Below are 288,358 nucleotides of genomic sequence, written 5' to 3'. Positions count from 1 at the left end.
CTAATTTATACATTTATAAATTAAACTTTATCATAGGTATGTATGTATATGAAAAAACATAGTATATATAGGGTTCAGTACTATCTGAGGATTCAGGCACTGGGCCTCTTAGAACATATCCACGTTGATGGTGAAACCCCGTCTCTACTAAAAATACAAAAAATTATCCGGGCGTGGTGGTGGGCACCTGTAATCCCAGGCACCCGCTGAGGCAGGAGAATTGCTTGAATCCGGGAGGCAGAGGTTGCAGTGAGCTGAGATGGCACCACTGCACTCCAGCCTGGGCAACAGAGTAAGACCCTGTATCAAAAAAAAAAAAAAAAAAAAAAAAAAAGATTATACTGGGCACAGTCGCAAACGCCTGTAATGAGCACTTTGGGAGGCCAAGGCAGGTGGATCACGAGGTCAGCAGTTCGAGACCAGCCTGACCAACATGGTCTCTACTAAAAATACAAAAATTACCCAGGTGTGGTGGCACACACCTGTAATCCCAGCTACTCAGGAGTCTGAGGCAGGAGAATTGCTTGAACCCAGGAGGCAGAGGTTGCAGTGAGCCAAGATCACACCTCTGCATACCAGCCTGGCGACAGAGTGAGACTCTGTTTCAAAAAAAAAAAAAAAAAAAAAGGATTGCAAGGGAATACTATGAACAGCTGGAGTCCAACAAATTAGGTAACTTAGATGAAATGGACAAATTCTAGGAAAAAAATTACCAGAACCGACTCAAAAAGATACCAAAAATCTGAGTAGGCCTATAACAAGTAAAGACATCAAATTAATAATTAAAACTTGTCGGGTGCAGTGGCTCATTCCTGTAATCCCAGCACTTTGGAAGGCTGAAGTGGGTGAATTGCTTGAGCTCAGGAGTTTGAGACCAGCCTGGGCAACATGGCAGAAACCCGTTTCTACAAAAAATACAAAATTTAGCTGGACATGGTGGTGCACGCCTATAGTCCCAGCTACTTGGGAGGCTGAAGTGGGAGGACGGCGAGAGTCCAGGAGGCAGAGGTTGTAGTGAGTTGGGATTGTGCCACCTTACTCCAGCCTGGGAGATACAGCCAGAGCTTGTCTCAAAATAATAATAATAATAATAATAATAATAATAATAATAATAATAAACTCTCCATAAAGAAAAATCCAGGCCTAGATAGCTTCACTGGTGAATTCTACCAAATAGTCAAAGAAAAAATAATACCAATTATGGAATACTGAATAATGGCCCTCCCAAAATATCTATGCCCTAATCTGCAGAACCTATGAGTGTTCCTTATATGGCAAAAGGGATTTTGCAAATGTAATTAAGAATCTCAAAGTGGGGAGATTATTTTGGAGTATATGGGTGGAACAGATGTGATTACAAGGGAAATTATAAGAGGGATGCAGAAAGAGTCAAGGTTCCAAAGCCATAGGAAGAAGGAAGCAGAGGTACGTAGAGTCTAAAAGAGAAGCTGCCACTTAGCTGGCTTTGAGGATGGAAGAAAGAGCCATGAGCAGCCTCTAGAAATTGGAAGAAGCAAGAAGCGGATTCCTCTCCTGCAGCTTCCAGGAGGAACCAGCCCTGCTGACACCTGGCTGCAGTTCTGTAAGACCCATTTTTAACTTTCAGTCTCCAAAATTGTAAAAGAATAAATCTGTGGCTGGGCGTGGTGGCTCAAACCTGTAATCCTAGCACCTTGGGAGGCCAAGGCAGGTGGATTGCCTGAGCTCAGGAGTTAAAAACACCAGCCTGGGCAACATGGGGAAACCCAGTCTCTACTAAAATACAAAAAATTAGCCAGGCGAGGGGGTGTGGGCCTGCTGGCCTGCAATCCCAGCTACTCGGGAGACTGAGACAGGAGAATCGCTTGAACCCGGGAGGTGGAGGTTGCAGTGAGTCGAGATTGTGCCATTGTACTCCAGCCTGCGTGACAGAGAGAGACTCTGTCTCAAAAAAAAAAAAAAAAAGAATTAATTTGTGCTTTAAGTCATTAAGTTTGTAGCAATTTGTTATAGCAGTAATAGGAAACTTCTACCAATTTACTTAATTTTATTTATTTATTTTTTATTTATTTATTTATTTATTTTTGAGAGAAGTCTCGCTCTTATTCCCCAGGTTTCAGTGCAATGGCTCGATCTCGGCTCACTGCAACCTCCGCCTCCCAGGTTCAAATGATTCTCCTGCCTCTGCCTCCCACATAGCTGGGATTAAGTCGCCTGCCACCATGCCTGGCTAATTTTTGTATTTTTTAGTAGAGACTGCGTTTCAACATGTTGGCCAGGCTGGTCTCAAATTCCTGACTTCAGGTGATCCGCCCGCCTCAGCCTCCCAAAGTGCTGTGATTACAGGCATGAGCCACTGCGCCCGGCCTATTTATTTATTTTTATTTATTTATTTTTTGAGACAGAGTCTTGCTCTATCACCCAGGCTGGAGTGCCATGGTGCCATCTCAGTTCACTGCAACCTCCACCTCCTGGGTTCAAATGATTCTCCTGCCTCAGCCTCCCGAGTAGCTGGGATTACAGGCATGCACCACCACGCCCAGCTAATTTTGTATTTTTAGCAGAGACAGGGTTTCTCCATGTTGGTCAGGCTGGTCTCGAACTCCTGACCTCAGGTGATCTGCCCGCCTTGCCCTCCCAAAGTGCTGGGATTACAGGTGTGAGCCACCGCGCCCAGCCTTATTATTTTTTTTAATTAAAAAAATTTTTTTTGAAGAGATCAGGTCTTGCTTTGTTGCCCAGGTTGGTCTTGAACTCCTGCTAAAGCAATCCTCCCACCTCGACATCCTGAAGTGCTGGAATTACAGGCATTAGCTACTGCAACAGGCCAATCAATATGCTTAAACCAATCTTTCACAAACTGTTACAAAAAACAGAGGAGGAGGGAACGCTTTCCAATCATTGTATGATGCCAGTATTACTCTGATACCGAAACCACAAAAAGATATCACAAGAAAAGGAAACCACAGATCATTATCCCTTGTTCATTCAGACACAAAAATCCTGAATAAAATACATACTAGGAAACTGAATCCCACAATATATAAAAAGGGTTACAGGCCGGGTGCAGTAGCTCATCTCAGCACTTTGGGAGGCTCAGGCAGGTGGTTGCTTGAGCCCAGGAATTTGAGACCAGCCTGGGCAACATAGAGAGACCTTGTCTCTACAGAAAATACCAAAAAAATGAGCTGGATATGGTGGTGTGTGACTGTAATCCCAGCTACTCAGGAGCCTGAGGTGGGAGAATCATATGAGCCCAGGAGGTCAAGGCTGCAGTGAGCTATGATCTTGCCACTGCACTCTAGTCTGGTTGATAGAATGAAGCCCTGTCTGTAAAAACAAAACAAAACAAAACAAAACAAAACAAAACCAGTTACACACCATGATCAAAGGAATTTATCCCTATGATGCAAAACTGGTTTAACATCTTGTGTAGAAAAGACTTAACGTGGTGGGCGTGAGACTGCTATCCTTAGAAATTCATGCTTTCAAGGTTGACCCTTGGTTAATGTCTGGAGAAATGGATTTCAGGACTCCTAAGAGTGGCTCACTGTGCCTAAACTATACAAACAATGTGGTTTATGCTAAATACTTGCTTTCCTTCTGTGAGTCTGCAACTTTGGTATGTGCTAGGCAGAGAGTGCATACATGACCAGCCCCAATTTAACAACTTGGGCACTGAATCTCAAGTGAGCTTCTCCGGTAGACAACATTTCACGCATGTTATCACAACTTGTGGCTGGAGGAATTAGATATGTAATATGTTGACTCCACTAGAAGAGCACTCTGGAAGCTTGTGCCTGGTTTTCTCTGGACTTTGTCCCATGAGCTGTTTCCCTTTGCTGATTTTGCTTTGTATCTTTTCACTATAATAAATCTTAGCTGTGAAAATGACTACATGCTAAGTCCTCTGAGTCCGCCTTATAAATCATCCATCCTGAGAGCAGTCTTGGGGACCACTGACACATATTTAAAATCATTAGGCCGGGCATGGTGGCTCATGCTTGTAATTGCAGAACTTTGGGAGGTGGAGGTGGGCAGATCACTTGAGGTCAGGAGTTCAAGACCAGCCTGGCCAGCATGGTGAAACCTTGTCTGTACTAAAAATACAAAAATTAGCTAGGTGTGATGGTGGGTGCCTGTAATCCCAGCTACTAGAGAGGCAGAGACAGGAGAATCACTTGAATTCAAGAGGGGGAGGCTGCAGTGAGCCAAGATGGTGCTGCTGCACTCCAGCCTGGGTGACAGAGTCAGACCCTGTCTAAAAAAAAAATGAAAACTTTTGTATTTCAAGGGACATTACCAAGAAGCAAAAAGACAGCTGGGCATGGTGGCTTATGCCTGTAATCCCAGCACTTTGGGAGGCCAAGGTGGGTGAATCATGAGGTCAGGAGATTGAGACCCTCCTGGATAACACGGTGAAACCCCGTCTCTACTAAAAATACAAAAAATTAGCAGGGCGCGATGGCAGGCGCCTGTAGTCCCAGCTACTCGGGAGGCTGAGGCAGGAGAGTGGCGTGAACCCGGGAGGCGGAGCTTGCATTGAGCAGAGATCATGCCACTGCACTCCAGCCTGGGTGGCAGAGCAAGACTCCGTCTCAAAAAAATAAAAATAAAAAAGTGGAGAAAAAAAGAAAGCAAAAAGACAGCACACAGAATGGTAGAAAATCTTTGCAAATCATGTATCCAGAGTATATAGAAAGAATATTTATAATTCAATGATAAAAAGATAGGCTGGGTGCAGTGTGGTAGCTCATGCCTGTAATTCCAGCACTTTGGGAGATTGAGGCAAGAGGATTGCTTGAGCCCAGGAGTTCAAGACCATCCTGGGCAACACAGTGAGACCCTGACTCTATTAAAAAAAAATTTTTTTAAAGACAATAACTTAATTTTTTTTTTTTTTGAGATGAAGTTTCACTCTTGTTACCCAGGCTGAAATGCAGTGGCACGATCTTGGCTCACTGCAACCTCCGCCTCCTAGGTTCAAGAGATTCTCCTGCCTCAGCCTCCTGAATAGCTGGGATTACAGACATCTGCCACCACGCCTAGCTAATTTTTTGTATTTTTAGTAGAGACAGGGTTTCATCAGGTTGACCAGGGTGGTCTCAAACTCCTGATCTCAGGTAATACGCCTGCCTTGGCCTCCCAAAGTGTTGGGATTACAGACGTGAGACACCGAGCCCGACCACAGTAACTTAATTTTTAAAATAGTTTTTAAACTATTTTTAGAGAAAGATTTTTTAAAGGATTTAATTTTTAAGATTTAAAACTTTTTAGAGAAAGATATTTCTCTAAAAAAAAGATACATGAATGGACAATAAGTACATGAAAATAGTCTCAATGTCATTAGCCATTAGACCAAGTATTAATCAAAACCACAGTGAGATACCACTTCATACACATTAGGATGGCTATAATCAAAGACAGACAAATGCTGGTGAACATGTGGAGAAATTGCAACCCTCAGACATTAGTGGTAGGAATGTGAAATGGTACATCACTGGGGAAAACAGTTTGGTGGTTTCTCAAAAAGTTTGTCCCGTGCTGATCAGTAGTGGGATCATACCTGTGAACAGCCAGCCACGGCACTCCAGCCTGGGCAACATGGCAATACCCTGTGTTTTAAAAAAAGACGGCGGTGCCCATCTGTAGTCCCAGCTACTTGGGAGGCTCAGGCAGGAGAATCGCTTGAACCCGGGAGGCAGAGGTTGCAGTGAGCTGAGATCACACCACCGCACTCCAGCCTGGGTGACAGAGCGAGACTGTCTTGAAAAAAAAAAAAAAAGAAAAAAGAAAGTTTGGTGGTTCTTCAAAAAGTTAAGCAGTTACCATATGACCCAGAAATTCCATTCCTAGGTATATATCCAAGAGAAATGAAAACATATGTCCACACAAAATTGTTTACATAAATATTAATAGCAGCATTATTTATAATAGTGAAAAACTGGAAACAGCATGAATGTCCATCACTAGAGTGGCTAAGGAAAATGTGGGATACCCATACAATGGAATATTATTTGGCTATTCATAAGAGTGAAGTGGCCTGGTGTGGTGGCTCACGCCTCTAATCCCAGCACTTTGGGAGGCCGAGGTGGGTGGATCACCTGAGGTCGGGAGTTCAAGACCAGCCTGACTAACATGGAGAAACCCTGTCTCTACTAAAAAATACAAAAAAAAATTGGCCAGGCGTGGTGGCTTACGCCTGTAATCCCAGCACTTTGGGAGGCCGAGGTGGGTGGATCACGAGGTCAGGAGATTGAGACCATCCTGGCTAACACAGTGAAACCCCATCTCTACTAAAAATTCAAAAATTAGCCAGGCGTGGTGGCAAGTGCCTGTAGTCCCAGCTACTTGGGAGGCTGAGGCAGGAGAATGGTGTGAACCCGGGAGGCGGAGCTTGCAGTGAGCCAAGATCACGCCACTGCACTCCAGCCTGGGTGACACAGCGAGACTCTGTCTCAAAAAAATAAGAAAAGTGTTTTAAAAAATACAAAATTAGCCGGGTGTGGTGGCACATGCCTGTAATCCCAGCTACTCAGGAGGCTGAGGCAGGAGAACCGCTTGAACCCAGGAGGCAGAGGTTGCGGTCAGCTGAGATCGCGCCATTCATTACACTCCAGCTTGGGCAACAAGAGCAAAACTCCATCCCCAAAAAAAAAAAAATTAATTTGAAAAATAAATAAATAAATAAAAAGAGTGAAGTTCTGATACATGCTACAATATGGACGAACCTTGAAAATACCATGCTAAGTGAAAGAAGCTAGTCATAAAAGGTCCATGCTGTATGATCCCATTTCTACGAAATGCCCAGGATAGGCAAATTCATATAGACAGAAAGCAGATTAGTACTTGCTAAGGCCTGTGGAAGTCAGAGGGAAATAAACAGTGACCGTTAATGGATTCGGGGTTTGTTTCTGGGGTAATGAAAATGTTCTGGCCAGGCATGGCTAGAACAACACTTTGGGAGGCTGAGGTGGGAGAATAGCTTGAGGCCAGGAGTTTGAGACCACCCTGGGTAACTTAGTAAGACCTCGTCTTTACAAAAAAATTTTAAAAATTAGCTGGGTGTGGTGGCATGTGCCTGTGGTCCCAGCTACTTAGGAGGCCGAGGTGGGAGGATTGCTTGAGCCCAGGAGGTCGAGGCTGCAGTGAGCCATGATGACACCACTGCACTCCAGCCTGGGTGACAGAGCAAGACTCCATCTCAAAGAAAGAAAGAAAATGTGCTAGGCTGGGCATGGTGGCTCATGCCTGTAATCTCAGCACTTTGGGAAGCCAAGGCGGGCAGGTCAGGAGTTTGAGACTAGCCTGGCCAACATGGCAAAACCCTGTCTCTACTAAAAATACAAAAATTAGCCAGGTGTAGTGCCTGTAGTACCAGCTACTCGGGGGGCTGAGGCAGGAGATTCCATCTAAAAAAAAAAAAAGACAAACAACAACAAAAAAACCCAGCTGGGCGCGGTGGCTCACACCTGTAATCCCAGCACTTTGGGAGGCCAAGGGGGGCAGATCACCTGAGGTCCAGAGTTCGAGACCAGCCTGGCCAACATGGTGAAACTCCATCTCTACAAAAATACAAAAATTATCCGGGCACAAAGGCAGGTGCCTGTAATCCCAGCTACGTGGGAGACAGAGGCGGGAGAATCACTTGAACCTGGGAGGCAGAGGTTGCAGTGAGCTGAGATCGTGCCATCGCACTCCAACGTGGGTGACAGAGCGAGACTCCATCTCAAAAAAAAAAAGAAAGAAAGAAAGAAAATGCTCTAAAATTGACTGTGGTGATGGTTGCACAGCTTTGTGTATATACTAAGAACCACTGAATGGTGCACTCTAAGGGGATAAATTGTATGTGAATTACATCTCAATAAAGTTGTCTAAAAGAATGTCCAGCGGAGCAGACAGCTGGGTGTGTCACCCTCACGACTGAGGATGAAGGAGGAGAAATAAATTGGGAATGACGGCCACAGGTGAGGCTGAGTGAGGTCTCACTGGAGAGGCATAGGGAGGTAGCTGGGTGCAGGCAGGATCAAGTCCTGAGGACTTTCCACGTTGGAGGGCGAGAAAGGAGGTGGAATTCAGGAAAGAAGGCTGAGTAGAAGCAGCCAACAGGATAAGAGAAACCCACGAAAATGTGGACTAGCTGAGGCCAAGAGAGGGGCATTTTTGAGGAAGGCAGAGGACTCAAGTGTGTCAAAAGCAAGTGAGTGGACAGGAGGGTACAGGTAGAAAGCAGTGCCCACCCCAGGCTGTCCTGGCCCACTGGCAAAAAGCGAATGGCCGGCCGGGCGTGGTGGCTCATGCCTGTAATCCCAGTACTTTGGGAGGCTGAGGTGGGCGGATCACGAGATCAGGAGATCGAGGCCTTTTGGGGTTGAATACTGTAGCCTTAGCAAACTGTCTGGCACAAAGCACGCACTTTAGTTGTTAAAAGTTCTGGCTCCAAGCTGCGTGCGTGGTGCACACCTGTAATCCCAGCACTTTGGGAGGCTGAGGGCAGATCACTTGAGGTCAGGAGTTCGAGACCAGCCTGGCCAACATGGTGAAACCCCGTCTCTACTAAAAATACAAAAATTAGTCGGGCATGGTGGGGGGTGCCTGTAATCCCGGCTACTTGGGAGGCTGAGGCAGGAGAATCGCTTGAACCCGAAAGGCAGAGGTTGCAGTGGGCGGAGATCTCGCCACTGCACTCCAGCCTGGGCAACAGAGCAACACTCTGTCTCAAGAAAAAAAAAAAAAAAGGCCAGGTGCAGTGGCTCATGCCTGTAATCCCAGCACTTTGGGAGGCCAAGGTGGGTGGATCACGAGGTCAGGAGTTCAAGACAACCCTGGCCAAGATGGTGAAACCCTGTCTGCACTGAAAAAAAAAATACAAAAATTAGCCAGGCGTGGTGGCAGGTGCCTGTAGTCCCAGCTACTCGGGAGGCTGAGGCAGGGAATTGCTTGAATCCGGGAGGTGGAGGTTGCAGTGAGCTTAGATTGAGCCACTGCACTCCAGCCTGGGTGACACAGCGAGACTCCATCTCAGAAAAAAAAAAAAAAAAAATTCTGGCCCCAGAGACAGGCACTAGCCTAGCTGTGTGACCTTGGTCAGTTTCCTCACCCTCTCTGAACTCCCATTTTCAGGAGGTTTAGGGAAATATTAGTAAAGTCTACCCCACTGACTTCTGGCAAGGGTTAGATGTGAAAACCCAAGGAAAGCATTTGGACAGGGCCTGGCTCATGGTGAGGGTTCCATAAAGAGCTGGCTGTTCCCTTCCTCTCTCAGCCCTTACTCCAAGGCACGTTCCTTCTTGGGTGACAATCAGGTAATGCCATGGGACAACAGGGCAGCAGCTCTGACAACCCACATGTTCCTGCAGGGCTGCACAAGGCCTCCTGAACAACCTCTCAGCTCAGCCTGGCACCAACAGCCACGCAGCGGATTCAGACTTAGAGCAGAGCTTTGGGCCTTAGCTGGAGGGGGCAAGTGCATGTGTGTTGCAGGGGACAGCCCTCCTTAGCTTGCGTTGGTTTTCAGACTGGCAACATGATCGCCCCCTTGACCCCAAGAGGGAACGACTGCACTGGGTCCATCCTGTGACTTGCATCCTTCACACAGGGCCTGCTTAACCTTGAGCAGCTGCTGTGTCCACGGCCAACAGCTGGGCCCCACTGGGCCATAAATCACTGGCGACACTAAACAGGTCGGCATAGTCAGCGGCTGCTCCTCGCCATGGTGGGTGGGCTGCGGGAGCAGGCAGGGACTCAGAACTCACTCCCCTATAAACCCCATCCATGGCACTCAAGCCAGTGGTGGCTTTGTGTCTGGCTTTGAATCCTCGCTGGACAAATGCTTCCCTCGATAACCAGATGTCTGTAGACTCCACAGCAGAAGCAGCGTGGACTTGCAGGGGACGGACACATGGATAAGCCAAGTTGGAAACCGGCAGACAAAGTCTGAAATAAAGCCATTGTACCCACACTACAGGACCGCAGGGACACGCCTGTGCCTCCCGCATCCATCTTGCCTCTGCTCTCTCTGTGAAACCAGCATGAGCAGGAAGCACTAATCCGACAGATTCCACTAATGCTCAAAACACATGCTCCGCGCCTGGGCCCGCCCCCTGGCCAGCCATAGCCCGCAGCTCTCAGGCCACCAGGCAGAGGCCAGGAAAGTAGAGCCAAGAGGAATCGGAAACACAGCCCCAGGGAAAGGGAGCTGCGGTGCAGCAAGAGGCAGCTGGATTCTTCTCTTATCTGATGAGAGTGGATTCCGGGCAGTTCATCCACGTGTTTACTGCTCCAGTGCGATTCGCCTAGAAATGTCTATAATGGCATTTTCCCTTTAATATCGTAATAGGCACCAGAAAGGACAATAGCATTAATGATTATGTTGTCATTAGGTACATAAAGGTAAAAAAATTGATGGGAGTGTATGTGTGTGAAAACAAAAGTGCATGTCAACTAGTTACAACTGTCAGCACCTGTTTACATCTTTTTTTTTTTTCTTTTGAGACAGAGTCTCACTCTGTTGCCCAGGCTGGAGTGCAGTGGCGCAATCTCGGCTCGATGCAGCCTCCGCCTCCCAGGTTCAAGCAATTATCTTGCCTCAGCCTCCCGAGTAGCTGGGATTATAGGAGTGCGCCACCACATCCGGCTAATTTTTTACTTGTAGTAGAGACAGGGTTTCACCATGTTGGCCAGGATGATCTCGAACTCCTGAGCTCAAGCGATCTGCCTGTCTCGGCCTCCCAATGTGCTAGACTTATAGGCGTGAGCCACCGTGTGGGCCTATGTTTACATCTTGAAAAGATTGGAAAGAAAAGTGCAAATGTGAATGTAGTTGTTTTAGGATGCTGGAATGATTTGCTTTTAATTGTCCTTGGCAAATCTAATCTATGGGGTCAGGATAATAGCGGCCCTGGGGGTGGTAGTGACTGGAAGGGTTTTTGGAGATTCAGATGGATCCACATGTGAGTTACAGGAGTCTGTTCACTTGATTACCAAGTTGAACACTTGTGATTTGTGTGCTTTTCTGTGTTATGCTGCAATAAAACATTTACTTTAACAGATGTTTGTGAGTGATATCTTTTTTGTAAACAACTTAAAATATTTCCAAAGAAACTCAAAAAGTGAAAGGAACATTAGGATTACCTAATCCAATTCCATTGCTATACTGAAAAAGAAAGGAAGGGTCAAAGAGAAACCAGTAACTGCATTGTATATTTCAAAATTGCTAAAAGAGGACAGGCGTGGTGGCTCACGCCTGCAATCCCAGCACTTTGGGTGGCTGAGGAGGGAGGATCACTTGAGCCCAGGAGTTCGAGACCAGCCTGGGCAACGTTGTGAGTCTCTGTCTCTACAAAAAAATTTAAAAATTAGCTAAGTGTGGTGACACTTGCCTGTGGTTCCAGCTACGTGGGAGGCTGAGGTGGGAGGATCACTTGAGTGGGGCGGCAGAGGTTGTAGTGAGCTGAGATTGAGGCACTGCACTCCAGCATGGGGGACAGAGTGAGATCCTGTCTAAAAAAATAAAAATAGGCCGGGCGCGGTGGCTCACACCTGTAATCCCAGCACTTTGGGAGGCTGAGGCGGGCGGATCACCTGAGTCAGGAGTTCGAGACCAGCCTGGCCAACATGGTGAAATCCCATCTCTACTAAAAATACAAAAATTAGCCATACATGGTGGCAGGCGCTTATAATCCCAGCTGCTTGGGAGGCTGAGGCAGGAGAATAGCTTGAACCTGGGAGGCAGAGGTTGCAGTGAGCCGAGATCACGCCACTGCACTCCAGCCTGGATGACGAGTGAGACTCTGTCTCAAAAAAAAAATAAAAATAAAAATTAAAATTAAAAAAATTGCTAAGAGTAAATTTCAAATGTTCTTACCACAAAAAATAAATATTTGAGGTGATGGATATGTTAATCAGCTTGATTTAGTCATTTGACATTGCATACATATAACATCACACAGTACCGCATAAATATATACAAATATAACTTGCCAATTTATGAAATAAAGGAAGTAGGAAAGAAAGAAAAAGAAGGGCAGGAAATGAAGAAAGGAAGAAGAAAAGAGAGAAGGCAGTCACTATTGCCCACTGATTCAGAGGCAGAATCAGGACTGAGATTTCGAACTCCCCCTGCTGCCATCCCATTGAACCAGGTGATTTCTGCAAAAAATTAAGAAACCTTTTAAAGGACCATGATTTTATTAATTTTTAAAATAATAGTGGCCAGGTGCGATGGCTCACGCCTGTAATCCCAACACTTTGGGAGGCCTAGGTGGGCAGATCACCTGAGGTCAGGAGTTCAAGACCAGTCTGACCAACATGGAGAAACCCCGTCCCTACTAAAAATACAAAATTAGCCAAGTGTGGTGGTGCATGCCTGTAATCCCAGCTACCCGGGAGGCTGAGGCAGGAGAATCGCTTGAACCTGGGAGGTGAAGGCTGCGGTGAGCCAAGATTGCGCCATTGCACTCCAGCCTGGGCAACAAGAGCGAAACTCCGTCTCAAAAATAAATAAATAAAACAAAATAATAGTGATTACCTTTTTGCATCTTTTTAAATTAAAAGAGATGTTATTTTATTCAGTTAGTTTTTGAATTGGTAACATGCAAAAGCTACAAAATTTGAAAGTTACAAAAAAGGTATATAAGGCTGGGTGAAGTGTCTCACGCCTGTAATCCTGGCACTTTGGGAGGCCGAGGTGGGCTGATCACTTGAGGCCAGGAGTTTCTAGCCAATATAGAGAAAGCTGTCTCTACTAAACCTGTTTCTCCAACATGGAGAAACCTATCTCTACTAAATGTACAAAAAATTACCTGGGTGTAGTGGCATGCGCCTGTAGTCCCAGCTACTTGGGAGGCTAAAGCAGGAGGATTGCTTGAACCTGGGAGGCAGAGGTTGCAGTGAGCTGAGATCCCACCACTGCAGTCTAGTCTAGGTGACAGAGCAAGACTCTCTCTCTCAAAAACAAACAAAAAGAAGGTATATAAGAAGAAGCCCTGAGGCGGGCTTGGTGGCACATACCTGTAGTCCCAGGAGGCTGAGGCGGGAGGATCACTTGAGCCCAGGAGTTTGAGGTTACAGTGAGTTATAATTGTGCCACTGCACTCCAGTACAGATGACAGAGCAAGATCCTGTCTCAAAAAAAAAAAGGCCGCCTTACCATTGTTCTTTTGTGTCTCTGCCCCAAGAACCACCACAGAGACTTCTGTGCAACCTGCCAGAGATAGTAAATGTGCTTTTTTTTTTTTTTTGAGGTGGAGTTTTGCTCTTGTTGCCCAGGCTGGAGTGCAATGGCGCAATCTCGGCTCACCGCAACCTCTGCTTCCCAGGTTCAAGTGATTCTCCCACCTCAGCCTCCTGAGTAGCTGGGATTACAGGCATGCGCCACCACGCCCGGCTAATTTTGTATTTTTAGTAGAGGCGGGGTTTCTCCATGTTGGTCAAGCTGGTCTCGAACTCCTGACCTCATGTGATCCACCTGCCTCGGCAAACATGTTTTGTTTTGTTTCGTTTTTTGCCAGTTAAATTTAGCAGTGGGAAGCTGTATACCAACTTTAGTGACAGTGATGTTAATAAGTTCTGATAATCCACTATCCTTACACCAGCCTTTTGTGTTTGTTTCTTATTCACACAAAAGGAAACAGGCTTTACACACCTTGCTTCTAATCACTTATACCACACTGAAGACTCTTCGTTTCAATGTACTTAGCTCCCGTCCCCATCATTTTTAAAGGCTATAGAATGCTCCTTTGTGTGGACTATTGAAACAAACCCGTATTAGGGGACATTTATAATAGATCATTTCCAATCATTTGGTATTACATCAATGCCTCCATAGATAAGTGTTTTTATGTTATTTTGTATACATTTAAGTAGATTGTACAGTAACTTCTCAGAAGTGGAATTAGAGGGACAGAGACAGATCTATTTTATATTTAGTAAATATTGACAAATTGCTAGCCACAAATAGTACCATTTTACAGACTCATAGGCAAGGTATGAGAGCACGTGTTTACCTACACTATTGTAACATAGTGTTATGAAATGCTTTGGACTCTGCCAATCTGATAGATTTAAAATGACATGTCAGGGCCAGGCGTGGTGGCTCACTTCTGTAATCCCAGCACTTTGGGAGGCTGAGGAAGGTGGATCACTTGAGGTCAGGAGTTCGAGACCAGCCTTGCCAACATGGGGAACCCCCATCTCTACTAAAAAAAAAATACAAAAATTAGCTGGGTGTGGTGGTGTGCGCCTGTAATCCCAGCTACTCGGGAGACTGAGATAGGAGAATCACTTGAACCCGGGAGGCGGAGGTTGCAGTAAGCTGAGGTTGTGCCACTGCACTCCAGCCTGGGCAACAGAGGGAGACTCTGTCTTGACAAAAAAATTAAAAAAATAATAAAATAAAATAAAATAAATAAATAAAATAAAATAAAGTGACATGTCAGGCCAATTATAACTTACCTTTCTCCTATTATGAGGGAGGCTGAATTTTTTTCATTTGTTTGACTCATCTGTATTTCCACTAATGAGAGCTCCTTTGTTCATTTTTTGATTCCATTTTTGTATTGGGTTGTTTGTTTTGCATCATTATTAAATTTTAAAATAAAATTCCAAATATTATTGTTATTTGAGATAGGGTCTCACTCTGTCACTCAGGCTGGGGGTGCAGTGACATGATCAAGGCTTATGGCAGCCTTCACCTCCTAGGCTCAAGTGGTCCTCCTACCTTAGTCTCCCGAGTAGCTGGGACTACAGGCACGCACCACCACACCCAGCTAATTTTTTTTTTTTGTATTTTTTTTTAGGGTTTTGTGTGTTGCCTAGGATGGTCTCGAAGTCCTGGGCTCAGGCAGTCTGCCTACCTCAGTCTCCCAAAGTTTTGAGATTACAGGGGTGAGGCACTGTGTCCAGTCCAAAATATAATTTTAAACATTTATCAAAAATAGGCCAGGTGTGGTGGCTCATGCCTGTAATCCTAGCACTTTGGGAGGCCAAGGCGGGTGGATTGCCTGAGCTCAGGAGTTATATATGTATATATAATTAATTTAGAAAGTATTTGCACAACTAATTAACAATAGTATAATAGTATCTATTATTTATTGAATACTTCCTGGGTCCTAGGCATCGGGCTAAATAATCTTAGAGCATATGAAATTTCTAGTTCTGCTTTTGCATGTACAGGAGCGGTTTTTCATGTTGCGACATTTTCTTTACGATTCTCATTCGCAATGGCTGCTCAGCAGTCTGTTGAGATACTGCATATAGTATCATGTAATTAGCTGTTTGCTAACTGTTAGCTTTCAGTTGCTCCTATTGCCTTATAATTTCTGATTAGTAACCTCTTCAAATCATTTTTTAAAAATTAAATTCTTACATTGCATTGTAAGTTTTTTTGTTTTGTTTTTTGGGTTTTTTTTTTTTTTTGAGACAGAGTCTCACTCTGTCGCCCAGGCTGGAGTGCAATGGCACCATCTTGGCTCACTGCAACCTCTGCCTCCTGGGTTCAAACGATTCTCCTGCCTCAGCCTCCCAAGTAGCCGGGTCTACAGGCGCCTGCCACCATGCCCGGCTAATTTTTGTATTTTTAGTATGGACGGAGATTCGTCATGTTGGCCAGTCTGGTCTCGAACTCCTGACCTCAAGTGATTTGCCCATCTCGGCCTCCCAATGTGCTGGGATTACAGGCATGAGCCACTGTGCCCGGCCTGCATCTTACTTTTAGGTGAAATAAATATCCTCTAAATACTTTAAATATTTATAAATATTCAATCATTGTAATTAAAATGTTTGTCTTACAAAACGGGAGAATAGCTGGGCGTGGTGGGTCACGTCTGTAATTCCAGCACTTAGGGAGGGTGAGGCAGGAGGATCACCTGAGGTCAGGAGTTCGAGACCACCCTAGCCAACATGGCAAAACCCCATCTCTACGAAAAATACAAAAAATTAGTCAGGCGTGGTGGCAGGTACCTATCATCCCAGCTACTTGGGAGGCTGAGGCAGGAGAATTGCTTGAACCCAGGAGGTGGAGGTTGCAGTGAGCCAAGATTTTGCCATTGCACTCCAGCCTAGGAGACGGAGCAAGACTCTGTCTCAAAAAAAAAAAAAAAAAGGCAAAGTAAATAGTGGCTACAATGGGTCTATATGCACCCACATATATATACACACACATATATATACACATATATACACACATATATACACATATATACACACACACACCTATGCACACACATATATAAACATGCATATACATATACAAACATACATACACACACATATGCACACACATACATATATATATACACACACACACATTAAACATGCATTACCTACCAAATCTTCCTTTCCATTTGGTGTTTTGTAAATTGTGTACCATTGAATTCCCTTCCCCCACAAAAAGTACATAGAAATGGTCATTCAGTGGCTGTGGAAAGAAACACTTCCTCCTTCTAGGTCCAATTCTTTCCCTCTCTTTAAATCTTTCCCACGTGATTTAAACTTGTGGGCAGAAAATTATATCTGGGAGCTAAATGATAAGAACCTATGAACACGAAGGAAACAATAGACACTGAGGTCTACTTGAGGGGGGAGGTTGGGAGCGGGGAGAGGGGCAGGAAAGATAACTATTGGGTATTGGAGTAATACCTGTGTGATGAAATTATATGTACAACAAAGCCCCATGACATGTGTTTACCTATGTAACAAATCTTCACATGTACCCTCAAACCTAAAATAAAAATTAAAAAAAGGAAAGTTATATCAACCTATTTGCTGCAAAACGGTTTTATTTAGCACACACTATTTGTAAACTCTTAAAAAAACTAAATCAAGGCTGAGAGTGGTGGCTCATGCCTGTAATCCCAGCATTTTGGGAGGCTGAGGCAGGCGGATCATGAGGTCAAGAGATGGAGACCATCCTGGCCAACATGGTGAAACCCTGTCTCTACCAAAAATACAAAAATTAGCCAGGTGTGGTGGCAGGTGCCTGTAATCCCAGCTACTCGGGAGGCTGAGGCAGGAGAATCGCTTGAACCCGAAAGGAGGGTGTTGTAGTGAGCCGAGATCACACCACTGCACTCCAGCCTGGGCAACAGAGCAAGAGTCCATCTCAAAAAAAAAAAAAAAAGAAAGAAAAGAAAAATCAAACCACACTTTTTGGTGTAACGTTGTCTTCAACATCAATATAAAAAGCAAGTGCAATTTCCTTTCACATAGCATAAAACAGTAACGAAAGAATTATTTTTGCCCCATACTACCTTTAAAAGTATAGTAAAGCCAGGCATAGTGGCATGTACCCGTAGTTCCAGTGACTTGGGAAGGTGAGGCAGGTGGATTGCATGAGCCCAGGAGTTTGAGGTTGTAGGGTTCTATGATTGCACCTGTGAATAGCCACTGTACTCCAGCCTGGGCAATGTAGTGAGACCCCATTTCTAAAGAAAAAAAATTTAAATAAATAAATAAATGTGTGGTAATGAAATTGAAGGGACCACCATTGCATATATATTTTTTGGGGGGCCGGGTGGTGGGGGTGGGGGATGGAGTCTTGCTCTGTCACCCAGGCTGGAGTGCAGTGGCACGATCTTGGCTCACTGCAACAGCAGCTTCCCAGGTTCAAGAGATTCTCCTGCCTCAGCCTCCTGAGTAGCTGGGATTACAGGCACCCACCACCACGCCCGGCTAATTTTTGTATTTTTAGTAGAGATGGGGTTTCACCATGTTGTCCAAGCTAGTCTTGAGCTCCTGACCTCGTGATCCACCCACCTTGGCCTCCTGAAGTGCTGGGGTTACAGGCGTGAGCCACCGCGCCTGGCTCATTGCTTATGTTTATGCATGTGAAACTTATTTTATTTACTCTTCTAAGTTAAAAACGATTTTCTATGATATCAAGTGAGAAAAGGGAAATCTGTAATCAAACATACAGCCTGGCGTGGTGGCTCACGCCTGTAATCCCAGCACTTTGGAAGGCCAAGGTGGGCAGATCATGAGGTCAGGAGATCAAGACCATCATAGCTAACACGGTGAAACCCTGTCTTTACTAAAAACAGAAAAATTAGCCGGGCGTGGTGGCGGGCGCCTGTAGTCCCAGCTACTCGGGAGGCTGAGGCAGGAGAATGGCATGAACCCGGGAGGCGGAGCTTGCAGTGAGCCGAAATCACACCACTGCACTCCAGCCTGGGCGACAGAGCAAGACTCTGTCTCAAAAATAAATAAATAAATAAAATCACACATACAATATGACTATAGTGATATTAGAAAACTGAAATATACCTAATAAAGGAAAAAGAAGACTAAAAAGAAATACACAAAATCAAGTTGTATGTTACCAAATTTTCCATAATGTAATACTAGTTTTATGAAGAAAAAAGAAACCAAGAAATAATAGATTTTAAGGAAAGAAATAATAAAAGTTATTGCATAATACTCTCATTTGGGGGCTGGAACATTAGGAAATAATTTCTAGGGCCCACTATGTACAGTGGCTCCCCCAAACTACATCCTCCCTTCGGAAATAGCAGAGCCTTAACTGATTGGCTTCACCCATGTTCAGTCAATGTCAGAATTCAGCCAAGGGAGTATCTTTTTACCTTCTAATAAAACAGAGAAGGGCCAGGTGTGGTACCTCATGCCTGTAATCCCAGCACTTTGAGAGGTTGAGGCAGGTGGATTGCTTGAGTCCAGCAGTTTGAGACCAGCCTGGGCAGCGTGGCGAGACCGCATCTCTACAAAAATTACAAAAATTAGCTGAGTGTGGTGGTACATGCCTTAGTCTCAGCTACTCGGCAGGCTGAGGTGGGAGGATCACTTGAACCCGGGAGGTGGAGGTTGCGGTGAGCCGAGATCCCACCATTGCACTCCAGCCTGGGCAACAAGAGTGAAATTCCGTCTCAAGAAAAAAAAGAAAGAAACCACCTCACTTCTTCCCAGACAGCCTCACCTCAGACAGACAGGCCTTTCTTTTTCTTTTTTTCTTGAGCTGGAGTCTCGCTTTGTTGCCCAGGATGGAGTGCAGGAATGCAGTGGCGCGATCTGCACTCACTGCCACCTTTGTCTCCCGGGTTCAAGCGATTCTCCTGCCTCAGCCTCCGGAGTGGCTGGGATTACAGGTGTGCACCACCATGCCTGGCTAATTTTTTTGTACTTTTATTAGAGATGGGGTTTCACCATTTTGGGCAGGCATGTCTTGAACTCCTCACCTTAAGTGATCCACCCGCCTTGGCCTCCCGAAGTGCCGGGATTACAGGCGCAAGCCACTGTGCCTGGCCCCTCCCTCTTTCTGTTCTTTTCTTTTCTTTCTTCTTCTTCTTCTTTTTTTTTTTTTTTTGACACAAGGTCTCTTTTTGTCACCAGGCTAGAGTGTAGTGGCATGATCATGGCTTATTGCACCTCGACCTCCTGGGCTGAAGTGATCCTCCCACCTCAGCCTCCTGAGTAGCTGGGACCACAGGTGTGCCCCACCACGCCAGGCTAATTTTTTCATTCTTTTTTTTTTTTAAGAGATGAGGTCTCCCCATGTTGCCCAGGCTGGTCTGAAACTCCTGGGTTCAAGCAATCCTCCCACCTTGACCTCCCAAAGTCCTGGGATTACAGAGTGAGCCACAGCTCCCGGCCACAGGGTATTTTTTTTTTTTAGAGAGAGACAGGGGTCTCACTATGTTGCCCGGGTTGGTCTCAAACTCCTGGGCTCAAGCCATTCTCCTGCCTTGGCCTCCCAAGATGCTGGGATTACGGGTATGAGCCAGTGCAGCCAGCCTGTGGCCATAGGATTTTGTTTTACTACATAAATCTGGGTTGTAAGTTGCAGCTTTCTCTCCGTTGTTTTATCACTAACAAATTTGGTTGCCAAGGCAACCATGCAGCAGTTTAATCTCTTGACACCCATCTACCTAGGCTGGGGTCAGTGGCAGGAGTTTGGGGTTGTATTTGGTGTTTTGTAAATTCTGTACCATTAAATTCCCTTCCCCCACAAAAAGCATGTAGAAATGGTCATTCAGTAGCTGTGGAGATTCACAGTTTCCCCTTCTAGTTCCAATTCTTTCTCTCTCTTCTTCCTCCCTGCCAATGAGACATGTGCAAAGAGCCCATCAGAGAAAGAGTAAGAAGGAAGAGTACCTTGTGTCCAGGGAGAGCGTCGGCAGGGAGCAGTGCGTGGGGATGATCTCACATTAAAACCTGGAATTGTAGCCTCTACCGAAAAATTGGAAGATCTTGCAACACTGGGCCCACAGTTCCTCCGTAGGCTTCCGCTTGGTGCTAAGTAGCAATGACTCCCTCCAGACAGGAGCCACATTCTCCACCAATCAGTGCTTCTCACTTACGTTTTTGTGCCTGGTCCTGGCAGGCATCTATGTAGACTCTTTTTTTCTTAGTCTTTATTATTTATTTATTTTCGAGGTGGAGTCTCCCTCTGTCACCCAGGCTGGAGTGCAGTGGTGCAATCTTGCCTCACTGCAACCTCCGCCTCCCAGGTTCAAGTGATTCTCCTGCCTCAGCCTCCCAAGTAGCTGTGACTACAGGCGTATGCAATCGCACCTGGCTAATTTTTGTATTTTTAGTAGAGACAGGGTTTTGCCATCTTGGCCAGGCTGGCCTCAAACTCCTGACCTCAGGTGATCCACTCACCTTGACCTCCCAAAATGCTGGGATTACAGGTGTGAGCTTTCGCACCTGGCCTAGCCCATTTATTTATTTATTTAGAAAGCAGGTCTTGGCCAGTTGCGGTGGCTCATGCCTGTAATCCCAGCACTTTGGGAGGCTGAGGCGGGCGGATCACAAAGTCAGGAGTTTGAGACCAGCCTGGCCAATAGGGTGAAACCCCGTCTCTAATAAAAATACAAAAATTAGTCAGTGTGGTGGCAGGTGCCTGTAGTCCCAGCTACTCGGGAGGCTGAGGTAGGAGAATCGCTTGACCCCGGGAGGCTCAGAGGTTGCAGCGAGCCGAGATGGTGCCACTGCACTCCAGCTTGGGCAACAGAGTGAGACTCTGTCTGAAAAAAAAAGAAAAGAAAAGAAAGAAAGCTGGTCTTAGGCTGGGCGCGGTGGTTCACACCTGTAATCCCAGCACTTTAGGAAGCCAAGGCAGGCGGATCACGAGGTCAGGAAATCCAGACCATCCTGGCTAACATGGTGAAACCCCGTCTCTACTAAAAATAAAAAAAAATTAGCCGGGTGTGGTGGCAGGAGCCTGTAGTCCCAGCTACTCGGGAGGCTGAGGCAGGAGAATGGCGTGAACCTGGGAGGCGGAGCTTGCAGTGAGCTGAGATTGTGCCACTGCACTCCAGCCTGGGCAACAGAGCGAGACACCACCTCAAAAAAAAAAAAAAAAAAGAAAGCTGGTTTTGCTCTGTTGCCCCACCTGGACTGCAGAGGTGAGATCATAGCTCACCTGCAGCCTTGACCTCCCAGGTTCAAATGATCCTCCTGCCTTAGCCTCCCATGTAGCTGAAACCACAGGCATGTGCCACCATGCCCAGCTAATTTTATTTTATTTTTTGTAGAGATGGAGGTCTCATTATGTTGCCCAGGCTGGCCTGGAACTCCCGGGCTTAAGTAATCCTCTCGTCTAAGCCTACCAAAGGTTCAGGATTGGGATTACAGGCATGAGCCACTGTACCCCACCTTAGAAAGCTTTTAATTCACTAATTCTCAACTTGAGGTATGATGGAAGAATATTCTCTGAAAGATTTTTCAAACTACTTTTGTATACTGAAAAGACTCTAACACAACTCCTTCCTACTGTCCTTCCCATCCTCTCCCCACGCATAATGAAAGTCACTGTCAGAAACCCAAACCTCACTCCTGCCATACTGTCAGTACTGAAGTATGGAATTTCCACCCACAAAGTTTCCCTGATCCTGCAGGAATATGTGTAGACGCTCACTCTCATTTCACACAACAGCATTCACGCCCCCTCCTCTCCAATCCTCACTAGAGTCTGTAACCTAGCAACACAACATCTATTGGGGTAGCAACCTCTCGCCAATTCATTCATCCCTTCAGTAGACATTGAGTGAGCTGCTCCCACGCCTGGGATAGGCAAGCACTCAGAAAAGATTTGTTGAATGAATGAATGAAGACACAGGGATGAATGAGGCCCCAAAGGAGGTCATACTCTGGGAAGGAGAAAAACAGACTAAAGGCCGGGCACAGTGGCTCATGCCTGTAATCCCAGCACTTTGGGAGGCCAAGGTGGGCAGATTACCTGAGGTCAGCAGTTCGAGACCAGCCTGGCCAACATAGTGAAACACCGTCTCTAGTAAAAATGCAGAAAATAGCCGGATGTGGTGGTGCGTGCCTGCTATGCAGGAGGCTGAGGCAGGAGAATAATTTGAACCCGGGAGGTGGAGGCTACAGTGAGCCAAGATCATGCCATTGTACTCTAGCTTGGGCGACAGAGACTCTGTCTCAGAAAAAAAAAAAAAGAAAAATATACTAAAAAAAAAGTTGTAGGTCAGGCGCAGCGGCTGACGCCTGTAATCACAGCACTTGAGGAAGCCAAGGCGAGTGGATCACCTGAGGTCAGGAGTTCGAGACCAGCCTGGCCCCATCTAAACCCCATCTCTACTAAATATACAAAAAATTAGCCAATGCGTGATGGCGGGCGGCTGTAATCCCAGCTACTTGGGAGGCTGAGGCAAGAGAATCGCTTGAACCCAGGAGGCAGAGGTTGTAGTGAGCCGAGATTGCGCTGCTGCACTCCAGCCTGGGTAACAACAGTGAAACTCCGGCTGAAAAAAAAAAAGGCCGGGCACGGTGGCTCATGGCTGTAATTCCAGAACTTTGGGAGGCCGAGGCGGGCGAATCACCTGAGGTCAGGAGTTCGAGGCCAACCTGGCCAACATGGTGAAACCCCATCTCTACTAAAAATACAAAAATTAGCTGGGCGTGGTGGCAGGCGTCTATAATCCCAACCCCTTGGGAGACTGAGGCAGGAGAATCTCTTGAACCCGGGAGGTGGAGGTTGCAGTGAGCCGAGATCATACCACTACACTGCAGCCTGGCTGACAGAGCAAGACTCCATCTCAAAAAGAAAAAAAAAAAAAAGGGTTGTAATACAGGCCATAACAGATGCATCTGTGCATATGTAAATTGCAAGGAGGAAGCTACTGTCCTGTTTAGGAAAGTCAAGGAAAGGAGAGGGGACATTTCAGTTAGGCCTTTTTTTTTTTCTTTGAGAGAAAGTCTCAATCTGTCCTTCAGGCTGGAGTGTGGTGGCGTGATTTTGGATCTCGGGCTCATTGCAACCTCCACCTCCTGGATTCAAGTAATTCTCATGCCTCAGCCTCCTGAGTAGCTGGGATTACGGGTGTGCGCCACCATGCCCAACTAATTTTTGTATTTTTAGTAGAGACGGGGTTTCATCATGTTGGCCAGGCTGGTCTCGAACTCTCAACCTCAGGTGATCCACCTACCTTGGCCTCCCAAAATGCTGGGATTACAGGCATGAGCCACCGTACCTGGCCTCAGTTAGGTCTTGAGAGAGGGGCAGAAGTTTGTCACGATAATAAGAAGGAACAGGAGGAACAATGCTCTTGGCGAAAAGAACATCACAAGCAAAGGCCCCCAGGTATGGAACCGCAAGGTATGTCTGAAGCCACAGGGAAGTTCAATCAGTGGAGCAGAGGGTGCACCAAGATTCCTAAAATCTATACCCATGAAGGTTCAAGCCAGTCCCAAAGTTTAGACCGCAAGATCAGAGTTCTCTTGAAACAAAGGACAGACATCCCAGCACGACCCACTCTAGCACAGGCACTGCACTGCCCTGGTCAGTAGAGTGTTTGCTGAATAAAGCTGAAGATGGAACAGAGACAGAAGGGAAAGGGTGGGTGCTATGGCTCATGCCTGTAATCTTAGCATTTTGGGAGGCTGAGGTGGGAGAATCACTTGAGCCCAGGAGTTTGAGACCAGCCTGGGTGACATAGTGAGACCCCCCCATCTGGAAAGAGAGAAAGAGAGAGAGAGAAGGAAGGAAGGAAGGGAAAATTAGCTGGAGGTGGTGGCACATGCCTGTAGTCCCAGCCCCAGCTACTCAGGAGGTTGAGGTGGGAGGATCACTTGAGCCTGGGAAGTCAAGGCTGAAATGAGTTGTGATTACGCCACTGCACCCCAGCCTGGGTGATGCAGCAAGGCCCTGTCTCAAAAAAAAAAAAAAAAAAAAAAAGGGAAGGGAAAAGAAACCAGTGTCAGCAGGAGCCATCCACATACAGGCACGGCCAAGATGCAGAAAGCAGCTACCACCCATAGAAGTGGGAAAACAAAGGCAAGAGGCTGAGGTTACAGAACTTAAAAGCCTGGAGGAGCGGCTCCATGGAGCTGGGACCTAGACTGCTGAGAAAGCTGTGTGTGACACACACTATGTCACCTCTCACATATCCTTGCAGCACTCACTGTTCCTGTGCACCCCAAGGCTTCCTGCTGCATGCACCAGGACTCGAATCCTGCAGGGCTTTCTCTGGCCACAGGAACATGCTCAGCCTGAACACGGGCAGTAAGGAAGTGCTAGAAAGTTAACATTCCCAGGAGAAGCCCCAAATGATGAAAGGTGGGAGTTAGTGAACTAATGCTAAGTATCTTACTCCTAGAGTAGAACAACCCTGAGGAGTGCTCCACACCACCTAGATGGGAGCTGAGATGGGACTCTAGTTGTCAAAAGGGTAACCACTCATTAATGGACCGTGGGCCGGGTGCGGTGGCTCATGCCTTATAATCCCAGCATTTTGGGTGGCCAAGACAGGTGGATTACCTGAGGTCAGGAGTTCCAGACAAGCCTGGCCAACATGGTGAAACCCTGTCTCTATTAAAAAATACAAAAATAAGCCAGATGTGGTGGCAAGTGCCTGTAATCCCAACTACTGGAGAGGCTGAGGCAGGAGAATCGCTTCAACCCGGGAGGTGGAGGTTGCAGTGAGCCGAGATGGAGCCACTGCACTCCAGCCTGGGCAACAGAGCAAGACTCTGTCTCCAAATATAAAAATAAAATAAAATAAATATTAAAAAATTAAATAATATTAATAATAAAATAAGCCGGGCAAGGTGGCTCACGCCTGTAATCCCAGCACTTTGGGAGGCTGAGGTGGGTGGATTGCCTGAGGTCAGGAGTTCAAGACCAGCCTGGCCAATATGGTGAAACCCTGTCTCTACTAAAAATACAAAAATTAGCCAGGCGTGGTGGCAGGCGCCTGTAATCCCAGCTACTCGGGAGGCTGAGGCAGGAGAATCGCTTGAACCTGGCAGGTGGAGGTTGCAGTGAGCCGGGATCGCACCATTGCACTCCAGCCTGGGCGACAAGAGCAAGACTCTGTCTCAAAAAAAAAAAAAAATAATAATAATATAATAAAATAGGCCGGGTGCAGTGGCTCACGCCTGTAATCCCAGCACTTTGGGAGACTGAGGTGGGCAGATCACCTGAGGTTGGGAGTTCAAGACCAGCCTGACCAACATGGAGAAACCCCGTCTCTACTAAAAATATAAAATTAGCTGGCCATGGTGGTGCATGCCTGTAATCCCAGCTACTCAGGAGGCTGAGGTAGGAGAATCGCTTGAACCTGGGAGGCGGAGGTTGTGGTGAGCTGAGATCATGCCATTGCACTCCAGCCTGGGCAACAAGAGTGAAACTTCATCTCAAAAATACAATACAATACAATACAATACAATACAATACAATACAATACAATACAATAAAAATAGCAGATCCTGTATATCAACCACACCCAGTATATCAGCTTCCTTACCATTCCCAGTGCACTTTCCCACTAATCAACAGATGTTTCCAGGGATCTTTTTTCCTTTTTTTGAGACCGCATCTCACTCTGTTGCCCAGGCTGGAGTGCAGTGGCGTGATCTCGGCTCACTGCAGCCTCTGCCTCCTGTGTTCAAGTGATTCTCGTGCCTCAGCCTCCTAAGTAGCTGGGACTACAGGTGTGAGCTACCACGCTCAGCTAATTTTTGTATTTTTAGTAGAGAAGGGGGTTTCACCATGTTGGCCAGGCTGGTCTCGAACTCCTGACCTCAGGTGATCCACCCTCCTCGGCATCCCAAACTGTTGGGATTACAGGTGTGAACCACTGTGCCAAGCCCCAGGGTTCATTTTTTAAATAAGCTACCTGCTCTCAAATCCTTGCCTAAGGATCTGCATTTGATGGAAGCTAAAACAAGATCTTACTGGAAGTGGCTCCAGAAATCAAGCTCTCAGGATGCAGTTTTGGAACTGGATCATTAGCCAGTCAGATGGCAAGAAGGAGCCTGTTATTGATATTCAGCTGGGTGGGGATAACCCCCAGCATGAGGCACTGGCACAGCTACTGAGTCTCACCTTTGGTAAATGAAGATGGGGTACAGCTGGCAGAAGATGCACTGGCTCAGGCCAACAACTCTATCACTTGAAACATATGAGGATAATAGTTACTGGAAGGATTGTGAACTGCTTGGCTATTTTAACTGCCAACTCTTTATAAAAGCCAATTTTGGGAAGCTGAGGAGGGCAGATCACTGGAGTCCCGGAGTTCGAGACCAGCCTGGGCAACAGAGTGAAACCCTGTCTCTATTAAAAATACAAAAAATTAGCCAGGTGTGGTGTGCATCTGTAATGTAGTCCCAGCTACTCAGGGTGCTGAGGTGGGAGGATCACTTGAGCCCAGGAGGTTGAGGCTGCAGTGAGCTGTGATTGTGCCACTGCACTCCAACCTGGGCGACAGAGTGAGGCCCTGTCTCAAAAGAAAAAAAAAAAGATAAGCTGGGTGTAGTGGCATGCACTTGTAGTCCTAGCTACTTGGGAGGTTGAGGCCAGAGGATCTCTTGAGCTCAGGAGTTTGAGGCTGCAGTGAACCAGGATCAAGCCTCTACACTCCAGCCTGGGCCACAGAGCAAGACCCTGTTATTTTATTTTATTTTATTTTGAAAGAAAAAAAAGCCCAAGGAAAAAAATTTAAAAATAATAGGCTCAAGGCAGCCAACTATCCACTCAGAGCATGCTGTGAAAGCCGAAAAGTCTCTCTGGAGGCATTTAAAGAGAGTCCTATCTCCTGTAACCGGAAGATGGAGAGTCCTGAAAATCCGGCCCAAGATTTTAAGAGTGGAAGAGTTGCAAAGGAGGTCAAATTCACAGCCTCAGTATGGCGTCACTGTGCTAGGGACTGGAGGGGAATGGGTCTCCGAGACCTAGAAGCAACATTTGAGCAGATGCAGCTGAGAACCTTAAAATTTCAGATTCACTTTAACCATCTGGGACAGCAGAACTGGCCCCAACCCTGTGCTAGGGGAAAGTAATAGAGGGATTCCCATTACCTGGAGACCATGCAAAGTTCTCATGAAAGGCAGATGTCAAGGCCAGGCGCGATGGCTCATGCCTGTAATCCCAGCACTTTGGGAGGCCGAGGTGCGTGGATCACGAGGTCAGAAGATTGAGGCCATCCTGGCTAACATGGTGAAACCCTGTCTCTACTAAAAAAAGTACAAAAAATTAGCCGGGCATAGTGGTGGGTGCCTGTAGTCCCAGCTACTTGAGAGGCTGAGGCAGGAGAATGGTGTGAACCCAGGGGGCGGAGTTCGCAGTGAGCCGAGATCGCACCACTGCACTCCAGCCTGGGTGACAGAGCGAGACTCCATCTTAAAAAAAAAAAAAAAAAAGAAAGGCAGATGTCTTGGACAATGACATTTTGACACTTGCCCTCCTTGAGATCTACCTTGTCTTGCTGTCAAGGCTTCTAGACCAAAAACTAAGGTCAGGTCTTAGCAAAAGAGCTTCAGAACTTAGCTAGTGTGTTCCAGCAGGACAAGCAGAACATGCCTAGGAATGAATCTTGACAGTGTTGGACCAGGGAGAGTGGATTATAAAGCTGGCATTGGGAGAGTTTACTGATATGAGGGAACCCTCTCATGACTCAGGATTTAATATCCCGTCCAAGACTCCTGTGGTCAGTTCTTTTTTTGTTTTTGTTTTTGTTTTTCTTTTTCGAGATGGGGTTTCGCTCTTGTTGCTCAGGCTGGAGTGTAATGGCGCAATCTCAGCTTACCACAACCTCCGCCTTCCAGGTTCAAGCGATTCTCCTGCTTCAGCCTCCTGAGTAGCTGGGATTACAGACATGCACGACCACACCTGGCTAATTTTGTATTTTTAGTAGAGACGGGGTTTCTCCATGTTGGTCAGGCTGGTGTTGAACTTCCAACCTCAGGTGATCCGCCCACCTCGGCCTCCCAAAGTGCTGGGATTACAGGCATGAGCCACCACACCTGGCCTTCTTCTTCTTTTTTTTTCTTTTTTTTTTTTTGAGATGAAGTCTTGCTCTGTCACCGTATTGGCCAGGCTGGTCTTGAACTGCTGACCTCAGGTGATCCGCCTGCCTCAGCCTCCCAAAGTGCTGGGATTACAGGGGTGAGCCACTGTGCCTGGCCTGTGGTCAGTTCTAATACCCTCTAGAGTTACTCCTTATAAAGCTTGGAAACAATGATATTCTACAGTGAGTTGGGTGGAGATGCTGGACTTGCCTTTGCAGGGTGTGGAGGAAGGGACCAAAAAGCTGAGAAAGCCATGAGAATGGATTTATTATGTAAAAGCAGAGAACCTGAGAGCTGACCACGACCTCTAGAAGACACCACCTTCACTAAAGCAACACAGAATGCACCAGTGAAGGGTCAACATTGTTGAGAAACTCTATGGTAGCTGTCCTTTTGGGCCAGGATTTACATAAAAGAAGCAGCTATGGACCTGGACTCCCTAGTGCCAATACAGATGGTAGGATTTGAAAACAGCAGAGGTCAGGTGGTAGCACTTAATCGTCAGAGACAGGGTAGACACAATTACTGTAATGGGGAACAAAGCTGGAATGACAATAAGGTGATCTTTAGCATACAGATCTGTAGTAACAGTCTTGGCAGATGGCTGATGTCAGCCATTAAATTGGAAAATCTCAATCTCTCACCTATTTGAGAGGCTCTTATGCCCAAAACCCATCGAATGAAAGGGGAGGCCAAGTTCCCTTGAGGAAGTAGTGTCTTGACCATTATAGAGCAACATAGCCTCTGGCACCCAGTAGGCTACTATTGATCTGGCAAATGTATTCTTTTCGATGGCTACCTGAAAAAAAGCTCAAAGCAAATTGCATTTAACTGGATGGATAGCAGGCCACATTCCCAGGGTACACCAGGGCTACCTCTCCTGCTTTCCATCACAATATAGTCTGAAAGAACCTCAATAGCTTGACACTAATCCTACCTTATAGCCCATCACTTTGAAGCTGCTGGTCTGATAGAATGTTAGCATGACGTCTAAAGGCACCACGGCAGTGCATAGCTGCTGTAATCCTCTGTATCAGGTCTGTAACTGCTCACGAGGCTGTGGTTAATATTCATAAATTGCCTCTTCTAGTACGTTTTCTTTCTCTCCTTCCTTCCTTCCTTTCTTTTTCTTTCTCTCTTTTTTTTTTTTTGAGACGGAGTTTCACTCTTGTTGCCCAGGCTGGAGTGCAAAGATGCGATCTTGGCTCACTGCAACCTCTGCCTCCCGGGTTCAAGCAATTATCCTGCCTCAGCCTCCCAAGTAGCTGGAATTTTAGGTGCTGCCACCACGCCTGGCTAATTTTTGTATTTTTAGTAGAGACAGGGTTTTACCATGTTGGCCAGGCTTGTCTTGAACTCCTGATCTCAAGTGATCTGCCCACCTGGGCCTCCCAAAATCCTAGAATTACAGGCACGAGCCACCACACCAGGCCCCTTTCATTTTTGTTCTGTGATTGCGCTGGACATCCAAACTTCATTTCAAAAGGGTCTGAATTCTCAGGGGTCCTGCTTTGTTAGGGTTGCTTTAATTTCCCATTAACTTTTTTATTCCCCATTAGTTTTCACTAGCGGGCATGGAATTACTAAGAGGTGCCACACGGAATCTTCTGTGTTTCAGACATAGTTTTGCTGCCCGCATTGTAAAGCAACAACTCAATTTGGTAATCAGAATGAGTCATCCCGGCCAGTAGAGTAACCTCTTTCTTACCAGTTGAGAAGAGCAAAATGTCCAGATTCCAATTCAATGAAACCATACTTGTGTCCCCTCTTGCTAGCAAATACTCCTCTCTTGAGAACTAAGACCTTTCATCAGAGCTCAAAGCTATGGGAGCAGGAGTTAAAAATAGGTGTAATAGAGAGAGGAGCTACTCCTATTTCCAGACCTTCAAATAGCATTATATATTGACCACCGGTTCACAGCATATACTGCATTGTGTAAGACAGATCCCATTCTTTTCAGGCAGTTTTTCTCAACTGGGACCAGAACAGAATCTTCAATAGGCCATTCTAGCATTCCTTCAGGCCAGCTGCTTTTGGGCGATGGACTACATGGTAATATTAGTGAATTGCTGCTATGCTTTTGCTAGGAATTTTTGTTGTTGTTGTTGTTGTTTGATTTTTTGTTTTGTTTTTTGTTTTTGAGACAGTTTCCCTCTTGTGGTCCACGCTGTAGTGCAATGGCGCAATCTCAGCTCACTGCAACCTCTGCCTCGCAGATTCAAGTGATTCTCCTGCCTCAGCCTCCCGAGTAGCTGGAATAACAAGTGCCTGCCACCAAGCCTGGCTAATTTTTGTATTTTTAGTAGAGAAGGGGCTTTGCCATGTTGGCCAGGCTAGTCACAAAGTCCTGACCTCAGGTGATCCACCTGCCTCGGCCTCCCAAAGTGATGAGATTACAGGCGTGAGCCATCGTGCCCAACCTGTTGTTTTTGAGAGATGGGGTCACATTCTGTCGCCCAGGCTAGAGTGCAGTCATGCTATCAGGGCTCACTGCAGCCTTGACCTCCTAGGCTCAAGTGATCCCCCTGCCTCAGCCTCCCTAGTAGCCAGGCCACCACGCCTAGCTAATTTTAATTTTTTTTTTGTAGAGATGGCATCTCTCTGTGTTGTCCAGGCTGTTCTTGAACGCCTGGGCTCAAGTGATCCTCCTGCCTTGGCCTCCCATATTGCCGGGATTACAGGAATAAGCCACCGTACCCAACCTAGGAAATTTTTTGTTTTGTTTTTGAGATGGAGTCTTGCTCTGTCACCCAGGCTGGAGTGCAGTGATGCGATCTTCACTCACTGTAACCGCTGCCTCCTGGATTCAAGTGATCCTCCTGCCTCAGCCTCTCGAGTAACTGAGATTACAGGCATGCCCGCCACCACGCCCGACTAATTTTGTATTTTTAGTAGAGACAAAGTTTCACCATGTTGGCCAGGCTGATCTCAAACTCCTGACCTCAAGTGATCCACCTGCCTCGGCCTCCCAAGATGCTGGGATTACAGGCATGAGCCACTGCGCCCTGCCAGAAATTATTTTTTTGATCAGAAGCACTGTTGCGTGGATTACCTTGAAAGTGTGTAAGGCATTCTGAAAGTCTATGGACAGTGGCACTGGCAGAAGCAATAGACAGGGAAGGCCGATCCTATCCACAACACATATTTATTCTAGTGAAAGCAAACTGCTGTCCCCTCCATGATGGAAGGTTTATGATTCCAGTGTAACCAATGCCCAGTAGGTGGCTGGCTGGTCCCTCTGGGGTATGGCGGCATGTTGAGGGGAGAGGAGGATTCAGTCTTGGTCTCTGCTGTTGGAGGGTTAAACACTCAGGAATAGTAGTAACCAGCTGGACGTGGTGGCTCACACCTGTAATCCCAGCACTTTGGGAGGGTGAGGAGGGCAGATCACCTGAGGTCAGGAGTTCGAGACCAGCCTGGCCAACATGGTGAAACCCCATCTCTACTAAAAATACAAAAAATTAGCCAGGTGTGGTGGTGTATGCCTGTAACCCCAGCTACTCGGGAGGCTGAGGCAGAATTGCTTGAACCTGGGAGGTGAAGGTTGTAGTGAGCCGAGATCGTGCCATTGCACTCCAGCTTGGTCAACAAAAGCTAAACTCTGTCTAAAAAAAAAAAAAATAGTAGTAACCAGGTCAGTCTTGATAAGGGGATGGTCTTGTTTGGTCCCTGTCTAGCCCACATCTCTGTCCCATAGATCCACCGAACAAGCACCAGGTTGGCTGGGGAAAGAGGTTAAGTGACATCCACGGAATACATCGTTTGGTCCACTTGATTACTGAGAGCCTCTTCTGCAGTAAATGTCCCTTGGAGACTATTCACATGGAACATTGTTCACTGTGTCTGTTCTGAGAGGTCCATCCACATGTACCTTTTCCCCAGATTTCCTGTTGCCTGTCTTCCAGTCCTGTTCTTTCAGGTGTGTTAGCCACTGACCATTAGTCCAATTTCAGGCCGTCTCCAAGTCCTAACCATATGGACAATTAAATATTCTGCTCCAAGTTCTGCCCCTTGGGAGGATTTCTCTCCATCATTGTCTTTCCAGAGTACTTTGATTGGGGTCGTAATGCTGATGGGGTGACCGTGAAAGGCTGATGAGAGACTGACAATGGACGGATGAGGCAGACAACTCCTGAATCCGCTGACCAGTCACAGAGACAACCAGACTTACTGCCAATGGCATCCTCATGACAGTGCAAACCCAGAATGTGAGAAATTCTCAAGGACAAATGATCTGTTTTCTTTTTTTCTTTTTATTTTTTGAGGCGGAGTCTCGCTCTGTCACCCAGGCTGGGGTGCAGTGGTGCAATCACTACTCACTGCAATCTCCACCTCCCAGGTTCAAGCGATTCTCCTGCCTCAGCCTCTCAAGTAGCTGGGTTTTCAGGCGCCTGGCACCATGTCCAGTTAATTTTTGTATTTTTAGTAGAGACGGGGTTTCACCATGTTGGCCAGTCTGGTCTCGAACTCCTGACCTCAAGCGATCTGCCCGCCTTGGCCTCCCAAAGTATTGGGATTACAGGCGTGAGCCACTGCGTCTGGCCAGCCACCGTGCCCGGCCATGATCTGGTTTCTTTTTTTTTTTTTTGAGACGGAGTCTCGCTCTGTTGCCTAGGCTGGAGTGCAGCGGCATGATCTCAGCTCACTGCAACCTCTGCCTCCTGGTTCAAGTGATTTTCCTGCCTCAGCCTCCCAAGCAGCTGGGACTGCAGGTACGTGCCACCATGCCCAGGTAATTTTTGTATTTTTAGTAGAGACAGGGTTTCACCATATTGGCCAGGCTGGTCTTGATCCCCTGACATCATGATCCACCCGCCTTGTCCTCCCAAAGTGCTAGGACTACATTTTGTTTAAAGGAGGAAGAGGAAATGCTATGTGTTAAAAGGGGCTTAAGAGACATATCAGCCAAATACAATACATGGACCTATTTGGATGGTGATTCTAACAACCCAATTATAAAAAAAAAATCATTTATGAGACAATCAGGAAAATGTGAACACTGGTGACTGGATATTAGATGATATTAAGGAATTACTGTTAATTATTTTTAGGTGTGATAATTGTATTATAGATATGTTAAAGAAAAGTCCTTGACTATTATTAAAGATTGAATCCTAATCTCCTAGAGATACATTCTGAAGTCTAGTAATATTTTTGATAGAAATAGAATGAATTCTGAGTTTTGCTTTAAAATAGCAAGGCAGACAAAGACAAAACAAGATTGGCTATATGTTGATAATCACTGAAGCTGGATGATAGGTATGGGTACATAATATTATTTGCTCCTTTTTGTGTGAGTTTTAATTTTTCTCTACTGGCCGGGTGCAGTGGCTCACGCTTGTAATCCCAGCACTTTGGGAGGTCAAGGCAGGTGGATCACTTGAGGTCAGGAGTTTAAGACCAGCCTGGCCAACTTGGTGAAATCCTGTCTTTACTAAAAAATACAAAAATTAGCCCAGCGTGATGGCAGGCACCTGTAGTCCCAGCTACTCGGGAGGCTGAGGCAGGAGAACTGCTTAAACCCGGGAGGTGAAGGTTGCAGGGAGCTGAGATCGTGCCACTGCATTCCAGCCAGGGCGACAGAGCAAGACTCCATCTCAAAAAAAGAAATAAAAATAATTAAATAAATTTTCTGTACCAAAAGGTGGTTTTCTTTTGGGTTTTGTTTTCTAAATGTATCTTGACCTCATGCCCTTCACATCAAAATTTCTTCAAAGATTAATCTATGACTCCCTCACCCATTCTCTGTGGTTTGGCTTTCAGCTCTGTCAATCCTTTGACACTGCCCTTGCCAAGGTCACCAAGGGAGTCCATGTTACTAAATCCAATGGTCACTCTTTTGTCCTTCTACCTGACCTCTTGCTGGCATTTCACACTGTGGATCTCTCTTTCTTTCTTTATTTTTATTTTTGAGATGGAATTTCGCTCTTGTTGCCCAGGCTGGAGTGCAATGGCGCCATCTCAGCTCACCGCAACCTCTGCCTCCTGGGTTCAAGCGATTCTCCTGCCTTAGCCTCCCGAGTAGCTGGGATTACAGGCATGCACCACCACGCCCAGCTAATTTTGTATTTTCAGTAGAGACGAGGTTTCTCCACGTTGGTCAGGCTGGTCTCGAACTCCTGACCTCAGGTGATCCACCTACCTCAGCCTCCCAAAGTGCTGGGATTACAGGCATGAGCCACTGCACCCGGCCAGGTCTCTCTTTTTTGGGACACATTCTTCCTTGGCTTCTGGGAGACCACAGCCCCCTGGTTTCTCTCTAGTCTCATTAGTCACTATCTCTACCAACTCCAGTCCCATGATTTTGAACACACTATATGCTCTTCACTCCTGGATTTTTGTTTCCAGCCCTGCTCTCTTCTCTGAGAACTTACTTAGTCACTTGCTTTGTGTGACTTCTCCACTTTGATATTAAAAAGGCAGCTCAGGGCCAGGCGCAGTGGCTCACACCTGTAATCCCAGCACTTTGGGAGGCTGAGGCGGGTGGATCATCTGAGGTCAGGAGTTCAAGACCAGCCTGGCCAACATGGTGAAACCCCATCTCTACTAAAAACACAAAAATCAGCCGGACATGGTGGCACGAGCCTGTAATCCCAGCTACTTGGGAGGCTGAGGTTGCAGTGGGCCGAGATCGTGCCACTGCACTCAAGCCTGGGTGACAGAGCAAGACTCCGTCTCAAAAAATAAATAAATAGGCCGGGCACGGTGGCTCACGCCTGTAATCCCAGCACTTTGGGAGGCGGAGGCGGATGGATCACGAGGTCAGGAGTTCAAGACCAGCATGGCCAACATGGTGAAACCCCATCTCTATTAAAAATACAAAAATTAAGCCGGGTGCAGTGGCTCACGCCTGTAATCCCAGGACTTTGGGAGGCCGAGGCGGGTAGATCACAATGTCAGGAGTTCAAGACCAGCCTGGCCAAGATGGTGAAACCCTGTCTCTACTAAAAAAAAAAAAATTAGCCAGGCATGGTGGCACATGCCTGTAGTTCCAGCTACTCAAGAGGCTGAGATGGGAGGATCACTTGAGCCCTGAAGGTGGAGGCTGCAATAAGCCTGGAAGACTGATAGAGACCCTGTATCAAAAATAAAATAAAAGGCAGCTCAGATGTAACATGGCCAAACCCTATTTTGATCTCCCCATTCTCTCATATCTGCTCCTTGCCCATTACAGTTAAGAACCCCTTCAACCCAGCCAGCGTCTCATCCTTGAAGCTCTCTTTTCCTCAAGTCCCCACTACAATCCATCAGCCAATCTGGTCACTTCCACCTCCAATTAGTTCCCTGAATCAGCCTCTTCTCATCAGCGCCACTGCCTCCACCCAGCTCAAGGTCTTACGTGGGCCACCTGATGTCCCAGAAAGCATGGGCACAGCTTACAGATATCACTTAAGTCTTTTCACTGCTTTAACCGCTTTTTAATTCTCTTTATCATCACCTCCTAGGAACATTTTTATCTCCACTCTAACATTTTTATCTACCCGACTTTTAAAGTTTTCTAAACAAACAATGGGCCTTTCATCCATTGTTTCAGGGGGCATATGCTGAAATATGACACGATGTCAGGGATTTGTTTCACAATAATAGGGAGGAACAGTGGGTAGGGGCTGGGGAAAGAAAAAAACAGGATCAGGAGTTGCTCGTTCTGTGTAGGGGGATGCTCGCCAGGAGCTCACTTTACCATCCTGACTTTTGTTTATGTTCAAAATTCTCCATAATGAAAACCCGAGATTACCAACTCCTACGTAACTGACTTTACGGACAAGAACTCTTTTATCGGGTGCTCGAGGTCAGACCTAGTTACTGCGGTCTGCCAGCAGTGACAATTTAGTGAGGGCTTACTGCTATTAACAACTGTTAAGTGCGGCGCTGATAGCTAATAATGCTTGCGCTCCAGCGGGGCAGGCACCGAGTGCTTCTTCGGAGGCGTTCCCGACCGCAGCCCAGGCACCCAGATCCCCGCCTGCTCCAGGCCGGCGCCCCCGGCACCTCGGCGGAAGCCGGGAGCGAGCGCAGCTCGGGCAGCCAGAGCTCCACCCTCCCCGAAGCCTTGCACGTGCAGCCCGGGGACTCCGCCGCGCGTCCCTCCCTGCCCCCACCGCGGGCACGTGACCTGCCGCCCTGGGGCCCGGGAGGACTGCGGCCGCGGAACGTCGTAGAGGATCAGGGAAGGTTCAGGGTCGACCTCCAGACTCAGTCCTTGGGTTGGGTGGCAGGGTGGGGGCACCAGGGTGGGGAGATCTCGAGTTTAGGCCATAACAAAGATCAGAAAGAGAAGAGCCCGAGAGAGAGGTGGCCCACCTTGGCCCCGGAGCTTGAGAGGGGAGGTCCCGGCTGGGCTTCGTGGGATCTGGACCCACTCGCCCCCCGGGACGCGAGCGTGGCGGGGACCCGGGCGCACGAGGCTGCGCCGAGAGAGGGCGCCGGCCCAGGTGCGGCCTCTGGGTGTGGCCGAAGCCAGCCCAGGCGGCCCGGATTGTCGTCCTCTGCGGAAGCGGCCCGGGCGCGGGAGCCGCGGGCGTCGCCAGCTCCGGAGCCCCGCGCCTCCGCCGCCCCGCGCGCCCTTCCTTTGTGTCTCCCAAGCAGGGGTGAACGCAAACCACTTGGATTTGATTTTTCCGTGCGAGTTCCCTTTTTTCCAAGTTCGGGGCCCCTCCTTCCCCCAGCGGCGCGCGCCCCCGGGGTGTCCGCCCCCTCCCCCTCCGGCCCAGCCCTGGGCGGGGCAGACGCCCTTGGAGTCGGGAGAAAAGAATATCTGATTTCAAAACCGACGCGACCCGAGCTGGGCTGCGGAAATGGCGCCCATGTCCCGGCTCCGGCCAGGTCGTGATCAGGAGACAGGTGTGGCCCTGGGACCCGTTTGGAGAGCAGAGGGGACATAAGTGGGTGCTGGGGGCGGGGGAGCTTGTGGCCCTGCGGCCCCCGCCCAGCCCCCTTCGAGCCCCCGCCGAGCCCCCGCCGCAGCATTTCGGAGCTGGGCGCGGCAAAGGAGGGCCGGGACGCAGGCAGAGGGGGGGTTGAGCGGGGCCTGCGGCAGGGAAACCGGGAGAAGCAGGAGGCCGGGCGGGGCGGGGCAGGACGGTTGAGTCCTTCATTGCTTCTATCACCGACTGAGGAGCCTCTCCCCACCGCAATCCCTTTATACTGGGTAGGGGTTCGAAGGCACAGGGACAGAGTATACAGGACACTGCTTGAGGCAGCGCGTCCACCCACCATCTGTGCGACCTCATCAAGTCACCTCTCTGAGCCTCAGTTTCCCGGTATAATGGAAACGGCAATTTTAAATGACACGTGAGTGCCTGGCACTCATTGAGCTCAGCAAATGAAGAGCCCCGTCTCTGGGCCCCCTTGCCCCTGAGGGAAATGCACACACAAACCTAGAAAATGTGCTGTAATGCACAATGTGGGACAGACCCAGTCACTCTCCTTTCATTCTTCTTCCATCGAATATTCTGAGGCTTCGGCGTCAGCCCTTTGCCGGCGGATGCTGCCGAGATGAAGGCAGCATGCTCGGCCTGGTGAAGCCAATAAAAGAGCAGGCTCCCCTCCTGGGGCCAGGTATCACCACAGAAGCAGGCCCTGGAAGATGCCAGGAGCCAGCCAGCCCAGGGCCCTGTCCTACCCCAGGCCCTTCCCCGGGCGAGAGCCCAGGATCTCCAGGTCCTGCTCTGCACTTGGAGATTTGCTCCCTAACAGGTTTTTGGTTTTGTTTTTTTGAATAGAGGCGGGGTTTTGCCGTGTTGCCTAGGCTGGTCTCAAACTCCTGGGCTCAAGCAATCCTCCTGCCTCAGCCTCCCCGAATTCTGGAATTACAGGCGTGAGCCACATGCCCAGTCTGTTGTTTTTCTTTTCTTTTCTTTTCTTTTCTTTTCTTTCTTTCTTTCTTTTTTTAGAGACGGTCTCTCTCACCTCACTTTTTTTTTTTTTTTTGAGACAGTGTCTTACTCTGTTCACCCAGGCTGGAGTGCAGTGGCGTGGTTTTGGCTCACTGCAACCTCTGCCGCCCAGGTTCAAGCAAATCTCCTACCTCAGCCTCCCGAGTAGCTGGGATTACAGGCACCTGCCACAGCGCCCTGCTAATTTTTGTATTTTTAGTAGAGACGGGGTTTCACCATATTGGTCAGGCTGGTCTTGAACTCCTGACCTCGTGATCCACCTGCTTCGGCCTCCCAAAGTGCTGGGATTACAGGTGTGAGCCACCATGCCTGGCTCGCCTCACATGTTTTTAAAAGATCCAGTGGCCTGATGGCTGTTGGTGCTCTTCCCAGATGATGGTAAAATGCTCAGTGTGGACCAAGAGAAGCCTGACCCTGACAAACATCCTTTTTTTCTTTACACATCTGAATTTTGATGAGCTCTGAAGGGAACTCGATTTCTCCGCAGCCGTCCTGAGTTCTATGGTGCTTAGTATCTGATGCCTTCATCTTCCTTTAGTTTCAACACTGTGTATAACTTAGTCCTCTCCAGGACCTGTCCCCCAGCTCTAGGGAGGGACCAAAGCTGTACAGTAGGTGAATAGTGAGTAACTGGATGAAGTGTTCTTTTGTCTCTCTGAATGCTCCCCAGAGCCATAAGGAATTAATAATCTTAGCTACCGGGCTGGGAGCAGTGGCTCACACCTGTAATCCCAGCACCTTGGCAAGCCAAGATGGGAGGATCGCTTGAGGCCAGGAGTTCAAGACCAGCCTGGGCAACAGTGAGGCCCTGTCTCTACAACAAACAAGCAAACAAACAAACAAGAACAACAAAAAAACTCAGCTACCACTTCATGAGTATCTATGCTGCGCCAGGGACTACTTCAGGTACTTAATTCATGCATCATATATAGAGATGGGAGTGCGGTAGGGGATGGCAGAGACAGGTCACTCAGGAAGTTAAGCCAAGGCCAGGTTGGAAGTTAAGCCAGGCTCTGCCGCTGGGTGAACTACACAGGCAACGAGCATTCCACCCTGCCCTGCTGGGTATGCACAGTCTCAGTGTGGTATTCCTAGTGCTGCCTGAGCAGGTGCCAGAGGCAGCTTGGGGTGGGGTTATCATTCTGGAAGCTAGAAGGACCAGCAGCTCAGGCAGGGTCCAGTTCCTATTGATTGTACCCTGAAATGTCCCTCAGTTCCCTCGAGGTCTCACCATTTGTCCCTAGATCACCACACAGAGTCCTTCCTTGCCAACTGGCAGTGCTCCTTCTTTTTTTTTTTTTTTTTTTTTGAGACGGAGTCTTGCTCTGTCGCCCAGGCTGGGGTGCAGTGGCGCGATCTCAGCTCACTGCAACTTCCGCCTCCCAGGTTCAAGCCATTCTCCCGCCTCAGCCTCCCGAGTAGCTGGGACTACAGCTAATTTAATATTTTTTGTATTTTTAGTAGAGACGGAGTTTCACTATGTTGGCCAGGATGGTCTCGATCTCTTGACCTCATGATCCACCTGCCTCGGCCTCCCAAAGTGCTGGGGTTACAGGTGTCAGCCACTGCACCCGGCCTCCCCGCTTTTTTTTTTTTTTTTTTTTTTGATAGGATCTCACTCTGTCTCCCAGGCTGGAGTGCGGTGGCACGATCTGGGCTCACTGCAACCTCTGACCCCTGGGCTCAAGCGATCCTCCTACCTCAGCCTTCTGAGTAGCTGGAATTACAGGAGTATGCCACCATGCCTGGCTAATTTTTGTATTTTAGTAGAGACAGGGTTTCACCATGTTGGCCAGGCTTGTCTTGAACTCCTGGCCTCAAGTGATCCGCCTGCCTTGTCCTCCCAAAGTGCTGGGCTTACAGGTATGAACTACTGTGCCCGGCCTCAGTGCTCCCATTTTAATCCATCCCTACCCGGAATCTTACTAAACATTTTAATTCCATCATTTCTTTTTCTTAGATATGAGGCCTCACTCCATCACCCAGGCTGGATTGCAGAGACACGATCATAGCTCACTACAGCCTCTAACTCTTGGGTTCAAGCGATCCTCTCACCTCAGCCTCCATAGTTCTTAGCTGGGACTACAAGTGTGCACCATCACACCTGGCTAATAATTCCATCCTTAACCCTCTGCGAGGGATGCCATTTGCCTTCTGAATAAACCCAGACTCCTTCAGGAGGCTTACAAGGTCCTGGGCCACATTTTTAGCCTTTCCTCCATCCACTCCACCACAGACTTTAAGATGCAGTAAAAATGGTTCTCACTTCCTTGCCTTACCACAGCTGTGCCATCCACCTGTCGTGCCCACTACCCATCTGCCTCTTCGGGCAGGACTGTGTGGATTGGATGTTGCCAGATCACAGTGGCCTGTTCACTCTCCTGGTTCCTCCTCAAGGACTGAGCTCCTTGATTGCATGTCAGTCTTATTGTACTTGCACTCCCTCATGTCTACCGTGGCATATGTGGAGTGAGTGAATGAATGAATGAATGAATGAAGGGGTTAAGATTTGGACCAGCTTGTCCCTGAGGGGTCCAGTGAATTTCGAAGATGTACCTCAAGCAAATAATCATAATCAGGTTGCATGCCCACCCAATGCCAGCAGAGGAGACCAGAGACCAGCGGGCAGGTGGAAGCTGTGCCTCCCAGGAGTCTAAGAAGTCTCTGGCCTGGCCAGAGGGTACTTCCAAAGCCTGTGTGAGAAGTTCCATCTTCCCGTCCCTCATCTCAGGCCAACTCTTTTGACAATCCCAGGAAACAGATATGAGGCCTTTTGTTTTGCTTAGAGACAGGGTCTCTCTCACCTCATTTTTTTTTTTTTTTTTTGAAACGGAGTTTCGCTGTATTGCCCAGGCTGGAGTGCAGTGGCGCAATTTTGGCTCACTGCAAGCTCCGCCTTCCGGGTTCACGCCATTCTCCTGCCTCAGCCTCCCGAGTAGCTGGGACTACAGGCGCCTACCACCACGCCTAGCTAATTTTTTGTATTTTTAGTAGAGACGGGGTTTCACCGTGTTAGCCAGGATGGTCTCTATCTCCTGACCTCGTGATCCGCCCGCCTCGGCCTCCCAAAGTGCTGGGATTATAGGCGTGAGCCACCGTGCCCGGCCTTTATTTATTATTATTATTTTTTATTTTTTTATTTTTGAGACAGAATTTTGCTCTTATGGCACAGGCTGGAGTGTCGTGGCACGATCTTGGCTCACTGCAACCTCTGCCTCCTAGGTTCAAGCGATTCTCCTGCCTCAGCTTCCCATGTAGCTGGGATTACAGGTGCCCACCACCACGCCTGGCTAATTTTTTGTATTTTTAGTTGAGATGGGATTTCACCATGTTGGTCAGGCTGGTCTTGAACTCCTGACCTCAGATGATCTGTCTGCTTCGGCCTCCCAAAGTGCTTGGATTATAGGCATGAGCCACCGTGCCTGGCTGAAATATTTATTAAAAGCCTATTATACTAACAGCAGTCCTAGATTATAATGCATAGAATAAAATATCCACAAATCCATACTGATATGAATAAATAATTGAATAAATAAATAAGTAGTTGGGGAGAGAGGAAGGGACAGCTCTTTCTTATGGAAAAAAATCTAATTAACAAATGCAGAAGGAGGCTGGGCACGGTGGCTCACACCTGTAATCCTGAGATAGGAGGATCACTCGAACGAACAATCAAGTGGCTAAGATTGCACCACTGCACTCCAGCCTGGGTAACAGAGTGAGACTTTATCTGTAAATAAATAATAAATCGATCAATAGATCAATAAATAGGAATGAGAGAAATAGAAACTCAACATTAGGCTGGGCGCGGTGGCTCACGCCTGTAATCCCAACACTTTGGGAGGCTGAGGTAGGAGGATTACTTGAGGTCAGGAATTCAAGGACAATCTAGCCAACATGGGGAAACCCTATCTCTACTAAAAATAGAAAAATTAGTGGAGCGTGGTGGTGTCCACCTGTAATCCCAGCTTGGGAGGCTGAGGCATGAGAATTGCTTAAACCTGGGAGGTGGAGGTTGTAGTGAGCCAAGATCTCGCCACTGCATTCTAGCCTGGGCGACAGAGTGAGACTCTGTCTCAAAAAAAAAGAGAAAGTCAACACCGGAACACCAATTGTAATTGTTACAGACAAGATCCTCCAATGGGTGCTAAAATTTGTGGGTAAAAGTTTAAGGAGAAATAGAATATTGGCATAATCTCAAAATATCTCCCCTCCAATGTTTATTAACCGCAAATGCAAAGATAATTGTACAGATAATAACTGGACAATGGAGAAATCTTGCAGATACCATCTTAAATGATTAGCCAAATGATTTGCACATCACCAAGAATAAAACATGCCAACACTGTTCACCCCTGATGCGCTGAGAAGAGAGAGTCACTCTTCCTGTTTGTCTTCCCCGAAAGGTATAACCTCAATCTAGTTATAAAGAAACAGGCGACACTGTAATCTCAGCACTTTGGGAGGCCAAGGTGGGTGGATCACCTGAGGTCAGGACTTCGAGACCAGCCTGGCCAACATGGCGAAACACCGTCTCTATTAAAAATACAAAATTAACCAGGCGTGGTGCCACGCACCTGTAATTCCAGCTTCCTGGGAGGCTGAGGCAGGAGAATCACTTGAACATGGGAGGCAGGTGTTGCAGTGAGCTGAGATCACGCCATTGCACTGCAGCCTGGGCAACAAGAGCAAAACTCCACCATCTGAAAAAAGAAGGAAGGGGAGGGGAGGGGAACAGGCAACAAATGAACAAAGTGAAGGACATTCTGTGAAACACCTGACCAGGCCGGATGCAGTGGCTCATGCCTGTCTTCCAGCGCTTTGGGAGGCCTAGATGGGTGGATGGCTTGAACCCAGGTGTTTGAGACCAGCCTGGGCAACATAGTGAAACCCCGTCTCTACAAAAAAATTAAAAAGTAATTAGTGTGCACCTGTGGTCCCAGCTAATCGAGAGGCTGAGGTAGGAGCATTGCATGAGCCCAGGAGGTTGAGGCTGCAGTAAAAGGGTTTGTGCCACTGCACTCCAGCCTGGGCGACAGAGCAAGACCCTGTCTCAAAACAAAACAAAACAACAACAACAAAAAAACAGGCCAGGCGAGGTGGCTCACGCCTGTAATCCCAGCACTTTGGGAGGCTGAGCTGGGTGAATCACCTGAGCTCAGGAGTTCAAGACCAGCCTGGGCAACATGGTGAAACCCAATCTCTACTAAAATTAAAAAAAAAAAAAAATTAGCTGGGCGTGGTGGCATGTGCCTGTAATCCCAGCTACTCAGGAGGCTGAGGCAGGAGAATCGCTTGAACCCGGGGGGCGGAGGTTGCAGTGAGCCAAGATCGCGCCACTGCACTCCAGCCTGGGTGACAGAGTGAGACTCCGTCTCAAAAACAAAACAAAACAAAACAAAACAAAACAAACAAACCCCTAAATACCTGACCAGTATTCTTCAAAAGTGTCGAGGTCATGGATAAGGAAAGACTGAGGAACTGTCATAAGGAAGGTAAGGAGACATGATGATTTACCTGGATTGGATCCTAGGAGAGAAAAACAAACAAACACACCCAAAAATGGGACATTAGTGGAAAAATTGGTAAAATTGGAATCAAGTCTGTAGTTCAGCTAATAGTATTGTGCCAATGTGAATGTATTGGTTTGATAACTGCACTACGGTTATGTAAGATGTTAACCTTAGAGGAAGCTGGGTAAGAGGATATACGGGAACTCTGTGCTATTTTTGCAACGTTTCTGTAAGTCTAAAATTATTTCAAAATAAAAAGTGAAAAAAAATTAAAGCCGATTATACCTCTAGCACCCAGCTTGTGATCTCTAAATACCATTTCCTTCTCAAGGGAACCAAGACTCCTTAGAGAAACACTGATTCCAGGTATGGGGCAGAACACAGGAAGAGTCTGGAACATCTAGAAAAATCAGCGAGCAAAGAAGCTGTCGAAGACTCACAAGGGGGTGGGCACAGTGGTTCACACCTGTAATCCCAGCACTTTGGGAGGCCGAGGCGGGCAGATCACGAGGTCAGGAGATCGAGACCATCCTGGCTAACATGGTGAAACCCCGTCTCTACTAAAAATACAAAAAACTAGCCGAGTGTGGTGGTGGACAGCTGTAGTCCTAGCTACTCAGGAGGCTGAGGCAGCAGAATTGCTTGAACCTGGAAGGCAGAGGTTGCAGTGAGCTGAGATCACGCCACTGCACTCCAGCCTGGGCGACAGAGCGAGACTCCGGCTCAAAGAAAAAATAAATTAAAAAATTTAGCCAGGCGTAGTGGTGCAAGCCTGTAGTCCCAGCTACCCTGGAAGCTGAGGTAGAAGGAGGATCACTTGGGCCTGGGAGGTGAAGGCTACAGTGAGCTGTGATCACACCACTGCACTCTAGCCTGGGTGACAGAGTGAGACCCTATCTAAAAAAAAAAAAAAGAGAGAGAGAATGGTCACATTAGGTTATCATCATCTTGCATCCCTTCATGAACTAAGGGATCTGATCATTGAACAGTAGTGGCTGCTGATGTTACACCAAAAAAAGACAACCAGACATTATTTGCCTCTTAATGAAATCACACACTTTACATGAATTATTCATGTCAAAAAACTCTAATCTGAATTGCTTGAACCCAGGAGACGGAGGTTGTTGCAGTAAGCAGAGAATGCACCACTGAACTCCAGCCCAGGCGACAGAGTGAGACTCTGTGTCAAAAAAAAAAAAAACCTCTAATCTGGGCTGAGCAGGGTGGCATGTGCCTGAATCCCATCTACTTGGGGGGCTGAGGTGGAAGGATCTCTTGAGCCCAGGAGGTGAAGGCTGCAGTGAGCTATGATCGCACCACTGCACTCCAGCCTGGGCCACAGAGTGAGACCCAGTCTCTAAAGCAACAGCAGTAACAACAACAACAGACCCTCTAATCTAAATTTGATCAGGCCCTATAAGAAACTATGAATTTACAGGAAATACAAAGCACAGAAATCTTGTTAAATTGTACCACAGGGATGCAATCAGGAAAATCCAAATTGGAGGATATGATAGAACAAATGATGTGTTTACATTGAAAATTGAAAGAGCTGGAAGGAGAAACTAGAGATAAGAGACCTAAATGACATATCAGCTGATTGCACAGTGCGGTCCTTATTTATTTATTTATTTTAGAGAAAGGGTCTCACTCTGTCTCCGAGGCTGGAGTGTAGTGGTGCATGTGTCTCTTTCTTCCTTAAACATTTCAGTGTGCAGTGTGTATCTCTAAAACTCAGGCCTAAAAAAAATACATAACTACAGTACCATTATAACAACTAAAAAGATATACAATAATTCTTTGATGTTAAATGGTCTAGTCAACATCCACATTTCCAATGACATTAGTCTTGTAAATGACATTAGATATTTCTGTTTTACAGTGTTTTGTTTTGTTTTTTTTTTGAGATGGAGTTTTGCAATTCTTGCCCAGGCTGGAGTGCAATGGCTCAATCTTGGCTCATTGCAACCTCTGCCTCCAGGGTTCAAGCGATTCTTCTGCCTCAGACTCCCAAATAGCTGGGGTTACAGGCATGCACCACCATGCCTGGCTAACTTTTGTATTTTTAGTAGAGATGGGGTTTCACCATGTTGGCCAGGCTGGTTTCGAATTCCTGACCTCAAGTGATCCGTCTGCCTCGGTCTCTCAAAGTGCTGGGATTACAGGTGTGAGCCACTGCACCCCGCTATGTTTATTTGTTTGTTTGTTTGTTTTGACAGGGTCTTGCTCTGTTGCCCAGGCTGAAGTACAGTGGCATGATCATGGTTCCCTGCAGCCTCAACCTCCTGGGCTCAAACAATCTTCCTGCCTCAGCCTCCTGAGTAGCTGGGACTACAGGCATATGCCACCAGGCCTGGTTGGTCCTTATTTTTATCCTGATTAAACAAAACAAAACAAAAATAGGCTGGGCGTGATCACTCACACCTGTAATCCTAGCGCTTTGGGAGGCTGAGATGAGAGGATTGCTTGAGCCCAGGAATTCAAGACCACCCTGGGCAACATGGCAAGACCCTGTCTCTACATTAGCCAGGCATGGTAGAACACACCTGTTAGTCTCAGCTACTCAGGTGGCTGAGGCAGAAGGATCACTTGAGCCCAGGAGTTGGAGGCTGCAGTGAGCCATGATCACACCACTGTACTTCAGCCTGGGCAACAGAGCAAGACTGTCAAAAAAAAAAACAACAACTGAAAAACCACTGCAAAACAGAAACATCTAATATCATTTACGAGACCATTGGAAATTTGAACGCTGACTAGACCATTTGATATCAAGGAATAATTGTATATCTTTATAGTTGTTACAATGGTACTGTAGTTAGGTATGTTTTTTAGGCCTGAGTTTTAGAGATACACACTGCACACTGAAATGATTACAGAAGAAAGGATATGATGTGTGGGCTTTACTTCCATGTAATATTTCCAAAGGAAAGGGATGGAGTGTGGATGGCGCATGATCAGTCATGGGTTGATGGGTGTTGGGACTAGCTGCCAAGATTCATCATCTGATTCTATTTTTTGGTGCATGTTCAAATTTTACCTAATAAAAAGTCTTTTTTTTTTTTTTTTTTTTGAGACGGAGTCTTGCTCTGTCACCCAGGCTGGAGTGCAGTGGCCCAATCTCGGTTCACTGCAAGCTCTGCCTCCCGGGTTCACGCCACTCTCCTGCCTCAGCCTCCTGAGTAGCTGGGACTACAGGCGCCCACCACCATGCCCGGCTAATTTTTTGTATTTTTACTAGAGACGGGGTTTCACCATGTTAGCCAGGATGGTCTCGATCTCCTGACTTCGTGATCTGCCTGCCTCGGCCTCCCAAAGTGCTGGGATTACAGGCGTGAGCCACTGTGCCCGGCCTTAAAAAGTCTTTTAAAAACAACTGCAATCAACAAGTTACAGATAACAGCCATCAACATTTTGTAGTCTACCAGTGTCCGTCTTTTGAAAATATATGTGTATGTGCCTATGGTTTTTTTTTTTTTTTTTTTTTTTTTTGAGACAGAGCCTCATTCTGTTGCCCAGGCTGGAGTGCAGTGGCGCAATCTAGGCTTACCACAACCTCCGCCTCCCAGGTTCAAGTGATTCTCCTGCCTCAGCCTCCCGAGTAGCTGGGACCACAGGCGCACCACCATGCCTGGCTAATTTTTGTATTTTTAGTAGAGATGGGGTTTCACTATGTTGGCCAGGCTGGTCTGGAACTCCTGACCTCATGATCCACCCATCTTGGCCTCCCAAAGTGCTGGGATTACAAGCGTGAGCCACCACACCCAGCCTGTATTTTTTTAAATTTAGATTAGATAACATATATATTTTTAGTAACCCATTTCTATATTACCCTATCAATAAATATTCTACCCTGTCTCTATAAAAATTTTTTAAAAATTAGCCAGGCATGTTGGTGCCTGCCTGTAGTCTCAGCTACTCAGGAGGCCAAGGTGGGAGGATCGCTTTTGCCTGGAGGTTGAGGCTGCGGTCAGCAAGGATTGTGCTACTGTACTCCAGACTGGGTGACAGAGCGAGACCTTGTCTCAAAAATAAATAAATAAATAAATAAATATATATATATATATATATGTATATTCTACCTCTGGATAATTTTTTAGGCCTTTTATGCCCCAGGTGCTACGAACATGGTGACAAGCCTGATATCTTGCCTCCAGACAGCCTGTGGTCTAAGGGAGTGAGCAAATCTCACCTCTTGTGACTCAGTTTGCTGCTCTCTATGATGGGTGTGCCCTTTCCTTTTTTTCTTTTTCTTGGGGTGAAGGGAGCGTGCCCTTTCTAAAACCTCCCAGCTGTACAGTTCCAATGACAGAAACTTCACTCTGCTGTCCACACCACTCTTCCAACGAGACCTAGCCTGGATTCTAGGCAGGGAATAACATCAGGGCTCAATCAGAGTAGCCTGTATGCCTCTGAAGGACAGTGTCCTGCAAAAGGTAGGCACTTGAATTGTCTAATGAGCTCCACTTCAGACCCCTGGGGCTTGATTGGATTGTCATTACGACGCTGTCATTCACTTCTTTCTCTGGACCCCTGCAGCCCCTCCTGGCCCAGAGCTGTACTGTGTTTAACCGTAGCCTCTCCAGCTTCTCCAGCTGACCCTGAGCTCCTCAGGATGCCAGCACCTGCCAGAGGGTCTGGCACACAATGAGTGTGAACTAAATGAATATATGGAAGGAAAGCAACCCAGGTGTGTAGCCAAGAGCGTGTGTTTAGTCAAACTCCAAACCCAAGTACCAACTCCTTAGTGACTTTTTTTGTGTGTGTGTGACAGCATTTCACTCTCTTGCCCAGGTTGGAGTGCAGTGGCCTGATCATGGCTCACTGCATCCTCAACCTCCCAGGCTCAAGCAATCCTCTTGCCTCAGCCTCCATAGTAGCTGGGACTACAGGTGGGCACCACCACACCTGGCTGAGTTTTAAATTTTTTGTAGAGATGGGGTCTCTCTATATTACCCAGAATGGTCACAAATTCCTGGATTCAAGCCATCCTCACACCTTACCCTCCCAAAGTGCTGGGATTACAGGCATGAGCCACCACACCTGGTCTTCTTTAGTGAATTTATTTATTATTATTATTATTATTATTATTATTATTATTTTGGAGACAGAATCTCCCTCTGTCGCCCAGACTGGAGTGCAGTGATGCAATCTCAGCTCACTGCAACCTCCGCCTCCCAGGTTCAAATGATTCTCTTGCCTCAGCCTCCCGAGTAGCTGAGATTATAGGCACGCACCACCATGCCCAGCACATTTTTGTATTTTTAGTAGGGACGGGGTTCCGCCATGTTGACCAGGCTGGTCTCGAACTCCTGACCGCAAGTGATCCACCTCCATCGGCTTCCCAAAGTGCTGGGATTACAGGCATGAGCCACTGCGCCTGGCCTCTTAATGAATTTTTAAGAAACAAACTCCATGGCCGTTGAAGATCAGTTGGCCTGTTAGTTTCCCCTTTTCCTTGGGAGGCACGGGAGGAAAGGGTTAAAGGAGGTGAACTGACAGCAGGGCAGTGAGGAGGAGGGACAGAGTTTGGGGTTGAGGGGTGGGGAGAAAAGGGAGCTGGAGGAGCAAGGGTGGGCCCCTTCCTACCCTACTGCTGGGCTCTGCTCAGCCCCAGGTCAGCCTCTGGGCTGGTGTCTTCACCATGTGGCAATGGCAATTGCTCCAGACCCAGCAGCTCCCCATTGCCCACACTTCCTCCTGTTCTTCCCGCCCCTCAGCCTTTGCGAGGTCAACTTGGCCCTGAGCCTGTGCCCACACCCATGGCCTCCCTCCTTCAGGCCTGTTTACCTGGTGAGGTGCAGGATGCTGCAGGGTGTGCACCTGTCAGCCTCATTCAGCTGAGGAGCAGGCAGGGGTTAGAGCATGGGAAGCTGCTTTTTCTGCTGTAAATGAGGAACACTGGTTCATATGGACTCCAGGGATGAATTGCTGGGGAAAGGGAGCTCCCTTTGTTCAGCTTACAAAACCCCCCGTGGGAGCCAGATGTGATGGCTCATGCATGTAATCCTAGCACTTTGGGAGGCTGAGGTGGAAGATGGCTTGAGCCCAGGAGTGTGAGGTCAGCCTGAGCAACATAGGCAGGATTGCTTGAGCCTGGGGGATAGAGGCTCAAAAAAAAAAAAAAAAACAACAAAACAAAACTTTAGCCAGGCGTGGAGGGGCATGCCTATAGTCTCAGGTACTTGGGAAACTGAGGCAAGAGAAACACTTGAGCCCAGGAGTTTGAGGCTGCAGTGAGCTGTGATGGTACCACTATACTCCAGCCTGGGTAACAGAGCAAGACCCTGTCTCTTAAAAAATAGAAAACAAAAATGAAGCCCACAGGGACACTTATTGCCCAGGCCGTGGGACCAGAGCTCCTCTGGGGCAAGGTCCGTGACCCATGGATGTATGGGTCCCCAGTGTTCAGGACAGGGTCTGGCATTTTGGGTGGCGGAGGGATGGAGGAGGCTTGGGAAATATTTACTAAATGAACAAGTGAATGAATGAGTGAGCCATGTTAAATGCAGCTACAGTGAACACTGAGCGAAGTAGAAAAGACCAAGAGTTCCAAAGGCAACTAAAAACCTGGGCTCAAATCCTTCCCTGCTATGGAGCTAGCTCTGCGGATTTGGGCAAGTCGCTTAAAACACCATCTGCCTTAGGTTCCCTAACTGTAAAATGGAAGCAAAAAAATTCCACCTTGCTTATGAGGTTTACATGGAATGCTTGTAGAGCATGTGGGTAATAGGCTTAATAAATGGTCACCAGTATTTGTTTTTTATTTTTTAATTAAAGAATATTTTGTGATACTTTATTTATGTATTTATTATTTATTTATTTTTTGAGACAGTGTCTTGCTCTGTCGTCCAGGCTGGAATGCAGTGGCATGATCTCGGCTCACTGCAAGCTCCGCCTCACGGGTTGACACCATTCTCCTGCCTCAGCCTCCCCAGCAGCTGGAACTATAGGCGCCCGCCACCACGCTCGGCTAATTTTTTTTTGCTTTTAGTAGAGATGGGTTTTCACCGTGTTAGCCAGGATGGTCTCAATCTCCTGACCTCGTGATCTGCCTGCCTCGGCCTCCCAAAGTGCTGGGATTATAGGCATGAGCCACTGCACCCGGCCAACATCATTATTAGTAGTATTGTTTACTAATTCAACAAATATGTATCAAGTGCCTACTACATGCAGGGTCCTTTCTAGGCACTGGACAAAACATGCCAAGACCCTTCCGTCATGGGGTTTCTGTTCAGGCCAGGGAGAGGGACAATAAACACAAGGAAAGAGTAAATGAAGTATCATTGGAAGGTGAAAGATGTTATGGAAGAAGAAAATAGAGTGGGGGAGGGGATGCAGAGGAAGAAGGATGGATTGGGTTGTCATTTTCAATCGGGTGGCCCTATTAGAAGGCCGCATTAGAAAGTGGCACTGGGGTCAGGCATGGTGGCTCATGCCTGCAATCCCAGCACTTTGGGAGACCAAGGCGGGTGGATCACTTGAGGTCAGGAGTTCGAGACCAGCCTGGCTAACATGGTGAAACCCCATCTCTACTAAAAATACAAAAATTAGCTGGGTGTGGTGGTGCGTGCCTGTAGTCCCAGCTACTCAGGAGGCTGAGGCAGGAGAATCACTTGAACCCAGGAGGTTGCAGTGAGTGGAAATTGCACCAAGCACTCCAGCCTGGTGATAGAATGAGACTCTATCTGAAAAAATTAATAATAGGCTGGGCACGGTGGCTCACGTGGCATCCCAGCAGTTTGGGAGGCAAAGGCAGGCAGATCACCTGAGATTGGGAGTTTGAGACCATTCTGACCAACATGGAGAAACCCCGTCTCTACTAAAAATACAAAATTAGCCGAGTGTGGTGGCGCATGCCTGTAATTCCAGCTACTCAGGAGGCTGAGGCAGGAGAATTGCTTGAACCTGGGAGGCGGAGGTTGTGGTGAGCCAAGATCATGCCACTGCACTCCAGCCTGGGTGACAAGAGCGAAACTCCATCTCAAAAATAAAAATAAATAAATAAATAAAAAGAAAGACTGGCAGGAAGGGAGACAGCTGTGCCATATCTCAGGAAAGGGTATTTGCACAGAAGGAGCAGGCCAGTGTGAATTTCTTTAGGTGGGGTGGATGGAGTGGAGTGAGCTAGGGAAAGTGACAGGGATGAAGTCAGAGGTAAAGTGGCCAGATCACGTAGGGCATCACCAGCCAAGTAAAGAGAAGCTACGGCAGGGCTTTGAGCATAGAAACAACACAATCTAACTTATATTTTGGGTTATTAGTCTTTTCTTCTTTTATTATTTTCAGAGACAGGGTATTGCTCTGTCACCCAGGCTGGGTTAGCCTTTAAAATGTAACTCAGGGGCTGGGCGTGGTGGCTTATGCCTGTAATCCCAACACTTTGGGAGGCTGAGGTGGGAGGATTGCTTGAGGCCAGGAGTTCAAGACCAGCCTGGGAAACACAGCAAGACCCTCATCTCTACAAAAAATTTTTTGAAAATTAGCTGGGCATGGTAATGTGCACCTGTAGTCCCAGCTATTGGGGAATTTGAAGTGGGTGGATCGCCTGAGTCCAGGAGTTTAATGCTGCAGTGAGCTATGATTGTGCCACCGTACTCTAGCCTGGGTGACAGAGTGAGACCCTGTGTCAAAAAAATAATAATAATAATAATTTTTTTTTGAGATGGAATCTTGCTCTGTCACCCAGGCTGGAGTGCAGTGGTGCAATCTTGGCTCACTGAAACCTCTGCCTCCCAGGCCCAAGCAATTCTTGTGCCTCAGCCTCCCAAGTAGCTGGGATTACAGGAGCATGCCATCATGCCTGGTTAATTTTTTATATTTTTTGGAGAGAAGGGTTTTGCTATGTTGGCCAGGCTGGTCTTGAACTCCTGGCCTCAAGTGATCCACCTGCTTTGGCCACCCAAAGAGCTGGGATTACAGGCATGAGCCACCACTCCCAGCTTTAGATTATTAAAATAAAGGCTAACCCCAGCTGCCTGGATGAGCATAGACCGTAAAGAACAAGGGGAGAGAGGGGCAGAGAGAATCCAGTATTAGGTGCCAAGTGGGTAGCAGTGGTGGCGACAAATGGTTGGATTCTGGATATATACACACACACACACACACACACACACGCACACACACACACACATATATATATATATATATATATATTTTTTTTTTTTTTTTTTGAGACAAGGTCTCAGTCTGTAACCCAGGCTAGAGTGCAGTGGTGCAATCATAGCTCACTGCAGCCTGGAACTCCTGGGCTCAAGTAAGCCTCCTGCCTCCTAAGGTTCCTGCTCAAGCGAGGCTCCTGAGGCTCCTGCCTCAGCTTCCGGATTCTGGATATATATATATAGCTTTATTTCCTGAGGGGTTGGATGTGTAGTATGAGAGAGAGCCAAGGATGGCTGGAGGGTTTTGAGTCTGAAAAATGTAAGGAATGAGTTGCCACCAACTGAAACGGGCTAGGCTGGACATGAAACAGGTTTGGGAGTGGGGTAATCAGGGGCTCAATTTTTTTCTGTTTTTGTTGTTGTTGTTGTTTGTTTTATTGAGACAGAGTCTCTCTCTGTCACTGCCCAGGCTGGAGTGCAGCAGTGCGATCTTGGCTCACTGTAATCTCTGCCTCCCAAATTCAAGGGATTCTCTTGCCTCAGTCTCCCGAGTATCTGGGATTACAGGTGTGTGCTACCAGGTCCAGCTAATTTTTTTATTTTTTGGTAGAGACGGGATTTCACTGTGTTGGCCAGGCTGGTCTTGAACTCCTGGCCTCAAGTGATCCATCTGTTTTTGCCTCCCAAAGTGCTGGGATTACAAGTGTGAGCCACTGTGCCTGGCCTGGAGCTCAATTTTGGATGTATTAAGATACAGATGCTGGCCAGGTGTGGTGGCTCACATCTGTAATCCCAGCACTTTGGGAGGTCGAGGTGGGTGGATCATGAGGTTAGGAGTTTGAGACCAGCCTGGCCAAGATGGTGAAACCCCATCTCTACTAAAAATATAAACATTAGCCAGGCGTGGTTGTGGGCGCCTGTAATCCCAGCTACTCGGGAGGCTGAGGCAGGAGAATTGCTTAAACCCAGGAGGTGGAGGTTGCAGTGAGCCGAGATCGTGCCACTGCACTCTAGCCTGGGCAACAGAGCAAGACTCCATCTTAAAAAAAAAAGATATAGATCCCAGTTAAACATGCACGTGAATATATCTAACGGGCAGTTGGATATTCAGGATCAGGCCATGGAGTTGTTAGCACTGCTACGACTATTTTTTTCTCCACTGTCATACTTGATCCTCACACCAGCCCAAGAGTAAGGCAGGGCAGGGATGATTCTCCCAGCTTGAGGGAGTTAAAATTCTATGGAGAGTATATAACCAAAATAATTGAAAACAGGTATTCAAATACTTGTAGGCTGGGCGTGGTGGCTCATGCCTGTAATCCCAGCACTTTGGGAGGCCGAGGCAGATGGATCACCTGAGGTCAGGAGTTGGAGACCAGCCTGGCCAACATGGTGAAATCCCCCTCTCTACTAAAAATACAAAAAAATTAGCTGGGCATGGTGCCGGGCGCCTGTAATCCCAGCTACTCGGGAGGCGGAGGCAGGAAAATCGCTTGAACCCGGGAGGCGGAGGTTGTAGTGAGCCAAGATCGTGCCACTGCACTCCAGCCTGGTTGACAGAATGAGACTGTGTCTCGAAAAAAAAAAACAAAAACCAAAAAACCAAACAAATACTTGTACAGGAATGTTCATAGCAGCACTATTCGTGACAGCCAAAGGTGGAAACCACCCAAATGTCCATCAGCTGGTGAAGGGCTATATAAAATGTGACGTGTACCCATGCAATGGACTATTATTCAGACATAAAGAGGAACGAAGGCCTGCTCCATAACAAAGGGTTGATGCACCTCAAAAACATTATGCTGGCCAGGCACGGTGGTACATGCCTATAATCCCAGCACTTTGGGAGGCTGAGGCAGGAGGATTGCTTGAGCTCAGGTGTTTGAGACCAGCCTGGGAAACACGGTGAAAAAATACAAAAAAATACAAAGATTAGCCAGGGATGGTGGCACACACCTTTAGCCTCAGCTACTTGGGAGGCTGAGGTGGAAGGATCACTTGAGCCCGGGAGGTTGAGGCTACAGTGAGCTGAAATTGTGCCACTACACTCCAGCCTGGGCAACAGAATGAGACCCTGTCTCACAAAAAACAAAATACCATTATGCTAAGTGAATGACGCATCACAAAACGTCACATATTTTGTGATCCCATTCATATGAAGTGTCCAGAATAGGGAAATCCATAGAGACAGAAAGCAGATTTGTGGTTGCCTGGGGGTAGCGGCGGGGGAATGAAGAGTGAGTGCTTAATGAGTATGGGGTATACTGTGAATATACTAAATGATTCTGAACTGTACACTTTTATTTATTTATTTATTTATTTATTTATTTATTTATTTATTTATTTATTTATTTAAATAGTGATGGAGGGCGGGGCACAGTGGCTCATGCCTGTAATCCCAGAACTTTAGGAGGCCGGGGCGGGTGGATCACCTGAGGTCAGGAGTTTGAGACCAGCCTAGCCAACATGATGAAACCCTTACTCTACTAAAAATACAAAAATTAGCTGGGTGTTGTAGCGGGCACCTGTAGTCCTATAGTCCTAGCTACTTGGGAGGCTGAGGTAGGAGAACCACTTGAACCTGGGAGGTGGAGGCTGCACTGAACCAAGATTGCGCCATTGCACTCCAGCCTGGGCAACAGAGCGAGACTCCATCTCAAAAAAAAAAAAACAAAACCAATAGTGATGGGGTCTCACCCCGAGCTCAAGCGATCCTCCCAGCTCAGCCTCCCAAAGTGCTGGTATTACAGGTTTGAGCTACCATACCTGGCCACTGTACACTTAAAAATGATTAACTTTATGTTATGTGAATTTCACCTCAATTATAAAAAGAAAGAAAGAAAAACAGAAAGCTCCATGGAGAACTTAACACCAGGCCCCTGGGACCCAGCACTATGTCGTGACTCCCACTGCCGTTCTCTACAAGGCCGTGGGTCTGCGGACTGTGACCAGTTTTTTTTTTTTTTTTTTGCTACAGGTTCTCCACCTGGTACAAGAAGAGTGGCCCAGAGAAAGGTCAGTTTAAGGCAACTGGATTTCCCAAGTCCCAAAGCAGGAAATCTGGTCTGACAAGCACGGGATTCTTGTCTGAAATTAGCCCAGCCCTGGAAAACCTGTGGCTGGGGGTTGCTGTCATCAGAAAGAACCTGTACTTCCGGGTTTGTTTTGGTTGTGAAGGAAGGAGCTGGAGCAGCCAACCTGGCTTCTCAGAGCTTCCATATTTAACCCATCAGGGCCCAAGGCTCCCAGGTGTAGAAGCGACTTTAGAGATACCTGTGAGGAAACGGAAGCTCCAAGAAGGTAAAGACCTTCTCCCAGGCCACAGAGCCAGTAAATGGCTGAGCCAGGGTTAGGAGGAAGGAAACTAACATTTATATAGCACGTGCCCTATATCCAGAGCCTCACCCTGCAAAGGAGGTGTTAGTAACCCCATTCTGCTCATGAGATTCAGAGAAGCTTAGTGAGTGGCCGATATCACTGAGCTACTAAAAGGCAGAGATACTATTAAAATATAGGCCTACAGCTGGGCGTGGTGGCTCACACCTGTAATTCCAGCACTTTGGGAGGCTGAGGCGGGTGGATCACGAGGTCAGGCATTCGAGACCAGCCTGGCCAACATGGTGAAAATCTGTCACTACTAAATATACAAAAATCAACCTGGCGTGGTGGCGTCTGCCTGTAATCCCAGCTACTCAGGAGGCTGAGGCAGGAGAATAGCTTGAACCCTGGGGGCAGAGGTTGCAGTGAGCCGAGATTGCGCCACTGCACTCTAGCCTGGGTGACAAAGCGAGACTCCATCTCAAAAAACAAACAAACAAAACAAAACAAAACCTGACTCTTCAACAATCTACAGTTCTTCCTGAGCCCTTATCTGCCACGCTCATTTATGTATCCCCAATGCCTGATACTGAGAAGTGTTCAAAACTCATTTAATATCGGGAGATTGGCCGGATGCGGTGGCTCACGCCTGTGATCCCAGCACTTTGGGAGGCCGAGGCGGGTGGATCATGAGGTCAGGAGTTCAAGACCAGCCTGGCCAAGATGGTGAAACCCCGTCTCTACTAAAAATACAAAAATTACAGCGCGCCTGTAATCCCAGCTACTCGGGAGGCTGAGGCAGGAGAATCGCTTGAACCTAGGGGGCGGAGGTTGCAGTGAGCTGAGATCGCGCCACTGCACTCCAGCCTGGGTGACAGAGCGAGACTCCATCTCAAAAAAAAAAAAAAAAGTATCGGGAGATTGAGGTGGGAGGATGGCTTGAGCCCAGGAGGTTGAGGCTGCAGTGAGCCTTGATTACACCACTGCACTCTAGCCTGGGCTACAAAGCCAAGCCCTATCTCAGAAGAAAAAAAAAAAAGAGGCATTTAATGAATGAATGAGTCACACCTTGCTCTTCCCACTCTGCCGCACCTCCATCCAGATTCACTCTGTTCAAAGTTGATAGATGTTCTGGGGCTTTCACATAGTTGTCACGGTAACTGAACTTTTAGAACTTTTAGAAATAACAGCTGCAGGCAATCCAGGACAAAAACAGTGGACCTGTTTCTTGCTAAACAGGTTACGGCTCTTCTGTCCAAGCTGACAAGGGTTAACACAAAGCAGCAAAGGCTAGAAGAGATTTCCTAACACAGCTTTACGGTTATTGGCCATTGTTATTGACCAAGGACCCCTTTGTTTGCCCCAACACCACCACCTTCACCACAGATCCATGTTTTAGAAAACTTGTCTATTGAGAATATCTGCCTTTAAGTGGTAACTAAGCTGTAACTCCACTCTTTACACATCAACAATTTTCAAGCTACTGTCAGAGCTTCATATCAGCGGGAGATCACCACCATTACCCAACTGAGCTAATAGCATTTTAGCTCAAAGCAGGAAATCTTGGAGCATTTTATTTTGCTAGTTAGTGTAAGCAAGCCTGTAGAATTTGGACTTCTTGAAATATTGAAAATACCTTCTTAAGACCATTTCTAACAAAATTAGAAATGAAATGAGAAAATAACCATAGCTACAAAGAACCCTAAAAGGACTGTGATTATTACACAAATAAATGAGAAAGCCTGGCCAGGCGCAGTGGCTCACACCCGTAATTCCAGCACTTTGGGAGGCCAAGGCAGGCAGATCGCTTGAGCTCAGGAGTCGGAGACCAGCCTGGGCAACACGGCGAAAGCCCGCCTCTACAAAAAAAATACAAAATATTAGTCGGGTGTGGTGGCGCATGCCACCTACCCAGCTATCCAGGAAGCTGAGGTGGGAGGATTGCTTGAGCCCAGGAGGTCGAGGCTGCAGTGAGCTGTGATTGTGCCACTGGACTCCAGCCTGGGGGACAGAGAGAAAACCTATCTCAAAAAAAAAAAAAAAAAAAAGAAGATTAATTTGAAATAAAATGGAAGACCTACATTTTGACCCAGCAATCCCGTTCTAGGAATTTATCTTACAAATATATTTGTATATTAATTCAACAGTTTTTTTTTAGTCTGTGTTCTGCTAAATGCTATGCTTATATTTGCTTCTTTTTAAAAATTTTCTTTCTCTCTCTCTCTCTTTTTTTTTTTTTAATAGAGATGGAGTCTCGCTATGCTGCCTAGGCTAGTCTTGAACTCCTGGGCTTGGCCTCCCAAAGTCCTGGGATTACAGGCATGAGCCACCAAACCCGGCCCTTCAGCAATTATTATTTTAGTATCAGTTACCTTTCTGGTGCCAGGAATACAAATCAGTGAACAAATTGGACAAAACCAAAACAAAACAAAACCCCTTGCAATCTGGTGGTAGGAAACAGACAATAAACATAATCAAAGAGTAAATTATATATACTCTGTCTGAAGGTGATGATTGCTATACGAAAAAAATTGAACAGGATAGGGAGATTGAGAAGGCTAGGTGAGCCTCTTGGAGAAAGAAGGCAGTGAGGGAGTGAGCCATGTGAATATGGGTGGTGGGGAGGAAAGGGCAAAGTCCCTGTGGTAGGAGCAAACCTGGTGTGTACACACAAAAGGAGTCATGCACAAGATTTCATTACAGTAATGGTGGTAACAGCAAAGGATTCAAAGTCTAAGTATTCATCTGTAAGAGACCAATTAAACAGGGTATGGTACATCTACCAATGGAATACTATGCAGCTATACAAAAGAATAAGGAAAATCTATGAAGTGTGAAAGGAAGATCTCTGGAATATATTGTTTAGTGAAAAAAAGCAAGGAGCAGAATAGATTATATGGTATGCTAACTTTGTGTAAAAAAAAAGGAGGGAAATAAATATTATAAAGATGCCAATTATTTCTCAATTAATTTATAAATTAATTGTGAGACCCCCCAAGAAACAGAAAAGCTGGTTTTAAGGACGAAGAGAATTCATAGCTGGGTGTGGTGGCTCACATCTGTAACTTCTGCACTTTTGGGAGGCTGAGGCAGATAGATCGCTTGAGCCCAGAAGTTCAAGACTAGCCTGGGCAACATGGCGAGATGCCATCTCTACAAAAAAAAAAAAACAAAAATCAGCCAGGCATGGTGGTGCGTGCCTGTAGTCCCAGCTACTTGGGAGGCTGAGGTGGGAGGATTGCTTGAGGCTGGGAGGTAGAGGCTGCAGTGAGTCATGATCACGCCACTGCACTCCAGTCTAGGCAACAGAACGAGACCCTGTCTTGAAAAACAAAAACAAACAAAAACAAAAGAACTAAGGAAATTCTTAAAGAGAAAGAAAGGAACAAGCCCAACCAGATATTAAAATATATTATAAAACCATTATAATTGGGCCTGGTGCAGTGGCTCGCGCCTGTAATCCCAGCACTTTGGGAGGCCAAGGTGGGCGGATCACCTGAGGTCGGGAGTTCGAGACCAGCCTGACCAACATGGAGAAATCCTGTCTCTACTAAAAATACAAAAAAGTAGCCGTGCATGGAGGCACATGCCTGTAATTCCAGCTACTCGGGAGGCTGAGGTAGGAGAATCACTTGAACCCAAGGAGGCAGAGGTTGTGGTGAACTGAGATCACGCCATTGCACTCCAGCCTGGGCAACAAGAGTGAAACTCCATCTCAAAAAAAAAAAAACACAACTATTATATTAAAATACTTTTTGGGGGAACACAAATAGACAACATTAATAGAATACAAAGTCCTGAAACACACCCAAATACACAAAGGAAAGAATGGCTTATGCAATAAATCATTCTGGAATATTGAGTAGCCATCTGGAAACAATGCCTTTGTATCCTTCCTGCATTACTTACACTAAAATAAGTTTCAAAGGCTCAACGATACACGTCTAAAACGTGAAACCATAAAAGTAGCCAGATTAAAAAAATTTATAATCTTGCAGTGGGATGGGCTTACTTAAGCATGACTCAAAACTCAGAAGTTATCAACTTTGACCACAGTAAAAATTTTAATATTTTCCATGGAAAAATAATAGTCAAAAAACAACAAACTGAACAATAATATATGCAACAAATAAGACAAATGTCTGGCTAGGTGCCGTGGCGCACACCTGTAATCCCAGCACTTTGGGAGGCCGAGGCGAGTGGATCACCTGAGGTCGGGAGTTCGAGACCAGCCTGACCAACATGGAGAAACCCTGTCTCTACTAAAAATACAAAATTAGCTGGGTGTGGTGGCGCATGCCTGTAATCCCAGCTACTCGGGAGGCTGAGGCAGGAGAATCTCTTGAACCCGGGAGGCGGAGGTTGCAGTGAGCTGAAATCGCGCCATTGCCCTCCAGCCCGGGCAACAAGAGCAAAACTCCGTCTCAAAAAAAAAAAATTTTCCAGGTGTGGTGGCATGTGCCTGTAATCCCAGCTACTCAGGAGGCTGAGGCAGTAGAATTGCTTGAGCCCAGAGTCTTAAAAAAAAAAAAAAAAAAAAAAAAGGACAAATTTCTACTGCATAAAAAGGACTCCTTGGCCAGGCATGGTGGCTCATGCTTGTAATCCCAGCACTTTGGGAGGCTGAGGTGGGCAGATCACTTGAAGTCAGAAGTTCGAGACCAGCCTCAATAAGCCTGTCTCTACAAAAACTACAAAAAATTAGTTGAATGTGGTGCCATGTGCCTGTAGCCTCAGCTACTTGGGAGACTGAGGCACAAGAATTGCTTGAACCCAGGAGGTGGAGGGTGCAGTGAGCCAAGATCGCATCACTGCACTCCAGCTTGGGTGACAGAGCAAGACTTTATTTCAAAAACAAAATAAAATAAAATAAAAAATGCTGGGTGTGGTGGCTCACGCCTGTAATCCCAGTACTTTTGGAGGCCGAGATGGGTGGATCACCTGAGGTTGGGAGTTCGAGACCAGCCTGGCCAACATGGTGAAACCCTATCTCTACTAAAACTACACAAATTAGCTGAGCATAGTGGCAGGTGCCTGTAATACCAGCTACTTTGGAGGCTGAGGCATGAGAATTGCTTGAACCTGGGAGGTGAGGGTTGCAGCGAGCCAAGATCACGCCACTGCACTCCAGCCTGGGCAAAAGACTAAAACTCTGTCTCAAAAAAAAAAAAAAAAAAAAAGTCCTGTAAACTGAAGTGCAAAAGAGTAAAATCCTATAGAAAAACAGTCATGGGATGTGATGTGAAGAAAGAATTCACCGAAAACAGGGTGGGTGCGGTGACTCATGCCTGTAATCCCAGCACCTGGGAAGGCCGAGGTGGGTGGATCATCTGAGGTTGGGAGTTTGAGACCAGCCTGGCCAAAGTGGTGAAAACCGGTCTCTACTAAAAATACAAAAAAATTAAAATACTCTTTGGGGGAACACAAATAGACAACATTAATAGAATACAAAGTCCTGAAACACACCCAAATACACAAAGGAAAGAATGGATTATGCAATAAATCATCCAGGTGTGGTGGCAAATTTCTGTACTCCCAGCTATTTGGGAGGCTGAGGCGGGAGAGTCACTTGAACCTGGGAGGCAGAGGTGGCAGTGAGCTGAGATCGCCTGACTGCACACCAGCCTGGGCGACAGAGTAAGACTCTGTCTCAAAAAAAAAAGAGTATTCACAGAAAAGAAAATTATTATGGCTCTTAAATAAAGGGATGCTCAATTTCACTTAAATCCACAATGAGATTCCATTTACACTTAATGATTGGCAAAGATAAAAATGGTTTCATAATGTAGATGGCTTGTATTCTATTTTTGTTGGACAGTTCTGATCTAGATAAAAACAAATCTGGCCGGGGGCGGTGGCTCACGCTTGTAATCCCAGCACTTTGGGAGGCCGAGGCGGGTGGATCAACTGAGGTGAGGAGTTCGAGACCTGCCTGGCATGGTGAAACAGTGTCTCTACTAAAAATATAAAAAAACTAGCTGGGTGTGGTGGCGGGTGCCTGTAATCCCAGCTACTAGGGAGGCTGAGGCAGAAGAATCACTTGAACCCGGGAGGCAGAGGTTGCAGCAAGCTGAGATCATGCCACAGCACTCCAGCCTGGGTGACAGAGCAAGACTCTGTCTCTCAGCAAAACAAAACAAAATAAAAAGACGAATCCCTCCTTGAGCACCTAAATTAATGAGCTTCAGGGCCTGGAGAACTGGCCTTCTGACTCCACCAGGACCACTGTGGTAGCCTCCTGGCCTCAGCCTGCAGAGCCCAGCTAGGATGCTCCTCCCACCACACCTTGTGTCTCTGTTATACTCAGTCACTGCTCAAAATGTCAGCTCCTCTGGTCATCTCTTCTCTTCTGCTGTCATTTCCACACTGTTAATTCCTCTCATCTTGACAACTCCCTGTTCCCTACCTTCTAAGACCTTTTTACTTGGCCCTTCGAAAGCTGGCTCTTGGTCAACAAACTTGTCCTCAACCCCACCCTTCACACCATAGTCTTCCCCTGCCTGGGGTTTGCTCGGGGGCCCAGCAGGTAAGGAAAATGCATGGAGGCCAGGCAGGGTGGCTCGCACCTGTAATCCCAACACTTTGGGAGGCTGAGGTGAGCAGATCCCCTGAGGTCAGGAGTTTGAGACCAGCCTGGCCAACATGGTGAAACCCTGTCTGTACCAAAAATACAAAATTAGCCGGGCATGGTGGTGGGCACCTGTAATCCCAGCTACTCAGGAGGCTGAGGCAGGAGAATTGCTTGAATCCGAGAGGCGGAGGCTGCAGTGAGCCAAGATACCACCATTGCTTCCCAGCCTGGGCGACAAGAGCAAAACTCCGTCTCAAAAAAAAAAGAAAGAAAGAAAGAAAAAGAAAATGTATGGAGCATGAAGGGCCAAAGGCAGTGGGTAATGTCTGTGCCTGGACTGTGAGTAGTGAGAACCCGGGAGGGTGAGAGCCCACATTTCCTGATCCAGCTCCGGGCTGAGTGCTGGCATGTGGGAATGTGGACCCAGCATGGCCAGATCTTCAGATAATTTGAAAGAGGCAAGAAACCCTCATACACTGCTGGTAGGGATGTAAAATAGCGCAGCACTATGGAAAACACTTTGGTGATTCCTCAAAAAGTTAAACAAAGAGTTACCACATGATCCAGTAATTCCACTCCTAGCTAGGTATCTACCCAACAGAACTGAAAACATATGTCCACATGCCAACTTTCACACGAATGTTTATAGCAGTGCTATTTATTTTAATGTTTTAATTTTTATTTTTTGAGATGGCGTCTCACTCTGTCACCCAGGCTGGTGTGTAGTGGCATGATCTCGGCTCACTGCAGCCTCCACCGCCTGGGTTCAAGCGATTCTCCTGCCTCAGCCTCCTGAGTAGCTGGGACTACAGGCGCGTGCCACCATGCCTGGCTAATTTTTGTGTTTTTAGTAGAGACGGGGCTTCACTATGTTGGCCAGGCTGCTCTTGAACTCCTGACCTCGTGATCCACCCACCTCGGCCTCCCAAAGTGCTGGGATTACAGTCGTGAGCCACTGAGCCCAGACGTGTTTTTTTTGTTTGTTTTTTTTTTTTGAGATGGAGTTTCATTCTTGTTGCCCAGGCTGGAGTGCAGTGGCGCAATCTCGGCTCACTGCAACCTCTGCTGCCTGCGTTCAAGCGATTCTCCTGCCTCAGCCTCCTGAGTAGCTGGGATTACAGGGGCCTACCACCACATCCAGCTAATTTTGTATTTTTAGTAGAGATGGGGTTTCACCATGTTGACCAAACTGGTCTTGAACTCCTGACCTCAGGTCATCTGCCTGCCTCATCCTCCCAAAGTGCTGGGATTACAGGCGTGAGCCACTGCATTGGGCCAATTTTTGTATTTTTAATAGAGACAGAGCTTCTCCATATTGGCCAGGCTGCTCTTGTACTCCTGACCTCAAGTGATCCGCCAGCCTCGGCCTCTCAAAGTGCTGGGATTACAGGTGGGAGCCACCAGGTTCGGACTTTATTGGCTTAATTTTTGAGCAGGCAAAGCAAACTAGTGTTTGGCTTATTGGCTACCAGTTTGAAGCCTATGTTTTAACAGAAATCACGTGCTCTTCTGGGGTTCCCACTTCCCAGCACCCCTCCCCTGGGGAGGCTGCTCCTTCTTCCTCACCCCTTGACCCTCTGGAGCCAGCCCTGAGGCTTCTTCCAACCATCATCATTCACTATCTTTTATTTTGTTTATCTATTTATTTATTTTTAGAAACAGGGTCTTGCTCTATTGCCCTGGCTGGAGTGCAGTGGCACGATCTTGTCTCACCACGACCTCCGCCTCCTGGATTCAAGCGATTCTCCTGCCTCAGCCTCCTGAGTAGCTGGGATTACAGGCATGCACCACCACGCCTGGCTAATTTTTATATTTTTAGTAGAGATGGGGTTTCTCCATGTTGGTCAGGCTGGTCTTGAACTCCTGACCTCAGGTGGTCCACCCGCCTTGGCCTCTCAAAGTGCTGGGATTACAGGCGTGAGACACCTCGCCTGAAATCCTGACTTTTCTTGACCTGTCTCACTGATGCACTAACCCGGAAGCCGGGACTCAGAGCCAGTCTGCTCATCCTTCTTGGCTACACCTGGGTCCTAAGCTGTGCTGGAGAAAATCACATCACTGCAGAATCTGGTGCCATCAATCCACGGACATCAACCATAACTGTGTCCTCCAATACTACCTGCCAGCAGCTTGACTCTCCTCATCAGCTCGCCCCCAAAATCATCCATCGTGGCTATTGAAAACCTCACTTTCTGTTATACTCAGAAACTGGAAGCTTTCAGACAGGAATTCTCCCATTATCCTGCCACCCAGGTGCCTATCTGACTGCCCCATCTATCACCTCTTGGAGGGGAGATGTGTCCTTTTCCCACTGAAGGCCAGTCCTCCCCGCTGTGCACCGTCTGATTCCCTAAATTCCACCTTGGCTCCTGGATGCTCTTGGGCTTCTTCCATCTCTCTCTCTCTCCTGACTCCTTGCCAAGAACAAACAAGAACCCTTCCATGTCTACCTCCCTCTCTCCACCTTGTGTCTTTTTCTAACAAGTAACCTAGCTCTGAAGCCAAAGCACTTTTTGTTGTTGCTGTTGAGACAGGGTCTTCTTCTGTCGCCCAGACTGGAGTGCAGTGGTGCAATCACAGCTCACTGCAGCCTCGACCTCCTGGGCTCAAGCGATCCTTCCACTTCAGCTTCCCAAGTAGCTGGAACTACAGGTGCACACCACTACACCTGGCTAATTTGTTTTTTGTTTTTTTTTTTTTTTTTTTTGTACAGACAGGGTCTTCCTATGTTGCCCAGGTTGGTCTTAAACTCCTGAGCTCCAGTGATCCTCCTGCCTCAATCTCCCGTAGTGCTGGGATTACAGGCATGAGACACCGCAACTGGCCCCAAAGCACTTTTTCAAAGAGTTGTTTACATTGGCTGCCTCAGTTTCCTCACATACCACATACTCCCCAGAGCCACCTGGCTTCTCCCAAATTCCACTGAAACTTTTATTGCAGGTCACCAACAACCTCCTTATTGCCGAATCAAACCAATTTGGGCTGAAGAGCATCCCAGCTGGATGGCCCATGGGTGATGTGCGAGCAGCTGGTCCTGGGAGCTTTCGTCTGAGGGCAGACGCACGGCTCAGCCCTCCTGGACGCAGGGCGCAGGTGAAATGCGTAGCAGAGCTTGTTCGAGTGGCAGGTGTCTCCTAGTCCCAGCAGCTGGTTCAGTCACCTGCAGAGTGCTTGGCACTGGGAGAGGACTGCGACTCCTGCTCTTCCCCCGGGTCAAGAAGGCCCCAGCAAACTCCCTGCAAGCCCCTGGGTGTAATTTCCTCCCACTCTGGTGACTCTCTGGTGAATCTCTTCTCTTCCAATGCACTGTCAGTAGAGAAATACCATGTCCTTCCCCATTCAGGGGCTCAAAGCCAAGCACGTGACATCAAAAACTCTGGCTCGGCTGGGCGTGGTGGCTCATGCCTGTAATCCCAGCACTCTGGGAAGCTGAGGCAGGCAGATCACGAGGTCAGGAGTTCAAGACCAGCCTGGTCAACATAGTGAAACCCTGTCTCTACTAAAAATACAAAAATTAACCGGGCATGGTGGCGCATGCCTGTAGTCCCAGCTACTCGGGAGGCTGAGGCAGGAGAATCGCTTGAACCCGAGAGGCAGAGGTTGCAGTGAACTGAGATTGTACCACTGCACTCCAGCATGGGCGACACAGCAAAACTCCGTCTCAAAAAAAAAAAAAAATAGGAAAGGGAATGGTGACCAGTTAAAAGATGGAGCATTGGTGGCTTAGGAGTCCCAAATGTAAGGAAGTTGTCACATCAGGAGACTAAGAGGGAGAAGACAGAATATCATTTGGAGGTGGAGGTCTGAGACAGGGGGTTGAAAGTAGCAGTTCCGCAGCAGCTACTGTTCTTGCCAATGATAATATGACCAGGTCAGCAGGTGGCCAAAGAACAGATCCTTGGCAGCAGGGAGGTCTGGGCCCTAGGTCCTGGGTTGGATGGGCTGTCTACATCCACGATGCTGAAATCCTGGCGAAGGGAGGTGGAGGGAATAGTGGCTGAGAGACAGACGGGGAGCCACTGCGTGTGTGATCCTGGCTGATGTGGATTGCCTGGGAGGAAGGCATGTGGCTGGAACCAGGGAGATCACTCCAGAGCCTGTGCACCAAAGGTGCTGCGAGGTTTGAGGAAGGAGAGAGGGACAATGATCGGGAAGAGGCAACAAGGAACTTGGGAGAGCCCGACCCCATCTCCAGCCTTTTGGGACAGGGAGCTTGGAAGGAAAAAGCAGCCCCCTTGAAGGGTTGAAAGGAAGCCGTGTCCTCACTCAGGGAAGAGTCAGGTGAGCAGAGAAGAGGGTGGGGACATAGAGGGCTTTGCTGTGGGCAGGGGCTGGGGCCTGAGGACAGGTGAGGCACTTGGCAGATGAGGAGGGGCGTGAGACTGGTCAGATAGGGGTATGTTGATAGCCATGTGGGGCCAGGCATTCAGGTGACAACACATGAGCTGGGAGACAAGGGCTTTAGGCAGCGTGGACCCTCATGGGCTCTTGTCCCCTGAATGTTCCTCAGACTCCTCCTCCTCTCTATTGAAGCTCACTCCATAGGGGATCTAACCCACTCCCACTGGAGTACACTCTGCCAATGAGTGACTCCCACATTTATCTCCACCTCCAGCCTCTCTGCAGCGCTCCAGCCTGCACATGGGATTACCTGCTGGGCACTGCCACGTGGATGTTTTAAACACCTTCCAAAGTGCAAGGCGTGGTCCCTCAAACCCGCTCTTCCCCCAGGAAATGGCACCACTGTTCACTCTGTCGCTTAGGACAAAAACCCAGAAGTCACCTTAGAGACCTCTGTTTCCTTTTCCCCCTTTCCCAACCCAACACCAGGTGCCAGCGGCTCCTGCTTCGGAAAACACCAGGGCCCTGTGCACTCGTGGCCCCATGGCTGCTGCTGGGTCCCTGCTTCCGCCACTGCTCACCCGGCCCAGGCACAGCTTCCACCCTCTCACAGGAGCAGCCAGAGTGAACCTCCCCAGACCCACATCAGAGCCAGCTCCTCCCCTCCTTCGGCTTCCTAAAGTGCTTGGGATAGATTCCCGAGTCCATGGCTGGGTCCCGCAGGAGGGCTCCTTCCCACCTCACTCCCCGCCATGGTCACCTTTGCCCTCCCATCCCCCGCCTCACTGGCCCTCCTTACTCTCTCTTCTCAAAACACTCACATCTGCTCCAATGCCACCTCCTCCCAGAGGCCCACCCCCACCCTGAAGGTCCTGCTGCAGAATAATCCCTCCTCCACTCTCTCCTGTTGCTCTGCTCTGTTATTCTCTAGATCAATCCATAGCACCTGACATACCGATGTTTCCTTGTTGATTTGACGATTTTCCTCTCTCCACTAGGACAAGCTCCATGGAGGATGTGGGCAAAACACCATCTTTTTCTTTTCTTTTCTTTTGAGACAGTTTCCTTTTGTCTCCCAGGCTGGTGCGTGCAGTGGCACCATCTCGGCTCACTGCAACCTCCACCTCCCAGGTTCAAGCAATTCTCTCGTCTCAGCCTCCTGAGTAGCTGGGACTAAAGGCGTGAGCCACCACACCCAGCTAATTTTTTGTATTTTTAGTAGAGACAGGGTTTCACCATGTTGGCCAGGCTGGTCTTGAACTCCTGACCTCAGGTGATCCACCCTCCTTGGCCTCCCGGAATGCTGGGATTACAGGAGTGAGCCACCGCTCCTGGTCTTTCCTGTTTGTTTTCAAGGCCCTCCTTTGAAGCATCACCTTTTCCACTGCTGTATCCCACGCCTTGAACCTGCCCAGCTGATAGCAGGGGTGTAATAAATATTTGTTGAATAAGTGGATAACTAAAGAAGCCTATTTTATTTTATTTGGGCCTCAAGAGCCCGTTCTGAAAAGTCAAAAGCTGAATTTATGATTCCTGCTTTAGCAATTCTAATTCTCCCCAAGGCAATTCATCCTCGGTATTAGGCAGGTAGTCAAGGAGGAGCAGCAGCCAAGAGCACGTCCAGTAATATTTTCTTTCTTGGTTGGTACCAGCTCTTAGGCAGCGCAGGAAGAGAGTATGCGTCTTTCAGCACAATAAAAGACAAGTTCTTACCCTGAAGGGCAGGACAGCTTTCTGTCTTCCATGACCTGAGTCTCTGTTGTCTCTGAAAAGTGGAATGGAGCAGGCTTGGGGCACCCACCTTCCCTCTCACTCATGGGCTGTGTGTGTTTTGGAGTTCAGGGGCTGGGTGCATATTACTTCTCACTGGGCTAAACACCGATAGGAGTGGGGAGCTCTACCTAAATTTGAGCTTAGGGAAGAAGAAAGGTCATTGAGAAAATGAAATGTAATACCTGAAGGAAATGAGTGAGACGGATGCTTTCAAGGGAGAACTCTCAAGTGAAAAGGCCTGCAGGGGCTGGGCGTGGTGGCTCATGCCTGCAATCCCAGCACTTTGGGAGGCCGAGGTAGGAGGATCACTTGAGATTAGGAGTTTGACACCAGCCTGGCCAACATGGTGAAACCCTGTCTCTACTAAAAATACACACACACACAAAAATTAGCCGAGTGTGGTGGTGCACGCCTGTAGTCCCAGCTACTGGGGAGACTGAGGTGGGAGGATCACATGAACCAGGAGGTGGAGGTTGCAGTGAGCTGAGATAGAGCCAGTGCACTTCAGCCTGGGTGACAGAATGAGACTCTGTCTTAAAAAAAAAAAAAAAAAAAAAAAAAAAAAAAAAACAGGCCGGGCACGGTGGCTCATGCCTGTAATCCCAGCACTTTGGGAGGCCAAGGCGGGTGGATCATGAGGTCAAGAGATTGAGACCAACCTGACCAACATGATGAAATCCCATCTCTACTAAAAATACAAAAATTAGCCAGGCGTGGTGACGTGTGCCTGTAATCCCAGCTACTCGGGAGGCTGAGACAGAAGAATCGCTTGAACCTGAGAGGCGGAGGTTGCAGTGAGCCAAGATTGTGCCATTGCACTCCAGCCTGGGCGACAAGAGTGAAACTCCGTCTCAAACAAACAAACAAAACGAACAAAAACTAAAGTCAACACACATGTGACGGGCTGGGAGAAACCTTTGCCTGCCACAGTATAACAGCTTCATAATGAAAAATAGAGAGAATCTTGAAAGAAATAAGAAAATGACAAAAACAAAACAAAACAAAACAAATAAGAAAACCCAATAGGAAACCGAGCAACTCATATGAAAGGGTGATTTGAAGAAGGGTCCAAATTCCCAGTAAACCTAGGAAAAGATGTTCAGTGTCCCTGGAAATTAGAGGAATGTAAATGTTACGGGCTGAAGTGTGTCCTTCCCAAAAAAATATGTTTTAGTCCTAACCTCCAGCCACCTCAGAATGCGATCTTTGTGGAAACAGGGTAATTGCAGAGGTAGTTGGTCAAGATGGGGTCATACTGGAGTCGGGTGGGCTCCCATCCAACGTGGCGTCCTTGGAAGGAGCTGGCCAGTGAAGACAGAGACACACAGACAGGAAGATTGGAGGGAGGCATCTCCAGACCAAGGAATGCTAAAGATTGCCAGCAAACCACCAGAGGCTGGGCTGGGGCAAGGAAGGATTTTTTTTTTTTTTTAGACGGAGTTTTGCTCTGTTGCCCAGGCTGGGTGCAATGACATGATCTCGGCTCACTGCAACTTCTGCCTCCCAGGTTCAAGCAATTCTTCTGCCTCAGCCTCCCGAGTAGCTGGGATTACAGGCATATGCCACCATGTTCGGTTAATTTATTTTTATTTTTATTTTTATTTTATTTTTAGTAGAGACAGGGTTTCTCTATGTTGGCCAGGCTGGTCTTGAACTCCCGACCTCAGGTGATCCGCCCACCTCTGCCTCCCAAAGTGCTGGGATTACAGGCGTGAGCCACCGTGCCCGGCTGGGGCAACGAAGGATTTTATGCTACAGGTTTCAGCATAAGCATGGTCTTGTCCACACTTTGATTTTTTTTGTTGTTTGTTTATTTGGTTTTTTTTTGAGATGGAGTCTTGCTCTATTACCCAAGCTGGAGTGCAGTGTCACAATCTCAGCTCACTGCAACCTCTGCCTCCCGGGTTTGAGCAATTCTCCTGCCTCTGCCTCCCAAGTAGCTGGGATTACAGGCATGAGCTACCATACCCGGCACATTTTTTATATTCTTGGTAGAGACAAGGTTTCACCATGTTGGTCAGGCTGGTCTCGAATTCCTTACCTCAAGTGATCTGCCTGCCTTGGCCTCCCAAAGTGCTGGGATTACAGGTGTGAGCCACCTTGCCCAGCCAGCGCTTTGATTTTGGACTTCGAGCCTCCAAAACTGTAAGACAATACATTTCGATTTATTTATTTATTCATTCATTGATTTTTTGAGATGGAATCTCACTCTGTCGCCCAGGCTGGCGTGCAGTGGCACAATCTTGGCTCACTGCAACCTCCGCCTTCCAGGTTTAAGTGATTCTCGTGCCTCAGGCACACAAGTAGCTGGGATCACAGGGATGCATCAGCACGCCTGGCTCATTTTTGTATTTTTAGTAGAATCGTTGTTTCACCATGTTGGCCAGGCTGGTCTCCAACTCCTGGCCTCAAGTGATCCGCCCGCCTCGGTCTCCCAAAGTGCTGGGATGACAGGCGTTAGCCACCGCACTCGGCCACATTTCTGTTTTTAAACCACCTAGTGTGTGGTCCTTTGTTATGCCACCCCTAAAAAACTAACACAGCAAATTAAAGCAACGTTGAGATCGCTTTCATTTTTTCCGTCCGTTGGCAAAAAAATGAAAAATATTATTATATCCAGGGCTGGCAAAGATGTGAGAAAACTCTCACTGCAACTCTGATGGGAGTGGGATTTAGTGACACCCCTTTGGATGCAATTTGGCAGGACACCATTGATAAAAATGAAAAGACTCATGTTCTACAGCTTGGCAATTCCAGCTCTTTCTGTCTAACCTGGAGAAATACTTACACATGTTCACAAAAGAGTTGCATATTAGAATGTTCTTTGCAGCATTTTTGTAACAGCAGAAAACCTGACAAATCTATGACATCCACGGATAGGAAATGGCTCATGAACTGGTCTGTCTCTCCTCGGGGGATTCACGATGAAGTTGCTGAAGCTTAAGCTGTAGGCCTCTCATTTGCACCACCCCCTTCCAAGGCCCAGAGAGGGGCTCTAGCAATTTCTATGTGCAACTTTGTATTACCTTTTAAAGAGTCTCCTCCTGAATGCATAAGCTCCAGGCTCCATAACATTTGAGCCTGCTCCTGTCATACTCTATAATAGATGATGGCAACTAACAAAGAAATAGGGCCAGTGGGCCAGACATGGTGGCTCACGTCTGTAATCCCAGCACTTTGGGAGGCCAAGGCAGGCGGATCGTTTGAGGTCAGGAGTTGGAGACCAGTTTGGCCAACATGGTGAAATCCCATCTCTACTAAAAATACAAAATTTAGCCGGGCGTGGTGGCGCTTGCTTGTAATCCCAGACACTTGGGAGGCTGAGGCAGGAGAATTGCTTGAATCCGGGTGGCGGAGGTTGCAGTGAGCCAAGATCACGCCATTGCACTCCAGCCTGGGTGACAGAGTAAGACTCCATCTCAAAAAAAAAAAAAAAAGAAAAGAAAAAGAGAAATAGCGCCAGTGGCTAGAGAATAGAGGGTTTCACCGAGCGGAGCCTCTGAGTTCCTGCAGAGGTTTGGAAGTGACAAGTTGAGAAGCCGATCAGGCATCACCTCCTGCCAACCACCCTGGGCAGCCGGCATGGGCATGTGACACAGACTGGGTCAATCTGAGAGGCTCCTATATAGAGGGTGGGATTAGGGGCCAGTGGTGGGCAGTGAGTGTCACAGGGGCCACCTGCTTGCAGGCCATGATGAGTGTCCAGGAGTGGCGGTGTCGGCCGACAGCTCCTGTGGTTTGGTCTCTGCTGCCTTATTGTCCCTCTTGGTTTGGCCTTTTTTTTTTCTAAGTTTCTTCTCTAGCCTTCCTGCCATTTGTTCATTTTGTTTGTTTTTCAGACAGGATCTTGCTCTGTCACCTAGGCTGGAGTGCAGTGACGTGATCATGGCTTACTGCAACCTTGACCTCCTCGGGCTCAGGTGATCCTCCCACCTCAGTCTCCCAAGTAGCTGGAACTACAGGCATGTGCCACCACACCTGGCTAATCTTTGTATTTTTTGTCGAGATGGGGTTTCACCATGTTTCCCAGGCTGGTCTCGAACACCTGTGCTGAAGCAATCCTCCTACCTTGGCCTCCCAAGGAGATGGGATCACAGGTGTGTAATCCCTTGTCCAACCCTTCCTGCCATTTGCTGAGCTGTCTGATGGTCTCCCAATAAATCCCCTTCCTGCACAAGCTAGCCAGTTGATCTCTTCTGTTTGCCACCAGGAACCTGACTGGTACCAATAGCTCACCCCAGTTCCCAGAAATATTTAAGGGAATACATAGAATTCTTTTCAGTCTAATTCTTTTCTCCCACAAAATTTTCTGAAATCTTTGATGTCTACTATGACTCGCCTCCACTAGAATTTCATAAAAGTTGTATTTATTTATTTATTTATTATTATTTATTATTATTATTTTTTTGAGACGGAGTCTCGCTCTGTTGCCCAGGCTGGAGTGCAGTGGCACGATCTCGGCTCACTGCAAGCTCCGCCTCCCGGGTTCACGCCATTCTCCTGCCTCAGCCTCCCGAGTAGCTGGGACTATAGGCACCCGCCACCATGCGCGGCTAATTTTTTTGTATTTTTAGTAGAGACGGGGTTTCACCGTGTTAGCCAGGATGGTCTGGATTTCTTGACCTCGTGATCCGCCCACCTCGGCCTCCCAAAGTGCTGGGATTACAGGCGTGAGCCACTGCGCCCGGCAGGAAAAGGTTGTATTTCATCTGACTCGAGAGCTACAGGTTTATTTATTCCGGCTTTAGTGAACATCCACGCAGGTGCTGCCACCCAGGAACCCAGAGCCCTGGAAAGCCTGAGGTTCCCTGGGCAGATCCCTTTCTATCGGGAGATGACTCCCACACCTACACCCCAAATAGGAAGATTTCTTCTTCTTTTTTTTTTTTTTTAGATGGAGTCTTCGTCTGTTGCCCAGGCTGGAGTGCAGTGGCGTGATCTCGGCTCACTGAAACCTCCGCCTCCCGGGTTCAAGCAATTCTCCTGCCTCAGCCTCCCCTGTAGCTGGGACTACAGGCGCCGGCCACCACGCATGGCTAATTTTTGTATTTTTAGTAGAGATGGGGTTTCACCATGTTGGTCAGGCTGGTCTCGAACTCCCGACCTCAGGTGATCCGCCCGCCTCAGCCTCCCAAAGAGCTGGGATCACAGGCGTGAGCTACCGCGCCCGGCTCCAAATAGGAAGATTTCATAATACTCAACACTTGCAGAGTTTGTTCCCTGCATAAGAGGTAAAGTCATTCAGTGGAAAGAACATGAGATTTGGAGTCAGGAGACTCCACTCAGGTCCAAATCGGCCTCCGGGCACAGTCTCTCCAACACTCTGAGCCCCATACTCTCATTTGTAAAGGGGGTAACAGTACTTACTACAGATCAGCCATCCAGGAGACCCTGGGTGCTGCCACTCCACAGCCCCGACTAGAGAAGGTGACAGACATTGTTTTTCTTTTTCTTTTTCTTTTTGAGACAGAGTCTCGCTCTGTCGCCCAGGCTGGAGTGCAATGGCATGATCTTGGCTCACTGCAACTTCCATCTCCCAGATTCAAGCGATTCTCCTACCCCAGCCTCCTGAGTACCTGGGACTACAGGCGCCCGTCACCACGCCCAGCTATTTTTTGTATTTTCAGTAGAGACAGGGTTTTGCCATGTTGACCAGGCTGGTCTCAAACTCCTGACCTCAAATGATCCACCCACCTTGGCCTCCCAAAGTGCTGGGATTACAGGCGTGAGCCACTGCTCCTGGCCCACAAATTGTTTTTATGAACAAGTTGCTATGCTCTATTCCTCGGACTTCAGACACATGGACTGGAAGAGGATCAGGTGACCGTGGCAAGGGCAGCCATCTCTGGAGGTCAGTGCCCTGTGAGCTGGGCTAGCGTGAACAGTCCTGCCCAATCACCTGTTTCTTGTGGACAGATGAAACGCAAGGCTTACGTGGAGATTTGTGCAGCAGAGACACAGAAACCCAGAGATCCACAGAGATGACAGCTAAAAGTAGAAGTTGAGGCAGTAGAAGCTTTAAACATGCAGGAGTACGCAGGAGTAAGGCGGCGGAGAGGCCGTGGTGGTTGCAGGAGCTGTTGGTCCCCTGCGCTGTATCCCCTTGGGGCTTCTTAGTCCACCTGCAGGTGTAGGCGGTGGTTGCCTGCACACACAAGCTTCACTTCAGTACCCCCATCTCTCTGCTTCTCAGCCTGAGGGTTTTATTTCTGGAGCAGTGAACACTTGCTCAGCCTTTTCTGCAGGGTAACCCAGAAGGGCCACGGATTTAAAACCTCCAGGGCCTGGCTCAGTACCTGGGCTTCCCATCCCTGGGCGTGCAGTGCTGTGCTGTGCTCTGCACGTCCCCCCAGCGGGCCCGGCGGGGGACTGAGCCCAGTTGTCCGCAGAGGTGACCTGCTCGGTGTCTTTCCTCACTCCCCTGTCTCTCATTCCCTCTCCCGCGCTGTGCTTCCTGGAATCAGCTCCAAAATAAGCTACCAAGTTCTCGTCTCAGGCTCTTCTTCAGGGGAATCTAAATTTAGACAGTGGCACTAGAAGAAAAGAGAAGCAGCAACAAAAATCTGCTGTGGGTGCTGAGAAGCAGCGGACACTTCTGCAGGGACAACCAGATGGAGGCCTGTGGCCTACTGAGCGACATTCCAGTCTCCCAGGCCAGATTGCGCAGACAGGGAGGATTTCCTGTGAACCTGCTGTGCTACCAGTGTGCCTGAGGGAACCCGAGAAGTCTCTGGTCCTTTCAACCTGAAGGGACTGAACCAGCCTTCTCCTACGGAGAGCTGCTGTTTGTTAGGCACCTACTATGTGTCCAGCTCTGTGGCAGGCACTTCACTTTCAACTCTCATTCTCTTGACAACTTGCAAGGGAGGTAATATCTTAAAAAACAAAGTAGGCCAGGCGTGGTGGCTCACACCTGTAATCCCAGCACTTTGGGAGGCCAAGATGGGCGGATCACCTGAGGTCAGGAGTTCGAGACCAGTCTGACCAACATGGGAAAACCCTTTCTCTACTAAAAATACAACATTAGCCGGGTGTGGTGGCACATGCCTGTAATCCCAGCTACTCAGGAGGCTGAGGCGGGAGAATCGCCTGAACCCGGGAGGCAGAGGTTGCACTGAACCGAGGCCGTGCCATTGCGCTCCAGCCTCGGAAACAAGAGCGAAACTCCATCTCAAAAAAAAAAAAAAAAAAAAAGCCAGGATTGGTGGCACACGCCTGCAGTTCCAGCTACTCAGGAGGCAGAGCAGAAGAATCGCTTCAACCCGGGAGGTGGAGGTTGCAGTGAGCTGAAATTGCGCCACTGCACTCCAGCCTGGGGGAGAGAGGGAGACTCTGCCTCAAAAACAAAAACAAAACAAACAAAAAACAACAGCAACAACAAAAACAAAGTAAGAAGTAGGCCAGGCATGGTGGCTCATGCCTGTAATCCCAGTAATTCGGGAGGTCAGGAATTCGAGACCATCCTGACCAACATGACAAAACCCCGTCTCTACTAAAAATACAATAATTAGCCGGGCATGGTGGCATATGCCTGTAGCCCCAGCTATTCAGGAGGCTGAGGCAGGAGAATCGCTTGAACCTGGCAGGCAGAGGTTGCAGTGAGCCAAGATCGTGCCACTGCACTCCAGCCTAGGGTGACAGAGTGAGACTCCATCTCAAAAAAAATAGGATGAAAGACCTACATCTAAGAACTAAAACCACAAAAACTCGTAGATGAAAATATAGAGGCAAATATTCATGATGTTGGATTTGACAACAATTTATTAAATGTGACACCAAAAGAAAAAACAAATAGATTGCAATTCATCAAAGTTAAAAACTTTTGTGTATCAAAGGATATTATGGGTTTTGTTGTTGTTGTTGTTTGTTTGTTTGTTTGAGACAGAGTTTCCCTCTATTGCCCAGGCTGGAGCGCAGTGGTGTGATCTCGGTTCACCGCAGCCTTCACCTCCCAGGCTCAAGCAAGCTATCCTCCCACCTCAGCCTCCTGAGTAGCTGGGTCTACAGGCATGTGGCACCATGCCTGGCTAATTTTTGAATTTTTTTGTAGAGACGGGGTTTCACCACCTTGCTCAGACTGGTCTCAAACTCCTGGGCTCAAGCGAACCTCCTGTCTTGGCCTCCTAAAGTGCTGGGATTACAAGTGTAAGCCACCACGTCCAGCTGGGATACTATCAAGAGAGTGAAAAGGTAACCCACAGAATGGAAGCAAATTTTTGCAAATCATATATCTGGTAACGATTTAATATCCACATTATATAAAAAGTTCCAACAACTCACCACCACCAAAAAACCCCCCAAAAAACAAAAACCCCAAAAACCAACCCAATTAAAAAATGGCAAAGGGACCAGGCATGGTGGCTCATGCCTGTAATTCCAGCACTTTGGGAGACTGAGGTGGGCAGCTCACTTGAGGTCAGGAGTTCGAGGCCAGCCTGGCCAACATCGTGAAACCCTGTCTCTACTAAAATTACAAAATTTAGCCAGGCATGGTGGCAGACGCCTGTAATCCTAGCTACTCAGGAGGCTGAGGTAGGAGAATTGCTTGAACCTGGGAGGCAGAGGTGACAGTGAGCCCAGACCTCACCACTGCACTCCAGCTTGAGCAACAGAATAAGACTCTGTCTTGGTCAGGCACGGTGGTTCACGCCTATAATCCCAGCACTTTGGGAGGCTGAGTGGGCGAATCACAAGGTCAAGAGATTGAGAACATCCTGGCCAACACGGTGAAACCCCGTCTCTACTAAAAATACAAAAATTAGCTGGGTGTGGTGGCGGGCACCTGTGGTCCCAGCTACTCAGGACGCTGAGGCAGGAGAATGGCGTGAACCTGGGAGGCGGAGGTTGCAGTAAGCCGAGATCGCACCACTGCACTCCAGCCTGGCGACAGAGTGAGACTCCGACTCAAAAAAAAAAAAAAAAAAAAAGACTGTCTCAAAAAACAAAACAAAACAAAAACCAAAAATGGCCAAGAAAGAAGCCATGAAAAGATGCTCAACAGCATCAAAACCACAAATAGTTCTTATTCCCCAGGATGGCTATTATCAAAATCTGTAAAATGACAAGTGTTGGCAAGGATGTCGCTGTGGACTGAATTGTACCCCTCCCTGCAAATTCATATGTTGAAGCCCTAACTCCTAGTATGACTGTATTTGGAGATAACGTCTTTTGGAGATAATTAAGCTTAACTGAGGTAAAAGTTGGGGACCTAATCCAATAGGACTGGTGTCTTAGAAGAAGAGAAAGAAGAGTCCGGGCTTCCCATCCCTGGGCGTGCAGTGCTGTGCTGTGCTCTGCACGACCCCTCAGTGGGCCCGGCGGGGGACTGAGCCCAGTTGCCTGCAGAGGTGACCTGCTCGGTGGCTTTCCTCACTCCCCTGTCTCTCATTCCCTCTCCCGCGCTGTGCTTCCTGGAATCAACTCCAAAATAAGCTACCAAGTTCTCGTCTCAGGCTCTTCTTTAGGGGAATCTAAATTTAGACAGTGGCACTAGAAGAAAAGAGAAGCAGCAACAAAAATCTGCTGTGGGTGCTGAGAAGCAGCGAACACTTCTGCAGGGACAACCAGATGAGCCCTGGGCTATCACCCAGAGCTCTCTCTCTCTCCAAAGGCCATGTCAGGATGCAGCAGGAAGGCAGCCGTCTACAAGCCAGGAAGAGAGCCCTCATCAGAAACTGAACTTACTGGCACCTTGATCTTGAACTTCCAGCCTTCAGAACAGAATAGAAAATAAATTTCTGTTGTTGAAGCTGCCCAATCTATGGTATTTTGTTAGAACAGCCTTAGTAGACTAATACAAATTTGGAAAAATTGAAGTGCATTGCTGGTGGGAATGTAAAATAGTATACCTGTGGAAAAATTTGGCGATTACTAAAAAAGCTAAACATAGAATTTACTGTATGACCCAACAATTCTACTTCTCGATATATACCCAAAAGAACTGAAAGCAAGGTCTCCTAGAGACATTTGTATACATTGTGTTTATTGCGACATTGTTTGTGACAGCCAAAAGGTAAAAAAACAAAAAACAAAAAACAAAAAAACAAGCAGCCAGGCGCGGTGGCTCACGCCTGTAATCCCAGCAATTTGGGAGGCCGAGGTGGGCAGATCACCTGAGGTCAGGCGTTCAAGACCAGCCTGGCCAACACTGCAAAACCCCGTCTCTACTAAAAAATACAAAAATTAGCCCAGTCCTGATGCCTCACGCCTGTAACCCCAGCACTTTGGGAGGCCGAGGTGGGAGGATCACCTGAGGTCAGGAGTTCAAAACCAGCCTGACCAACATGGTGAAACCCCATCTCTACTAAAAATACAAAAATTAGTTGGGTGTCGTGGTGCATGCCTGTAATCCCAGCTCCAGGGAGACTGAGGCAGGAGAATGGCTTGAACCCGGGAGGTGGAGGTTGCAGTGAGCCGAGATCACTGCACTCCAGCCTGGGCAACAGAGGGAGACTCTGTCTCAAATAAATAAATATATATATTGCATAAAAAATAAAAAGCTTGTCTACTCTGAATCATGAATGATGATACTACAGGGTGGGCAGCCCTCTGCAAAGGGTAGGGTGAGGTAAAACCATCATCACCAAAGACCAAGAGAGGGTAAGCAAATCCTCTGGGTGGGTAAGGGGACAGGGCTTGGTATCAACTGTGGGCCAAGGATGAGGACACCAGCCTTGGAGTCAGGCAGACCCCGATTCAAATTCTGCCTCTGCCGGCCGGGCACAGTGTCTCACACCTGTAATCCCAGCACTTTGAGAGGCCAAGGTGGGTGGATCACGAGGTCAGGAGATCGAGACCATCCTGGCTAACACGGTGAAACCCCCGTCTCTACTAAAAATACAAAAAATTAAATTAGCCGGGCATGGTGTCAGGTGCCTGTAGTCCCAGCTACCCGGGAGGCTGAGGCAGGAGAATGGTGTGAACCTAGGAGGCAGAGCTTGCAGTGAGCTGAGATTGTGCCACTGCACTCCAGCCTGGGTGACAGAGCAAGACTCCGTCTCAAAAAAAAAAAAAAAAAAAGAAAAAAAAATTCGACCTCTGCCATTTCCTATGACGGGAACTTAAACGAGTCACTTAGTTCTCTGGGTATCAGTTTCCTGATGTGCAGCATCGGGGCAATAACAGAACTAATTTTACAGGCTCTATTTTTGTTGTTTTTTGTTTTTTGAGATGGAGTCTTGCTCTCTTGCCCAGGCCAGAGTGCAGTGGCACCATCTCGGCTCACTGCAAGCTCCGCCTCCTGGGTTCAAGCGATTCTTCTGCCTCAGCCTCCTGAGTAGCTGGGATTACAGGCGCCTGCCGCCACCACGCCTGGCTAATTTTTGTATTTTTAGTAGAGACAGGGTTTCACCATGTTGGCCAGGCTGGTCTCAAACTCCTGACCTGCAGTGATCCACCTGCCTTGGCCTCCCAAAGTGCTGGGATTACAGGTGTGAACCACTGTGCCTGGCCCACAGGCTCTATTTTTGTGATGAATACGTGGATGGTGCAGTTTTCTCTTGTGCCTGGCACATCATTGAAAGTCAATGAATAGGCCAGGCACGGTGGAACACACCTGCAATCCTGGCACTTTGGGAGGCTGAGGCAGGTGGACCTCCTCCTGAGGTCAGGAGTTCGAGACCAGCCTGACCAACATAGCAAAACCCTGTCTCTACTAAAAATACAAAAATCAGCCAGGCATGGTTGCGCATGCCTGTAATTCCAGCTGCTAGGGAGGCTGAGGCAGAAGAATCGCTTGAACCTGGAAGGTGGAGGTTGCAGTGAGCCGAGGTCGTGCCACTGCACTTCAGCCTCCTGGGCGACAGAGCCAGACTCTGCCTCAACAACAACAACAACAGAAACTTCTTACCGAGGCCAACACGTCTCCAGATGAACTGGCCCCAGCCTTCCTCTGTGAAAATGACGCTCCCTCCTGTGCTCACAGAGCTCCAACCACACTGGAGCAAGTCATCGTCTGCCCCGGGGACTTGGTCTGGGACTCCCCACCTATCTCAGATGACTGTCTTCATCAAGTCTCACAACTTGCCTGTCATATCCCCAAAGAGGACTTCCCTGCCCCTCTGTTAGAAGTGGCCACACAGTTTTACTCTATGACACCTCAACCCTCTTCACTGTCTACATGACACTTAGCACTATCTAAAACATTAGTCACATATGTGATTACTTCTTTACAGCCTGTCTACCCTCCTGGTTCTGAGGCTCCAGCAGAGCAAAAGCCTTGTCTGTCCTGTTCACCCGTGAATCTCCAGCACTCAACACGGTGCCCTAATAAATACTGGCTGAATAAATGGATGAAGGAATGAACAAATGAGTGGCCCTGACTTTGACTTCATTCGTGTCTGCCAAGCCAATTATCTGGTCAGGATCTGGCGGTCCACTGGGAGACAGTATTAAACTAATGATATAGACATAAGTATTTGTCCTGACCCCTGCAATAGTTATGGTTCACTTTGAAATAATTTGTGTGTGTGCGTTTTTTAATATATGAGTCTAGGTGGTTAATAATTATTTGGTATTGTTATTATTGTCATGCTCTATTATTCATTGACTTTCTTTTTCTTTTTCCTTAATTCTTTTTTTTTTTTTTTGAGACAGAGCCTCGCTCTGTCGCCCAGGCTGGAGTGCAGTGGCGCAATCTCGGCTCACTGCAACCTCCACTTCTTGGGCTCAAGTGATTCTCGTTGCCTCAGCCTCCCGAGTAGCTGGGACTATAGTTGCTCACCACCACGCCCGGCTGATTTTTTTTTTTTCGTATTTTTAGTAAAGACAGGATTTCACCATGTTGGCCAGGCTGGTCTCGAGCCCCTGACCTCAAGTGATCCACCCGTCTCGGCCTCCAAAAGTGCTGGGATTACAGGTGTGAGCCACCATGCCCTGTCTTTTTTTTTCCTTTTTCTTTCTTTTCTTTTTTTTTTTTTTTCTGAGACAGAGTCTTGCTCTGTCACCCAGGCTGGAGTGCAGTGGCGTGATCTTGGCTCACTGCAACCTATAGGTGAGCACCACCATGTCCAGCTAATTTTTATATTTTTTAGTAGAGATGAGGTTTCGCCATATTTGCCAGGCTGGTCTCAAACTCCTGGGCTCAAGTGATCCTCTCGCCTTGGCCTCCCAAAGTGTTGGGATTACAGGCGTGAGCCACCGCGCCCAGCCAATTCATTTTTTAAGGAAAGAACTTGGAGTTGGTCCCTTGCCTGTGGCAGAAGCTGTGGGAAAGGTGGCAGAGTCTTTGGCATCCACTGTTTTCCTGTCATGTCTGAAGCTGGTCTCTGTGAAAGAGAAGCAGTGAGGGCCGGGTGCGGTGGCTCACGCCTGTAATCCCAGCACTTTGTGAGGCCGAGACGGGCAGATCGCCTGAGGTCAGGAGTTCGAGAACAGCCTGGCTAACATGGGGAAACCCCGCCTCTACTAAAAATACAAAAATTAGCTGGGCGTGGTGGCACACGGGAGGTTGAGGCAGGAGAATCACTTGAACCTGGGAGGTGGAGGTTGCAGTGAGCTGAGATCATGCCACTGGACTCCAGCCTGGGTGACAGAGCAAAACTCTGTCTCCAAAAATAAAAATAAAAAAATAAAAAAGAGAAGCAGTGAGAATCCCAGCCGCATGGATTCCCTGGTTCTCTTCAGTCTTAGATCCAGCTGCGTCTCCAGCCCTTTCTTCTGTTGCATTGCAGACCTCTATAGCCCTCCAAGAAATTTCCCTTTTGCCCAAGCAGAAGCTGGATTTCTGTACTTTACACAAAGAATTCTGATCAAAACCCAAGCAGAATTCTGCAAATATGTAATGTGTCATCTGTGCAAAAAGCAATGTGTTCTTCATTAATGAAAGTATTTATGCAGTCTGAATGCTGCCTGGAAAGGGTTTAAAAGAAGGAATTTCTGCTGAGGATGGTAGTCCCAAAATGATACAAATAGGAACAGTAGCGTCTGCCTCCATTTGAGTGCTTGCTACATAATAGGTACTGTGGTAGTTTAGTGAGTTTAGTGGGGGAGCCAGTTTTGTTCCAGGTTAGACTTTGAAGTTTTTTTTTTTTGTTTTTTTTTGAGACAGAGTCTCGCTCTGTCTCCAGGCTGGAGTGCAGTGGCGCGATCTCGGCTCACTGCAATCTCCACCTCCCAGGTTCAAGCGATTCCCCTGCCTCAGCCTCCCAAGTAGCTGGGACTACCACCATGCCCGGCTAATTTTTTGTATTTTAGTAGAGACAGGGTTTCACCATGTTGGCCAGGATGGTCTCGATCTCCTGACCTTGTGATCCACCCGCCTCAGCCTCCCAAAGTGCTGGGATTACAGGCGTGAGCCACCGCGCCTGGCCGAAGTTCTTAATGACTAAGCTAAATAAAGGTTTTCAAACTTTTTAGTATCAGGACCCTTCTATGATATTAAAAACTGAGGACTCCAAAGAGTTTTATGTGGGTTTTATCTACAAATATTTGCCACAGTGGAAACCGGAACTGAGAAATTAGCCTGGGGAACATAGTGAGACTCTCTTTTGAGACAGTGTCTCCCTTTGTTGCCCAGGCTGAAGTGTAGTGACAGGATCTCGGCTCACTGCAACCTCCACCTTCTGGGCACAAGCAACCTTCCTGCCTCAGCTTCCCCAGCAGCTGGGACTACAGGTACATGCCCCCACACACAGCTAATTTTTCTATTTTTTGGAGATGGGGTTTCACCATGTTGCCCAGGCTGGTCTTGAACTCTTGGAGTCAAGCAATCCTTGACCTCCCAAAGTGTTGGGATTACAGGTGTGAGCTACCATGCCCGGCCAAGATGCTACACAAAATTTAAAAATTAGCTCAGTGTGGGGCCTGGCGGGGTGGCTCACACCTGTAATCCCAGCACTTTGGGAGGCTGAGGCGAGTGGATTGAGGTCAGGAGTTTGAGGCTAGCCTGGCCAACATGGTGAAACCTCGTCGCTAATAAAAATACAAAAATTAGCCAGGCGTGGTGGCATGCACCTGTAATCCCAGCTCCTTGGGAGGCTGAGGCAGAAGAATCGCTTGAACCCGAGAGAAGGAGGTTGCAGTGAGCTAAGATGGTGCCACTGCACTCCAGCCTGGGCGACGAGAGCGAGACTTTCAAAAAACAAACAAACAAACAAAAAAAATTAGCCGGGTATGGTGGTGCACGCATGTAATCCCAGCTGCTTAGGAGGCTGAGGCTGGAGGATCACTTGAACTCAGCAGGTTGGGGCTGCAGTGAGCTGTCATCTCACCACTGCACTCCAGCCTTGGGGACAGAGCAAGACCATGTCTCAAATCCCGCCCCCCACAAAAAAAAAAAGCCCAGAAATTAAAAAAAAGACTGAAAAGAATAAAAACCCATCACTTATGAGCATATTTTTATTAAAATTATTTTTTAAAACAAAAAAATGTGAGACTAGCATTGTTTTTGTGTTTTTGCTAATGTCTTTTACATCTGATTTAATAGAAGACGCTGGATTCTTAAGTCGGTTTCTTCATTAGATATGCTGCTTTGGTTGAGTATAAAGAAAAACTTCCACATAGACTTGCAGTTCATGAACCCCCTGAAAGGGTTTCAGGTACCCCCTTGTCAGGAATCCTCAGATGATACTTTGAGAACCACTGCCAACAAACTATATTGCTTCTCAGTTAAAAAGTCTGTATTATTAACCATTGAATTAGTATTAGAACTGACAATTCCTTCCATCTCCCAAGATTTTTTTTTTTTTTCTTTGAGACGGAGTTTCGCTCTTGTTGCCCAGGCTGGAGAGCAATGGCGCAATCTCGGCTCACTGCAACCTCCGCCTCCCAGGTTCAAGGGATTCTCCTGCCTCAGCCTCCTGAGTAGCTCAGATTACAGGTGCACACCACCACACCTGGCTAATTTTTGTATTTTTAGTAGAGACGGGGTTTCACCATGTTGGTCAGGCTGATCTCGAACTCCTCACCTCGTGATCGCCTGATTATAGGCGTGAGCCACCACACCCAACCAATATCAATTTTTAACTTGAGTTCATAAATTGTCCCTTTGCCAGCCAAGATTATATATATCTTTATTTTTCTAAGCTAAGAAGAGAAAGCAACATGTCATACACCAGAGTTCCCTAACCCTTGAGCTGCGGAGTGGATGCCAGTCCATGGCCTGCTAGGAACCCAGCTGCACAGCAAGAGGTGAGCAGGGTGGTGACCGAGCATTACCGCCTGAGCTCTGCCGCCTCAGATCAGCGGCAGCGTTAGATTCTCATAGGAGCTTCAACCCTATTGGCGAACCGTGCATGTGAGGGATCTAGGTTGCGCGGTCCGTCTAATGCCTCATGATCTCAGGTGGAACAGTTCCAAAACAATCCCCAAGCACACCCCCGCCCCACCCCCAGTCCATGGAAAAATCGTCTTCCATGAAACCAATCCCTGGTGGCAAAAAGGTTGGAGACTGCTGTCATACACAACCAAAGGTCACATTTGTATAGTGGTTTTACATTTTACAAAGCTTCTCTCTGTGCCCACGATGCCACTTAGTCCTCAGAAGGCCACAGTACAGAGGAAAGTTCAGAGTAGAGAGGCAACTTTGCCAAGATTGCCATCAGTACCCAAGCTGTGGAACCAGGACTCAGAACTGGGTTTGATGACTGAATCCCACATTCTTCCCTCTTTCCGCTGCCCACTGCTGTCACACAGGAGGAGAAAGAAGGGCTGACTGCTGTTTTCGGGAGCCGGCGATCCACACTCTGCCTTGAGCTGTCGGATTCCTCGTGACTAAGTGATGCGCTCAGAGGACAACCCTGCTCTGGCCCCGATGAACAAACATTTCACTTTCGAAAGCTGAGTTTTCAGCCTTGGAAGGGGAGACTCTTCATTTATGTTCACTTTGTTCACATACACAAGAGAGAGCATCCGTTCTAGAATCCAACTGGACTTTATTTGACACAGAATACAATATGGCTACAGAAACAGCAAACTGAAAAAACAAAGCAGAAAAAAACACAGTTCCATCCAATTTGTAATTAGGTAACAGCAGGGAAAGTCATTAAATGAATAACAAAACAATTAAGCTTGATGGAAGAAGTCTTTTCCTAGTGCCCATACCTGAAAGACAAAGTAAATTACTCTGATTAATTCCATGGTAATTTCCTGTTTGAGACATAAAACCTGCTTAAACACATAAGCAACTTTAGTTAGAACCTAAGTGATCACAGTGTGCTCCAGGATTGGGTGACGACACTGACACTAGCTTGGCTGTCGCTGTGATTCCCCTTTCCCCTCCCCATCTTACAGGACTTCTTGCCTACTGCCTCCTCTTAGGGACAGGCTCTCCCTCTGATTCAACCATGCCCACCTGACAGGTGCCAGTAGCTGCCTGGTGGTGTTAAGGAGGTGAGAGGGAAAAGTCATTGGTGGTTGTGAAAGGGAGCTCCGCCTGCTCACTCCCAACAGGGGCTCAGACAGTTTGAACTTTCAGGCTGCCCTGATCATGGCGGCCTATTTTCACCTGAACTCCAGTACTCAGGCATGTTTAGGGTAAAGCTAATAATGAGAATAGCAATTGATCAGCCTTCAATTTCAAAATCTGTCATCAGCTCCAATTACAACTCTGATTACATTCAGCTCTATACAAAGAGAAGAGAAGCTAGGCATGGATTTTGGAGGTTTCTGTTTTCCCCAGAAACCAAAATTTGGCTCTAAGAAGATTATAAAAATTAACAGGGGGCTGGGTGCAGTGGCTTACCCCTGTAATCCCAGCACTTTGGGGGGCTGAGGTGGGCAGATCACCTGAGGTCAGGAGTTCAAAACCAGCCTGGCCAACATGGCGAAACCCCGTCTCTACTAAAAATACAAAAATTAGCTGGGCGTGGTGGCAGGTGCCTGTAATCCCAGCTACTCAGGAGACTGAGGCAAGAGAACTGCTTCAACTCGGGAGTTGGAGGTTGCAGTGAACTGAGATCACACCACTGCACTCCAGCCTAGGTGACACAGTGAGACCCTGTCTCAAAAAATATATATATAAATAAAAATAAATAAACAAGGCCAAGGAATTTCTTCCACATATAAACAGATTTCTTGAACACAAGATCCCTCATTATTATCTTTTGTCCTGGATCTTTTTAGGCAGTTAACCTGATTAAAATAATTTGTTATTTGGATAGAAACTAGGGCACTGGAACTCTGGATCACAGCTTCTCATAAGAAATCTACCTGAATATTGTCTTTAAAAAGCTGTTGCGCCAAATTCCACATAGGTTAGGCTCTAGCATGTGAGATGGGCTGTAGAACAATCCTATCAGATTAAAGAAAGCTGAAGAATTTGTCTTCCCAATGCACTGATAACTACCACCGGGGAAAGTCACCAGTTAGAGTGGCAGTCAAAGCCCCAGATAAGGAATTCTTCATACCCCCGCAATTCTTAGATTTAGCCCTGGGCACATGTACTGGCAAAATGAGACCATTCTGGTCTAAAGTGGAACCTTGAGCCTGCTGTAGGGCAGAGCCAATTACAAAGGCCCCCTGAAAACTCAGAAAAGTCCTCTGCCTTGATATGTATTCCTGTTATGGTTCCCTGTAGAATGCAAGCTCCAAGGGCAGGAAGGACCGTCTCAAATGTTTTTATATTTTACACGGTACTTAGCATACATTTTGCTGAAGGGAGCCCAACAGTACCACTCAGATACTGAGTATTTGGCAGGTTTCTTAAAAACTGAATACACATTGATAAGACTTCCAAATGTTTTACCAAAATAAATTATTGAATTTAAAGGCAAAATCACTGCACCAATAATGGATTTCTAAACATTTCACAAACAAAAGAATCCTATTTTTTGGTTTTTGAAACCCAAGAATAGCCTAATAAAGACATATTTAAATTAAGAAACTCCTTTCCCATAAAAAATTCAGTAAAGAAAATGACCAATAATTCAAAATAAAGCAATGTGCACGAAGATAAACACAGCAGTTCACAGAAAAGCGTAAGAGATATAAAAACAGGAACGATTGCCCAACCTTACTGAAAATTCAAAAATGAAAATCGAATACTGATTGTCAACTATCAGAGTGGCTAAGATGGAAAAACTGTATAATGAAGCACTGGCAGGAAATGAAGAAAGGGGAGTTCTGCTTCACTGTTTGGAGGGAGTATAAATTAGTGTGTATTCTTAGGAATGGAAAACCTGACACTATTTATCAAAAACAAAAATATACATTCTTTTTTTTTTTTTGAGACGAAGTTTTGCTCTTTTGCCCTGGCTGATGTGGTGCGATCTCAGCTCACTGCAACCTCTGGGCTCCCGGGTTCAAGCAATGATTCTCCTCCCTTAGCCTCCCGAGTAGCTGGGATTATAGGCACCACCATGCCCGGCTAATTTTTGTATTTTTAGTAGAGAGGGGGTTTCACCATGTTGGCCAGGCTGGTCTTGAACTCCTGACCTCAGGTGATCCACCCGCCTCAGCCTCCTAAAGTGCTAGGATTACAGGTGTGAGCAACTGCACCTGGCCTTTTTTTTTTTTTTTTTTTTTTTAAATTGGCTCTATTACCTAGGCTGGAGTGCAGTGGCATGATCTCTGCTCACTGCAACCTCTGCCTCCCAGGCTCAAGTGATTCTCCTGCCTCAGCCTCTGGAGTAACTGGGATTCCAGGCATGCACCACTACCGCCCAGCTAATTTTTGTATTTTTTAAAGTAGAGACGGGGTTTCATCACGTGGGCCAGGCTGGTCTCAAACTCCTGACCTCAAATGATCCACCTGCCTCGACCTGCCAAAGTGCTAGGATTACAGGCATGAGTCATCAGGCATGGCCTAATTTACTATTTTTTGGTAGAGATGGGGTTTCAACATGTTACCAGGCTGGTCTCGAACTAGTGGACTCAAGCAATCTGCCTACCTTGGCCTCCTAAAGTGTTGGGATCACAGGTGTGAGCCACCAAGCCCAGCCATACTCTTTACCCATAAATTCCTCTTTTAGGAATTACCGCTCCAGATACAGCTACACATTTACACAAAGCTTCATGTATAAGGATGTTTCTCCCTTCACATTGCTTGCATCAGTGAAAAACTGGAAACACAAATGTCCACCAATAGGGACTGACTTTTTTGTTTTTTGAGATGGAGTTTCGCTCTTGTTGGAGTGCGATGGTGCGATCTCAGCCCACTGCAACCTTCACCTCCTGGGTTCAAGTGATTCTCCTGCCTCAGCCTCCCAAGTAGCTGGGATTACAGGTATGTGCCCCCACGCCCAGCTAATTTTGTATTTTTAGTAGAGATGGGGTTTCTCCATGTTGGCCAGGCTGGTCTTGAACACCCAACCTCAGGTGATCCGCCTGCCTCGGCCTCCCAAAGTGCTGGGATTACAGGCGTGAGCCACCGTGCCTGGCCAGGGACTGACTTTTTAAAAAATATAAAAAATGTTAAAAACATGCAAACAAATAAAAAAAGAAAAGAAAAAAGTTAAGGTACATTTACATAAAGAAATACTCTGCAACCATTAGAAATGAGGTAGTTTGTTATTTGTGGAAATGGAAAATCTCCAAAATGTACAAAATGAAAAAAAAAAGGTTAATTATTGTATAGGATACTCACATTTATGTTAACAAATATATATATATACACACAACCATGTAAATACCGGGACGTATAAGAGATAGTCAGAAAATCTCCTAAGAAGCTGTCCTGTTGCTGATGGCTAGCTCCAGCAAGCCGGAGCAGGGGCCTACAGTGGGAAATTCATATTTTGTGGTATACCCTTTCAACCATTTAAATTTTTAAAAGTTTACCAGGTCATGTTTTATTTATTTAACAATAAAATCTAATCAGGATAGCCATAAATGCTATATCAGAATTAATCAGTGTGAGATAAACCAGTGAAATATGATAAGTGGATACAAGTCTAGCCCAAAGCTACCTGACATTAGGTAGTCCATGGAGCCTCATTAGGATGTAATTCTGGAAATATTTAAGAGTTCATAGATTATCACATTTTCTACTTTCACAGACCCTAGAAGGTTGGGAAACCTGCCAGGCATGGTGGCTCACACCTGTAATCCCAGCACTTTGGGAGACCGAGGCAGGCAGATCATTTGAGATCAGGAGTTCAAGACCAGCCTGGCCAACATGGTGAAACCCAATCTCTACGAAAAATACAAAAATTAGCTGTGCATGGTGGCACACACTTGTAATCCCAGCTACTTGCTAGGCTGAGGTGGGAGGATCGCTTGAATCTGGGAGGTGGAGGTTGCAGTGAGCCAAGATAGCACCACTGCACTCCAGCCTGGGCAACAGAGCGAGACTCTGTCTCAAAAAAAAAAAAAAAAAAAAAGGTTGGGAAACCCTAGGATGCAAATGTCTAATGTTGGCTAATCCTTTGTGCATTTTCCATATAGATAAGTCCTAGCTTAAGTAACCAAAAACTAGTTTTAAAAAAAACAAGGCATGTATCATGTCTCCATCCCCCAAGACCACGCTCCTTTCAGCCTGAGGCAAGTCAAAAAGCCCCGTCAAAACAACCAAAGATACCTACTTTTGAAATTCCCACTCTCTGTTGTCCAATGGACACACCTGTCGTGTTTTGAGCCAGCGAGAGATGCAGTGGAAGTGAAAAGCATGCTGAAAGAAAACATATATCTTATTAAAAATAACTCTGTGCAGGCTCAGCCATCGAGCGACAACAGGTCCCACAGGGTAGTGGCATGGGTGACATACAGTGGGCAAGAAGAGAAAAGAAGACAACGAGAGGCAAAAGTTCAACAACTGATTATATCTTGGTTAGATGCAAGGATATTTCCAACAAAGCATTTGTTAGAAACGTCATTACTACTAAAGGAAATCATTCAGGAAGCACAGGAGTATGTGCCAGCACTGAGCTCTCTTCTATTTAAGAGAACATGGAATGTGGCTCCTTGGTCCCATTCAGCCTGTAAGGTGATACTTCCACTTTCTTTGGGAAAGGAGGCCCCTGATCAATGCAGATTTCAAATATCCCCATTCCTGGTCTCTAGCTTCCCTCCCACTCTCCTGCCCCTGGAGAATGCGACCTGTAGGAGCAGAGCCTTCTCCCCAGCCCTTGGTAGAGAAGTGCATGGTCACTGCCGCCTACCCAGAACTGAGATGGGCACTTCCCCAACCTCCCCACACCCAGCTCAGCTCTGGTCAAAGAAACTTTATTTCTAGATTTATTCACAGACATATTGATATTACAAGAGCTCAGTACTTCACATGCCTTTAATGGGTGAGGGACTTTGTCTTAGGGAATGAGATAAAAGAAAATTGGGGTAAAAGGAAGTATTCTTATGAGGGACAAACGGCACACAAGCAGCCTAAAGAGCATCAAAAGGCTTATTTCATAATCAAGACAAGAAGTAAAAAGACAAGAGTACCAAGAACACTGGTAACTGACAGGGAGCTAGAAGTCTGCTTAGATTTGGGAAAAGGACAATCTGCATGCAGTTTTTTGGCGTGGGCTCATGACATGCAGATGCTAATCACAATGCTTCTGCAATGAGCACTTCTCCCCCTGCTCATGTGCGTATTAGGACAGACGCAGCAAGTGCTTCCTTCATTTCGTCTGTGATTGGTGCACTGTGGTGGGGCATGGGGAGAAATACTCATCCTAACAAAACAACAAAAGCTTTACAAGCTTCATTTAATAACAACTGAAATCTGGTCGGTATGTCTCCCAAAGTATGTATGGAACTTAAGGGATTATATAATATGGATTATTATCTTGTGAAATGTCTTTTGACAAAGACAAAAATATAATTCAGTAACTAAGAGTGGAATCCACAGCTAGTACACTAGGGATACCCAAGAGGACAAATATTCTCTTAGAGTGACAGCCTTTTGGAAGATCCCTTTTCCGCTGACTCTTGTATAACTCACTGTGAAAAAGAGAAAAAGCAAAAATTTCCGAAAGGCAGAAAGCAGAGACATTTTTCTTAACCATCAGGTGTTGGGGTCGGGCTCACCGAAGGGTATTCGACAGCTTCTCCCTCTCCCACCTCACCCACTGAGCACTTTGCAGCAGTACAGTGTCCTGGTAGAGCCCAACTAAGTCAGAGAATACCAAGCGCTGGGGAAAAGGGGGCTGTAAAGGAGGTGTCAGGGAGGTGACAGCACCCCTGAACATTTACTAAGATGTATTAATGGATATATTTAGCGGTCAAAGTACAATTTACAGAAGATAAATTTATAGTACTTGACAGTTTACAGAAGATGTTGACATGTATTACCTCATTTGAGGCCTCACATCAACCCTGGCAGGCAAGCATGACAGATATTTTTATCTTTATTTTACAGACAGGAAACTGAAACCCAGACAAGTGACTTGCCTAATTCATGGAGCTGGTTTGTAGAAGACCTAGAACTAGAACCCAGGACTAATCCAGAGGCTTCTGCCACACCATGCTGGCTCTCTTCTACGGCAGGCTCTCTGAGAGAATCTCTCCTTAGCCAAATTTAAGGGGATGTTCACTCTCTTTTCTTTCCACATAAAGGAACATGGTTCTTAGTATATGTCTGTATGCCAGACAGGGCAAAAAGCCCAATATACTTCCTTTATCCCCATGAACGATTAAAGCTCCCCCATGGCCAACTATGAGCCTGGCCAAAGGGTCCCAACAAAGATGGAAGAAGGTGTACCCGAAAGTGTGGGTAGGCGCTGGGCACGGTGGCTCACGCCTGTAATCCCAGCACTTTGGGAGGCCGAGGCTGGCAGATCGCCCCAAGCTCAGGAGTTTAAGACCAGCCTGGCCAACATGGCGAAACCCCATCTCTACTAAAAATACAAAGATTAGCTGGGTGTGGTGGTACACACCTGTAATCCCAGCTACTCGGAAGGCTGAAGCAGGAGAATCACTTGAACCCAGGAGGTAAAGGTTGCAGTAAGCCAGGATTGCATTACTGCGCTCCAGCCTGGGCCACATAGTGAGAATCCGTCCCAAAAAAAAAAACAAAAAAACAAAAAAACAAACCAGTGTAGGTAGGAAAAAAGTGTTGCAACCCAACAGGAAAAACTACTGAGAACACCATCTACACAGTAACACCTCTACCTCAAATCTGTATTTATTTAGATTTTTTTTTTTTTTGAGACAGAGTCTCACTTTGTCACCCAGGCTGGAGTGCAGTGGTGTGGTCTCGGCTCACTACAAGCTCCGCCTCCCAGGTTCACACCATTCTCCTGCCTCAGCCTCCCGAGTAGCTGGGACTACAGGCGCCTGCCACCGCACCCAGCTAATTTTTTGTATTTTTAGTAGAGACGGGGTTTCACCGTGTTAGCGAGGATGGTCTCGATCTCCTGACCTCATGATTCACCCGCCTCGGCCTCCCAGAGTGCTGGGATTACAGGCGTGAGCCACCGCGCCCGGCCTATTTAGATTTTTTTTAACAAGCACTTGTGCTTACTATGTGCTGGGAGTTGTTTAATCACATTTTAACATAAATCATCTAATCCGGATTACAATTTTATGTGGTCCACTATCAGCCCCATTTTACATGAGGGAACCCAGGATTAGAGATGTTAAATGCCTTGCCTAACGTCACTTAGCAAGTAAGTCACAAAGACAGGGAATGGTGGTCTGACTCTAGAATCTCTTATCCCTGTGTCATGCTGGGAACTGTGGGTATTCTGTCCCCATGACACAGGAGGTCCTGACAAGACAATTTTAGCTCATGTGACTGGGACTTTATAGCTTAAAGAATGAATTTTTAACACATGCTAGAACTAACATATTTGATATTTGTTATCCTTCACAGCTGTCACACTCTTGGAAGGCCATTCAGTCCAACAAAACTACACAAAACATTTCTGGCATAAGCCATGTTAAAAAATAATCTTATCTCAGTACATACGCCACACTTAAAACACACATACACAGAGACTTGAACACTCAATTTACTCATCAAACTTAGTTCCATTAGACACCTGGTCTTTAAAAAAGTCTGTTTCAAAGGTACAAAGTTCTACCAAGAGAATATTCCAAAGGGTGCATGTAGGTTTTGAAGGCAATTCCCATAGATGAAGCCCCAAAATACTGCTAACAAAATTGGGTCCACTTTATAATTAAGACAAATAAGTGCCTCTTTGCAGTAACTGTAATTTTTACCCTGTAACAGGTGAATAGTATTATGATTTAAAATCTTTTTTACTATTTGTATACCTTTTGGGAGAAAGGTGGACTAGTCATTTTTTTCCCTAGTTATTTTCAAGACTAGCAAAGCAGGAAAAGTGAAATATGTTTACAAGCCATGCTGACAGGTAAAGATGCTTCCTTACGTTACAGACTCCCCATGCGACAGTACACTCTTCTGAAGTAGCGGACGCCTGGTTAGCTTGACATTCTATGCCTGTGGGAACAAGAGCAACAGGATCACTGGACCTTGGGAGCAGCAACGTTTCAATCTATAGCAGCCAAAACAATTCTCAAGTGGTTAATTAGCCATAATTGTTTTTTAATGAATGTGGGAAAGGAAGAACAGAGAAGATAGAGGTAACAGTATGCTTTCTGACGATTTCCTATCCTTGTTTAAAAAGAGTAACAAATGGGAAATGCACATCTCACTCCCGTTGCCCAGGCTACAGTGCAGTGGCATGAGCATGGCTCACTGCAGCCTTGACTTCCTGGGCTTAGGTGATTCTCCCTCAGCCTCCTGAGTAGCTGGGACTACAGGTGCGTGCCACCACACCAGCTAATTGTTTGTATTTTTTGTAGAGATGGAGTTTCACCATGTTGCCCAGACTGAGTTTTTTTCCTTTTGAGATGGAGTTTCCCTCTTGTTGCCCAGGCTGAAGTGCAATAGCGCAATCTTGGCTCACTGCAACCTCCGCCCCCCGAGTTCAAGCGATTCTCGTGTCTCAGACTCCCAAGTAGCTGGAATTAACAGGCGCACACCACCATGCCCGGCTAATTTTGTATTTTTAGTAGAGATGGGGTTTCTCCGTGTTGGCCAGGCTGGTCTCAAACTCCTGACCTCAGGTGATCCGCCCACCTCAGCCTCCCAAAGTGCTGGGATTACAGGCGTGAGCCACCGCACCCGGCCTGCAATGAGTTCTTGACTGAGATCAAGATCTGATGGGTAAAGCACAACTGGGGATAAATATTCACAGAACAAGAATTACTAATGCATAACTTGCTTTCTCTGATCATAGTAACTAAATGGAGTCTCCCTTCTGAAGAATAAAAAGCTTCAGGAGAAGCTATTTAATAGGGGAGAATTACTTCAAACTACTACAGGTGAAAAATAGTAAAACTATGGCTGGGCACGGTGGCTCACACCTGTAATCCCAGCACTTTGGGAGGCTGAGGCAGGCGGATCACAAGGTCAGGAGTTCAAGACTAGCCCACCCAACATGGTGAAACCTGTCTCTACTAAAAATACGAAAAACTAGCCGGGAGTAGGCCGGGCGCGATGGCTCACTCCTGTAATCTCAGCACTTTGGGAGGCCGAGGCAGGCAGATCATGAGGTCAGGACTTTGAGACCATCCTGGCCAACATGGTGAAACCCCGTCTCTACCAAAAAAAAAAAAAAAAAAAAAAATTAGCTGGGTGTGGTGGCGGGTGCCTGTAGTCCCAGCTACTCAGGAGGCTGAGGCAGGAGAATTGCTTGAACCCAGGAGGCAAAGCTTGCAGTGAGCCAAGATTGCACCACTGCACTGGAGCCTGGGCGACATCGCAAGACTCCATCTCAAAAAATAAATAAATAAAAATAAAAATAAATAAATAAATAAAAATTAGCCAGGCGTGTGTGGTGGTGGGCGCCTGTAGTCCCAGCTACTCAGGAGGCTGAGGCAGAAGAATTGCTTGAATCCGGGAGGCAGACGTTGCAGTGAGCCAAGACTGCACCACTGCACTCCAGCCTGGGTGACACAGTGAGACTCTGTCTCAAAAAAAAAAAAAAAAAAAAAAGTAAAACTATTAAAAAAAAACAAAACTAGATATTAATGGGCATGTGTGGTTTTAGGGGAAGAGATACCATGATAATACTTTTTTCTTTTCACTCTTCGAAAATGTGGAAAGTGGGCCAGGCATGTTGGCTCACACCTGTAATGCCAGCACTATGAGAGGCTGAAGTCAGGAATTCGAGACCAGCCTGACCAACATGGCAAAACCCAATCTCTACTAAAAATACAAAAGTTAGTGGTGCATGGTGGTACATGTCTGCAATTCCAGTTACTTGGGAGGCTGAGGTAGGAGAATTGCTTGAACCCAAGGGGCAGAGGTTGCAGTGAGCCGAAGTTGCACACCACTGTACTCCAGCCTGGGCAAAAGAGCAAGACTCTGTCTCAAAAAACAAACAAACAAACAAAAAACAAACAAACAAACCAAAAAAGGCTAGGAGTAGTGGCTCACGCCTGCAATCCCAACGCTTTGGAAGGACAAGGCTGGCGGATCACTTGATGTCAGGGTTCGAGACCAGCCTGGTAAACATGGCAAAACCCCCTCTCTACTAAGAAGGCAAAAATTAGCCAGGCATGGTCGTGGATATCTGTAATCACAGCTACTCAGGAGGCTGAGGCAGGAGAATCACTTGAACCCAGGAGGCAGAGGCTGCAGTGAGCCGAGATCACACCACTGCATTCCAGCCTGGGTGACAGAGTAAGACTGACACACACACACACACACAGAAAGCAAAGCACTTACTTTTGCTAGCCAGATTCACACTACAGAGTAACTTGGTTTGCCAACTGATAAAAATAAAGAATTGGGGCCAGGCCCGGTGGCTCACGCCTATAATCCCAGCGTTTTGGGAGGCTGACGCGGGTGGATCACGAGGTCAGGAGATCGAGACCATCCTGGCTAACATGGTCTCTACTAAAAATATTAAAAAATTAGCCAAGCGTGGTGGCGGGCACCTGTAGTCCCAGCTACTCAGGAGGCTGAGGCAGGAGAATGGTGTGAACCTGGGAGGCGGAGCTTGCAGTGAGCCGAGATTGCACTACTGCGCTCCAGCCTGGGTAACAGAGCGAGACTCTGTCTCAAAAAATAAAAATAAAAATAATGAAATAAAATAAAAATAAAGAATTGGGTCAGGCACAGTCGCTCACACCTGTAATCCCAGCACTTTGGGAGGCCAAGACAGCAGGATCACTTTAGCCCACGAATTCAAGACCAGGCTGGGCAACACAGCAACATCTCATCTCCAGAAATAAAAAAATTAGCCAGTTGTGGTAGCACATGCCTGTGGTCCCAGCTACTAAGGAGGCTGAGGCAGGAGAATGGCTTGAGCACAGGCACTTGAGGCTGCAGTGCACCATGATCGTACCACTGCACTCCAGCCTAGGTGACACAGTAAAACCTTGTATAAAAAAAAAAAAAAAAAAAGGCCAGGCACGGTGGCTCGGCCAGGCGTGGTGGCTCATTTCTGTAATCCCAGAACTTTGGGAAGCCAAGGCAGGCAGATCATCTGAGGTCAGGAGTTCGAGACCAGCCTGGCCAACAAGGCGAAACTCTGACTCTTCTAAAAATACAAACAATTAGCCGGGTGTGGTGGGTGGTGCATGACTATAATCCCAGCTACTAGAGAGGCTGAGGCAGGAGAATCGCTGGAACCTGGGAGGCAGAGGTTGCAGTGAGCTGGGATCGCACCACTGCACTCTACCCTGGGTGAAAGAGCGAGACTCCATCTTAAAAACAAACAAAAAAGGGATCTAGGGTCTATGCAGTGTATTTAAGAACTTATTGAAACTGGAATACACTACTATAATTAAAAGAATGGCAGAGAAAAGTAAATATGATGTCCTTTAAGCTGGATCCTCTAACTTAGAGGAAGACTACATATTATAAAATTAGCTAAATAAGAGCCACAATTATTAAAGTGAAAATCAAAACTGCTTCCAGGTACATTATCGTGTTTAAATTTGATCTGGGTCTTTCTTTTGACTGTGGCCATGGCACTACTAACCTAAAGAACCCTTCAGGCTCCCTTCATGGTAGAGTCCTTTCCTTCGTCCCTGCCATACCTGGAACATGCTCCTCCTCCTATCACTCTCAAGTCCTCCCCACCCTTCAAGACCCAGCTTAAATCCCTACTTCTTGACTGAAGCTTTTCCTGACTCTTCCACCCTAAGTCATTTTCCTCTCCTTCAGGCACTCTTAACACATCAATTATGAGTATCTCTTTACATACCTGACCTCCCTCCTTCCCCCTCAACTCAAAGCTCCCACAGAGCAGGGACCTGGTCTTTCTATGCCAAGTGCAAATTAGGCTCTTGGTACTTGAACAAGCAAACAAAAACTATTTCTATAAATAGAAGAAATACGGGACAAATACAGATTCATTCTTTTTTTTTTTTAGACAGAGTCTCGCTCTGTTGCCCAGGCTGAAGGGCAGTGGCACAATCTCCACACTGCAACCTCCACCTCCCAGGTTCCAGCTATTCTCCCACCTCAGCCTCCCAAGTAGCAGGGATTAGAGGTGTGCACCACCATACCAAGCTAATTTTTTGTATTTTTAGTAGAGATGGGGTTTCACCATGTTGGCCAGGCTAGTCTTGAACTCCTGACCTCAAGTGATCTGCCTGCCTCGGCCTCCCATGGTGCTGAGATTACAGGCGTGAGCCACTGCATCCGACCAAGATTCATTCCTTTTTTTCTTTTAGACAGAGTCTAGCTTTGTCCCCCCAGGCCGGAGGGCACTGGTGCAATCTTGGCTCACTGCAACCTCTGTCTCCCAGGTTCAAGTGATTCTCCCGCCTCAGCCTCCCAAGTAGCTGGGACTACAGGCATGCGCCACCATGCCTGGCTAATTTTTTGTATTTTTAGTAGACATGGGGTTTCCCCACGTTGCCCAGGCTGGTCTTGCACTCCTGGCCTCACGCGATCCATGCGTCCTGGCCTCCCAAAGTGCTGGGATTATAGGCGTGAGCCACCGCGCCTGGCCAGATTCATTCTTTACTACACAATTCCTAACAAAGAACAAAAATGTATAGGAGGGATATTACTGCAATCTAGAGTGCCAAATAAGAAGGGATATAGCAGGGAAAATGATTAAATATTAGTGTAAAATGTGCTCAATACAAAAGTTTTCCAGCTTTTGTTGCAGAGTAAGTACAGGGGTTGAGTCCAGTTAGTTTAAATGGGCAGGAACTGTTCACTGTCAACCCAGAACAGGCTGACAGTGGCACATAACGGGTTCATGCCACACCCCTGCCAAGGCAGAAGCCTATCATGTGATTTATAAAGCTTGGGGACCTTTAAGCTTTCATAAAAACGCTGTACCACCAAAGAACTGTTAAGGAAGCAGTGGCTTCATCTCAAGAGTAGACAGATTACACTTTCAAAACACTGACGGGGCCGGGCGTGGTGGCTCACGCCTGTAATCCCAGCACTTTGGGAGGCCGAGCCGGGTGGATCACTCGAGGTCAGGAGTTAAAGAGACCAGACTGGCCAACATGGTGAAACCCCGTTTCTACTAAAAATACAAAAATTAGCTGGGCGTGCTGGTGCATACCTGCAGTCTCAGCTGCTCAGGAGGCTGAGGCAGGAGAATAGCTTGAACCTGGGAGGCAGAGGTTGCAGTGCACCGAGATCATGCCACTGCACTCCAGCCGAGGCAACAGAGCAAGACTCTGTCTCAAACAAACCAAACCAAACCAAACAAAAATACTGATGGATCTGTAGTTTTAGGTAGATACTAACATCTTCTGGGCCAAGGCTGGGTCTAAGATGATGAAGATTCCCCATCATCAGGAATAAGATTACCAGAGGTAATAGAGAAAATAAAACCTAGCATATTTGATTTTTCAGCAACTCCTTAATACAACCAAGGAAGGAGACAGTGTAAAATAAAATAAATACAAAGGTACAGGAGGGCATGCAGAATCAATATGGACTTAAAAGAGGAAGTCTTCAGAATCCGACTGGGGCACAGCCATAATCATTCTTATTTACTTAGAGCTATGTATATAATTACTCATTTAAGTCCAGACAAGATTTATTAAAATACAGCCATTGCTAAATCTAGATTCTTACTTTCATCTTTAACAAAAATTGTCTTTATAAAAATGATAAATCCATTTTTTTCTTTACTTGCTAAGTTCTTTTCCCATATAAATCCTTTTTTTTTTTTTTTAAGTTATGGCACTCAGACTTCTCCTCAGTGTCTATAATAAAAGTGTGTGGCCAGGGGCAGTGGCTCACACCTGTAAGCTCAGTGTTTTGGAAGGGCAAGGCAGGAGGATTGCTTGAGTCTAGGAGTTCAAGACAAGCCTGGACAACACAGCAAGACCCAATCTCTACAAAAAATTAAAAAATTAGCAGCTAGATGCGGTGGCTCACACCTGTAATCCCAGCACTTTGGGGGCCGAGATGTGTGATCACGAGGTCAGGAGCTCGAGACCAGCCTGGCCAACATAGTGAAACCCCGTTTCTACTAAAAATACAAAAAATTAGCCAGGTGTGGTGGCAGGTACCTGTAATCCCAGCTACTCGGGAAGCTGAGGCAGGAGAATTGTTTGAACCCAGAAGGTCGAGACTGCAGTGAGCCGAGATCATGCCACTGCACTCCAGCTGGGTGACAGTGTGAGACTCCACCTCCAAAAAAAAAAAAAAATTAGCTAGGTGTGGTAGTGCACGTCTGTGGTCCCAGCTACTTAGAGGCTGAGGTAGGAGGACTGCTTGATCCCAGGTCAAGGCTGCAGTGAGCTATGACTGTGCCACTGCGCTCCAGCCTGGGCACTTGAGTGAGACCCTATCTCTAACAAAAAAATACATAAAAATAAAAAATAAACGGTGTTTCTCTTTTTGAGATAGGGTCTCACTCTCTCACCTAGGCTGGAGTGCAGTGGCGAAATCTTGACTCACTGTCACCTCTGCCTCCCGGGCTCAAGGGATCTTCCCACCTCAGCCTCCCAAGTAGCTGGGACCACAGGCGTAAGCCACCATGCCTGGCTAATTTTTTGTAGAGACAGGGTTTCGCCATGTTGCCCAGGCTGGTCTTGAACTCCTAGGCTCAAGCGATCTGCCTGCCTCAGCCACCCAAAGTCTTGGGTTTACAGGTGTGACCCACCTCACCTGGTCAAGAGTGTCTTTTTTTTTTTGAGACAGAGTTTTGCTCTTTTTGTCCAGGATGGAGTGCAATGGCAGGATCTTGGCTCACTGCAACCTCTGCCTCCCAGGTTCAAGTGATTCTCCTGCCTCAGCCTCCCATGTAGCTGGGATTACAGGTGCGTGCTACCACGCCCGGCTAATTTTGTATTTTTAGTAGAGATGGGGTTTCACTGTGTTGGCCAGGATGGTCTCGATCTCCTGACCTCATGATCCCCCCGCCTCAGCCTCCCAAAGTGCTGGGATTACGGGAATGAACCACCGCGCCCGGCCTAAGAGTGTGTTTCTTTTTTTTGTTGTTGTTGAAATGGAGTCTCACTCTATCACCCAGGCTGGAGTGCAATGGCGCGATCTCAGCTCACTGCAACCTCCGCCTCCTGGGTTCACGCCATTCTCCTGCCTTAGCCCCCCAAGTAGCTGGGACTAGAGGCGCTCGCCATCGCACCCGGCTAATTTTTTGTATTTTTAGTGGAGACGGGGTTTCACCTTGTTAGCCAGGATAGTCTCGATCTCCGGACCTTGTGATCTGCCCGCCTTGGCCTCCCAAAGTGCTGGGATTACAGGCGTGAGCCACCGCGCCTGGCCTAAGAGTGTGTTTCTTAAAGGTAAAGACTTGAGGTCGGACGTGGTGGCTCACACCTATAATCCCAGCACTTTGGGAGGCCAAGGGGGGTGGTTTTTTTGAGGCCAGGAGTTTGAATGGGTCATGTCTGTAATCCCAGTGGTTTGAGAGGCCAAGGCGAACGGATCACCTGAGGTCAGGAGTTTGAGACCAGCCTGGCCAACATGGTGAAACCATGTCTGTCATAAAAATACAAAAAATTAGCCAGGTGAGGTGGCCCACACCTGTAGTCCCAGCTACTTGGGAGGCTGACGCAGGAGAATCACTTGAACTCCAGCCTGAGTGACAGAGACTCTGTCTTTAAAAAAAAAAAAAAAAAAAAAAAGGTAAAGACCTGCCCGATCTGTCATTGTTTTATCCTGGTGCCTACCAGGATGCTCAGGATATATTCATTGGATAAATAAAAGATAGGACTTAGAAAATACTTTCATAAGTTTTTGTTATAGGATTTCAATATCCTACTTCATCTGACATTCAAAATATATTATGAAACAAAACAGGTATCCCACTGAAAGCCTAATATGATGTCTTAAGCATTTCACTCTAAGACAGAATATAGACCGCCTTTGTCTTCTGTGGTCCTTTTAAGAAGTACATTCTCTCATATCCAGAGACACATATACACTGACTTAAATATAGAGAAAAAAAAATCAGAGTTATATAAAATCATTAAAAATCATTAATTATTTTCAAAACAGAGTCCCAAGAAAGTAAAATTTTCTCTGGGTATAACTCCTTGTGAAAATGCAAGGCCGAGAAACTGGCAAGCATGTAATCAAAGACCCCACCCAAACACATTTGAAACCCTGCATATGTTTTTCTGTGATGGGTTCACGTCATCTATATTAAACATTATGGTAGGTGCTGATCTTCCTTGGCTGTAGTGTGAAGAGATAAACAGTGTCAAAGCTCAAAGAAGCCAAGGGCAATACATGACCAGTATAAGCCATGACTGCTTTCCAACAGAAAATATTTGATTCGTGCTTTTCAAGTTGAAAACATCTGAGCAAGTTTAAGATAAGATCTAAAGCTCAACTATGGGTTAGTCTGACATTGCACAATAAAGTAGTTATTAACCACATGTGACTACCGAGCACTTGAAATGTGGCTAGTCTGAATCCAGATGTGCTGTAAGTGTAAAATACACAGAATTTCAAAGATGGTACAAAGACAGAATGTAAAATATCTCATTTTTTTTTACATCAATTACATGTTGAAGTAAAACTATTTTGGCTATAAAAGGTTAAATAAAATACATTAATTTCACCTTTTTATTTTCTTTTTACTTTATGAATGTGGATACTAGAAAATTTCAGGCCAGCCACAGTGGCTCACGCCTATAATCGCAACATTTTGGAAGGCCAAAGTGGGAGGATCACTTGAAGCCAGTTCGAGACCAGCCTGGGCAACAAAGCGAGATCCCGTCTCTGAAAAAAACAAAAAAAAAAAAAAGGAAAAAGAAAATTTAAAATTATATATGTGTTTGTATTGGCTTACATTCAGATTGGACAGTGCTGGGTTAGACAAAACCAAGGAAGAGAAGAGGTGAAGAATATTCTAGGCAAAAAAGACTAGGCTATGTAAGGGCTCTAAAATAGAGCATGGACACTTAAGAATGGAAAAGCAGGCCGGGCGTGGTGGCTTATGCTTGTAATCCCAACACTTTGGGAGGCAGAGGCACGCGGATCACCTGAGGTCAGGAGTTCGAGACCAGCCTGGCCAACATGGTGAAACCGTGTCTGTACTAAAAATACAAAAATTAGCTGGGTGTGGTGGCAGGTGCCTGTAATCCCAGCTATTGAGGAGGCTGAGGCAGGAGAATCACTGGAACTCGGGAGGCGGAGGTTGCAGTGAGCTGAGATCACGCCACTGCACTCCAACCTGGGCGACTCCATCTCAGAATAAGGAAAAAAAATGGAAAACCGGCCGGGGCCATGGCTGCTTTGGCCACCGTGGTCAGTTAAAAAAAAAAAAAAGCATCCAGGTAAACTAACAGAGTGAGCAGGAGTGACTCAAGACAAAGTTGTAAAGGCAGGTGAGTGATCTGAAAAATAAGTTCCTATAATTCCATTTCTAGAAACTTGAAGTTTCTTTCCTCCATTTCTGGCCTCAGTAACAAATCATTTTAGTTCCCGGATGAAAAAGTAACCTCAACTGTTCCTGGTGTGATCAACATTCTTGTCCCTTCTACTGTAAGGACAGGAAATCAGTCCATCAAAGACTATAATCAGATTACTATGTGCTGACCACTACATGTAATAAAATATGTGAAGATTTAAATGAAATTTCTTTAGTGCAATTAATTATTTATTTAGATGTTGGCCATGATTTCCTTTTTATTATGTTTGGGCCTAACATACAAAATCCTCACTCCTTAGGCTTCTTTCCTTTGTAAACAATGACCAGCAAAAATTAGATCAGATAGACTTTTTTTTTTTGAAACTTTGAGTCTTGCTGTGTCGCCCAGGTTGTAGTGCAGTGGTGTGATCTCGGCTCACTGCCACCTCCGCCTCCCAGGTTCAAGCAATTCTCCTGCCTCAGCCTGCCAAGTAGCTGGGATTACAGACATGCACCAGTACGCCCAGCTAATTTTTGTATTTTTAGTAGAGACAGGGTTTCACCATGTTGGTCAGGTTGGTCAACTCCTGGCCTCAAATGATCCGCCCGCCTTGGCCTCCCAAAGTGCTGGGATTACAAGCATGAGCCACTGCGCTTGGCCTCAGAATATTTTAGCTCAAAGTTTATTTTCCTCCTTTCACTATTTCTACCTTTGAGTCTAGGTACAAGATGGAAGATATGCAGGAAAAATCAACAGTGCCTGTCGTCCACAATTAATTCTAAATGTGTCCCTGCCATCTTTAGATTGAGTAGATTTATTCTGAGAGCTGGGTATGCCTCCAGGACATCATAAAAAAACTACTCTATTTCAAACACACCAACAGACTAGATACAGAAGACCGAGTGCTCAGAGTAGGCTTGTTATCTCCTCGTGTGAAGAAGAAAATCAGTCACATCAAGATAGCCACAATCTCTGCAACCTTCTCAACTTCCTCCCATCCTCCTCCAATTACTTACAAAGATCCATAATGTGGTTCCTGCAGATGGCACAGTTATCAACCACAATATCCCAGGCCCAGAGGGCTACTGCATTCCACTGCAAAGACAAAAAGAGGGAACAGTGCATTCTGCTTGTAACACACACACACACTCTTTAGGACCTCAGGCTGCAGCTGCAGTTATCATCTCTTTGGCCACAGGGAACCACCAAACAAAAGTTTCTGGATATTACGTTAATCTTATTATACCAAAGACAACAGTAGACTACACGTATGTGCTATTCTCCAAAAGGCTGAGTATATGAACACAGAAATTAATGTCATCTTTTAATTTGTTTCCTATAGTTTAAAATAATTTAGTCTGGCCGGGTGCAGTGGCTCACGCCTATTGTCCTAGCATTTTGGGAGGCCTAGGCGGGTGGATCACTGAGGTCAGGAGTTCAAGACCAGCCTGGCCAACATGGCAAAACCCTATCTTTACTAAAAATACAAAAATTAGCCAGGCCTGGTGGCGGGTGTCTATAATACCAGCTATTTGGGAAGCTGAGGCAGGAGAATCGCCTGAATCTGGGGGACGGAGGTTGCAGTGAGCCGAGATCGTGCCACTGCACTCCAGCCTGGGCGACAGAGTGAGACTCCATCTCAAAAAAAAAAAAAAAAAAAAAAAGGCACAAACTTGAATTTCTGTGCAGGTTTTGGTGGCAGTTGCAGAAGAGCTCAAAATCTGAATAAGTATCTGCTCTACCAGGCAGCTCTGGAAGCATGAGCAATGAAGTGAAAGCTAGGGAACAGAATGAACTAAGATAATGACTGGATCATAAAATGGGTAATCATGGGATAAGCTGGATAATTAAATACCCATGTCAGTACACAGAACAAGGTCATCACTTAAATCTTAGATTACTTCATAACAAATTCTACAATTCACTAGAATTTTGTTTGATTCTTACCATAAAATAAACTGATCTCAACTTTTATATGTTTAGACTCTTCTATTAAGATAATAATTCCAGTAAGAGTTTAACTAAAAGTGGCATTTCATTCATTCAACTCTGGCTTCCTCAATTACAAATACTCCCAAACCTTCATCGCTTTCAAACCCCATTCTCAGTGCCTAGTAACTTCTTTACCACTTTTCACATCACAGCTTCAAGGTGGAGGAAAAGCCCCTACTTCTATTATTTTTCAATATGGCTGCTGGCTGTAACTGAGCAGCAGTGGCCACAGTGAGACACCAAAAAGCACTAGGACGGGGGATACTGTCAGTGTTTAGCCAGATGTTCTAGGAATATCTTCCCTATTTTAGAATCTCCATTTTGAACAGCTTTCATGTTAGGTGGGAATCGATACTGTTCTCCCAAACTGTGGCAAACCACTAAAAGGCATTTCATGCAAAAAGACACGTTCCATTTTTGCGTTCCCATGCTTACCAAGTCTTTCGCGACTAGTACTCAACCCTCCCTAATTGCCACAGGATTTGGGCTCGGATTTTCTTAACAAGTTCCACCATGCTTTTTATTATTATTTTGGAAGGGGGAGATTCTGGACGTGACAGAGAACCCAAGAGTGGGGTGGTTGTGTGAAAAGCCAACAGACGTCTCAGAAGAGCCAAGCATTACACTCCAGACTCTAACCAGGCGGTGTGAGGCCTCGGTTCAGCGAGGATCCCTCCAAGGGAGAGGACCCCTCCAAGTGAGAGGACCCCAAGCTTCAAAAAGGGGCGGAGCAAGATCACCAAGGGGGCTCCTCAGAGGCCTCTAATGCGGTAGGACCTCAGGTTCCAGGCTTTCGCCGCACTGCCCCATCCTCCACCGCCGCATTCGCTTTGACTCCCCATTCCACCCACCCCACCCCACCCTACCCTACCCTGTCCTTCCCCCACCTCTCAACCACTCCAGTGACAGCTCAAGCGCTTGGCTCCCGCCGCCAAGTCGCAACCCCGCGTATCTCAATAAGCAGCTCTGTGATTGGCCCCTTAGCCTCACAGCGAAACCAACACTTCCCCCAACAGTGGGCCGCCGTCACGCCGATCAAGTCTAAGACCCGCCCCCCGGCTTCCTTTCGTGGTACCCGGTCCCAGGAACGCCCTGAAATGAAACCCTTTACTCCGCGCCTCGACCATCCTCGGGCCTGCCAGCCAGATCCGCGCCTCTCTAGCTTCCCTGAGGAAGGCGCTGGCGAGACCCAACCTTTTTCACTTCAAAGCGCTTCTTGCCCGCGCCGCTGTTGGTGCCGCTCGGGGTATCCACATCCATCGCTGCCGCCATTTTGGAAACACACGGTCTGTCGTCCGACCACCGCGCCTGCGCAGCAGCGCACACTTCGCTCCCCCCACCGCCCCGGCACCTCCTCCCGCACCCCACCCCTTACTGGCGCGCGAGGCGGAGGTGGGGGCGGAGCACGTGACCACGCCTCTTAAAGGGGCTGTCGCAGGTCGCCCCACCCGCGAAGTGTAGGCCGGGGAGGGGGCGGTGGCCGGAGTGGGTGGGGCGGGGCCGGGCGGGGCCGAGGCTACGTGAGCTAGCCGGGTGGAAACGTTCGAAAGGGCTCGACGTCGTCGCCTCCTCTGGGAAGCCCCCGGCCGCACTCCGTCAGCTGGGGCGGCGGCTGCTTCCTCCGCCTGAGCCAGACCTGCGCCGCAGTCCTGTCCTGCCTGCCGGGCTCGCCGAGTCGTCGCGCGGCTCCCGGTGCTGGCGGGGGTGGGCGCCCGCGGCCTGCCCCGAAACCCAAGAGTCCTCGCTGGTCTTTCGCAGACTCTGACCCGCTTCCGAGCCAGGCCCAAGGTGCAGTCCCCGTGGGAGGGCTGAGGCCCAGGCACCGTCTGGTCTCCGATTTCTGTTCGGGAACTGCTCAGGGATTCGATGGGGAGAGAGGAGACCCCCGAAGTTCCTCCCTAAGGCCACACTGAGCAGGCCCCCAGCCCTGCCTTTACTCGCCCGCCAAGCCTAGGGGGTGGCCTCTGCGCCCGCATAGTCGCAGTCCTAGGACCGCCTTTGGTCGTGGTGCACGGTTTCACCGTAACGTGTGTCAGTCCCCACTCCGCATTCCTCAGTTGTCATCTTTGTAGGGTGATTTCTCCCCGATCTGTGTCCTTTTTCCGCTGCTTGTGCTGTAGTGAAACCGACCCATCTGCAGTCGCTGTATTTCTTGAATTTTTGTGAGGCATTCTTTTTTAACTCTTGTTTCCCAGGCTGGAGTGTAATGGCGCGATTTCGGCCCACTGCAACCTCCGCCTCCCGGATTCAAGCGATTCTCCTGCCTCAGCCTCCCGAGTAGCTGAGATTACAGGCGCCCGCCACCACGCCCGGCTAATTTTTTGTATTTTTAGTAGAAACGGGGTTTCACCACGTTAGCCAGGCTGGTCCCGAACTCCTGACCTCAGGTGATCCGCCTGCCTCGGCCTCCCAAAGTGCTAGAGCCGCTTTTTTTTTTTTTAAATAGAGACAAGGTCTCACTATGTTGCCTAGGCTGGTCTCGAACTCCTGGGCCCAAGCGATCCTCCCACTTCGGCCTCCCAAAGTGCTGGGATCACAGGAGTGAGCCATCCCACCCGACCCAAGCACCTGTACTTTGTCACTCTCCCATTTCTGGCTAGACCAGGACTCCTTTTGACATCTCTAACCTTGCAGAGGTGTGACTCTGCCAGAGCACTCTTAGATCTCATACAGGTGCATTTGAAGCCTTGTATTTTCTCTTAAAAGATAACTGGCGAGTAATGGAGCGTGCTGACTCTATTGCTAAAGAGAAAGAATAGGCTGGGCGCGGTGGCTCACGCCTGGGAGCCACTTTGGGAGGCCGAGGCAGGTGGATTACCTGAGGTCAGGAGTTTGAGACCAGCCTGGCCAACATGACGAAACCCCGTCCCTACTAAAAATACAAAAATTAGCTGGGTGTGGTGGCACGCGCCTGTAGTCCCAGCTACTCAGGAGGCTGAGGCAGGAGAATCTCTTGAACCCGGGAGGTGGAGGTGGCAGTGAGCCGAGATCGAGCCACTGCACTCCAGCCTGGGTGACAGAGCGAGACTCCGTTCCCCCCCCTAAAAAAATAATAAAAGAGAAAGAATTGCGATTTGTTTGTTAGCTATAAACAGCAACAACAGATCCGGGAAAACACCACCACAGCTTTATCCAGACTTGGAAAGAAAAATTGTGTGAGACCTTAAAGGGCTACAAGAACCCTACAAAGTTTTTCTTAGCCCAAGTTTTAATGACTTTGTTAAAATTTCTGTTGTTAATTTGTTGTGTGCCTACAGGCCCTGACAGGAATACTAGAAACCCATTGTAAATTAAGGTCTTGAAGACATATTTATCCATCATTCAATAAAAGTATTGATATTTACCAGGTTCTGTTTTAAACAGAAGAGACATAATAACAGAGTCAAATAAACCCCTAGTTAGGGAATAATACGCAAGTCAACAAATAAATACATCAAGAAGTCTCAGGGCCAGTCGAGGTGGCTCTAGCCTGTAATCCCAGCACTTTGGGAGGCCGAGGTGGGAGAATCACCTGAGGTCAGGAGTTAGAGACCAGCCTGGCCAACATGGTGAAACCCCGTCTCTACTAAAAATACAAAAAAATTAGCCGGGCGTGGTGGCGGGTACCTGTAGTCCCAGCTACTCAGGAGGCTGAGGCAGGAGAATGGATTGAACCTGGGAGGTGGAGGGAGCAGTGAGCCGAGATCGTGCCTCCAGCCTGGGCAACAAAGTGAGAGTTTATCTCAAAAAAAAAAAAAAGGTTTCAGGTATCCGCCAGGCTGGGTGGCTCAGGCCTGTAATCCCAGCACTTTGGGAGGCCAAGGCAGCCGGATCACTTGAGTCCAGGAATTCCAGACCAGCCTGGCCAACATGGTGAAACGTCTCTACAAAAAATACAAAAATAAGCTAGGTGTGGTGGCACATGCCTTTAGTCCCAGCTACTCTGGAGGCTGAGGGGGGAGGATTACCTGAGCCCATACATGGAGGTTGCAGTGAGCTGAGATGGCGCCACTGCATACCAGCCTGGGTGACAGAGTGAGACCCTATCTCATAATAAATTAGTAAAAAATGCTGCATTGAAAAAAGTCTCTGGCCGGGCATGGTGGCTCATGCCTGTAATCCCAGCACTTTGGGAGGCCGAGGTGGGTGGATTACCTGATGTCAGGAGTTCAAGACCAGCCCAGCCAACATGGCAAAACCCCATCTCTACTCAAAATACAAAATTTAGCCGGGTGTGGTGGCTTGCACCTGTAATCCCAGCTACTTGGGAGGCTGAGGCAGGAGAATTGCTTGAACCCGGGACGTAACAGTTGCAGTGAGCCAAGATTGTGTCATTGCACTCCAGCCTGAGTGACAGAGTGAAACTCTGTCTCCAAAAAAAAAAAAAAAAAAGTCTCAGGTATCAGTAAGTGTTGTGAAGAAAACAAGGTAATGAGATTGAGGGGAGAAGGAGGCAACAGTAAATTGGGTGATTAAATAAGACTTCTGTGAAGAGTGACATTTAAGCTGAAGTCCTTTAAATGGTCCTACATGATCTACTTCCCCATCCAATTTACATGTACCTTCTAACATATTTTTTCTAAGTTGGGCATGTGGTCCCAGCTACTCAGGAAGCTAAGGAGGTGGGAGAATCCCTTGAACCTGGGAATTCGAGGCTGCAGTGAGCTGAAATTGCACCACTGCACTCCAGCCTGAGTGACAGAGCAAGACCCTATCTCCTAACAAACAAACATATTTTGACATTTACTTGTGTATTAGGATTATTGTTTTTTGTGTGTCCTCAGCAAGAAAAGGGAATTTTGATTTGTTTATTGGTAACAAAAACTGGTACATTGTATATGCTCATTATGTGTTGAGTAAATAAATTTGGAGCTTACTGAGCAAGCAGAAAGTAGTAAGAGATGTCAGAGAGGCAGGCAGGGGCCAGAGCATGCAGGGATTTTATTACAGATCTTATGGGAAGGTATTGAAGGTTTTTTTTTTTTTCTTTTGGATGGTCTTGCTCTCTTGCCCAGGCTGGAGTGCAGTGGTGTAATCTCAGCTCACTGCAGCCTCCGACTCCTGGATTCAAGCGATTTTCCTTCTGCAGCCTCTCCTGTAGCTGGGATTATAGGCACCTGCCACCAACGCCTGGGTAAGTTTTTGTATTTTTAGTTCAGGTATCCTCCAGGAAGGGTGGCTTGTGCCTGTAATCCCAGCACTTTGGAAGGCCGAAGCGGGCAGATCACTTGAGGTCAGGAGTTCAAGACCAGCCTGGCCAACATGGTGAAACCTCATCTCTACCAAAAATATAAAAAATTAGCCAGGTGTGGTGGTGCGTGCCTGTATTACCAGCTACTCAGGAGGCTGAGGCAGGAAAATCACTTGAACCTGGGAGACGGATGTTGCAGTGAGCTGAGATCACACCACTGCACTCTAGCTTGGGCGACAGAGTGAGACTGTCTCCAAAAAACAAACAAACAAAAAAACAAAACAATAGAAATTACCTGATCTGAACAAGAAAGAGAAAATAAAAATAGACTGAAAACAAAATTAAAAACAGAGCCTGTGGACCTGTGGAAATACTACAAAAGATCTAATATTTCTGTCATCAGGGTTCCAGGAGGAGAGCATAAAGAGGGCCAGGTTGAAAAGGTAATGGGTAAAATAATGGCTGGATACTTGCCAACTTTGGCAAGAAAAATCTATAGATTCAAGAAGCTGAGCAAACACTGCACAGAATACACCCATAGAAATCCATGCCACAACACATCACAATTAAACTTCTGAAAACTAAAGAGAGAAGAAATTTCGACAGCAGCCAGAGAAAACACCTTACCTAAAGACGAAAAATCATTTGAATGGCAGATTTCTCACTGCAAACCACAGAGGCCAGCAGAAGTGGCAACATGTTTTTCATGCAAAAAGCAAATACAAAAAAACACCTGTCAACTCAGAATGCTATATGTAGTGAAAATGTCCTTCAGGAATCAAGGGGGAATCAGGACATTCTCAGAAGGAAAACGAAGAGAATTTGTCACCAGTAGGCCTTCCCCAAGAAAGGGCTAATGGAAGTTCTCTAAAAAGAAAGAAAACAATAAAACAAGGACCTTGGAAAATTAGAAAGAAAAAACAAACACAGAAAGTAAAAATATGGGCAAATACAATAAGCTTTTCTTCTCCTTCTGAGTTTTCTAAATTATGTATGACAGTTGAAGTAAAAATTTATTTTGGAGACAGAGTCTTGCTCTGCTGCCCAGGCTGGAGTGCAGTGGGGCCATCTCGGCTCACTACAACTTCCACCTCCCGGGTTCAAGCAATTCTTATGCCTCAGCCTCCCAAGAAACTGGGACTACAGGTACTTGCCACCATGCCTGGCTAATTTTTTGTATTTTTAGTAGAGATGGGGTTTCACTGTGTTAGCCAAGATGGTCTCAATCTCTTGACCTCATGATCTGCCCACCTCGGCCTCCCAAAGTGCTGGGAATGCTATAATTTTTACTTTAGGTTGGGTGCAGTGGCTCATGCCTGTAATCCCAGGACCTTGGGAGGCCAAGGCAGGCAGATCACCTGAGGTCAGGAATTCGAGGTCGGGCGCGGTGGCTCACGCCTGTAATCCCAGCACTTTGGGAGGCCGAGGCGGGTGGATCACGAGGTCAGGAGATTGAGACCATCCTGGCTAACACGGTGAAACCCCATCTCTACTAAAAATACAAAAAAATTAGCCGGGTGTGGTGGCGGGCACCTGTAGTCCCAGCTACTCGGGAGGCTGAGGCAGGAGAATGGCGTGAACCCAGGAGGCAGAGCTTGCAGTGAGCTGAGATCGCACCACTGCACTCTAGCCTGGGTGACAGAGCGAGACTCCGTCTCAAAAAAAAAAAAAAAAAAAAGGAATTCGAGACCATCCTGGCCAACAAGGTGAAACCCCATCTCTGCTTAAAAAAAAAAAAAAAAAAAAAAAATTAGCTTTGCATGGTGGCACATGCCTACAATCCCAGTTACCCGAGAGGCAGAGGTTGCAGTGTGCTGAGATCGTGCCACTGCACTCCAGCCTGGGTGACAGAGCAAGACTCTGTCTCCAAAAAAAAAAAAAAAAAATTATAGCATTATCTAATATAGTCCTAAATCTATATGGAGAAAATATTTCAAACAATTATCGTATAAACTGGGAAGGGTGAAGGGACACGGAGGGAGGTAAGGTTTTTATATTTCTCTCAAACTGGTAAAATGATGACATTAGTAGACTGTCATAAGTCATGTATATATGAGCCGTCACTTAAAAAGCTATACAAAGAGACACACTCAGAAGAGAAACACTATAGATAAAATGGAATTCTAAAAAATGTTTAACACAGAAAGGCAGAAAAACAGAGAACAAGCAGAAAACAAAAAATAAAGTGAGGTGGGGCACAGTGGCTCGCATCTGTAATCCCAGCACTTTGGGAGGCCGAGGCAAGAGGATCCCTTGAGCCCAAGAGTTCGAGACCAGCCTTGGCAACATAATGAGACCTCATCTCTACAAACAATACACACACACACAGACACACACACACACACACACAAACATGAGTGTGGTGGTGCACAACTGTATTCTTAACTACTTGGGAGGCTGAGGCAGGAGGATGACTTGAGCCCACCAATGTCAAGACTGCCGTGAGCTGCGATTTCGGCACTATACTCTAGTGTAAGTGATAGAGTGATACCTTGTCTCAAAAATAAAATAATCACTTCAACCTGAGGAAGCTGATTAGAAAAATAGAAAAAAATAAAATGACGGACTTCAGCCCTAACATATCAACAATTGCATTAAATGCAGATGTTCTAAATATACCAATTAAAAGACAGAAATTGGCAGAGTGGATTTTAAAAAAAAACAGTTGTATGCTATCTGCAACAAATTCACTACAGATATAGGCAAGTTGCAAGTAAAAGGATGGAAAAAGTTGTGTCATACAAGCATTCATCAAAGGAAAGCAAGAGTGACTATACTAAAATAAACTAAAGTGGACTTTGGAGCAAAGAAAATTAACGTAGAAAGAGCAGGACATTATACGACGCTAAAAGAGTCAATACACTAAGAAGACATAGCAATCCTAAATGTGTACGCACTAAAAAACAGCACTGCAAAACATGTGAAGTGAAAACTGACAGACCTAAAAGTAGAAATAGATAAGTCCAAGCCAGGTGCGGTGGCCCACACCTGTAATCCCAGCACTTTGGGAGGCCGAAGTGGGAGGATTGCTTGAACATAGGAGTTGACTGGTCTGGGCAACATAGTGAGACCCTGCCTCACAAAAAATAAAAAAAAATTAGCCCAGCATGGTGCCACACACCTGTGGTCTCAGCTACATGGGAGGCTGAGGTGGGAGGATCTCTTGAGCCTAGGAGGTCGAGGCTGCGGTGAGCCATGATTGCACCACTGCACTACAGCTGGGTAACAGAGTGAGACCCTGTTTCAAAAAAAAAGAAAAAAAAATCTAATGACTTAGGCAAAATTGATCACTTCCTCAAAAACAAGTTACCACAAGTCATCCAAGATGAAATAATTTGAATAGCCCTGTAACTTTTTTTTTTTGAGACAGAATCTCACTCTGTTGCCCTGGCTGGAGTGCAGTGGTGTGATCTCGGCTCACTGCAAACTCTGCCTCCCGGCTTCAAGTGATTCTTGTGCCTCAGCCTCCTGAGTAGCTGGGACTGCAGGCACATGCCACCATGCCTGGCTAATTTTTGTATTTTTAGTAGAGGCGGGGTTTTGCCATGTTGCCCAGGCTGGTGTCGAACTACTGACCTTAAGTGATACACCCTCCTTGGCCTCCCAAAGTGCTGGGATTACAAGCGTGAGCATGGGAGGTGGAAACTGTAGTGAGCTGAGATCGTGCTACTGCACTCCAGCCTGGGCAACAGACCCAGAACTTGTCTCAAAGGAAAAAACAAAAAGTTGAGGATCATCTATAATTTTATGAAGCTAGTTTTACCCTGATAACAAAACCAGACAGAGTACAAAAAAGAAAACTACAGAAATAATAACTGTCATGAATATACACACAAAAATCCGCAATAAAATATTAGCAAATGATAGCTACAAATATTTTTAAAATTTTTGTTAATGGGACAAAATATTAGCAAATATAAAAATAATTATTCACCATGGCCAAGTGGGGGTTTTTCCAGGGATGCAAGGCTGGTTCAATATTTCAAAATAAATCAATGGATTCTTCCATATTAATGGGCTCAAGAAGAAAAATCACATGATTATATCAATAGGTGCACACAAAACATTTGCAAAATTAAACATCCATTCATGATATAAATTCTCAGAAAAACAGAAGTAGAAGGGGAACTTCTTCAATGTGATAAGGAGCATGTACAAAAACCCGCCAATGTTATACATCTGGTCCTCTGTATCTGTGGATTCAACCAACAAGGGATCAAAAATACTTGGGGGAAAAAAGCCCAATAAGGATGTTGTGTTTGTACTGAACATGTACAGCCTTTTTCTCCTTGTCATTATTTCCTATCTAGACTATATGGTACGTCAACTATTTACATAGCATTTACATTGTATTATAAGTAATCTAGAGATAATTTAAAGGATGCAGGAAGATATGCCTAGGTTATATGCAAATACTACACCATTTTATCTCAGGGACTTGAAGATCCTGGGATTTTGGTATACGTGGGGGATCCTGGAGCCAATCCCCCATGGACATCAAGGGACAAGTGTACTTAATGGTGAAATGCTGAATACTTTCTCCTAAAATTGGGAACAAGGCAAGAAAGGCCTCATCACTCTTTCACTCTTATTTATTATAGCACTGGAACTTCTAGCCAGTGGAACAAGACCAAAAAAAAAAAAAAAAAAAAAGGAAGTAGCTGGGCGCAGTGGCTCACGCCTGTAATCCTAGCACTTTGGGAGGCTGAGGCGGGTGGATCACCTGAGATCAGGAGTTCCAGACCAGCCTGGCCAACATGGTGAAACCCCGTCTCTACCAAAAATACAAAAATTAGCCAGATGTGGTGGTGTACCCCTGTAATTCCAGCTACTCGGGAGGCTGAGGCAGGAGAATCGCTTGAACCAGGGAGCCGGAGGTTGCAGTGAGCCCAGATCGCACCATTGCACTCCAGCCTGGGTGGCAGATTGAGACTCTGTCTCAAAAAAAAAAAACAAAAAAAAAAAAAAGGGAAGTAAAAGGCATACAGGTTGGAAAGGAGGAAATAAAACTGTCCCATTTTTAGATGACACACGGTTTATGTAGAAAATCTCAAGGAATCTAGCAAAACTCTTACAACTAAATGAGTTCAGCAAGGTTACAGAATACATGATAAACATACCAAAATCAATTGTATTTGTATATACTAGCTAAGAATATGTGGACACTGAAATTGAAAGGAATATGCCACTTCTAATCATCCAAAAAGTGAAATAGTTAGGTGTAAATCTAACAAAACATACTTCAGACTTGTGTGCTGAAAACTACACAACACTGATAAGAGAAATAAAAAATATATGTATATTTTTGAGACACAAGCTCCCTTTGTTGCCCAGTCTGGAGTGCAGTGGTGTGATCTCAGCTCCCTGCAACCTTGGACTCCTGGGCTCAAGCAATCCTCTTCCTTCAGCATTCCAAGTAGCTGGGACTATAGGTGTGTGTCACCATGCCCAGCTAATTTTTTGGTATTTTTTGTAGAGATGTGTCTCACCAAGTTTCCCAGGCTGGTCTCCAACTCTTGGCCTCAAGCAATCATCACTCCTCAGCCTCCCAAAGTGCTGAGATGACAGGCATGAGCTACCATACCTGGTCTACACATTTTTTTTAAATAAATAGACATACGGTGTTCATGGGTTGGAAGATTCAATATTGTAAAGATGTCAGTTTTCACCAAATTGATATACAGTTTAACAAAATTCCTATCAAAATCCCAGTAAGTTTTTTTTTTTTTATTTATAGACAAGATGATTATTTTATTTTTTTCTTTTTTGAGACAGAGTCTCGCTCTGTCACCCAGGCTGAAGTGGAGTGGCGGGATCTCGGTTCACTGCAACCTCCACCTCCCAGGTTCAAGTGATTCTCCTGCCTCAGCCTCCCAAGTAGCTGGGATTACAGGCACCTACCACCACGCCTAGCTAATTTTTTTTTTTTTTTTTTTTTTTTTTTGAGACAGAGTCTCATTCTGTCGCCCAGGCTGGAGTGCAGTGGCATGATCTTGGCTCACTGCAACCTCTGCCTCCCAGGTTCAAGCAATTCTCTTGTCTCACACTTTTGAGTAGCTGGGACTACAGATGCCCACCACCATGCCTGGGACTACAGGCGCCTGCCACCATGCCCAGCTAACTTTTGTATTTTTAGTAGAGACGGGGTTTCACCATATGGGTCAGGCTGGTCTCAAACTCCTTACCTCAGGTGATCTGCCCGCCTCAGCCTCCAAAAGTACTGAAATTACAGGCGTGAGCCACCGCGCCCAGCCAATTTTTGTATTTTTTTAGTAGAGATGGGGTTTCACCATGTTGGCCGGGCTGGTCTCAAACTCCTGACCTCAGGTGATCTGCCTGCCTCCACCTCCCGAAGTGCTGGGATTATAGGCATGAGCCACTGAGCCGGGCCTATTCTAAAATTTACATTAAAAGGCAAAGGAACTAGAATAGCTAGAACAATTTTGGAAAGGAAAAATAAAGTGGGAGGAATCTCTTTACCTGCTTTCAAGACTTATTTTTTACGACTGCAGTAATCAAAACTGGTGTTGGTGGAGGATAGACACATAGACCAATGGAACAGAATAGAGAACCCAGAAAAAGACTCACTCAAATATGCCCAACTGAATTTTGACAGAGGTACAAAAGTAATTCAGTAGAGGAAAAACACACCGTTTTTAACAAATGGTGCTGGAGCAATTGAACATCTATAGGCAAACAAAAACCAAACCAAAACAAAAAACCCTTGACCTATGTCTCACATGTTATTCAAAAATTAACTCAACGTGTATCATGAACTTAAACCTAAAACTATAAAACTTTTAGAATTAAGGCCAAGCGCGGTGGCTCACGCCTGTAATCCTAGCACTTGGATTACAAGTAATCCCGAGATTACAATCTCGGGAGGCTGAGATGGGTGGATCACTTGAGGCCAGGAGTTCAAGACCAGCCTGGCCAACATGGAGAAACCCGATCTTTACTAAAAATACAAAAATTAGCCAGGCATGGTGACAGGTGCCTGTAATCCCAGCTCCTTGGGAGACTGAGAGGCATGAGAATCGCTTGAACCTGGGAGGGAGGGGTTGCAGCGAGCTGAGATAGTGCCACTGCACTATAGCCTGGGTGACAGAGTGAGACTCTGTCTCAAAAACAAACAACAACAGCAAAAAAAGCCAGAAAAAAAAAAAAAAACTTAGAATGAAAGAGGAGAAAATTTGCAGGATCTAGGGCCAGACAGAATTCTTAGACTTGGCACCAATAATAGCATGATCTATAAGTGGAACAATTGATAAATTGAACATTAGAATTTAAAACTTTTGCTCTGTGAAAGGGCCAGTTAAGAGGAGGAACAGACAGCTATAAAGTGGGAGAAAGAATTTGCAAACCACATATCTGACAAAGCACTAATAGGTAGAATATATAAAGAAAGAATTCTTAAAATTCAGCTGTCAAAAAACAATCCAATTAGAACATGAGCAAATGGCATGAAAAGAGATTTCATTGGAGAGGATATATGTAATACAAATGGCAAGTAAGCAGATGAAGAGATGTTCAACACCATTAGCCATCAGAGAATGCAAAATAAACCACAACGAGATATCACTACCAATCAGAATGGCCAAAAAAACCCAAAAACAAAAAAAATCAGTGACAACACCAAATGCTGGTGAGGATGTGGAAAAACAGAATGACTCATACATTGCAGGTAGAAATGCAAAATGGTACAGTCACTTTGGAAAGTTTGCCAGTATCTCCAGTATCTTTTTTTTTTTTTTTTTAGATGGAGTTTTGCTTTTGTTGCCCAGGACAGAGTGCAATGGTGTGATCTTGGCTCACTGCAACCTCCACCTCCTGGGTTCAAGCGATTCTCCTGCCTCAGCCTCCCAAGTAGCTGGGATTACAGGCATGCGCCACCACACCTGGCTAATTTTTTGTATTTAGTAGAGATTTATTAGGGGTTTCACCATGTTGGTCAAGCTGGTCTCGAACTCCTGACCTCAGGTGATCCATCTGCCTCGGCCTCCCAAAGTGCTGGGATTACAGGCATGCACCACTGTGCCTGGCGGTAGTGTGTTTTGTTTTGTTTTGTTTGAGACAGGGTATCACTCTTGTTGCCCTGGCTGGAGTGCAGTGGCATGATCACGGCTCACTGCAGCCTTGACAGCCCCTGGTTCAAGCGATCCTCCCACCTCAGCCTCCTAAGTAGCTGGGACTGCAGGTCCGCGCCACCATGCCTGGCTAATTTTTTGTGTTTTTACAAAATAAAGCAGACAGAGGTGGGAGGATTGCTTGAGACTAGGAGTTTGAGACTAGCCTTGGCAACATAGCAAGACTCTCCACCCTGTCTCTAAACTCTCTCTCTCTCTCTCACACACACACACACACACACTTCATTGAGTGTGGTGACAGGTGCCTACTCCTACCTACTCCGGAGGCTGAGGCTGGAGGATCACCTGGGCCCAGGAATTTGAGGCTGCATTCCTTTGAGCTGTGATTGTACCACTGCATTCTAGCCTGGGCGATAGAGTGAGGTCTTGACTCTAAAAGAGAACAAAACGGAAACAAAAAACCCCAGCTATTGCGCTCCTGGCATGTATTCCAGAGAAATGAAGACCTCTATTTACATAAAACCTATGCATAAATGTTTATAGCAGTTTTATTCTTAATAGCCAGATATCCTTCAGTGGCTAAACTGGTAAATCCATGCCACTCTGCAATAAAAAGGAATGAACTATTGATATGCAACAACGAGAGGAATCTCCAGAGAATTCTGCTGAATTAAAAAAAAAAAAGCCAATCCCTCAAGGTTACACACTGTATGATGTGATTCTATTTACTTAACATTCTTTTTTTTACTTAACATTTTTTTTTTTTTTTTTTTTTTTTGAGACACAATCTCACTCTGTTGCCCAGGCTGGAGTGCAGTGGCGCCATCTCGGCTCACTGCAACCTCCGCCTCCCGGGTCCAAGCATCAGCCTCCCCAAGTAGCTGGGATTACAGGCACCCACTATCATGCCCAGCTAATTTTTGTATTTTTAGTAGACACAGGGTTTTGCCATGTTGGCCAGGCTGGTCTCGAGCTCCTGACCTCGGTGATCCGCCCACCTCGGCCTCCAAAAGTGCTGGGAATACAGGCATGAGCCACCATGCCCGGCCGGCATATCTTTTTAAAAACAGGTGCCCCAAAATGCACATGATACTTCAAACATAATAATCTAATTATTGCAGGGGACCATGAGATTATAAACTCCTGGTTTTTGTTTTCATTTTTTGTATTGTTTTTGAGACAGAGTCTCACTCTGTCACCCAGGCTGGAGTGTAGTGGTGCGATCTCGGCTCACTGCAACCTCTGCCTCCTGGGTTCAAGCGATTCTCATGCTTCAGCCTCCCAAGTAGCTGAGACTACAGGCGGGCACCACCAAAATTTTTGATTTCTTTTTTTTTTTTTTTTTTGTAGAGACGGGGTTTCACCATATTGCCTAGGCTTGTCTTGAACTCCTGTGCTCAGGTGATCTGCCTGTCTCGGCCTCCCAAAGTGGTGGTGTTATAGGCGTGAGCCACCGCGCCTGGCCAAACTCCTGCTATTTGATTTTATTCTCATTTCAGTTACTTAAATACAAATACTGTCAACCTCAATCTGCCTTTAGTCCTCTTCCTGTTGCCCACATGCAGATATAGTTCTTTTTTTTTTTTTTTTTTTTTTTTTTTGAGACAGAGTTTCGCTCTCCTTGCCCAGGCTGGAGTGCAATGGCGCGATCTCAACTCACCGCAACCTCTGCCTCTTGGGTTCAAGCAATTCTCCTGCCTCAGCCTCCCGCAGATACAGTTCCTTTATTAAAAATTTTTATTGCCGGGCGCGGTGGCTCAAGCCTGTAATCCGAGCACTTTGGGAGGCCGAGGCGGGCGGATCACGAGGTCAGAAGATCGAGACCATCCTGGCTAACAGTGAAACCCCATCTCTACTAAAAATACAAAAAATTAGCCAGGTGTGCTGGCGGGCGCCTGTAGTCCCAGCTACTTGGGAGGCTGAGGCAGGGGAATGGCATGAACCTGGGAGGGGGAGCTTGCAGTGAGCCGAGATCGTGCCACTGCACTCCAGCCTGGGGAACAGGGAGAGAGACTCTGTCTCAAAAAAAATTTTTTTTTTTTATTGCCGGGTGCGGTGGCTCAAGCCTGTAATCCCAGCACTTTGGGAGGTCGAGGCGGGCGGATCACGAGGTCAGGAGATCGAGACCATCCTGGCTAACACGGTGGAACCCCATCTCGATAAAAAAAAAAAAACAAAAAAATTAGCCGGGCGTGGTGGCGGGCACCTGTAGTCCTAGCTACTCAGGAGGCTGAGGCAGAATGGCGTGAACCTGGGAGGCGGAGCTTGCAGTGAGCTGAGATCATGCCACTGCACTCCAGCCTGGGCGACAGAGCAAGACTCCGTCTCAAAAAAAAAAAAAAAAAAAAAAAATTATTGTGGCAAAATGTACATACAATTTCCCAATTTTATTTTATTGTGGCAAAATGTACATACAATTTCCCAATTTTACCCAATTTTCTTTATTTCAAAATTTTAAGTTCAAAGGGCACCTCTGCATGATTGTTACATGGGTAAATTGCTCAACATTGGAGTTCGGTGCGCAGATTATTTTGTCACTGAGGTAATGAGCCTAGTACCTGAGAGCTGATTTTTCGATCCTCACCCTCCTTGTTTCAGCCTTGAGTAGGCACTGGTATCTATTGTTCCCTTCTTTGGATCCATGTGTACTCAATGTTTAGCTCCCACTGATAAGTGAGAATATATATATATATATATATATTTTTTTTTTTCTTTTTTTTTTTTGGAGACGGAGTCGTGCCTTGTCGCCCAGGCGAGTGCAGTGGCGCGAAATCGGCTCACTGCAAGCTCCACCTCCCTGGTTCACCCCATTCTCCTGTCTCAGCCTCCTGAATAGCTGGGACTACAGGCGCCTGCCACCACGCCTGGCTAAATTTTTGTATTTTTAGTAGAGATGGGGTTTCACCGTGTTAGCCAGAATGGTCTCGGATCTCCTGAACTCGTGATCTGCCCGCCTTGGCCTCCCAAAGTGTTGGCATTACAAGCGTGAGCCACCGCGCCCGGCCAGTGAGAATATAATTTTAACCATCTTATTTTGAGTCTCACTCTATCGCCCAGGCTGGAGTGCAGTGGTGCGATCTTGGCTCACTGCAAGCTCCGCCTCCCGGGTTCACGCCATTCTCCTGCCTCAGCCTCCCGAGTAGCTGGGACTACAGGCGCCCGCCACCATGCCTGGCTAATTTTTTTGTATTTTTAGTAGAGACCGGGTTTCACCGTGTTAGCCAGGATGGTCTCGATCTCCTGACCTCGTGATCCGCCCGCCTCGGCCTCCGAAAGTGCTGGGATTACAGGCTTGAGCCACCGCGCCCGGCCAGAAAATTGAATAATATTTCATTGCATGTATACACATTTTGTTTATCCATTCATCCATCAATTGATATTTGGATTTTTCTACCTTTTGGCTATTGTGAATAATGCTGCATTGAACATTGGTGTACAAATAACCGAGTCCCTGCTTTCAATTTTTTTTTTTTTTTTTGAGACTGAGTTTTGCTCTGTCGCCCAGGCTAGAGTGCACTGACGCACTGCAACCTCTGCCCCCTAGGTTCAAGCGTTTCTCCTGTCTCAGCCTCCCGAGTAGCTGGGACTACAGGTGCTTGCCACCATGCCCGACTAATTTTTTTTTTTTTTTTTTTGAGACGGAGTCTCCCTCTGTAGCCCAGGCTGGAGTGCAGTGGCGCAATCTCGGCTCACTGCAAGCTCCACCTCCCGGGTTTACGCCATTCTCCTGCCTCAGCCTCCCAAGTAGCTGGGACTGCAGGCGCCCGCCACAACGCCCGGCTAATTTTTTTTGTATTTTTAGTAGAGATGGGGTTTCACTGTGTTAGCCAGGATGGTCTCAATCTCCTGACTTCGTGATCCTCCCGCCTCAGCCTCCCAAAGTGCTGGGATTACAGGCGTGAGCCACCATGCCCGGCCAAGCCTGGCTAATTTTTGTATTTTTAGTAGAGAGGTTTCACCATGTTGGCCAGGCTGCTCTCGAACTCCTGACCTCAGGTGATCCGCCTGAGCCAGCCTCCCAAAGTGCCGGGATTAGAGGTGTGAGCCACCACACCTGGCCTCAATAAAATATTTAATAACATCTTTCAAGATGAGTATTTTTTTAATTGCTAAAATGTGAAATTTTAAAAATTAAAAAAAATTTTTTGAGACAGAGTTTCGCTCTCCCAGACTGGAGTGCAGTGGCTTGATCTCGGCTCACTGCAACTTCCGCCTCTGGAGTTCAATCAATTCTCCTGCCTCAGCCTCCCGAGTAGTTGGGACTACAGGCTCCCACCACCATGCCCAGCTAATTTTGTATTTTAGTAGAGACGGAGTTTCACCATGTCGACCAGGCTGGTCTCGAACTCCTGAGCTCAGGCAATCCGCCCGCCTTGGCCTCCAAAAGTGCTAGAATACAGGTGCGAGCCACTGTGCCCGGCCATTTTTTTTTTGTTTAAGTTCCCGGATACATGTACACAACTGTGCAGAATGTGCAGGTTTGTTACATAGGTAAATGTTTGCCATGGTGGTTTGCTGCACCTATTAACCCATCACTGAAGTATTAAGCTCTGCATGCATTAGCTGTTTATCCTGATGCTCTCCCTCCCCCTGCCCCTCCAAGATGAATATTTTAATAAAAATGTTTGTTCTAATCTTGTAGGCTTCCCACTTTCAACTTTGTTTCCTAGGAAAATGTAGTATTTAGTGGCAACCATTCAGAACCAATGGGGTTTAAAAACTGGTGGAAATCTAGATCAATATTACATAGTGACAGATACTTTTTTTTTAGAGACAGAGTCTTGCCCTTGTCACTCAAGTGTAGTGGTATGATCATGGCTTGTTGCAGCTTTGGGCCTCAGACTCCTGGGCTCAAGTGATCCTCCCACCTCAACCTCCTAAGTAGCTGGGGCTACATGCATGCACCATCACACCTAATATAATTTTTTTGTAGAGATGGGGATCTAGCTATGTTGCCCAGGTTGGTCTTGAACTTCTGGCCTCCAGTGATCCTCCCACCTCAGCCTCCAAAAGTGCTAGGATTACATGCATGAGCCACCACATCTGACCAGTCACACAAATTTTTATGTCCAGAGTAATTCTTACCAGTATAATTCTAGATCTTATGACCCTAAATACCCTAAATGATATTTCAATTAGGGTATTTAAATTAGGGTCATAGGATGTAGAATTATTTTTCAAGAGCTCACTGAAATATGGAGAAGGAGAGAGGTGTTACCATTTGGTCATCTACTTCAGTGGCAGCTGTTGAGCACAGTTTCACATGAAAGACAAGGATGTCATGGAATTTGGCTAGAGTGGTTGGTGTTTCAGATGTGTAAGGGCTGCTAGCCATAGGTGTCATGGGGGCTGAAGACTGGGCCAGGGCTGCTTCCAGATGCAGCCTCAGACAGCCCAGATCTCTGCTTTACATATGCTGGATACTTACGACTTTTGTGGATGAAGTACTTCTTAGTGGAGTCTGTGAGCAGGGTGACTGTTCTAACAATACATGTATATGCTGCAAATTATAGCTTATTTTGAAATATTTGATATAAAATATTTCAACTGGATTAGAAATCCATTCCCATTATAAGAAATTTCATGTTTGTTGGTCAGCCATGGTGGCTCACTGTACATATTTTTCTTATCATAGTTAAAGGATGTATAATAATTTTTTTTCTACAAGTCATATGTACTTACCACTCAGCCCCCTCAAATTTGTTCCATTGTGCCATACAAAGTATCTTTTTGTGCCTGCCAGAATGTGAGAAATGTTAAAGGTACTCCTCATAGACAGTCTCAGATTTTAAAGATGGTTCCTAACAGGGAGAGAGAGATGGCTACACTTACGATTCATTATATGGTTGACAAAGGTCAAATATTCATAATTTTGCAACTTGATCCTATTTCCCCACAAAATTCATCCTTCATAAAATGTGCATGGCTACAGTTTACAGTCTTGAGTGTTATGGGGACTTTCTGGAGACCTTTCAGTCAGTTTTGTGCCAACCTTTTAATAGGCTGGATCAAATCCACCAGATTCTTCCTCTACAAGACTGATAAAATCATTTCAAGTTTGCTATCATGATTTTGTGACAGCAGCTGATGAATACTTTGTAAATTATTTTGTAAAACCAGATGGTCTCACGTTTATACTAAATAGACCGTAAACTCTAGATTCTAAAGTAACACACACACACCATACACCTCTATATTGTTTTATAGTTTTATTTTTTTTAAATGACAGTTACAAATGCTTTTCCCTTGATGGGCAATGACGTAACTATTTTCAGTTATTAGTAATGCCTTAAAAAGTAACAGCATTTTGTCTAAACTGAACTTATATAATTGCACAAAAGTCATGGAAAGCATTAAGAAATGCTGGTAAAGATTGAAGTTTTCTCAGATTCTTGCACAATTCCAAGAAGCCTTGATTCCAATGGGTCCCCTGATTCAAACAATAATAATGCTCAAACTCAGTGACACACAGGTAGAGAACAGCAGCACAACCAGGAGAACCCATGTGGTTTGTAACAGTGAAATTCTGCTCTACTGTTAAGGTTTAATGATGCATTCATTCATCTTTTCATTAGGAGCATAAAAAACACCTCAAATTATATTTTCTCAGGCTTAAAACTTGTTTTGAGCTATGGATTCTACTTCAGGAAACAAAAATTAAAAAAAAAACACAATCACACCATAAAAACCTCTTCTAAGCAGGTTCCTTTATGTTGCTACTGTCTGTGGTGCCTGCCTAATTTTCTAATAGACACACAAACGAATTACATTCTCAGCTATCAGACACTAGTTGAGGGACAGCAGATAGGTTCTAACTCAAATTCTGTTTTATTGGCAGCAGTTACTGGAAACACTGTTACAAAGGACTCCGAGGTCACCGCTGGACTGTGCTTTCTTCTCCATCTCTGACATGGGAACAGGAGGGGGAGAAGCAGCATTTGTGCTTCACATTTGTGATCTTTGTATTATTAACAAAGCTGAACAGGGTGTGGGTGTGGATATTTGGAAAGACATAACAAAGGTACATTTTTCTGTTTTAATAAGTTGCAATGTCTTTATATGGAGGTTTAACATGTTTTATTTGGATCTTAATCTCAATTAAGACAGTATTTCTACGGTGAAGGTTTTTCCCTTTCTCACCTTACAAAAACTGAGAAAAAAGCAAGGTTTTGAAGGAAGATGCACACAGAGTACTTTAAGTTACTCTCAGAAGCATTTTCCTAACGTGGATACTATGATTATGACAGGAGGAGAGTTCTCACTCCAGTTTTTCTCTTCTTTTTTATTGAGACAGGGTCTTTCTCTGTTGTCCAGGGTGGAGTGAAGTGGCACAATCATGGCTCACTGCAGCAGCCTTGACCTCCTAAGCTCAAGCGATCCTCCCACCTCAGCCTCCTGAGTAGCAGGGACTATAGGTGCAAACAACCACACCTGGCTAACTTTAAATTTTTTTGTTGAGACAAGGTCTCTCTATGTTGCCTAGGCTGGTCTCAAACTCCTGGGCTCAAGCGACCATCCCTCCTTGGCCTCCCAAAGTGGTGGGATTACAGCTGTGATCCACTGCACCCAACTTTACTACAGTATTTATACTGTTGTGTTTCAAATAAAGAACACAGTCTGTTTCCTAATTATGGTGACAAAATAGTAATTCCTGAAATAAATACATAAAAGTATGTGACACTGGATATCCAGATATGTTTCCTTCATTTAGATGGTATTGTTAATGATCTAACCATGTATCTTCAATTCAGGGAGAAAAATTCCAGTGGTAACATTTGAGTAATTTTTTTTAAGTTAAGATTTTTAATAGAAATGCCTGGTATATATATTATTTATTATACTTAGAACTAAAGGCTCAGCTGGGCACGGTGGCTCACGCCTGTAATCCCAGCACTTTGGGAGGCCAAGGTGGGCAGATCACGAGGTCAGGAGATCAAGACCATCCTGGCCAACATGGTGAAACCCTGTCTCTACTAAAAATACAAAAATTAGCTGGGCATGGTGGTGCGTGCCTGTAATCCCAGCTACTTGGGAGGCTGAGGCAGGAGAACTGCTTGAACCAGGGAGTTGGAGGTTGCAGTGAGCCAAGATGGCGCCACTACACTCCAGCCTGGCGACAAAGCAAGACTGTCTCTGGCCGGGCGCCGTGGCTCATGCCTGTAATCCCCGCAGTTTGGGAGGCCGAGGTGGGTGGATCACAAGGTCAGGAGATCAAGACCAGCCTGGCCTGGCCAAGATGGTGAAACCCCGTCTCTACCAAAAATACAAAAATTGGGTGTGGTGGCAGATGCCAGTAATCCCAGTTACTAGGGAGGCTGAGGCAGGAGAATTGGTTGAAGCCGGTGGGTGGAGGTTGCAGTGAGCCAAGATCACACCACTGTACTCCAGCCTGGGTGACAGAGTGAGACTCTATCTCAAAAAAAAAAAAAAGAACTAAAGGCTCAACACAAAGAAATGATAAATGTTCAATGTGATGGATATGCTAATTGTTCTGATCTGATCATTATATATGTATCAAAACATCATTATTTACCCTGTAAATATGTACAATTATATGTCAATTAAAAACTTTAAAAAGGCTGGGTGCAGTGGCTCACGCCTGTAATCCCAGCACTTTGGGAGGCTGAGGTGGGCAGATTATGAGGTCAGGAGATTGAGACCATCCTGGCTAACACAGTGAAACCCCGTCTCTACTAAAAATACAATAAACTAGCTGGGCATGGTGGCACGTGCCTGTAGTCCCAGCTACTCAGGAGGCTGAGGCAGAAGAATTGCCTGAACCCGGGAGATGGAGGTTGCAGTGAGCCAAGATCGTTCCACTGCACTCCGGCCTGGGTGACAGAGCGAGACTCCATCTCAAAAAAAAAAACAAAACAAAAAAACAAAAACCTTAAAAAAAAAAAAAAAGCTAATATAAAGCCTTTACCTTAAAACTCTGAATTTATCTTATTCACTTTTTACCCTTAGAAGTTTATGAACTTGCAAGGCAGTTGAAAACTATGGTAAGTCTTCAAGTCCCAGCTTTATTAAATGTAAGAGATCAGCAAACTTTAACCTAAATTTTAAGAATTTTAAGAAATATTTGGAAAATATTATTAGAAAAATAAAATTATTTGATATCCAATAACAGTTAATAGCATTCTCTGTATTTAAAAAATTACTAAAGGGAAATGGGTATGTCTGTGGCATGGCTGAGAATGAATAAGATCACACACAGCTTATCTGCTCAACAAATCCTGAATATATCAGACAGCCCATAACACTGCTATGAGAAGTCTGATTCAAATGCTTAGCTGCTATAGTTAGTTAATCTGGGACTCAAAGGACAATATACCTGGGTCAGGGACTGAAAATCACCAGAAGAATTCCACAACAGCCTTTCTGCCAACCAATAACACCTATAGAACTTGACTGGAATCTAACCAGAAGTCTGTTTCATGTCCAAGTATGCTGCTATACATACAAGCTACCTAGGCTTTTAGCTAGAAAAGTTTAGACCATAGAAAATGATACAGGAGGCGCAGTGGCTCACGTCTGTAATCGCAGCACTTAGGGAGGCCGAGGCAGGCAGATCATGAGGTCAGGAGTTCGAGACCAGCCTGGCCAACATAGTGAAACCTCACCTCTATTTAAAATACAAAAAAATAGCCGGGTGTGGTGGCAGGCACCTGTATTCCTAGCTATTCAGGAGGCTGAGGCAGGAGAATCGCTTGAACCTGGGAGATGGAGGTTGCAGGGAGGTGAGATCTCACTATTGCACACCAGCCCAGGTGACAGTGTGAGACTCCCTCTCAAAAAAAAAAAAAAAAAGAAAAGAAAAGAAAATGATACAAGAAGAAAAGGAAATTCCTTATTCCTGGATTACAAATGAACAAAGGAAACACAATCCAAGGAAAGGGCTGTTGGGGGCACAGAGCCTGGGAAGTGAGCAGCCAGAGTTGTGGAGTTATTTCCCTCCCCTTTTTTTAAAAAGCGCTGGATTGAGAAATTGGAGGGAGGTGGGAAGGGGGGTATGGGGGATGGAGACTCCAGCTGTGCAGCCTCCATTCTGAGAGCTGCTTAGATTAGATAAGGTGCGCAGAGCCAGGCATTCCTAGGCTAGCACTGTCAGGATATGATTTGTATCACTTTTGTTTTCATATTATCTGTCTCTTGAGGAAGTCACTGCCTGTCTGCTTTTCACTCTGTACCCTGGGTTTCCCTGATAAGATAGGCCAACTTCCAGCATTACAGACATTGTTAATCCCCTAGCTTGTGCTTCCCTAATACAAATTGTTTTTTTAAGAAACCCTCAAATTTGTGTTCTAACAATTGGCATGTTTTATACATCTTGACCTCACATCCAGGTTTAAAGGAGGTGAACAAACTGGTTCTTAAAGCTTCCCTCTATCACAGAAGCTCCTAAATAAGCTATCTGTGGCAATCTAGCCCTGTTCATCTTGCAAACTGAGTTGCTGTATAATTGTATCCAATGTTTGTGTTTAAAAAAATATGACTCTTACACCGGGCGCAGCGGCTCATGCCTGTAATCCTAGCACTTTGGGAGGCTGAGGTGGGCGGATTGCCTGAGCTCAGGAGTTTGAGACCAGCCTGGGCAACAGGGTGAAACCCTGTCTCTACTAAAATACCAAAAATTAGCTGGGCATGGCAGCGTGCACCTGTAGTCCCAGTTACTTGGGAGGCTGAGGCAGGAGAATTGCCTGAACCCAGCTGTTGGAGGTTGTAGTGAGCCGAGATTACGCCACTGCACTCCATCCAGCCCAGGCGACAGAGCGAGACTCTGTCTCCAAAAAAAAAAAAAAAGAAGTATGACTCTTTACCACTGCACTCCCAGTGCTAGTATCAAAGAAAGATAAGAATCACAGGATATTTATGGGTACTTGGTAGATTCCATATTTTGTTTCTATTAGCACTAGAGGAAATCACAGAATGATAACAGGGGTACTTCTCCGAAAACTGGGCGCCACTACTGTGACTCTGACAGGGTACGTAAGTAGAGGATCTGCTCCTGCGCAGCACAACAGCTAAAAGGGTAACCCGTGAGGGTCAGTGCATTAAGAATCTATAGAGGGAGCAGGGATATCTGGGAAAGAAATCCTTTTTTTTTTTTTGAGATGGAGTCTCGCTCTGTCGCCCAGGCTGGAGTGCAGTGGCGCGATCTTGGCTCACTGCAAGCTCTGCCTCCTGGGTTCACGCCATTCTCCTGCCTCAGCCTCCTGAGTAGCTGGGACTACAGGCACCCGCCACCACGCCGGGCTAATTTTTTTTTGTATTTTTAGTAGAGATGGGGTTTCACCGTGTTAGCCAGGAGGTCTCAATCTCCTGACCTCGTGATCCGCCCGCCTCGGCCTCCCAAAGTGCTGGGATTACAGGCTTGAGCCACCACGCCCGGCCAGAAATCATTTTTTTTCTTTTCTTTTTATTAATTTTTGAAGTCATCATTAAGAAATCATCTTTAAATTGAAGAGAAAAGATGGCAGGATGTCAGGATTTTTTTTTTTTTTTTTTTTTTGTGGCAGAGTCTTGCTCAGTCACCCAGGCTGGAGAGCAGTCGCATAAGCTCAGCTCACTGCAACCTCCACCTCCCAGGTTCAAGCAATTCTCATGCCTCAGCCTCCCAAGTAGCCAGGATTACAGGCATGTATCATCACACCCAGCTCATTTTTGTATTTTTAGTAGAGACAGTGTTTCACCACGTTGGCCAGGCTGGTCTTGACCTCCTGGTCTCAAGAGATCCACCTGCCTGGACCTCCCAAAGTGCTGGGATTACAGGCGGAGCCGCTGTGCCCAGCCCTGATGTCTGGATCTTTAGTATATACATATATAATTTTCTTTCTCTTCCATTTCCTTCTTTATCAAGAATCTAAACACTTTCCAGGTCCCAGGCAACCAAATGGCAAGAAAAGCTCAGAAGTGTTTTGTTTGGTAGGTAGCTAGTGTTGCTGGAACCTGGACTGTGGCTGACTGGTAAGACTGCAGGACACCAGTGCCCCTGAGGGCTCATATGGCTCCAGTAGATATGCAGGATCTAGAATAGGTAGGAAGGAGTTACAGAAGGTATGTATTGGCCACTCACAATCACCGAAAGATGAATTTTCGCATAGGCAGAGACCTTGGTAATTAGCTAAAAATACAGGCATCACACAAACTTCTTATGATATTGGGTTGATCTCAGCAAAAGTATAGAAAGGGAAGGACTTGAAAGAAGAAGTGAATTTTCTATATGTTTAAATGTGTTAACTGGAATGCATGGACATATGTAACCAAGACCTTTATGTTTAAAAATTAAACTTGCTCTGATCATTAATTCTATAGAATTAATGTTACCAAAGCTTCAGTAACATACTATTCAAAAATTCATTTTCCCAGACTTCTAACTACTTAAAACAAAAAACCCCCCACACACAATTACATACATTCACACAGCTGCTATGCTCCCAAATGGAATGCATATATTAATGCACACACAGAGACACTCAGAAAGCACACGTGCAGGGCTGCCAGGAGACACCCATTTTGAACCTGAGGTGCATGTGGGCCGCAGTGAAGGTCAAGAAGCCTGGCTGCATATCTGTTCAATGTCATTCATCTCTTTGGGACAGTCTGCAGAAAGGATGAGAGGTGAGTCCTGAGTCACCACTACATCATCCTCAATTCGTACACCAAGACCCCGAAACTTCTCTGGGGCATCTTTGTCATCCTCTGGAATATAAATGCCTGTGAAGTAGAAAGAAGAACATGCTGTTCAGGAATGACAGTAACTGGGTGGTTTGGGGCAAGTAAGTTAACCTCTGGGTTAAAATTCCTTCCTCTGTAATACTGGATCTTTACGGTACCTACCTAGTAAAGCTGTGAGGATTAAATGAGATAATACATGTCAAAGTGCCTGGCATATAATGGTCAGCACATGTTGGTATCATTACTGAAATTATTATTGTGGTTATCTTTATATTGGACTACAAGCTAAATACAACTACGGCAATGCTGATCATGATTCTGTCATATTCTAGTGGCTCAAGCAGGCCAATAAAGTTACTTAATTTAAAAGTACGTCAATATATGTAGGGGACAAGCAGATTATGTAAGTGCATTCTTCCCCTGCCTAAGAGTCCCTTGGAAAAAGAGCACCTTGCAAAAATAAAGACAAAATATATTTAAACTGTATTAAAAGAAACATTTAGAGATTATTAGCCTTGACAACTGGAAGCTGCAGAGACAGTCATTATAAGATTTAAATATATCTGATGTGTGTAATATAAAATACAAGAGAAACTGAAAGACTTTAATGTACATTTGGAAAAATGTAGGAACCCCAGGTACCCTTTCTAATCATGAAGTTAGACACATAGCAGGCTTTTTATATTAAACAAGTTGTAAACTTCCTCCACTATCCTCACAGATACTGCTCTGCGATTGAAAAAAAAGAAAGATCAGCAAAGGAAAATGTAGCGCAGTCTAAGGAAGCACCCATGTACCAAACAGATTGAACTAAATGATATATCTATGGCCACAGATAGCAATGTATGACTAGGTTCAAAGGGTGGCATAAAAGACATTTCACAGCCATAATTTATATAGAGATTAAAATACTTGAAATCTAAAATTTAGATCTGTTTTCAAAACAAAACCAGCATCAGTATTTAACCATCAACTCTGACAACATCAATCTTCACACACCATTGTGGTCACTGCTTCTCTTCAGAATCCTGCCCAACACCCAGGACCATTCAGGTTAGGTAACGTATCGGATTGTTAGCTTTCTCTGAAGCTTATGAGGAAGGCGATGGATACTAAGGAGTGGGATGGTGCTGGGTAGTTCAATGCAGCTTGCAGAGGTGTTGAAACTGAGAGCATAGTGTGTCTGCCTGTCTCTCTGCACACAAGCACCGGGGGCTTTGGAAGTTTGAGCAGCCCCCCACTACTAAATGGGAGACCAGTACAAACTGGCCCTGGGAAAGGCAGGATTAAAAAAGATTCATTTCTTAATATCTACTTATAGGAAGTATTCCCCATCTGTTGTTTACTGGAGGAGTCAAATTGAACAAATTGTGTGATGTTAAATAAGAATACGAAAGATAAATCGAAAATAAAATTATCTTCCACACTGGACTTTTTTTCCTGTCTCTTCTAACTTAATTACATTGGTTGAGGTAAAAACAAACAATGTGGCTGGGCGCTGTAGCGCACGTATAATCCTAGCACTTTGGGAGACTGAGATAGGTGGATCACCTGACGTCAGGAGTTCGAGACCAGCCTGGCCAACATGGCGAAACCCCGTCTCTACTAAAAATATAAAAATTAGCCAGGCGTGGTGGCCGACACCTGTAATTCCAGATACTCAGGAGGTTGAGGCAGAAGAATTGCTGAACCTGGGGGGCGGAGGTTGCAGTGAGTGAAGATCACACCACTTCACTCCAGCCTGGGCGAAAGAGCAAAACTCCATCTCAAAAACAAACAAACATTTACCTCATACTACTATTGTAACACCTCTCCTTACCGGGCTCAATTGTGATTACCATTCCAGGCTGCAGAGGGAGGGAACGGGGCATGTCTGGAGTGTCATGGACATCCATCCCGAGGTAGTGGCCAACATGATGAGGGCAGTATTTTCGAGCAGCCTGGAAAAGATAATTATCACAGTATCATTAGAGCAATGACCTCTTACAGGGAATGCTGGGCAAGTATAAATCAGTGAGATATGTGTTATTATCTCCCCCATGGTTCTGCCACTTCAGTTTAATCCCTCCTTGGGGTAATACTTAAAGGCACCTGAAAAACTGCGACCTCTTAGACATGCAATTCTGCCAATGGCATTCTCATCAATCCACATTTCCATTCCCGCTATTTAATATACTACATACATGCTGACTTGAGTAATCCCAACTAATGACTGTGGCAAATGAAAGTCTCTTTTCTTCAGTACCACAGGAAAGATAAAAATAAAAGAAAGAAAAAAAAAATCTCTTTTCTTGGGAAGGAGAGGATGACTGTTATCACAGTTGTCTTTCCAATGTTCGTTCACACATCCCTCTCAGGAATCTACTCTGGAGACCCTAAATAGCTCACAGCAACTTGTGGAGAAGGCATACTTTTGGGCACCTACCAGCTTGGGTATTTCTTTCTTTTTTTTTGAGATGGAGTCTTGCTCTGCTGCCCAGGCTGGAGTGCAGTGGTGCGATCTTGGCTCACTGCAAACTCTGTCTCCTGGGTTCAAGCTATTCTCCACCTCAGCCTCCCAAATAGCTGGGATTATAGTCATGTACCACCATGCCTGGCTAATTTTTGTATTTTTAGTAGAGACAGGGTTTTACCATGTTGGCCAGGTTGGTCTCGAACTCCTGACCTCATGTGATCCGCCTGCCTCAGCCTCCTAAAGTGCTGGGATTACAGGTGTGAGCCACTGTCCCCAGCCAGCTTGGATATTTCCGTCAGTTAGTTAAAGATTTGTTGGCCCAAGCAACAGCCAATTTATAGCTTCATTTTTATTGATAACAGAAGTCCTAGAAGGCTTAACTTGTAGGTAGGAGATGCCTAATGGTCTATCTGACTTAGGCATCTAGCATCTTAATTTTAAAGCTGAGGTTTTACATTTTTACTGAACACCATCACATTTTGGATGCAGAAAAAAAATTCACTAATGACATGGTCTTTGGGAATATTGTTGAAGTCTCAAAAATGTCACTTAAACAACAAATACCTTCTCCTTTGACCCACAGAATAACCCATAAAAGGATTAAAAGTTAATCTCTCTCTCTTTTTTTTTTTTTTAGACACAGGGCCTTGTTCTGTGGCCCAGGTTGGAGTGCAGTGGTGCGATCATAGCTCACTGCAGCCTTGAACTTCTGGGGTCAAGTGATCCTCCCACCTCAACCTCCCAAGTAGCTGAGACTAGAGGTGTGTGCCACCACACCTGGCTAACTTTTAAATTTTTTGTAGAGATAGGGTCTTGCTATGTTTCCCAGGCTTCTCCTCATTTCTTGTTTCCCTTTTCACCCTGTCGGCACCAGACTTCATTTTAAGTTTTCTGAATACTGAGCTAGTTATGCAGCATGTAATGAATCAGCATGTGCTGCCATCTTCTGGAAGAAATAAGTACTGACCTCCTTTGTTTTAATCCATGTTAAAGCTAAATCCCTTTTATAGATCACAAAGATGATTTCTAAATCTTTTCTTTTTACTTAAAAAACCCTGTGTGTGTGTATGTATATATATCTACATATGTGTGTGTATATATATATATATGTGTGTGTGTGTGTGTGTGTGTGTGTATATATCTACATGTATATAGATGGGTCTTGCTTTGTTGCCCAGGCTGGCTTCAAGCAATCCTCCTGCCTCAGCCTCCTAAACTACTGGGATTACAGGCATGAATCACTACATCTGTCCCATTTCTAAGTCTAATTAGCTTTATATAGGGTAAAAACCTAGCAGCATGCTAGGTGTTCTTGAGAACTGGGGTCAAGAGAAGTGAAGTACCTTGAAGGCATTATTTTCCTTAATGTTCTTCATGATCCCCAAGTCTTTAAGCTTCTGTCCTATCAGGGTCAGCATCATGCTGTAGATGTTCTCCAAGCTTGTCCCAGGGAAGCAGAGGGCCAAACAATCTCTTTGGATCTCTAGAACGGCTTCATAGAGTTCTGCCTGAGGTGCGGTGAACCTGGGGACGGGAAAACCAAAGAACCTGAACTTAGATAATCTGATATTCTAAGAAGTTTGCTACTAAGTTTGATTAGAAAAACCCCAAGATGCTGCTGTTGCTGGGGCACTGTTGATGTTTAATAAGTACCAATCTATCAATACGGCCAGGAGCTCAATCATGTCCTAGGTGCTCAGTAGGAAGGGCAACAATCCTTCAAGCTGGAGCAGCAACACAGTCTCTTCTTCAAATGGTCAGGAGAGACATGAAGTAGGGCCAAAAGAAGCACTGAGCCATGAGTGCAGTCAGTGGGCAGATGAGGCTCAGCCATGATCCTGTTTAATCCCTTACAGCATAGACTACCATTAAAAAAAAGGCAAGAAAGCCTAGGGACCCACTTCTGACAGGTGAAGCAGATACCATGGGATAAACTAGTCAACATCTGGGCTACTAGTAATGTACTAGCACTTAAGTGTCTTTAGAATAACAGTTTCTTTAGCAATTACGAGATAAAAAAGTGACCTGGGATGATACATGATATGTATTCTCACATACTGTTGATAGGAGTGTAAATTAATACAGCCAATTACATCAAAGGCCTTAAAGATGCTCATATAACTAGAGCTTATAATTCTACTCTAATATATCCAAATAAAATATTTGAAATTCAAAAAAGCTGAATGTACTAAAATGTTCACTGTAATTTTATAATTGTAAATTATTAGACAAACTCTAAATGTCCCCTAATAGAAGAATGGTTAACTATAATAGCATAAGGAACCCACAGCATAATGTACCCACACCCCAGCCCACCACAGTATTACTAAATAATCATTTTTGTAATAGTTTTTTTTTTTTTTTTTTTTTTTAGAGAGAAGGTCTCACTATGTTGCCCAGGTTGGTCTGGAACTCCTCAGCTCAAACGATCCTCCTGCCTTGGCCTCCCAAAGTGTCTTTATATACACTAAAATGCATACATTTGAATGGTACAATTTTGACAAATTCATGTACAAACCTATTGAAGCTGGGGACAATGAACTCCTAAATTCTGCTGAGTCTTCGTTGCCAGCAGAAGCAGCCCTTCCACCCCCGTCTGAGAAGGTTAACCCTGTTTTGCCTGAAGACTTGTAGGTATGTCCCTTGAGGCAGTTGCCTTGGTTCTACTAGAACTGTAACTACATTCAAGTCCCAGCAGGCTCCAAGTTAGGCAGAAAGTGTGACCCATGAGGAGGTCCACTCCACGCCAAAAAGAACTGCATGAGGGGCTGGGCATGGTGGCTCACGCCTGTAATCCCAACACTTTGGGAGGCCGAGGTGGGTGGATCACCTGAGGTCGGGAGTTCGAGACCAGCCTGACCAACATGGAGAAATCCCATCTCTACTAAAAATACAAAATTAGCTGGGCATGGTGGTGCATGTCTGTAATTCCAGCTACTCGGGAGGCTGAGGCAGGAGAATTGCTTGAAACTGGGAGGCGAAGGTTGTGGTGAGCCGAGATCGCGCCATTGCACTCCAGCCTGGGCAACAAGAGTGAAACTCCGTCTCAAAAAAACAAAACAAAAAAAGAACTGCATGAGGTTTCCAATTTCCGAAAGACAAAAATCTGGGAATATGGGTGGGAATGAATATTTATGGTGTGGGATAATGGTAGAAGGGACATAGTTGCATCAGGCAACTTTACTGATATGGGTCCACTAATCAGAGATTCTGGATTCAATGTTGCCGCTGAAGGGGTCAGAAAAGTTCTAACAGTTTGGTTGCCTAGCTGGCTGAAACACAAACCAAAAGGTAACCCACAATACATAAACACAAATGCCACAACTGCTTTGGTATACTGGAGAAGGATTTCTGCCTCAAGACTATAATATAAACCCTGCCTGAGTTTGGACTGAAGTCTGCCCTATAGATTTTGGACTCAAGCCTTATACAGACCATTTCCATCTCCCCTGAAAGCCTCCTCATGTTCATTTCTTTTTTTCTTTTTTTGAGATGGAGTTTCGCTCTTTCACCCAGGCTGGAGTGAAGTGGTGCGATCTCGGCTCACTGCAACCTCTGCCCCCACCGGGTTCAAGCGATTCTCCTGCCTCGGCCTCCCAAGTAGCTGGGATTATAAGCGCCCACCACCACGCCTGGCTAATTTTTGTATTTTGAGTAGAGATGGGTTTTTGTCATGTTGGCCAGGCTGGTCTTGAACTCCTGACCTCAGGTGATCCACCCACCTTGGCCTCCCAAAGTCCTAGGATTATAGGCATGAGTCACCACACCTGGCCCACATGTCCATTTCTAATCAATATCCCTACTTTCCGAGGCAAATGCTGTTGTGATTATTTTGACCTTAGTTTGCCAAATCTAGAACATCATATAAATGGAATCATATAATATATACTCTTTTGTGTCTGGCTTCCTTCACTGAACATAATCTATGCTCAGTGAGGGTAGAAGGTTGTCTATGCAGTACATCCATGGTGGTGCTTCAATCAGTAACAAAAAACATTCAATCAGTAATTAAAATGTTCTTTTTTATTACTGAGTGGTATTCCATTGTATGAACAGACCACAATTTGCATATTCATTCTCCTGTTGATGGACATTTTGGTTGTTATACTATTGTGAATAAATGCTGTTATGAATGTCCTCGTGCAACCCTTTTTGTTGAGAAATGTTTTCATTTCTCTTAAATACCTAGAATTTGGCTGGGCATAGTGGCTCATGCCTGTAATTCCAGTGTTTTGGCAGGCCAAGGCAAGAGAATCGTTTGAGCCCAGGAGTTGCAGACCAGCCTGGGCAACATAGCGAAACCGTGTCTCTACAAAAAAACAAAATATTAGCCAGGCATGGTGGCACGTGCCTATAATCCCAGCTACTTTGGAGGTTGAGATGTGAGGATCGCTGTCTGCCTCAGTCAACCAAGTAGCTGAGATTACAGGCACCTGCCACCACACCCAGCTAATTTTTGTTATTTTAGTATGGACGGGGTTTCACCATGTTGGTTAGACTGGTCTCGAACTCATGACCTCAAGTGATCCACTCGCCTTGGCCTCCCAAAGTGCTGGGATTACAGGTGTGAGCCAATGCACCTGGCCTTTTTACAATGTACTTCTATTCTTCCAGCTGGATAATTTCTATTTATCTTCAAGTCTGCAAACTTCTGCTGTCTCCAATCTACAGTTAAGTCTACCTGGTGAATTTCCTGTTTCAGTTAATGTACTTTTCAGCTTTAAAATTGTCATTTAAAAATTTAAAAAATTTTTAATTGTAAAACAAAACACAGATATAGAAAGCCAAACAAATCAATCAAACATAAACCTTAAGAAATTATTCAGTGGCTGTATTAAAAATACAAAAATTAGCCAGGCGGGGTGGCATCTGCCTGTAGTCCCAGCTACTTGGGAGGCTGAGGCAGGAGAATTGCTTGAACCTGGGAGCCGGAGGTTGCAGTGAGCCAAGATTGCGCCACTGCACTCCAGCCTGGGCGACAGAGCAAGACTCTGTCTCAAAAAAAAAAAGAAAAAAAAATTATTATAAGGTGAATACCAGTCAGATAAAACAACAACAACAACAACAAAAAAAACCCACCAAAACTTGGCAGACTATCCCAGAATACCCTTCTATAGGTCCCAGAATAATGACAATCTTACCAACAAATATCCCTCGTCCTAACTTTTTTTTTTTGAGATGGAGTCTCGTTCTGTTGCCCAGGCTGGAGTACAGGAGCGAGAGACCCACACACCCACATGCCAAGGGTCTGATGATGTTCCTGTCCCCAGGAATTGCGCAGTACCTGGCCACTTATGGCCCCATCACCGTGACCATCAACATGAAGCCCCTTCGGGTGAGATGGGGGAGCTGATGGGGGAGGGGCATACAGGAGACTTGGCCCCACACTCAGCCCTTCGTCCCCCACCCCCTGCAGCTATACCGGAAAGGTGTGATCAAGGCCACACCCATCCTGGGTTCAAGTGATTCTCCTGCCTCAGCCACCTGAGTAGCTGGGACTGCAGGCACCCACCACCACGCCCAGCTGGTGTGTGTGTGTGTGTGTGTGTGTGTGTGTGTGTGTGTGTGTGTGTGTGTGTGTGTGTGTGTGTGTGTGTGTGTGTGTGTGTGTGTGTGTGTGTGTGTGTGTGTGTGTGTGTGTGTGTGTTTAGTAGAGACGGGGTTTCACCATGTTGGCTAGGCTGGTCTCAAACTTCTGACCTCAGGTGATCCACCTGCCTTGGCCTCCCAAAGTGCTGGGATTACAGGCGTGAGCCACCGCACCTGGCCTAACTTTTTTATTTTGGAGACAGGGCCTTGCTCTGTTACCTAGGCTAGAGCACAGTGATGTGATCATAGTTCAGTGTAACCAAAAATTTCAGGGGTCAAGTGATTTTGCCACCTCAGCCTCCTAAGTAGCTGGGATTACAGGTGTGCGCCACCATAGTTGGCCAATTTTTTGTATTTTTTGTAGATATAGAGGTCTTGCTGTGTTGCCCAGACTGGTTTTGAACTCCTGGCCTCAACTGATCCTCCTGCGTCAGCCTCCCAAAACACTGGGATTACCAGTGTGAGCCACCATGCTAGCCATATCAGTTTATAGTCAGTTAATTGTGATTTTTTTTTATTTGTGTGTACTGTTATTTACAGATCATTTTTTTTTTTTTTTAGACAGAGTCTCACTCTCCTGCCTAGGATGGAGTGTAGTAGTGCAGTCACAGCTCACTGCAGCCTCGACTTCCTGGGCTCAGGTGATCCTCCCACTTTAGTCTCTCTAGTAGCTGGGACTACAGGCCTGTGACACCATATCCAGCTATTTTTTTCTTTCATGATTATATATGGAATGCTTCACAAATTTGCATGTCATCCTTGCACAGGGGCCATGCTAATTTCTGTATTGTTCCAATTTTAGTATATGTGCTGCTGAAGGAAGCACTTTTAATGTTTTTTTGTAGAGATTGGGTTTTGCCATGTTGCCCAGGCTGGTCTGGAACTCCTGGGCTCAAGTCATCTGCTCACCCTGGCCTCCCAAAGTGCTGGGATTACAGGATGAACCACAATGCCTGACCGAATTTATCATTTTTATTGATAATAATTCACTTATCATAAAATTCCTTCACTTAAAAAAGTGTACAATTCAGTGGTTTTAAGCATATTCACAATGTTGTACAATCATCACCACTACCAATTCTAGAAAATTTTCATTACCATCTCCTCCCAAATCTTGTATCTGTTAGCAGTCACTCCCTATTCCTTGTGTTTTTTAAAAATTTTAATTAAAATTTTTCCTTTTTTTACAGATGGGGTCTTGCTCTGTTGCCCAGGCTGGTGTGTACTGGCTATTCACAAGCTTGTTCCCATTACTGATCAGTACAAGAGTTGTGACCTGCTCTGTTTCTGACCTGGGCCAGTTCAGCCCTCCTTAGGTAATGTGCAAAAACCTCTAATTTGTTGCAGACACCTGATCAACATGGTGGACTGCAGCTTAGAACTCTTGGACTCAAGTGATCCTCCTGCCTCAGCCTCCTGAGTAGCTGAGACTATAGGTGCATGCCACTATGCTTGGTCATTGTGGGGTTTTTTTCTTTTTCTTTTTTTTTTGCGACAGGGTCTGGCTCTGTCACCCAGGCTGGATTGCAATGGTGCAATCTTGGCTCACTGCAACCTCTGTCTCCTGGGCTCAAGCAATTCTCCCACCTCAGCTTCTTGAGTAGCTGGGACTACAGGCATGTGCCACCACGCCTGGCTAATTTTTTTGTAAAGACCGGGTTTCACTATGTTGCCCATGTTGGTCTTGAACTCCTGAGCTCAAGTGATCCTCCTGTCTTGCCTCCCAATGTGCTGGGATTACATGAGGCACCTCGCCTGGCTGTCCTTTGTGTTTTTAAAGATATTTTTATCACCCAAATATTCACCCCAAGATAATTTTCTTTGTGCTCATTTGTAATATATTTGATATGCTCATTTGTAATATATTTGATATAACTAAAATCTCTTTTAGTTAGTAGGCTCCTCCTCCACCTCTTTTCATTTCCTTGTCATTTATTTGTTAAAGAATCCAGGCTGCTTGACATACAGAGTTTATCAGTCTAGATTTTGCTAACTGCGCAGTTACAGACTGAATGTTTGTGAATTAGGAGGTAATTATTTTGAGGTAACAAATACTACCTAGTGTTTGGTTTTGTTAGCTAGTTGCTCTATGTTTATTTGACAATTTGGAAAGTTTGAAAAACTATCCTGCTGCTGCCATCTTCCCACAATCTCTGGTTCTTTTTCGTTTCTATTTCTCATTGAGATTCTCCATCTGTTTGCTCATTATGTCTACATCTTCCTTTAACATATCTCTAACAGCTACTTTAGAGTCCTTCTGCTAATTGGAACATTAGGATCATTTCTTTCTTTTTTTTTTCCTTTGTTTGAGATGGAGTCTCACTCTGTCGCCCAAGCTGGAGTGCAGTGGTACAATCTCGGCTCACTGCAACCTCCCCCTTCCCGGTTCAAGCGATCTTCCTGCCTCAGCCTCCTGAGTAGCTGGGATTACAGGTGCCCGCCACCACACTCAGCTAATTTTTGTATTTTTAGTAGAGATAGGGTTTCACATTTTGGCCAGGCTGGTCTTGAACTCCTGACTTCAAGTAATCTGCCCACCTCGGCCCCCCAAAGTGCTAGAATTATAAGCGTGAGCCATTGCACCTGGCCAGGATTATTTCATGATCAGATTATCTTGATTACAGGTCACAATTACCAGTTTCTTCTCATGTCTAGAAATTTTGTTAACTTGGATAGCTTCAAACTACAAACTCTGTTCTCACTGGGAAGCAACTAAAATCTCTGCTCAGTTTATTCTGCTTCTAGCTGCTGGTATTTTGCTGAGCCTCATGAGGCCTCCTCAGAACACATAGTTCAGTGATCAGCCAAGGATTTTTAAATATTCTGTATGCAGATTTTGGGGCTCACAGTTTCCACAAGCCCTTCTCGTCAAGGATTTTCCTTCATCTTTCTGGCTAAATCTATCATTTGATATCTTAAATCAATAAGGCTGTGGCTTTCTGCTGCCCAAGCTATGTGCATTCGGCAATGTCCTCAGGCAAAAAGCCCTTATCACCATTTTTATCCATTATAGTTTTTCTTTTTTTTTTTTTTTGAGATAGAGTCTCACTCTGTCACCCAGGCTGGAGTGCAGAGTCCAATCTTAGCTCACTGCAACCTCCGTCCCCTGGGTTCAAGTGATTCTCCTGCCGTAGCCTCCCGAGTACCATTCCCGGGCTAATTTTTGTGTTTTTAGTAGAGACAGGGTTTCACCATTTTGGTCAGGCTGGTCCGGAACTCCTGACCTCAGGTGATCTGCCTGCCTTGGGCTCCCAAAGTCCTGGGAATACAGGTATGAGCCACCAGGCCTGGCCCATTATAGTTTTTTAAGAATGGACTTGTACTTGGCTAACACGCTGAAATCCCATCTCTACGAAAAATACAAAAAATTAGCCAGGTGTGGTGGTGGGTGCCTGTAGTCCCAGCTACTCGGGAGGCTGAAGCAGGAGAATGATGTCAACCTGGGAGGTGGAGCTAGTAGTGAGCCGAGATCACACCACTGCACTCCAGCCTGGGTGCCAGAGCGAGACTCCGTCTCAAAAAAAAAAAAAAAAAGAATGGACTTGTACAGTTTCTGCCTATTTTTGAAAGCTCTCTGGTGCCTTTTGATTTTTTTCATGTCAGATGGGTAATGTGCTGACTTTGTAAGAAGGTTTGAGGGTAGCACATCTCATACCTGCATGTGAACACCCAATCATCACACTCATGAGCTACAAAGGGATCTCTGGTGCCTTTAAATAGTTATTTTTAATATTTTGTCTAGATTTTATAATTATTATCTATGGAGGATTAATCCAATCAAGCTTTCTACCATAACCTGAATATTACTTCTGTATTTTAAAAAATCAACTTTATTTTTAAAAAAATGTGAGTCAGGCATGGTGGCAATGTGCCTATAGTCCCAGCTACTTAGGAGGTCTGAGAAGAGAGGATCACTTCAGGACAGGAGTTCGAGGCTGCAGTGAGCTATGATTTGGCCTGTGAATAGCCACTGCACCTCAGCCTGGATGACACAGCGAGACCCCGTCTCTTACCAAAAAAAAAAAAAACTTTGTGTGTTAGTTACCTAGGTGTTTCTATGTGCCTCATCCTGTGATATGATGAACAAAACAGTCTTAGAAAATAATAAGGAGCTTTGCAACCTAACTTGACCAGGAATGGACCTATAATATTTCTTTAGTCATTCATTCCAAATATAGCCATATTCCAACTCATACTCCTAAGAAGCAGTGGGATACGTTACTCTGTAGAAGCCCTACCTGCCATTGACTGGCCACGTACGTGTGATGTCACTCACATAGCAGGAAGACTCACAACCTCCATCCAGAAGCACCATTTCCCCATCCTGGAACAAAGTAAGACAGGTTAAAGTGAATAAGCTCATGATTATAAGTTGTTTCTAGTAATCCAAAGTATGCCTTTCTTTTTTTTTTTTTTTTTTCTGAGACGGAGTTTCACTCTTGTTGCCCAGGTTGGAGCGCAATGGCGTGATCTCGGCTCACCACAACCTCTGCTTCCCGCGTTCAAGCGATTCTCCTGCCTCAGCCTCCGAGTAGCTGGGATTACAGGCGCTTGCCACCACACCTGGCTAATTTTGTATTTTTAGTAGGGACGGGGTTTCTCCATGTTGGTCAGGATGTCTGAAACTTCCAACCTCAGGTGATCTGCCTGCCTCGGCCTCCCAAAGTGTGGGGATTACAGGCGTGAGCCACTGCACTTGGTCCATTTTATTTTTTTAAAGCTCTAATTTAAAGGACACTAATTGCTGGTTTCTTCTATTTATCTACACAGCATCTAAACTTTTCAGATGTTTGAAACAGGGGGCATGTGAAAACAAAACAAAACTTTTCAGATGAATTCACCCTACCACAAGAAAGTTGGCAATGCGTGGTGTTTCAGTGTATAGGCTTTGGAACCAGACTCCTTGGGACTGAATTACTAGGTGTAAACATTAGCACATCATAAATATCACTATTATCATTTTTTTAAGAAAAAAAAACCCATATGCCTTTGCTTTATGAAACAAGAGAAAAAAACAATCCTATATACGTTGGTATGCCAGTGGTATGCTGGGCCTTACTCAAACACAGCCACCCTTAAACATTTAACCTTGGAATATCACTTCCCTCTTTTTTTTTTTTGTTTTTGAGACAGAGTCTTGCTCTGTTGCCCAGGCTGGAGTGCAGTGGTGTGATCTCAGCTCACTGCAACCTCCACCTCCTGGGTTCAAGTGATTCTCCTGCCTCAGCCTCCCAAGTAGCTGGGATTACAGGTGCCCGCCACCACACCTGGCTAACTATGTTGGCCAGGATGGTCTCGATCTCTTGATCTCATGATCTGCCTGCCTCAGCCTCCCAAAGTGCTGGAATTACAGGCATGAGCCACCGCGCCAGGCCCACTTCCCCTTTTGCTCTCCATCATAATACATGTGGGGAAAGAAGAAAACTTTAAGTATATCTCTAACTTTCTAATTGTCATGTTATGCTGAAATTATCTCTCTATGCCCTTGAAGACAGAGTATATGTTATTCATATCTAAGTAAGTACAAAATTTGACAAACAGTAGAATAATGGGTAAATGATAACATACAGTAATGGCAACTTAAAATGATGGATGTGATTTTTCATTTTTGGCAAAAGATGGAATAAATTTCTGCTAGTAAACAACTAAATCCTGGATAAAATGTATTTTATGACATGTTGACTTTTTTTTTGAGATGGAGTCTTGCTCTATTGCCCAGAGCTGGAGTGCAGTGGTGCAACCTTGGCTCACTGCAATCTCTGCCTCCTGGGTTCCAGCGATTCTCCCGCCTCAGCCTCCTGAGTAGCTGGGACTACAGGTGCACGCCACAACGCCCAGCTAATTTTTGTATTTTTAGTAGAGATGGGGTTTCACCATGTTGGCCAGGATGGTCTTGAACTCCCTGGCTTCAAGTGATCCACCTGCCTCAGCCTCCCAAAGTGCTGGGATTACAGGCATGAGCCACTGGGGTGCCTGGCCCTGTATGTTTACTTTTTAAAGAAACCATCTAATGAGATTTACTAGAGTAAGGAGAAAAGGCAAAAATATATCAAGAATATAAAAGGGTACATAACTATAAATACAAAGTAGCTTAAAATGTAAGACAATACTGTGAGTAATTTAGACAAAATGGACAAAATGGTAGAAACATATAACTTATGAAACTGTCTTAGGAAGAGTAGAAGTACAAATTGACATAATCTCTTTGGAAATCTTTGGTACTATCACAGTTGCAGATATGTATATCCTATGACCCAGCAATTCCATTATTAGGTGTCCCTTAGACAAACTTGGCAACTTGTATACCAGGAAAAATGCACAAGAATGATCAAAGTGAGAATCTGGAAAAATCATAAATGTCTATCTATGAATATTTATCACACTAAGAAATTAAAACTGAGAAAATTTTATAATATTTGTTAAATTCACTTAAAAATAAACCCATTACATGTTAACATAAATAACATTTTTATGAAAAAAACTTTTTCTAAATATAAATAGAAAATTGGTACTGTTTGCATTTTCTAAATTCTTTTGTCTAGTGTCACAGAAGACAGCTGGAATCTCATACTGCCTGTGCATTCAGTCTTTTGTGTTATCATCATAAAACTTCTGGGATACTCCAGTGTACACTAGTAAGAGAATGTCTGTGTTCTTATGACAATATATTTAACTTCATGAACCACACTAACTGCTGCTCTATACTATAGGAATTACAATAGGCTGGGCATGGTGGCTCACGCCTGTAATCCCAGTGCTTTGGGAGGCCAAGGCGGGCAGATCACTTGAGGCCAGGAGTTTGAGACCAGCCTGGCCAACATGGCGAAACCTCGTCTCTACTAAAAATACAAAAATAGCCAGGCATGGTGGGTGCCTGTAATCCCAGCTACTCAGGAGGCTGAGGAAGGAGAATCGCTTGAACCTGGGAGGTAGAGGGAGGTTGCAGTGAGCCGAGACTGTACTACTGCACTCCAGTTCGGGTGACAAGAGTGAAACTCCAGCTGAAAAAAAAAAAAAAATACAAGAAGAAAGAAAATGCCTCAATATAGGAGAGATACTGAATGAGGAGTTTAAAAGTGCATGAAGGAAAATATCAGGCCCAAAGAGTTCTACATGTGTTTACCAAATTTTCAAGAAACATTAATTCAAGTCATTCCATAATACTAAGAATGAGACTATTAATTTTTCTGAGCTTAGTTTGACCTTGATATGAAAACCAGAAAAAGACAGCACAAGAAAGAAATTATATAGGCCAAACTCACTCGTGAACACAGATCTGAATATCCTAAACTAAGTATTATTAAGTTGAAATGAATAGTGCTAAAGATAAGAAATGATGCTCAATTTCATTGGTAATTAAGGTAATAAAAATTAAGAGCACAAAGAGATGCTATGTTATACCAAGTAGAATGCAGAAATTAAGAGGTCTGATAATACCAGGGGATGGTGAGGATGTGGCTGACAGAATTGCATACTGCTAGTGAAGTATAAACAGATACAAATAGTCAGGAAAGGTTTATATTATCATATATATTTTATTTGTTATTTATTTTTTGAGACGGAGTCTCGCTCTGTCGCCAGGCTGGAGTGCAGTGTCGCGATCTCGGCTCATTGCAACCTCCGACTCCCTGGTTCAAGTGATTTTCCTGCCTCAGCCTCCTGAGTAGCTGGGATTACAGGCACACGCCACCACACCCAGCTAATTTTTTTTTGTATTTTTAGTAGAGACGGGGTTTCACCATGTTGACCAGGATGGTCTTGAACTCCTGACCTCATGATTCACCCACCTCGGCCTCCCAAAGTGCTGGGATTACAGGTGTGAGCCACTGTGCCCAGCCTATATTTTATTTTTTTTAAAGACAGGGTCTTGCTCTGTTGCCCAGGCTGCAGTGCAGTGGTGTGATCACAGCTCACTGCAGCCTTGAACTCCCCAGGCTTAGATGATCCTTCCCACCTTAGCCTCCCGAGTAACGGACTAGAGGCATGTGCCATCACGCCTGGTTCATTTTTGTATTTTTTTTGTAGAGATAGGGTTTTGCTATGTTGCCCAGGCCAGTCTTGAACTCCTGCATTCAAGGGATCTGCCCACCTTGACCTCCCCAACTGCTGGGATTACAGATTTGAGCCACCTCACCCAGCCTATGATATTTAGGAGTTTAAAAAAATCCCTCCAAACTACATATAGAGCATACAATTTGTATAGAGTTTATAAACAAGCAGTAGCTAATTAATACTGTTTGGGGACTCACATATATGTAATACAACTATTTCTTAAAAGTCAAGGGAAAGACAAAATTTAGGTTACCAGTTACCTTTGGGAGGGAGGAAGTGGGATGGGACAGCATAAGGGTAGGTGTGTTGTATTGCTACTGTTCTAGCTCTAAAATCGACTGCTTGGTTCATGGGTATTCGTTTTTATTTTTGTTTTTTTTTTTAATTATGCTGTGTAATTTACATGTTTGCTATATTTTTTTCTTTTGGATTTACTGAATACTAAATCAGTAAAGAAATGGACTTAATAAAGGAATACACAATTCCTTCCTTGTATAGTCACATGGGAAGAAAATCATAGAAGATATGTTCCCTCACAGCCAATAGCAATTTCTTAAAATCTTTCTGCCCAGGAAATCTGCTTGGCTCACTGTTGTTGCCGCAAGTCCTCAGAGAAGGAGAATTATAATGAAATGAGCAGAGGCTTTAGAGTAGAATACTTGGCTCTGCACTAATATGTTGTTTTAGGTTTTTAAATATTTAAATATTTATTTATTTATTTATTTATTTATTTAGAGACAGAGTCTTGCTCCGTAGCCCAGGCTGGAGCACTGGAGTGCAGTTGTGTGATCTCGGCTCACTACAACTTATGCCTCCCGGGCTCAAGCAATTCTCCTGCCTCAGCCTCCAGAGTAGCTGGGATTACAAGCACGTGCCACCACGCCTGGCTAATTTTTGTATTTTTAGTAGAGACATGGTTTCACCATGTTGGCCAGGCTGGTCTCGAACTCCTGACCTCAAGAGATTCACCTGCCTTGGCCTCTCAAAGTGCTAGGATTACAGGCCTGAGCCACCACGCCTGGCCTATGTTGTTTTATTTTTTGAAGTTCATTTTCCTCATCTATTAAAGAGGCATGTTAATAATTCCTCCTTTCTAACAGAGTTAATTTAAGGGCAAAATGAGATAATGTCTGTAAAACCATTTTATAAGCAATAAAATACTTTTAAAATGTCAGCTAATTTGTGAAAGCTGAAGGTGAGAGGACATGAGGTTAGCAGGTTTTCTACTAGGCTATCTGGACCTAGTGGGAGTAGCACTGAGGGCATCTCACGTACCTTGATGAGCTGATTATTTTTCACATAGTGCAAAGTGTTTGACCGATTACCACCAGCCACCACAGGTGGATAGGCTAAAATGTCTGCGCCACGAGCCCGGCATTCAAATTCAAACTGTGAAAAACAACAGCAAGGTATGACTCAAAGGGTTTCTGTAGGGCTGCCCCAGCCCAAGCTCTCTCTTCAACAGCCCATACCTCCATACCAGTACTTATCTTAAGTCAGTACTGGGAAGCTATTCATCATATCTAACCAAACCTTTTATGCTGTAATTTCAGTCCATTTCTTTTATTCTCACCTCATGTACTATAATCTATGTAAGTATACTTTTTTATTCCCACAAATCCTGTTATTTCAACCCTATTATTAAATCTGTTCTTTTTTCTTTAGTGTTCTCTAAATTTCTTATAATTTTCAAATTAAGTCTAGAAGATAGAAAACTATGATGAAGGCTGAGCCTTGAAATACAATCATGTAAGGTTACTATTTGTTTATTCTTATTTAGCTAAACACTGAAATGTGACTTACATTTTTAACAACAGCTCTAAATTACTAATTCCAATCTTTCAAATAGCTACAAATCTAAATGCTCTGGAAAAGTGAAAAAGGATGCTAGGAAAATTGCAGTCCTACTAATTTCACTACGTTCCAGGATACAGGATGGAGCTGGAGGTTAGTGAGTATCTGCTACTATCTACAGCACTTTCTCAACCTCTATTTTTTGAGACATGGTATTGCTGTCACCCAGGCTGGAGTGCAGTGGGGCAATCATAGTTCACTATAGCCTGAACTTTCCAGGCTCAAGCCATCCACCCACCTCAGCCTCCAGAGTAACTGGACTACAGGTGTGCTACCATGCCCAACTAATTTTTTTTTTATTTTTATAGAGATGAGGTCTCAGTATGTTGCCCAGGCTGGTCTCAAACTCCCGGGCTCACGTGATCCTCCCATCTCAGCCTTCCAAAGTAATGGAATTACAGGCATGTGCCACCATGCCTGGCCTCAGCCTCTTTTTTTTTTTGAAACAGTCTTGGCTCTGTTGCCCAGGCTACAGTGCAGTGCAGTGGCATGATCTTGGCTCACTGCAACCTGTGCCTCCCAGGTTTAAGTGATTCTCGTGTCTCAGCCACTTGAATAGCTGGGATTACAGGCATACGTTACCACACTCAGCTAATTTTTGTATTTTTAGTAGAGATGGGGTTTTGCCACGTTGGCCAGGCTGGTCTCAAACTCCTGGCCTGAAGTGATCTGCCCGCCTTGGCCTCCCACAGTGCTGGGATTACAGGCATGAGCTCCACGCCCAGCCCTCAGCCTCTTCTTTACATTGACCTAAACAGTATTACTTTTGTCACCTCACATTGCTAAATCTTCCCTTCATCATCATCTGTGCTACTTTGCAATTTTCTTCCTTTAATTGTAACGTAGTATATTTTAGACTTATAAATGACCAGTGATATTTCAGAACCAAATCCTCTCCAATGACATGCTGGTCATCACTATCACAAAAGCAGACTGCACTGCCATTTCTGCAAATCAAATTATTATATTCACCTCCAACAAGATGGTGAAGCTAACCATCTGAATCTCACCTTAGCATAAAGAAAGGCTTCTTCCACAGGGGCTTTACTGGCGAACATGGTTTCTATGAAAGCCTGCAAAGAGAAAGGAGGATGAAAAGAACACGATCTCATTCTATGTTGCTTACTCAAACATTCAAAATACTGGAGCTCAAATGAAAAGCACCTTTCCCCACAATTTTGTCAACCTGAAGTTGTGACCTACTGGGGGTAATAATACAGTTTTTTGTTTTTTTTTTTTTTTTGAGACGGAGTCTCCCTCTGTTGCCCAGGCTGGAGTGCAGTGGCGCGATCTCGGCTCACTGCAAGCTCCGCCTCCTGGGTTCACGCCATTCTCCTGCCTCAGCCTCTCGAATAGCTGGGACTACAAGCGCCCGCCACCACGCCCGGCTAATTTTTTGTATTTTTAGTAGAGTCGGGGTTTCACCGTGTTAGCCAGGATGGTCTCGATCTCCTGACCTCGTGATCCGCCTACCTTGGCCTCCCAAAGTGATGGGAATACAGGCGTGAGCCACCGTGCCGGGCCAATAATATAGATTTCTGAAAGGAAAACATTTTGCTTTGATTTGAATGTGTCCCCTCCGAAATTCACGTTGCAATTTAATCCCCATTGGGGTGATAGTAAGAAGTGAGGCCTTTTGGGTAGTGATTAAATCACGAGGGCTCTGCCCTCATAGATGGGATTAGTGACCATAAAGGGGCTTGGTGGAGTGAGTTTGGCCCCTCTTGATTTTCTGTCCCTTCTGCCATATGAGGATACCTAGAGGGTGCCACCTATCAGGAATTTCCCTTCACCAGACACTGAATCTACTGGCACCTTGACCTTGGACTTCCCAGCCTCCAGAACTATGAGGAAATACATTTCTATTGCTTATAAATTATCCAATCTCAGGTACTTTGTAATAGCAGGACAAACATACTAAGATATACATTTGTTATTTATGTAACAAAATACCTCAATAGCCCCATGTATGAAATTATGGATTGAATGGCCTAGTCTATAGCAACTTTTCCCAGCCTCAGTACTACTGACATTTGGGGCCAGATAATTCCTCGTGGGAGAGCTGTCCTGTTCAATGTAGGATGCCAGAAGCATTCCCAATTGTGACAACAGGACACTACCAAAATGCTCCCTAGGGGACAACACTGCTCTCCCACTGAGAATCACTGACCTACAGTGTAAGTAATTTTACTAATTCTCTGTGATAACCACACTATATGTGTGTGCATTTTTTTTTTTGAGACAGTCTCACTCCATCCCACAGGCTGGAGTGCAGTGGAGTGATCAGAACTCACTGCAGCCTCAAACTCCTGGGCTCAAGTGATCCTCCCGCCTTAGCCTCCTAAGTAGTTGGGACTACAGACGCATGCCACCATGCCCAGCTAATTTTTAAATTTTTCATAATTTTTAATGTTTTCAGCCTCCCAGGGTGGCTCACACCTGTAACCCAGCACTTCAGGACACTGAGATGAGAGGATCGCTTGAGCTCAGGAGCTCGAGACCAGCCTGGGCAACACAGTGAGACACTATCTCTCTAAAAACAAACAAACAAACAAACAAACAAACAAACAAACAAACAAACAAACAGGCTGGGTGCGTTGTCTCAAGCCTGTAATCCCAGCACTTTGGGAGGCTGAGGCGGACAGATGATGAGGTCAAGAGTTTGAGTCCAGTCTGTCCAACATAGGGAAACCCCATCTCTACTAAAAATACAAAAAATCAGCTGGGTATGGTGGTGTGCACCTGTAATCCCAGCTACTCAGGAGGCTGGGACAGGAGAATCACGTGAACTGGGAGGCAGAGGTTGCAGTGAGCCGAGATCGTGCCACTGCACTACAGCCCGGGCCACAGTGCGAGACTCTGTCTAAAAAAAAAGAAAACATGAAAACATTTCATAGTATGAGGTTGAACGGCATTGCCAAAATGCCCAAAAGAGTAAAAGCAAGTGGTGCAATGGTGGGAATATTTACATGGCTTGCTCCCTTTCTTCATTCAAATCTTTCCTCAAATGTTTCCTCCTCATAGAGGCCCTTCCCGACTATCCCATCTAAATTAGCACCTTCCATCACATTTCATCCCCCTTCACTGCTTCACTTTTCTTCATAGCATTTAATTCCAGATGACTTCATGTCCTGTTTGCTTACTGTCTCTCCTCCACCAGAATGTAACTGTGAAGAGTGAGCATGGATAGTCTATTGTGCTCACTAATGTATCCTCAGAACCCAGAGCAGTGCCTGGCACACAGTTGGTGTTCAGTAAATATCTGCTGGATAATGAACAATTAAAATCAATTAAAGGGGCCGGGTGTGGTGGCTCATGCCTGTGATCCCAGCACTTCAGGCGGCCGAGGCGGTGGTTCACGAGGCGGAGAGATCAAGATCATCCTGGCTAACACAGTGAAACACGGTCTCTACTAAAAATACAAAAAAACTAGCTGGGCGTGGTGGTACGCGCCCATGGTCCTAGTTACTTGGGAGGCTGAGGCAGGAGAATCGCTTGAACCTGGGAGATAGTGGTTGCAGTGAGCCGAGATTATGCCACTGCACTCCAGCCTGGGTGACAAGACTGAGACTCTATCTCAAAACAAAATTAAAAAAAAAAAAATTAAACGGCTGAGTGTGGTGGCTCACGCCTGTAATCCCATTTTGGGAGGCTGAGGCAGGTAGATCACTTGTGGCCAGGAGTTCGAGACCAGACTGGCCAACATGGTGAAATCCTGCTGTCTCCACTAAAAATACAAAAAATTAGCTGGGCATAGTGGTGGGCACCTGTAATCCCAGCTGCTCAGGAGGCTGAAGTAGAAGAATCACTTGTACCCAGAAGGCGGAGGTGGCAGTGAGCTGAGATCGTGCCACTGCACTCCAGCCTGGGTACCACGGCAAGACTCCATCTCAAAAAAAATAAAAAAATAAAAAAATCAATTAAAGGACACTTGCACACACAATCACAAATGTTGACAAATAACTTATTCAGCACTATATTTTTAGCATGAAACCTAAAACATATGGCAGTCCTAGTGGCTTCATTCACTCAAAAGAGGGATTTGCCTTTTTATTAATTTTGCTTTGAACCCTTATTGCCTGGCATAGATAATTGTTGATGTCATGGCTTAAAAAAAATTTTTTTTTAAGAGATGGGGTCTTGCTATGTTGCCCACACTGGAGGGCAGTGGCTATTCACAGGCACAATCATGGTGCACTACTGCCTTGAACTCCTGGGCTCAAGCGATCCTTCTGCTTCAGCCTCCTGAGTAGCTGGGACTGTAGGTGCACACCATTGTGCCAGGACAGTCATGACTCTTTCAAACTGTTATGCAGACTCAACAGGATAGAAAAGTTCCTCCTCCTTCCTAGGTGATCAAATGCCTAATCTTGCTTTACTTCTTTTTGTAAGGAATGTGCCTCCTATGAGTCAATTTCTTTACAGAGCATTCCAGGTACACATGATATGCAGTTCAAATGCTACCTATCCTTACTATATGCTTGATGTCCTTCCAGTAAAGATCAAGAGTTAGACTTTATGATTGGCACTTCTTAGGACTGTCTTGTCACAACATAGCCCATACTCCCAATAAAGACTTAACACTCTTACTTCACCAAGTGCTACCTGAATGTTTGTATTTTGACTGTTAAAAAATGTAAAATGGGCTTTCTTTGCATTTCACCCTGCATCTCATAATCAGAACACATCACAAATGAACACTGTAAAGCTAATGGAGAAGGGAGAGTAGAGAGAAAAAGCATTTCACAAACCATTTCATGAAAGTTGTGTGTGTGTGTGTGTGTGTGTGTGTGTGACAGAGAGAGAGATGGGGGGAGGGATCCCTTAACATTGTCCCATGGATCTTTTCTTAGCTTCCTTATTTTAAAAATCAATGATTTGAGACTGGGCACAGTGGCTCACACCTGTAATCCCAGCACTTTGGGAAGCTGAGGCAGGTAGATAATGAAGTGAGGAGTTCAAGACCTGCTTGGCCAAAATGGTGAAACCCTGTCTCTACTAAAAATACAAAAATTAGCCGGGCGTGGTGGCGGGCACCTGTAATTCCAGCTACTTGGGAGGCTGAGGCAGAGAATTGCTTGAACCCGGGAGGCGGAGGTTGCAGTGAGCCTAGATCGCACCACTGCACTCCAGCCTGGGCGACAGAGTAAGACTCCATCTTAAAAAAAAAAAAAAATCAATGACTTGAAGGAAGACACAGATGTACGTCCATCACACTTGTTTAAGTATTAAGTAGTCTTTGCTGGTCTGGCTGGGGCTAGCAGTGAACACTGTACTTGAAGGATATTAACAAACTAGACAGCACACAGAAGAGGGTTACCAAAATGAGGGGAAATATAACATATGAGGAATGGTTAAGGAAAACAGAACGTTTAACTTTGGAAGACTAAAGGTAGAATATAGAGAAGCAGGCCTGAAATGTTTGTGTGCTATTATGCTGTGAGGCTTAATTCCAGCAGGTCTGAAATTAGCCTGAGCTGTTCTGCTAAAGTTCCTGTATGACACTGATTTGGGCCACGGCCTGAAGCATACTGATAAACAGTGTTGCAGGGAGTTTCAGAGCAGTTTGTATCAGCTTGTCAGTACTGATAACAGATCAACGCTTTGTACTGGGTCTCCATGAGCTCGTCAGAGGGCTTTACCATTATGTAGCAGGGATATGCCTATGTGACCAAAATCAAAAATCCTAAGTGAGATTCCATTTTAGGCTCTTGGGTTCTGAGGTGTTCTGGGCATTCATCACTGGTTCCTGGTCTGTGAGAGAACCACCAAGCCCTTACGTAGGGAGAAAAACAGGAGTCTGCACCTGGCTTCTCCAGACTCCTTGCTGTGAGACAGCCACAGGCTGTGATACATATCTTTAACTTTAATGCGGTTGCTATACGAAACCTTTTTCCTGTAATGACTGTGTATTTGCAAGCACTATCTCTAGGTCTTCTTTAACAACTGAACTCTATTTAACTGCCACTTAGAAGTAGGAATGTTGGCCAGGCCTGGTGGCTCACGCCTGTAATCCCAACACTTTGGGAGGCCGAGGCAGGCGGATCACGAGGTCAGGAGTTTGAAACCAGCCTGATCAACATGGTGAAACCCCGTCTCTGCTAAAAATACAAAAATTGGCCGGGTGCGGTGGCTCATGCCTGTAATCCCAGCACTTTGGGAGGCCGAGGTGGGCGGATCACGAGGTCAGGAGATCGAGACCGTCCTGGCTAACATGGGGAAACCCCATCTCTACTAAAAATACAAAAAAGTTAGCCGGGCGTGTGGCAGGTGCCTGTAGTCCCAGCTACTTGGGAGCCTGAGGCAGGAGAATGGCGTGAACCCGGGATGTGGAGCTTGCAGTAAGCCAAGATCACGCCACTGCACTCCAGCCTGGGCAACAGAGCGAGACTCCACCCCCCCAAAAAAAAAAAAAAATTAGCCAGGCATGGTGGCGGGCGCCTGTAATACCAGCTACTTGGGAGGCTGAGGCAGGAGGCAGGAGAATCGCTTGAACCCGGGAGGCGGAGGTTGCAGTGAGCCGAGATCATGCCACCACACTCCAGCCTGGGCGACAGAGTGAGACTCCGTGTCAAAAAAAAAAAAAAAAAAAGAAGTAAGGAAAAGTAAGGAATGTTTAGAAGACACCTAATTCATTCTTGATTTTTTACTGAGATAAAATTCACATCATATAAATTAACCAACAAAATGAACAACCCAGTGACATTTAGTACATTCACAATGTTTTGCAACCACCACCTCTCTCTAGTTCCCAAACATTTTCGTCACCAGAAAAGAAAATCCCTTACCCATTAAGCAGTTAATTCCCATTCTCCTCTCACCCTATTCCCTGATATCCTCTAATCTGCTTTTTGTCTCTACAGGTTTACCTATTCCGGATATTTCATATAAATGGAGTCATATAGCCGGGCGCAGTGGCTCACGCCTGTAGTCCCAGCACTTTGGTGGGTGGATTGCTTGAGTCCAGCAGTTCGAAACCAGCCTTGGCAACATGGTGAAACCCAGTCTTTACAAAAAATACAAAAATTAGCCAGGCGTGGTAGCGCAAGTAGCTCCGCCTCTCAAGTAGCTGGGCCTACAGGCATGAGCCACTGTCCCTGGCCTGTTGTTGAACTGTAAGAGTTCTTTAAATAGGCCCGGCGTGGTGGCTCACGCCTGTAATTCCAGCACTTTGGGAGGCTGAGGCGGGTGGATCACCTGAAGTCGGGAGTTAGAGACCAGCCTGACCAACATGGAGAAACCCCATCTCTACTAAATATACAAAAATTAGCCGGGCGTGGTGGTGCATGCCTGTATTCCCAGCTACTTGGGAGGCTGAGGCAAGAGAATTGCTTGAACCTGGGAGGTGGAGGTTGCGGTGAGCAGAGATTGGGCCATTGCACTCCAGCCTGGGCGAGAGAAGAGTGAAACTCCATCTCAAAAAAAAAAAAAAAAAGTTCTTTAAATATTCTAGATACTAGAACATTATCAGATATACGATTTGCAAATATTTTCTCTCATTCCGTTTTTTCACTTTCTTGATAGTGTCCTTTTAAACAATTTTTTAAAGTTTTTTATTTTAAATTCTTTTTTTTTAATAAAAAGAGAGGAGGTCTCACTATGTTGCCCAGGCTGCTCTTGAACTCCTGAGTTCAAGTGATCTTCCTTGCCTTGGCCTCCCAAAATGCAAGGATTACAGGTATGAGCCACCACGCCCATTCCCTTTGCTTTTTATTATTTTTTAAGATCATTATTGTTTTGAGACAGGGTCTCACTCTGTTACCCAAGCTGAAGTGCAGTGCTGCGATCTTGGCTCACTGAAGCCTCTGCCACCCAGGCTCTGGTGATCCTCCCACCTCAGCCTCGTGAGTAGCTGAAATTACAGGAATATGCCACCACACCCAGCTAACTTATTTTTGTATTTTTCATAGAGATGGGGTTTTGCCATGTTGCCCAGGCTGGTCTCAAATTCCTGGGCTCAAAAGATCCACCCACCTTGGCCTCCCAAAGTGTTGGGATTACAGGCATGAGCCACCGTGCTTAGCCTTTTAATTTATTCTTAAATTAAGTTTAATTAATTATTTTTTTTTTGAGACAGAGTCTTGCTCTGTTGCCCAGGCTGGAATGCAGTGGTGCGATCTCGGTTCATGACAACCTCCGCCTACCAGGTTCAAGCAATTCTCCTGCCTCAGCCTCCCCAGTAGCTGGGATTACAGGCACCCGCCACCATGCCTGGCTAATTTTTTGTATTTTTAATAGGGACGGGGTTTCACTATGTTGGCCAGGCTGGTCTCGAACTCCTGACTTCAGGTGATCCACCGGCCTCAGCCTCCCAAAGTACTGGGGATTATAGGTGTGGGTCACCGTACCCGGCCTTTTTTTTTTTTTTTCCTAAGGCTGTTTCTCAGTGTGAGAAAAGTACCCTTTGATGTAGAGAAGTTTTAAACATTGATAAATTCTAATTTATCTACTTTTTCTTTTGTTGCCTGTGCTTTCGGTATCATATTTAAGAATCCTTTGGCAAATCTAAGGTCATGAAGATTCACCCTTATGTTTTTTCCTAATAGTTTTATAATTTGAGCTCTTAAGTTTAGGTCACTGATCCATTTTATTTATGTATTTATTTAATTTGTGAGATAGAGTCTTGCTCTGTTGCCCAGGCTGGAATGCAGTGGTGTAATCTTGGCTCACTGCAATCTCTGCCTCCTAGGTTCAAGTGATTCTCCTATCACCACAGTGCAGCCTGGGAACAAAGGAAGACTGCCTCCCGAGTACTCGGGATTACAGGCATATGCCACCACACCTGGCTAATTAAGTTAATTTTTAGATAAGGTGTGAAGTAGGGGTACAACTTCCTTTTTTTTTTTTTTTTTTTGAGATAGAGTCTCGCTCTGTCACCAAGCTGGAGTGCAGTAGCGTGATCTCGGCTCACTGCAACCTCCACCTCCCAGGTTCAAGCAATTCTCCTGTCTCAGCCTCCCAAGTAGCTGGGATTACAGGCGCCCACCACCACATCCAGCTAATTTTTGTATTTTTAGTAGAGATGAGGTTTCACCATGTTGGCCAGGATGGTCTTATCTCTTGACCTCGTGATCCACCTACCTTGGCCTCCCAAAATGCTGGGATTACAGGTGTGAGACACTGTGCCCAGGCACAACTTCATTCTTTTGCATATGGATATCCATCTGTCCCAGCAGAACTGACTCATTTTTAAAAAAATTCATCCTTGGTTTGATATGGCACATGCTTTGAAATCATGGAATGTGGAAATGATAGACCCTGAACTTCACGAGCTAGCAAAATGGATTGGGAGGGAATTCCGAATCGCTGGTAGGTCTGCTAAATATTCAGTAGTTTGGTTACTGCCTTCAGTGCTGGCTGAAAGTAAGCTCAGAATCTCTTTTAGATGAGCTTCTTTTTGATCAACAGATGGAGCTCTAACCCAAAGAAACTGGGCTACTATCATTTTTGATGCGTCAGCTGAGACCAACCACAGCTAAAATAATTCGAGTGGCAAGTTGACAGCGATGGGTAAAAAACCATGGACATAAGGGGCTATTCAGTGAAGAAAATGAGCCATTTTCTAGATTATTACATGCAATACCCTGAGGAACTCTTTAAAAATGGTTCCTGAGAATTTTAGATCAAAGAACAGTATCTCTCATTTTGAATATTGCTGAGTGAGAAAGGTTCGCAGGGAAACCCCTAGTTTATTAAAATGGATGAAGGGAGGGGCCTATCATATGTATCTAGATATGGGCAACTGTCCTGCCCCTCCCTCATCACATAGTCAGTGCCTCCTGAAGCTACAGAAATGCTGTGGATGCAGACAGTATGGTTCTGGTTGTATGAGGACATAAATGAACTCCATTATGGGATACCCCTCACCCAGGTTATGACTGATACTGTGATAAAAGGCATCCAGCAGCAGGAACTTCATATGTGACTTTGCTGTTAGATCTCAGGAAGATGTAAAAAGGCAGTTTAAGATCTTTTATCCCAACTTCCTGGATAATAAAAAGATAGTAAGTTTAGGACTTTATAAAAGAAATAAAATCAAGAAAGAAATGGGGCATGAAAAAGAACAAGGTTCGACCCTTAGTTTATACCATATATAAATATTAACTCAAAATGGGTCAAAGACCTAAACATAAAACACAAAACTCTTAGAAGAAAACATAGGGGAATATCTTTATGACACTGGATTTGGTAATATTTTCTTGGATATGACACCAAAAGCACAGTTAACAACAACAAAAAAACAAACTGGACTTTATAAAAATTAAAACATTTTGAGCATTAAAGGACGCTATCAATAGTAAAAAGCCAACCCTCATAATGGGAGAATATTTGCAAACCATATACCGGATTAAGAGTTAATATCAAAAACATATAAGGAATTCCCACAACTCAACAACAAAAAATCCAGCCCAATTTAAAAAATGGGCAAAGGAACTGAACAGGTATTTCTCCAAATAAGATATACAAATAACCAATAAACACATGCAAATATGCTGAACATCACTAACTGTTAATGAAATGCAAATAAAAACTATGAGATGTCATTTCACACCCATTAAGATGGCTAGTACTCAAAAGGCAGAAAATAACAAGTATCGGTTGGCAAGAATGTAGAAAAACTGGAACCCTTGTGCATTGCTGGTAGAAATGTGAAATGGTCCATTTGCTGTGGAAAACTATATGGTGGTTTCTCAAAAAATTAAACATATAATCAGGAGGCTGAGGTGGGAAGATCACATGAGCCCAGGAGTTCGAGGCTGCAGGGAGCTAAGATGGTGCTGCTGCACTCCAGCCTGGGAACAAATGGAGACTCTGTCTCAAAAAAAGAAAAAAAAAAAAAAAACACAGACTCACCACAGATCTAACAATTCTACTTCTGGGTATATACCCCAAAGAACTGAAAGCAGGGACCTGAATAATTATTTGTAAACCCAGGTACATAGCAGCATTAGTCACCATAGCCCAAAAGATGGAAACAACCCAAGTGTCCAATGACAGATGAAAAGATGAAGGAGGCCGGGCACGGTGGCTCACGCCTGTTATCCCAGCACTTTGGGAGGCCGAGGTGGGCAGATCACGAGGTCAGGAGATCGAGACCATCCTGGCTAACACAGTGAAACTCCATCTCTACTAAAAATACAAAAAAATTAGCCGGGCGTGATGGCGGGCGCCTGTAGTCCCAGCTACTCGGGAGGCTGAGGCAGGAGAATGGCGTGAACCCGGCGGAGCCTGCAGTGAGCCGAGATTGCGCCACTGCACTCCAGCCTGGGCGACAGCGAGACTCCGTCTCAAAAAAAAAAAAAAAAAAAAAAAAGAGATGAAGGAAACATTGTCTATACATACAATGGAATACCATTCAGCCATAGAGGAATGTCATTCTGAAAAATGCTACAACATGAACTTTGAAAACATTTTACTAAGTGAAGTAAGCCAGTTACAAAAGACAAATACTGTATGATTCTACTTATATGAAGTAACTAGAATAGGCAGAGTCACAGAAAAAGTAAAAGTTACCAGGGGCTGGGAGGAGGGAAGAATGGGAAGTTACTATTTATTGAGTACAATTTCTATTTGGGATGATAAAAAAGTCTGAAAAAAGATAGTAGTAACAGTCACACACAGTGTGAATATACCTAATGTCACTGAATTTCTATTTTAGCCATTTTTAAGACACACACTTAAAAATGGCTAAAATGGTAAATTTTTTTTTTTTGCAGAGTCTCTCTCGGTTGCCTAGTCTGGAGTGCAATAGCATGATCTCGGCTCACTGCAACCTCCACCTCCCAAGTTGCTGGGATTACAGCCATGTGTCCCATACCCAGCTAATTTTCTATATTTTTAGTAGAGACGGGGTTTCGCCTTGTTGCCCAGGCTGGTCTCAAACTCCTGGCCTCAAGTGATTCGCCTGCCTCAGCCTCCCAGAGTGCTGGGATTGCAGGCATGCGCCACCGTGCTAGGCCTAAAATGATAAAATTTTATATGCATCTCACCACGATTAAATAAAAAACACACAGAGGCCAGGCATGGTGGCTCTTGCCTGTAATCCCAGCACTTTGGGAGGCCGAGGTGGGCAGAGTGCTCGAGCTCAGGAGCTCACACGGCCAACATGGTGAAACCCTGTTTCTCCAAAAATAATGATACAAAAATTGACAGAGGGCCAACCCTGATAGAATTTTACAGGAAGGTTTGGGATCCACAACTGCCTGTCATTAAACTCCTCAGACTATAAAAATCCCAAGGCAGATATGTTTATTATCTGAGTTTAAAGGAATTTTAGAAAGAGAAAGGTTCCAATGAGTCTCTAACATCAGATGTCAAAATGCTGTGTTTTAATATCAGCATGGTAAGAGATGAAGAACATTGATATATAGGCCAGGATCTCATAATCCCAACTCCTGGCAGGGAACACAAGACCTTTCACAAATGTGTGAGTAAAATGGCCTGGAGGTGGAGAAGAAACTCTTTTACATCTACTGGATGGAGTAAGACAGTGTACAATACTGTCTGGGTCTCTTAATGAAGAACTTAAGAATGACAGAATTAACTCATGGGATGTGGGGATGCTGCTGTGAAAGGGATAAAAAGTCTGGTTAGAAGTCTGTGTAGCTCAGTTGGTCGAGCATCAGATTTTTAATGTGAGAGTCCAGGGTTCAAGTCTATAATTCAATTTTTTAAAAAAGCTATAAATTTTTTAATTTAAAAAAGTCTGGGCCGGGGGCGGTGGCTCATGCCTGTAATCCCAGTACTTTGGGAGGCTGAGGTGGGTGGATCACCTGAGGTCAGGAGTTCAAGATTAGCCTGGGCAACATGGTGAAACCCTGTCTCTACTAAAAATACAAAAATAAGCCGGGCGTGGTGGTGGGCGTCTGTAATCCCAGCTACTCGGGAGGCTGAAGCAGAGAATCACTTGAACCTGGGAAGCAGAGGTTGCGGTGAGCCGAGATCGCACCATTGCACTCCAGCCTGGGCGACAGATCAAAACTCTGCCTCAAAAAAAAAAAAGAAAAGAAAAGCACTAATCTCTATTAAAAAGAAAAAAAGAAATGCATTTCAATAAGATGGACAATGTCCAAAGAAGTTGTGTCATAAAATGAAAATGAACTATATGCAGCATGCTACCAGGGGATCTATGTGAAAGAATCATCAGATTCATGAGCAAGTAGTCTTTTCCTCTTAGGATCCCTCCTTTCAATTATTTGCCCATGGATGCCAGGCAATTGGACTGGTTCACAGATGACTGTTCTAGAACTGAGGGCAATTCTGTATGAAAAGTAGATGTTCAGAGTCTAGCAGAAAGTAAAATCCTATGGAAAAAGTTAAGAACAAGTTGGTCAACAGGGCTGAATTATAGGCTATAATCATAGTCCTGATAGAAGAACTGGACACAAAAGCCCTATTATTTGGGTAAATATTGATTCTTGGGCTGTCACTAATGGACTTGCAATTGGTCTAACAAGTGGGTCACAAATAACTGGACAATAGAAGGGCCCTCCATGTGAGGAGCTGCTCTTTGGAAATCTCTATGAAAATTCTAAGGGAAAAATCAAAGTAGGGCATGCTGATCCCAAAGAAACTCTATGCCAGAATTTTAAGGTGATTGGAACCGACAGTTGATGGCCTAACTTGATCTCTTGAAATGGCAACCAAGTCTATGAAATGGGTGGAGGAACTCAAGCCAGCCAGTGACGCACTGAACAATGACATATACCAGTGGGCTCCACTGAAGCTTAAACTATTAATAAAAATTGTCCTGGCTGCCAACAGTATAGTGCCATTTTCTGTATTTATCCAATTTATCTCCCTATGATTAGACTAGCTCAATAGCTGACCGAGGAAGTTTCCTTCAGCAGGAAAGGTTTGCATTCAAATTAATATAAAGGCATTTGCTTGACTGCAGTAACCACTGTATTATGCATACGTATATCAAAATACGTTGTACACTTTATATATAAATAAAAAAATTTTAAAAATGATTAAGAAAGGCAAGGTTGTTGCTAAGGGGAAAGAAGTCAATAAATGAGTGGTACAGAAGCTCAACAGATGCTTCTGGAGTCTCAATAGATGCTTAAAGCAAGAGAATAATATTCTCTCTTTGCTTTAACTCAGATACCCCTTGGGGTAAAGAACTTATGAAATCCCCTTTTTTAAGAAACGGAGTCTTGCTGTGTTGCCTGTGAGTGCAGTGGCTACTCACAGAAACGATCATAGCAGCACCTGTATCATAGTCTACTACAGCTTCTAACTCCTGGCCTCAAGTGATCCTCCTGCCCTCAGCCTCCTGGGTAGTTGGGACTACTGGCATCATCACCATGTCTGGCATTCTCCTCCTCTTTTGAAGAGCCAAAAAGAGAGCTAGGCAATAGCCAGTCTAACAAGCACACTTCCAGGAGTGACATATGTCCTCAAAATGGATGAAGAAATGGGACAGCTGCTGGGTGCGGTGGCTCACACCTGTAATCCCAGAACTTTGGGAGGCCGAGGTGGGCAGATCACCTGAGGTTGGGAGTTCTAGATCAGCCTGACCAATATGGAGAAACCTCGTCTCTACTAAAAATACAAAATTAGCCAGGCGTAGTGGCACATGCCTGTAATCCCAGCTACCTGGGAGGCAGAGGCAGGAGAATCACCTGAACCTGGGAGGTGGAGGTTGTGGTGAGCTGAGATCATGCCATTGCACTCCAGCCAGGGCAACAAGAGTGAAACTCCATCTCAAAACACAAAAAACAAAAAAGAAAAAGAAATGTGACAGCTATCCATGACTATGTGGAATAATACAAATAAGGCTATATCTTGATTCCTGTTTCACAGGATGCATCTTTTTTTTTTTTTTTTTTTTTTGAGATAGAGTTTCACTCTTATTGCCCAGGCTGGAGTGCAATGGCGCTATCTCAGCTGACTGCAACCTCCACCTCCTGGGTTCAAAGATTCTCCTGCCTCAGCCTCCCGAGTAGCTGGGATTACACGGATGCACCACCATGCCCGGCTAATTTTGTATTTTAGTATAGACTGGGTTTCTCCATATTAGTCAGGCTGGTTTCAAACTCCCAACCTCAGGTGATCCGCCTGCCTCGGCCTCCCAAAGTGCTGGGATTACAGGCATAAGCGCCCGGCCAGATGTATCTATTAAAAAGGATCTGTGTTGGGAAAGCAACCTGTTATGCATATTAATTATATTATAATATAATATTATAATATATAAATATATAATATACAATATATAATATATATTTTTATATATTTTATATTTATATATAAACTAAATATATAATATAAATAATATAATATTTCAAATTTAGCCAGTTAAATTTGAAAATCAATGGATAATAATCTCAGTAACACATATAACCATTAAGATGATAACGGTTTTACAAAGGTTACCAGAATATGATGACAGAATGCTGTCTCATGCCATGTTCCGTCTGTTATAATATGTGTAAAAAGAGCTATTTGCATTGTTATTGTGGGTAAATAGGCATAAGGAGGTGGAGAGAAAATTGGGACACTTGGCTCAGTGACAAAAATAAATAACAAGGTATAACTTGGTGGGCCTATATTCCTGAGAATTCAAAATTCAATGTGGATGATTCTGGAAAGTACATTGAAATGAGTCTATTTAGGTGTGACTACCACTCATGATGTAAGCCTGGGGGACTCAATATTTTGGGGTCCCAATTTTCTAGTTGTAGTAAAGCAGTTGTACAAATGAAACAGTTGTACAAATATTAGTTGTACTAATATTTAATGGCGACAACATGTCATGTTCCCACACTCAAAATAAGAGAGCCTTAGTGGAATTAGGAGCCAGGCTAGGAGCAACTGGCCAGGTGGATTTGTTTTTAATGAGGAAGGACATACTGATGAAATAGATTTGCCAGCCAGGCGTGGTGGCTCACACCTGTAATCCCAGCACTTTGGGAGGCCGAGGCGGGCAGATCACCAGGTCAAGAGATTGAGACCATCCTGGCCAACATGGTGAAACCCCGTCTCTACTAAAAATACAAAAACGTTAGCTGGGCATGGTAGTGCACACCTGTAGTCCCAGCTATTTGGGAGGCTGAGGCAGAAGAATCGCTTGAACCTGGGAGGCGGAGGTTGCAGTGAGCCGAGATTGTGCCACTGCTCTCCAGCCTGGTGACACAGCGATTCCGTCTCAAAAAGAAAAAAAAAAAGAAAAGAAATACATTTGCCAATGCCAAGAGTGTGCCTTGAAGGCATCCTATTTCAGGAGTAAGAACAAAAGTGGCAAGCTGTTTAAAATGATAGACAGTGCTATCAAAATGGGTCTTAACAATTTACAGCATGCACTATGACAGCATGCCCAAAGCAACCCAACAACGGGAATAAGCTTGCATGTTAACACAAGCTGCATTACAGATATCTTAATTTAAATGGAGTCCAAGGTATCCCAAGCACGACTGCCAGTGATTCCCACAGCAGAAACCCACGTTGTGCATGCATGGGAGACTCACGGAACCTCTGGTCTATGGAAATTCTAACTAAAGGATGCAACCTGTTGAGGTGCTTTTTAACAGCTCCAACAATGCAACTGAGTGCCAAGCATTCTTTTCCTGTAGTGCAGTTTGTGGATCCTGGACAAACTTTAAACAGGACTAGTGTTTTCTGTGGTAGATAAATGAGTTCTGTTGCAGGATCCTTCTCATTGAGAATCAACATCTGTCAAACCTTGTAACCTTTTTTTTTTTTTGAGACGGAGTCTCACTCTGTCACCCAGGCTGGAGTGCAGTGGTGCGATCTCTGCTCACTGCAACCTCCGCCTCCCAGGTTCGAGCGATTCCCCTGCCTCAGCCTCCCAAGTAGCTGGGATTACAGGTGCCCACCACCACGCACAGCTAATTTTTGTACTTTACTTAGTAGAGACGGGGTTTCACCATATAGGCCAGGCTGGTCTCAAACTCCTGACCTTGTGATCCGCCCGCCTCGGCCTCCCAAAGTGCTGGGATTACAGGTGTGAGCCACCACGCCCAGCTAAACCATGTAACTTTTTGAGGAAGGGTCTCTGTCACCCATGCCAGAGTACAGTGGCATGATCGTGGCTTACTGAAGCCTTGACTTCCTGGGCTCAAGTGATCTTCCCATGTCAGCCTCCCAAGTAGCTGGGACTACAGGCATGTGCCACCACATCCAGCTAATTAAAAACTTTTTTTTTTTTCTTTTGTAGAAATGGGGTCTTACTATGAGGCCTAGGTTGGTTTCAAACTCCTGGGCTCAAGTGATCCACCCATCTTGGGCTCCCGAAGTGCTGGGATTATAGGTATGAGTCACCACATCTGGCCAAATCATGTAACTTTTTGAGAAGGAAATCTGGCTGTTTTCAAGATGTTTTGAATTTTGAAAGAGCAGAGATATGACCTCTGATTTAGACTCCTATGAGAAATAATATACAGTATATGAGAAGAGGTAAATTGCATAGGGAGGGACAAAATAATTACACCACGATTTTGTCTTCTATTTCTTTATTTCTTTATTGAGACAGGGTCTCACTCTGTCACCCAGACTGGAGTGCAGTGGTGCAATCTCAGCTCACTGCAGCCTCGACCTCCCTGGGCTCATGTGATCCTCCCATTTCGGCCTCCTGAGTAGCTGGGACTACAGGTGCGTACCACCATGCCCAGCTAATTTTTTTATATTTTGCAGAGACAGGGTTTCACCATGTTGCCAAGGCTGGGCTTGAACTCCTGGGCTCAAGTGATCTGCCCACCTTGGCCTCCCAAAGTGTTGGGATTATAGGCATGAGCCACTGCATCCAGCCGTCTTATTTGTTAATTTTATTTTTTAAAATTTTATTATTCTTTTTTGAGATGTGGTCTCACTCTGTTGTTGCCCAGGCTGGAGTGCAGTGGCACGATCGCATCTCATCGCAGCTTCAACTGCCCCAGCTCAAGTGATCGTCGTACCTCAGCCTCCCAAGCAGTTGGGACCACCACACTTGGCTATTTTAAAAAATTTTTTGTAGAGATGGGGGGGGGGGGGGGTCTCTCCATGTTGCCCAGGCTAGTCTTGAACTCCTAAGCTTAAGTGATTCTCCTGCCTCAGCCTCCCAAAGTGCTGGGATTACAGGTGTGAGCCACCACACCTGGCCTTAATTTTTATTTTAATGTAAGCCTTTAGCAGCTAAATTTTGTCTGACTTCTCACTTCAATGGTATTGCTATATGATGTAATATAGGGGTCAGGTAAAATTAATATTTTAGGAGCTTATAAAATTTAGTATAATACTGATGATGATGATCAAATACATTGAGAGACTGAATTAAAGTCCTGTTGGGATGTTATCCCTATGGAGGAGAATTGGCTTGATGAATATTTAGACTTGATTAATGATAGATTATTATTTTTAATAACTCAGAAGATATATACCATGAAGTGCAGAAAACTGTGGATCAAGGAGGCCAAAGGACTGTACAGTTCGTACAAAAACACAAGAAAGTGTAATTGGATAATTCAGCTGTCTGTTTAAATCAGTACCAACCCTTCACTGATCATTGTAAATGTTTGGATTCTGTGTATGCATTTTTTTAGAGACAGTGTTTGCTCTGTCACCCAGGCTGGAGTGCAGTGATGTGATAATACTTCACTGTAACCTTAAACTTTTGGGCTCAAGTGATCCTTCTGCCTCAGCCTCCAGAGTAGCTAGGACTACAGGCATATGCCACAATGCCTGGCTAATTAAAATATATTTTTTTGTAGAGGTGAGGTCTTGCCATGTTGCCAGGCTGGTCTCTAACTCCTCGCTGCCTCACGTGATCCTCCCACCTTGGCCTCAGTGCTGAGATTACAGGGGTGAGCCACTATGCCCTGCTTGTCTATGTATTTTGATTATCTATATGATATTGAGAAGTGAAGTAACTGTTGTCAACTCAGGATTACTGTTTTATCAAAAAATAGAGTTAATATTGGTTATGGGGGTAGAGTGAACTGTTGTGCTAATTCCAGGCTTAGAATTAGCCAGAGCTATTTTGCTAAAGTTCCTTCCTTGGTCAAGGTGTGTCAGGAAACATACTGACTGAAAGTGTTAAGAGGATGCTGGACATGGTGGCTCATGCCTGTGATATTAGTGTTTTGTGAGGCTGAGGATGGAAGATCTCTTGAGGCCAGGAGTTCAACACCAGCCTGGGTAATATAGTGACACCCCATCTCTACAAAAACTTAAAAAATGAGCCAGCCATGGTGGTATGTGCCTGTAATCCAAGCTACTCAGGAGGCTGAGGCAAGAGTATCCCCTAAGTCCAGGAATTCAAGGCTGCAGTAAGCTATGATCTCACCATGCACTCCAACCTGAGCAATAGCGAGACACTGTCTCAAAAAGAAAAAACAAAACAAAACAAAACAAAACAAAAAAAACCATTAGGAAGGCAGGAAGCACATAAAAAGATGCCCAACACCACTAATCATTAGGGAAATACAAATCCAAACCACAGTAAGATACCACTTCACACACATTAGGATTGGCTATTACCACAAAAACAGAACAAATGTTAGTGTAGAGTGGAGAAATTGAAACCCTTGGTGCGTTGCTAGTGGGAATGTGAAACGGTGCAGCCACTATGGATAACAGTATGGTGGTCCTCAAAATATTAAACATAAAATTACCATTTGATCTAGCAACTCCAGTTGTGTGTATTTACCAAATGGAATTAAAAGAGACTTGAACACAAGATATTTGTACACTTATGTTTACAGCAACATTATTCACAATAGTAAAAAAAAAAAAAAAAGATAGAAACCAAATGTTTATCAATGGATGAATAGACAAATAAAATATGGCATACGCGTACAATGGAATATTATTCAGTCTTTAAAAAGAATGAAGCTGGGCACGGCAACTCATACCTGTAATCCCAGCACTTTGGGAGGTCGAGGTGGGTGGACTGCTTGAGCTCAGGAGTTCGAGACTAGCCTGGACAACACTGAGAAACCCTGTCTCTACAAAAAATTTAAAAAATTAGCAGGCATGGTGGCATGCACCAATGGTCCCAGCTACTTGGGAGGCTAAGGTGGGAGGATCACTTGAACCCAAGAGGTCGAGACTGCAGTGAGCTGTGATCATGCTACTGCACTCTAGTCTGGGCAACAGAGCGAGACTCTTATCTAAAAAAAAAAAGTGAAATTCTAATGGAAGAACCTTAAAAACATTATGCTAAGTGAGATAAGCCAGTCACAAAAAGCCAAATGTTGTATGATTCCATTTATATGAAGTAGCTAGAATAGGTAGATTCACAGAGAAAGTAGAGGTTACTGGGGGCTGGAGAAGGGGAGAATGGGAAGTTATTATTTACCTGTACAGTTTCTATTTGGAATGATGGAAAAAGTCGGGAAAAAGTGGGCACAACAATGTGAATGTACTTAATGTCATTGAATTGCATACTTAAAAATGGTTAAAATGATATATTTTATGTTATGCACATTTCACCACAGAAAAAAAATTTTTTTAAATTAAGTCAATGGCCAACACCTTGGAGAGAATAAACGAAATAGGGAGTTTTGGGATAGTTTCTATCAGTTTGCCAGTGAGATTTATGGTTTACACTTGGTCTCTGTGAAAACTCTCGGCGGGCTTTACTGTTATGTAGCAGGAATATGATTATGTGACCAAAATACAAAAATCCCTAGCTGAGATTCCATTTTGGAGTCTCTGATTCTGAGGTATTCTGTTGCATGTGCCATGGGCTGAATTGTGTTTCCCGCAGAATTAATGTGTTAAAGCTCTAATCTCTATGTCTTTAGGAGGTAGTTAAGGTTAAATTAGGTAATTAAGGGTGGGGCTCTAATTTGATAGGACTATGGCCTTGTAAAAAGGCCCTCTTTCACGGTCATGTAAGGACACAGCAAGAAAGCGGCCTTCTGTAAGCCAGGAGAGCCCTCACCAGAAATGGACCATGATGGCACCTTGATCTCAGACTTCCAGACTGCAAAATTATGAGACAATACATTTCTCTTGTTTAAGCCATGCAGAGTGTGATATTTTGTAATGGCAGCCTGAGCAGAGTATGACAACACTGGTGATTCCTGTAAGATATCTGTAAGAGAAAGATACATCCTGCCTGGCCCTTACCTAGGGAGGACCACAGAAGCCTGCACCTGGCTTCTCTAGACTCCTTGCTTTGAGGCAGCCACTGGCTGTGATATATATCCTTACTTTCATATTATGGTTATTTTTTACCCTTTTCCTATAATAAACTGCAGATCTATAAGCATTGTCACTTTGGGTCCTGAGTCTTTCTTAGAACCAAACTGTTTAACTGACACTATTAGTGTAACTATAAGGAAAAGAAACAGTATTAATTTCTGTCGTTCTAAGAAGAAATAATTAAGATTGATGGGTAAAAGAACCATCTTAACAGAAGGCAGATTTACTTTGTCTTGCAAGGTATTAAGCAAGTCTCTAGGTATGTTCACTACACACTGGAGCAGAAGCTAGATGCCATTCTGCGGTGAGGAGACTGCTACATTGGGTATATGACCTCAAGAGCTTACGATTTTTCCAATCTGGAAAAAACTTTTTCTTTTTTTCTTGTTTTTTTTTTTTTTTGTGAGACGGAGTCTCGCTCTGTCGCCCAGGCTGGAGTGCAGTGGCCCGATCTCGGCTCACTGCAAGCTCTGCCTCCCGGGTTTACACCATTCTCCTGCCTCAGCCTACTGAGTAGCTGGGACTACAGGCGCCCACCACCATGCCCGGCTAATTTTTTATGTTTTTTCAGTAGAGACGGGGTTTCACCATGTTAGCCAGGATGGTCTCGATCTCCTGACCTCGTGATCCACCTGCCTCGGCCTCCCAAAGTGCTTGGATTATAGGCGTGAGCCACCGCGCCCGGCTGGAAAAAACTTTTTCAATAGGAATCATACCTGTGATGTCAGCTTCCCAGCAATCTGCATTCGTTCAATTTCTGCAGGAGATTTGATCAGCCGGAGGCGCTGTATCAGCTGCTGAACACCCCGAACCTTGTTCTTGCTCTTGGCTTTGGCCTCAGTCAGGGGCTGCATATAGTCAGAGTGAAGCTGTGCATGTGAGGGCCTCATCCAGTCATACCAAACCATGTTCGTCTCAGCTTAGAATGAGAAGCCAAAAAATAAATTTAAAACAAAACTGCCAGCAACAAGAAATATCAACTGTCATAACGACTTGAACAAGAGTCAAAACTATAAAACCTGTAACGTGGAACTCTAAAGTGTTGAGACTTAAGACTCTCTCAGGACTGAAGCAATAAAGGTTTGATTATAAATCACTAGAAAGGTCATTCCCTGGAAATGGCAAGATATTCTAAGACTGAATATACAGCTTTTCTGCCCCTAAACTTCAGTGTTCTTTATAAAGGACGATACGGGACTAAAGCTTTATTCAAGCTTTGATTTTCTCTCTTTCTCTCTCTCTTTATTTTTGAGACGGAGTCTTGCTCTGTTGCCCAGGCTGGAGTGCAGTGGCACAATCTTGGCTGACTGCAACCTCCGCCTCCCAGGTTCAAACGATTCTTCTCCCTCAGCCTCCCAAGTAGCTGGGACTACAGGCGCCCGCCACCATGCCCAGCTAATTTTTGTATTTTCAGTAGAGATGAGGTTTCACCATATTCGTCAGGCTGGTCTCGAACTCCTGACTTGTGATCCACCCGCCTCAGTCTCCCAAAGTGTTGAGATTACAGGCGTGAACCACCATGCCCGGCCTTCATTATTAAACAATTAAAACAACTGTTCTTCACCACCACTTACTGAGCTAGAAGCACTTGTTGAATAATTGCACACAGGACAGAAAAACATACTCAGATCATGACGTTATGGGTAAAGTGTCCCATCCTTTCACATAATGATCTCAGTACTAGAGGAAAGGGTTCTCCTCCCATTCTGGAGCAATTATTCATTGCTATGGAAAAACTACAGTTGATATTTCTTCACTTCTCCCTTTGCATCTGCTATACATTCTCTTTGTAAACAATCACAGTTCAGCTTTCAACTTTAGAGACCTAAGGAAATGGTCTGTATTTGCCTAAGATATACAATATAAAGGCTCATTATAAAAATGATTTGCACTTAATACCAGATCTACATTTGTTCTTTTTTTCTAACAGTAGGCTACAAACAGTATTCCTAACAATCCAAGTGAGAAGGTCTGAATATTTTATATGACTAAAAAGTACTTTGGGGAAAGTAGAGGGGAAAAAATCCAGAAAACTTTGATTGGATATGCACTGATTCTATGATTCTATGTCCTATGTGATTCTATGTCCTACATATTTTCATTTTTAAAATAAAAATGGTTCTAAATATATACTACATGGGAAACACCTTCCTACTTATGATAGATGGAAATTTAATTGTCGTGTAATTTTTTTTTTTTTGAGACGTAGTCTTGCTCTGTCACCCAGGCTGGAGTGCAGTGGTGTGATCTCGGCTCACTGCAACCTCCACCTCCCTGGTTCAAGCAATTCCCCTGCCTCAACCTCCCAAGTAGCTGGGATTACAGGCGCATGCCACCACGTCCAGCAAATTTTTTCGTATTTTTAGTAGAGACAGGGTTTCACCATGTTGGCCAGACTGGTCTTGAACTCCTGATCTCAGGCAATCCACCTCCCTTGGCCTCCCGAAGTGCTGGGATTACAGGCGTGAGCCACCGCACCTGGCCAATTGTTGTAATTTTTAAGAAGTAAAACAATCTCTACTACCCGTTCAAAGTGTATGAAATCATAGCTCACTTTTTTAAAGGTTTTTAAACCTTTCAATAAATATGATTTCAGCCAGGCGCGGTGGCTCACGCCTGTAATCCCAGCACCCTGGGAGGCTGAGGGGGGTGGATCACCTGAGGTCAGGAGTTCGAGACCAGCCTGACTAACATGGTAAAACCTTGTCTCTACTAAAAAAAAATAGAAAAATTCGCCGGGCATGGTGGCGCGTGCCTGTAATCCCAGCTACACGGGAGGCTGAGGCAGGAGAATTACTTGAACCTGGGAGGCAGGAGTTGCAGTGAGCCGAGATGGTGCCATTGCACTCCAGCCTGGGCAAGAGCGAAACTCTGTCTCAAAAAAAAAAAAAAAAAGGAATGGTGACCGAGAAGTACTTTTGAGAAATTTATTTTACATGAGATTGTAACTATACTGAATTAATAAAACTTAGACAGTAGAACATGACAAGTAGCAACTAATGTAAGAAAAAAGCTAGAAAGAAAATGATTCTATGCCCCACATTTATGTGGATTTTGAAGACATAAGAAAGTTCAATGAATTGAACAGGCTAATTATCTATGAAATGGAAAACATTTCTATAAAGTAATAAAAAGAATTTAATCAAATGTATTAGAACTTACATATTCAAATGAGTATTTTCTTCCAAAAGAGGCTTTACAGGAAACCGTCTAATATATTTCATGATTGTGAAAAACATTTTTGGAATTCTCTTTTAGAAGCTAACTTCAGAAATGATTTGTAACCCATGTAAGAAAAATCAAACAAAAACTTTATAATTATACATTATCTTGACCTAAAATCAGTATTTTTAAACTTGAGCATCTATCTTATTTTCCAAATAAGATGCTTCAAAAAATAAAATACTTCCCAGAGCTAAAGTTTTTAAGAATTACTAAAGATAGTTTATAATGCGGTGTAGGTTCTGAAAAAATTCCCAGAAGAAAAATCTCAAAACATTCGGATTGATTAAAATTTCACCAGAATAACTGTAGAGAAAGTAATTTCTTTGAGGGACAAGAACTCAACTGTGGGCAGGCACGGTGCCTCACACCTGTAATCCCAGCACTTCAGGAGGCTGAGGTGGGAGGCTCACTTGAGGCCAGGAGTTCAAAACCAGCCTAGGCAACAAAGTGAAACTCCATCTCTACAAAAAAATAAAAAAAATTAGCCAGACATAGTGGTGTGCCCAGGTAGTCCCAGTATTCTGGAGGCTGAGGCAGGAAGACTGCTTGAGCTTTGGGGTTCGAGGTTGCAGTGAGCCATGAGTGTGCCACTATACCTACATCCCAACCTGGGTGACAGAGTGAGACCCTGCCTAAAAAAAAACAAAAAAAGAACTCAACTGTATATGAACCACAAAAGATCTGTTAAAATGTAGATTCTGATTCAGTAGATAGGGGATGGAGGCCTGAGATTTTAATTTCTATTACATATTATGTATTTTTAATTTTAATATGCATTACCAGGTGATTCTGATGCTGTGATGCATGGATCGTTCTTGGAGAACAGTACCTCCTTTTGAAGAGCTGGCAAGAGCACTAAGATAAGAAGTAGTAGTCAAATATCAAGAAGCTGGTCAGTAATCTTGAAGAGTGGCCCATGCCCATCCTGTCCTTAATTTATTTATTTTTTGGAGATGGGGTCTCACTACATTGCGCAGTCTGGACCTGAACTCCTGGCCTCAAGCGATCCTTCTACCTCAGCCTCTCCAGTAGCTGGACTACAGACGTACACCACTGTGTCTGGCTTATCCTTTGCTTTAAAAGAAAATTCTCTCTCTGAGATTTCAAACTAGGATAGGTGACAGTCTCCATTAATGAATAATCCAGTGAACATGGAGTTTTTTTTTTATTGAAATGTTCTAAAATTCATTGTGGTGATGGTTGCACAATTCCATGACTATACCAAAAACTCTTAAATTATATACTTTCATTTTATTATTATTATTTTTTTGAGATGGAGTCTTGCTCTGTCACCTAGGCTGGAGTGCAGTGGCGGGATCTTGGCTCACTGGCTCACTGTAACCTCCTGCAAATGAATAAATGAATCTTTTTTTTTTTTTTTTTAAGACAGTCTTGCTTTGTTGCCTAGGCTGGAGTGCAGTGGCATGATCTCGGATCACTGCAACCTCCACCTCCCAGGCTCAAGTGATTCTACTGCCTGAGCCACCTGAGTAGCTGGGATTACAGGCGCCTGCGACCAGGCCTGGCTAATTTTTCTATTTTTAGTAGAGACGGGGTTTCGCCATGTTGGCCAGGTTGGTCTTGAACTCCTGGCCACAAGGAACCTGTCTGCCTCAGCCTCCCAAAGTGCTGGGATTACAGGTGTGAGCCAATGCACCAGGCATAAATGAAATCTTTAAAGAAGCTCAATCTTCTGAAAAAGACTTTACATTTCTTTCATGGTGCTCATGGTCTTTTCATGGTGGTGCTACGATAACGAAATTAAGCACTTGTCTAAACAGGCAAGAAAGGTTTTAATCCCAATCTGGTTTGTAATGTGACTTCTGCTCCCATTTGTTACCTTTCATTTTTGGTAGAAGATGTTGAAATTCTTCTAGCGTATAGGCTTCGTCTACTCCAGTTAGAGCTATTGCTCCATCAGTGCCAGATCGCGGACCATCCCAAAGTTCTCGACTGGGATCTCGCCGAGGCACAAAAAGTATGGCTTTGTGTGATGGTAACTGTTTGCCAGGGAGGCTCTGAAGGACAAGAATGCTATCAGGCTCTTGGAATCCACATAGGTACAGGAAATTGTTGTCTTGGTGGAAAGTATAGGGAATATCGTTGCTCATGTAGTATGTAGGGTTGGAGAGCACAACCACTGTCTGGTCTGTCCCTCTCTGCCCTTGAGCTTCCTTCTGGATCAGAGACATTAGTTTGTGTCTGCGAAGTGCATATTCCACCTGAGATAGTCCTGGAGTTACCTCCCCTAGAAATGACAAATAAAAGGGATGCTTTACATTTCTGCAGTGCCAAAGTACTTAAGGTAGTTTAATATTAGATGGAAATACTCAAGTCCAATTGTTCAATTTATGCCAAATCTCCTCACAGCACATGGAGAATTAAGGAGATAACCAGGTTTCAAATTTCTATTCCACTGCAAAAATTTGGAAGAAATGTTAGTTGAATGTGGCCCTGCCTGAAATCTGGAATCATGGACCCCTTAGGTCTCTTCCAGGTCTTTGGCTCATTCTTTTACTCACTCAGTTATATTCATTGAATATAATTTTTTTTTTTTTGAGACAGAGTTTCGCTCTTGTTGCCCAGGCTGGAGTGCAGTGGCATGATCTCGGCTCACTGAAACCTCTGCCTCTCAGGCTCAAGCAATTCTCCCACTTCAGCCTCCCGACTAGCTGAGGTGGCTCACGCCTGAAATCCCAGCACTTTGGGAGGCCAAGGCAGGCAGATCACCTGAGGTCAGGAGTTCAAGACCAGCCCGGCCAACATGGTAAAACCTCATCTCTACTAAAAAAAACCACAAAAATTAGCCATGTGTGGTGGTGCATGCCTGTAATCCCAGCTACTCGGGAGGCTGAGGCAGAAGAATCGCTTGAACCTGGGAGGTGGAGGTTGCAGTGAGCCAAGATCCCGCCATTGCACTCCAGCCTACGCGACAAAGCAAGACTCCATCTCAAAATAATAATGATAAAGTATATAATTCAAGAGTTTTTGGTATGTCACATAATTGTGCAACCATCACCACAATGCATTTTAAAATATTTCAATAACAAAAAAAACCTCCATGTTTATGAGCACTTACTCCCCATTTTCTCACAATCCTCCAGCCCCTGGCAACTCCTAATCTATTATCTGTCTCTATGGATATGCCTACTGCAGAGATTTTATATAATGAAACTATACAATATAGGGCCTTTGCTGACTTGGCCAACGGTTTTTTTTTTTTTTTTTTTTTTTTGAGAGGGAGTCTCGCTATCTCCCAGGCTGAAGTGCAGTGGCGCAATCTTGGCCTGCCTCAGCCTCCCAAAGTGCTGGGGTTACAGGTGTAAGCCACCGTGCCCGGCCCCCTCTTAATTTTAAAAAGGTAACAATTTCACTTCCTTATATACACACACCATATAGTTGTAGATAAATGTAATACTGAATTATTTCAATAAATGTTTTTCCCTCTTTCCTTCATTGTTTGGCTCATCCCTATTCCCTTCTCCTACTCACATCAACACCTTGCCCAGGTTTGTAATCTAGTATGTATCTTTTCTGAGTTTTCTCAACTCTCACAAAATCATACATACATGCATTTGGGGCTTTTTGGATCACTACTGTTTTACAAAATGGGACACTACACACTCTTTTTGGTATCTTCCTTTTCCAACAGAACAATATGTCGTGGAATTCTTTTCCTTCAAGTCGTTTGGTATAGCTTCAATTCATTCTGCTTGATGCCTCCATGACATTTCTTGGGGTGAATAGATCATAACTTATTCAGCCATTTCTATACTGTAGGAATTCAAACTGCTTTTCAGCTTTTTGCTGCTATAATAAATATCTTTGTACTTATATCTTAGTACTTTTATGTCCCATGTACTGGTGCTTTAATTATTATGGGGATAGTCCCAGGAGAAAAACGGCTTGGTCAAAGATCTTTGAATTTCCTTAGTACTCATGTTCAGTATATGATTACCTTAGATCTGTTTTTTTTTTGGAGACAGAGTCCTGCTCTGTCACCCAGGCTGGAGAGCAGTGGCACGATCCTGGCCCATTGAAAGTCGACCTCCTGGGTTCAAGTGATTCTTGTGCCTCAGCTACCCAAATAGCTGGGATTACAGGTGTGAGCCACCAGGCCTATTTTTGTATTTTTATTTATTTATTGCTATTATTTTTTGAGAAAGAGTCTTGCTCTGTCACCCAGGCTGGAGGGCAGTGGCGTGATCTCACCTCACTGCACCCTCCGACTTCCCGGTTCAAGCAATTCTCCTGCCTTAGCCTCTCAAATAGCTAGTATTACAGGTGTGTACCACACGGCCTGGCTAATTTTTGTATTTTCAGTAGAGACAAGATTTCACCATGTTGTCCAGGCTGGTTTCGAACTCCTGACCTCAAATGATCTGCCCGCCTAGTCCTCCCAAAGTGCTGGGATTACAGGCATGAGCCACCATGCCTGGCCTAATTTTTGTATTTTTAGTAGAGATGGGGTCTCACCATGTTGCCCAGGCTGGTCTCGAACTCCCGGCCTCAAGCAATCTGCCTGCCTCAGCCTCCCAAAGTGTTGGGTTTACAGGTGTGACCCATGTCCCATGGCCTAGGATCTAATTGTTTTACCTATATATAGTTTATCTCACCAGCAAATTCTGTAACTTGTATTCCATTAATAAAATATTTTTATTTAACTTTTCAGACATCTACGATAGAAACGAATTTATGTTTTTGTTGATGAAGTTGGCAAGAAATAAGAGAGAGTGATAAGTGGAGGCCTTACGGGCCAATGTGAAGCAGCTGAAGCAACAAAATGGGGCCAAGAAGAGCTCATATCACGTTTTTTTCTTTCAAGATTGAGCTGGCTAAGAGTCTCCCAGGTTTCTTAGGCAGAATACTGAACTTTGTACTACAGTTATTCATTTCCTTGATAATTATTCATGTTAAGTCTGCCACTGTTACTCAACATTGAAAATTTCCTAATTTACTCAAGTAGTAAATACTCTTACAAAAGCAGAGGCTGGTTATAACTGATAAATTATCCGACCTTTCCTTTTTTCATCTTATTTTCTTCCTTTCCTGAACTTTGCTTTTGGCTATTTCACAGCTATAGTCCATAAAATAAAAAGAAATTTAAAAATCGGCTGGGTGCAGTGGCTTACGCCTATAATCCTAGCACTTTGAGAGGCCGAGGCAGGCAGATCACCTGAGGTCAGGAGTTCAAGGCCAGTCTGGCTAACACGATGAAACCCTGTCTCTACTAAAAATACAAAAAATTAGCCAGGTATGGTGGCGCACACCTGTAGTCCCAGCTACTTGGGAGGGTGAGGCAGGAGAATTGCTTAAACCCAGGAGGCAGAGGTTGCAGTGAGCTGAGATCACACCACTACATTCCGGCCTGAGCGACAGAGTAAGATTCCGTCTCAAAAAAAAAAAAAGAAAGAAATTAAAAAATCAATTCTTTTTTATTTCAGAAGGTAAGAAAATCCATAATTTTAATAACTTTATGTGTTATCTCTCATTTTCATTAGTAACAGTATACATTAACACATATCAGGAAGTTACTTCTAAAACAAGAAAATTACTTGGAAATCAAAGCAGGATCAAAAAAACCATCTTTTATACCCTTCAAAGTGTTCCTATGTTTGCTGAATCCAATTTCATACAATTGACTACATGAGAAATATTTAAAACACTGGCTATATTTTCCCAAACCTATTAATTATCAACACTATTGAGTGATCATTAAGTAAATGCTTCTAAACTTCTAAAATCTCAATGCAACAAAGCACCCTCCATCACAACAAATTTTTTTTTTTTTTTTTTTTTTTTTGAGATAGAGCTTCGCTCTTGTTGCCCAGGCTGGAGTGCAATGGCACAATCTCGGCTCACTGCAACCTCCGCCTCCCAGGTTCAAGCAATTCTCCTGCCCCAGCTTCCCAAGTAGCTGGGATTACAGGAATGCACCACCACGCCCGGCTAATTTTGTATTTTTAGTACAGATGGGGTTTCACCATGTTGGTCAGGCTGGTCTTGAACTCCTGACCTCAGGTGATCCACCGGCCTCGGCCTCCCAAAATGCTGGGATTACAGGCGTGAGCCACTGTACCCAGAAACAAAAAATTTACTCAAGAAAAAAGAAACCTTTTCATGTGAAGGAGGAAAAAAAATGTGTTAAAGCAATGACCTTTAAACCCTAGGAGTAAACTTGGAAGGTGTTATGGCCTTTGATCACAGAACTCAACTTTATAGTCAATCTGGCCTGAATTTCTTCTGATAAAACTATATCTCAATAGATCCTCTGGCAACGTGGTAAAACTGTAAAGAATTAAAACACAAAGTCAGCATTTTATGATGTGGAACCACTTAAGATGGAAAGGCTCTTCTAACAAGTTTATTGAGCCAATCGAAAGCCTAGATATTGGAAGCTGGGCTCTGCAAAGTCTCACTATCAGTTCTGAGATTCTGCAGCCAAGAAGGAAAGCTCTTCCAGGACACTTAGGATCATGCCTCTTGAAGAGAAAAGCAATAATGTTCTTCATATTTTACCAGCTACACAAAACACCCAGAAAGGAAGATATAACAAAGACTGAAAATGGATGAAATGATACAGGTCTTTGCTACAATCTAGGTTTGTATTTTTAATTATTTCCTGAAACTAACTAGATTAGAATTTTAACATGGTCTGATTTTGAAAAGAAGTCTGCTTAATATTAGGTAGTTTTCGCAGCATGTAAGGAAGTAATTAATAAACTATTACTGTGCAGTTGGAGAACGGGGTGAAAGAAAAAGCTAGTGTTTCCTTTATAATGTAAAACAGGCCTCTCAGAAAAAATGCAATGACTGAATAAAAAATACTCTAAATAGATTTGCATATATTGAGCAAAACTAAACAAACAGAAAGGCTACATATACATATTATGATTCTGTATGATTCTACTTACACGAAGTCAAGAAAAGGCAAAACAGTCTATGATGACAGAAACCCAGAGTGGCTGCCTATGAAGGTGGAGACTGACTAGAGGAGCATGAGGGAACTTTCCAGGACGATGGAAATGTTCTGTATCCTGACTGAGCTGTAGGTTACCTTTGTTAAAGCTCACTGAACTGCATATGTAAGATCTGTGAAATTCGCTGCATATAAATTTTACCTGATTTAAAAAAAGTATACTACTCTCCAAACTTGAAATAACTTTTATACTAAGACTTCTCTCAGATGGGTGTCTTATAAAAAATGTAAGGAGAAAATACTTTAAAAAATATTACCAGATAGTATTTTTTGGCATAGGTATTATGCACTGTTTTGTGGTTGAAAGTGTGGATTCTGAGTTAGGTTTTTGAGAGTTGGAATCCTGGCTTAGCAATTCACTGAGTGACTTGGAAAGAGCTACCAAACTTCTCTGTGCCTCAGTTTCCTCATGTAAAATGGAAATAACAATAGCACTGACTTCACAAAGTTGTTATGTGGATTATACAATAATCCACCTAAGTGGATTTAAGTAATACAACACTTAAAACATAACACTTAGCACTACATAAGTATTAGCTATAATTATTACCAAAATAAAAAATTTACACTTGAACTGGTTGTCATCCTGGAATCCAAAGCCAGGCAGGATCTTAGAAGAGTAAAATTTACATGGACAACCGTTATTATGACAACAAATGAAATCAAAATAATTATTTACATAGAAGACCTGGAAGTCTTTGGCTTTTTCACATGTTAGGAATGAATCTCCATTGACCATTTAGAAACTTTTCATTATTATTCATTTCTTTAGGTAGCTCCTGATTGTTGTCTAGGGCTGATTCTTGCTAATCTTTACCTCAGAGAGTTTCTCAGTGTCAATGAGGACTACACACAAAGGCAAAAAAGAGAAATACAAATGTCATTTATTTATTTATTTTTTGAGACAGAGTCTTGCTCTGTTGCCTAGGCTGGAGCACAGTGGCGCGATCTTAGCTCACTGCAACCTCTGCCTCCTGGGTTCAAGTGATTCTCATGCCTCAGTCTCCTGAATAGCTGGGATTACAAGCATGCACCACCATGCCTGGCTAATTTTTTTTTTTTTTTTTTAGTAGAGATGGAGTTTGCTACGTTGGCCAGGCTGTTCTCAAACTCCACGCCTGAAGCAATCGGCCCACCTTGGCCTCCCAAAGTGCTGGGATTATAGGTGTGAGACACCGTGCCCAGCCAAGTCATTTATTTTTAATTTTCTAGTATTTATACTACATGAAAACTTTATTATATTTCAAGATTTTCTATTTCTCCCTAGGGCTTAAAAACAAACAAACATACAGGGAAATCCTCTATAATTCTTCACCAGATGGTGGTTTACAGATTATTGGTATAATGGCATCCTGAAATGGTCTATCAATATGTACTAGACATGTAAGTAAAAAACAGGTTTATTCATCTATAAATTTATTTACATAGAGACTACATTATTTATTCTGCATTAAAATTGAATCAGGAGATGAAGACAAGAGGAAACATTTAATCACTATGAATACAGTGATTTAAAAAAATTATATAAGTAAGCCTGGGCAACAAAGTGAGATCCCATCTCTACAAAAATTTAAAAAATTAGCCAGGCATGGTGGCTTATGCCTGTAGTCCTAGCTACTTGGGAAACTGAAGTGGGAGGATTGCTTGGGAGGTCGAGACTGCAGTGAAATATGATCATGCCGCTGCAGTTTAGTCTGGGAGACAGAGCAAGACCTCATCTCAAAAAAAGCAAAAACAAAAACAAATAAAATTACATAGGTACATTGGGGTGAGAAAATAAAATGTATTACTTTATAAAAACAGGTGGGCTTCATGGTGAAGTACTTATAGAAAAAGTAGACCTTCAACTTAAATTTAAAACCTGTAGGATACAAAACTTTTAGTCTACTATTCTATCAGGTATAATCTATTAAAAAAGTGTTGAAATGGTTAGATAAATGTAACGTCATCACTTATTTGATGGTGGTGATGATGATAAAGATGTGAATGAATTTAAGGACTGAGTGACTGGGGATGAGACTACAGAGGCATGTGGAAGGCACATTCTCTGCTTTAAAACATGACCAATGGCCACAGATCTGGCTTGTCCCCTTAAGTCATCAGGCATCTCATGCACCTAGCTAAATGAGTACCCACTAGGTTAGTGGTGTGTGTGAGAAACACCCGGGGAGCTCTTCAAAACACATGTTCCGGTTGGGTATGGTGGCTCATGCCTATAATTCCAGCACTTTGGGGGGCCAAGGTGGTAGAATTGCTTGAGTCCAGGAGTTCAAGACCAGCCTGGGCAACATAGTGAGACCTTATCTCTATAAAAAATACAAAAATTAGTTGGGCATGATGGTGCATGCCTGTAGTCCCAGCTATTCAGGAGGTTGAGACAGGAAGATTGTTTGACCCCAGGAGGTCAAGACTCCAGTGAGCCATGATCTCAGCACTGTACTCCAACCTTGGAGACAGAGTGAGACTCTGTCTCAAAAAAAACAAAAACAAAAACAAAAACAAAAACACATGTTCTAAGCCCTCCCTTTGAGATTCTCATTCAACAGCTCTTTATAGAGTCCTAGCACGTATGTATATTTTGAAAAAGCTTACCCAACAGTCTAGGCAGGTTCAAACCACTTCCAATTTCTGTTATTTCTTGATTCCTTTTAATTTTTTAAATTCTTCTGAGATAGGCTAACACTCTGTCACTCAGGCTACAGCGCAGTGGCGCAATCATGGCTCACTACGGCCTTGATCTCCTGGTCTCAAGCATCATTTTATTTATTTTTTATTTTTCTTCCTAACTCCCCAAAGTTGTTATCAAGCATCATTTTAATCTTTTAAGTAGTATAAAAATCTTACCACCACCAAAATAAGCTTTGTCTTTTAGATATTATTAAAATCAACCATATTTAACAAGTTTTAAAAATAAAATGCATCCCTTGCTACAATTAAACTATCACTGAAAGATGGGCAGCTGATTTTGAAACTCTTAAGGGAAAAAGATTTGGGGATTATTATCTATAACCCACTCTAGAATCAATCATTTCATCATTTTAAATATTATATTCACTGTAACTGTATTGTCTCTGCCATTATATTTATTTATTTATTTTATTTCTATTTTATTTTATTTTTGAGACAGTCTTGCTCCGTTGCCTAGGCTGAAGTGGAGTGGCACAATCTCAGCTGACTGCAGCCTTGACTTCCCAGGCTCAAACAATCCTCCTACCTCAGCTTCCCAAAGTGCTGGGATTATAGGCGTAGCTAGGACTACAGACATGTGTCAACACACTCAGCTAATTTTGCTTACTTTTTTGCAGAGATAAGGTCTCACTACGTTGCCCAGGCCTCCCAAAGTGCTGGGATTACAGGCGTGAGCCACTGCACCTGGCTTCTGCCATTATAGTTGACGATAGAGATGAAACGGTAAATGGTGAAAGCATTGTCTTATATTTCATGCCACACAGTTGCATTCTGATTATTTCCCTAAAAATCTGTTTGCTGCTGTAGTTGAAAACCAAGAAGTGGGCCAGGCATGGTGGCTCACGCATGTAATCCCAGCACTTTGGGAGGCCAAGGCAGGCAGATCACGAGGTCAGGAGTTCAAAACCAGCCTGACCAATATGGTGAAACCCCCTCTCTACTAAAAATACAAAAATTAGCCAGGTGTGGTGGCGCACACGTGTAGTCCCAGCTACTCTGGAGGCTGAGGCAGGAGAATCGCTTGAATCTGGGAGGCGGAGGTTGCAGTGAGCCGGATCACGCCACTGCACTCCAGCCTGGGCGACAGAGCGAGACTCTGTCTCAAAAAAAAAAAAAAAAAAGAAAAAGAAAAAGAAAACAACCATGAAGTGGTTCTACATATGTCAGACAAGTTATTCTGACAAGCCCAACTCCCTGAGTAGCCCTTTTTAAAGCTAGCATTCCAAACTATACCACATATTCTAAAACTAATTTTAAGAATGTAAAAATTTTAGAAATAATGCTTCATTAGGCATCCCACTGATTCTTCCCGTTCATTCTCTGATATGTTTCAGTGTTTTTTTGAGATGAATGTCTTGCTGTCCTGCTAATGACAACATTACTCCTTTGGCAATAATCAGGGAACCATGGAAGCATCTTTCTTGTACAGATAATATAATCTATACAATCTGTAAATATCGCTGGGTGTGGTGGCTCACACCTGTAATCCCAGCACTTTGGGAGGCCGAGGCGGGTGGATCACCTGAGGTCAGGAGTTCGAGACTAGCCTGGCCAACATGGTGAAACCCCATTTCTACTAAAAATACAAAAATTAGCCGGATGTGGTAGCAGGCGCCTGTAATCCCAGCTACTTGGGAGGCTGAGGCAGCAGAACTGCTTTAACCCGGGAGGCAGAGGTTGCAGTGAGCAGAGATTGTGTCATTGCACTCCAGCCTGGGCGACAAGAGCGAAACTCCGTCTCAAAAAAAAAAAAAAGTAGACTCACAGTTCAGAATGCCACTTGCCTTCCTACATGAAATCATTTTCATGTCTGAGTGTCAAGTGTGAGACACGGTAGTAATCAAAGAGACTGACCAACATTTTCCATCTCTACAGATACAGACCTTAGCACAGAGATGGCACTGTCATAAAAAGCAGAAATGGTCTACAGTGCTCAGATTTCTCTAAGGAAATGACAAGTTTTGAAAATCACTAGAACCTAGCAGTAAAATCACAGAACCTAGCACAGCCAGAACAGAATTTCTTTATTTCCCGTATCATCCTGCTAAATATTTTCCAAGCTATTGATGCTTCAGGAAACTTGGATAGGTAGGTATGGCAAAGAAAAATCTAGGAAAAATAGCTCCCAAGAATTTAGAGGACTGGCCCAGTAATTTCACTTTTGTTTTTGTTTTTGAGACGAAGTCTCACTCTGTTGCCCAAGCTGGAGTGCAATGGCGTGATCTCAGCTCACTGCAACCTCTGCCTCTCGGGTTCAAGTGATTCTCCTGCCTCAGCCTCCTGAGTAGCTGGGACTACAGGCATGAGCCACCATGCCCAGCTAATTTTTCTATTTTTAGTAGAGACGGGGTTTCACTATGTTGGCCAGGCTGGTCTCGAACTCCTGACCTCGTGATCCACCCGCCTCAGCCTCCCAAAGTGCTGGGATTACAGGTGTGAGCCACCACGCCTGGCCCCAGTAATTTCACTTCTAAGAATTTAAGGAAATAATAGAGCAATATGCAAAGAATGTGTACACATGTACACTTATACACACATACACCTATGTAAGAAATAGGACTAAAAAGAAACATATACCAAAATCTTCTCAACAGTGGCTTTCTCTGAGTTGTGGGATTATTAGTAATTAAAAAAAAAATCTATGCTTACCTGTATTCTCTTTTTCTGTATGTATAGAACTTGCATAATAATTAGGAAAGGCATTGAGATGTTTCCCAAAAGTATTAAGTACGTACTGCCATGTATTAGAGAAATATGCAAAACATGAAACCTTTTGGAGAAACCAAGTGCACATTACATAATTTTATATCCTAAACTAACAAGCCAACTGCGTAAGAGACTTTTTTTTTTGAGAGAGAGACATGGTCTCATTCTGTCACCCAAGATGGAGTGCAGAGGCATGATCACAGCTCACTGCATCCTTGACCTCCTGGGCTCATGCAATCCTCCCACCTGAGTCCCCCGAGTAGCTGAGACTATAGGCATGAGCACTAATTTTTTTTATTTCTTATAGAGACAGGGTCTTGCTATGTTGCCTATGCTCGTCTCGAACTCCTAACCTCAAGTGATCCTCTCATCTTGTCTTTCCAAAGTGTTGGGATTATAGGCGTGAGCCACTGTACCTGACCTAAGAGACTTTTTAAGTATTACATGCCTTTTAATTTTTTTTCCTTTTTTTTTTTGAGACAGAGTCTCCCTCTGTCCCCCAAGCTGGAGTGCAGTGGCATAATTCTGGCTCACTGCAACCTCCGCCTCCCAGATTCAAGTGATTCTCCTGCCTCAGCCTCCCCAGTAGCTGAGATTATAGGCATATGCCACCACACCCGGCTAATTTTTTTTTGGGGGGGTTATTTTTAGTAGAGACAGGATTTCACCATATTGGTTAGGCTGGTCTCAAACTCCTGGCCTCAGGTGATCCACCCACCTTGGCCTCCCAAAGTGCTGGGATTACATGTATGAGCCACTGCGCCCGGCCCCTTTTAATTTTTCTTAAAAATTTACTCTTCTTCACCCTACAATCACTTTAACACTTCCACAAGTTTTGCATCTCTGGAAGGAGAAACACAAATGATTAATTCTTTTGATACTTTTGTCTGCAGAAAAATCTGTACCTAATGGTACATCTGATAGTTTGAGGTTTAAAATACTAATAATTCTGTTTTAAAATTCCATCTACTTCCATCCCTTCTCACTTACCCCAATGTCCAAAATCCCACGTCTAGGAGAGTAAAATTAGGACAGGCATCCCTTTTCCCCCAGATATTCACATACATATGTATGTGAACATACACGTGTACATATTTATTTACATTCACTTATACTTAACATGCACTTAAGGTATAGAGCAAAAAAATCTAGATACAGAGGCCATTATCTTGACAATATAATTATTAGGTTTAAGGCCTGGAAAATGCAGCTTACCATGTAAAAATATCTCACCACAAGAAATCAGTAATTTTCAAAGCTGGTAAAACTATCAATTCTACTTAAAAAAATAACTCGAGTCTACAGGTAGGTTGATAGGGTAGATAAATACTAAAATTAACACCAACTGGGTTGCTATTAAGCTTACCTTACAGCTTTGAAAAACTCTGATTTCTTGTGGGTTTCAGTGGTGAGCTGCATTTCCTTAGTTTCAGCCGACTTCCCAGCAGGAATTCGAGTCTGATGAAAAATCAGCAAAAGGAAGCCCTCACTGAGAAACATACTGGTATCATTGACTGAGTGGGGATAGTGAAAAAGGAACATATTTCTAAAGGTAAATTTCCATTAGTAATATATATGCTTATATGGCAAATACATATTTAATTTCTTATGGCAGAAAGAACAATTAATTTTCCTTGAAAACCTGATTGCTTTTTCTACAATGTGTTTGCTTTTACCCTACCTTCCTCTTTGAGATATTCATTAGTCATAGTTCACCCCTTAAGTGCAAGAAATCAAAACAAAAAACCTTTAGGTCTAAATTTGAGCAATAGTTATAAGACATCTTCTGGCAGCAATGCTGGGATCTTATAGCAGAAAAAAAAAATTAGTAAAACAAACCTTTATCATTTTTTTTGCATCACCTTTATCAACTGGGATACTACCTCTCAAATCTGTGACAAACAAATCTGGAAATCTTGCTTAATCTATATAGAAACAGGTTATAATTTTAAAGTAAATATTTGATAATTTCAAGAAAAAACATGTTTTCTAAAATGTCTTTAACACAGTAATTCATAATAGCATACATTTCTAAAAGCTGACTTAGAAATATAACTTTGCTTTAAAAACATCCTGAAATACATACCTTTCATTAATTATTCTGAATTATAAGGTCTATCATATTTAAACCTTGTTCTAGACTAGTATTGTCAATAAAGCACCAGTACCCACATGTAGTTAAGCTTAAATTTAAATTAATTAAAATTAAATAAAATAAAAAGTTCAGCTCCTCAGCTGTACTAGCAACCTTATTAGTGTACAACGGCCATGTGAGGTTAGTGGCTACCTTATGGAACAGCACAGATCCAGAGCTTACTGCAAGAAGTTCTATTGAATAGCATTGCTCTAGACAGAACCTAAATGGGGAGATAGCACAGTGAAAAGGCCTTACCTGGTCTGAGGAGGTGTGGGTGTGTAAAGGGGCTGGGCTGGCCTAAGTATCGGTTTGGAATCCTCCTTTCTGGGACAGGCTGAAGGGAGTACCTTCGCTGTGAACACAACATACATCCTGAATGAAGAATAAAGAGAATGAAATGAAACAATAGATCTAGAAAGTCTTCATGGTATAAATACACTTATCTCTAGCAGTTTAGATGCTTTAGAAAAATGCAAACTAATATTTCCTTCCTTCTCTCCTTCAATATTCATTTATTTTTTTTTAAGACAGTCTCACTCTGTCACCCAGGCTGGAGTCAGTGGCATGATCTCGGCTCACTGCAACCTCCAGCTCCTGGGTTCAAGTGATTCTCCTGCCTCAAGCCTCCTACGGAGCTGGGATTACAGGTGCGTGCCACCATGCCTGGCTAATTTTTGTAGAGACGGAGTTTAATCCTGTTGGCCAGGCTGGTCTCGAACTCTTGACCTCAAGTGATCCGCCCACCTCGGCCTCCCAAAGTGTTGGGATTACAGGCATGAGCCACTGCACCTGGCCCTCCTTCAATATTTATATGGCCTTTGCTCTGTGTCAGACGCTGTGTTGGGCCCTAGGAAAACAGAAATGAGATCATCTTTACCCTCAGAGACATCTGTCTGCTACAATATTTTATACACATACGCATACACACACACACACGCACACATATATAATAAAGGTATGAATAAGGAGCTATGAAAACAGAAGAAAGGAACCAAAAAAGGCAGGGGAAGGATATCACAGAGGCAGTTTGAAAGGGTATCACAGAGATAGCATAAAGCTGTGTCCTAAAACTCAGGAAAAGATAATCAACATTTTTTACTGAGAATATGTTAAGCATGAGAAAATATGCACATGCTATCTCATTTAATCTTGGAATGTCAGAGCTAGATAAAATAATTTATGAAAAATGCTTAATCATAGAGTACAACAAATGTTACTGTTATTAGCATTAATTAAAAAATTCTTTGCACATGATTGGAACATGCTCAAAGACAGACACATGAATGACAAGGCTATATGCTGTGGTCTTTAAAGAATGCACAGTCTAGTGGAGGTGAGACAAAACAGAGCATTACAATATTAAATGGTGAATGCAATAGTGGATTCACACATAAGGAGTTTTGTTTGTTGGGTTTTTTTTTTTTTTTTTTTTTGAGACAGGTCTCACTCTGTCGCCCAGGCTGGAGTGTAGTGGCATGATCATAGCTCACTGCAGCTTTGTTCCTCTGGGCTTAGGCAATAAATGAAATGAAACAATAGATCTAGAAAGTCTTCATGGTATAAATGCACTTATCCATCTCCAAAGTTTAGATGCTTTAGAAAAATGCAAACTAATATTTCCTTCCTTCTCTCCTTCAATATTTATTCATTTATTTATTTTTAAGACAGAGTCTCACTCTGTCACCCAGGCTGGAGTCAGTGGCTCAGCCTCCCAAGTAGCTGGGACTACAGGTATGTGCCACCAAGACTGGTTAATTTTTTTTATTTTTGGTAGAGATGAGGTCTCACTATGTTGCCCAGGTTGGAAACCCACACCAATTTCTTTGTAATCATCGTAGAAGCTATGATTTTTCTTTTTTTAAAATCTTTTTAGAAGAAGCTATGATTTTTCTAAACAATCCTCTACAAACTTAACTGGAATTAACTTTTAAGACTCTTCTCTCCCAAATACATATATTATTATTCATAATTCATAGTCCTTACAGAAATTGTATGTTCACAAGGAGATTGTACAGTACTGGTTGTTGAGATTAAACAGAGAGGACCTAGTGAGCAGCAAGGGGGAGGGATAAGAGCAAAGATTATGAAGTCAAATAAACCTGAGTTTGAATCTCAGCTTCTCTGGTACTAAGTGTGTAACCTTGTCCACATTACTTCTCTGAGTCTGATTCTGTGTTTGTAAAATAATGATGATAATGCCTACCTCACGTGACAGTTAAAAATCTAACTCCTTAATTTAGAATACAAAGCCTTCAAAGCTATCTTACCTTCCTAATCTTTTCATCTCCCTCCAGCAGCACTAACCCGCTGGTGGAGTAGGCTGCTGTTGATTGGTGATTTCTCTTTCTCTCCTCCTGCACCTTCTCCACATGCACGCTTGTGCACACGTACTCATGCACACAGTGTCTTCTGTAATCTCATTCGGTAGTAAAATTTCAGAATATAAAAAGTTAACTGATTCCTTTTTCAATGCTCATATGAAATAATCCTAGCATATTTTGGACCACTCTCAAGCAGAGGGAGCTTAACTTTATTAAATTCAAAGCAAAAAAGTAACACTTTAACAGGAGACATAAATTAAGATGTTTATTCCCAGTAAATTTTTAAAAAAGGTCTCAATAGCTTTTTACTTACATTAAACATCTTTTGCCCGAAGTTATATAATTAGTAGCAAAGCTGGTGTGTTAAGTCCTATTTCAAAAATATCCAGTTCATAAGCTTCAAACTCTTTTGCTTAGGAAACTTCATGATTTGGATCCTGCTCCCTTATCTGACCTAATCCTCAAAAAACATTATTGCAGCCACACTAAGCTACTTGAAGAACCCCGGCTAAATCATTCTGCATCATAATAGCATTTGCATTAAAAAATATAGTTCTCTTAGTCTAAAGTGGACACTGCCTGCTTATATGATTACAGAAATTCTAAAAAATACCAGCTCAAACATCACTTATGCAAGAGCCTTCTCTTACTCTTCTCACACCTACTGCCTCTGTTCTGCTTGTTTCAGATGTCTTCCCCAACGCTCCTACGATTTCTATTTTAATACCTACTACACTTCACATAATTGCTAATTAGTTTGCCAGTCTACTATGAACAATCTTTGGAAGCAGAGATCACTTGTTATTTGACTTTATTTTCCCAGTGACTTGATTTGGAATGTATTTTGAAGTTAAAAGTCAATGAGTCTGGCTTCTAATTGGACATAAGAAATAAAGAAAAAAGAGAAATTAAGAATAATTCTTGATTTTTGACTTGAACAAGTGAATAAATGGTTGTACCATTACATGAAACAGGAAAGCCTGAGATATTTATTGGAAATACATTTAATGGAGAGGTCAAATGAGCAATTTTAATTTCAGGGAGAAAAGTGCTAGGCTAGATATATAAATTAGGGTGTTATAAGCACACAGATGGCATCTAAAGCCCTGGGAATGGGTATTACCCAGGGAGACTGAACAAAGCCTGGCACTGTAATATTTTAGTGTGAGAAAGAGCACAGGAGAAAGAAGGAAAACTAGAAGAGTACAGTATTTAGGGCCGGGCGTGGTGGCTCACGCTTGTAATCCCAGCACTTTGGGAGGCCGAGACAGGCAGACAGATCACTTGAGGCCAGGAGTTCGGGACCAGCCTGGCCAACATGGCTAAACCCTGTCTCTACCCGCTGCCCCCCCGCCCCCCACAAAAAAAGAGTGTGGTATTTAGGAAGTTAAAAAACAAGTGTTTTAAGAAGTGGGGAGGACTATGCCAGGCACGGTGGCTCACACCTGTAATCCCAGCACTTTGGGAGGCCGAGGCAAGTGGATCACCTGAGGTCGGGAGTTCGAGACCAGCCTGACCAACATGGAGAAACCCTGTCTCTACTAAAAATACAAAATTAGCCAGGCATGGTGGCGCATGCCTGTAATCCCAGCTACTCGGGAGGCTGAAGCAGGAGAATGGCTTGAACCTGGGAAGTAGAGGTTGCAGTGAGCCGAGATCACACCACTGCACTCTAGCCTGGGCAACGAGAGTGAAACTCCATCTCAAAAAAAAAAAAAAAAAAGTGGGGAGGGCTCACAGTGTGGCAAGTGCTTCAAAATATAAGGAAGCCAAAAGGACAACCACTGGATATGGTAACATCAAAGTCACTGGAGACCCTGGTGATTTTAGCAGAGTAAAGAAGACAGAAGACAGATTGGAGTGTGCCAAGGAGGGAATAGGATGTAAGAAAGCAAAGACATTGAGACAATACTCTGGATAAGTTTTGTTGTGAAGAGGCAGAGAAAATGGCACAGTGGATGGCTGGGAGGCAAAGGATCAACAAAGAAGGGTATAACTGCAGAAACAAGTGCTCGTATTATAACTTTACACTCCACTGAAATTAGTTTTTTCAAACTATATGAATTTCTTAAGAGCAGAATTTCCTATTTTCTACCTTCTCTCTGTATCATAGTGTCAGAGGCGTTTGAACCAGAGCAACTCCATCTTCAGTAGGGGTTTGGTAAAATAAGGCTAAGACCTGCTGGGCTTAATCACAGAATGCAGTGATTAATCACAGAATGAAATAGGAAGTCAGCACAAAATGCAGGACATAAAATCACAGAATGAAATAGGAAGTCAGCACAAAATGCAGGACATAAAAACCCTGCTAATAAAACAGGTAGGTTATAGTAAAGAAGCTGACCAGCTGGGTGCGGTGGCTTATGCCTGTAATCCCAGCGGTTTGGGAGGCTGAGGTGGGCGGATCACCTGAGGTTGGGAGTTCGAGATCAGCCTGACCAACATGGAGAAACCCCCTCTCTACTAAAAATACAAAATTAGCCGGGCGTGGTGGCGCATGCCTGTAATCCCAGCTACTCAAAGGGCTGAGGCAGGAGAATGGCTTGAACCCGGGAGGTAGATGTTGCAGTGAGCCAAGACCCCACCATTGCACTCCAGCCTGGGCAATAAGAGCGAAACTCCACCTCAAATAATAATAATAATAACAATAATAATGATAATAAAATAAGTCCCTGTCAAATTTAGACACTGCAAACATCTTCTCCTAGACTGTCACCTTCCTGTGAGCTTTACCTGTGATGTTCTTAAAAAAAGGAGCTGGCCAAACCCCACTAAAACTAAGATGGCAATGACAGTAACCTCTGATTGTCCTCACTGCTACACTCCCACCAGCACCCCAAGAGTTTACAGATGCCATGGCAACGTCAGGAAGTTACCCTATATGGTCTGAAATGGGGAAGCATGAATAATCCACTTTCTGTTTAGGATATAATCAAGAAATAACCATAAAAATGGGCAACCAGCAGCCCTTGGGGCTGCTCTGCCTATAGAGTAGCCATTCTTTATTCCTTTACTTTCTTAATAAACTTGCTTTCACTTTACTCTGTGGATTCCACTCAAATTCTTTCTTGCACAAGATCCAAGAACCATCTCTTGGGGTCTGGATTGGGACCCCTTTCCGGTAACAGTAGGTTCTCAGTATCTGTTTGTGGAATGCCTAGAACCTAAACTCTTTAAGTCCTAGTCCGAGAAATGCAGTAGAGTGGAATGAGGAGAACTTGAAATTAGACTCAAGTTTAAAAATCAGATTTTTCGCTAACAAGCTATGTAGCCTTAGACAAATTACTTTCTCAGAACGTCTGTTTTCTTATGGGCATAAAATATTTATTTTTCTAGAATGCTGTGTCAGTTAAATGAGCACTTGCTACAGTGTGACTCAGAGGGTACTCAAATAATTTTCGACATTATTGGTTATTATTTCCAGTGGTAGGCAAATTATAATCATGGGTAAGCCACACATAAGTACATGTAAGCACATACACTGGAGAGAATTTAAATTGAGTTTTAAGCATTTCACAATACCTCTCAAAAATGAGTATATATAAAAATGCAAAGCAAAAAAAATTCAGACCTGACAAATGGTCTTGAAAGACTAGAAACATACACTAGTTTTAGATTTCATCAGAGTATCATTTAACTGAGGGGATATAAATGTGATGGAAAATAAAATAAACACAACATAGAGGAGGAAAAACAAAGATTATAGGGAAGTTTCTGAGACAATAAAATGAGCCAGGTATAGAATATAAGACCTTTAAATTCGGGTCTAGACTACTGGTAGTTTATCCCCAAAGAAAATCACCTTTGGTCTGTTTCTAATTTGGCTCTCAAATTCTACTTTCCCATACATGACTGAATTTCCGAATAGTAGCCACTGATCCATTACAAATGTAAATCACATCATTAAACTTGCATATTCCCCACTCCCCACAAAGGCTTCCCACCGTACTTGAAATAAGTGCTAGCTTTATGTCCAACAGCCCCAACTGGCAACAACCAAAATGTCCATCAACATGGCCAGTGGCTACCATATTAGATCACTATGTGGCTGTCATATAGGTCTCAGCAATAATGTCATCTCCTCAGAAGCCTTCTAAAACCAATCTAAAGTAGCGCTCTGCCCCCAGCACATTGCTATTTTTTTTGGAGCACATATCACATTATCTTATTTTATTTGTTCTCTTATTTGTATTCTATTATAATGCAGGCACCAGGAAAACTGGTGTCTTTTGTTCAATACTGTTATCACCAGTGGCTAAAACGGTGCCTGGCACAAAGTAGACATTCAATAATTATACAGTGAATACATAAACACACAACTTTCCAAATCTTTAATTACATGTTTTATAGCAGTAAACCTTGGGTGGACAAAGATACTATAATCTCAAATGACTTACCACTGGCATGCAGAAAGTTAACGTATCAGGCTACTTCCTCCAAGAGGCTTTCATTGACACCCCCAGCCTGAGCTGTCCTCATGTAATTGTTTAGCATCCAGTACTTCCTCTCATCGTAACTATTATATTGTAACTAAGTTACTTGTTTGTATCTCCCTCTGAACTGTTTCTTGACTGAAATAAATATGTCAACTGTTTGAATACTTTCTTCACCAGTAAGTCAGTACTTCGTTTTTCTAAACCAAAGCATAGAAGAGCTGGGAAGCAATTAAGGCGCACTAATCTAGAGGTCATATTATGCAAGGGATATGCTGTGGCTATTAGCAACAGATTCCATTGGCTTATGAGGCACTGGCTGAAGCTTCCAGGGAAACATACAGGGGAAACAGTCCAGAGGATTCAGGATGGTCTGGTACAACTCTGGACTAGCTCTATTTGGAAGGTCCAGTCCCTACACTGACCCCAAAATGACACCATAATGCAGCCCTCTCTGACATATTTGTAACTCTGCTTGCCACATAATCAGTATCCTCATCTCCTAGCACATGGTAATAACATTGTCTTTAACATAAAAATGTACCTATTTGCAGTCACTACCTCTATCACCACCACCAGCAGAGCCTGAGCTAAGGAAACCACGGTTCTCAATACCCAGCACACCCACTTCCAATTATCTGTTAAAACATGGTGGATTACTATGAAGTTCTAGGACTGCAAAGATATGCTTCACCTGAGGACATTAAAAAAGCTTATCATAAAGTGGCACTTAAATGGCACCCTGATAAAAATCCAGAAAATAAAGAAGAAGCAGAGAGAAAATTCAAAGAAGTAGCTGAGGCATACGAGGTATTATCAAATGATGAGAAACGGGACATTTATGATAAATATGGCACAGAAGGATTAAACGGAGGTGGAAGTCATTTTGATGATGAATGTGAGTATGGCTTCACATTCCACAAGCCAGATGATGTTTTTAAAGAAATTTTTCATGAAAGGGATCCATTTTCTTTTCACTTCTTTGAAGACTCGCTTGAGGACCTGTTAAATCGTCCAAGAAGCTCCTATGGAAACAGAAACAGAGATGCAGGATACTTTTTCTCCACCGCCAGTGAATATCCAATTTTTGAGAAATTTTCTTCACATGATACAGGATATACATCACAGGGTTCATTGGGGCATGAAGGCCTTACTTCTTTCTCTTCCCTGGCTTTTGATAATAGTGGGATGGACAACTACATATCTGTTACAACTTCAGACAAAATCGTTAATGGCAGAAATATTAATACAAAGAAAATTATTGAAAGTGATCAAGAAAGAGAAGCTGAAGATAATGGAGAGTTGACATTTTTTCTTGTAAATAGTGTGGCCAATGAAGAGGGCTTTGCAAAAGAATGCAGCTGGAGAACACAGTCATTCAACAACTATTCACCAAATTCTCACAGCTCCAAACATGTATCTCAATATACTTTCGTGGACAATGATGAGGGAGGTATATCTTGGGTTACCAGCAACGGGGATCCCCCTATTTTCTCAGCAGGAGTCAAAGAGGGTGGTAAGAGGGAAAAAAAGAAGCGTAAAGAGGTGCAAAAGAAGTCTACCAAAAGGAATTGTTAAATTGACTCTTCAAATATATAACATTTGAACACAATTGTGTGTGTTTTGGTTAGTCACAAATTTTGTAGATAACACTTAATACTATACTAAGAGCTTTTCAACACTTTTAGCAGGATTGTGGACATTTGGTTAGTAGTTTTTTTGAATGGGTATGTCAGAAAAGGATGAGTTTGTGGTGACAGTTGGTGCTAATAAGAATTTGCCTGGGCAGTATAGTGAGATCTTTTCTCTACAAAAAATTTAAAAATTAGCCAAGTGTGGTGGTGCGCACCTGTAGTCCCAGCTACTCGGGAAGCTGGTAGAAAGACTGCTTGAGCCTGGAAGACATAGGTTGCAGTGTAATGGGATCACGCCACTGCACTCCAGCTTGGGTGACAAAGTAAGACCCTGTCTTAAAAAAAAAAAGGAATTTGGAAAACTGCAAAGAGTTTTTTACTTTTGAATTTTTCTTTAGTAGAGTTTATAGCCTATTTTTCTTTTTTCTAATTAAAACCACTATACAAACTTACGAAACATGCATAGCATTAGGAGACAAGAATGTATTAAAACACACAGGTTCAGACTACACAATTATTCATGAAATGGCTTTTTTCCAATGGAGGTACAGCATTTGATGCATTATAACTTAAAGGTACTACAAATTAAAAACTAAAGTATAAAGTATTTTAACTTAAAAATAGACTTAGCTGGGTGCAGTGGCTCACACCTGTAATCCTAGCATCTTGGGAGGCCCAGGCAGGAGGGTTGCTTGAAGTCAGAATTTCGTGACAGTCCGGGTAACATAATGAGACCTGTCCTCTATGAAAAAACTTTTTTAAAAATTTAGCTGGGTGTGGTGGTACGTGCCTGTAGTCCTAGCTACTTAGGAGGCTGAGGTGGGAGGATTGCTTGAGCCCAGGAGTTTGAGGTTGTAGGGAGCTATGATCTTGCCATTGCACTCCAGCTGAGAGTGTGACCCTGTCTCTAAAGAAAAACTATAGAAAATTTAAAAAATTAAAAAACGGGTAACATGCTAAATTTTATGTAGTATATTTTACCACATTTTTTTTTAAAGGCCAGTCTTACCCTGAATTCCTCAGAGCAGTCTGTATGGTAGGCCATCAGTGAATCACTCCAGATAGGAAATTTTCTATTTTTGTTTAGAGTTTGTACACAAAATCTACAAATACATTACTCTAAAATAGCACCTATAGACATTTTAATTTAGTCATGTTGGGAGAAAAACAGATGGGTTACAAATACATCAGATATCGAGCAAACGGTTCGAGTCACATCTAGCAGCACTAAAACTTATTCAACTTTGGCCAAATACAAATGCAAAATTAGAAAAAAATTATAATATCTGCTATTTTTAAAAGACAGCTATAGTCAAGAGCTTGTGTTTTGTATCGGTATTTGATTTTTAGTGGGCAGATGGGAGAAGGAAAGGTTATTTATTCTATAGAAGAGACTGCGGACAATTAGTATTCAAAGTTTATTTTCAGAAAATAAAATAATAAAAGCCCAGGGTATTTTAAATGCTTCTAATATAAGATGTGATATTTAGTAGAGTTTATCTGTTATCATGCATGTGGTAGTAAAGTTGAAAAAAAAACTGCAATTTTCCAAAAACTAAAGCAAAAATCAGTGTCTCAGAAAATTTAAGAATGTAATGACATGCCCTGTAGTCCATTTCTTCACTCTTAACAGAAAACCAAAAATTTAGATTTAATCATCTTACTCAATAGCTTAAAATTCCTCAAAGTTTTCCCACCATCTAAAGGAAAAAGCTAATTGTTTGCTTAACATAATATACAAGGCCCTCCATGAGCCAGCCACCAGGTTTTTTCCCAACTTGATTTCCTATCAGCTCCTTGTACTCATCTTATGCTCTAGCCCAACTTCTCCCAAAATCTGTTCCAGGGATACCAGTTCAAGACTCATCACAGAAAAGGGGTCCATGGTCAAATACATTTTTACACACTTTGCAAATTACTGCGGAACACATCTCTCAGAAACCTAGACTATTAAGGGCTGGGTGCAGTGGCTCACACTTATAATCGCAACACTTTGAGAAACTGAGGTGAGAGTTCAAGTTTACCTTGGGCAACATGACAAGACCCCCATCTCCAAAAAAAGAATTAAACTATTATGTACGTTATGAAAGGCAGCATTCCCCAAAAGTATTTGATCACAGAATCATTTTCGTGTAATGCCTACTATTTTGTTTGAGAACATCTTTCAAAAAATCTTTTCCTAAGCCGGGCGCGGTGGCTCACGCCTGTAATCCCAGCACTTTGGGAGGCCGAGGCGGGTGGATCACGAGGTCAGGAGTTCAAAACCAGCCTGGCCAAGATGGTGAAACCCCATCTCTACTAAAAACACATAAATTAGCCAGGCGTGGTGGCGGGCGCCTGTAATCCCAGCTACTCGGGAGGCTGAGGCAGGAGAATCGCTTGAACTCGGGAGGTGGAGGCTGCAGTGAGGCAAGAGATCGCGCCATTGCACTCCAGCCTGGGCAACAAGAGCAAGACTCTGCCTCAAAAAAAAAAAAAAAAAAAAAAAAAAAGCTTCTCTAGCCATACTAAACGATTGCAACGCTTAGTGCTGGCCATTCCGTTTTAGAGTTCTGTGCCTTTGCAAGTTTTCCTTCTGGTAGTATGGCTCCTTTAGTCAGGTTGGGGAGAGCCTTTCAAATAAAAGCAAATTCCAGGCCTGGTGCGGTGGCTCAGAGAGGAGGGTGGATCGCTTGAGGCCAGGAGTTCGAGATCAGCTTGGCCAACGTGGCAAAACCTGGTCTCTACTACAATTACAAAAATTAGCCAGGCGTGGTGGCACACGCCTATAATCCCAGCTACCTCGGGAGGCTGAGGCACGAGAATTGCTTGAACTCAGGAGGCAGAGGTTGCAAATGAGCAGAGATTGCCACTGCACTCCAGTCTGAGCAACACAATGAGAGCCTGTCTCAAAAAAAGACTGAACAATTGCACATCTTTCTTTTCACCTAATCCCACGGAGAGTTGTCTTTCTGCAGCTTTACTATGAGAACTGAAGAACAAGTTCTGTGCACTGGACAATAACTTTTTATTTTTTATAGTAAGAAGTCGATGTAATTAACATTCCATTTTAAATGAATTCAAGTATATCAACATAAACATATGCCAAGACATAGCTTTGATGTCAAATACCATACGTTCTGGTTCACACATTGTTCATATATTGACCCAAAAAACTGAAATACGATACAATGGCAGATCCGCCTGCAAGGAAGGTGATTCAGTTTTCACTGATTAAGCTTTATGTTCATCAGATTAATTGCTCGCAATAGAGCACACCCTACAAAAAATTATTCTCCTTATCCTTCGTCTTGTCTTTGCAAACAGGACTTTCAGACACAGAATGCCCCAGAAGTATTTCCAAACAGTTACCTTTCCTAAGAGGAGCTGCTGAAAGAATTTGTGTTACTAAACATGCTTCGTGTATATTCTGGAGCAAGCTCTCATGCCTAACAGAAACAAGAGCTACTTGATGTGAGACACATTGTCACTTAAGTGTGATAATTGCCACAACTTCGGAGTCCGAGTAACTTGGAAGACAGCCCCTCTGGGGGATGGCACACTTTTCTCTCTGCAGTCATTTCGGCTTCACAGAATACCTCAACGGTAGAGAACACACTGGGCCCACCCCTTTCCAGGAGCAGCCGGTATAGAAGAAATCCGCGGAGAGCACAGAGGGTTGGGGAGCGGAGGCCCCACCAGGAGAAGGGTCAGCCGAACCAGGGATCGCCTGAGACCAACTTGGGTCCCTCCAGGGGATACCATGGGAGGAGACCGTGGGAGGAGAGTCTAACCTGAGAGGCCGCGGACGTTTGCTACAGCGGGAACCAGCTTGGGGGCTGAGAGCAGCCAAGGCATTACGGCCTAACTCACGCGTCGGGAAGAGAAAGAGGGTAACGACGGGGAATGCAACCGCCTGCAGGGCCGCGTCGCCAGGAAACCGGGCCAGCCGCACCTCCCCTTCCGGCGGAGGCGGCTCGCGGGCCTTCCTTACGCGGCGGCGCAGGTTGTGACGTCATGCCCCGAGCTGGGACCGACCCTCCGGCTCCACGCCCTTTTTTTTTTTTTTTTTTTTAGGTCCCGGGCGTTGAGCTCTACTCAGTGCACGCAGCCACACAATATGCTCTTGGACGTCGCCCCCTGGGGGGGATGTTATCTCCCGCCTCCTTGAAGGCGCCCATTTCTGGGGTTGCCCCATCCAGGGAGCTGGTTCCTAGTTAAGAATATGAGAATGTATGCCCAGGGAGGCAGGCAACAGCACGAACAGCCACGCTTCTAGAAGATTCTAGGGAGCGCGCAGGAGCAGCGCAGAGGGAGTAGGAATGAGCAGGCGGAGGACCCGAGGTCACGAGACCGTTGGGTGGGAGGAGCCAGCGGCCGGGGAGGTTCTAGTCTGTTCTGTCTCGCGGTAGCCGCCCCCTTCTGCGCTGTCACGCCGAGCCAGCGCTTGGGCCTGGAACCGGGCCTTAGCCCCCAGTTTCGCCCACCACCTCCCTACCATGGACCCCCGCAAAGTGAACGAGCTTCGGGCCTTTGTGAAAATGTGTAAGCAGGATCCGAGCGTTCTGCACACCGAGGAAATGCGCTTCCTGAGGGAGTGGGTGGAGAGGTGAGACCCAGGCCTGAGGACCGTTGGGGGCGGGGGGAAGCACGGCCCCAGGGGGAGCCGGGCTGGACCTGGCTCGGGCCGGCGGGCGAGGCGGGGTCGCTGCCCCTTCTTTGCCCGGGAAAGGGAGGCGACTTCGAGGGGTCATGGAAGATCGCGAGCCTTGGGTAGTACAGGAGCCGCGGGGAGCAGGAGGCAGAGCTGGGTTCCTCGCACCCTGAGGTTGCCCAAGGGTGTATCTTGGGCGAAATACAAAAACAGGACTGCGGATGCGTGGACACTGGAGACGCGAGGAGTGAAAACTGCAAGACTTAGATTTTGCGTGGGGTTGTTTTTCTTTCACTCTTGTGTGCCCTGCTCAGGTCTCATTGGTACATAGCAGTTCCTTTACGCACTATCCCTTTACATCGTGTTATAATAATATAACACTAGTAAGTTAAAAGTTACAAAAGTAGCAAGAATAAAAATGATAACTGTAAAAGTGATTGTTTTTACCTTACAGCGTTTGTAGCTGCGTAGGATTAATTATCTTGAGAATCACTTATTATACCTCCGTTACTTGGCAGTGTTATCACTCCAAACACGTCTGAGAAAAATAATTTCTTAAGGCCTGGCATATTTCCAGGATATAATCTTGTTGTCTTTAACTGTAGAGTACTTTGCTACGTGCAAGGAGTTAATTGACAAGGCACTGTGCCTGGTGCTAGGAAACAGTATAAGTACTGTGTATTTAGACGAATAAATAGAAAAGTTCGTTTTGATATTTACTATATAATAGTAATTAGCATTTTATGTGTTGAAGGAGCACCGAAGAGAAAAAGTGAGAGGGAAGTCTTCCCTAAGATGACTTTTTAAAAAATTATTACTAATGGGGAACTGAAAAGATGACATACAAATTGCACTAAACAGGGATAAATAGCAACTATGCAGACCATTGCGACTCCTAAGAGGTGCTGCTGTGAACGTTATGTGTGTAGTGATTTTTGTCTTTTAGAGACAGGGTTTGGCTGTATTGTCCAGGCCGCATACAGTGGCGGGATCACTGCAGCCTCCAATTCCTGGGCACAAGCGATCCTCCTGCATCAGTCTCCCAGGTGGCTAGCAGTGCGGGATCGAGCCACCATACTTGGCTAATTTAATTTTTTTGTAGAGATGGGGGTCACATTAAGTTGCCCAGGCTTGTCTTGAACTCCTGGCCTCAAGGGACTCCCCCGCCTCCCAAAGTGGTGGTATTACAGGCGTGAGCCACTTCACCCAGCGTGATATTTTTATATGGGAAGATTGAGCTCATGATTACCAAATAGTTCAAAGAATATTTCTTAACAACAAGCTGGTTCTAAGGAAAAAACTCGTTACAATCTGTCAACGTTGTATATTGTATTTTTTTCCTCTAAGAAGTTTTTCAATTTTTAGCTCCCCACCAATTGTCTAACTACTGGAAGACTTACTTATATGTGAAATTCTGAGACCATTTAATAATACTATGTTAATAGTAACTTTATGAATATTGGTAAGAAGTCTATTTTGCAAACTCCTCAACCGGGAAATGTCAGGGTTAGGAATTGAGGGCTAGATTTTAGTCGTTTTCTCTATTGAACAGCTTGATGATCCAAAAGCCTTAAGATATTTGTATGCTTTTATCCTAATTATAGGAAAGAACCTGCAGTTAATAAATTCTTTCTAAAATTCCAGGTAAAGTAGACAAGTATCACAGGAAGAAAATAGCCGGCTCCAAGAGCTGGCTCCACTTTACATTATGTGGATACAATGTTTTTGTTTCATTCTTACTAGTGAGGAAGAGGAGACACAGAAGAACAAATTGAAAGCATGTGTAAGAACAGTGTCCTCCTGACTTGTGCTGGAGTGATTTTGCCTATGTAGAGAATTCCACTTTAAGGTTTGCAAAATATTTGTCAGGCACTACTATCTCCCAAACAAAAACAAGAAATCGTCATATACCTTATTTTAACATAGGTAATTCCAGTTTTTCTTTCTGATTCCACTTACATTCTTTAGCCATCCTGAGTTGGCTGAAGTATGGGGTGAAGCATCATGGCATATGTAGGGACTTTATTCTGAACTTAAATTGAGATATTTAATATAGAAGCTTTTTCTCTTTATTTCTGTATTTAAACTAAGATTTTTATAAACTCTGAGGCCTTTGCATTTGTGTCAGTTTCCCTCTCTGCCTTCATCAGTCTGCAGTTCGAGATTGTGGCAGATGGGGCTGAATGTGGAGACTTCTAGGTCCAGACGTATTCCTAGGCCTGATGCTACTGTTAGGGTTACTCAAGTTGAAAACATCTCAGTTTCTCACAGGCTTAGCTGTTGAAGAACAGTACATCTGCCTATTTGCTATAATTGCTAGCGTTGTTTATAGCTTAGTTTTATTTGATATAAGGATTTATTAGTTTAACCTTTTAAATTGCACAAAGAGAAATACTAGAAGTCTTTCTGAACTAGTTGTCAGTGAGGATCCAGGGAGACTGTTCTTTTCAAGAACTGTGTTTTGAGATATTTTTGTTTTTCCCTTTTTAGAGACAGAAGCATTCTCCCACTCTATTTTCTCCCGTTTAACAATTTAGTATCTTGTATGTGGTTTCATGGCTTTACTTGATGGTAATTAAGATCGAAGAGAGTGTCTTTGTTTTCTACTCCCTAGTACAGTACGTGGCACATGGCTTTTCCTAAATGTTGTAAAGGAAATGAACAGAATGCATTTCTACCCTCAATATAGAATTTAGAGTGGTAGCAACCAATTTTTTGTACATGTGTACAAGTAACCATAGCACAAAGCAGATTAGAAGGTTATCAAATTAAGAGAATTGTGAATGAAGTTTTATGTGGTCCTATGTGAGAAAAGTCTCTACACTGGTCCTACTTGATTGTGTAACATAAAAAAGCCTGTAGTGCCAAAGTCCAAGTGGCAGTTTTTGGCCAGAAAGTAGCTTCTTCTAAGCCTTGGAAGCATTAATTGAAATTTCGTACCTACGAGTTGGTGTTTTCTTCCATTAGTTAACTAGAATTTGGGATGAGAGAAACTAAATCTAGCTTATGAGTAAATCCTCTTTTTTTTTTTTAAAGTTTTTATTTTTTTTGCAACAATTTCTAGCTCAGAAAAATTGCAGGTATGGTACAAAGGAATTTTTTCTGAACTAGTTGAGAGTAAGCTGCCAACATTGTACCCCAACACCAGTGAGTGTGTACTTCCTACAAAGTCTTTACAATGCAAATACTAAACTTAGGAAACTAATGCTGATGCATTTATGCTATCTAATCCTCAGATTTATGTGTTGCATTTAGTTGCCATGTCACGTAGTCTCCATTCTGAAACAATTCCTCAGTCTTTCCTTGACTTTCATGATCTTAACAGTTTGAATGTTATTGGCAAGTTATTTTATAGACTTTCTCTCAATTTGGGTTTGTCTGGCCTTCCCTTAGGATTGGATTTAGCTTAATACATTTCTTGGCAGGAATATCACTTCCCAAAATTAGTGTACTGTAAGTTATACTATGTCTGGATGTCACTCTAAATACATTCCTGACGCTGCATTTTGAAACTTAGGAAGAACACAGTGTAAGAAACCCTGTGTCTTCATTAAAATTTAACTACAAAGAACTGGTGATTACTGTGCTCTTTTGCAAAGTAGTGTTTCCATAGAAAAGAATTTTGTGGTGTCTATATGCCTGTTCCTTATCATTAAATCATTTTACTTTGCTGAATTGCAGATTAGGATGTTTTGGATCATATAATCTTTTATGTTTGACATGGGAGCTATTCCATATTAAGGGTACTGAGTAACGTTTTCTTTTATCATATTAAACATAATGGAAAAAGTAGGCACATTTTCTTTGTTTGAATGGTGCTTATAAGAAATTCCAAATTCTGTTTCTTTTCATTCCATCTGCTACTTTGCATTTATACTTTTGCTTCATATTGGGATCCTCAGATGATACTAAGAGAGTGAAAAAGGCAAGCCACAGGGTGGGAGAAAATATTTGCAACACATAAAGCTGACAAAGGGTTCATATGCAGAATACAGACAACACCTTCAAATAAAGGACAATCTATTAGAAAGCTGGATGAGAGTTGAACTGTACAAAAAAGTCTTTTTAAATGACCAGTAAATATATAAAAAGGGACTCAACTGCAATGAGATGCCAGTAGGCACCTATCAGAATGGCTAAAAAATCTTTAAGATGGACAATAGCTAAGCATTGGTCAAGGCGTGAAACAATTGGAATTCTCATACATTGCTGATAAAAGTGTAAATTGATAAAAGAACTTCAGAAAACTGATGTCCATTTAAATTCAGCCTGCACATACCCTTATGACCACAAATTCCACCCAACTGAAATGAATGTAAATGTGGATATGACAACTCTAGTTATAAAGAATCAGGCCGGGTGCAGTGGCTCATGCCTGTAAATCCAGCACTTTGGGAGGCCAAGGCTGGCAGATTACGAGGTCAGGAGATTGATACCGTTCTGGCTAACATGGTGAAACCCCGTCTCTACTAAAACAAAAAATCAGCCGGGTGTGGTGGCATGCACCCTATAGTCCCAGCTACTTGGGAGGCTGAGGCAGGAGAATCGCTTGAACCCAGGAGGTGGAGGTTGCAGTGAGCCAAGATTGCGCCACTGCACTCCAGCCTGGGTGACAGAGCAAGACTCCATCTCAAAAAAAAAAAAGAATTAACCCTTTCTGTTTTCAAAGTTAATATATCCCCTTGTTTTACATAGTTAATGGCTTTTGTTGTTTGTTTTTAAGGCAAATTTTAATAATGTCTACATTGCTTCCAACTGTTGTGGAGTGCTCTTAAGTCTATCAACCATTTTAGTCACTGGATTGTTGCAGGTAGCCGATATACTATAGGGTCTGCACCAAATGGAGCATGTAACGCTAATTCTTTGTAATTTTTCTCTTCTAGTTATTTGCTTATAATGAATTGTGTTGCCCTGAACTATTTGGGAAAGAAGGGTTTGTAGGGTCAGGAGGAAGTATTAATGGATGAGGTTGGGAGGGGTGTATAAGGAGAAAATCTATAATGTGACGGGCATGCAAATATAAGCAAGAAAAATTCTCAGGTCTCAGTCACAGGACACAAACATTTTGAATTACTATATCATGACGGTATAGTTATTTCATAAACTGCATATTTGAATTTAATTGAACTCTTTTCAAGTTTCAAATTTAGGATTCAAATATACCTACTGAGTTGAATTCTAAGTTAACAGCTTGTGCAAATGATTTTGTCATTGCATGTTGACATATCTGCCTCTTTTCCTCTGGGAAGAGGCACAGAGAAGCTATACATTATGTTTATTAGACTCATTGAGGCAAAGAAAGGGGTTCATTAGCCAGTAGCCTTAAAATAAATTTTAAGCTGGAAAAAATTTAACCATAATAATACCACAGCATTCAGATTAATTGAGAGTATACTTTTAAATTTTGAAAAGGTAGTCATGTAAATGTCTAACATTATTTTTTAGGTATAAATACGTTGCATGACAGTGAATTTTAATTTTCTAAACAAATATCTTTTTTCTCATCTTCTTCAAGCATGGGAGGTAAAGTACCACCTGCTACTCAGAAAGCTAAATCAGAAGAAAATACCAAGGTAAGTTTTAATTTCATTTGTATGTTTTGTGATAAAGTACTATAAGATTTCTTAGGGGTTGTTTTTAAACTGCTGCTCTCCGATTATCACTCCTGATTTCCCCAAGATCACTTGGAAATAAGACCTTTTAAGACCTGTTTGTCTTTATAACTTTGTAGACCCGAATTCTCTGGATTCTGATTTAGAACTGAGAATTTAGGGTTGGATGTTCACTGTTTTAGAATACATGACAATAAAAGTTACATGTATGGCCTGTAAGTGGTAAGCTCCGTGATGGTATGCATCCGTAGTCTTCATCATTGCCTTACAGTGTGTCATATGCATTGTAGGTACTTTATTTATTATTTGCAGAGTAAATGAAGTATCCCAGGTCAGTAATTTAATTTTTTTGCTCTACTACCTGAGTGATAGTTCTCAGTGTGAATCATGGTGTTGGGTTAGCATATTTGCTTAAAGGACATGTAAGATTAGAAGGTTACCAGTAGCTGAAGTTGAGAGACAGATGAAGGGGAACATACATGTTTAAGAATGTTTTCTTTTGTTTTATTTGTTTGTTTTTTCTTTCCTGAGACAAAGTCTCACTGTGTCACCCAGGTCCAAATGCAGTGGTACAATATCGGCTCACTGCAACCTCAGCCTACTGGCTTCAAGCGATTCTCCTGTTTCAGTCTCCCGAGTATCTGGGATTACAGGTGCATCCCACCATGCCCGGCTAATTTTTCTATTTTTAGTAGAAATGGGGTTTTGCCATGTTGGCCAGGCGGGTCTCGAACTCCTGACCTCAAGTGATCTCTCAGCCTCCCAAAGTGCTGGGACTAAGGCATGAGCCACCATGCCTGGCCCAGAATGCTTTCTTCATAATTTTTTATTTCTCTCTTCTGCCTTCATATCTAAAAGGCTTTTTTTTTTTGTTTTTTTTTTTGCAAATTTTCTGATTAGCTGTCTTAAATTGACAAGAAAATAGCTGTTTTATTATTTAGAAACTTAAACATTGTTATCTATTTGGATCTTAAAGTGGAAGTAATGTGTATTAAGAAGGAGAATGCGAAAAGGTAGCAAAAGCCCAAAAAGTAGTTATCTTTTTTTAAAAAGGGTCATTTGTCAGAGTGGTATTTTCTGAGCCCTAGATATTTTGCTATTTGGCAAATGTGTATGAAGGCAAAATTATATTTAACCTATGCGTCAGCTGAAAATTTTTTCTAAGAAAAACATTCTAAACTAGAATTATGGCTTGTCTTTTCTTTTCAATATATTCTAGAATATCTAGACTTTGCACATTTTATAGGGACTCAACAATTATTTTGTGACAAGGTAGGTTTTGGTTCTAATTTTTTTTTTTTTTTTTTTTTTGAGACAGAGTCTCACTCTGTTGCCCAGGCTGGAGTGCAGTGGTGCGATCTCGGCTCATTGCAAGCTCTGCCTCCCAGGTTCACGCCCTTCTCCTGCCTCAGCCTCCTGAGTAGCTGGGACTACAGGTGCCCACCACCACGTCTGGCTAATTTTTTTGTGTTTTTAGTGGAGACGGGGTTTCACCATGTTAGCCAGGATGGTCTCAATCTCCTGACCTCGTGATCCACCCACCTCGGACTCCCAAAGTGCTGGAATTACAGGCATGAGCCACCGCGCCCTGCCTTGGTTCTAATTTTTTAAGTAACAGGGAAGCAACCTAAAACTGGTTAACAATATATGGTTGAGTGAATAGATGAAGGTAGGCTGATAATGGTATATAATTTACAAGGTACACAGCATTGTTAAATGCAAAAGGCAAAGGATAGAGTTGTTTCATATATAGAGAGACTATCCTGGAATGGGATATACAAGAAACCACACTGGTTATTTATAGGATGGGAAGAAAATGTTGCTTTCTGTATGTCGTGCACTTTTAAATTCTTTGAATTTTCATTGTTTATTATTGTAATTCCACAGGTTCTTATTTGCAGTTCCAAAACTCAAAAACCCTTGTAAAGATTTTTACTAAATTTGGCAATAAAATATAATGTGAGTGGACATGAGGCTATTTATAATCTCTGAACTGTTTATTGTCAATGTTCAAACTTTATTTTGAACAGTTGTTTTTTTGTTTTTGAGACACTGTCTTGCTCTGTCACCCAGGCTGGAGTGCAGTGGCATGATCTCAGCTCACTGCAACCTCCGCCTCCCAGGTTCAAGTGATTGTCCTGCCTCAGCCTCCCAAGTGGCTGGGATTACAAGCGGGCACCACCACGTCTGGCTAATTTGTATTTTTAGTAGAGATGGTTTCACCGTGTTGGCCAGGCTAGTCTTGAACGCCTAACCTCAAATGATCCACCCACCCCAGCCTCCCAAAGTGCTGGAATTCCAGGCATAAGCCACCATGCCTGGCCATATTTGACAGTTTATACATAGATTTGTAGAAATTAGTATAAATATTCGGTATGTTATTAAATACTGATAGTACTGTTTGTCTTCCCTTTGCTAGGAAGAAAAACCTGATAGTAAGAAGGTGGAGGAAGACTTAAAGGCAGACGAACCATCAAGTGAGGAAAGTGATCTAGGTGAGGAGACGGTAGTTAGTTTGTATTTGAAAACCTGTGATGTGATACTTTGTTGATTTTTATTAAAGTGACTTAAATCAGCACTGTGTAATAGAAATATAATGGCACATATGAAACTTAGAATGTTCTAGTAGTCACATTTTAGAAAGTAAAAGGAAACAGATGAAATAAATTCAGATATTAATGGCATATTGGTTGAAATATTGACATGTGTAATCAATATTTTTTGTTGTTTTTTTGTTTTTTTGTTTTTTTTGAGATGGAGTCATGCTCTTGTCACCCAGACTGGAATTCACTGGCACAATCTCGGCTCACTGCAACCTCCACCTCCCAGGTTTAAGCCATTCTCCTGCCTGAGCCTCCCGAGTAACTGGGATTAGAGGAACCTGCCCCCACACTCGGCTAATTTTTATAATTTTAGTAAAGACGGGCTTTCACCATGTTGGCGAGGCTGGCCTCGAACTCCTGACCTCGTGATCCACCCACCTTGGCCTCCCAAAGTGCTGAGATTACAGGCGTGAGCCACTGCACCTGGCCTCAATATTTGTTAATAATTTATTTTGCTTCTTTTTTTAATAGCATTCAAACTTCAAAGGGTATTTTACACATGTGGCACCCCTCAATTCAGGTTTTACATTTTCATTGATAATAAATCAGACTTCATAATGTTTGTATTAGGAAAAGTTGGGTTACATATTAAAGTTGTTCTAAGCATACTTAAAAAGTTTTCTTTTTTTTTTTTTTTTTTTTTTTTTTGAGACGGAGTCTCACTGTGTCGCCCAGGCTGGAGTGCAGCGGTGTGATCTCAGCTCACTGCAGCCTCCACCTCCCAGGTTCAATCAGTTCTCATGCCTCAGCCTCCCTAGTAGCTGGGACTACAGGCGTGTGCCACCAGGCACGGCTGATTTTTGTATTTTTTTTTTTTTTTTTTTGTAGAGACAGGGTTTTGCCGTGTTGGTCAGGCTGGTCTTGAACTCCTGATCGCAGGTGATCCACCTGCCTTGGCCTCCCAAAGTGTTTGGGATTACAGATGTAAGCCACCATGCCCAGCCAAAAGTTTTCCCATAACTGAATTGAGTGCCAAAAAATAGTATTTGTTTAGTTCTTACAACCATGTTGATAAAACTGGTTCATATTTAGAAGAGTGGTTATCTGTGCTATGAGTTTGGTTGGTTTTTTGGCCACAAATTGACAAAATTTCTTCATGAATTTGGAAGTCTCTTATATCACAGAACCTGAAGAAAAGTACTTGAAATGTTTTAAATTTTGAATCAGTTTTTTTTGTTGTTTTTTTGGGGGTTTTTTTTGGAAGACTTGAGTTTCACTCTGCCACCCAGGCTGGAGTTTGGTGGCACAGTTTCGGCTCACTGCAACCTCTCCCTCCTGGGTTCAAGCGAGTCTCCTGCCTCAGCCTCCTGAGTAGCTGGGACTACAGGCGTATGCCACCATGCCTGGCTAATTTTTTTGTATTTTCAGGAGAGACAGAGTTTCACCATGTTGGCCAGGCTGGTCTCAAACTCCTGACCTCAGGTGATCTGCCCGTCTTGGCCTCCCAGAGTTCTGGGATTACAGGTGTGAGCCACCACGCCTGGCCTGAATCAAATTATCTTTGATATCGCTAGAGGTCTTATATTCTATTGGCCATTGTTCGAGTGCTAAATTGAAGATCTTTTACTTTTTATAAAATGCCTCTTTAGTCTTACTTTCTACCAGTTTCTAAAACTACAATAAATTTTTTAACCAACTCTCCACCTAAAAGTGTTTTCTTTTTTGTATAAAAATCAAACTTTGATAGACAAGCTTAGTTGCTGTTAAAAAATGGATTAAAATTTTTTTACCGTGTTAAAGGGCATAAACTTTGAGCTATAATCTGAATAAATTCCAGAGATCCAGTATACAGCATGACTATAATACTGTATACTTGAAATTTGTTAAGAGACTGGACCTTAAGTGTTTTCACCAAAAATAAATATGTGGAGATGGATAGTTATTAATATGATGGGTGAGAATCATTTCATTATGGGAGGTGCAGTAAAGTGAAACACAATAAAATGAGGTATGCCTGAGGTCGGGCACGGTGACTCACACCTGTAATCCCAGCACTTTGGGAGGCTGAGGCGGGTGGACCACCTGAGGTCAGGAGTTGGAGACCAGCCTGACTAACATGGAGAAACCCCATCTCTACTAAAAATACAAAATTAGCCAGGCGTGGTGACACATGCCTGTAATCCCAGCTACCTGGGAGACTGACGCAGGACTATCGCTTGAACCTGGGAGGCAGAGGTTACGGTGAGCCAAGATTGCGCCACCACACTCCAACCTCGGCAACAAAAGCGAAACTCCGTCTCAAAAAACGATATGCCTGTATGTTAAAACACCATATACATATATGTATATATGTAGTTTGTCAGTCATGCATCAAGTTTTGTTGTTGCTGGACAGTAATTCTGATTTTAGGTGGGTGATTTTAAATTCCTTTTTTTTTTTTGACTAAGGAAACTTCTTATCAAATTAACTATTTGCAAATGTGTTCTTTTTAAATGATACGTGCGTGTGTGTGTGTATATATATATAAAACTCGTTTTCCTCTTGCAACAGATTACAGTTGTCATTTAACTGACAACTGTTAAATGACAATTTGAAAAGCAAGATACTGCTTTTCATTCTTTACTGTTTTGGTTGTAAGTACTAGCTTTGGTCACTACTGTACATATGGAAACTAAATTTATTTTTAAATCTAGCCTTGGTACTTGATTCTGCATCAGTAGTAAGCCTTTATTTTAAAATTAAAACTTGTCCATGCTACTTTTAAAAATGTAAATAATTAGGGACCAGGTGCAGTGGCTCATGCTTGGAATCCTAGTGCTTTGGGAGGCCGAGGTGGGAGGATTTCTTGGACAACATAGTAAGATCCCGTGCCCCCCCAAAATTATTTTAATTTTAAAAAAGGAAAGTAATGAATGTAATTATATTAAAATATTTTGATTTACGTTGAAGTATCACTGTAGCTTGTGTTACCTGCATGTTTTTGAAAAACATAGTACGTCAGTGTGTAGAAAAAAATTATTTGAACTAAATAAGTTTGTTGACAATGGTGTATTTATATACAATGACTAAATCAGTGGTGTATTTATGTGTAATACTAGAAACTGCACATTTCAACAACACCACTACAACCTGGTAATAAGTATCTTACATGATGTGACAGTTAACGTAAAGTGTAGTCTTACCAAAGTAACGAAATGTTTAATGGGAACATATTTTAAAATGCATCAATACTTAAATCAAAATTAAAATATTCAATTAATTGTAGTAGTCATAGTATGTCAGTTTTTAATAATCTTGGGAGTGGCTACTATATTGTACGGTGCAGGTCTTACTGTCATTTTCTCGACTTTGGCAGAAATTGATAAAGAAGGTGTGATTGAACCAGACACTGATGCTCCTCAAGAAATGGGAGATGAAAATGCGGAGGTAAGTTCGGTGACTTGATTTCCTGCTTGTTCTAAGAAATGTGAAAGGTCCTGCTGTTGCAATGATTTTATGACACGATTCTTCCAGGAAAAGCGCGTAGTAAATCTTTCTCTGACTTCAGGCGTTTTAGGCAAGCATTGTATTTTACTACTTAAAATACTAATGAAAATAAATACTGTTACTTTCTGTTTTATCTGTTTTTTAAGTTTGCATCTGGTGTGACTGCTTGCACTGTAATGCAGAATTCACTTAAAATACATACCTATTAGTGGAGTTGCTCTTGATGGAATATGTAATGCCAAATTGTATTACAAAATGGTTTGGTCATAACAGGCCCTCAAGGGAGTGAAAATTGGTTCTTGGGAGGAGGGCTTAAAAAAAATTCTATATATTACAATGGTTAGTGGTCCTCCAAAGACTCATAGAATATTAATATGTAGTGTATCTGTGGTATTAAAATTGGGGATATGGAAATGAGGAAAAGATGTCTAAAAAGGCTCCTTAGTGTCTGATAAAAATTTGAGAAACACTCTAATATAGTAATAGCAGTTTTAAGATTGGTTTTTATCCTCAAAACTTGATATTATCAGATTTCATCTTTGCCAAGTATTGTTGGAAATGGTATCTTTTTGTGGCTTTTAATTTGCATTTTCCTGGCCAAATGGGGTGGCTCACGCCTGTAATCCCAGCACTTTGGGAGGCCGAGGTGGGTGGATCATCTAAGGTCAGGAGTTTGAGACCAGCCTGGCCAACATGGTGAAACCCTGTCTCTACTAATAATACAAAAATAAGCCAGGCATGATGGTGCACACCTGTAATCCCAGCTACTTGGGAGGCTGAGGCAGGAGAATCACTTGAACCCAGGAGGCAGAGGTTGCAGTGAGGCGAGATCGCACCCCTGCACTCCAGCCTGAGTGACAGAGCAAAACTCTATTTAAAAAAAAAAAAAAAAAATGCGTTTTCCTGATTCCTAATGAGGCTGAGCATATTTAAATGTTTATTGGCTGTTCACCGGCATTTGCGAACTCCTGTTTAAACTTTTTCCACTTTTTGCTGGATCTTTTTCTTACTGCTTTGTATTTCATTTCAATATTCTGGATGCTAATAATTTGTTGCTAGTGCTGCATATATTTTCTGCTAGTTTGTGAGTCATCTTCACTCATCTTCATGTTGTTTCAAAAATAGTATCTTTTAATGCAGATATTTTCTGCTTTATTACTTTGAGGTTATAATTGCTGTAGTGCATTGCTTTTTCTCTTCTGAACATTTTATACACTCACCTTTCACCTTTAATCTACTGGTCCCACCAATACTAAAATACACTGTTTCTGAATATTGTGGGTCTGTTTCAGGACTTTATTGTTTTGCTTGTCTATTTTTTTTCTGTTCACTAATGCCATATCGTCTGATACTAAGTCTTGTTATTTTGTAGAACAAGGACCCCCAAAACTTTTTAGTCTTTTGGCTGTTCTTGGCTTTTTGTTTTTCCAAGTAAATTTTAGAAATAGGTTGATCAAGTCTCCCCCCTTCCATTGGTTTTTTTCCCCTTTGTTAGAATTGTGTTAAATCTAAATCAAGTTCAGGAAAAGATATATCTCCTCACCATTGAGATAAACTATCCATAAATAATGTTATCTGCCCAATTTTTAGGTGTTTTTAGAATATTTTAATAACTTACTAACGTGTTCCCCATAAGTCTTGTGCTTTGTTTTTTTGAGACAGTGTCTCACTCTTCCATCCAGGCTGGAGTGTAGTGGTACAATCATAGCTCACTGCGCCCTTGACCCCCTGGGCTCAAGTGATCCTCCCACCTCAGCCTCCCGACCAGCTGGGACTATAGTCATGCACCACCATGTCCAGCTAGTTTTTTATTTTTATGTTTAAAAATTCTTAGTAGAGACAAAATCTCAAACTCCTGGCCTTCCAGAGTGCTGGGATTGCAGGTATGAGTCACTGCACCTGACGTAAGTCTTGTGCATTTTTGTTAAGACTGTCACCATTCGTCAAAGGAAACTTTAAAGGTTAAATGTTATGTTTATTGATGGTATTACTTCTTTTATGATGTGTCTAGGTTTATAATTTTTTATTTATCCTGCTTGGGATTCAGTGAGCATCAAATTCTAGGGTTAACTTTCTTTAGCTCTAGAATATTTTCAGCTGTTATTAAATATTGCCTCCTTGTTTACTTTATGCTCTAATTCTGGATCCCTGGTAATGTTAGACTTTCGTTATTAAGTTTCGTTTCTTTATCACTCTCTGCTGAAAAGCAGTTTATGCTTTCTCTGTTCCATTGATGTTTGAATTGGAATGCTTGTGTTTTTCGTTTTGGTACTTCAAATCTTTTTGAAGTCTACTTGGTTACTTGTAAGTCTTTTGCTCTTTACTCATTTTCAGAATTTACTTTTATTAAACACATTAAATTCCTTGTTGAACTCTTTGCTGGTCTTACTCTTATTTTTCATGGCTCTTGCTCATTAAGGTACCTTGTTTACTTTATGATTTGTGTGTTGTGTGTGATATTTTGAAAATGTGTTCTTTGGAACTTCACCTGTAGAAAAATTTTGAGGCCTAGGTAAGAAGGTGATTGCTTCCATGAAGTCTCTGAATTGGTGCTACCAACTCAAGGACCCCTTGAAAGTCTCAGCATGGTGTTTTTTTGTTTGTTCCAATTACTTTGGTAATACAGAATTCCAGATGAAAGGCTGGCTGTGGCTCTGACTTTTCAGGGGAAGTTCTTTTAATCTCACTACTCAACTGTCCGTTTCTGTAGGACAGGTTTATACCATTATGCTTGCAGGTATTAGCATTTGGAGTTCCAGATTTATTTTGGAAGGTGTCTGGTTAGACCACATACATTCTCTTCCTCTGAATATAGACTTTGTATCCTGTGTCCTGCATTACCTTCAAAATAAAATTGCAGCCAGGAGTGGCGGCTCATGCTTCTAATCCCAGCACTTTGGGAGAGTGAGGCAGGCAACTCACTTGAGTCCAAGAGTTCTAGACCAGCCTGGGCAGCATGACGAAAACCTGTCTCTATAAAAAAAAAATGCAAAACATTTAGTAGGTTGCGAGCATGTAGTTTCAGCTACACTTGAGGGGAGGCTGAGCCCAGGAGTTGGAGGTTGCAGTGAGCCGTGATTGCACCACTGCACCGGAGCTTGGGTGACAGAGGTAGACCCTGTCTTTAAATAAAGAAAACATTATTTTTATATTTAATATTTATTTTTTCTTTCTATTTTTTGTAGAGACGAAGTTTCGCCATGTTGCCCAGGTTGGTCTTGAACTCCTGGGCTCAAGGGATCCACCTGCCTCAGCCTCCCAAAGTGCTGAGATTATAGGCATGAGTTGTATATTTTTTTCCTGTGGTTAAAGATCTCCTGAGCTTTCCATTTTAGGAGGATGTTTGCTATAACTCTTTGTTCTTTTTTTGCAGGGGTAGGGTGAGACATGGTCTTGCTCTGTGTCACCCAGGCTAGAGTACAGTGACACAATCACGACTCACTACAGCCTTGACTTCCTGAGCTCAAGCGAGCCTCCTAACTCAGCCTCCTGAGTAGCTGGGACCAGATGCATGTGCCACCATGCCCAGCTTGTTTTTTTTTTTTTTTTTTTTTTCTTTTTTTTGGAGAGATGGGATCTCCCTCTGTTGCCCAGATGCACATGTTTTTGTTCTTAACTAATCTTTATACTGTCAGCATCTTGTACAGTGTTTGGTCTATCTATATAGCATAGGTGCTCAATAGTTGTTTGTGGGAACAAAGGAATGAGACCTTTCTCTTCTGAGGATTTAAACCTAAAAGGAGCTAGTTATCTTTTTGTAAGGAGATTGGGTTTAATATTTATGGATAGCTAGGAAGGAGCTGGTATGCTTTGGTTGGGATGGAAGGTTAAGCAAAGGTTATGTCTCGGGCAGAGTGTAGGAGTGAAATTTGTTTAGTATAAAAGGTTAAAACTCGTATGTAATTTCTCACTAATGAGTTATCATAATTGTCTCTCTGTTCTCTGGAGACTACAGAAGAATGAATGAAAATGGGTATTGTGACTGCGCCTCATCCCTAAGAAAGTACGAATTGCTTCCTTCTCTCTCTACTAATTCTAAGATGATTTTTATTTTTTTCCTAGATAACGGAGGAGATGATGGATCAGGCAAATGATAAAAAAGTGGCTGCTATTGAAGCCCTAAATGATGGTGAGTAATCTTTTTGCTACATTTCTGTGGTAGTCAGAATATTTATTGCAGTAACTTAAATAGTGGTAAAGTAGAAGAGAAGTTACATGTACCTGTCCTATACTGGAGAAGATAGTGTCCTATTATCCAGTCACCCCTTCCTCATTGATAAAAGAGGCTGAAATCACTTCTCTCTGCAAGGACAGATCCTTATTTGATTCAGTGCCTCTGATTTCCTGACCCTATCGTGGTGTTTTTCTGCTGAGAAGAGGCTTTAAAGAGGTGAAAGGCTTTAAAAAAAAAAAAAAGTAGTATTAGAACAGTGACCCTTAACTTTTTACATACTAATACCCTTGACAGATGATGTTCATAGGCATACCAATGTTCGTCCTAGTCAGAGCATGTTAGATTCTCTTGAGTAAATCCCCTCAGAGTGAGAAAGTGGTGATAGTATTCGGTTTTGTTTTTTGTTTGTTTGGTTGGTTTTTTGAGACGGATTCTCACTCTGTTGCCCAGGCTGGAGTGCAGTGGCGCGATCTCAGCTCACTACAACCTCCGCCTCCCGGGTTCAAGCAGTCCTCCTGCCTCAGCCTCCCGAGTAGCTGGGATTACAAGCGCGTACCACCATGCCCACCTAATTTTTTATATTTTTATTAGAGAAGGGGTTTCACCATGCTGGCCAGTCTGGTCTCGAACTCCTGACCTCGTGATCTGCCCGCCTCAGCCTCCCAAAGTGCTGGGATAACAGGCATGAGCCACTGCTCCCAGCCTCTTTTTTTTATATATTTATTTTTTTAACTCTCCAAGGTAACAATAGGTTATTATTTTTTTCTTTTTTCTGTTTTTCAGTTGTATTTTATTTTATTTTTTATTTCTGAGACAGAGTCGTGCTTTGTCGCCCAGGCTGGAATGCAGTGGCGTGATCTCGGCTCTCTGCAACCTCCACCCCAAGTCGAGCAATTCTCCTGCCTCAGCCTCCCTAGTAGCTGGGATTACAGGCGTGTGCTACCATCTCCAGCTAATTTTTGTATTTTTAGTAGAGACGGGGTTTCACCATGTTGGCCAGGCTGGTCTCAAATTCCTGACCTCGAGTGATCTGCCCGCCTCTGCCTCCCAAAGTGCTGGGATTGCAGACGCGAACCACTGCGCCCGGCCCATGGTAGTATTAAATATAATGTTTGATCGGTTATAATTTGTAAGAACAAATCATGTATAAACTTGGGTACTGTGGCTGCTTGAGTAATATTTCACTCTTTATAACAGTGATAGTGTGTCACAATGCCATAGTTGACTAGATGCTATTGTATAGTGCTCATGTGCATTTGGACTTCATTATTAGATTTAGAAGATGACTGAAGTTATTTTTAGAATGAGTTCAGTATTGATGTTCCGAGTTAGTACATATTTTAAACATTTTGTGATTCTACCACCTGATTAATTTAGCTCCTTGAAACATGTTTATACTGTTTTATACTGCAGTTGCCTTAATAGTTTACCTTCCTGAAAAATTTATTCCTTTATTGCTTTCTGTTTACTTTCGCTAGGTTATTCTTAGAGCTGTTTTTTATTCTACTCTTGCTTGTAACCTGTGATTAACTTTTGCATATATATTTAAGATCTTCATCAGAGGATTATAGACCTGCCGGACTAAGATCCTGTATTTTACTTCTCCAATCTTGTTTTCTCCAGTCAGATTTTACTGTTCTAGAATTTTTTTTTTTACTTACGCTATACTGTTTCTCTGGAAAGCTTTTCTTCACATGTTTCAACTTTTAATTCATACCTATCAGTTGTTCCCAGCCATTGCTCTTCTGTACCATTCCTTTTCATCGCACGAAACTTTTGCTAATTTCCCTACCACCTAAATTTTAAGAGACAGAGTCTTACTCTGCCACTCGGTTTGGAGTGCAGTGGCATGGTCATGGCTCACTGCAGCCTCAAGTTTTGTAGGCTCAAGCAATCTTCCTGAGTAGCTGGCAATACAGGTGCGTGCCACCATGCCTGGCTAATTATTATCTCTTTTTTTTTTTTGGTAGAGATAGGGTTTTATCCTGTTGCCCAGGCTCGTCTTGAACTCCTGGCCTCAAGCAGGCCTCCCAAGCTCAGCATCTGAAAGTGCTAGGATTACAGGTGTGAGGCACTGTGCCCAGCCCATTTTAAAATTTACTGTCTCGGCAATATGTAACAAAAGGAAAATGAGGCTATCACCTAATCATGTTTTTGTTTTTTCACTTTTTTTCTGAACTCTCTGTTCATGTGCCTTTGTAAATTTAATCTAGTTCTGATTTTAGAATTTATGCAATTGTATAGTGTATTCTAAAGGATAAAAGATTAGTATTCTAAAGCAGGGGTTGTGAATCCAAGCCCCACCAAGGTTGGTGAAGGCAGTTTTGTTTGGAGAATGTAATTAAAACCTGGAGTATGGAGCCAGAGTGGTATGGTTTGAATCCCACGTCTGGCACTTAACTGTGGCTGCTTTCCCACTACAACAGCATCATTGAGTAGTTATGACAGATTGTATGGTCTGCAGAGATTAAAATAATTCTTATTTGGCCCTTTCCAGAAAACGTTTACCAACTCCTGAACTAAATGTATGGAGGAGCCATTTGTTTAGTTGGGAAGATACAGATTGGGAATAGATTTGGAAATGGGCTAGGAAATGGGAATTCAGTTTTTCGGTTTTGACTGGGCGTGGTGGTTCACACTTAGAATCCCAGCACTTTGAGGGGCCGAAACGAAAGGATCTCTTGAGTCCAGGAGTCCAAGATCAGCCTGGTCGACACAGTGAGACTCCATTTCTTAAACACAAAAAATTAGCTGGATGTGGTAGCACGTTTCTGTAATATGAGCTACTTGAGAGGCTGAGATGGGAGGTTCCCTTGAGGCTGGGAGGATCCTTTGAGCCCAGGAAGTTGAGGGTGCAGTGAGCTGTGATTGTGTCACTGCACTCCAACCTGGGTGACAGAGCAAGACCTTTTTTTTTTTGAGACGGAGTTTCGGTCTTGTTGCCCAGACTGGAGTGCAATGGCACGATCTTGGCTCACCGCAATCTCCGCCTCCCGGGTTCAAGCGATTCTCCTGCCTCAGCTTCCCGAGTAGCTGGGATTACAGGCATGCGCCACCATACGTGGCTAATTTTATATTTTTAGTAGAGACGGGGTTTCTCCACGTTGGTCAGGCTGGTCTCGGTATTTCTCCATGTTGGTCAGGCTGGTCTTGAACTCCCGACCTCAGGTGATCCACCTGCCTTGGCCTCCCAAAGTGCTGAGATTACAGGCGTGAGCCACTGTGCCCGGCCAAGACCCTGTCATAAAAAAAATTTAGGTTTTGAACATGGTAGGTCTGAGTTGTTTATTAGACATTTAAGTGTAATTACCTATAATAGATACCTGTAGTAGTAATTAATAAGACTGAGCATTTTTCTGTGTTGTTTTTGTGAGTTCTTTTCAAGTCCTTTACTCATTTGCTAACTGGCTAAGTATCTTTCACAGTGAATTGTGACATTTATTTAAAAATTTCTGTGTTCGGCCTGGCACAGTGGTAATCCCAGCTACTCCGAAGGCTGAGTTGGGGGGATCACTGGAGCCCAGGAGTTCGAGAGCAGCCTAGGTGACACAGTGAGGCCCAGTCTCTAAAAAAATTTTTTTAATTAGCCAGGTTTAGTGTTGTGGGCTTGTATTCCCAGCTACTCAGGAAGCTGAGGTGGGATGATCACTTCAGCCTGTGAGCTATGATCATGCCACTGTACTCTAGCCTATGTGACAGTTAGACCCTGTCTCTTAAAAAAAATTCTGTATTTGTCTTGCCTCCCCAAGATTTAGACTTTGTGCAAAGAACTGTTCTGATTCTATAGGGTGTTTTATTTGTCAAATGACATAAGGGATTAGTAAAGAAGCTAACTATGAGAATAGGACAAAATGAATTAAAGTATAGGTTATGGTCTTTTATGAATTCTAGTTTTCTTGAATTTTTGTACCATTTCTTTGAATTCAAATAATAAGCATATTGTTGTTTTCTTTTAAAATCAGCCCTGTGAAGTTAGCATGGGTTCCTTTTCCTTTCTAAGCTTAATTTTTTCTTTTTAATTTAATGGATAAAAGAAAATCAATGGAATAAAATTAATTTATCTTATCCTTTAAATTGATTTTATCTTTTTACATTTTTCTTTTATTTTTATTTTTTTGAGACGGAGTCGTGCTGTGTCACCCAGGCTGGAGTGCAGTGGCGTGATCTCGCCTCACTGGAAGCTCCGCCTCCTGGGTTCGCACCATTCCTCAGCCTCCCAAGTAGCTGGGACTACAGGGCTCCGCCCCCACGCCCAGCTAATTTTTTGTATTTTTTAGTAGAGATGGAGTTTCACCGTGTTAGCCAGGATGGTCTCCATCTCCTGACCTCATGATTTGCCTGCCTTGGCCTCCCAAAGTGCTGGGATTACAGGCGTGAGCCACTGTGCCTGTCTACTTTTTCCTTAAACAAGATGAATATGGGTCATACTAAGAATGTGCTATTCTATTGTTAGTTAGGGGCTTACATACCCAGAAATTGTCTTACCTCGTGAGTTACAGTATAGGTGTGGTAAGATTTGCTTTCAAGAGCCAGTTTTAGTATAACTTAGTTGTCTTTTTTATTTTTACTTGATTAAAAGAAAAATGTAAAAGACTTAACTGGATAACAGATCAAAACTTTTTATTAATATTTTTATCCTCTGAATATTTCTCAATAACTTTTGTTTCACTTTAGGTGAACTCCAGAAAGCCATTGACTTATTCACAGATGCCATCAAGCTGAATCCTCGCTTGGCCATTTTGTATGCCAAGAGGGCCAGGTGAGAACTCTAAACAGAAAAGCATCCCCCGGCAAATAATTTCTGCACATTTGTTTAAATAGAGTTGCTTCTGTGTTGATCCCAAAACTTTTACTGAAATGAATACTTCTTAATAACACACTTATTTTTCAGTGTCTTCGTCAAATTACAGAAGCCAAATGCTGCCATCCGAGACTGTGACAGAGCCATTGAAATAAATCCTGATTCAGCTCAGCCTTACAAGTGGCGGGGGAAAGCACACAGGTAAATAATTGAATTTAATTATTTTCAGAACTCTTTACATTTAAATCTGATGTTTTAAGATGCTTTGTTTAAACAAAAACACAAAAGTTCCTAATGACTTAATTTTCAAATTAGTATGTACTTAGTATCAAGAAGTGAGATAGCTTGTAGACAGCTGCTTAAAAGGCAAAAGAAAAAAAAAGAAATTTAAAAGAAGAAGTGAGAATATAGGAAGGAAGAAATGAAAAGTATTTTCATTTTTTTCATTCAAATAAAGCTACTCTTACCAGTTTTTGACTACATATGGCCAAATATAAGGTAAGGATTTTTACTTAAAATTAATTCCAGGAAAAGAAAGAATGATCTTTTATCAGTGTCCTTACAAATTTTCTCTTACTTTCAGACTCTGTAAGTTAGCATTGAACTACCAGTGTATTATAGGAGAAGGAGTATACCAGCCTGAAACTACTTCAGTCACTGCTAGGCCACCTGAAAAATTAGGAAAAGGAGGGGGGGCATAAAGAGGTGAATTTAACCCGGATTAGTAATTATACCTTGCAGCAAAACTTAGGAATATTTGTATGGGGATGAAGCGTTCAGTGACTTTCACGTTACCTGGGTTGAAAGGGCTCAAATGTGGATGGAGATAAAGATGGATATGTTTTTAGGACAACTGTATTAGCTGACTCAGAGTAGCTCTAGTGGATTTTATGACACATGTTAAAGATAAACATTAAAAGTTGAAATAAAATTTATTAATGCTGTGTCAGCACAGGAAAAGCCCATGCATTGCTGTTGATCCTTTTGAAGTCCCATTAGTCCAAGTATTTCTTTCCCTTCTCATACAAGACAGCATTGGCTCATCTTGTGCTTTGCTTGTCTCAGACTGAAAATAAGCTATTTCTGTGGGAAATCGTGGTTCATTATAGCGGAAACTAAGATTTGATCACTGTGTCTGTTCATTGCTTCTGGTATGTACTGTCGTTCCAATGAACAGCTAGAAAAAAACATTTTAAAAATCATGAATTTACGGAAAAAATTCTTGAAATTATGAGTTTATACTGATATTTTCTATTAAAATTTAACATTCAATGTTTTGTTTTACCTTTTAGTTTGTATTTTTGACACTTGTGTGGTAAAAATTTTTGTCCTAGTTTTACATTTACTTACTACAATGCTGTGATATACGTAAAACTGTTTCAGAATTACAATACCTTAAAAACAGTATACACTCTAAGTAAAGTTTGAAGGTTTTTTGGGAAGTTTTTGTTTTGCTTTGTCTTTTGTTTCTACACAGAGTCTCACTCTGTCGCCCAGGCTGGAGTGCAGTGGTGCGATCTTGGCTCACTGCAACCTTCACCTCCCAGGTTCAAGTGATTATCCTGCCTCAGTCAGCCTCCTGAGTAGCTGGGATTACTTACAGTCGCGCCCCACCATGCCCAGCTAATGTTTTGTATTTTTGGTAGAGAGGGGGTTTCGCCTATTAGCCAGGCTATTCTCAAACTCCTGGCCTCAAGTGATCTGCCCTCCTTCCCCTCCCAAAGCATTGGGATTACAGGTGTGACCCAAGGATGTTCTTATTCTTAGAATATATATCCCACTTGAAATATACAGTCAAGATAACTATGAAAAGTTACTTGAATTCATTTTTTTCTGTGTAGCTTATGTTGTTAATGCAATACACAGTTTTTTGTTTTGTTTTGTTTTGTTTTGTTTTGAGGCATTTTGCTCCTTCACACAGGCTGGAGTGAAGTGGTGCGATCTTGGCTCACTGCACCCGCCCCGGGCTCAAGCGGTTCTCCTGCCTCAGCCTCCCAAGTAGCTGGGATTACGGGTGTGCGCTACCATGTCTGGCAAATTTTTTATTTTAGAGATGGGGTTTTGCCACATTGGCCAGGCTGGTCTTGAACTCCTGACCTCAGGTGATCCACCAGCCTCAGCCCCCCAAAGTGCTAGGATAATAGGCATGAGCCATTGCGCCTAGCCACACCTTATTTCTTTTTTTCTTTTTTTTTTTTTTTGAGATGGAGTCTTCCTCTGTCACCCAGGCTAGAGTGCAGTGGCGCGATCTCGGCTCACTGCAAGCTCCGCCTCCTGGGTTCACGCCATTCTCCTGCCTCAGCCTCCTGAGTAGCTGGGACTACAGGCGCCTGCCACCACGCCTGGTTTTTTGTATTTTTAGTAGAGATGGGGTTTCACCGTGTTAGCCAGGATGGTCTTGATCTCCTGACCTCGCGATCTGCCCGCCTCGGCCTCCCAAAGTGCTGGGATTACAGACGTGAGCCACCGCGCCCAGCCACACAGCTTCTTATTTCTGTTTGTATTCAGGTTTAGGATTTGCTTTATTTCCATTTTTCTGATTTTATTTTTTGAGTATGTAAAGCATTTAAATGTTCGAAGAGTTACACCTAAGTTAAAAGGTATACCCAGAGAATTCTCAATTTTCGTTGCTTTCTCCTCTGCCCCATTCTCACCTACTGTTACCAACCTTTAGTTTCTGGTTTACTTGTTCTGAGTTTTTCGTAAAGCCTGTACACATGTGTTATTTTCTCTTCTGTCTTACATAGAAGGTAGCTAAAAGCTAACACATTATGTTAGTCCTGGTTTGGGTGAGTTGAAAGTTACTGGTCTACATACTTCTTAGAAAATTACGATATTCTGAATTAAGAAAGATTTTGTTTGTTTTTTAGCTTTTAGTAGAAAAGCAGCTTTAAATAGAGGAAATTTAAATGTTTTCAGGTTTTTATAGAGTTAACTAAAATGGGATATAGTAATTGAATTGGTTGGTGAAAGTTTATAGTTAATATTTAACTTAAGCCTGTTTTAGAACAATCCTTTTTTGTAAGGAAGAAAGATATCATGCCACATAGGTGAATATGTATAAAAGGCTCCTAAAATGAGTGTAAATCTGTTTCAGACTTCTAGGCCACTGGGAAGAAGCAGCCCATGATCTTGCCCTTGCCTGTAAATTGGATTATGATGAAGATGCTAGTGCAATGCTGAAAGAAGTTCAACCTAGGGTATGTCAAAGTAGAGAAAGGGAAAGTCATTAGTTAAATACTCCATCGCTGTAGTGCTTAGCCCCCGACAGCTGTAATTCATCTGAAAAACAGGCAAAGAAACAAACCATTGGACGATATAATCTGTAATTGCTGAAGTTTGTGCTCAACTCTGGAGATCTCATTAGGTTTTCATGCTTTCATTTCTCATGCATTATTAGAGCAAACTCTGTTACTTTGTTTGGAAGCCTGCAGTGGAATTATAACCAGAAAATTAGAAAAGGGGGTATCAGGTTTACAACAAGGAAACAAATAGAAAATCTGTAATTAGCATTACCCAAGATTGAATCTGATGTGTCCTTATTTATCATAGGTGTGTACAACCACTTTATAAAGCAAGAAGACCTTGTGGAAGTTAAGAAGTTTCAGGCTTTCCGGCCAGGCGCGGTGGCTCATGCCTGTAATCCCAGCACTTTGGGAGGCCGAGGCAGGTGGATCATGAGGTCAGGAGTTCAAGACCAGCCTGGCCAACGTAGTGAAACCCTGTCTCTTCTAAAAGTACAAAAAATTAGCCAGGTGTGGTGGCATGCGCCTACATAGTCCCAGCTACTCGGGAGGCTGAGGCAGGAGAATCACTTGAACCTGGGAGGTGGAAGGTTGCAGTGAGCCAAGATCACGTCACAGCACTCCAGCCTGGGTGACAGAGCGAGGCTGTCTTAATAAAACAAAGAAGTTTCAATCTTTTAAAAATAATAATATTGAATCCCAAAAGTAGAACATTCCAGCTTTTAAGGATGATTTTTCTCTAAAATTGTTGGTTAAAATAATTTTAATGTGTTTACATGGTAAATCCTTCATTTTGTGGGAAGTTCAGCTGTCAAGAATTTACTCTCAGAGATTTTAAGATAGTGGGAATTGTATTGAATTTAATTATTTACTGCCAGAGAGTTCATGTGGTTTTCTGTTTTCTTCTTAAAATAGCGCAGAGTTGTAACTTTGTCAGCAAAGTGTAAACAAGCTAAAGTGACAGTTGAATATGAATCTCTTAAATGTATTTTATTCTCTGAGGAAATAACAGATCCAGAGCATTTATTTGATACTAGTGTCTGGTATACATATTTACATTTTTCCCTCTGAATCCCTATAGCAATTTGATAATATTAAATATTTCTTCCTCTCCTATTTTCTGGATACAGAAACTTAAATATACTGTGGCATATACTTGGGGTATGTGTTCCCAGTCTCTGCCTTCCCACGGCAGACATCCGTAATAATACTCTTCCTACTGAATTCAGCTGTTCGTCTGAAACCTAAACACTGTGTATCTGATAGAAACTAGCAGGCAAGAATTGTCATGCACTTAGAAACCTGTTTGTTAATCTTTGAGCTTAATTGTTTGAGATTATAACATTTCTAACTTCAAATCCCAGGCCCCTTTGCTCTGTTTTACAGTGCCTCATGCAGTTGAGGTTGGTTTTTTTAAAGGCTTAGCTTGTGTTAGGTCTTTTTCTGCAAGACAAATCTGTCATTTTTCTGAACTGCATGTTGAATTAAACATCTCTCTACAAAGAATATTTGTGTTGATGTTATTCAGCTTTTGGAGCAAGCTTATTTTGCTATGGCTCTTTTTTCTAGGCACAGAAAATTGCAGAACATCGGAGAAAGTATGAGCGAAAACGTGAAGAGCGAGAGATCAAAGAAAAAATAGAACGAGTTAAGAAGGCTCGAGAAGAGCATGAGAGAGCCCAGAGGGTAAATTTCCTATAGCTAAGCCATGAAAGGAAAATACAGCAAATTATGTAGAGGCTTTAGGACACTAAAATTCTAATTCCTGGCTCTTTTATTTAATGCTGGCTACAGTTCTATAGAGTAATGGTATTATTTATGGGGAGTCTCCTTTCACTGTATCTAATTTTGGGGACATTTTTAGTCTTAAATTATTCAGTGAGCTTTTATTTCAGCATTTTATATTCTTGTTTGTGTTTTTATAAAATCAGGAGTTTTTCCAGGTCAAGTAATTGAAATGTGACAGTATTATTGTTTGATCTTTTGAGGATGTTTCGCCAGATTAATTAAATTTATGATTCCTCCTCTCTTCCAACAGTGGATGTGTTGCTATTTAAAATTGATTCTAGCAGGGCAAGGTGGCAAGTGCCTATAGTCCCAGCTCTTGGGAGGCTGCGGTGGGAGGTTCACTTGAGCCCAGGAGTTCGAGACTAGCCTGGGCAACATAGTGTGATGCTATCTCTTTAAAAAATAACAATAATTCACCTACTTATTTCTAACATTATTGAATGAAAGAACATGAAAGAACCTAAGGCTGTATTATATAATATGTTACATTCTAATTTTTTGTCCATTTAATATTAAGCATCATACTTGATTTTAAGGTTATAGTTTTTAATCTTTAAAAGTAATTTATCTCCTTGATATTTAAAAGCAATATATCTCCTCGATAATTTTAAAACTACATATGAGGGATATTTATTTTTTGTTCATTTTCTCTTTTAAAAAGCAGCAAAAACAAATCAATAAATCTACATTTGTATTATGTAGGGAGAGTAACGGAAAAGATGTACCTAGGAAACAAAAGTCATGGTAGTCTTGGTAATCTAGCCATGTCCTTCCCTGTGGGTGTTTTAAAGCCAGGATGAATTTAGAGTTTTCATATTAGTACTGTAAATTGTTTTCCAGGTTTGCTTGTTTCCAGAGTAGAAGTAAAACACTTTACTTGAAATTATTACCAAGAATAATGCCCACTGAGAATCCAGTTGGAAAAAATGTTTGAAGGGGGTATGGAGTATATCCTTTAGTTCAGTATTGCCATCTACTAGGTTATTTTACAATTTTTTCATGGTCTTGCATGGACAGGTTGCATGGACAGCACTTATTTCTTCTTCTATTATATAATTTATTTCCTTTTGTATCAAAGGAGGAAGAAGCCAGACGACAGTCAGGAGCTCAGTATGGCTCTTTTCCAGGTATATTTAAAGAAAAGTTAAAACTGTTTTGTTCTTATTATACAGTGATATTTTAATATAATACTTAATATTTATTATAAAGTGATATTCTGATTTTGTTCTCTTATACAGTGATATTCGTGAAGAACCTAGGTAAAAGAAATGATGGAATTATTAGGCATAAAAATGATGTTTTTTGTCCAGTGTAAAAATAGCATATTTTTCTTTCAAATGTGATCAGAAATTGCTAATGAGGCAAATCTTTGAATACCAGAGGACAGGACTAACACAGAGATAGAAGAGACGGAAAAGGCACACAGAAGATTTATTGAGTACTTCCTGATTACGACAGTGTGGAATCAGGACAAGACTTAATTTTTTGTTTTTTAAACAACTGTCTCCAGTTGTTTAATGGTAACTAGCTTTCTCTTAAGGAGAGTTTTTAGAGGCTACGTATGCTTATATGTGTCACTGGTTAGAACTTAGTTGCATGATCCGATGTTAGAAAATCTAGCCTTTATTCTGAAAGAGTATATGCACAGCAACAGAAAACAAACCTAGAACAAATATTGAGGATGACCTGCTGTTTGAAGAAAAAGCAAGAAATTAAATTTAGCTCATAGTTTACTTCCTGTGTAAAATATAAATAATCTTATTGTCAGATACCTTTGTTTTAGAAAGTGACTGCTAATGTTGGGCTAGTACTAGAGATAGTTTTCTGTTATGTACATTTTATTTAGATTTGACAAGCATTGGGTCAGTAATTTCGTTACGGGTAGGCACTAATTTTTCAAAGCTTTGGGATAAGTAGGGGCAGCAAGAGAAGCTAGAAGTTGTTTTATGGTCCCCTTAGATTTCTTCATCTGTGATTGTTAGTTATTAATGGCCATATTTTAATTAACTGTTGAAGCAGGTAGAAATGACTTTATCATGTGTTTCCTTCTTTAAAACGGCTTTACTTAACAGTGACCCTTTGTAGAATACATTAATGTTATCTTTCTCTATATTACTATTTTTTTTTTTGAGACAGAGCCTCTCGCTCTGTCGCCCAGGCTGGAGTGCAGCGGCGTGATCTCGGCTCACTGCAAGCTCCGCCTGCCGGGTTCACGCCATTCTCCTGCCTCAGCCTCCCGAGTAGCTGGGACTACAGGCGCCCGCCACCACACCTGGCTAATTTTTTTATTTTTGTATTTTTAGTAGAGACGGGGTTTCACCGTGTTAGCCAGGATGGTCTCGATCTCCTGACCTTGTGATCCGCCCGCTTTGGCCTCCCAAAGTGCTGGGATTACAGGCATGAGCCACCACGCCCAGCCATCTTTCTCTATATTATTAATTGTAATTTTAGAATATCTCCAGTAGACATACAGGTTTATGATATTGAAGAACAGAGTAGATTATTTGGGTTTATAATCTAACAAATTATACTGGGAGAATAAAATCCTTTTTGCTAGAGCATTATTCTCTGTAAAGAAGCACCAGGAATTCTTGTTAAAAATCCAGGTTTCCAGTTTCACTTTCAGAGAATTTTTATTTTATTTGAAATGGAAATGAAAAATCAACAGATAAACAAGCCTTTTAAGGTAGTCCTTAACTGAAGGAAGATCTATGCTAGATGAGTATAGTTGAAACAAAAACCTAAACTAAACTCGTATGAATTAATTTTAAATTGAAACAGACAAATATTCAAGAATGGAGAGTTGAAAGATGATCAAAATGACTAGCTTTATAATCTAAGATAATTATACAATCTATAATTATCTAAGGAACTGTTAGATGACTCTTTGTTTTTAAGGTGAGATTAGTCTTTTTTAACAGTGTTATTACTAGAAAAAAGTTGCTGAGCACAGTGGCTCACATTGGTAATCCCAGCACTTTGGGAGGTTGAGGCAGGCAGGTCACCTGGGGTCAGAAGTTTGAGAGCGGCCTGGCCAACTTGATATAAAAATATAAAATATATTTATAAAAATAAAAAATATATTTATAAAAATATAAAAATTAGGCGTGGTGGTGCGTGTCTGTAGTCTCAGCTACTCAGAAGGCTGAGGCAGGAGAATTGCTTAAACCTGGGAGGCAGAGGTTGCAGTCAGCCAAGATGGCACCACTGCACTCTAGCCTGGGCGACAGAGCAAGACTCCGTCTCAAAACAAACAAAAATAAAAAACAGTGTTATTACTAGAAAAAAGTTAATCCAGGAGGTAACAAAGTCTGATTTACAGCCTTGTTTTTAAAGAGATAATTAGAAGCTATAACTTGTGTCTTGTTGCAGTCTGGTTAGAATTTTCAGACTCTTCAGACTACTTTGTGCTTAGTGGCACCCTTATTCTTTGAACCTGTACTTTTTGTGGATGAAATACTGGGTCAGAATATTTGGGAGTATGATTAGTGTCTATTCATTTTTTATTACAGGTGGCTTTCCTGGGGGAATGCCTGGTAATTTTCCCGGAGGAATGCCTGGAATGGGAGGTGGCATGCCTGGAATGGCCGGAATGCCTGGACTCAATGAAATTCTTAGTGATCCAGAGGTTCTTGCAGCCATGCAGGTAAGACTTGGAAGAAAAACTTCGGACTTTGTATCATTAAGGCAATTCTTTCATAATTCTGTGTGGAGACAAAGGTTACTCTCATAGCTATTTTTTTATTTATCACAGTTACCAAATAGCTAATTATGCAGGAGTGACATTTATTTTCTTTATGCAGAGTGAGTAACTTAAATTTTTAAAACTAGGAAATACTTAGTAACAATTGGCAATTATATCCAGTTTTCCTTTTCTTTGTATCAAAATTGTGCTTTTTTCATCATACAGTTCAAATGACATAATCAGCTTGATTTTGATACTTCAAGCACTCATCTAAACCCCATTTAACTTAACTATCACCAAATTACAGGTCTAAATAAGAGATGGAATTTAGGATAATAAACTTATTGACCCAGTAGGACACTTTTTAAATACTAATGAACCCTTTCTTTTCAGGATCCAGAAGTTATGGTGGCTTTCCAGGATGTGGCTCAGAACCCAGCAAATATGTCAAAATACCAGAGCAACCCAAAGGTTATGAATCTCATCAGTAAATTGTCAGCCAAATTTGGAGGTCAAGCGTAATGTCCTTCTGATAAATAAAGCCCTTGCTGAAGGAAAAGCAACCTAGATCACCTTATGGATGTCGCAATAATACAAACCAGTGTACCTCTGACCTTCTCATCAAGAGAGCTGGGGTGCTTTGAAGATAATCCCTACCCCTCTCCCCCAAATGCAGCTGAAGCATTTTACAGTGGTTTGCCATTAGGGTATTCATTCAGATAATGTTTTCCTACTAGGAATTACAAACTTTAAACACTTTTTAAATCTCCAAAATATTTAAAACAAATTTAAAGGGTCTGTTAATTCTTATATTTTTCTTTACTAATCATTTTGGATTTTTTTTCTTTGAATTATTGGCAGGGAATATACTTGTGTATGGAAGATTACTGCTCTGAGTGAAATAAAAGTTATTAGTGCGAGGCAAACATAACTCATTTGAGGGTAAAGTTTGTGTTGGATATGTGGTTCCTGATGCATTTTGACTTGTCTTTTTAAATGCTTTATCTTTTTCTTTAAAGATTTATTTCAATAAAACTAATTGGGACCACCCGTATTTCAGTAGGACCTGGGTAGGGATTGGAAGTACTTGGTAGGGCAGCAGCAGTCTTGCTGTGTTTGATATAACATGCATCCTTGGGCAGGTTGCCCTTAAATCTTACACTGTGGTGAAGGGATGATTTTTTTTGTAATGCTGCAGTAGAGTTGGAGTACTTAGGTCTCTTGTTGTCCAGTATATCTAATAAGTGTTTTTCATATTATTTCCACGTAAGGGAAATAAGGTAGTACTTTTCTTTTTATATTTCTATGCTTAAAATTCTTTCCTAGTCAAAAATTGCCCAAATCTGTGTTTGCTTTCTGCTTGCTACATTTGTCTCCCTTACTTTTCTTGGGCTAAAGACAGGCTTTTTCCACCGGCATCATCACTGCTATCATCATTAACAGCATAATTATACAAGCATATTTAATGCTGAGTTTAATTTAATATGTAATACATATGGTAATTGTAGGGTAATACCCACAACAACTGTAGTTTCTTACTTGGCCAAGAGAATGCTTATTTAAGTGTTAGAGTTCCATTCTGGCAAAATCTTGCCATATCAGAAGACATTGGAAAGAGGGATTCCCTTTGGTGTTTGGTCTTCTACTTAGAAAATACCTATTGCAGTTAGTTTATCTTGTAGTATTCATCTTTGTATTCTGAAGATAAGGTTTGAATTAAATTGATATACACAGAGGGGAACTGATTTTTTTTATCCAATGTGAATTATAAATGAGATAATCCACAGTTATTCATTGTGGAGTTGTTGAGACTATGAAAGACTCATTGTCTTTGTATTCACCTCTTAAATAGTGTAACCATATCCCCACCTCTGCTTGCTTTCTTTCCCTCCCCTCCCTCTTTATCCCCTGATAAAGAAAATGATAAATTTTCTGTTGTGCATTCAATTCTTATTTTAAATAAGACTAAGTATAGGCATTGTACCTGACATTGCTACGTTTCTACCAATGTTTCAATTTAAAGTGCTAGTGTTTAAAAACATTTTCAAGGGATAAGACCTTCCGTACTTTGCTTATTTGAAGAATCAGTGGTAGGAGCAGTGAAGTAAATTCTATGGAGTACATTTCTAAAATAGCACATTTCTGAAATCATAAATAAGTTTATTCAGGTTCTAACCCTTTGCTGTACACAAGCAGACAGAAATGCATCTGTTACATAAATGAGAAAAAGCTGTAATGCTGATGGAGCATGCTTTTTAAATCCTTTAAAAACACTCACCATATAAACTTGCATTTGAGCTTGTGTGTTCTTTTTGTTAATGTGTAGAGTTCTCCTTTCTCGAAATTGCCAGTGTGTACTTGGCTTAACTCAAGAACAGTTTCTTCTGGATTCCTTATTTGATTTATTTAACCTAATTATATTATAATATTGCAAATATTACCATAAGTGGGTAAAAGTAAAATTCCTCTTCTGAAAATGTGTCTTGTGCTTTTAGATTTTTAAATTCCATAATATACATTCTTAATTTTCAACTCAATATTCTAAACTAGAAATGTTTTCTTGTACTGATGCTATCAGAAGGAAGTTTTTTCTGCTTAAAAATATAGTTATATTTCTAGCTGTCTTTAAAATATGGTTTCAAACTAGATATTGGGCAGGTGCGGTGGCTCACGCCTGTAATACCAACACTTTTGGGAGGCTGAGGCGGGCAGATCATCTGAGGTGAGGAGTTCAAGACCAGCCTGGCCAACATGGCGAAATCCTGTCTCTACTAAAAATACAAAAACTAGCCAGGCATGGTGTTGGGCACCTGTAATTCCAGCTACTCGGGAGGCTGAGTCAGGAGAATCACTTGAACCTGGGAGGCAGAGGTTGCAGTGAGCTGAGATCACGAAACACAGTCTCAACAAAAACTAGGTACTGATACCCCCCCCCCCCCCGACTTTTTGTAGCATATGTTCTATTTTATGTCTCTGGTACTCAGGTTATTTACTAGGTATATTAGGCTGCAGACTATTAAGTGCTGCAAACAAGAACCCCTAAAAAACACGTACTTTATTTTGGGTAGCTGTTCAGAGGCAGGCATTCTGCCATACTTAGAAGGTAGCTTCCATTTCTAGTCCAAAGTTGCTTGCTGTGGTGCTCATTCTCCAATTGAGGAAACAGGAGAAGGGGGCTCTGGGAAACACGCTGAGATACTGAAGATAACATATGATGTTAACATTTTATTACTTCTAATATCCCATTGGTCAGTTTGTGTGTTCAGGCTATGTTTAGCTGCAGGGAAAGCCAGTTTGTCATCCATAACTGTGTGGTCACATGCTCAAGAAAAAACTTAAGAGTAGAAACAGGAAAGACGACTTGGGGTGACACCTAGCAGTCTACCATACTAGGAAATACTAGTTTGATAAGATAAAGGAGAAACAATTTCATTTTAGAGATTTGCTGATGACTAAAATTAATGCACCTGAGTAGGCACAGGTGAGTAGTGTTTGTGCCAAGCCCTGTTATAATCAGTTTGCAAGTATTGGGTCAATTCTGATAATGACCATAAGGGTAGATACTGTTAGCACCACTTTACAATTTTATAGATAAGGAAACTGAAGCACTTAGTAAGTAAACTGCCCAGGATAACACAGCTGATTATTTGTAAAGCTGAGATTCTTGAATACAGAGGTTTTTGGCTTCAAAGGGCTTTCTCCCAAACTCTATACTGTGCTGCCTCTGTGTGCAAGGTTGATTCTTGCAGAATTGTTTAAGGAACTGAAAACTAAAATGTACATTTGAATAAGGTTGGTTAAATAAGGAGTGTCACACACTCGATGTGCTGATGTGTACATCCAGGGGGTTTCTTCCTAATAGTAAGGGACACAGCATAATTGAAGTGCATGACAAGCCCCCAAATAAGGGCAAGAATAAACTAAGTAAAAAAAATTATAGTACAGTAATTATAAAAAGTTCAATATGTGCCAGTATTTACAACCAGTATATAATGTACTTAATAGAGCTCATACAGTTTGGAGAGGAAAATGTCCTAAAGTAAATAGGCAACAAAAGTGAATAACTGTTGAGCTTTAAAAAGCAAATTTAAATAGTATGTCAAGTTGGCAATTTTTCAGTGAGACCTTTCGTATAGTGCTGGTGGAAGTGTAAGTTTATGGTTTTCTATAAAGTTGTTTAGCAATAAACTAAAAACTTTGACGTTTGGTGAAATCCTAATTTTAAAATTACAGCTCTAAGAAGCCAGGAGGTAAGTAGAACTAATGTAAATGTCTGTGGTGCTCTGAAAATCTAGGCATCTAATACATAATTAAGTAGTTTACTCACACAGATCACTGGGACATTTTTAGATTGCAGGGTAAGTAACCTGACCATACTTAAGCCAGTGTAAAAGCAACATACACGAAATGGCAAGTACTAGCTAGGTTCCTTTAATTCTTATAGCATGGGTGTATATAGAATGGCCCTAAATTTTTTATATACTTCATATAGTGTCAAGGGGTATGATGCTTATATAATTCAAAGGACCCTCTTTAAGGAAAAGAATGTAATTATGAACACTAAATTGGACTCACAAGTAGATATTTGTTTAGAACGGAACAAGCAGCCAAAAATTACAATCCTTAGGTTTTTTGAAACAATCTTTCTCTGTTGCCCTCACTGGAGTGCAGTGATGAAATTGCAGCTCACTACAGCCTTGACCTGGGCTCAAGCAGTCCTCCCACCTCAGCCTCCCAAGTAGATGGGACTGCAGGCATGCACCACCATGCCCATCAGTTTGTTTTTAACAGCAATGAGGTCTTACTTTGTTGTCCAGGCTGGTCTGGAACTCCTGGTTTCAAATAATCCTCCTGCCTCAGCCTCCCAAAGTGCTGGGATTACAGGCGTGAGCCACTGTGCTCAACTAAGTTATAATTTTTAAAAATTATGTCTCAGCCAGGCACGGTGGCTCACGCCTGTAATCCCAACACTTTGGGAGGCCAAGGGCGGGGGGAGGGGGTGAGGTCAGGAGTTCGAGACCAGCCTGGTCAACATGGTGAAACCCTGTCCCTAAAAAGTACAAAAATTAGCCAGGCGTGGTGGTGCATGCCTATAGTCCTAGCTACTCGGGAGGCTGAGGAAGGAGAATTGCTTGAACCTGGGAGGCAGAGGTTGCAGTGAGCTGAAGTTGCACCATTGCACTCCAGCCTGGGCGACGAGAGCAAAACTGTCTCAAAAAAAAAAAATTACATATATATATATATATATATATATATGTATGTGTGTGTCTTGAACATCACAGCTTCATAGTTCCAGTTAATAATTGATGTAGCTATGCAATGTCTACGTTTTTCAGTGCATACTGATTATATGAAAATGACTTTGGCTGGGTGCAGTGGCTCACACCTGTAATTCGAGCACTTTGGGAGGCCGAGGTGTGTGGATCACCTGAGGTCAGGAGTTCGAGACCAGCCTGGCCAACATGGTGAAACCCTGTCTCCACTAAAAATACAAAAATGAGCCAGGTATGGGGGTGTGCACCTGTAGTCCCAGCTACTCGGGAGGCTGAGGCAGGAGAATCACTTGAACCCGGGAGATGGAGGCTAACGTGAGTCAAGATCGCGTCACTGCACTCCAGCCTAGGCGACAGAGTGATACTCCGTCTCAAAAAACAAAAAAAACTACTGTTTTCAGTATGTCAGTCTTTAGTTGATCAGGCCGGGCGCAGTGGCTCACACCTGTAATCCCAGCACTTTGGGAGGCCGAGGCGGGCGGATCACGAGGTCAAGAGATTTGAGACCATCCTGACCAACATGATGAAACCCCGTCTCTACTAAAAATACAAAAAGTAGTTGGGCGTGGTAGCGCATGCCTGTAATCCCAGCTACTCGAGAGGCTGAGGTAGGAGAATCACTTGAACCTGGGAGGTGGAGGTTGCAGTGAGCCAAGCCTGGGCCACAAGAGTGAAACTCCATCTCAAAAAAAAAAAAAAAAAAAAAGGTTGCAAGGCCCGGTACAGTGGCTCATGCCTGTAATACTAGCACTTTGGGTGGCTGAAGCAGGTGGATCACTTGAGCCCAAGAGTACAAGACCAGCCTGGACAACGCAGAGAAACGCTGTCTCAGGTTTAAAAAAAAAAAAGCTGATCAAAATGTTTTTGGTATGTAAGATACAAAAACGTCAAAACAAAGTATTAACGATGTTTTCATAACTATGATGCATAATCCAGTATATTCTTGACAGCAAGCTCCCAATTTGATTAGGAGTCAATGAGAACTGAGTTCTCAAGTTTTACAGCCAACTAGTTTCTATGTTCCCATGCTAAAATCATCTTTTTTTTTTTTTTTTTTTTTTTTTAAGGAGTCTCACTCTGTCCCAGGCTAGAGTGCAGTGGTGCAATCTTGGCTCACTGCAACCTTTGCTTCCTGGGTTCAAGCGATTCTCTTGCCTCAGCCTCCCTAGTAGCTGCAGTTTCAACATTGTAATTTCCACAAGGCGCGTGCCACCATGTCCGGCTAATTTTTTCTATTTTTAATAGAGACAGGGTTTTGCCATATGGGCCAGGCTTGTCTCAAACTTCTGACCTCAAGTGATCTGCCCGCTACGGCCTCCCAAAGTGCTAGGATTACAGGCCTGAGCCACTGCGCCCAGCCCAAAATCATCTTCGCTTCACTTTTGGTCCTGCACTTTCACGTCATGATTCTATGGCGTGATGGGAATGTTCCTGGTAGCAGTATCTTCTGCAAATTTTGTGAAAACGGCCAAGTTAAACTTTGTTAGGCCCCTCTGCCAGGGATTAAGTGTGATGATGGGCATAAAACACTAAGCCTGGCATGTAGTCAGCACTCGGGAGTTATCACGAGGATATTCTAAAAGGAAACATGGTAGAGACAAGTGGTGATGGTGTCTCAGGAAAGAATCCCTGAGTCCCTGAGGAGCATCCTGAAGCAGAATCTCACAGTATCACAGGTTAAAGCTGAATGTGGCTTCTTTAGTTCTGTGTAATTTTGTTAGTCACTTTGCAACATGGAAAAAAATTTTTTTCCTTCAGTATTTTATGAAGTACTACTACATAAATTGGCTTTCGTAATCCTCACAGCAGATGGGGATTGTTGGTACTAGTACATTGTCATTTCACAGAGGAAACCCAAGAGGTTAAATGACTTCCATAGTTGCCAACTAGGGGGAGGCTCCCACTCGCGTCTTGTATTTTGGGCTCCTGATGCTCAACATCTCTTTCCACCACACTCAAGGGTTTTTCGGGAGGAAGAAGTTTCCAAGTCCACAACTGAGTTTTTTTCCTCTTGGCCAAAATGTGACTTTCAGAATAGAAAAGAGCTCAGGCGCAGAGAAACAGGGAGACTGGAGTCTCATTGAGTTTCCCCATCTTTGTCACCAGAGTAAAAGAAGGCCATTAAGACTTCTGAGATGGAGGAACTGGTCAGGGCCCGGGAACGCCAGAGAACGTCGTGGGAACCGGGAGCCGGGTACCTGGTGTCAGGCCGCCTTGCGCCTTGGAGCCCAGCCCCGCGAACACCTCGCTGTCCCGCCCCGCGCCCACAGGGGCCAATCAGCGTTCAGGGGCGTTCTTAGGCCCCACCCCGCGCTTTCCCGCCCCGCGACCCGGAAGTGGTTCTAGGGCAGGCGGGCGGGTTTGAGAGGGCGGGGATTGCGACTTACACCCTGAGCTCCGGTGCTCCTTTCCTAACTCCACTGGCTGCGGCATCTGTGGGAAAAGTGTGGCTGGGTCTTCGAGGAGCCGCACCAATGGCTTCCGTGCTGTCCTACGAAAGCCTGGTCCACGCCGTGGCCGGAGCCGTGGTGAGACGGGGTCTTCACGCCCGGGCCGCAACGGGTTGTAAGGCTTCTCGGGGGCCAGTCCCGGGATATGCCTGAGGGATGGGCCTGAGAGGGAGGTAGTGTGGATTGGGGTCCACTGTCATGACTGTGGTGCAGAGAGGAATGGGCCATTGGCGGAAAGTTGTTGGAGGAATTCGGGGTAAGGGCCGAGACTCCGCCACCTCCTGGTCTCCTAGAGACTGTGGGGTAGAGAGCCGTGTTCACACGTGCCCACTCAGGGTCCGCATCTTTGCCTTGGGAAGTTTAAGGTCAGGCTACCACCGCACACTCACACACTTTGCTTCACTGGCCCGGAGGAGAACGTAGGTGTGAAGCCGTGTTGCTTAGTCACATGCTTCCCTACAGCCTGTCTTCACGCTTGCCGCGGGCAAGTGGCAATACCTAGTAGGATAGCTCTGGGCACCATTATTGGCAGGAGAAGATAGTTCTTTTTTTTCCGGACAGGGTCTCGCTCTGTTGCCCAAGCTGGAGTGCAGTGGCGCTATCACGACTCACTGCAGCCTCGATCTCCCGGGCTCCAGCGATCCGCCCACCTCAGCCTCCTGAGTAGCTGGGACTGCAGGTGTGAGCCACCACACCCGGCTACATTTTTAAAAAAATTTTTTGGGTCTGGCAATGTTGCCCAGGCTGGTCTCGAATTCCTGGCCTCAAACGATCCTCTCCATTTGGCGTCCTAAACTGCTGGCATGAGCCACTGTGCCTGGCTTTATTTTCTTTCTTTCTAAATCAAGATCTGGGTTCCTGTCTACCACAAGTGTGGTTTGTTATGAGGTATACGCTTGATTCTTGGGCTTCTGGTGTCTAGGTTCCACTTGACACTTCCCCTCTCCCCTCTTTTCCTTAAAACTTTCCACTTTTGGCTTGGGTGACTCCTCTTGTGGTTCTTTTATCTCTTTGACTGCCTTTTCTCATATTCTTCACCAGTTGTTAGCACACACCTTTAGCTGTTAAAATCACTGTGACTTCAGAGGAACATCACTGAATCCTCTGTTTAGCCTCCAGAAACTTCACTGAGAGCTCACCTTCTCTGTAGACTAATCTGGATTTAACCCTAACTCCATCATTTGTTAGCTAGATGCCCTGTAAACCTTACTTTCTTAATCTGTAAAGTGGAGGAAGTGATACCTACCTCACAGAGTTTAGAGAATTAAGTGACACAGCATTTCATGAAAATGCCTAATTCAGGAAGCCTGGTTCATTCAGTTCAGCCAGAAGAGCCTTTCAGCCAGCATGAAGGCCGAGATGGACGCTTGCGTGACTTGCTTTAAGATGGGCATGGAGGCCTGTGTTTCCGGAGTGGAGGGAACAAAGAGGCAAATAGGTTTCAGGGGGCCAAATTGTGTGAGACTTTCACTCTGGCTAGCTGTTGAACTTGCTGATTTACCTTTAAACGTGATCACCCTGGCTGCTGTGTTGAGAGTAGAATGTAAGGGAACAGGGGACAAGCAATTATCAGGCGAGAGATGATGGTGACTTGGATCAGGGTGGTAGCAGACATGGTAGAAGTGATCATTGACCTGGAATATATTTATAAAATGAGGGTTGGTTGACTCCAAGAGTTTTTGGCTTCAGTAACTGGAGGGATGGTGGTATTTACTGGGATGGCAGAGGCTGTGAAGGAGAAGGTTTTGGGGGAAATGATAAATTTGGCTTTGGTTTTGGAGGAGTTTGAAATGCCTAAGAGTAGTCGTGAGACTAGATGAGCTCACTAGGGAAGTGAATATGGACTGACAGAAGAATCTCAATGACTGAGTCTTGGAGCAGGCTAACCATTAAGAGGCCGAGAAAATAAGATTGCACCAGCAAAGGAGACAAAGATCAGTACTGCAGGAGGGAAGCTAAGAACTAAGAGTGAAAGCCACGTGAAGAAAGTGTTTCCGGGGAAGGATGTAGACCAGCTGGGTCAGATGCTGCTGATGGGTCAAGTAAGGTGAGGACTGAGAAATAACTGAGAATTTATCATGTTGATAAATCCAGTGGTTAATTGAAAAGACCAGTTTTGGTGGAGTGGTGGGGTAAATAGTTGGAGTGCATCTAAGAGAAGAAAGTGAGAAGATGGGAAATGTTTTTCTCTTCCTTCTTGCAATAAATGTTCATTAAACACCTTTATTCAGTGCATTCTATGTGCCACACGCTGTTCTAGGTGCAAGGAATACAGTAGAGAAGAAGGTCTTTTTCTTCATGAACTATGCATTGCAATAGGGGAGTCAGACAATAAATGAATAGGCTGGATGCGGTGGCTCACGCCTGTAATCCCAGCACTTTGGGAGGCTGAGGCGGGCGGATCGCCTGAGGTCAGGAGTTCGAGACCAGCCTGGCTAACATGGTGAAACCCCGTCTCTACTAAAAATACAAAAAGTAGCCAGGCATGGTGGTGGGCGCCCGTAATCCCAGCTACTCGGGAGGCTGAAGCAGGAGAATCACTTGAACCCAGGAGGCAGAGGTTGCAGTGAGCCAAAATTGTGCCATTGCACTCCAGCCTGGGTGACAAGAGCAAGACTCTGTCTCAAGAAAAAAAATAAAAAATAAAAAATAAATGAATAAATAAAAAATAAGTAGAATAATTTTAGATACAGTTAAGTGCTATAAAAGAACATAGAGATTGGCAAACTTTTTAAAGAGAGCAGATGGGAAATATTTTAGGCTTTGTGTACAGTTGTCACAGCTACCCAACATTGCCATGGTCATGTGAAATCAGCTGTAGACAGTAAATGAATGGACAGAGCTGTGTTCCAATAAAATACTGTTTTCAAAAACAGGTATTAGATTGGATTTGGTCCATAGGCCATAGTTTTCTGACTCCTGCTATAGAGAGAGTGACTGGCAATAATGGTAATATATTTCTATTTAATCTACAAAGATACTTCTTTTTTTCACTTGTTGCCTATTTTTCTCTTTTTCTTTCTTTTTTTTTTTTTTGAGATGGAGTTTCGCTCTTTTTGCCCAGGCTGGAGTGCATGGAGTGCAGTGATGCGATCTCGGCTCACCACAACCTCCGCCTCCTGGGTTCAAGCGATTCTCCTGCCTCAGCCTCTCGCCGAGTGGCTGGGTTTACAGGCATGTGCCACCACGCCTGGCTAATTTTGTATTTTCAGTAGAGACGGGGTTTCTCCATGTTGGTCAGCCTGGTCTCGCGCTCCCGCCCTCAGGTGATCCGCCTGCCTTGGCCTCCCAAAGTGCTGGGATTACAGGCGTGAGCCACTGCACCTGGCCTGGAATTGCTTTTCTAACTTTGTTTATGCCTGAATCAAAAAGGATTAATGAAATTATATCGTCATACACAGTATTGTATAGCTTAATTTTTTAAGAAGCAAATATGGCATAATAGCTGAGAAAAAAAGTTCTGTAGTAAAGCTTAACTATGAATGTCATCGTCAATCGAACTATAAAACAGGGACAATAACAATGCCTCACTTAACTGGGATCTTGTGAGAAGTAAATGTGATTATATTTGTGGAGCATCTAGCATAATGGAACATTGTAGTAAGACCATAATTATTCATTTCTGTCTCAAGTATATTCTTGCAAATACAGCACTTATACCTAGTTTTAGAAATTTAAGGGAATTGAAATGTTCTCTTGCCTCATGGCCATCTCCACCCATTCCCTTCACTTGTTGCAGATGATCTTACCTTTTACTCTCTAGATAAAATAGAACCTACTTGGGATGAGTTTTTTCAGTTTTTTCCAGTTACAGTTGTACTCGTGTTTTCTACATTCTACTGGTCTCAGAGGAAAAACAGACATATTCAGTGTCTGCTACCTTCGATCTTTGTCCTCCCCTCCAGCCCATGGCCAGTTTTCTTCCAGGACTTTGCTCCAGTAATTTTCATCTCTTTCCTATAGCTTTAACCTAGTATCTGCTTCTGTTCAGCCCTCAAACATGGTCAGGCCTGTCCCATCAGAAAACCATACCAATCTGATCTGGAATCTGGCAGCTTCTTCAGCCTCTGCCTGTTCTCTTTCCCTTTGTGCTAAGCTTATTTAAAGAATATTCTGGGCCGGGTGCGGTGGCTCACACCTGTAATCGCAGCACTTTGGGAGGCTGAGGCGGGCAGATCACGAGGTCAGGAGATCGAGACCATCCTGACTAACACGGTGAAACCCCATCTCTACTAAAAATACAAAATATTAGCCGGGCATGGAGGCAGGCGCCTGTAGTCCCAGCTACTCGGGAGGCTGAGGCAGGAGAATGGCATGAACCCGGGAGGTGGAGCTTGCAGTGAGCCAAGATTGCGCCACTGCACTCCAGCCTGGGCGACAGAGCAAGACTCCGTCTCAAAAACAAAAAAAACAAAAACAAAACAAAACAACAACAACAACAAAAATATATATATATATATTCTGCATGTACTGCCTTTCCTCATCCTACTTTGACCACTGGAACTGTTCTTCCAAAGGTCAACTCTGACTTCCTAACAGCTTAATCTACTATTGTGAATGGTATAAGGTCACGGATAACCAGGTACACACACATTTGTGTCTTTTCACAATGTCAGACTTTCATTGTGTTATTTCAGTTATAAAAGTCACAAGTTACATGGAGTTCTCAAGGAGGCAATTTTTATTAGTACTTCTCATTCACTAGGTAGTCAGTCAATATTGTAAATCATATATAATAGTATACCTAATTAATACATAAATGATGTAGATTAAACATTCTGCAGCAAAGTAACATTGAACATCAAGAGAAAAGGGTGAGGAAAAAGGGTTACCTAACCAGTCCAGGGAGAGTGATATAGACAAGTAGACAAAGTAGACCAGTCCAGGGAGAGTGATATAGACAAGTATCCTGGTTTCATCATGGCAGTGTGTTGGTCTTATGAGAAAGAATCCTTGATGTGGGCAGAGCCTTTGGACACAGATATCAGGCTTTTATAACAAGTGACAGCAAGACAGTGTCTGTTAAGACCATTTTGAGTTTTTTAAGTCCTGTTCTTTTTATGGTCACAGAGTCTTCTGGTGAGGACTGATAGTGGAAGAGCATGCTTGGTTGTGTCTTTATCTGGAAAAACATCTGGTCCCTGTTGTCAAAGTGCTTTTTGAAATGAAAGATAGGAGTCTTTTTCTAAGATGGAGTTACTTATGTCAAGAGTGCTCTATACATCTACTGACTGTTTTTGCATTCTTAATTGATTCCAGTTCTTTGTAAGTATTCTATACTGTTGACCCTTCTACCTTTCTGAAGCTCCTTCTGAAAGAGCAGTTGGTGTTTATTTTTTACTAAATAGCAATTGCTCTTTTGGAAGGAACTTGAGAAGACATTACTCATTTTAGGGCCGTAAAATTAACAGTGGTTTCTACTACTAACAGATACTATAGCTATAAAGGATATGTAGAAACCAACAATTGTTGAGTGCCACCTGTGTGCCTGGTATGATGCTAGGTGCCAACCATAATTTTTTTTTTTTTTTTTGAAACGCAGTCTCGCTCTGTCACCCAGGCTGGAGTGCAGTGGCGTGATCTCGGCTCACTGCAAGCTCCGCCACCTGGGTTCACGCCATTCTCCTGCCTCAGCCTTCCGAGTAGCTGAGACTACAGGTGCCTGCCACCACACCCGGCTAATCTTTTTGTATTTTTAATAGAGAGGGTATTTTTTTTTTTATACAGAGTCTCGGTCTGTCACCCAGGCTGGAGTGCGGTGGCATGATCTCGGCTTACTGCAACCTCTGCCTCCCAGGTTCAAGTGATTCTCCTGCCACATCCCCCAGAGTACCTGGGACTACAGGTGTGTGCCACCACTCCTGGCTCATTTTTGTATTTTTAGTAGAGATGAGGTTTCACCATGTTGGCCAGGCTGGTCTCGAACTCCTGACCTCAAGTGATCCACCCACCTCAGCCTCCCAAAGTGCTGGGATTGCAGGTGTGAGCCACCGTGCCCAGCTACTTTCCATAATTTGATTCTAACTTCTCATAGCAACCTTGACAAATACCGGTCTCAAAATTACAAATGAGGAAATTGAGACATAGATATTTGAAGTTACTTATATAATATATACTATACTTGGGACCTAAACCTAGATTTTATCCCTAAACACTCTAGAGTGTCATCCATGAGGCCATTTGTGTAACTTGCCTATCTGTCTGTGTATGTATGAGTTAGCTTGATTGTTATGTCAGGGAAAAGACTTACATTAACTCTGATGAGGTGAATAACATTTTTAAATATGAAAGCCATTGTAAGTGGCTTTTAATCTTTAGAATTTTATTAGCTCAAACCACAGAAAACATCTTAGGTGGTTTTTAAAAATTGTTTTTAATTTTTATTTGTTTTGAGACTAAGTCTCACTCTGTTTCCCAGGCTGGAGTGCTGTGGGATGATCACAGCTCACTGCAGCCTCAATCTCCTGAGCTCAAGCCATTCTCCCACCTCCTAAAGTGTTGGGATTGCAGGTGTGAGCCACCGTGCCTGGCTTTAAAATAATCTTTCTGTTCTATAATGCAGTATTCTAAATCAGGAGAGGCTATACATTGATTTCAGTGGTGCTGCTGTGACTCAGCCACTTCTGGACCCCTCTGGAAACTGATTTTGGACTAGCATTGTCTTTTTTACCCCCACCACTAGTTTTCACCCTGCTAGGATGAATCAACATTTCAGAAACAGTCAGTCACATTTGGTGATTTGGTTGGTATACCAACCCAAACATCATTGTTTTATGCTTAAAAGGCATGAAAATATGCTTCTGTATTTATGTATGTTCCTATCTATTATTCCCATAAGATTGCACACGCTGGGGGGACCAAGTCTTGACCAGATTTACCCAGTGTTTCATTCTTACTCTGTCTGTAAGCCCAACTTCATATGTGGATTGTGTTGACCAAATTAAAAAGTATACTTTAGATATTTACAGGAGAGACATAGCCCAGAATGAATAAACCATCTATTTTTTTTTAGTAAGTAGCCTGAAATGTAGATGATGATGCGTTCTTAAGAAATCCAGGTGCCAGGCTGAGCGTGGTGGCTCACGCCTGTAATCGTAGCACTTTGAGAGGCTGAGGCAGGCAAAACACTTGAGGCCAGGAGTTTGAGACCAAAAAAGAGGAACCCCCAAATCCTCAAGAACTTAGGCTAAAAATCGTTTATGTGACTGATACAGTTTGGATGTTTGACCCCTCCAAATCTCATGTTGAAATGTGACCCCCAGTATTGGAGGTGAGGCCTAGTGGGAGGTGTTTGGGTCATGGGGGCAGATCCCTCATAAATGGCTTGGTGCCATCCCCTTGGTGATGAGTGAGTTCTCACTGTTAGTTCATGGGAGAGCTGGTTATTTAAAAGAGCCTGGTACCCACTCCTCTCTCTCTTCCTCCCTCTCTTACCATGTGACATACCTGTTCCCCTTTCACCTTCTACCATGATCATAAGCCACCTGAGGCCCTCACCAGAAGCAGATGCCAGCACTGTGCTGGCTCATACCGGTAGTCTCTCAGCTACTCAGGAGTCTGAGGCTGGAGAATCGCTTGAGTCTGGGAAGCCAAGGTTGCAGTGAGCCACGATTGCACCACTGCACTCCAGCCTGGGCGACAGAATGAGACCCTGTCTCAAAAAAAAAAGAAATCTAGAAATAAAATGACTACAATTTAAAAGTTACTGCACGATTGGCCAGGCTCATTGACTCACGCCTATAATCCCAGCGCTTCGGAAGTCTGAGACGGGTAGATCACTCGAGGCCAGGGGTTTGAGACCAGCTTGACCAACACAGTGAAACCCCATCTCTACTAAAAAAAAAAAAAAAAAATTAAAAATAAAAGTTAATACATGATAATCATGGGAACACTGAATATTGATTTAAGCAAAAATCTTAACTATTAGAAGGATGGAGAGAATAAAGAGAGGGATTCAAGACCAGCCTGGGCAACATGGCAAAACCCTGTCTCTACAAAAAATACAAAAATTAGCTGGGTGTGGTGGCTCACGTCTGTGGTCCCAGCCACCTGGGAGGCTGAGGTGAGAGGATTAATTGATACCCAGAGGTGGAGGTTGCAGTGAGCTGAGATTGTGCCACTGCACTCCAGCCAGGGCAATAGAGTGAGACCCTGTCTCAAAACAATAACCACAAAAAAAGAGGGAATGTGGTATAAGAGAGCTGAATTCTCATTCCCCATAAGAGAATGTAAATAATGTCTAAAAATGATTAATAAGATATCAGTATATTATTATATGGAGATGTATAAATTCCAAAACAAACAACTAGAATAATTTAATTGCCTCTCTGAAGGAAGATTGGATAAAATAGAGAGGAGTGTGGCAAAAACTGCTATATTTTGTCATTTATACTATGTGATTTTTTAAACTATGCGCATGCTTTGCTTTGATCGATTAAAAATTTACTATTAGAATATTTAATGCTCGGTGGCTCACGCCTGTAATCCTAGCACTCTGGGAGGCCAAGGTGGGAGGATCACCTGAGGTCGGGAGTTTGAGGCCAGCCTGACCAACATGGAGAAACTGTGTCTCTACTAAAAACTCAAAATTAGCCGGGCCTACTGGCGCATGCCTGTAATCCCAGCTACTCAGGAGGCTGAGGCAGGAGAATCACTTGAACCCGGGAGGCGGAGGTTGCAGTGAGCCAAGATTGCGCCATTGCACTCCAGCCTGGGCAACAAGAGTGAAACTCCGTCTCAAAGAAAAAAAAAAAAAAGAATATTTAATGCATAGCTATGAATTTATGTTAATTGTTGAAGCTTAGTGATATGTTCAAATTCAAGCACAGATTTCTGAACATATTAGATACAGCTGAAGATGCAATTAATGCACTAAAAGATAGGGACCACCAGTATACAAAAAGACACTGTTAGCACTCTGGAGATTCCAAGGGTCTTGGATGCTCTTGTATCAGGAACCAGGGACTAAGACACTATTATAACAAAAGACATTCCTATCATTCAGGAAATTACAAGAATTTTACCAGGAGCTCTGTGTCAGGAGCCTAGGATGAGGACCTAATATATACTTTGCATCATAATATCACAGCCCATCATTTAAAAAAAAACCCTAATAAATGATCATCTGTAAGACATTAATTATAGGATATAATTAATATCCTATATAATATATAGCTTCCTAGAGGTATTTACCTTTTTATGGAGTTTTCCTGGAAAGGACAGTGGCCAACCCAGAGGTAGTGTGATGATGTCAGGTTAGATGATAGTATGTAATAATGAAGTTTGTTAATAATGTATTTTTTTTGTAGTTAATGGCCTGTGTTCAAACTATACTCATAGGACCCATTCACACTCCTAAAAATTTTCACCAACCCCAGAGTCTTGCTTATGTGGTTATAACAATCAATATTATTGTGTTAGAAATTAAAACTGAGAAATCATTGAGATATTTGGTTTTGTTTTTTGGTTTTTTTTTTTGAGACAGGGTCTCACTGTGTACCCAGGCTGGAGTGCAGTGGCACAATCTCAGCTTACTGTAGCCCCAAAAGCCCAGGCTCAAGCAATTCTCTCACTTCAGCTTCCCAAGTAGCTGGGATTACAGGCGTGCACCACCACGCTGGCTAATTTTTTTTTTTTTTAATTTTTTTGTAGAGACTGGGTTTCTACATGTTTCACCATGTTGCTCAGGCTGGTCTCGAACTCCTGGGCTCAAGCAATCCGCCCACCTCGGCCTCCCAAAGTGGGGTTACAGGTGTGAGCCTTTTTGTTTTTTGTTTTTTTAAAGAGATGTGGTCTATGTTGTTGGCCATGGTGGTCTTGAACTCTTGGCCTCAAGCAGTCTTCCTACCTCGCCCTCCCAAAGTGCTAGGATTACAGGCATGAGCCACTGAGCCCGGCCAAGATATTTGTTAATTCATTAAAAATCATTAAAAATACATTAGCTGGGTGTGGTTGCTCATACCTATAATTCCAATGTTGTCTCGCCTCTACAAAAAAAAAAAAAGGTAAAATACATCCATTACATGTTAACATACATAAGCTATATTTTTTAAACCATATTTTCCAAAATGTCATAAGATGAATGCCATTGATGTATAGTTTTGCAAACCTCTCTTTGACTTGATAGAAGATAGCTGGATCCTTTTATCTGCTTCTGAATTCAGTCTGTTGCAATATCACACATTTATGCGTAGCCTTTGGAAAATTTTGCTACACACTGTGAGAGAATAAGAATGAGAAAGGCAAATAGCATCTTATTATTTCATAATGATTCTTATGAAAAGGTTTTTAATCCTACAAAACCTCCTAGAAAGGATTTGGGGACTTTTAGGGATCTCCAGACTATAGTTTGAGAATCACTAGACTGTATTATATCTTGTGTTCTGATGTCTTTTACAAAAAATATTTGCCTTTTACCCACTTCAAAACGGAAATGTTTAACACATGCTTCTTTATAAAAACATTGTACAGAGATGCGTAACATGAGACATAGAAACCACTCTTAATTCCCTCCCTCCCCATATAATCATTCTTAAGAATTAGTTGTTTGATTTTCCCAGATCTTATGTGTGTGTGTTGTGTACACTTTTATAAGTGGAAAAGAAAATTTCAACGTCATGTGTGTCTTCATTGAAAAAAGGTTGAGAACTTCTGTAGGAGAACAATAAACAGTAGGAGTAGGAGTCAGAGATCTTGGTTGTAACCTTGCCTCTGCCACTCTGCCTTTGGGCAGACCCCTTAACTACCCTGCCCCATCTCCTCACTTCTCAGCTGAAGGGACTCCACTGCTTCAAGTGCCAATATAGTGTAGGATGTCACTTATTCTCCCAACACTGAATGGTTAAATGCTGCGGGGGTGGGAAGATAGAGTGTTGTAATTAAAAATGTTTTGAGTGAGATACAAAGAAGGGTGTCTCTTGGGAAATAGATTCTTTAAAATTGTAATTGCTGTCAGCGTTAGAACTCCCACTCAGATAGATGGTTAGAATTCTGTGGGACTCAAAATAATGGATTTATTTTATGCCTCTCTGGCACAACAGTATTGTACATTGTGGTTATCTTCTCGGTATTTTGTGCCTTCTAATTTTATGTAAGTGAACAGACAGTCCTCAGGGGAAAAAAATGAGTGTTTATGTTAAGATAAATTTAATTCAAATTCTGAAAAGTTATGTGCTTATACAGCTTGGCATAAGACTCACATATATAACAAATAATTTTGCTTCAGGTAACAGCTGCTTATAAAAACAGTCATCTTTGTGTTTGCTTGGCTAGGAGACAAATATAGCAAGTCCCTGAGGTATAGAATGCTGTGTTCCAAATTTACCTTTAGCATTTGGAGTACATTATTACTATTATTATTTTTTGAGACGGAGTCTTGCTCTGTCACCCAGGCTGGAGTGCAGTGGCGCGATCTCGGCTCACTGCAAGTTCCGCCTCCCAGGTTCACGCCATTCTCTTGCCTCAGCCTCCTGAGTAGCTGGGACTACAGGTGTACACTGCCACACCCAGCTAATTTTTTGTATTTTTAGTAGAGAAGGGGTTTCACTGTGTTAGCCAAGATGGTCTCGATCTCCTGACCTCATGATCCGTCCACCTTGGCCTCCCAAAGTGGTGGGATTACAGGCGTGAGCCACCGCACCTGGCCTCTAATTTTTATTTCTATATTAGTAATTTTTAAAAAGTTTTAATTGTAGTAAGAGCGTGAGTTCTGTAGTCAGGCTGCCTATGTTCAAATACTGATTCTATCACAAACTATCTGACTTTAGGAAAATTGCTGTACCTTTTGGCATCTGCTTCCTTGTCTATAAAATAAAGAGAATGATAGTGCCTGCTTCATTGGGTTGTTGTGAGGATTAATTTTTTTAATTGAGATATAATTCATACAACATAAACTTATTTCAAGCATAGTTCAGTGGTATTTAATACATTCACAATGTTGTATAACCACCACCTCTATCTCATTCCAAAACATTTTGAATAGATAAAATGTGGCATATACACACAATGGAACACTCAGCTATAAAAAGGAATGAAGAATTTGTATGTGCTACAAGATGGGTGAACCTTGAAAGCATGATAAGTGTAAAGAAGCCATGGCCGGGCATGGTGGCAATCATCAGTAGTCATAGCTACTTGGGAGAGTGAGGCAGAAGGATCACTTGAGCCAGGAGTTCAAGGCTGTAGTATACAATGATTGTGCCTATGAATAGGTACAGACAGTACTCCAGCCTGGGCAACATAGCAAGACCCCATCTCTAAGACAAGAAAGGAAAAGCCGGTAGCAAAAAGTCACAGGTTACATGATTTCCTTTAGAGTACATATCCAGAATAGAGACAGAAAGCCGATTAGTGGCTGCCAGGAACTGAGTGAAGGGGGAAATTGGAAGTACTTGCTTAATGAGTATGAGATTTTCTTTGGGATGATGAAAATATTTTGGAACTTTGGTAGTGGTTGAATAATATTATGAATATATAGAATGGAATACTTTAAAATGGTTAATTTTATAATATGTTAATTCCACCGTTTTTTTAAGCCCCTTGAGCAATTAGACTGGCAAAAAAACTCCTCAGACAACCAAAATAGAAGAGCCTTCAAAGCCCTGTAGGTTTTTAATCTTCTTTCTGGCCCCAATGGATTTCCCTTACTTTCTTGCAAGCTCAGCTAAGCATTTAAAGGATATTTGTTATATATATATTATTCGACATTTCTAGGTATTTTGCAGCACGTTGTCTAGGCTACCATATTGCTGGAAATGGAAGCCTACATTTCAACTTTAAATATTTAACCCTCACATTTACACTTAGGTTTTCTAACAAAGCCTAAAAGAAATCCATACATGTGTGTGTATGTGTGTGTACCCTTTCCTTTAATTGGTTAAAACTGGTCAGCTTTTAGTTTCCTCCCCACTTCACAGCTTTCCCCCTGCCTCTGCCTATCTGTTTACTGCTTCCAGCCTCCAGGGATTGTAGCAAAAAGGTGGAATGGGTTTCTGGCAAAATATGATAATGGTTAGCTTTCTGGGCACAGAATTTCCTGTTCCAGCTGGGTGCTCCGAGTCACCTTTGGCATATCAGGTTCCCATACTCACAGTTACTAGCTGGGACTGGTACTGCCTGTCTGGTATTACTGTGGCACCCAGTCAGTCAACCTGAAAGCTGGCCCAGGGCTTCCTTCTCCTTCCCAGTGTTTGTGTCCCCAATTTGCGTAATAGTAATCCTGCTGTATTAGTTTTCTATTGCTGCTGTAACAAATGACCAAGACTTAGTGGCTTAAAATAACACAAATTTATTTTCTGTAGTTTTTGTAGATCAGACGGATGCGGGTCTCACAGAGTTAAAATCAAAGTGTCAGCAGAGCTGTATTCCTTTTTGGAGACTCTAGGCCTGCAGCCGTGTCCAGCCCTTTGAATGCGAGGACTTTTTTGCTTATCTGGTGTGGCGGATATCACAAAAATTATGCACAGAACTTTTTTTAAGCTCATCAGCTCTCATTAGTGTTAGTGTATTTTATGTGTGGCCCAAGACAATTCTTCTTCTTCCAGTATGTTCCAGGATTATCCCTAAAAGGTTGGACATGTGTGCTCTAGGGGATAATCCATTTCCTTGCCTTTTCCAGCTTCTAGAGGCCGCCACATTCCTTGGCTAGTGGCTTTTTATCCCATCTTCAAAGCCAGGAATGTTGGGTTGAGTCCTCATCACACTGCAGCATTCCCACTACTCTTCTGTATTCCTCTGCTATCTTTTTTGAGACGAAGTCTCACTCACTCTGTTGCCCAGGCTAGAGTGTAGTAGCACAAACTTGGCTCACTGCAACCTCTGGTTCAAGCGATTCTCCTGCCTCCCAGGTTCAAGCGATTCTTCTGCCTCAGCCTCTCGAGTAGCTGGGATTACAGGCGTGTGCCACTACTCCCAGCTAATTTTTGTATTTTTAATAGAGATAGGATTTCACCGTTTTAGCCAGGCTGGTCTCGAACTCTTGACCTCAAGTGATCTACTGCCTTGGCCTCCCAAAGTGCTAGGATTACAGGCGTGAGCCACTGCTCCCAGCCAGTAATGCTTTGTTCAGAACAGCAGTTCTTAACCATTTTCTTTTTCTTTCTTTCTTTCTTTCCTTCCTTCTCTTTCTTTCCCCACCTTTTTTATATTTATTTTTATAGAGACAGGGTCTTGCCATGTTGCCCAGGCTGGTCTCAAACTCCTGGCTTAAGTGATCCACCTGCCTTGACCTCCCAAAGTGCTGGGATTACAGGGGTGAGCCACCACACCTGGCCTTGGGCCATTTTCTCACAAGACAACAGATGATGCTCACAATCGACACAGACCCAGAGGCTCTCCTGCATGTCAACCATAATCCCACCCTTTTCTCACACACTCAATAAAACACTTCAGGCTGGGCGTAATGGCTGGCTTGAGTGAAGAGACAGCTTATACAATAGGAGAAACTATTTGCAAACTATGCATCTGACAAGAGGTTAATATCCAGAATATACAAGCAACTCACACAACTCAATAGCAAAAACAAACAAAAACAAAACAAACAAAAACCAAGTAAATAATTAAAAAATGAAAACTCTGAATAGACATTTCTCAAAAGAAGACATAGAATTGGCCAAGAGATACTTAAAAAAAGCTCAACATCACTAATCATTAGAGAAATGCCAGTCAGAATCACAATGGGATATCACCTCACCCCAATTAGATTGACTATTATAAAAAAGACAGAAAATAGGGATCCCATTCCTTCACAGGGGCCCTGGTAGAGTGACCTTGCACATCTAGGTACCAGCGAGCCCCAAGTACACACTTGCTCTGGGGATGGGTGCGTAGATGGGCAAGGATGGATTGTCTCTACCATTCCTCAACCAGCTGAGGCCCTGAAATCTTCCCTTAGCCAGATTTCAGGACAAAGGAGCACTAGATATTATTAAAAGGACTCCTTTTGCTAGTCCTTTGAAGCCCGAATTGGGATTGAAAGTGAGAGGAACAGGGCCTGGGCTCAGAAGGGGGATATAAGGAAAGCAGAACCCAGAGTGCCTGTGTCATTGTCGTCTGGAGAAAAAGCTCTTGATGATATCTAATAGCTGTTATTCACGTCAAAACTCTCTAAGGCCCTCCACCTATTTTCTCATTTATGGGAAATGAAACATTCAGAGAAAGGACTTGCCCAGTCACCTCAGATGGCTCAGCTGGAAACTAGAAGTGAGATCCGACATAGTGGAAATGTGTAGCATACGGTGAGCCACTTTCCAACTTAGCCATTAAAAAAAAAAAAAAACCAAAAACTAGCAAATGCTGGTGAGGATACTGAGAAAAGGGAACTCTTGCACACTGTTGATGGGAATGTAAATTGGTACAGCCATTATGGAAACATTATGGAGGTTCCTCAAAAAATTAAAAATAGAACTACCATATGATCCAGCAATCCCATTACTGGGTATATATCCAAAGGAAATGAAATTAGCGTGTCAAAGAGACCTCTGCATATCTGTGTTAATTGCAATGCTATTTACAGTAGAAAAAATGTGGAATCAATGCTTATCTACAGATGAATGGATAGGAAAAATGTAAATATACCAATGGGAATTTTATTCAGCTGTAAAACAGAATGAAATCCTGCCATTTGTGGTGACATGGATGAACCTGGACAATAAATATTATGTTAAGTGAAGTAAGCCAGGCACAGAAGAACAAACATCGCATGATCTTACTCATAAGTAGAATCTAAAAAAATTGATTTTATAGAAGTAGAGAGTAGAATAGTGGTTACCAGGGGCTAGAGATGGTAGGAAGGAGAGGGGGACCAGGAGAGGTTAGTTAAAGGGTACAAAGTTTCATTTAAGCCAGGTACTGTGGTGGCACAGGGCTGCAGTTCCAGCTACTCGGGAATCTGAGGCAGGAGGATCGCCTGAACCCAGGAGTTCAAGGCCAACTTGGGCAACACAGGGAGACCCCATCTCTTTAAAAGAAGAAAAAGTTAGACATGAATAAGTTCTGGTGTTCTATTACAAACTATGGTGACGATAGCAAATAACAATGTCGTGCATATTTCAGGATAGCTAGAAGAGAAGATTTCCGATGTTATCACCACAAAGAAATGATGTTTAAAGTAATGGGTGTGGTAATTACCCCAGTTTGATCATTATACAGTGTGTACATGCATTGAAACACTACACTGCACCCCATAAACATGTACAATTATTACATGGCACTTATAAATAAATAAATTCTAAAATGTCTCACTGTGGTATTCTTTTAATTCTCATCTACCAATTAGACCCCTTTTTGTTTTTCTATATAGTCCTTTTATATAAAAATCTGTTCTCATTGTTAATCATTGGAGTAGGGAGGAGGCAGTGGTGGGTTTTCAGCTAACCCTCTTGATCCAGTCTTTCCAGTGCTACTAAATTTATAAAACTGTTACTTGGTGTTACTCATTTGAATTTTCTTTTTTTTGAGAAGGAGTTTCCCTCTTGTTGTCCAGGCTGGAGTGCAGTGGCACGATCTTGGCTCACTGCAACCTCCGCCTCCCGGGTTCAAGTGATTCTCTTGCCTCAGCCTCCCAAGTAGCTGGGATTACAGGTGCCCACCACCACGCCTGGCTAAGTTTTGTATTTTCAGTAGAGTGGGGGTTTCACCATGTTGGCCAGGCTGATCTTGAACTCCTCACCTCAGGTGATCCATCTGCCTCGGCTTCCCAAAGTGCTGGGATTACAGGCTTGAGCCAACGTGCCTGGCCTGATTTGAATTTTCATATGCCAGTTCTTGAGGTAGTAATAGACCAATGAGCTCTTTGGGCTGACTGTTCTCTTTATCTTGGTGTTTCACTTCAAGATATCCAGGTAGGCAGGCAAGGACTTTTATGTTTAGGAACCTTCAAGTATCTATTTAAAGCTGGCAGAAAAGAGGGATGAAGGTGGCCCAGTGTTTGAAGAGGTAGCTTCCAGGCTAGACTTTTTCTGTCTGGAGATGCCCTGTCTATGCAGTACCCTTCAAAGAAATGCAGTACCGGCCAGGCACGGTGGCTCACGCCTGTAATCCCAGCATTTTGGGAGGCCGAGGCGGGTGGATCACCTGAGGTCAGGAGTTCGAGACCAGCCTGGCCAACATGATGAAACCCCGTCTCCACTAAAAATACAAAAAATTAGCTGGGCATGGTGGCGGGTGCCCTTAATCCCAGCTACTCGGGAGGCTGAGATAGGAGAATCGCTTGAACCCAAGAGGTGGAGGTTGCAGTGAGCCAAAATCCTGCCATTGCCCTCCAGTCTGGGCAACAAGAGCAAGACTCTGTCTTAAAAAAAGAAAAGAAAAGAAATGCAGTACCATGCCATAGAAAACGAGTGCCAGAGCCTTAATAAACTTAATAAGCTTTCTCTAACTTTCCAGCTCCCATTTTTGTTGGAAATTGCCTCCTGAAGATGAGCAAGGATGCTGGATGCATGGATTTGTAGGATTTGTAAAGCTTTGTGGGTTCAGTGTTTTGTGAGACATTGAATATCATTTAGTCGTTGAGTGTCATTTCTTGAAACATTGAATATCATTTAATCATTTATCATGACTAGAAAAGAACAGTTATGTTGGGGTCATCAAAAAAGCATAAATAAGTGAAAGTACAGTGAATTGAATAAATGTTTAATTGAGAATCTAGGATGTGCACAGATACAGAAAGAATACTCTCACAAATTAGCAGAAGAGTTGGATTTCACTGTAGTATATGTGCTGAAAGAGCCATATAAGTGCTAATGGCAACCTAGAGGACTGAACAACCAATTGTAAGCTGATAGGCAGGGAGAGGTAACATTTAATATGTGTTTTGAAGAATACAAATATTAGAATATTCTCCCTTGTCATGGAGGCTGACCTATTTAAATTGATAATAGGCCTACCAAATTTTCTTATTTAAGTTGACCTAGCTCCTAGTTATTTATCATTTATATATATATATATATATATATATATATATATATATATAAAATATATTTTTTTCTTTTTTGAGACAGAGTCTCTTTTGCCCAGGCTGGAGTGCAGTGGCATGATCATGGCTCACTGTACTCCCTGGTTCAAGCAATTCCCCTGCCTCAGCTTCCCAAGTAGCTGGGATTACAGGCATGTGCCACCAGGCGCAGCTAATTTTTTTGCATTTTTAGTAGAGAGGGGATTTCACCATGTTGGTCAGGCTGGTATCAAACTCCTGACCTCATGATCTGCCCACCTTGGCCTCCCAAAGTGCTGGAATTGATTACAGGCGTGAGCCATCATGCCTGGCCTTTATTCAATTTTTCTTTTTTTTTTTTTTTTTTTGAGGCAGAATCTTGCTTTGTCACCCAGGCTGGAGTGCAGTGGCACGATCTTGGCTCACTGCAACCTCTACCTCATGATTAAAATACTGTATGAAGCCAGTTGCAGTGGCTCACACCTAGTACTCCTGCACTTTGGGAAGTTGAGGCCAGAGAATCGCTTGAGGCCAGGAGTTTGAGGTCAGCCTGGGTAAATATAGTGAGACTCTGTCTTTACAAAAAATAAAATTATCTGGGTGTGGTGACACACATCTGTAGTCCTAAATACTTGGAATGCTAAGGCAGGAAAATTGCTTGAGCCCAGGAGTTCAAGGATACAGTGAACTATGATCTCGCCACTGCACTGGAGCGTAGATGACATAGCAAGACACTGTCTCTAAAATAATTAACTAATTAATTAGTTAATGTTTTTTGTGACCATTATTAGATCAGCAGTCTGAAACTTGATTTTATGCCTGTAAATCTATACCAGTGGGTATGCATCTGGATTGAGAACCATAAACCAAAATGGAAGTTTCATGTATATAGTTTCATCCCTAAATATATGCTTGTGGTTTTTATATAGGACCTTATGAGTGGAAAAACTTGTTGTTTGCTTGTTTTTTTTCATTGATAATTTGTGTCATTGTGTTATCTTGGATGAGCTTAAAGAATTGTTAGCAAAGAGATTGTTCCTATTTAATTTAAAACACAAGCAAACTACTATTTCAAAGACAATATGATTCTTACATGTCCTTTCAATTTGTGGTGAATGTATTAAGCACAGAATAAAAGTATGTGTCTGTTTAATTACCGGGTATTTTGGTTTTGGGGGTTATCAGGGAGTGCTCATGATAGCAGAAACTGACCTGTAGAAGGTTAAAAATCCATTTGCCTGCTATCTTTGACATGTGTCCTAGGTTGCAAACCCCTAAGTTTGTCATATGCAGGGAAATGTTTTCTTTTTCAGTGTCTGAGAGAGACAGAAAGAGGAGTTTTCTTCTGAAAAATTAAATACTTCTACTAAAGCATAGTAGAAGCTTGAACATCGCTAATCCTAATAGATTAAAATATTGTATGTATTTGTTCACTAAAAATCTGATTTGATCGATTGCTAATAATAAACTTTTGTTCATTTAAAAGTTGTGACTCCCGGCCAGGCACAGTGGCTCACGCCTGTAATCCCAGCATTTTGGGAGGCCTGAGGCGGGTGGATCATGAGGTCAGGAGATTGAGACCATCCTGGCTAACCTGGTGAAACCCCGTCTCTACTAAAAATACAAAAAATAGTCGCGTGGTGGCAGGCACTTGTAATCCCAGCTACTCAGGAGGCTGAGGCAGGAGAATCACTTGGACCTGGGAGGCGGAGGTTGCAGTGAGTTGAGATCGTGCCACTGCACTCTAGCCTGGGCAACAGAACAAGACTCCATCTCAAAAAAAAAAAAAAAAAAGTTGTGACTCCCAGCCTGGGCAACAAAGTGAGACCCCCATCTTTACAGAAAAATTTAAAAATTAGCCAAACATGGTGATATACACCTGGAGGGTATGTGCTTGTAACCCCAACTACTTGAGAAGCTGAGGTGGGAGGATCACTTGAGCCCAAGAGTTCAAGGCTGCCGTAAACCACAACCACGCCACTGCACTCCAGCCTAGATGACAGAGCAAGATCCTGTCTCAAAAAAAAAAAGTTGTGACTTAAACTATGTTTGTGATGCTGTAATGGCCTTTTTCAAACTTTTCAGGGAAGTGTGACAGCAATGACAGTGTTTTTTCCCCTGGATACAGCTAGACTTCGACTTCAGGGTAAGTAGAAATCATACTCCTATTCATATGGTGTCAGGAAGCAAACATTTTCTCTAGTAATTTCTTTTTTTTTTTTTTTTTGAGACGGAGTTTTGCTTTTGTAGCCCAGGCTGGAGTGCAATGGCATGATCTCGGCTCACTGCAACCTTCGCCTCCTGGGTTCAAGCGATTCTCCTGCCTCCGCCTCCCAAGTAGCTGGGATTACAGGAACCTCTTTTTTAGTAGAGACGGGGTTTCACCATATTGGCCAGACTGGTCTTGATCTCCTGATCTCAGGTGATCTCCTGCCTTGGCCTCCCAAAGTGCTGGGATTACAGGCATGAGCCACCGTACCCAGCCTCTTTTTTTTTTTTTTTTTTTTAATGTATGTGTGCTTTTATTTTTCTAGAGGGGATAGGGTTAAGGGGGAACAAGTTTTGACTGAGAAAATAAACTTTTCAGCTGAAACTGTATCCCAGAAGTTTGAAATAAGTTGTAGAAGAGGGAGAAGATAGATACCTAGTAGACTGGGGCCTAAAGTTGCCCACCCCCTTTCCTACTCTAGAGGCCCCTTGACTTCCTGCTCCAGATTACAGTGGGGAAGGAAGCTTTCACTCTTTTTCTGCCCATCAATGATCTGAAAGAGGCAGATGGGGAAAAGGCTCCGAGGAACCAATGGTGCACATCAGGCCATGTTGCTTTCTCTGTCTGAGATGAGTTCTCTAAGACCCAGGGTAAAGGGTGGACTGTAGCTCTGTGGACTCAATTTGCCTCCAGACCTTTTCCAGAGCTTTTCGGCCAGTTGTTGCTGACAACTGATGACAAGACAGGCAAAGATCAAGGCCATATCAACAGCCCCCTCGAATTTCCAGAACAGGTGTATTTCCATCAGAGCCAAGCGGGAGGCTTTCAAAGTCATTCCTTAGATGAGCTGCTTGCAGTTTTCTCCACACACCCTGTGAAGCCACATTCTGGGGTGACTTTAGCCTGGAAATGAGAATGGGTAGTGCCCCCTTCTATGCAGATCTGAGACGCTCAGGACCGCTGCTCCTCCCGGGGTGCAGAGGCAGTGCTTACTCTACAGCCCTTGCAGACGTTCCAGGTCAGGGTGGGAAAGCCAGAGGTGCCCATGGGGCAAAGGCTTTATCAGATGTCCTTGTGGCCACAGCAAGAAAAACCCATGTGCATTTGTTGGCTGCGGAGGAAGGGCTGGCCGGGCATACAGGCCTGGAGCACCTCGGCCTCCACCCCAGTCTAGTGATTTCTGAATTAATCAATGATTTCTGATACTATAGAGATCCACCATTGACTTTAAATACTGGTCATCATTGTTTCCTATTTTATTTTTTATTTTTAAGGTTTATTTTCCTTTTCTTTCTAGAAGATATCATGTTTCCTGATTAACAGAGAGTCATTCCTGGATGAGTCATAGCCTTAGCCATTTTCTAATCTAAGAACCTGAGTGCGCTTGCATTAATAATTTTGATTTGTTACAATCCTTTTCTAAGAAGCCATATGACTTTTTTAAGGCACACAGTGGAGAGTTTTTTGAGGGAGTTAGATGGTCTCAAAAGAAGAGGCAGAATAGGAACATACTGGAGCCACATACTCAATGCCATTGCTAATGTAGGCATGTAGTCCTAATCTGCCTTTGCAGCTTTATGGGACTCTACAACTCACTGTGATTCTTGCTTGTTTTTTCCTCAGATTTGTTCAAGTTGAAATTGTAAACCTATGCCAGAACTTGCATGAAGAGATGAGTAAGATTAGCTTTGAATAGTAATTCAAAGGTTAAACCCTTTATGCCTACTATTTTTGGTTAATTTTATAGTTTTTGGATAAATAATTTTACATGATTCAACAGGCAAAATATATAAAAAGGTATACAGTGCAGTGAAAATGCTCACTCTTAGTCTGCCCTGTCTCCCTTTCCTCTTCACTGCAGGTAACATGTTTATCAGTTTCTTGAGTAGCCTTGCAGACTTTCTTTATGGAATAACAAGCGAATAAGAATATGTAGTCTTAATTTTCTCCCTTTTTAACTTTTTTTCCTCTCCCTTTTTTACACAAAAAGCATACTTTACATGCTGTCCTGTACTTTGAACTTTTCACTTAACAGTATGTTTTAGATGCCTTCCGAATCAGCGCATTGGGAGCGTCTTCGTCTGTCTTACAGCCGTGGAGTGTTCCATTCCATGGTGTGAATGCACCATAACCTGTATCACCCTTCCCCTGTTGTAGATTCTGAGGTTGTTTCCACCTTTTTGTTATTACAGAAATGATGTAAGAATAGATTTGTTCCTATGCCATGTTGTTTCTGTGAATTCTATGGGATAAATTCCCAGATATAGGATTACTGCATTAAAGGGTAATTGTATTTGTAATTTTGATGGTTATTGCCAGATTGCCTTCTTTTTTTTTTTTGAGACAGAGTCTCTCTCACCCAGGTTGGAGTGCAGTGGCACAATCTCGGCCTGGATTCACGTGATTCTCCTGTCTCAGCCTCCCGAGTAGCTGGGATTACAGGCATGTGCCACCATGCCCAGCTAATTTTTGTATTTTTAGTAGTGACAGGGTTTCGCCACGTTGGCCGGGCTGATCTTGAACTCCTGACCTCAGGTGATCCACCCACCTCGGCCTCCCAAAGTGCTGGGACTACAGGCGTGAGCCACCATGCCCAGCCTCAGATTGCCTTCTATTGGAGTTTGCCAGTTTGCCATCCCACAAGCCATAGTGGTACCAATTTTAATTCTTAGGAAATTGGTTAATTTGCATATTTTATGTTCTAAAATTACTTTTCAGGTATGGGTAGGAAATTTGAAGTTAATTGAGGTGAGTTTTGTTTTCAGTGAGAATGCCAGGAAAAACACAGTCCTCGTCTTTTTGAGACTTTTATTTTTTAGATTAGGAGACAGACGCAAGGCTAAAACCCTTTAAGAAACTTGAATTTTAGGCCGGGTGTGGTGGCTGACGCCTGTAATCCCAGCACTTTGGGAGGCCGAGGCGGGCGGATCACCTGAGGTCAGGAGTTCAAGACCAGCCTGGCCAACATGGTAAAACCCTGTCTCTACTAAAAATACAAAAAATTAGCTGGGCATGGTGGCAGGAGCCTGTAATCCCAGCTACTCAGGAGGCTAAGGCAGGAGAATTGCTTGCACCCCGAAGGTAGAGGTTGCAGTGAGCCGAGACCGCACCACTGTACTCCAGCATGGGCGACAAAGCGAGACTCTTGTCTCAAACAAAAAAGAAAAAAGAAACTTGAATGTTAATACTGGCTTTGCTGCCGACCACATCTGTCCTTCCAGTTTTTGTGTCTATAGCCTCTCCTGTAAAAGGTAGATAGTAATTTATTTCCTCTCTGCTTTATAAGATGCTAAAATGAGAAAATATATACATTAATTGAATAAAACAAGAGAGCTTTATGAAATTTATGAAATATGAGAAATAAATTAGGCTGGGCGCGGTGGCTCACGCCTGTAATCCCAGCACTTTGGGAGGCCGAGACGGGTGGATCACGAGGTCAGGAGATCAAGACCATCCTGGCTAACACAGTGAAACCCCGTCTCTACTACAAAAACAAAAAATTAGCCGGGCATCGTGGTGGGCGCCTGTAGTCCCAGCTACTCTGGTGGCTGAGGCAGGACAATGGCGTGAACCCGGGAGGTGGAGCTTGCAGTGAGCTGAGATCACGCCACTGCACTCCAGCCTGGGTGACAGAGCGAGACTCCGTCTCAAAAAAAAAAAAAAGGAAGAAATGTTTTCTGTCGTCTTTTCCTTTGGAAATTAGGAATTAAATTAGACTGCTTTATGGTTCATGAGTAACAGATGAAGGGCAAGGGATCTGCAGTGGGAATTTAGCACATGGTCACACAGGGGCATCATTTAGTTCTGGGGCAGCCTAGGGAGCTCAAAGGTGAGGTAAATGGCATTTCAGTGAAACTTGCTGATGTTGACAATTATAATCCTCAAAGGATTTAGTTTAAACATACACAGGCCGGGTATGGTGGCTCACGCCTGTAATCCCAGCACTTTGGGAGGCTGAGGCATGAGGATCCCTTGAGCCCACGAGTTTGAGACCAGCCTGGGCAACATAGTGAGACTCCGTCTCTAAAAATATTAAAAAATAGGCGGGGCACGGTGGCTCATGCCTGTAATCCCAGCACTTTGGGAGGCCGAGGTGGGCAGATCACTTGAGGTCAGGAGTTCAAGACCAGCCTGGCCAAAATTGCGAAACCCCGCCTCTACTAAAATACAAAAATTAGCTGGGCATGGTGGTGTGCACCTGTAATCCCAGCTACTTGGGAGGCTGCGACAGGAGAATCGCTTGAACCCAGGAGGTGGAGGTTGCAGTGAGCTGAGATCACGCCACTGCACTCCAGCCTGGACGACAGAGTGAGACTCTGTCTCAAAAAAAAAAATTTTTTTTTAAATTAATAAAATAAACATGCACTGTTTGGTCTTGTAGTTGATGAGAAAAGAAAATCCAAAACTACACACATGGTGCTCCTGGAGATCATTAAAGAAGAAGGACTGTGAGTACTACCTCATTTCACCTTCGTTAAAGCAACTTGTTAGGAGATTCCTGTGCTTCCAGTAGAGTTATGCTTACTTTCTATCTTTCTCATAGCACTATAATGTTGTGAATTTGGAATTGCCTGATTTATAAGTACATAATTGTTTTCAGTTTCTTAAAGATCTGTAGTGAGGCATTTGATTCTTTTTATTTATTTTTGTACAATGCTTACCTTAAGCCATTTGATTCTTGATCATGGAGTCTTCCATGAAACTAAAATGCATTGTTTTATATACAGTAAACTGAAAAAAAAATAATAGTTGTTTAGTTCATTCCTGTCAGGTGCATTAAGACAGATTATGTACTTCTTTTTTTAGCTTTTTATTGGAAATAATTTTAAATTTACAAAAATTTGCAAAACTAAACTTAGTACAAAGAAGACAAGTATATGCTTTACCCAGATTCATCTGTTAACATCTTTTCCTGTTTGTTTTACTATTTTTGCTCATGCTGTCTCTCTCCCACCTCCCTTCTCTCCTTACACACACCACACACAAATTTCCTCTGAATTATTTGAGAGTAAGTTACATACATCAAAGCCTTTTAGCCCCATGACACTGACACTTTTAAACAATACAGTCCGCCTGTAATCCTAGCACTTTGGGAGGCCGAGGCAGGCGGATCACCTGAGGTCAGGAGTTCGAGACAGCCTGACCAACATGGAGAAACCCCGTCTTTACTAAAAATACAAAATTAGCCGGGTGTGGTAGCGCATGCCTACAATCCCAGCTACTAAGGAGGCTGAAGCAGGAGAATCACTTGAACCCAGGAGGTGGAGGTTGCGGTGAGCTGAGATCACGCCATTGCACTCCAGCCTGGGCAACAAGAGCAAAACTCCGTTTCAAAAAAAAAAAAAAAAAATAGAAAGTTTCTCATTTTTAAGTTTGCCTCACATTTCGTCATGATTCCATTGAGGTTATACATTATTGGCCTGAATAATGCACAGGTGATATTGTGTCCTTCTCAAGGTATCACATCTTGACTCACATATTGTCTGCCTGCCCTTGGTTGGCTAATTATGATTTCTTAAATTTGATTTAGCCACTGTGCAATTATTTTTTTCTTCCCTTGCAACTATAAGCAGTCTATGTGGAGATACTTCAAAACAATACAAATATCCTGTGGTTTATCAACATTTCTCCCCTAAATTTACCACGGAGTTGCAAAATGACGACTTTCCAACTCCAGCATTGCCTCCACAGGTACCAGTGTTGGCATTCTGCTATAAGCAGGACCTCCCCTTCTCCTTCATTTATTTATCTACTTATTATTGGTATAGGCTCAGAAATGTCTATTTTTCAGTGGTTTACAATTGATTACTGTACTTCATTGTTTTGGTATTCAAATTGCCCCAGATTTGGCCTGTAGGAGCTCCTGTGAGCTCCTGTGCCCTTGTGAATTCCATCTTTTTTTTTTTTTTTTGGTACTTATTTCCTATAATTACTTCATTTTAACTGTTCTTGCCCTGTAATAAAACATGAATGGTACTCTATTAACTAACAGCCATGAGGAAGTTGTCTCTAATTTTATATACCAACGTTACTAAAGAAAATTAAGGGAGGGAATTAATAAATCAATCGGACTTTGTGTTGTTTCTTTGGTATCATTAATGCTAGAATAGATTTCTTGATTTGGACATCCTTCAGAATGTGAGGTGTGTGTACAGTTTGGAGTCCCTTGTATTCGTGTAGGAGTGAAGCTTGAGACCATGTGAATGATGGTCAGCCTTTCCTAGGATTTCTCTGCCAATTTCTAATTTGTCCATGACCTTTACTTTGCTTATTGTGTTTTTCCCCTAGCCTGGCACCATATCGAGGGTGGTTTCCAGTGATTTCCAGTCTCTGCTGCTCCAATTTTGTTTATTTCTACACTTTTAATAGCCTTAAAGCACTCTGGGTCAAAGGTCAACGTTCTACCACTGGAAAAGATCTGGTAGTTGGGTTTGTTGCAGGTAACAAGGTTTTCTGGGTATAAAATGTTTTTATATTTACCTTGTGGTTTTATATCCTCTAAGAGGTTATTTAGCCCCAAGTAATGCTTACAAAGAATATAGCCAGTTTTCCAACTTGGTTTTTTTTTTTTTTTTAATTGTGTTAAAAAACATGACATAAAATTTACCATGTTAATTTTAAGTGTAAGGTCAGTAGTGTTAAACATGTTCACAATGTTATGAAACAAATCTCCAGTACTTTTGCATATTGCAGACCTGATTCTATTCTCATTAAACTCCCCTTTTCCCTTTCCCTGAGCCCCTAGTAACCACCATTCTACTTTCGGTTTCTAAGAATTTGACTACTTTAGATACTTGATATAAGTCGAATCATACACTACTTGTTTTTTTTGTGACTGGCTTACTTCACTTAGTATAATGTCTTCTACTTTCATCCATGCCATATAGCATGTGACATGACTTCCTTACTTTTTTATGACTGAATAATATTCCATTATATGTATATATCACATTCTGTTTATCCATTCATCTGTTAATAGGCACTTAAGTTGCTTCCATCTTTTGGCTGTTGTGAATAGTGCTATGAAAATGGATGTGTAGCTCTCTCTTTGAGAGCCTGCTTTCCATTCTTCTGGATATATACCCAGAAGTGGGATTGCTGGATCATTTGGAATTCTGTTCAGTTTTCTCGGGAACCTCCATACTGTTTTCCATAACATTTATAATCCCACCAACAGTACACAGAAGTTCCCATTTTTCCACATCCTCACTAACACTTACTTTCTGTTTTATGATAGTAGCCATCCTAATGGGTATGAGGTGATATCTCACTGTGGCTTTGATTTGCATTTCTCTGATGATTAGTGATGCTGAACATCACTTTTCATATGTTTGTTGGCCATTTGTATATTATCTTTGCAGAAATGTCTGTTCTGGTTCTTTGTCTATTTTTTAATCAGGTTATTACATTTTTTTGCTTTGAAGTTGTAGGATGTCTGTATGTGGTATAATAAAAAATGTATGTGGCCTTTGTCCCTGGTTCTTGGCACAGTTCCTAAAACCATTGGAATTTCCTGAGTGGTAGTATCTTTTGTTATTCCTAATGTGCCCCTTTGAACTATCCCTGAGTTTAGGCTAATAAAGTTACTATTGGTGGGCTCCGAGATAGCTTCAGGATGGAGGCTGGTGGCCAGAGGAACCAGCCATGTGTTTAGAGAGAAGGGGAGAGAGGTTGAATTTTGGATAAATAACTCAGGATAGAAGTCTAGGAGTCATCACAGGCTCTTCGTGCCTTCCCACCCTCCACATCTGCTTGGCCATCAAGAACCATTGGTCTGTCTCCTCACTATCTCTTGGATCCATTTCCTCTTCTCCATATCCATAGCCATTTCCCCAAATCAAACCTTATCATTGCTCACCTGGACTATTGCACTACAGTCTGATCTTCCCTTTGAGGTCTTCCTCATGAACCCACTTTGCACAGTTTTGCAGCCTTTCTAGGAGAGTAGTTTTCAAAGAGTATCACAACTCAAAGAACTCAAGTTTGAGATTTGTTCACTTGGGGAAAAAAATTAGAATAGTTCCTGTACAGAAAAAGACTTGTTTTTTACATAAATTACAACAAATGGCAATCTAGTGGGATCTTCTATACTTGAGACCAGTTATTTGTAATACTTTTATTTTAATCATTTTAGATTAGTTTATATGTATTTGCATTTGAAAGATTATAACTTACAAGGACTAACTCATATAACTTTCCATGAAACTTCTAATTCATGGACTATATGTTGAAATCTTTTGCTTTTTAAATTGTCCAAAGCGGTTTATTTGCTGTGTCTGCCATCCCATTACCCACCAGATATATACCACCCCTGTGTTACTCTCTCTGTCCTGTTCATCTCCTTTCTAACTCTTAGCGCAATTTAGGATTACAGCAGACTCCCCCATACCTAACACAGCTGGACTGGTATAGTAGGGCAGTTAGCTTTCATTTTTTACTTTTTTCCACTTGTTTAAAATTTTTTTTTCAGGGCTCATGAACAATTTTTTTCTTTTTTTTTTCAGGGCTCAATTTTAAAAAGTCAGTTAAAGTAACACATATAATAAATAGCCTACTAACCTGAATTGTTGTATTTTAACTTTAAAGTTCACTCTTCCACTTTTTTTTTTTTTTTTTTTTTTTTTTTTTTTTTTTGAGATTGTGTCTCACTCTGTTGCCCAGGCTGGAGTGCAGTGGCATAATCTTGGATCGCTGCAACCTCCACCTCCTGGGTTCAAGCAATTTTCCTACCTCAGCCACCTGAGTAGCTGGGATTACAGGCACCCACCACCATGCCCAGCTAATTTTTTATATTTTTAGTAAAGATAGGGTTTCACCATGTTGGCCAGGCTGGTCTTGAACTCCTGACCTCAGGTGATCTGCCTGCCTCGGCCTCCCAAAGTGCTGGGATTACAGGCGTGAGCCACTGCGCCCAACCTAAAGTGTTTTCTTGAGTGTGTGAGAAGGGGGTAGGATTACAGTTGACACACAGGAGAGTCTACGGGTCTGTGTTGACTGTGAGCATCATCTGTTGTCTTGTCAGAAAATGGTCCAAGGCCAGGTGTGGTGGCTCACCCCTGTAATCCCAGCAGTTTGGGAGGTCAAGGCAGGAGGATCACTTGAGCCCACAGTTTGAGACCAGCCTGGGCAACATAGCAAGACCCCATCTCTATAAAAAATAAATTTTAGACCAGGCGCGGTGGCTCACGCCTGTAATCCCAGCACTTTGAGAGGCTGAGGCGGGTGTATCACCTGAGGTCAGGAGTTCGAGAACAGCCTAGCCTACATGGTGAAACCCCACCTTTACTGAAAAATACAAAAAATTAGCCAGGTGTGGTAGCAGGTGCCTGTAATTCCACCTACTTGGGAGACTGAGGCAGGAGAATTGTTTGAACCTGGCAGGCAGAGGTTGCAGTGAGCCAAGATCATGCCACTGCACTCCAGCCTGGGCAACAAGAGGGAAACTCTACCTCTAAATAAACAAACAAACAAACATAAAATATTTTAAAAGGTAGGGAAAGAAGGAAAGAAAGAAAATGAAAATGGTCAGGAGACCCAGCTCCTGAGTCGCTGGCATCAGGGATCCTCCGTGGCGTGTCATCGGCATCGTCGGGCCCCTGGGTGCACCCCCGCGGCAGACAGAGCTCACGCCCCTTCCCACCCCGTGGCTGGTCTGGGGTCTGGGCACCGCATGGACGGTGGCTCTGTAGGACGCAGGGACTGGGCTGCAGCCCATGCCTCGAGCAGACTGCATTACGAAGCATCTGTCATACTCCTGCCGGGACCAAGTGGTATGGGGCTTCGGCCGTGGCTACAAGCAGCTGGGCATCCCCCACAGCTAATTTTCCTGAGCAAGTGGTAGATAATCTGCCAGCCGATATATCCAGTGGCATTTATTATGGTTGGGCCAGTGCTGAAAGTAGAGATGGTCAGAAGATGGTGGTGAGCATACGATGGAACCCATACTATGAGAATACGAAGAAGTCCATGGAAACACATACCATGCATACCTTCAAAGAGCACTTCTATGGGGAAATCCTGAGTGTGGCCATTGTTGGCTACCTCAGACCAGAAAAGAACTTTGATTCATGAAGAGTCACTTATTTCAGCAATTCAAGGTGATTTTTGAGGAAGCTAAGAAATGACTAGATTTACCAGAACTTTTGAAACTCAAAGGAGACAATTTCTTCCAGGTTTCTAAAAGCAAAATAATGAATGGCCACTGATGAAAAATCATATTATTTATTCATTCACTGTCTTCCAGTATTTCAGTGTTTTGTTTTGTTTTTATTTTATTTTATTTTAAGTTTTTGAGATGGAGTCTCACTCTCTCTCCCAGGCTGGAGTGCAGTGGCGTGATCTTGGCTCACTGTGACCTCTGCCTCCCAGGTTCAAGTGATTCTGCTGCCTCAGCCTCCTGAGTAGCTGGAATTACAGGCGCACACCACCACGCCTGGCTAATTTTTGTATTTTTAGTAGATATGGAGTTTCATCATGTTGGTCAGGCTGGTCTCGAACTCCTGACCTCGTGATCTGTCTGCCTTGGCCTCCCAAAGTGCTGGGATTATAGGCATGAGCCGCAACGCCTGGCCCAGTGTTTATTATTGTCCAGCCTCATCTTGGTTATATTTCAAAAATCAAACATTTTCCTACAGCTGTGAATTAAACAGTACAATGTATTTACCATATCATGCTTCATCTGTTAAATTAAGCGCATCATGTCATAGCACTAAAAAGATTCATTTAAAAATCAAGATTTAAAAAATATTTATTGATTAAGATGTACCACTAGGAAGGTATTACATGTGTATAAGTATGGGTAAAAAGGCAAGTCACTAGTTTGTGATGAAAAGTAAAATTTTCATGGTAAAATACCAGCATGTATGTACTTGTATAGTGCGTACTTCTAAATAGAGAAGGCTTATAAAAGTAAATGGATTAAGGCCAAGTGCAGTGGCTCACGCCTGTAATCCCAGCACTTTGGGAGGCCACGGTGGGAGGACTGCTTGAGCTCCGGAGTTCAAGACCAATCTCGGCAACATAGCGAGACCCCATCTCTATAAATAAAACAAAAGTAAATGCATTAAATGGAAGGTTGATAGTTTATCATAAACCTACAAAGATGTTTGTAAAATTTTGTTTTAGTCATTTTCTTTGAACTCACATCATTATACCATCTTCATTTTTGTATGGAGCTGGTTCAATTCTAAGTCCTCTAGACTTTCCCTGCCTATCTTTGTTGTTGTTGTTGTTGTTGTTGTCGAAGACAGTAAAATAAGTGTTTTTCAAGTCTAAAAAAAAAAAGAAAAGAAAACTGTCAAGAACTGCTATTCTGAAACTCTAAGTCTGTTTTATCCCTGCTTAAAAGCTTTCAGTATCTGTTCCTTGCATGCAGCTTGGCACCTTCAGTATACCAGACTCCTGCTGTTTATAGGATAAAAGCCTGACATATCTTATCTGCTGTGATACAAATTACCTCAAGCTTGATCTTTACTGATCTTGACTGCAGACACCACAGCACACTGAGCCCTTGTAACAGGTAGGCTACTCGCTAGGATGCCTGTGCTCTTCCACTTCTAGTAACTGAGTTTTACGCTTACCAAGAGTGAACTGTTTATTCTCAAATCTGCTTATGCCAGTTGCATCTGTTACTGTAGGGAAAGCATTATGGTATGGGTGTACTTCCATGCCAAACTGTGAGTCTTTGACTGTACCAAGCCATGTAGTAACCCCATTCCTCTACAGCAACTGTGGTCTGTCTGACAACAGTCTTACTGCTTATTTCATCTTATTAACTCCCATTCATCCCTTTATTCTCAGCTACTTCTTCTTCAGGAATCTTTCCTTGTTTCCTGTACCCACCACCCCTAGGTTTTATTCTGGGTTAGGTGCCCTTTCTATGTGCTCCAACATGGTATCTACCTCTGTCTTAGTGTTTATTGTCTAACAATAAGTCTGAATATTCTTCTTCATCTTTTGCTAGACAGTAAGCTCCTTAAAGGCAGAGATTACATTTTTGTTATTTCCACATCCCCAGTGTCTTAGCACACTGCCTAGTACATAGAAGGTACTTATTAAACGTTGAGTGAATGAATTAAATTTAAAATACTGCTCCTCCTGGAGTCTTCTCCATTTTACTAAATGGCAGCTCTGGTCTTCCAGTTGCTCCACCAAAAATCTTGAATATATCTTCCTTCTCTCTGACCCCACCTCCAATCCATGAGCAAACCTTTCTTCTTATGATACCCAGAATTCAACTACAGTCGGCCCTCATCCGTGGGTTCCACATCTGTGGATTCGGCCAACTGTGGATTGAAAGTATTTGGGGAAAAAGAAGAGGGTAGTTGTATCTATACTGAACATGTAGACTTTTTTTTCTTGTCATTATTCCCTAAACAATACAGTATAACAACTATCTACATAGCCTTTACATTGTATTATAAGTAATCTAGAGATTAAAGTGTATGGGAGGATGTATGTAGGTTACATGCAAATACTTGTGTCATTTTATATCAGGGACTGGAGCATCTGGGGATCTTGATATCCAAGGGGGTCCTGGATCCACTTTCCCTAAGATACTGCGAAGTAACCGTACTTTCCTCTCCACCACCACCTCAGTCCCAACCACCGTCATCAAATCTTTCTGGAATTATCTCCAGAGCCTCCTACTTTTTTTTTGCAACAGGGTCTCACTTTGTCACCCAGGCTGGAGTGCAGTGGCACGATCTTGGCTCACTGCAACCTCTGCCACCCGGGTTCAAGCGATTCTCCTGCCTCAGCCTCTCTAGTAGCTGGGACTACAAGCACACACCACCATGCCCAGCTAATTTTTTGTATTTTCGTAGAGACAGAGTTTCACCACGTTGGCCAGGCTGGTCTCAAACTCCTGACCTCAAGTGAGCTGCCTGCCTTGGCCTCCCAAAGTGCTGGGATTACAGGCATGAGCCACTGTGCCCAGCCAGAACCTCCTAACTGATCTGTCACTTTCTCCTTAGTCTCCTTCAGTCTGTATTCAGCACAGCAGCCAGTGTGATCATGTTAAAACATGAATGAGGGCTGGGTACAGTGGCTCATGTCAATAATCCCAGCAGTTTGGGAGGCTAAGGTGAGAGAATTGCTTGAGGCCAGGAGTTTAAGACAGCCTGGGCACCATAGCAAGACCTCATTTCTACAAAAAAAAAAAAAACACAATTAGCAGGGCATGGTGGCATGCACTTGTAGTCCTAGCTATTCAGGAGTCGTTCAGAGTGAGACCCTGTCTCTTAGAAAAAAAATTTAAAAAGTGAATGAGATCATGTCATTTCTCTGTTCAGAGCCTTCCAGTTGCTTCCCATCTCACTCAGAGGAAAAGCCAAAGTCCTTACCTTGTCCTGCAAAGCCTATTTAACCCGGCCGTCCTATTCTCTTTACTTACACTGCTGCAGCCACCCTGACTTCTTTTCTCCATCCTAAACACTCCTGGCATGTGTCTGCCTGTGTACCTGCTATGACCTCTGCCTGGTAACCATGTGGATAACTCCTTTGCCTCCTTTTAGGTTTTTCCCTAAATGGCCACTGTTAAATGATAAACTTTAGACAAATTGTGTTTAACAGAGCTTTTTGTTTGTTTTTTTGAGGAGTCTCACTCTGTCGCCCAGGCTGGAGTGCAGTGGCGCGATCTCCACTCACTGCAACCTCCGCCTCCCAGGTTCAAGAGATTTTCCTGTCTCAGCCTCCCAAGTAGCTGGGACTACAGGCGCAAGCCATCATGCCCAGCTAATTTTTGTATTTTTAGTAGAGACGGGGTTTCACTCTGTTGGCCAGGCTGATCTCGAACTCCTGACTTAAGGTGATCCACCTGCATCAGCCTCCTAAAGTGTTGGGATTACAGGCGTGAGCCACCGTGCCTGGCCTAACAGAGTTTGATCAAGCAAAGAACAATTCGCAAATTGGGCAGCCCTCAGAACCAGAAGGTCAGAGTGACTCTGGAGCTGTCACATGGTAGAATATTTATGGACAGAAAAAGGAAAGTGATATATAGAAGTCAGAAGTGAGGTACAGAAACAGCCAGATTAGTTACCACTTGTTTACCTTATTTGAACAGTTGGCTGCCTGTGATTGGCTGAAACTCTATGATTGGCACAAGATCCAGGTAGGTTATAGTTCACTATATACTGAGAAACCTTCAAGGTTATTTTTTTTCCTTTTCTTTTTTTTCTTTCTTTTTTTTTTTTTTTTCTGTTGTTGTTGTTGAGACAGGGTCTTGCTCTGTCATCCGGGCACTGGAGTACAGTGGTGCAGTCATAGTTCACTGCAGCCTCCAACTCCTGGGCTCAAGAGATCCCCCTGCCTCGGCCTCCCAAGTAGCTAGGACTACAGGGATGCCACCACACCCAGCTAATTTTTTTTTATTTTTTGTACAGATGGGGGTCTTTCTGTGTTGCCCAGGCTGGTTTCAAACCCCTGGCCTCAAGCGATTCTTCTGCCTCGACCTTCCAAAGTGCTAGGATTACAGGTATTAGCCACTGCTCCCAGCTGAATATTTATTTTAAAAAATAAAAAGAATATTTATTTTTATTGATATTAAATCTAACTTCTTAAAGCAACTAGAAACAAAGATGAAACTTAGTACATATGTTTTCTCCCCCTGCAAACGTATGAGTTAGCAATTCCAAAATGACTTTTTGTATACTTCAGGATAGGTAAATATATTGTGATCCTGGCCTAGTTCGCTTGGACAATAAAGAAAAAGTATATACCCTTTCCCACAAGCCATTTATTCATCATGGTTTGTTCATCAAATATATATTGGGTGTCTAGTATGTGCTAAATCCAGTTCTAGATGCTAAGGATATGGCAGTAAATAAAAAATGAAAATCTCTGTCCTTATGAAGCTTACAATCTAATATTGTAAGATAGACAATAAACAAGGAAAATACATAGTATGTTAGAGGATAAGGTTACAGACAAAATTTAAGCAGAGAAGGGATAGAGAGTACTGAGGGTTAGAAAGAGGTACCATTGGCCGGGCGCGGTGGCTCATGCCTGTAATCCCAACACTTTGAGAGGCCGAGGCCGGTGGATTACCTGAGGTCACGAGTTTGAGACCAACCTGGCCAACATGGCGAAACCCCCTGTCTACTAAAAATACAAAAATTAACTGGGTGTGGTAGCGGGCACCTGTCATCCCAGCTACTTGGGAGGCTGAGGTAGGAGAATCACTTGAACCCAGGAGGCGGAGGTTGCAGTGAGCGGAGATCGAGCCACTGCACTCCAGCCTGGGAGACGGAGCGAGACTCCATCTCCAAAAAAGAAAAAAAGAGGTACCATTTTAGATAGTATGGTGTTAAGTCAAGTTAAAGCTGTCTCTACATATTTTAACTTCAGTGCTGGGAATGGTAAAAAATTAAAAATAAATTAGCCGGCATGTGCCTGTAATCCCAGCTACTTGGGAGGCTAAGGAGAGAGGATCACTTGAGCCCAGGAGTAAGGAGGCTGCAGCAAGACCATGTCTCAAAAAAACAAAATAAAATAAAATAAATAATTGTAACAGCTAATGGAATAAAACAGGTGTGAAAGTGAATTCCTGTGTTTTGAAATTGTAAATAAAAGGAATAATCACTTGGTGATTGGATTAGATTAGTGGTTCTCCACTGAGGCTGATTTTGACCCACAGGGTCAAATGTGGCATCTAGTGGGTAGAGGCCAGGGAGACTGCTAATCATCCTACACAAGAGCCCACATACACACACAACAAATAATTTTCCACCCCAAAATATTAGTACTGTCACAGTTGGGAGACTCTGGGTTAAAGAATTTTACAATCCTTTGTAATTGTGAGATTCTCTGATTGTAGGTCTTCTCTTTTTCTGAAGGTTGAGAGTTCCTTGAAAATTACTTTTGTGAGTTTTAAACTTCTCTTCATAACAAGTTTTTATATCTTAATATGTACATATTTTATAATAATTATAACAGCTTTCTTCCTGCTGTGAGTATTATAATCACTGTAGAAATGAGTTGTATCATCTCTGAGGAGAACTAGGAACAGCGTTGTTGCTCTTCAAATTCTTCTTGAAACTTAGAAATTTATTATTTATTGTATTTTCCCAGAAAAACAAGCCTATAAAGCTTCATATCTTGGGGAATAATGTGGGAACAGAACCTTAACAAATAAATGAAGAGACACTTATTTTTATGAAATTGGAATTTTTAGCAATAACTCTTACTGAATGCCAAAGGTATTATCATTGTTGTGATAGTTCAAAATGTATTTCCTGCCCTCTGGCCTTAAATCTGGCAAGACAGGTTTGTTCCTGTTGTGTGTAAAGTTTCATTCCTTCCTGTGGAGTCAAGTGAGATTTGTTAGATTTGTGCCTTTGTTTTGCCATTTTCTTATATCCATAGTCATTGCACGTATTTCCCAGAAGTGCATACCCAATTAGCCTACTTCGTTTGTGTTTTCTCTCCACAACAAAGGAGACTCACTGCTGATAAAACTATATGTTTTCAAGATTTCAGGAGTAAATAGCTGTGTTCTAATTGTTCCTTGATTTAGTGAATAATTTTAGTGTGTTCAATTACTGTTATTCATCTCTTAATTTTGGTTTATTCTTTCTTGTAAATGATTTGTTACATAAAAGAAAGAAAGAAAATAGAATTACAGACATTAGAATTAGAAAAAAAACAGTCTTCTGCCCTTTGGTAGGTAAAGTATTAATTTGTATTTCTACTTTAGAGCTGAAGTGGCACCCACAGCTTGGAACTGGCGGAAGAGTTTTTGTTGTTGTTGTTGTTGTTGTTGTTGTTGTTTTGAGATGGAGTCTTGCTCTGACACCCGGGCTGGAGTGCAGTAGTGCGATCTCGGCTCACTTTAACCTCCACCTTCCGGGTTCAAGCGATTCTCCTGCCTCAGCCTCCTGAGTAGCTGGGACTACAGGCGCCCGCCACCATGCCTGGCTAATTTTTGTATTTTTAGTAGAAACAGGGTTTCGCCGTGTTGGCCAGGCTGGTCTCTAACTCCTGACCTTGTGATCCACCCGCCTCAGCCTCCCAAAGTGCTGGGATTCCAGGCGTGAGCAACCGCACCCGGCCGGAACTGGCAGAAGAGTTACACGGGCTTATAAAAAAGCAGACAATTTTCTTTATCCTTTGGGCCTGTCAGGAGTTGGAATTGGTACTCACGAATGGTTTGTGGCATGCTTCTCTCAGTGGAATGCTGACCTTTGCTTGATGATATAGGTTGCAAGTTTTAGTAAAGCTTTGGATTCTCAAGTATTTTGAGTAGCTTCTCTAGAACTCATAAAATTATACTGGTTAAAAAATACTCCTCCATCTATTTTGGCTTAGAGAGTGAAAAAAAGTACTTGAACTTCTCAGATAAAAAGCTTTGAAATACCAAATGTTCTTACAAGGACTTTATAGTCTGTTATTTAAGTAATGTGGTACATTTTTGTACTTGAGGTTGTCCTTTAGAAGAATCCTTTTAGGCCGGGTGCGGTGGCTCACACCTGTAATCCCAGCACTTTGAGAGGCCGAGGCGGGCGGATCACGAGGTCAGGAGATCGAGACCATCCTGGCTAACACGGTGAAACCCCGTCTCTACTAAAAATACAAAAAATTAGCCGGGCGCGGTGGCGGGCGCCTGTAGTCCTGGCTACTCGGGAGGCTGAGGCAGGAGAATGGTGTGAGGCGGGGAGGCGGAGCTTGCAGTGAGCCGAGATAGAACCACTGCACTCCAGCCTGGGCGAAAGAGTGAGACTCCATCTCAAAAAAATAAATAAATAAATAAAAAAGAAGAATCCTTTTAGTCTTTCTGCTTGTGTTAATAATGGGGATATGAAAGCAGATTTTTTTTTCTTTTTTCTTTTTTTAATAAGAAAAGGTCTCACTCTGTTGCCCAGCTCTGGAGTGCAGTGGCATGATCACAGCTCACTGCAGCCTCAACCTCCTGGGCTGAAGCGATCTTCCCACTTCAGCCTCTTGAGTAGCTGGAACCACAGGAGTGTGCCACCCTGCCTGGCTAATTTTTAATATTTTTTTAAGAGATGGCGTCTCCCTCTTTTGCCCAGGCTGCTATTGAACTCCTAGGCTCAAGTGATCCTCCCATATCAGCCTCTCAAAGTGCTGAGATTACAGGCATGAGCCACCACACTGGGTATGAAAGCAGAATTTTAAAGAATGGTTAGATCTTAATCTTAGCTGCATTGCCTCCTAAGTGTTTTTGTATGTGCCTACCTCTTAAATGAAGATAATTTTTATTTCTGAAGAATTTATTTAACAGGCAACATATTTCACTTGTTTAGAAAGGTGGGTGCACTATATATACCTTTCTACGTGGAAGCTTGTGATCTCTGGTCCTGAGCTCTCCTGTCCTCCTTTTCTCTTAAAAAAAATGCAGTAGACTGCTCAATAGTACTTTCTTGTCTGATTTTTCTGGCTGTTGGTTTTTCTCTGTTAAGTGAAGTGTGCATTGCATTGAATAGGAATACATTCTAAAATCTAGGCAAATAGGAATGTGTTAATATCCCTCTATACTGGCCTCTGGGGCATGGGTGCTTTTGAAAAAATGAGACTAGCAAGAATCTGTAACTAAGGGTTTTTTAGATTATAGGCAATGCCTCCAGCGACAATGTATGAGCATTTTAAGTTATAACTAAAGATGACTCCTTTATGTTATGTGAATCTATAAAAATATAACAAATACGACGATAAATTTATTAGGTGATGTCTTTTATTTTGAGAAATGTGCTCTCATAATGCTCCTTAGAGATAGGCAGCAGAATATCTTTAACAACTGTATGCAACCAATGAAAAAATTGAATTTGAATCTCTTGGCTGTTTTGTCAAGTTTATCCTTGGTTAGACTGTATTTCCTATATATAATATTTTGAGATATCTTAAATCAAAACTTTATTTCTTCAATTATCTTTAAATGGATTTTAGTAAAAGACTTCTCTTCCTTAGGATTTTTTCTCTTGGTTCTTCAGATCTTGACTAGAGCCAGACAGTTGGATGTGTGCTTTTTTACTGAGTTTGTTCATTGCTTCATTTGTTCCACTATTTATTTAACAAATGTTTATAAAGTATATACCATGTGTCAGGCACATTGTTAAAATTCTATCTGGTATTTTTTTTTTAATCATTTCAGGACTGGTGAGGAATATTTTAATATCTCAAGATGGTGTTAAATTGGGATCATATGTTTTCAGAAAAGAAGCACCTGGCTCATTATATTGTTCTACTCTGAGGCAACCTTGGGGGGCCAAGATCCCCATCCTTAAGCTTGTAAGGATCATGATGCTTGTAAAGCTGTTTCAGGTGTTTTGTGACACTTACCTGATGCTTGCTGCCTGCCTATCCTAATTCTCTAAGCAAGGAGGAACTCTTCAGTGAGCTTCTAGTCTCTGTTAAGGCACTTTTAAATGTCACCACCTTTCCCCCTCCTGTCACTCATCATACCATATCCATACTCACTTCAAACCGTGTGAGCTACTTAAGTAGGAGTTGTAAATTGTGTGTTTTATCTGATATTGTCATGGACCTAGCATGTTAGCTGTAAGCCACTCTCATCTCTAAAGCTGTTATGTTAAAATTATATTTAAAGCTATATCAAAATTGCTACTTCTAGTGGTATATAAATTGACAAATAGATTGCCTATTGTACAAATGAGGGAACTTATTGCTCTTCATCTGAAGAGCTGCTGCCGCCAACCATTTTGCTATCAGCAAAGCTTCCAAATCGCGTCTAACAGTAGTGGCTTGTGTTGTACCCTGGCACAAAGAGACACCTTACCTTAGGTCTCCTAAGAGGTCAGTGACAGAGATATAAATGGAATATTGGTATGTAGCTTTAAAGCAGCAAAGCTTAAAAGCTGACATTTTGCCTTCCCTTTTTCGCTCCATCTTTCTTGTTAAAGGAGTGGTTAATGTGTTGCTAACAACTCCACTCTGGGTGGTAAACACCAGACTGAAGCTGCAAGGGGCAAAATTTAGGAATGAAGACATTGTACCAACAAACTACAAAGGTATCATTGGTAAGTATCTCTTTGCTGAATTCCTATTTAAGGGTTTTCTTCCTTCTTTGTATCTGGAATATGTTGCCACATAACTACATAACATATCCTTTGCCCACTTTTTGATGGGTTTGTTTGATTTTTTTTCTTGTAAATTTGTTTAAGTTCTTTGTTGATTCTGGATATTAGCCCTTTGTCAGATGGGTAGATTGTAAAAATTTTCTCCCATTGTGTACGTTGCCTGTTCACTCTGACGGTAGTTTCTTTTGCTGTGCAGAAGCTCTTTAGTTTAATTAGATCCCATTTGTCTATTTTGGCTTTTGTTGCCATTGCTTTTACCTAATGTAAATGATGAGTTAATGGGTGCAGCAAACCGATATGGCACATGTATACATATGTAACAAACCTGCACGTTGTGCACATGTCCCCTAGAACTTAAAGTATAATTAAAAAAAAATAAAAGCTGCATAACAGACAACCTCAAATCTCGGCATCCATCAATAGCATTTTTTTTTAACACGTGTTTGTGGATTGACGTGGATTTGGCTCATCTAGGCTGACCGTAGCCTGACAGTCTCAGTTCACATGGCTCTCCTCTTTCTGGGACCAGCATGAGCATATTCTTCTCATTGTGATGGCAAAAGGTCAAGAGGACACACCCAATGGTATAAACACCTTTCAACCCTGTTGGCACCTTGTCTGCTGACATCCCAGTGGCCAAAGCACATCACATAGCCAAGCCCAAGACAAGGGGTAGAGAAGTATGCTGCTCCCAAGGAATATCAGTGGGAGGGGATGAATATTTTTAAAGAATAATCTATACTTTTTTATTCTAGTGTTGTCTTTGGATAGACACCAGATTGGTATCTGATATCTTTGAGCTTCTGCCTTTCAATAGTACCACATTGCCAGGTTCCCCTTTCCCATACATCAATCTTTGTAGTGAAATAGTGGTTTTTAAAAGTCAAATCCTGTATAATAAATTCTAGGAAACAATCTTATCTTTTCTTGTGCTGGACTTTTTTGTGAAATATGTGGGCTCAGTTCACAGTTCTGTGTAATCCAGAATTCCCAGTGATGGTGATAATGACTTAGGAGAATTCGATCATCAGGAACAGTTGTCTGTGATTGAAGTTGGTCTCTCAATAACTTGGTGACTGTCAATGTCTGATTATCAAAAAGTAATTAACTGATAAACTTGCCCCCAAACTATCATTGCAAGAAAGAAATCTTTTTTTTTTTTTTTTTTTTGAAATGGAGTCTTGCTCTGTCACCCAGGCTGGAGTGCAGTGGCACAATCTTGGCTCACTGCAACCTCTGCCTCCTGGGTTCAAGCAATTCTCTTGCCTCAGCCCCCCAAGTAGCTGAGATTACAGGTATGCGCTGCCACACCTAGCTAATTTTTGTATTTTTAGTAGAGACAGGGTTTCACCATGCTGGCTGGGCTGGTCTCAAACTCCTGACCTCGTGATCCACCCACCTTGGCCTCCCAAAGTGCTGGGACTACAGGCGTGAGCCATTGCAGCCGGCTGCAAGAAGGAAATATTTATAGAACCAGTATGGTTTGTGTTCTGGGTACATTTCAACAGAATTCATGTTGTCTTCTCTAGTTGGGGGATTGTGATCATGCTTTTCAAAAGTCCCTGATTTCTTGCTTAGATGCTTTTCATCAGATCATTCGCGATGAAGGAATCTCGGCTTTATGGAATGGCACATTTCCCTCATTGCTGTTGGTCTTCAATCCTGCCATCCAGTTCATGTTTTATGAAGGTTTAAAACGGCAGCTTTTAAAGAAACGGATGAAGGTAATCCCTGATTTTGAAAGCAGTAAAATAATTCTGTCTGACACCTTCTTGTTGACTTGATTGATATGGTTTGTTCTTCCTTTGCTTTCCAGCTTTCTTCCTTGGATGTGTTCATCATTGGTGCAGTAGCCAAAGCAATTGCCACCACGGTGACCTATCCCCTGCAGACGGTACAGTCAATTCTGAGGGTGAGTGCTGGAGTTCTCTTCGCATTTAGTCAAACAGCATTCGAATACATGTGGTCTCTTGATTTAAAACAATGTTAATAAAGCAATAAAGCAGTTAGTTGGTATACCAGAATATTCCCTATCTGTTTTTTTTCTTTTCTTTTCTTTTTTTGAGACAGGATCTCCCTCTGTCACCCAGGTTGGAGTACCGTGGTGCACCATGGGTCTCTATACCCTCGACTTCCTAGGCTCAAGCAGTCCTCCTGCCTCAGCTGCCCAAGTAGCTGAGACTACATACACCACCTTGTCCAGCTAATTTAAAATTTTTTTGTGTGAAGATGGGGTCTCACCATGTTTTCCAGGCTTGTCTCAAAGTCCTGGACTCAAGCGATCCTCCCACCTCGGCCTTCCAAAGTGCTGGGATTATAGGCATGAACCATTGTGCCTGGCCCCCATTTTTTCATTTGTTTGATATTCTGCTTAACTAGGCTGGCTGTCATTGGTTTAGAATGAAGTTTGCATATGTAATTTCTTAGGTAACATAATGTCTCGGAAAACACAGATGTGGAGACAAGTTCCTTAAAGACCTCAGGAAAGCATAAGTTTGCTTCCTTCTCATTCAAGTTGATTGGTTTGGTGCCCCAGCAGGGATTATCCTTTACAAAGTCAGAGGTTAATTCCTTTAGTGTTCACTCAGGAGGAATGAATGATTTAGCTTTTCTGAAGCACTCTCAAACTTCTGTATTTTATTTCATTCAGTTATTTATCCATTCAAATATTTACTAAGTATCCACACTGTGGGAGGACCTGGGCATGCAGTGGTAAATAAAAGTCATAATCCCTACCCTTATGGAGCTAGTGGAAGAGAGAATGAACAGGTAAACAAGCAAAATAAATAGGTAATTACAAATTGAAAAAAGAACTATAAAGGTAATTATTTACTGGAGAGGGGCATGGTGGGGCTCTTCTTAGATAGCATGATTGGAGGTGGGCTTCTTTGAGAAGGAATATTTAAATCAAGATGCAAAGGAGGGTAAGGCCCTAGCGGGGCAGAGTGGAGGAAAGTGCATTCCAGGCAAGGGGAGCATGATGTGTGTGTTAGTCCATTCTCATGCTGCTCTAAAGGACTGCCTGAGACTGGGTAATTTATAAAGGAAAGAGGTTTAATTGACTCACATTTCAGCATGGCTGGGGGGGCCTCAGGAAACTTACAATCATGGTGGAAGGGGAAGCAAACATGTCCTTCTTCACATGGCGGCAGCAAGGACAAGTGCAGGGGGGAACTCCTCCTATAAAACCATCAGATCTCATGAGACTTTTTCACTACCACAAGAACAGTATAGGGGAAACCACCCCCATGATTCAGTTATCTCCACCTGGCCCTGCCCTTGACTTGTGGGGATTATTACAATTCAAGGTGAGATTTGGATGGGGACACAGCCAAACCATATCAATGTACTAAGAATTTGGTGCATCCTAGGGACTGAAAGAAGGCCTCTATGGCAGTGGAGTGGCTCAGGGTGAGATTGCAAGAGCAGCAGGGAAACTGTAGGTGAGGAATGTAGATTTTTATCCTCAGCACTTTAAGCTGAGAATATGTGATGGGAATGGCTTTAAGCTGGGGAATATGGGCTGTGATTTACAATTGAAGAAGACTGTTGTGGCTATTATGTGGTGAATTGGTCAGAAAGCTAAGAGAGAAAGCCAGGGGCAATCTAGTAGGAGGCCATTTCAGTAATACAGGCAAGAGAGGATGGTGGCATAGACCACGGTGGTGGCACTGGAGAGGAGAGGGATAGGATGAGGACAGATTCAAGATCTGTTTTGGAGAAAAATTTCAAAAGGCTTGTTGCTAGATAAAATAGGGGTGGTGGTGAGAATATTCCAGTTCAGAAAAATTAGTACCTTCTGTTAAAAGCATTTTTACTAATATATTATTTTAAAATTGGTACTTAACATAAGGGAATTCAGTAGCATCCTTATAAATGTATTTTAACACTTTTATAATGTAAACACATAATGTGAAGAGCTTAGACTGCAGATGTTCTAAATGATTCATTTCTCAGAATTTCTTAAAGAAGTGGAAGTTATTACCATCTAAATCATCATCCTGGGCATATTTTTTTCTTTTGAGGTAGAATTTTCCCTATACCTCTCTATAAAATGAAAATTATTATGCTTGCTTCATTGAAAAATTTTTCTTAGGCCGGACATGGTGGCTCATGCCTGTAATCCCAGAACTTCAGGAGGCCGAGGTGGGTGGATCATTTGAGGTCAGGAATTCGAGACCAGCCTGGCCAACATGGTGAAACCACATCTCTGCTAAAAATACAAAAATTAGCCAGGCGTGGTGGTACATGTCTATAATCCCAACTACTCGGGAGGCTGAGACAGGAGAATCACTTGAACCTGGGAGGTGGAGGTTGCAGTGAGCCAAAATTGTGCCATTGCACTCCAGCCTGGGTGACAGAGTGAGAAGATGTCTCAAAAAAAAAAAAAAAAAAAAGGAAAAATTTTTCTTATTTTCACTTATTTGATTGAAATATTTCACTCAGTTGAAAAATACAGGATTAATGAAATCTATGGTACTAATTGGATAAATTTATTAATGTATGCTATAAGATGCTACTCCAACATAATATCCTCTCCAGGTAAAAATGAAGATTTTAAAAAGCAGTAACAGTACTTTTGTTTTTTTTCCCTCTTTCCTCAGTTTGGGCGTCATAGACTAAACCCAGAAAACAGAACATTGGGAAGTCTTCGGAATATTCTCTATCTTCTTCACCAACGAGTAAGGTGAGCTTTGTAGATGCCTCACATTCCGTGCTCTCCTTCAGCAGCCATCTCTGCCAGGGAGGGGTTGCATTTCCCTCTCTCACACTACTGCCTTGGTGGTGGCAACCTCCAAAACCTTTCGCTTGCTTGCTGTGCTTAGACGTTTCCCATTTTAGGAGCCTAGTACAGTATGACAGCATTTTGGGAAATTATGGAAAAGTTCAGGTTCTTATTCTTTGTTAGTTACAAATATTCAGAACTCCTTCAGAAAGAGAACCCTTCTATACTTCAGTCACCCTGAGTGTGCTTTCATCAGTGGCATATCCTGTGATGCCTCTTAGCAATATAACATCTGCCTATAGAATAGGAGTACTGGAGAAGGGAGGGGGCAGTGGAAAAAGTGATAATAGTGATGATGATGATGATGATGATGATGATGGTGGTGGTGGTAAGAGTAGCTAACATTTTCAGTGGTTTGCCGTGTGGCAGACACTGAGCTAGAGGCTACACATAGGTAATCTCAATCCTTTTTTTTTTTTTTTTTTTTTGAGACAGAGTCTCGCTCTGTTGCCCGGGCTGGAGTGCAGTGGCGCTATCTCCGCTTACGGCAAGCTCCGCCTCCTGGGTTCACACCATTCTCCTGCCTCAGCCTCCCAAGTAGCTGGGACAACAGGCGCCGGCCACCACGCCTGGCTAATTTTTTGTATTTTTTAGTAGAGATGGGGTTTCACTGTGTTTGCCAGGATGGTCTTGATCTCCTGACCTCGTGATCCGCCCTTCTCAGCCTCCCAAAGTGCTGGGATTACAGGTGTGAGCCACCGCGCCCAGCCTTGTCAATCCTAACAGTAGCTCTGTGAGTTGAGAACTATTGTCATTTCCTGTTTCATTTAAAGAAACTGACACTTAGTGAAGTCAGATAAGTCAGGGACCTCCTTTGAAGCAAAAGCTCTTATAACTTTATTACTGTTCCTAGATACAAGATACTTTGAAAATAAATTTATTATTAAAATAAAATATGCAGCCAGGCAAAGTGGCTCATGCCTGTAATCCCAACACTTTGGAAGGCTGAGACAGGAGGATAGCTTGAGGCCAGGAGTTCAAGACCAGCCTGGGCAAAGTAGTGAGACCCTGTCTCTACAAAAAATATTTACAAAATTAGCCAAGCATGTGGCACAAACCTGTAATCACAGCTACACACGAGGCTGAGGCAGGAGATTCACTTGAGCCCGGCAGATTGAGGCTGTACTGAGCTATGATGGCACCACTGTACTCCAGCCTGGGCTAAAGAGGCAAGACCTTGTATAAAAAAATTAAAAAAAAAAAGAACATTCAAGGGACTAAAAGACAAAATTAGGCTGGGCGTGGTGGCTCACACCTATAATCCCAGCACTTTGGGAGGCCGAGGCAGGCAGATCGCTTTAGCTCAGGAGTTTGATACTGGCCTGGGCAACATAGTGAGACCCCGTCTCTACACAAATAAAAAATTAGCTAGGCATGCTGGTGCCTGCCTGTAGTCCCAGCTACCCAGGAGGCTGAGGTGGAAGGATTGCTTGAACCCAGGAGGTCGAGGCTGCAGTGAGCTGTGATTGTGCCACTGCACTCTAGCCTGAGCAACAGAGTGAGACCTTCTATCAAAAAATAAAATAAAATAAAAGACAAAGAATATGTATAAAGTAAAAAATAAATACTATATCAAGTATTGGGAGGGATGTTGGAGCAAGCAGAACTTACTTTCTTATGCTGCTGGTGGGAATATAGAATGGTACAGCTGCTTTGGAAGGCAATTTGGCATTTTCTTTAAAAATTTTTATATACCACACCTATTATAGGACCCAGCCATCCACTTCAGGGTATTTACCCAAGAGAAATGAAGGCATATGTCTACACAAAAGCTTGTATACAAATGTTAATAATGGCTTTGTTTTTTTTTTTAATTTTTTAATTTTTGATTTTTGTGGGTGCATAGTAGGTATATATTTTTGAGGTATGTGAGATGTTTTGATACAGGCATGCAAAGCATAATAATCGCATCATGGAAAATGGGGTATCTATCCTCTCAAACATTTATTCTTTTTGTTTCAAACAGTCCTATTATACTTTTAGTTATTTTTAAATGTACAATTAAATTATTATTGACTATAGTCACCTGTTGTGCTAGCAAATACTAGGTCTTATTCAAACTATCTATTTTTGTACCTATTAACCATCCCCACCTTCCCCCCGCCACTGCTCTTCCCAGTGGTCTCTGGTAACCATCCTTCTACCTTTATCTCCATGAGTTCAATTGTTTTGATTTTTAGGTCCCTCAAATAAGTGAGAACATGCGATATTTGTCTTTCTGTGCCTGGTTTGTTTCACTTAGCAGAATGACCTCCAGTTCCATCCATGTTGTTACAAACAACAAGCTCTCATTCTTTTTGATGGCTGAATAGTACTGCATTTTGTATAAGTACCACATTTTCTTTATCCATTTATCTGTTGATGGACACGTAGCTTGCTTCCAAATTTAAGACATTATTTGTAAGAACCAAAAACTAGGGCCGGGCACGGTGGCTCACACCTGTAATCCCAGCACTTTGGGAGGCTGAGGCGGGCAGATCACGAGGTCAGGGGATCGAGACCATCCTGGCTAACATGGTGAAACCCCATCTCCACTAAAAATACAAAAAAAAATTAGCCTGGTGTGGTGGCGGGTGCCTCTAGTCCCAGCTGCTAGGGAGGCTGAGGCAGGAGAATGGCTTGAACTCAGGAGGCGGAGCTTGCAGTGAGCCGAGATCGCGCCACTGCACTCCAGCCTGGGCGACAGAGCGAGACTCCGTCTCAAAAAAAAGAAAGTACTTTGACAACAGAAGTCTGTGTTGAAATCTAAAACCTCCATTGCTTGTTCTTATCAAAGTAGCTGTCTAGGTAGCATGTTCTCTGATGCAGGAGCTGACTTCTGTTTTTTCAAACCTCTTTCCCTTTAGACGTTTTGGAATAATGGGACTCTACAAAGGCCTTGAAGCCAAACTGCTGCAGACAGTCCTCACTGCTGCTCTCATGTTCCTTGTTTATGAGAAACTGACAGCTGCCACCTTCACAGTTATGGGGCTGAAGCGTGCACACAAACACTGAGACACCTTCCCATGAAAAATTCCGAAGATGCTCAAGAGGGAGGTTTCCTCCTGAGTGAAGAGAAGTGATTCTCCCTGGACTCTGGCTCCTGCCACCACAAATGTTACCCTCATTGGCTTGAAAAGCATCCAAGGGTGCACAGGGAGTATGGCCAACTGGACCTGTTGTCACCTTAATTGTCATGCTGGCTGGTTGGATTTTGGGGTGGCAGTTGGACTAATGTGAAAAAACCATTGCTGAAAACCTAAAAATGAAAGTTTGTGAGTGTTTATTGGTTTTCTTAAGAGAAATGGACTATTTTGCTCTCATGTGTAATGTTTTCTATTTAAATCTTTCTTAAATATACCAGCTGTTCTCTTTCCCTGAACTCTCCCCCAGGTTCTAGGACAAATTTAATAACATGTAATTCTCCTCAAATACTTTTGTATGTCTCAGTGTTGGTGTTTTCCTCCCTAAAACTAACATTAGGGCTGTGCCACGGGCATGACTTGATTTTTGTTGGGCTTTTTTTTCCCTGCTTAAGGAGAGGTGTCTTTTTAGGATATGAGCTATTTATTTTGTGAAATGAAAATTGTTCATCCCAAATGATTCTCTTATAAACTATTTGTAAATGTCACTTATTCATTAGTGTTTGACATAATTTTTAGAATATTTATTTTGAATCAATCCTTTCATTATGAAAGACTTGAAGTTTTGTGTCCATCCTTACAAGCCCTGGTCAGTCAAGTCCCAATAAATGGTCAGCACAAAAAAGATATTCTTGAAAATTGCTCTTTATTAAGGTATTACGTTGAGTTTGCAACCAGATGGGAAAAATCACAAAAATGAGAAGGGGAGCAGATATCTTGTTGAGGTCTGGATATTATCTCCCTTTATAAACTTGGTGTAGGCTGTATATTTTGAAAATAAACATCTGGTTGAGGTTATTTCATTTGGAAACCTTCCTTAGAGTCCTATTGCTCAGTGTGGTCCATCAGACGGTAGTACTGCCACAAGCTGAGAGCTTGCTGGGCACGCAACCCAGAGTTTCTGAATCCTGTTCCATATTTTAACATTCCCAGGTGATTCACAGCCACATTAAAGTTCAGGAGACCATAGGACCCCTGACCCATGAGAAGAAGTGATTGGTTTCGATTATAGACATCAAGATAAAGATTTTTCTCAAAGGAAAGAGATTAATGTATTAAAACAACCTCTGAAAAATCTAGGAGTCGTATGTCATCTTTTGCTTTCACCTCACAGCACGTTGTTAAGGTGGTAGGGCTTTTATTATGCGGCCAGGAGTGGATTTAGATATCTCGACCCACTCAGGAAGCAAATTCGCTTGACATTACTAGAGCGGTTCTTTGGATTTCTCTGACTTCCTTTTTGTCCCTATAACAAAATGGCGGGTTTTTCATTTGTAAGTCCATGATTTAGTCAGAGAGATTAATAATGAAATACTTCATTATTAAGGATTTAGTTCAATTTTGAGAGTGTAAATTTCCTGATTTCCTCTCTTTAGTCCCTGTGGTAATTTCAAAGTATATGATTGTTAAAGATCATTGCATTGTTCTAGCAAACAAAAATTAGCAGGAGCTAATAATCCGGGAAGAAGACTGAACATTCATCCCCTATTTAAGTCAGAGAATTGAAGACAGAATTGTTTTTTCTATTTTTTAATTTTACTTTAAGGTTTTTGTGTGCCTGTGGCAGACCTTGAGTGGGAAGTACAAAATTATTTTAATTTCTGTATAGGAGAAGAATGATCATAAAGGTGTCATGTGTATTTTCATTATTGTTTTAATTATGCCGTTCCCTTTGGAACTTGAATTTTGAGCTCAGAATATTGTGAGTTGGTCTGTTAGGATAATTTCCAGTTCAAATTATATAGCTGTATTAGGTATTTATGATGTGAGAATGTATTTGATGCTTCTCTTTTTCTGATTTTATGAGGAAACAATTTAACATTGAGGGTTATGTTCCTTATGGAAATTTACAAACTCACTAGTTGAAACTAGTTAGTAACCCACCTAGTTTTATAACCATTGGTTAATAATAAGTTGTTTGAGAAAACTAAAGAGCTGAAGTCTGTACTAGGGAAATGGGAATTTTTTATTTTTGATACTTTGTGCAATTTCTCTAGAATATGAGGATTAAGAACC

General features: G+C 43.5%; 5 protein-coding genes, 2 non-coding genes and 1 pseudogene across 16 annotated transcripts; 4 read left to right on the top strand and 4 right to left on the bottom strand.

Annotated features, from left to right (window-relative positions):
* Positions 1 to 85,600: 85,600 nt before the first annotated feature.
* RBX1 (ring-box 1) lies at positions 85,601 to 107,018 on the bottom strand. 2 transcript variants are annotated; one of them, XM_031005543.2, is made up of 5 exons: positions 106,595 to 107,018; positions 104,425 to 104,503; positions 93,958 to 94,028; positions 90,208 to 90,293; positions 85,601 to 85,789 (listed from the first exon to the last, which is right to left on the bottom strand). In XM_031005543.2, the coding sequence occupies exons 1-5, from the start codon at positions 106,670 to 106,672 to the stop codon at positions 85,777 to 85,779; spliced, it is 327 nt and encodes a 108-aa protein (XP_030861403.1). In that variant the 5' UTR covers positions 106,673 to 107,018; the 3' UTR covers positions 85,601 to 85,776. The 2 variants fall into 2 exon arrangements, with proteins under 2 accessions (XP_030861403.1, XP_055230707.1); XM_055374732.1 differs by lacking the exon at positions 90,208 to 90,293 and having other exon boundaries at positions 106,595 to 106,968.
* Positions 107,019 to 124,851: 17,833 nt separating this feature from the next.
* Positions 124,852 to 200,467, bottom strand: XPNPEP3 (X-prolyl aminopeptidase 3). 7 transcript variants are annotated; one of them, XM_055374730.2, is made up of 12 exons: positions 194,886 to 195,343; positions 190,435 to 190,576; positions 188,957 to 189,014; positions 188,423 to 188,539; positions 175,498 to 175,905; positions 171,149 to 171,351; positions 150,296 to 150,358; positions 148,707 to 148,820; positions 143,618 to 143,703; positions 135,134 to 135,314; positions 133,155 to 133,275; positions 124,852 to 131,374 (listed from the first exon to the last, which is right to left on the bottom strand). In XM_055374730.2, exons 4-12 carry the CDS (start codon positions 188,532 to 188,534, stop codon positions 131,208 to 131,210), a joined length of 1,455 nt encoding a protein of 484 aa, XP_055230705.1. In that variant the 5' UTR covers positions 188,535 to 188,539; positions 188,957 to 189,014; positions 190,435 to 190,576; positions 194,886 to 195,343; the 3' UTR covers positions 124,852 to 131,207. The 7 variants fall into 7 exon arrangements, with proteins under 7 accessions (XP_055230705.1, XP_030861435.1, XP_030861432.1 ...); XM_031005575.3 differs by lacking the exon at positions 188,957 to 189,014; XM_031005572.3 differs by lacking the exons at positions 188,957 to 189,014; positions 190,435 to 190,576; positions 194,886 to 195,343 and adding an exon at positions 200,329 to 200,441.
* Positions 140,102 to 140,205, bottom strand: LOC115931990 (U6 spliceosomal RNA). The gene has a single exon (XR_004068381.1). It is a non-coding gene; the product is annotated as a U6 spliceosomal RNA (small nuclear RNA).
* Positions 142,977 to 143,080, bottom strand: LOC115932020 (small nucleolar RNA U13). Its single transcript, XR_004068407.1, has one exon. It is a non-coding gene; the product is annotated as a small nucleolar RNA U13 (small nucleolar RNA).
* On the top strand, positions 195,570 to 196,533 carry DNAJB7 (DnaJ heat shock protein family (Hsp40) member B7). Its single transcript, XM_004063519.3, has one exon. The coding sequence runs from the start codon at positions 195,570 to 195,572 to the stop codon at positions 196,497 to 196,499; it is 930 nt and encodes a 309-aa protein (XP_004063567.1). The 3' UTR covers positions 196,500 to 196,533.
* A 342-nt stretch (positions 200,468 to 200,809) lies between the features above and the next one.
* ST13 (ST13 Hsp70 interacting protein) lies at positions 200,810 to 232,999 on the top strand. The gene is made up of 12 exons (XM_004063518.5): positions 200,810 to 201,143; positions 206,704 to 206,761; positions 209,220 to 209,295; positions 212,699 to 212,769; positions 216,892 to 216,958; positions 221,678 to 221,762; positions 221,895 to 222,005; positions 224,902 to 225,004; positions 226,619 to 226,735; positions 227,916 to 227,964; positions 230,350 to 230,483; positions 230,916 to 232,999. Exons 1-12 carry the CDS (start codon positions 201,034 to 201,036, stop codon positions 231,042 to 231,044), a joined length of 1,110 nt encoding a protein of 369 aa, XP_004063566.1. The 5' UTR covers positions 200,810 to 201,033; the 3' UTR covers positions 231,045 to 232,999.
* A 5,109-nt stretch (positions 233,000 to 238,108) lies between these two features.
* SLC25A17 (solute carrier family 25 member 17) lies at positions 238,109 to 287,417 on the top strand. 3 transcript variants are annotated; one of them, XM_004063515.5, is made up of 9 exons: positions 238,109 to 238,323; positions 258,260 to 258,320; positions 262,765 to 262,831; positions 264,672 to 264,823; positions 278,258 to 278,374; positions 280,013 to 280,158; positions 280,251 to 280,346; positions 283,039 to 283,121; positions 286,067 to 287,417. In XM_004063515.5, exons 1-9 carry the CDS (start codon positions 238,270 to 238,272, stop codon positions 286,212 to 286,214), a joined length of 924 nt encoding a protein of 307 aa, XP_004063563.2. In that variant the 5' UTR covers positions 238,109 to 238,269; the 3' UTR covers positions 286,215 to 287,417. The 3 variants fall into 3 exon arrangements, with proteins under 3 accessions (XP_004063563.2, XP_063561076.1, XP_063561074.1); XM_063705004.1 differs by lacking the exon at positions 238,109 to 238,323 and adding an exon at positions 260,007 to 260,059 and having other exon boundaries at positions 258,259 to 258,320; XM_063705006.1 differs by lacking the exon at positions 258,260 to 258,320 and having other exon boundaries at positions 238,138 to 238,323.
* Positions 267,268 to 271,968, top strand: LOC129529518 (riboflavin kinase-like; annotated as a pseudogene).
* Positions 287,418 to 288,358: the final 941 nt, after the last annotated feature.

Source organism: Gorilla gorilla, chromosome 23 (assembly GCF_029281585.2).
Source record: "Gorilla gorilla gorilla isolate KB3781 chromosome 23, NHGRI_mGorGor1-v2.1_pri, whole genome shotgun sequence".
Classification (NCBI taxonomy): domain Eukaryota; kingdom Metazoa; phylum Chordata; class Mammalia; order Primates; family Hominidae; genus Gorilla; species Gorilla gorilla.
This window is presented reverse-complemented; position numbering and strand designations above follow the sequence as displayed.

Bases quoted from the DNA above. Each gene is read 5' to 3' on its own strand.
- RBX1 (XM_031005543.2), bottom strand. From the start codon at position 106,672: ATGGCGGCAGCGATGGATGTGGATACCCCGAGCGGCACCAACAGCGGC. The intron at 94,029-104,424 runs GTAAGTAATTGG...TTGTTCCCACAG, and splicing joins GAACCACATTATGGATCTTT to GCATAGAATGTCAAGCTAAC. The intron at 90,294-93,957 runs GTAAGGAAGCAT...GTTTTCTTTCAG, and splicing joins TCGCATGGGGAGTCTGTAAC to CATGCTTTTCACTTCCACTG.
- DNAJB7 (XM_004063519.3), top strand. From the start codon at position 195,570: ATGGTGGATTACTATGAAGTTCTAGGACTGCAAAGATATGCTTCACCT.
- XPNPEP3 (XM_031005572.3), bottom strand. From the start codon at position 200,392: ATGCCTTGGCTGCTCTCAGCCCCCAAGCTGGTTCCCGCTGTAGCAAAC. The intron at 175,906-188,422 runs GTAAGGCCTTTT...TGTCATTTCTAG, and splicing joins CCCACACCTCCTCAGACCAG to GGGAGGTAACTCCAGGACTA. The intron at 131,375-133,154 runs GTAAGGAGAGGT...TCTACTTCACAG, and splicing joins GGTAATCACAATTGAGCCCG to GCATTTATATTCCAGAGGAT.
- ST13 (XM_004063518.5), top strand. From the start codon at position 201,034: ATGGACCCCCGCAAAGTGAACGAGCTTCGGGCCTTTGTGAAAATGTGT. The intron at 209,296-212,698 runs GTGAGGAGACGG...CGACTTTGGCAG, and splicing joins AAGTGAGGAAAGTGATCTAG to AAATTGATAAAGAAGGTGTG. The intron at 225,005-226,618 runs GTATGTCAAAGT...TCTTTTTTCTAG, and splicing joins TGAAAGAAGTTCAACCTAGG to GCACAGAAAATTGCAGAACA.
- SLC25A17 (XM_004063515.5), top strand. From the start codon at position 238,270: ATGGCTTCCGTGCTGTCCTACGAAAGCCTGGTCCACGCCGTGGCCGGA. The intron at 238,324-258,259 runs GTGAGACGGGGT...CAAACTTTTCAG, and splicing joins ACGCCGTGGCCGGAGCCGTG to GGAAGTGTGACAGCAATGAC. The intron at 262,832-264,671 runs GTGAGTACTACC...TTTTTCCCCTAG, and splicing joins ATCATTAAAGAAGAAGGACT to CCTGGCACCATATCGAGGGT.